This window comes from Leptodactylus fuscus, chromosome 9, assembly GCF_031893055.1.
Source record: "Leptodactylus fuscus isolate aLepFus1 chromosome 9, aLepFus1.hap2, whole genome shotgun sequence".
Classification (NCBI taxonomy): Eukaryota; Metazoa; Chordata; class Amphibia; order Anura; family Leptodactylidae; genus Leptodactylus; species Leptodactylus fuscus.
In genome coordinates, this window is record NC_134273.1 from 35,634,779 (window position 1) to 35,886,974 (window position 252,196).

The following is a 252,196-nucleotide window of genomic DNA, read 5'->3' on the forward strand; positions in this document are numbered from 1 at the left end:
GTCCCCTGTTTCTCAAGCTTGGTAACCATTTGGGGACTTTGTTCCCCATACCACTTGAAAAATGCAGAGAGAAAAGTTCTGCAAGCTGGACTTTTCTCTCCGCATTTTTCGGGCAAAAACCTGGCAGAAACACTGTGGACCCCATTTCAGCCTATGGGTTCTGGGGGTCTCCACAGGTAACCGCTTTCTAAACAGATTGGGTTTCCATTTTTTGGGTCCCCTAGTGGACCCAAAGAACAGAAACCCCAATGCAGGTGTGAACCTAGCATCACTATGTACAGTGTATTGCAGGGAATATAAGAGTAGGGGCCTTCATTTCAAACACATATATCTTGGGATACTATAGAATATAGAAACTTGCTTTTGGTGTCATATAAAAGAAGAGATTCTCATCTTTCATATGACATAGTTCTGAATTATTTCTATATAGCTGCTCCTGATCCCAACTGTGTTTTCAACGGCTGATATCTCTGGAAATAATATATGTAGAACTAGAACTTTAGTGTCATGCTAAAGATAAAAATCTCTTGAGGCAAGTTCCTACGCTTTATATTACCTGAAATATAACTGTTTGAATTGACCCTCATCCATCACAATTTTGTCATTACCCACAACTCCATAAACGTTACAAAGTGAGAAGCAGGTGGCCGGTCTCAATAGGGAAGCAAGGAAAAGAATAAAGAAGTGCAGGATTTCACAGAAAGGAGCCAAAATGTGTCAATAATGTATTTTACAAAATGTATTTATGACACAAACACTGCCAAAAAATCAGAACTTGTTAGAAAGTTTAGTTATACTGTAAGGCATAATGTGTATCCACCTATCCACTGGAAAACCTCCATCTATTTGACTGTTATGACGGGTGTAGTAGTAGATGACAACCTGGTCGGCCTGTACATAATATCACTTACTCTTCCTGCTTTCCAGCATTTTTCATAAGTACATTCCAGCATGTACACTATGTGATGTTGTGATGTTACAGCAGATTTGTGGGTTTGTTACAGATGACATTTTCCCTGAGGTCAGAAATAGTGAAGACATTATATTCACTTAAGTCTGAACAGTGAAACTTCTCGCTTAGAGTTATGAGGTATGTATTTCTACAATGGTCAGATGCCTTCACGTTAATTTATGTGGACGCCATGTCTTGTAAATCTTCGGTAAGAAGGCTTTGAGGACATCGTGAAGTCTTCTGATGTCAGGAAAAAAAGCCTTCAGGGATCGACATTTACGAAGACCGGTTCATTTGAAGACTCTTTGCAGTTAGATGTACTATATATATATTGGATGTAAATATATATAAATATATGTAAAATAAAACCTGAAATCAGAGCAGTGACAAAGGTCACAATGATGGAGTAAAATTAAATATTTGTGGATTACTCACTCATGGGCCTGGTCGATCAAGACTGGCGTTTTCTATGCTAGTCTTGATAATCCTGCCAGAGATTGACAATAATTTATAACAAGGTGCAAATTCCCAGCCTCCCAGCGATATACTATCCTGTACTATGATCGATACTGCACAGTATGGCTGTGAGGCAGGGACTCCTAGCATCATAGATAACCAATACCAACATATAAGATGCAGGTCAGTAAATCCGGACAACACATGAACCAAGTTTAAAGGCTGAAACTTGGTTGTGTAAAGGTGACCTTACTCTCTCCTTTTCCTTCCTGACAGATTCTTCTACAGTCTTGTCCTTGTGTCTACTTGGAGGCGATACCTGTAATCCATTCAGCTGGCCCAGGTGACCAGAAGAGCACATTCATACATGCTGTCGCAAAAAGGTTTGCTGTGTTTCCCAGCACAGTCATAAGCAGATATTATGACGCAAGCTCATACACATGATAGGGCCATAGAAGGGCATTAACCCAGTAAAAGGACCCATACCTGCTCCAGTGAGTGAGGAGGAACTAGAGGAGCTGATCTCTATATACAGTGGGGCAAAAAAGTATTTAGTCAGTCACCAATAGTGCAAGTTACACCACTTAAAAAGATGAGAGGCGTCTGTAATTTACATCATAGGTAGACCTCAACTATGAGAGACAAAATGAGAAAACAAATCCAGAAAATCACATTGTCTGATTTTGTAAGAATTTATTTGCAAATTATGGTGGAAAATAAGTATTTGGTCAGTAACAAAATTTCATCTCAATACTTTGTTATATATCCTTTGTTGGCAATGACAGAGGTCAAACGTTTTCTGTAAGTCTTCACAAGGTTGGCACACACTGTTGTTGGTATGTTGGCCCATTCCTCCATGCAGATCTCCTCTAGAGCAGTGATGTTTTGGGGCTGTTGCTTGGCAACACGGACTTTCAACTCCCTCCAAAGGTTTTCTATAGGGTTGAGATCTGGAGACTGGCTAGGCCACTCCAGGACCTTGAAATGCTTCTTACAAAGCCACTCCTTCGTTGCCCTGGCGGTGTGCTTTGGATCATTGTCATGTTGAAAGACCCAGCCACGTTTCATCTTCAATGCCCTTGCTGATGGAAGGAGGTTTGCACTCAAAATCTCACGATACATGGCCCCATTCATTCTTTCATGTACCCGGATCAGTCGTCCTGGCCCCTTTTCAGAGAAACAGCCCCAAAGCATGATGTTTCCACCCCCATGCTTTACAGTAGGTATGGTGTTTGATGGATGCAACTCCGTATTCTTTTTCCTCCAAACACGAAAAGTTGTGTTTCTACCAAACAGTTCCAGTTTGGTTTCATCAGACCATAGGACATTCTCCCAATACTCTTCTGGATCATCCAAATGCTCTCTAGCAAACTTCAGATGGGCCCGGACATGTACAGGCTTAAGCAGTGGGACACGTCTGGCACTGCAGGATCTGAGTCCCTGGCGGCGTAGTGTGTTACTGATGGTAGGCTTTGTTACATTGGTCCCAGCTCTCTGCAGTTCATTCACTAGGTCCCCCCACGTGGTTCTGAGATTTTTGCTCACCGTTCTTGTGATCATTTTGACTCCACGGGGTGAGATTTTGCGTGGAGCCCCAGATCGAGGGAGATTATCAGTGGTCTTGTATGTCTTCCATTTTCTAATTATTGCTCCCACAGTTGATTTCTTCAATCCAAGCTGGTTGCCTATTGCAGATTCAGTCTTCCCAGCCTGGTGCAGGGCTACAATTTTGTTTCTGGTGTCCTTTGACAGCTCTTTGGTCTTCACCATAGTGGAGTTTGGAGTCTGACTGTTTGAGGGTGTGCACAGGTGTCTTTTATACTGATAACAAGTTTAAACAGGTGCCATTACTACAGGTAATGAGTGGAGGAAAGAGGAGACTCTTAAAGAAGAAGTTACAGGTCTGTGAGAGCCAGAAATCTTGATTGTTTGTAGGTGACCAAATACTTATTTTCCACCATAATTTGCAAATAAATTCTTACAAAATCAGACAATGTGATTTTTTGGATTTGTTTTCTCATTTTGTCTCTCATAGTTGAGGTCTACCTATGATGTAAATTACAGACGCCTCTCATCTTTTTAAGTGGTGGAACTTGCACTATTGGTGACTGACTAAATACTTATTTTCCCCACTGTATGACCTCCAGCATGCTGTGTATGTTTCTGGCAAAATTGTCAAAAAACAGACTCCATGAGGGTGGCAAGAGAGTGTGATATCCTACAGGGATACCTGTACTCACAACCCAGCACTGTGCAGCTCAATTGGAATTCACCAGATAGCTCTAGAATTAGCAGGTCCGCCATTGGTACCTTATTCTCCTCACAGATGAGACCAGGTTCACGATGAACACATTTCACAGATATGAAAGGGACTGGAAATGCTGTTAATATCATCCAGTCATATTCTGTGTTGCTGAAATTCATGCAGGTTGGATCTGCCCATGATATTAATTTTTTATTATCATTTTCAGGGTGGTATGAAGTACAATGGTGGTATGACGTACAAGGGTGGTATGAAGTACAATGATGGTATAAAGTAGAATGGTGGTATGACGTACCAGGGCGTGTGAGAAGGTGACAGGCAAAGTGCTGGAGTCACAGTATATCTTCCCCAGATTCCTGACATATGTGTGGTCCAGGGCGGATCTGGAGTCGGCCTCAGCACAGGTATAGATCCTGGGCTCATTATTGACCCATAAAAGGCCGTAGATCCTGCAGTTCATGGCAGATACTTGGAGGAGAGAAAGTGACTTGATCTGTCCTGACACAATGAGAACCTGGGTTAAGGGGATATCGTCACTCCTTAGGGAGAGACCACCATATAGGTGTGTGGAGTCTTATTAAGCCATATGCGCTCCACTGAGGGACCATAGGAAGAATATGCAAATCTCTCTTCCATGATGTAAATAGGAAGACAGTGCCTCACTCATGCAGCCCACTAGAGGGCACTCCCTTTAACATCATGTCCAACCTTCCCAGAGGTCTTTGCTGCAATGATGTGGGATTTTACCAAGTACAGTCTCTCAACCGAGGACAGCTTTTTCGATCTATTTGGATCTCTTCAGCTCGGCGTAGAGAAGACTGACTATGGCATATGGCTTAATAAGACTCCACACACCTACATGGTGGTCTCTCCCTAAGGAGTGACGATATCCCCTTAACGCTGTCTAGAAGCAACATATGAAGGTAAAGTAGTAGCTCACCAGATCCCCGTATGATGGTCCAATCTTCAGGGTGCACGGCTAGAAATTCCCGGACTCCTGGGGCAGACGTCAACTCGTGTATTGCAAAATATATACCAGTCCGCACTCCTGAGATGTCCTTTTTCTTAAAATTTAACTTTTATTCTCCATGTGTAAAATGGGTAATACATACAAACAACGTGACAGTGAAGACACAAAAAGTGTTTTTTTAAAAACCCATACTCTAGGTCTGGCCAACGCGTTTCTGGGTACGCTTTACCCCTTAGTCATAGCCTTCTGTTTCACTAACCTACTTGGTTTTTTAAATACACAGCTACACCTCTAATCACACCTGAACCACATCAAAAATTAGTTTCAGCTTGTCCAATATTGGAAGTCTATTGCTGTCTAGAAGCCTCTCACCTCTGCCAAGTCAGTCTTCTCTACGCCAGGCTGAAGAGATCCAAATAGATTGAAACAGTTGTCCTCAGCAGAGAGACTGTACTTGGTAAAATCCAACATCATTGCAGCAAAGGCCTCTGGGAAGGTCAGGCATGATGTTAAAGGGAGTGCCCTCTAGTGGGCTACATGACTGAGGCACTGTCTTTCTTATTTACATCATGGAAGACCGATATGCATATTCTTCCCACAATGAGAGCCTGGTGAGAGTCCCAGAGCTATTTTGTTTTGGTCGTGTAGTTGGTAGTAAGCTACACGTACAGTTAGCAATTTCTGTTTATTTAGCGTTCAGTCAAGCAACTTTTTCTATTGCCTTATTACCTGAGGTTAAGTCTGTATTTCATTTTGCTCATTTTGTGCCTGACGTAAAGGTTTATTTATTTTGATGTTTTGTTTTGTTTTTTTTTGTTTTTTTAATAAACCAGTTTTTGCTGCACATTTTGTGTCCCTGTCTTTACTGTTTAGGTCAGTACCACTGCTTCTACCGGGTTAATTTCCCCACATGTGGTATGCATTACTAGGGTGGTATGAAGTGCAATGGCGGAATGAAGTGTAAGGATGGTATGTAGTACAATGGTGGTATTGAAGTATAATGGTGGTATTCAGTACAATGGTGGTATGATGTATAATGGTGGTATGCAGTACAAGGGTGGTATGTAGTACAAGGGTGGTCAGTACAAGGTTGGTATGCAGTACAATGGTGGGATGACATACAGTGGTGGTATGACGTACAATGGTGGTATGACATACAGTGGTGGTATGACGTACAATGGTGGTATGAAGTACTATGGTAGTATGAAGTACAAGTGTGGTATGAGGTACAATGGTGGTATTGAAGTACAAGTGTGGTATGCAGTATAACCCTTCATTTCTGAGTGATGATGTTGGTTTCCAATAACCATTGATAAGTTATTTTGTCAATAAATTACACAAATTAAATCATTCAAGATCTTCAAGTCAAATCTTTTGTTCATTGAAATCCAATATTTATTTTAGGTTTTCCATTATTTTTTTTGAGCAGTGAAATGATAGGTGAAATAGAGCAAAGGTATATAGAGTACTGAATGTGTAAGTAATAACCATAAAGCAGGTCAAAAGTAACATAAAGTAAAGAACACCATGTACAGTAATAGAAACACATCATGACTATAGTCGGTGGATGCCTCAGCTGATGTTACATGAATTTCTGTAGTAAAGCAAATGATCAGCAGTTCCAGAAACAATATACTGTATATAGTACAATATACTTTATAGAGTACATTGGATCTATAACAAATAAAGATACCATAGAACTTCATGCTGTAGGAGCCTCAAATCATCAGTATAAAGTATATACATGATAAGGCTCCATTTACAACTGGTGCACATAACAAATACAGAGATAGAAGCCAACAAACAATATCCAACACCTATAAAAACAAAAAATAGACTTGTAATTAAACGAATTATATATTGATATATTCTAATAAAAATGAAACATTACAAATTAGCCAAAAGAGAATTTCAAAAGCAAAATATTGGATGAGCAGAGCATCATGATAAATAATTGGTACTATGCATAAAATGTAGAGATTCAATAAAGATGGTCAATACTTTTACATACAGTATATGGTTCTGGTATTGTTCTTGGCTTTATAGGTAGGTTTATAGGTGTTGAGTATTGCAGACCTTGTTGTTTTTAATGACAACTTTTGGCTCACAATATAACTTTAAAAAATAAATAAATAAATAAATAAAAAATAATAGCCAAATTTATATTCCCATACAGAGTTAAAGGGGGCCTTTCATGTCCTCATGAAAGTGCAGTTTTATATACCGCTAAAAAGCCAACAGTGCACTGAATTCAGCACCCTGTCAGCTTTTGCAGTATGTGCCCTGGTGGAGGAGATATTGGTGCATTTAGTTTCAGTATTGATCTCTCCCCACTGTCAGGGCGTCCCCCAAAGCTCAGCGTCATCGCAGGGTGGTAAAGAAACCCCCTTCTTGCTAGGGTACTTTCGGGCCAGTGATGACATTGAGCTGTGAGGAACGCCCTTGTGACAGTGGGGAGAGATCAGTGCCGAGACTAACAGCACTGATATCTCCTCCACCGGGGCACATATGGGAAAGCTGACAGTGCACTGACTCCAATGCACTGTTTACTTCCTAGCGGTATATAAAGCCGTATATTCATGAGGATATAAAAGGTCCTCTTTAAGGAATTTGTACATCCCCAATAAGTCCTTTTTTTCAGCCTACAGTCCAGTATACAGATACACCAAGAAACAGACAGCAAAATGAAATACCACCCACCACAGTATCAGAGGATCCCCGGGTGGGCCCTGGCTCTAATACAATAATGCTTCAGCAGAGGAAACCCAAATTTGAAGAGTACCATGATCTATTTCCATGGGTTATTAAAAGATGGGCTTCCAGAATCATTTATCTGATGGGCCCAAAGAACCTTAACCCGACACTGAATATACGTCATTCTCTGTCCATTAGTATCACATAATGCACTACTGGGTAGTATGTGGCTGCCTACTTGTATTGACTATAAGAAGATGGAAATGGTGCGGGATGTACACAAGCATTAACCATTTCATTTCATGTATATAGAAGACAGATTAGTTTTATTTTTGTATGATTTTAGTCTTGTCTGTAAGTTATTTTGTATTGGAGAACTCTTTTACGTATACATTGATATAATAGTATAATAACTCTAACTACACCTAAGATCTAAGGCAGGTTTAGTTTTCATTGTGCTGACATCTCACATTACTCTGTTTGTGCTTCCCTTGGCATATCTGTCCTTATGTTTGCTTACTTTTGTAGAATTTCGAGAATCGATACAATATTCCTAATTTATCAGCTTTTACAGTGTTCTTACATGTTTTTAGTGTGACCGTACATATTGGTAGGGCTAGGCCTGAAAAATATGTCCACTGGTACTAAATTCCAAGTAACGCTGTTATAATGTTGGTTCAGAGTTTTCTTGGAAAGTAACTATTTCAGCTGACAGTTCCCTGAACTTTGATCGAACATTTTGGAAACATTTTTTCTTCACCGTCTTCGGAGGTTTAGGAAGGTGTCTCCATATTATCAATATAGAACAATTTAGATTAGGGATGATAATGTAAGCTGTATATTTCTCATCAAAGATAGTATTTCACTGTTATAGATAAGGACTGAACACTGGAGAGTGATATATACTGCTGGTCAAAAGTCACTTTTGTTATCACAGTGGCAAAGTCTTATTTATTGTGCGTCTATGGAAATTTGCGGTTAGTTGAGAAGTCAACATCAATGTAATAGATTAGAAATCAAAATCGCGCACCCTTCGGATCAGTTACTGTATAGTGCAAATTGGGTGTAGCATCATTGGCGTAACTAGGAATAGTGGGACTCCGTAGCAAACTTTTGACATTGGGCCCTCCCCCCAATCGACCCATGCCAAAGACCCCGACTGACCGCGCCCCTCCACCCCCTCATTACTGCAGGCACTATTATGCCCCATAGTGGCCCCTGCACACAGTATTATTTCCCATTGTGGCCCCTGCACACAGTATTATGCCCAATTGTGGCCCCTGCACACAGAATTATTTCCCATTGTGGCCCCTGCACACAGTATTATGCCCAATTGTGGCCCCTGCACACAGTATTATTTCCCATTGTGGCCCCTGCACACAGTATTATGCCCAATTGTGGCCCCTGCACACAGAATTATTTCCCATTGTGGCCCCTGCACACAGTATTATGCCCAATTGTGGCCCCTGCACACAGTATTATTTCCCATTGTGGCCCCTGCACACAGTATTATGCCCAATTGTGGCCCCTGCACACAGTATTATTTCCCATTGTGGCCCCTGCACACAGTATTATGCCCAATTGTGGCCCCTGCACACAGAATTATTTCCCATTGTGGCCCCTGCACACAGTATTATGCCCCATAGTGGCCCCCTCACACAGTATTATGTCCCATTGTGGCCCCTGCACACAGTATTATGCCCCATAGTGATCCTGCACACACTATTATGCCCCATTGTGGCCCCTGCACACAGTATTATTTCCCATAGTGGCCCCTGCACACAGTATTATTTCCCATAGTGGCCCCTGCACACAGTATTATGCCCCATAGTGGCCCCTGCACACAGTATTATGCCCCATAGTGGCCCCTGCACACAGTATTATTTCCCATAGTGGCCCTGCACACAGTATTATGCCCCATAGTGGCCCTGCACACAGTATTATGCCCCATAGTGGCCCCTGAACACAGTATTATTTCCCATAGTAGCCCCTGCACACAGTATTATTTCCCATAGTGGACATTCATGAACAATTATTATACCCTGGAGTCTTTTCAGATCACAGAGTATAAAAATCAGCGACCCAGGGGAGAATACAAACATAAAAAAACACTGTTATTTACCTCTCTGGGACAGTCACTGCTGATGTCGGCCATCTTCAATGACTTATGGGATGCCACTTGAGCACAAGGACGCAAGGCCCGGCCCATGTGACGTCAGGGATGTCACACTTGTAGGCCTGAAGCCTGCCAGGAGAAAGTAGAGGTAAGTAACAGTGTTTTGTATGTTTCCTCACCTCTCCTGGGCCTCTGATCATTATACTTGGGGGTCTAAAAAATAATCATAGTAGGGTCCACAGCCTCACTTACTGATCCCAGCTCCTGCTCACAGTGGGCTCCATAGTAACAATGCTACCCCAGTAGTTCTACCCCACGCAGCAGTACTGTATGTGAACAGAGCCTTACTATGGCAAAGATGAGACTGATCTGAAAGATAGGCCGGGTTCACACAGTAGAAAGTGAAGAATTTTAGATTTGCTTCTGCCTCTGATTTGTCTCACACCCTAAGTTCTGTGGTTGAATCAGCTGTGGATTCTGTGGCAAGATCGAGCAGGACGCTTATTTTTTCAACATCTGGTGCTGCTTCCCATTGGAAACAATGAGGCAGCTTCCAGACAAAATTTAGAGCTTATTTTGAGGTGTAAGGGCCAAGTTGGAAATCTATTCCACTGAGAAGAAAAATCTTATAAAAATTATATTGACTGTTATCACTATAAAGATATTTAATGGTAAAATAATCCAATAATGTATTAATAGGCAGCGTAGACCTATATCTGTAGGCAGCACTGAGATCAACCATGCCAGCTATACCAGGACATTACCATTAACACCATCAAGACTCTTGATCATGAGCAATGCAACTCTACACTACCCTAGACCACCAGGGACGTTACTAAGGAATAATAGGTGACACAAGATATTGGCTAAGGCTCAGATCACTAGTGGTTCAATAACTGGGACCTCCAGCGAAATCAAGAATGGGGGACCATTCACTTCTACTGTATGAGACTGCTGGGGATTATGGATAGGCAATAAATCTCTTGGTGTGGTGCTGTAGGGTGGCGGCCATTGCTGTGAGGTTGTGCCTGTGGAGTGGTGGGGCCCAGAGCATGGGGACTCAGACTGTTTGGCCTGCTAAGTTGCTTCCCTATAGGCACCGTGCTGCAGTTTTAGTGGTCGTCATGCATTGCATTACTTTAAAAGAAAAATTTTTGTAGTAGTTTGCAATGACACTATCCAACGTGCCATATAAAGTTTTGTGCAACCGAAAAATGATTTGTTTGTTGCACTACAAACATGATAAATATGTTCTGTGAGTAAGTACTATCACAGTATTACCAAATTTGTTTGGTTTTAGTTTCACATTGTGTATCAGCCATCTTCTTCGGAGTGGCCGGCTGGGCGAGTAACATACCAGCCAGGGACAGAAATAGACTTCACAGGTTGGTTAGAAGGGCCAGTTCTGTCCTGGGGGGCCCCCTGTACCCAGTACAGGTGGTGGGTGACAAAAGGATACTGTCCGTGGTGAGATCCATGCTGGAGAACAACTCCCATCCCATGTATGAGACCGTAATACCACCGGGCAATGCTGTCAGTGACCGACTGCTTCACCCCAAGTGTGAGAAGGGGCGCTATCGGAGATCCTTCCTCCCAACCGCGGTCAGGCTGTATAATCAACATCAGGCTAAGCGAAGATCACTACGCACAGAGAACTAAATGATCCTAAAGTCTTTCTTTTCTTCTCAGTTGCTATGACTCCTAGTATCTTTTCTATCTGCTATGAACTTGTATGTGTTATTTCTTGTAATATATTACTGTATCATCCATGCTTCTGTAACACTGAATTTCCCTATGGTGGGACTATTAACCACTTCAGTACCGGGCCAATTTGTGCTCCAGGACCAGACACATTTTAGGTTTATTATGTATGTGCGGTTTTGAGGTCTGTAAAATTTTTCTCGTATGTCTTAGTCAACTAATTTTTGCGTCTTTTTTCGGGGACACATAGGGCTTTATTTTTGTTATTTTTATTTTCAAATGTGTTTTAATTTTTTTATATCCAGGAAAATATAAACAAAATAGGAGGGAAATTGTGTCTGGTTTTCAATTTATAATTTTTTTTTTATTTAATAACACAAAGTGTCACTGAAAAACTTTATAATATAGTTTTTCCTCTCCGTTACGGTAATTTTTATTTTGTATGGTGTCGTCGGGGGTGGGGCTATAACCTTTAATAACGGCGTTTTATTAGCGTATTATTTATTTATTTTTTATTATTTTATTTACATTTTTAAAAAACTTTTTTATTATATTTTTATTTTATTTTTTTTCAGATTGTGTCCCCATAAGGTGATAAGAGACCTTTGGGGACATCTGATCACTTTTTTTTTTTTTTTTTTGTACTTTAGGCTGATTTCTCCTATAACTGGTGCTGGTACATTTAACCTCAGTTGCAGGAGAAATCCAGCCTCCTGCACACTGTATACACAGTATACAGAGCTGATCTGGGGTCCTGTAGGACCCAGCAACTCTGGCAGGACACTGCTCCCAGCAGATCACATGTCTGCCGGGTCAGAGGGCAGCTGAATTATGGCGGCGCCCATAGCCATGTATAGAGCGCTCATTGAGCGCTGTATACATAGCGATCGAGAAGGCAGGGGAGGTAATAAATCTGCCCTGTCTTCTCTCTGGGAGCTCCGGCTGAAGTTACAGCCGGCTCCTAGTGAAAGCAGCTACACGATCTCCGTGCAGCTGCTGTGTTCTGACTGGATGTACAGGTACGTCCTGTCAGAACAAGGCAACCACTTCCCGGACGTATAAAGTCTATGGGCGGTCCGGAAGTGGTTAAAGGATTACCTTATCTTATCTTTAAGTGCATGAAAGCTTAATTTTTGTGGGATAAATTGTACTTTGTAATGGTTCCATTTAATATTCTATAAAGTGTACTGGTAAGCTGAAGAAAATATTCAGAATAAAGTTGAACTAGAGAAAATCTGCATTTGCATGACTTTCTTATGGGCCTAGTTTTTATGGTGTACACTATGAAGCTAAAATGATATTTTACCTGTATTCTGTGGGTTGGCATGATTACATTGCCATCAAATTTATATAGTTTCTGTTGTGATTTAAAAAAATTCTAAAAGAATTTAAAAAATTTCTTGAAGTCGCCATACTCTGCCACACGTAACTTTTTTTTTATATTTTCACATACAGAGCTGTACCAGAGGTACTTTTTATTTTTTAATATTATGGGGAATGTGATTTTTTTGATCACTTTTATGGAAGGCAAAACTGCGAAAAACAGCAGTTTGGCTCTTGTTTCTTTTTCCTGCTATGGTGTATGGTAAAAATATTTCGTACATAGGGTGAGTTCACACTGAGTATACGCCAGCTTATTCTGAACGTAAAACATGTTCAGAATCAGCGGCGTATAAAGCAGTTCCCATTCATTTCAATGGGAGCCAGCATACGAGCGCTCCCCATTGAAATGAATGGGCTGCTTTTTTCACTACGAGCACTCCCATTGAAGTGAATGGAAAGTGCTCGCGTGTACGGCTCGGCATGAGCAGAGCTAGCTGTACACGCGAGCACTTTCCATTCACTTCAATGGGAGCGCTCGTAGTGAAAAAAGCAGCCCATTCATTTCAATGGGGAGCGCTTGTATGCCGGCTCCCATAGAAATGAATGGAGCTGCTTTATACGCGCTGATTCTGAACGTGTTTCCGCCTGAAAAGGGTGAAGAATGAGACATGCACCAACAGGTTAATAGTATTTAACCAGTTTATGTGTCCATATAATAAAAAAAGGCAGAAATTATCTTTTACACTTATCATGTATAGCAATGTATATGTACCAACAAGTAATTCAAAATATGCTGATATGCTGTATTCTCTGAAATGCAATAAAGCCCCTCCACATTTATGGTTCTTGGAGTATGCTCAGGTAAAAATAGAATTGTATACTGTATCTAAAGCACAAGGAGTTAAAAAAAAGCAGCGGATGGCGAGTCTGTTTTTTATTACTTTATTATACTGAACTCTGGACCCTACTGAGCTGTACCTTACTATTTTATTATTCAGTATAGTCTGCAACATAGTGAATGGGAGCTATTACACCAGGATTCAATGGCACTGTCTCCATTGAATAAACATTGGCTGCAGACTGGACTGTTTTCATGATAAATACGATGGCATATATACAATCACTGGAGCCGATGACTATCACAAATCTGTCCTAGGCTACAGCCATCTTGTGATATTGCATTACTACAACTAGTCCATGATATTGTGAAAACTTGAACAACCTATGTGGCCTTCTGCGCTATGTAGTACAGGCTTTAAATGGTCACTAACTTAGCCTCATTTAATATATTTTGTTTAAAAATGCTGTTGTTTCCTGTCTGAAAAACCTCTCCATAGTTACTGCCACTAGGTGTCACCCTGCTTCCTGATTTGCTGTTCACTCCCTGCAACTATGGAAGGTCTATCTTTAGAAATCAAGAGCCTCAAGACGATACACAGGAAAATGGAGGGCGAGGAGCAGGTCTGTCTCCGCCGCCTCTACATATATTTATACACAGCTGTCCCTGCATGTACACTTTTCAGAGAAGAATCTGTGGTTTCTCATAGTGAGTGTAAGGAGAGTTTATCTACTTCCGACTAGCTGCTTGTGTTAGTGCTGTTGAGATGTTAGCCATAGACAGTAAGCAACTTTCCTGATTGTGCTTAGATGTATCTTTTTAGCTGGATTTAGAATCAACTGTCCTTGGATCTCCTATATTATGTTCATTTGGACTTTTCTCAGCTATTTGTTTGTTATTTACAGTTAATTCTGGCAGAATTACATGTAAAGAAACCAGTAGTAGTAATAATGGATGGCATGAGGGCAGACTGCTCTGTATTGTACACATCTCCTGCCTCAGAGAGAAAAGTAAAATGTGCTGAAGCCTTAATAAGGCTATGAGCAGTAGAAACACAGATAAGCCACCATATATGAAGGGTTATGCAGTCAGAAAAGACCCTGACAATATTTCACCTTTTGAGGACAACGTAAGTATCCTTCAAAGGTGTTGTCTGAAATATATATTTAAAAAACTGGAGAAGGCAGGAAATTGGAAAATAAAGAAAACAGCTGTACTGACCTTTGACTGTTCCACCTTCGCATTGGTGATGTCCCAGTACCACATTGGTGGCTGTAGAGAGAGGTTCAACTGCAGAGAAAACAAAGGTGATCCTGGGCCACAAAGTGCTCAGGATCTACTCAGCAAACTCTACCTGCATCGCCTCCTTTGTCCTGATTCATGGCTTCAGCCTTCTCTAATGTCAAATTCTTCTGCACTGAATGTATACAATAGAGTATATGTTGATGTCCGTAGCAAGGACCATATTGTCCATGTGCTGCTCAGGATTGCACAACTCAGTAACATTGGGCAACACTGGAACTGTCAACCAAGGATAAGAGGGAGGTGTGAAGCAGGGTTGACCAAGGAGAGACTAAGCACTTGCCAAGCGCAGAACCACCCACTGAGCACTTGGAATCTTATTTGCATATCTTAGAAAAATGTTGATTTATATTACAACTCCCTCCAGAGCCTTAAAAGTATGTTTGCAGTCCACTACCCCGTGCAGTACTTTTTTAGGCAGAAAGGAACCAACAGGCCCGCTATAAACCTTAGCTCAGTATTGAGCTTCCGATAAAATGTAACTCCAACTATGAACATCACTGAACTTGTAGGTCCAAAATTCTGTGCTAAACTTTATAATATGTAATGTTATAGGTATCAAGGTTCTACTTTACTGATACAAAGATTTACAGCATAGTAGCTCTATATGTAGTAAGCTCCTAAGCTCCCCTAGTGGCAGTCACAGGTATTAGATTTTATCATGGATCCCTAGCTTTGAGAAAGGAAATAGGGGATTTGTAGTTTAATATAAAATGAACGGTCTGAACCTTATAAATATATATTATGGAAATGTCCAGTAGTGGACTTCGGTTTGAAAAAGGAAATGATTTGAACGTTAAAGTTACACTTAAAGGGATTAAAAGAGTGTAAAATATTTGCAATAGTAAAGAGTATCCACCGCTGAAAAGATATACGACAGACAAAAATGACTATACTGTTACAGCAAACATTTACACAGTAGGACACAGTACAAGGTCAGACAGCTCCAAAACAAAATGTACTTACCCGAACATCATCCATTTCATATTCACCATAGTGTGTAGCATATCACATGTACTGTATATAATATAGAGATCTATCTATCTATCTATCTATCTATCTATCTATCTATCTATCTATCTATCTGTATCTATAATCCATCCTCTGCTATGGTTGGTAGGAAGACTCAATGGCAAGTGTCAGTATAGGCTACATACTGTACAAACTAAGCCTATTCTGGCACAATGTAAAACATCACTATTTCATCTGTAATACCAGAACAGCCCATGAATAGGAGTGGCATTGTCACCTGGAAAAAATTGGTTAGTGCCTTTAGGGATTCCCATCATCCAGCTCTTATCGCGACATCAAAAGTGGACGCTATAGTGGAAGTATAGACAGCCAAAGGATCTGCCAGATAACAAGGCGCTTTTTGTTAGGGGATCTTTACGCAAGTTAATAGAAGAACATTCCACGTGTAGGACCTCTCTATGCTCTTAAAGAACATACGAAGCATCAGACTGGATTTCCTTGGGTCCAACAGAGAAAATCATTATGGGTGTTGAACCTTCATTTCTCCATCTGTACATGTAGAGTAGACCATGCCATATTCTTTTAATAGCACACACAGGACATATTAGTCACAGGATCTAATAGGATATTTGTAATAATCCTAGAAGACATACAGTATACTCTAGTATAATGTCCCGGGCCCGCTGCTACCCCAGTAATTACGCCCATGATGGGGTCTGTTGGGTTTCCGCCCAGAAAATGCGGAGAATGGTAGCGTGAAATGTACAGATAGGCTCCTTCTACCTCCCTTTGCTTTCTTTTATTCATGTATTTAAGCCTGACTAGACATTTCTGTATATCAGTATCTTCGTCAGTAATTTCACCCAGTCTCCTGATCTGTAACCAAAGTCTCAGGTTGCATCCACTTAGTTACCTTTAAATTCCAAAGTCCTCCGCTCTTACATCAGTCTGTACTACAGATCATTATGACTGGCAGTTCATAGGAGTACACAATTTGTGACCTCCCCCTAGTGGATAAAAATACACTATATGATGAATTACATAGATTGCAGCATAAGGTATATTAGCCAGGGTTATGTAATAACAAGACCAACCAGACACCTTGCTTGGATCACACTAGAAATATTCTCAACCAGCTATAGCTTCAGGATAGAATAGCTTGCAGATAGAACGTGCCAAGAATTTACATTAGTTGAAGATGAAGATGAAGAAAAGATGAAGAAAACACAAACTGTACAAGAACCTCCTTAAAGACATATTATTCGGTGCTACACATAGTGATATTTCTGCCTTTACTGTATGTAAGAACATTTTTTCAAATTACAAACTGACTTAAGTATACATAGGGGGGATTTATTAAGAGTGGCATTTTTTATGCCAGTCTTAAAGGGGCCATTCAGAATTATAAAACATGGCTGCTTCTCAGGAAGCGACATCATGTCCATTGGGGCACCTCTGTAGCATTGTCATGTGACCAACAGATGTGATGTCACTTTATAAGAAGAAGTAGAAAGGAGCCATGTGTTCTAATCCTGGATAATCCATTGAATTAAAATATACCTGAATGGTGCATTCGTCTTAATAAATTCAGGAAATGTCTTCCATCCATCCACCAGAAAGACAAATCTTTGAACTGGTGTAGATTGGCACCATTGGTGTTAATTATATTAAATTTTCAGAAGCCCCGCACCCTTCTCCTGAGACCTGGCCACTCTTAAGGAGCTGTAAGTCTTTAAGGAATCTTTATGGATAAATAGATCCAGTGCGTATAATTTATGCAAAAGGTCCATACTCCATATGTGATTCCTAGTTTGTATCAACAGAGATATATTTGGTTATGACCAAGGACTTTCTGCTGCTTCTGAGGACCGTATAACTATGTTATATATGACCAGCAGTAGACCTGGCTTTTTAGGGGCTCAAGCAAAGCTATATCTTTATGTCTGGTGTCCCCTAATCAACATTTTAAGCCTTGTCCCCACTTTACTGGAAACACCCTCATTTCCAGGTCTATAACATAATTTCGCTCAGTGTTTGGATGTAGCATGTGCAGGGCCCCCTGGAGGCCAAAGCAGGAGTGGGCCTGGACAGGAGTGGGGATCATTGAGTAGATAATATCAACCATTACCTGTTGGACTGATCTAATATATAGTGGAAGTTAAAATAAAAAGCCTATGGTGAAATCGGCCCTGAAGACTGGACCCTAGAGCTTGCTGGAGATCACACTGGTCCATCCCCCGCCTCAAGCCTACATAAGAGGAATTGGTGTACATGCTCTATGCCATATACATGAAGATGTAGACTAGAGACAGCAATATACTTGTGATTTACAAAGCATTACTGCAGCACATCTGGATTATACAGCTGAAATGTGTTTCCACATAAAGGATGCCCTGAAGTTAGAAAGTGTAATAGACAAAAAATTGTTAAAGGAATGAAGAACTTCAGCTATATGGAGTTGTTATGGGGAAACTGTCATCAGCCAGCATTCAATTCTGTCTGGCTCCTTCATTACAATGAGACATGTGTTACATTTAAAACGTTGCGAGTTTTAAGGGTTCTAGATAGAGATCAATGTTCATTGGACAGATCTATGTAGGTTTTCCCCACAAGGCTTGGCTTGATTGACAAGACTCACCCTATTCACATATAATAAGAGACCTGTCAACCAAGCCAAACCTGTGGTTCAGGCAGCATGAAACCTAATAGAGAGAGGCGGCATAGAGAAAAGATTAATAAAAATGGCCCATGCAAATGGCAAGAGGGAACCCTCTGTAGCTAGAGGAACAAAGATTCTCTATCTCCTGTTCTAAAACGGGTTCTTTACTGTAAGACCAGCAAATCTATGGAGTATTCCGCTACAGGATCTGTCAGCAATAAGATGGGGAACTTCAAGAAATGTTATACAGTATGGTCAACATTTTTACATAGCGTCAGAGAGGGTACTATGCCTCCTTAGAAGATGTTGTCTTTTTAGGAGATGCTATTTTAAAAAGCCTACTTAGCAATGTACAGGGAGTCATTAGACCATGAATACCCTACTAGACATTCTGGAAAAGGGATATGCAAACAGGTCCTCCATGTTGGAAAAAAAGAGAACTTGCTTTAGCGCCACTTTTTGAAAGACCGCGCCCTATAGAGCAATTCCAGAATAACTACTCCATAAGGAAGAGGAAACCTTCTTAGCATAACATGCATATTCTAACAAGTCCCTTTATATTGCAAAGTGGACTCTTTCAGCTTAAGGAGACTTAGTACCCCTTCTAACCCATAGCTATGACCTCTCACCCTGCCAGCCAGTACCCTGCTCTGCACTGATGAGGCAATAACCTTGATACAGGTATCTGGGCATAGGTTCTTCTTTTGAGCAGTTATTCTGGCCCAGATTATACCACTAGGTTTAAGAAAAAGCAGGCATTGATCTATAGGGTGCTTACCTTCCAAAAGCTGGCACTAGAGTAATTTCCCTTTTATTACCAAGTAGTATTTGCCTATTCCTTTCCCACAATTCTAAATAGTAATTTGATTTAAGGCTACAGTATATGGATTATTTAACTCAGCACAAAGTATAAGCCGCACAGACTGGAATAAATATGGTCAATTATGATCATCCTCATTAGGAAACTTTTTACTGCATAATGTGTATTGGTAGTATTGGTAGACATTTTAACAAAGTAATAACACACATTATGGTATATTGCCAAGGGTTCCATCATCGCAACACACTTTTACTACTTGAGTCTATAGGGATCTTTGTGTCAGTCATATAGGGTCAATAACTGATGATCTGATTGTATGGAGTGTCTCATACAGGGTCTTCACATTGGAGAAGCTACCAATCCAGTCATTGTGTCATGAACGGTCCTGTTACTTATCTCTGTACCTCTGACAAGATGCTGTTTGATCCTGGTGGCCTATTCAAGTCTGCATTTGTTTCTGAGTTACTCCTGTGTACAGTGGTATAAGTACTGCCATAGCAGCCATGGTCATAGCCAAAGATTTGCTACGGGGCCCAGTCTTTGCTAGTTACGACCTTGCTTGTGTTGTTCTATCTTCCCTGCTTAGCTAGAATCTGTGGCAGCAAACTGTAGTAGTTAACTATTTCTGGCCCTGAGCTCTGATGCTCTGGACCTGTTCTGATGTGTTTAGCGGGATCTGCTATGTTAACCCAACCGGCTCTTTAATTCAGTGTACACTTCACAGGGTAGTTCCTGATATAATTCGGTTCAGACTCATGGAGGTTAAATGGTGAAAACTGTGATATCTATTAGACTTGGCGCCCTGGTCTATCCAGCGCAAAACTGGTTATGGTTATAAGGAAATACATTCTAGCCAACAAATATTGCTGTAGCTCAATACTTGGTCTCTCTGCTTATTTAGGAAGTTATAGAAAGGATGATAGTCACATTGTTCTCCCAGCAGACACATGTGAACTGTCTCCAGCTTTTCCATTGCTGTCCTGAAGAATTCTGGAATTGTTTGCATAGTCAGAATCAGAATAAAACCTAAAATTCAAGATGGTGTCTGATCAGAAGAAGACAGGAGATCAAACAGCAGGCAAATATGTACAATATAGATAAAATAAGTCCTGAGCTTAAAGGGAATAAGTTGGCATCAAATTCGGTATAAAGCTAATGCAAATACCTTGTAGGGCGGCTTCTACACTTTCCAAAGATACCTTGCTTATTCCACATTGCATCTCCATTTTCATGAAAATCAGGGTTGTATTCTTATACAATTTAGGTTCTTTAGGGGCACCTCTTCTTCTGCCAGGGTTTTGCTCTCTACTCTAGATGATCACCCCTAACTGTAGACAAAGTGTAGTGGGAGATGTCACTTAAGCAATGGGAGACCAGCTGGCAGAATTTAATATCTAAAGAAGAGAACAATGTCCCAGCATGAAAAAAACACCACTGAAGCCATTTTCATGTGCATAAGAATAAAGCACTGATTTTCATGAAAATGGAGCTGCAGTGTAGAATAGGATAGACATCTTTGGAAAGTGTAGAAGCCAACCTACAAGGTACTGCCATTAGTCTGATATTGAGTTTTCTGCTGACAGACTCCCTTGGAATGACTAATAGGAAGGGAGTGCCTTGGTGAATAGTTGTGCTTCTGCTGGAGGCCCTCTGAGATTAATTGTATACAACATGTTTGCCCTGCTCAGCATCCACTAGACTTCTATGGGTGCAGTATTAAGACTCTGCCCAACTCCATGTGAATGCAGCCTAAGGTGTCATCATCTCCTTTTCCTATGGTCTATAAGGAGGAGGACCTTGATTTTTGTTATAAAGACTTATGCTAGGTTCACAGTAGTGTTTGGCTTCCCGTTCTTCGAGTCCTCCTAAAAAGCAGTTACCTGTAAAAACCTGTGGAAACCCCATAGACTATAATGGAGTCCACTGGGTTTCTGTTCGAAAAATGTGCTTGCAGGACTTTTTTCTCTTCATTTTTCAAGTGGATTTGAGGAAACCTGAATAGAGTTTGAACGCTAGTGTGAACCCAGCCTGAATCTTCATATCATAAAACTGACCTACAAGAACCTAAAGAACCTTTCCAAAATGTTGAGCAATCGGATGAAGCAAACGAAACATCAAACATTGATAAACATTTAGGAACATGTGAAATAGGTTTCTCTTATCAACTCTTTGCCTTGTTCCTGATGACTTTAGAATCCGGCAGATTAGTAACCCTGTCATTGTATCCAGCACTGCTATACTCCATGCTCAGAGGAAATTCTCGGAGCTGAAGAGGTTAAAGGCTTGGTAAGCAGTAGCACGTGAAGAGAGAGTGGCTGGAAACACCTTGATATGCGAGTCTGGTTACTCATTACTCAACGGTGAAGAGAAAGGAAGAATGTTCTGTAGAAATCTGCTGAATCACGCTGATCAATGGCGAGCGCTGGATGTGCCGTTCCAGATCTCGCCATGAAAGTCCAATCATTCAGCCTCATTTCACGTCAAGAAAAAATGGCTTAAAAATAGTTGACACTTCAGGTGAACTGAGTGTAAGCGACGGCAAGTTTCCATATTAATGGCAGAGTAGATGGCTCTTATCAATAATGGAGGATCTTCTCTGACGCGGAGAGGTAGAACAGTTTGCACAATGTCAGAAATGCTAAAGATACGCAGAATCCTGCTCTGGTTCACAAAATGAGAAACCTTGTTCTGTGCCCTGGGCCATATTTCACACCTGAATTTGTACTTTCTCGCTATTGGTATTATTTTTTTCAATTTTAGTTTACCCACGTGATTTTTTTGTACTTACTTTTCCTGATTTTCATCCTAATATATTTGCTGAAAAAGTGCTGAGCTTCTATTCATACTGGAGAAAAGTCATAACTCACCGATCTCCTGCCGCTCTGCACCTTATAGCTCAATGATAAGGTCTTGACACAGGGGCATGTGGTGGGTCACCATACGTGTATATTCACACAACTGAGACAAGACTTGGCTGTATACCAGATCAGCGCGGGATCCTTGTTATATCACAGACCTATTCACCTCAATGGGTGGATCGAGTTTGTGAAAATGGACCCAATAGTCTGATCAGTGAATAAATGAGAACATACTCATGTGCGCAACAAGGTTGAGTCACTTCAGCATACAGTCCTATGAAAAAGTTTGGGCACCCCTATTAATCTTAATCATTTTTAGTTCTAAATATTTTGGTGTTTATAACAGCCATTTCAGTTTGATATATCTAATAACTGATGGACACAGTAATATTTCAGGATTGAAATGAGGTTTATTGTACTAACAGAAAATGTGCAATATGCATTAAACCAAAATTTGACCGGTGCAAAAGTATGGGCACCTCAACAGAAAAGTGACATTAATATTTAGTAGATCCTCCTTTTGCAAAGATAACAGCCTCTAGTCGCTTCCTGTAGCTTTTAATCAGTTCCTAGATCCTGGATAAAGGTATTTTGGACAAACAATTCAAGTTCAGTTAAGTTAGATGGTCGCCGAGCATGGACAGCCCGCTTCAAATCATCCCACAGATGTTCAATGATATTCAGGTCTGGGGACTGGGATGGCCATTCCAGAACATTGTAATTGTTCCTCTGCATGAATGCCTGAGGATTTGGAGCGGTGTTTTGGATCATTGTCTTGCTGAAATATCCATCCCCGGCGTAACTTCAACTTCGTCACTGATTCTTGAACATTATTCTCAAGAATCTGCTGATACTGAGTGGAATCCATGCGACTCTCAACTTTAACAAGATTCCCGATGCCGGCATTGGCCACACAGCCCCAAAGCATGATGGAACCTCCACCAAATTTTACAGTGGGTAGCATGTGTTTTTCTTGGAATGCTGTTTCTTTTTGGACGCCATGCATAACGCCTTTTTTTTATAACCAAACAACTCAATTTTTGTTTCCAAAATGAAGCTGCCTTGTCCAAATGTGCTTTTTCATACCTCAGGCAACTCTATTTGTGGCGTACGTGCAGAAACGGCTTCTTTCTCATCACTCTCCCATACAGCTTCTATTTGTGCAAAGTGCGCTGTATAGTTGACCGATGCACAGTGACACCATCTGCAGCAAGATGATGCTGCAGCTCTTTGGAGGTGGTCTGTGGATTGTCCTTGACTGTTCTCACCATTCTTCTTCTCTGCCTTTCTGATATTTTTCTTGGCCTGCCACTTCTGGGCTTAACAAGAACTGTCCCTGTGGTCTTCCATTTCCTTACTATGTTCCTCACAGTGGAAACTGACAGGTTAAATCTCTGAGACAACTTTTTGTATCCTTCCCCTGAACAACTATGTTGAACAATCTTTGTTTTCAGATCATTTGAGAGTTGTTTTGAGTAGCCCATGATGCCACTCTTCAGAGGAGATTCAAATAGGAGATCAACTTGCAATTGGCCACCTTAAATACCTTTTCTTATGATTGGATACATCTGGTTATGAAGTTCAAAGCTCACTGAGGTTACAAAACCAATTTTGTGCTTCAGTAAGTCAGTAAAAAGTAGTTAGGGGAATTCAAATCAATAAAATGATAAGAGTGCCCATACTTTTGCACCGGTCAAATTTTGGTTTAATGCATATTGCACATTTTCTGTTAGTACAATAAACCTCATTTCAATCCTAAAATATAACTGTGTCCATCAGTTATTAGATATATCAAACTGAAATGGCTGTTGCAAACACCAAAATATTTAGAACAAAAAATGATTAAGATTAATAGGGGTGCCCAAACTTTTTCATAGGACTGTATATGTACAAGGATCCCTGTACTGGTACTATGGTAATGGTGCTATGACATCTCACACATCTGACATCACGTTTCTGTATCTGTCATGCAGTATAGGATCTTTTCATATATCATTGTGCAATCACTATAGGTCATCATACGGCAATGGTTTTCTTTATGTACACATCAGCTGGAAATATTACCCATGTGGTTTCAGTTTTTGGCATTTTTGTCCTTTTCTTGTTGGCATGAATCCCATTTCTTAGTCTATTTTTATCCCGCGGAGGTCCCTATAGACCGAGCCTTATCCCATCTCAAGCCTAATTTTATCTCGGACGCAAACTAAGTTGTCAATATTTGACGAAAAAGGAAATGAATTGTTTTCACTGGAAGATATCCCCCAGTTTCCTTACATTTAACCGTAACAACGCTATCACTGACAGTTTCCTTTAAGTGGCTGTACATTGTCAGTTCTGTTGTTTCCTCTTGTAATGGGATAGTCTACATAGGTAATAGATTACATCCACATTATAGAAAACTAAGTGTTTCACAGATCTTCGCCAGGATTTGTGCAAAACACTAGTGAGCCAACATGTTAGATATATGGTGAGATCTATAGGCTTTGTATAGTGGATACAATACTGTACACTCCCAGAATACCTTACCCCTCCCTAGATTATGACATAAGTGATGTGGAATTGATGGCTGTGAATAAGATACAGCTGCACCTTGGTTATGTAATATATCAGGATGAAAAGAGATTTGCTGATATTGGTGGCGCATTTAGAAAAAGCGTCATTTTGCAGAAGTTTTCTGTCCTTGAATGTCTTGCACAATGTACTTAAATTGGCGCATAAATGTACAGAGAATGTACGCTGAAACCTGAACTATTGAGTAAATTTTGCACAGTACAAATGTAACAATACATAGTTAGGAATAGACTGCCTGTTAAAACTGTATGCGGCCAAGGCCCCATGTAGGGAGCCTCGGCCAAAAAGCCCTTAGGAAAAGACCCCGGTGGAAACGCAATATGTTTTTTTCCACAGCAGTTTTCCTTTGTGGACTTCATAGTATTTCCACTGCGGATATTTTACTGCAATGTGCAACTTTGCAGGTACTGTAATACGCCACGTTTTCTTTTGCAATGTAGGCTCCGGCACCACCATTGGCATAATGTAAAAATATGGCCAAAACCTACATATATTATATGTATATGTATATATATATATATGTATTATATATATTATATGTATGTATATTTGTATTACAACAAATGAAGGTTCTTTAGCATATATGAAGTTTTTAAAACCCTGGACAACCAGTCGATCTATATCTATGGGTGCCTGAAAATGAAACTATTTTGTGCCGCACAGTGAAGAACTACGTGACATGACCAACATGTAATTTTACCATAAATTGCTATAGACTTCCAGTATGTTTTATGGCTGAATGTTGGGCCTTTAATACTATGTGTAGGGAGTGTATATCTGGCTATAAGCTCATGTAGAGGGTAAATATACTCAAATAAATAACTTTATTCAGCATTGCTTAGACAGATTTTCCAAAGATGCCCCAATACTTCACCATACCCCTCCCTCCTTTCCTTCTCCCGGCATTATTATTGCTAACTGGCTAAAAATACTCTAGGGAAGAAAAACTTGTTTAATAAAAACATTACGAAAAATAATAGCTTGGACTGAGATTGATGACATATTCCACCCCATCTATTGGCCAGTTGGTCAGCAGATCCTTCTGTATTGCTATCCATTAACCTATCATCCTAGAATGTACGATCACACGGTGCAGTCATGGCGGGGTTGAGACATGGCTATACTAGTGGCATGCCAACTGCCACAATATTCCATTAAAATTCATCCCAAACTGAGTGTTTATTGAGTGTTTCTAGTTGATAGCAGTATACTGGATCTCCAAGTAGATCCTGAGTCCCAATGCAAAACCTGTAGCAGTCCCACAGCTGTATTGTTTAAAGTATTGCAACCTCATATTGAGACGAGACATCTTATAGGCCCTCTATGGCCTAGTTCACACGGAGTTTTTTGGATCGGAACCTGAGGCGGAGGCTGCCTCAGGTTCCGATCCATAAAACGTGTTGCGGAACTGAAAGCCGATGCACGGCACCGGCTTCCAGCTGCACACCCGCCTCCGGATCAGGCTCAATGAATGGGCCGAGTCCGGAAGAGGGTGTGTCTTCAGGCTGACTCGCGAGGCGACTCGGCCGAAGAATGAACACCTCGCTTCTTTTTTCCGGGAGGCGGAAGAAACGGCTCCCGGAAAAAGCTCCTGCGCAGCTCCCATTGATTTCAATGGGAGCCGTCTTTTTGGTCCGGGTTTTGAGGCGTTTACAGCCTCAAAACCCTGACCAAAAAACTCTGTGTGAACTAGCCCTAGGCCCAGGTGCAACCATACCCTTCACACTTCCTTAAGGAAGTTAGAAAAGGCCAGGGAAAGCATGCCATAAAATAAGAAAGAAATCATAGAACAAAGATCGACAGGACGGCCATTTTGCTTCTGGTTTTGGGTCGTTTGTCCTTCCTATAGGGCATATGGATGAGACTTCTCCTCCTGGGATCTTGCTGGAAAGAAAATCTGGAGCAAACATAATAGAAAACAGGTAACCTATAAAAGTCAGTGACTGGTTCAGATGATTCTCTTTATTTGTATGGTATATTTTATGTACACAGTATTTCACCTGCTGAAATGAACTGTAATATAGTCTGGAACAACAAGGGCCTAGCATCTAACTATATAAAGAATGGGGGGGGGGGGAGCAAAAAACGACAAGGAAGGAAATAGCAAAGTTATATCACAAAATGATATTTACACGGCACTATAAAGCAGTTTACAATAGTCTTATTTACTCATACCACAGCTCTTGGTCTACAAGAGGATTATTTTATTATACAACATAAAATATACAACTACTATCAACCAGCTTCCTTAATATAGGCGTAGATCCCCTCTCTCCACCCAGTGAATACAACTTTCCACGGTTTTACGAATGTTTCTCTTAAGATTTAAGTATTTCACTTGTTAGGGCTGCAGTTTGTGCTCCGGAGCTGTTCTTCCTGCTGTAGGAGGAAACAGGAATATGTTCTCAGTGATCACCAACCTAACCTACATCTCTGCCACCCTGTCCCTCTCCCCTCCACTCCTCTTCTTGTATGTCAGTCTTATGTACCTTATTCTGCTACTTTGGTGGGGACGCCCACACGACAGCTCACATGCATCCATAAGGCTGTCAATAGAAACACCTCCTCCTCAGTTTTCTATCAAGTTTAAAGGAAGGCGCAGCAAGACAGAAACTTGCTGTAGTATTTTGGCAAGAATTGTATCTTTACAGTACGCCCCGAGGCACCGATCTACTAGAAAGTTTGAAGAACCTGTCAAATAACATGAATTACGGATCCATTGTCTTGTCATTTTTATCCAATTATGGGATTTGTGCAAAAAAACCTTCTGTGTGCCTCCATGTAAAATACAAGACACCCTGAGGAACAGTATGGGTCCTTAGATTTCCATGGGGTGCTACAGAGACACCCAGTCTGTGTGACTTTATATGGTGTGTGCCATAGTCTGGTGTTCTGTATGGTATTGTATTATGGAATAATATACAGGATGACTATTTTTTAAGAAAACCATTGAATGCATCCAATCGATACTGGAGCCATACAGGGGTACAGAAGAGCCCCAGAGAAATCTATAGATTATGTATAAAAGCTCCGGACCACTAGGAGATTGTGCGCAGTACTAAAACACTAGTGTGCATGAAGACTTAGCCACGGTAGTCACTGTATATCCAGTTTTTGCTTTTGTTTTTATTAAACCTCAAATTACCAATGATCCTAAAAGGGGTTAAAATGGAAAGTATTGGCAAGAAGATATAGGAAACCAGAGATATCAGATGTTAGTGAGAATCAAGCCTCAAGTACAGGGGTCTGCAACCCTCACCACTCCATCTGTTGTGAAACTACAACTCCCATCATGCTCCATTCACTTCCATGGGAGTTCCAAGAACAGCAGAGCAATTATGCATGCTGGGAGTTGTAGTTTTTCAACAGATGGAGTGTCAAAGGTTGCCTACTAGTGTTGAGCAAGTAGTATTTGATCGAAAAGCTAGGCCAGTGACAGTGACAAGAGGACATCCTCTACGTCTGGAGGAGAGAAGGTTTCACCAGAAACATAGAAGGGGATTCTTCACAGTAAGAACAGCGAGGCTCTGGAACTCTCTGCCCCAGGAAGTGGTGATGGTGGATTCACTGAACAAGTTCAAAGAGGGCCTGGATGTCTTTCTTGTAGAGAAAAATATAACGGGTTATGGTCTCTAGATTTTAAGGACACGTTGATCCAGGGTTTTTATACTGACTGCCAGATTTGGAGTCGGGAAATAATTTTTTCCCCTGAAATAGGGCAATTGGCATGAGCCTCATGGGGTTTATTGCCTTCCCCTGGATCAACACTGTAGGGATTGTAGGGTTATAGATTGGACTTGATGGACTAATGTCTTTATCCAACCTTATCAACTATGAATACCTTGCCGGCATAGGAGTGCGTGTAATTGTCCGAACACCAAGGGGTTAAACGCTTTGGTGTTCGGCCGATTACACGCATTCCTATGCCGGCGAGGTATTCGATCGAATACTACTCGCTCAACACTATAGCCTACCCCTGTCCTAGTGCATGATGAGTGTTACATAATATGTTAGCACAGTAGTGAAAGCTATGTACTATACTATAACTGTGTACATGTCCTATAGATATGGGACGAGAAACGGGATACCCGGATACAACCGCAAAAATAAAGGAAACACCTCGAATCAACCAGAAAAGCTGTCTTTCCAGAGGAACTCCATTAACATAGTAATCAGAATTGAAGAATTAATGAAATATATATAATAATAATCTAAATAATAAAAGCAATATAAAGCAATAACCATCCTTATAGTAATCTCTGATAGAGCGGCTATGGCTCAGCCTCCATACCTGAATTTTCACGCAGCAATATTACAGTAAGTTATACACCAGCAGTAACACGTACGCTAGAAATATTATGGCTATTGGCTATGGCTAATAAGCTTGCACAGAGCTAAGAAGCTTCCTATAGTTCATCACTGTGTAATATTCTGCTTATATTGTATTATATCCCTTATAGCATTAGGTACACGTTCACACTTTGCTATTGATTTTATGACACTTAGTCAGAGAACAGACTAGCAAAGGACTTCCTTAGATTCCGGATAGTGTCTGCTTTAGCTTCATCGTTGGGCGAGGAGCGGAAGAAGGACGACTGGGTGAAGTTGAAGGCGTTGGTCAGAGACTGTGACTTGCTAAGAAAGGAAAAATAGAAAAATAATTACTACTGGGAAAAATAATATGGAAAACATTGTCATTGATAGGCACATAAGGGTTAGGAAGAAGCACATGCAAGCGGGGAAGCCATATTGTTGGTGTAGATGTGTATGAAGATGCCCATCACGTCACTCATGCTGTTGCTCAATATTGGAGACTTGGCAGAAATTTATCCCAGTAGCCATCTTATCATCTCCCTTTTCTTCCTCTCAATATGTTCCTACAGTGATATGGTCTCTGGCTATAGGCAAAGTCCTCAGGTATAGGCTCACATTATACATGGTTAAATGGGCTTTCACCACTATAACTAGAGATGAGCGAGTACTGTTCGGATCAGCCGATCCGAACAGCATGCTCCATAGAAATGAATGGATGCACCTGGTACTTCCACTTTGACGGCGGCCGGCCGCTTAACCCCCCACGTGCCGGCTACGTCCATTCATTTCTATGCGAGCATGCTGTTCGGATCGACTGATCCGAACAGTACTCGCTCATCTCTACTAATAATATTTGGTTATGACTCCATTTTGTGGATGGGGCTGAAGAAGATCTCCACTTCCACAAGTCCTATAGAAGTGGAGGCTAAGAATGTGTGCCATCACTCACTTGGGGCATCTGGGGAACCCTGTTCTTGCAATAACTAGTTGCCCCAGTGGTTGACTCCCCAGCGAGAGGACAAATAACAGCTAGTATTGGAAAAACCACCTTAGGCTAAGGCCCAAAGTTGTGGAAATGCAACTGATTTTGTTGCTTTTTTTTTGAGCCAATGCCAAGAATGGCAACAAAAGGAATGGGTACTCTAAAAAAAAGTTCTTATACTTTTCCCTTCTACTCAATCCACTCCTGACTTTGGCTCAAAAGACTGCAACCAAATCTTCTGCGTTTCCGCAATGTGGAGCCTCAGCTGTAACCTGGTTCCCCACGCTGCGAAAACACAGAGCTTTGGCTGCTGCGTTCTACAGTACCTGCAAAGTGGATGGGGTTCTGGCTAATTCCATACACACATTGCAGAAAAAAATCTGGTATAATAGGGCAGAAAGTCCGCAGAGGAAAACTCTGCAGACGTTCTGTAAAAAATGTTGCCAAAAAAAACGCAATGCGTTTTCAATGAGGACATGAAAGGTCCTCTTTAAAGGGTCATCTATTGTAGGGCTCTTGGCAGATCCACCCTTGTCAGGACATGCAGGTGAGATAACAGAACAGAAACAAGGATCTGCCTTAGGTCTATATCCCTAATCTTTTGCCTTATTACTTTTTACTTCTTTTGGGAGGGTTTTAACGTGATAGAAAATGTGCAGGTAGCTGGTCGGATAACAATATCATTGCAGATACCAGTAGGCAGGAGACGCAGTGTGGATGTGGGAGGAATGTGACTAATGACACAAGGATTTCCTCCTCTTTCACGACCCCTCCCCACAATAACCACAGTGCACTCACGTGATAGGATGTGCTACTAATAATACAGTATAGAACGCTGATTGCAAAATGAGGAAAGATCTTTTTGTACTATTACATAATGCGCTATCAGGTGTAGGCGACAAAGATGAAATCTAAATAGGGAAGATGATGAAATCCTACAATCTACTGTATGTGCAGAATACACAGAATGGTACATACATGACATCTGTATCATAAATCCTTATTTCAATAGATGTCGCAAAGATTAAATAATGACTCGTTTGGAATATTTTTTTTCTATTGAGTTATGCGTTGTAGGTTGTAACTCTTTCGACCTGGGAACTCATCCCTATTGTTTGAATTGATTTATTACTGTTTTTTTTATGTAGATTGTGATCCCATATAGGGCTCACAATGTACATTTTCAGTATGTCTTTGGAATATGGGAGTAAATCCACGCAAACAACATACAAACTCCTTGCAGATGTTCCTGGCGGGATTTGAACCCAGGACTCCAGTGCTGCAAGGCTGCAGTGCTAACCACTGAGCCACCGTGTTGCCCCTGACTTATTACTGTTATGTCTCATTCTGTCTCTACAGGAACCTTATGATTTGTAAATTGATGGGGAATATGTTAATGCTACATAAATAAAAAAAAACATTATGCTGTTCCTCTGTAATTCCTCCTGTAAATATATGAGTGAATAAACAACTGGGTTCCCACTTGTCAATGGGGCGCGTCTATACTCGGACTAAAGCTGTCCAAAGTTGAGTGTGAATGGAGCTGTCAAATGAGTAAGGAGGTGTCACCAGAACCCAGCATCAACCCAGCCCTGTAGATAGATATATTAGGAAATGTTGACATTGACGACTCTTCCATGGATTTGGGAGCAGATTGCACACCCTGAATTTGTTGTAGATTCCACCCCAAATCTACCTTCCATTGTTTTCAATAGGAGGCAAAGATTGCAGCAGAATGCAGAAAAAAAATCAGTTTTCTGCTTGATCCAGCCACTGATTCCTCAGCTGATATACCTCTGATTCCTTGGCTGATATACTGCAGATTCCGCAGCTCTGGCGTCCCTGCCCATAAGGCCTAATAAACATAGGAAAGCTACAATGGAATGCCGATGCAGCAATCCTGTGGCTATATTCGGCTGTGGACAATGAAGAGGAATTACTCTTCATTTCCCACGTGTAGACCTAGTCTTAGGGCTAGTTCACACGGAGTTTTTTGGATCGGAACCTGAGGTGGAGGCTGCCTCAGGTTCCGATCCATAAAACGTGTTGCGGAACTGAAAGCCGGTGCACGGCACCGGCTTCCAGCTGCGCACCCGCCTCCGGATCAGGCTCAATGAATGGGCCGAGTCCGGAAGAGGGTGTGTCTTCAGGCTGACTCGCGAGGCGACTTGGCCGAAGAATGAACACCTCGCTTCTTTTTTCCGGGAGGCGGAAGAAACGGCTCCCGGAAAAAGCTCCTGCGCAGCTCCCATTGATTTCAACGGGAGCCGTCTTTTTGGTCCGGGTTTTGAGGCGTTTACGGCCTCAAAACCCTGACCAAAAAACTCTGTGTGAACTAGGCCTTAGATGTTTTCTCCTTACGAATAAAGACATAATTGCCAATGCCCTTGTTGCTCCAAAGAACTAATTTACCTATTGGCAAAATAGATATCTCATTGAATGGAAACACCGTTTTCAAAAGGGGTAAACGTAATGTGATTCAGGTGATCCAAATCTACCTATCTGTGGTGTGGGGTTGATATGCAGGGTTTGGTGACACACTTCCTTTTAGACATCCCTATTCATGAACATGCTTGTACTTTCTCCAGGTTGTCAGAGCTCCAATTAGAGACTGCCAGAGTCAGAGCTTCAATCAGAGGCCCCCAGTGTTAGAGCCCCAATCAGAGGCTGCCAGTATCAGAGCTCCAATCAGAGGCAGCCAGTGTCAGAGCTTCAATCAGAGACTGTCAGTGTCAGAGCTCCAATCAGAGACTGTCAGTGTCAGAGCTTCAATCAGAGGCCGCCAGTGTCAGAGCTCAGAATCAGACTGATTGTCTGCTCCTGCCTGACACAGCCCTCCTGACAGTACAGTCAATGCTGAAATTCCACACCAAATTCCTCACCATTTTCCTCTGTGTGAATGGACCCAAATAGTATATCAGGCACCAAAACTAACAGCTATGATTGCTCAGGAATGGTGAGGGCTAGAGGAAAAATTCCAACTATATTGGAATTAGAAGGAAAATCACCTATTAACAGATGCTACGAACTGAAGTTGGTTGAGGTGCTGAAAGGTCCTCTTTAACTTCCTTCCTGTTATAGCTGTTAGTCTGGTACATTTTAGACACATCAGGGAAATGTACTATTCCCTCTACCTGGCCCTTTTTCAAGACAATTCCCTCTTTCAGTGCCTTGATCTTCACTGTTTGCAAAATTGGTGGAGCAGGACCGAGTGCAAGATGGGCCAAGGATACTCAGATTTATTATAACTAATGCCAGAAAATTGACACGAGTTATACTGGAAATCTAAACCTGTCAGACTCCCATAGACTCCCATTCTGGTACAGGGCAGTGTGCCTGAATTAAGAGGCCGGAATTCAGGCCAGTCTTAAATTTAAGTTGCTGTACAATACGGCAGTCTTTATGAATCCCCCCCACACTGTTCATCAAAAAGAACACAACTTATATATTCACTTTGATCTTACTTCAACTGAGGATGAGTTTGAGTTTTTTGGGGCTGCTCCGTCTGATGGCTGGGTAGTGTCCCCACATTGGTGACAGAAGATGATGACTGTCCTACAGAAGATGTCTGCTGACCTGCAGTGGTTGATGGGCCTGGTGGTTCGTTCTCCGCAAGCAGATCATGACCAGGAACATTTTGCTTGTCGGCACGCTGAGAAGGCTGGTGATTATCAAAGTGTGGTCCTTGGGGTTGCACTGGGCCCCCTATGTTTAGTACAAGAAAAACTTAACATTGTTAAAACATTATTGGGATTGACAACAAATCTAATCTCCACCTGGTATCTTTAAGGCGCGGCATTGACAATCGTACCTACTAAAGGGATACTAAGGTGATGCAATCTTTATGGATATAAAGCCAAAATAGTCTTTATATTGTAGATACCTGCACAATATAACAGTGTATGATAAATGGACCAAAAATGTTATTGACGTTGCCTTAATGGTTCAATACAATTTCCCTGGCATGGTGCCTTACAATAAGTTATTGGTCTTCCGGTTCTCGCCAAACAGCGACTTTACAAGAGGTAAATACTTGTAGAGGTATATTAAAGGACTTACTTCTCCAGTATGCCTACTAGGGTTCACACCTGCGCTCAGGTTTCCGTTCTTTGGGTCCACTTGAGAGACAAATCTTCTTACAAAGTGGTAACCCACAGACCCATAGACTAAAATGGGGTCCGCCAATTTTCCACACGAAAAAAGCGGAGAGAAAAGACTTGCCTACAGAACTTTTCTGTCCGTTTTTTTCAAGTGGAATAGAGGATGGATTTCCAGATCGAAAACCGAGCACTAGTGTGAATCCAGTTTAAGTATAATGCAACAACTCCCATTGAAAAATAAAAATATTAGGCCTGGTTCACATCTGCATTTGGTATTCCGTTCGGGGAGTCCGCTTGGGAACCTCTTGAACGGAATAGCGAATGTATTGATAAGTGGTGAGCAATGAAAACATGGACTCCATAGACTATACTGGGGTCCATGTATTTTCTGCATGGAGTCCGCACGAGTCATGCGGAGGGGAAAGTACCGTATATACTCGAGTATAAGCCGACCCGAATATAAGCCGACCCCCCCAATTTTACCACAAAAAACTGGGAAAACTTATTGACTCGAGTATAAGCCTAGGGGGGGAAATGCAGCAGCTACTGGAAAATTTCAAAAATTAAAATGGTTGTAGTTTTTGGGTGCAGTAGGTGCTGGGTGATGGGGAAGGGTGTTTTGGTTTTGTCTGTGCCTTCCCTTCCTTTTTTTTCCCCCACTTGGAATTCAGCCTGGCTGAACATAGGGTATCTGCAGTGCTCCTATTAACCCCTTCCTGATGGAACAGGAGCACTGCAGATCCCCTATATTCAGTAGACCGGGCACTTTCAGACACAGGGATACCTAATGTGTATGTGTTTCACAGTCATTTTCTACTTTTCTATGTATTCTAGGGAAAGGAGCGATTTAGAACATTTTTTTTTTTTTTGCACTATTTTATGGGAGATTATATACATTAATATTGTGGCTGGTCATAGACCCACCCCCCTAAAAAAAAAAAAAAAAAAAAAAAAAAAAAAATTATTTTTTTTTTGCTGACTCGAGTATACGCCGAGGGGGGCTTTTTCAGCACAAAAACTGGGCTGAAAAATTCGGCTTATATTCGAGTATATACGGTAGTTCATGAAGTACTTTCCTCTCCGCATGACTCATGCAGACATTGCGTGGAAAACACACGGAATCCATTATAGTCTACGGGGTCTGTGTGTTTTCATAATCTCACCGCTTGTCAATGCGTTCTGTATTCCGTTCGGGGGTCCCCCGGGTTTGAATGGGTTTGAAAGATGCCGGCAGGTTTCCGTCCCCTGCCCTGTTTTGTGCAGGAAATGGAATCCTGAAGAACGGACACCTATGGTTTACTGGTGTCACTGGCTCACATAAGGACAGCCATGGTTTACTGGTATCACTGGCTCACATAAGGACAGCCATGGTTTACTGGTGTTACTTGAACACATAAGGACAGCCATCTTTTACTGGTATCACTTGCTCACATAAGGACAGCCATCTTTTACTGGTATCACTTGCACACATAAGGACAGCCACGTTTTACTGGTGTCACTTGCACACATAAGGACAGCCATGGTTTACTGGTGTCACTGGCTCACATAAGGACAGCCATGGTTTACTGGTGTCACTGGCTCACATAAGGACAGCCATGGTTTACTAGTGTCACTTGCTCACATAAGGACAGCCATGGTTTACTGGTGTCACTTGCACACATAAGGACAGCCATGGTTTACTGGTGTCACTTGCTCACATAAGGACACCCAAAAGAGTCTTGTGCCAAAGATGAGGCCCCTTATCAAACATCTACACCAGAAAACTGGTAAAGGTTTGTTCATAAATTCCGCTGTTCTGCCCTTTTTACAAAACATTTTATCCCACCGGACAAACCTAAGTAAAATTCAGTCCCGCTATATCTGTATGGGAAATACTGTCAGGCTCACAAGTGTGACTATAATTTTAGCAGGTCCACTATATGTCATAGGTTCCTCCTGAGACAGCTGTGGTTAGATACTGCAGAATATAATATCGCTCATGATGTATGATTCAAAGGATTACAATATTACTTTTATACCATGACCCAGGCTGACACTTCATATTTGCAAGCAGTTCACATATATTTAGTACAGAGTTGTGAAATGTATTAGTAAGCTGATCAGCAGATCTGTGAACAGGCAATATGTGAAGCTTTTTCTGCTTCCTTAGTTTAGCAGAACATTGTGGCTGATATCAAGTATGTGCGTGTGGTCTGAACAAGCTGCTGCTGATTCTGCTCTTTAAAATACTAGTTTCCCCCTACTCCGGTACAATCCAGAAATGACAGTGTGACTGACATTACTAAAATGCCATCAGTTTTGTCACCAGGATTATTCTTAGCACATAATTTTACTAACATTGGAGATCAGAGTAAATCCCAGCATACAATAAATAAAACCGCAGTACAGTAATGGCCATATCATATCCATAGCAATACCGTGTATAACTTACCTTCTTTGGATTGTATTATTTCTACTTTTTGGAACTCACTCATCCTATGAAAGGAAAGCTTATTTGGGCACTATATGACTTTGTAGTCCAGGAGGATCTAAATATGGCGCTAATTTTTGAACCATAATACACATTTTAGTTATCCAGCAGAGAAGCCAAATACCCCATGGTGTCAAAAGTAAGACTTCAAATCCATAAACATGTGAAGACTTGGGACCAGCTTGGCAACCTGCTATATTCACGACATACTAAAGACTGAATTTTCTTAAGGGCCAGTTAGACCCCATGGATTAGTATGCTTCATGTCCTACCATCTTTGGTGGTTCCTGGTGGTTAATAGGGACAGCTGATGGATACTGAGGGGTAGGGGTATTGTGGCAATAGGAACATTAGGGCAAGCAATGGTGTGGTGTATAATGTATCGGGGAAACCTCAGAAAGCATAGAAGATCCGGAGAAGGAGCTATATAGTACAGAATGAGTGAGTGGGAAAAGTGCACTGATATACAACAGAGGATGAAAAGGACCGATCTAGTACTATGTAAGGGAAGGCGTCATCCACTTAAATTGCTGAGCTGGGGAATAAGTGGTTTGGCACATACAACTGCAATGTAACACAAAGAAAAACTAGTAATCCAACGGTTTGGCACACAGAAGAGAAATAGGAGTGGTCTGGCAGAGATTGGTGAAAAGGAAGGAGTGTTCAGATATATTGGTAAAAAAACAAGGAGTGGCTTGACATTCCTGTGAAAAGGAAGGAGTGGCCTTACACATAATAGTGATAAGAAAGGAGTTGCCTTACACATAATAGTGATAAGAAAGGAGTGGCCTTACACATAATACTGATAAGAAAGGAGTGGCCTTGCACATAATTGTGATAAGGAAGGAGTGGCCTTACACATAATAGTGATAAGGAAGGAGTGGCCTTACACATAATAGTGATAAGGAAAGAGTGGCCTTACACATAATACTGATAAGAAAGGAGTGGCCTTACACATAATAGTGATAAGAAAGGAGTGGCCTTACACATAATAGTGATAAGGAAGGAGTGGCCTTACACATAATAGTGATAAGGAAGGAGTGGCCTTACACATAATACTGCTAAGAAAGGAGTGGCCTTACATATAATAGTGATAAGAAAGGAGTGGCCTTACACATAATAGTGATAAGGAAGGAGTGACCTTACACATAATAGTGATAAGAAAGGAGTGGCCTTACACATAATAGTGATAAGGAAGGAGTGGCCTTACACATAATAGTGATAAGGAAGGAGTGGCCTTACACATAATAGTGATAAGAAAGGAGTGGCCTTACACATAATAGTGATAAGAAAGGAGTGGCCTTACACATAATAGTGATAAGGAAGGAGTGACCTGACAAGTACTGATGAAAAACAAGGGGTAGTCTGATAAATACTGGTGAAAAAGAAGGAGTGGTCTGACATGCTGGTAGAAATAAAAGTGTAATTTTCGCATACCAGAGACAATAAGGAGGTGGCATACAGAAAAGGAAGAAGTGGTCTGAAACATACTGGTGAAAAGGAAGGAGTGGTCTGGAATATATTGGAGAAAAGGAAGGAGTGGTCTGGAAGATACTGGTGAAAAGGAAGGCATGCTCTGGAATATATTGGTGAAAGGAAGGAGTGGTCTGGAATATATTGGTGAAAGGAAGGAGTGGTCTGGAATATATTGGTGAAAGGAAGGAGTGGTCTGGAATATATTGGTGAAAGGAAGGAGTGGTCTGGAATATATTGGTGAAAGGAAGGAGTGGTCTGGAATATATTGGTGAAAGGAAGGAGTGGTCTGAAAGATACTGGTGAAAAGGAATGACCTTGTATATAGAAAAGTTGGAAAATGAATTGTGGAACAAACCGAAAAGCTGAAATGCTGAATCAACTGAAAATATACTTGTATTTGGATCCTAAGATGGACTATATAGAGACTATAAAAACTAATAGTCTTTATACGATCTCATGATTGTGACATATTGAAATCTAGGGCATTTATACAATTATCATATAGAGTAATATTGCATTGGATAGCTCTATCTTCTAACTGTTATTGGTGGCAGAAGCAGTTTAGTCACTTATTCTACACGAAAAGTTGTTCCAGAAAACATCTGGCCTTTGGCCAATTCCATGGTTTCACAAGATGACAGTAGAAGATGTTCTTTATAAACTGAAAACAAAACAAAATAGCTGCAAAACTCAAACTAAGGAAACAAACAATGAATTTCAGTCATTTACATAAACCGCTGATCCAAGAAGATGACACCAGAGACTCAGAGAGAATCCTGAGAAATATATACAAGTAAAATACTCTGGTAACACCACAAATAAAACTATCTAAGGGGGCGTTCACAATACCGTCAGTGTCCAACAGGTAGTGTCCGCTGCTAATGTCCGCTCAAAATCTTGCACAAACATTAGGAGCGGACACTAGCTGTGTCCGTGACATTTTTCATTCATTTAAATGGACATCGGGTGCGTTCTTTTGCAGTCCGTGCCTGTCCTTAAGTGTCCGTTCCTAAAGATGTCCGACTTTTCAAGCGGACAGCAAAACCCGACATGTAGGTTTTTTCTGTCCGCTTGAAACAGACATTAGCAGCGGACACTACCTGTCGGACAATGACGGTAGTGTGAACGCCCCCTTAGGCAAGATCACATCACTCAATGTATAGGAGATGAGATTTATTTATTTTTAAGGGTTTGTACCTTTAAGAACCTTTTTACGTTTGCCCATTTCAATGTGTACCTGCAAGTCTACTCTCAACAAAACATGATGCAACAAAGTACATTGAGAAATTACCGTACAGTACCTTGAGAGAGCGGGACAGATAAGTGGCTTGTGTACATAATGGAGCACTGTCGATCCACACGCTCTGCTGTTCATACGTGACCCCAGAGTCAATAATACATGTTCTACCTCCAGTAATGAATAACTTCATCAAGTGAACACAACAGACATATACTGAACTATATATTAAAACCGTACCTTTTTTGGCCATCAATATTGTATTATAGCCAATACATAACAATACTCCCCGACCTGTCATCATGGCAGCACTGTAAGTACCACTTTAGTGGGTTCCTCCTATATATCTATACTATATATTCGCCTTGTAAAAAATTCATGATTTACTATGAGTTTATATATGAGTCTGAAGCATGCATGGAAGATGAGGAATACAATTGCCCGTGTTCATTGTACACATCAGATGATCTTTGGCTTTTGGCCAGTTCAACATGTAATGGCATTTCTAGAATGACATGAACATATTCATAGTTATTGGTTTGCAAAAAGTTAGAAAAAACAATTGTAGCTGAGATATACCCTTCGATAAGGAGGATGACGATGACCATATTTGAGCAAATAAAGCATTATGATGACCACAGATATCTGATGTCTTCCATCTTTAATAGCAGGATCTGAGGACAAGGTAACGTCAAAGTGGCACCATCTGACTCCTTTGGAGGTCTGTTCTTAAGGCCCAAATACAAGACAAGTTCATCTTTTCCTTTCCAAATGTATTGTCTTACCCCGTGTCGTCTCATTCGTAGCTGCTCTAACATTTTTCACTTTCGTATAAAACTCAGCTTTTAGGGAAATATTAGTGATTTTAGTTTTGACTTCTCTCAATGTCTTGTTTCGATGGTTAGGTCATAGTAAAAGTTGGATTTTAATGTCACCTTCCATGTCACGCAGGGCCTGGGCGCATTCACCCAGGTTTATTGCAGGCTAGCTACATAGACATCAATTTCTTTTCCAACTATCTATAGCACAAGAGAGTTCACTATTAGTCCTCATGCACATGGTAGTGTCGTGAGCACAGATGCTGGATGGTGGTACCTAGGGTCTCTATGGCTCTGTATTATGGAGTTGTACACCCTCCATGTGCTTGTCTCATTGTGCAGTCTGCATTAGTTTTTATTCAGACAGCCATGTAAAGATTGTCTATCAGCAACAGTCAAACACGTTTTTTAATACATGTGTTGGGTCCCTTTGTCCACTGACAGTCGGTTCAGGAGGTCTTTGGTACCATCCCCAAAGGCCATGGGTCTGTGTGGATAAATGGCTGGGTGCACTACTGGGGGTCCGTGTTGCACATATGGCTGTCTGAAGCCTTTTAGTGAGATATTCTCCTCTGGAAGCAATGCTGGTAGTGTAGATATACCTTAGCACCTTAACACGACAGCTGGGACTTGGCCATAGATTTTTTGCAATGGATATTTCATTTTGAAGGATAATAATTTCAACGTTTTGACCCAAAAACCATACACTGAAGGCAGATGTTATTTCCTTTATTGCACATTAAGCTGTACAAGATATTTCACATAAATCACTGCAGTCAAACATCCATCATGTACTCTGTGCCACATAACTGGCTTTGTACAAAAAAAAGAGTCTAACAAGGAACGAAAAAACTTAAAAAACAAATACATGAAATCTACAATTTTAAGACAACTGACCCGTTTCCCACAACATTGCACTGAAACATGCTTACATGCCAAAAATATATAGTAATCTCAAATGTTACTAGCGGCATTTAACATCTTCATATATCGTAGAAAGAGAATTAACCCCTCATTGGCTTCCTGTGTCGGCTTAACCCTTTCTTGCTGCCACACTGTGCACACAGAATGACAAGAGACTCAAGCGATGGGATCCACACGTAACTGCATGCACCAACTGGACACATTATACGTATGTGTGTACTGCAGGGTGACCAGCATATGTGACATGTCATAAACTGGAAGCCATAAGGCCGTAGTAAATCTACAATCACTAATTTAGCTGCACTTCAGACACAAAATGACAAAAGATGATCTTTGCTGTACAATGAGCTCTAACAATTGTATTCCTCAAGCCCCCATTTTCACTTCTCCGTCTCCCTGGTATTCAGCAGTGAACTCTTTCACAGTCAAGTGCAATGGACTTTATAGTCTGTCATGATCAATGATGTCTACTGACGTTTAGTGATATCAGCCCTTGGATAATGCTATTCTGAACATATGGGCTTTATACTGGGGCAGCAGAATACAGACACATACTTAAAAGAAGAAAGGACATCATTTGGAATGGAGAAAACAAGGCAAAGGAATGGGATAAATGAGTAACACAACAGTCGTGACACAGAGTTAGTGAAATTTGTCAGAATGACAAATACGTTACGACCGAAACAGTAAAATAATATTACAATTCTTAAAAGGTCTTCAAAAAAACATGGCTGCTCTCTACTAGAAACAATGCCACACGTTTTCATGGGTTGCATGGGGTACTGCTGCTCACTAGGAGTTGGTGGTCACCCATTTCACTTTAAAGGGTTGTCAAGTTCACTGATTGGCCGAGCAGCCATTTCCTGTGTGTGCAGAGGAAACAGGAAGTAGAGACCATCAGGGACCAGGAAGCGGGGGCCAAAGGGAATTGCTGCTGTATCAATTCTTCAGGTTTTTTTTAATATTGTTCTGATCCTTTTTATACTGGTCAGAAAAACCATTTTAATGATAATTAGTTGGCCCTAAAGGGCTGCAATACTAGACACAACCCATGGACAAGAGTGGCACCTATGGACAAGAAGGTAGCCATGTTTTCTAATCTCATACAACTTCTTTAAAGAAATTTTAAAAAAGACAGAACTAAAAGACTAGAGAAAGCCAGCATGCCACATCGGTGACTATCTACTCAAACAGAACCAGTCGGTTAGTCATGGAACCTATCTTCTGACTGATGATCCTAAGACATGGTGTCGCGAGCCTTATAAAAGCACCTCTGCCAGTAAGAACAGGTCCTTCGGATTCTGTAGATATCCTGCATCGAACAATGGTGACTCTCACGATGTCAAGGGATGTACACGTCAAAAGAAATTCAATGACTACAAGTAAACCGATAACAAGCATTGTGACGTCTCCATCATTTCAACCTGGTGAAGGACCATCCATACCAACAGCATAAAGCTCAATATTACACCTTGTATATCTATCTGGGTTCACTGATATAAAGTATAAATATAATATCTCATCTAATCTGTATATTGTACGCTTCCTCCAACATCACACTGTAGGGGGTCTATCCATAGGCTGCTGACCCGATCGAACAGACTGTGATCTTTGGACCAACGCAAGGATGAAGGCAATAACTGTTGTACCCATAAATACCCTTAAGCACAGCACGATTGCCTATTGCCTCTTTGGGTAGTGCTAAGCTATAAATCAATGTGAGAGTCACATCACACAATATGGCTATTGAGAGATACGTATATAAGAAGAAGACAAGGAAGATTCTCCGAGCTTCTCGGTAATATTTACATCTCAGACTGACAACAAGAACAAGGTATAAGGAGGAAGCAGGTATGTGGAGAAGGAAGGTGATCTGCAATTCCATAGATATAAGTTATGATTCTCAGTCACCAGCTCTGTGCTTTTAATAAGCCACAAAAGCCAGGAGGGAATAGGTGGGCTACAATGGAACATATCACACTTTATCACAAATATTGCACTAGTGGCCTATCCATATGGCGTGCAAATCACACTTACACAAGAAGGCTTAAAAAGTACTCAATGCACACCTCCGCGTGAGAATGTCATTTTATGGAGTCACGGAATAGACGGTACTAAAGTCCATGTTTACTAAGTCTACTCATGCTAACAATGACAGCAAAATCTATAAAAATTACAAAAACAAAGTAGCCCCGGAATTCAGAACTCAGATAAACCTGGATATGAACTCGCTGATCGTCCTAATTGTTTCATGCAAGTGGTCAAGTGACCTCCAGGTCACGTGTTCACACGTCCACATACATACAGACACGCTCGATGTAAAGTTCCAGGATTGAAACGCGAGTTAGCTGTTATCCCCCACAATACGTAAAAAAAGAAATCGGATATAATAAACAGTCAGGTTGGACTTGTAAGAGGCACAATTTTGGGTATACTGGTAACATCAGCTCTGAATCACAAACAGAGAAAAGAGAAGATAGCGTCACAGGCAAGGACATAGAGAGGGAGAGACTAGACAGAAGGAGGTGACACTGCATAGAAAAACACAGTCCAGGTCAGCACTGAAACATGGCAAATACTGCACAATATTTTTTGATTTCCTTTTTGTTTTTTTATGTTTTTGGCTAGAACCCCTCTTCATCAACCCCTCACACAGCCTGGACTTGTTTTGGTCCTACTGAAACGCCATTACAGTCGAGAATGTACTGCAAACAACCTTGAGGTGGAGGTCGCTGTGGTGGAATCTTGCTCTGCTCGGATTCCTTCATCGTTCCGCTCTGAAAAACAGAAATGAGAAACAAGGATTAGATTTACCATTTCATGTGCAGATCTGGACTCCAGCAGGAAACATACAAAAACTGGAATAGATTTGTGATGATCGAAAATATGGTAACAGGAAGATATTTTCCTCTAAAGTCACCTATGGGGGGGGGGTCAACTCCTTTTACTGGTCTTCATACCAAATGACATGGCGCCTCTTAGTGTAGAGGATTAAAACAGGAGGGTGAATGCACACATAACCAATTGGCTACACTTAATAATGATAGGGATGGGGGGGCTTTGACACCCAGGACCCTCATTGATCAGCTGTATGAAGACGTCACGACCCATAGGAGAAATTCATGACCTCTTCACTGCTTACACTGTTTGAATTAGAATAGCCGCGCAATCCCATAGAAGGCAATGAGACAAAGCTGCACGTACATTGAAAAGCCTGTGATGTAAATTGTGAAGAGGTGATAGCAGTTGTATGTACGCTGTAGATCCTTCAAACAGAAGAGAAGCCTTTTCTGACCCCCAAAGGGGATTTTCAGGCTAACAATATGACCAATAACCAGCTTCATTCAAGTGACGGACCCCATAGACTATAATGGGGATCCATGTGCTTTCACTACACACCTTCTTGCCAATGCGTTTGGTAGTCCGTTCGGGTGAATCCCCATGTGCACTCCGCCGAACAGATTACCAACGCAGGTGTGAACCAGGCCTGAGAGGGGACTGATATCTGGTCTGACCACTATCCACTCATTGGGACTGTCTGCTTCCAGCATCATTCCCTTTGTTTCAGCAGCAGTGTGACTGATGTGGGTTCCTTAAAAACAGATCATAATACCTTATCCCAGAAAACACCTTTAAGGCTAAGACGCCATGCTTAGGGCTGCAGCAAAAAAATTGCTGCAGGAAAAACCGTGGTGGCAACGGATCCAGATAAGTTTTTTCCTGTACTGTTTTTCACAGAAAGTCTTCAAGGGTTTTAGAAATTGTAGTGTGTCTGATGCGTGTATTTTTCCGTAAGTTATGGGTGTGATCTCTAGAATCCCATCCACCTTGCAGTGACTGCAAAACATCTTTTCCCTTTCGTCTCACAGCAGCACAATACGGGGCAGACACCATAGGTGGCAGCCCAGTATTGTGCTGCTGTTAGGACTAAGGGAAAACTGATTATCTACACAATCAACAATTTTTCTGCGTTTTTTTTATAACATTTACGTCACGTAGGGCCCCGGCATAAGACACAAGAATTAAGTGCGATTGCCACCTATATACCTCCTATAGCGACAACTTTGGCCATTCCTGACTGGAAAATCTTAGTAGTGACTGACAATGGCTGTACACCTCAGACATGGATTCGCTGCTCAGCCTATCACGTTCTGATGCGTCCAGGATGGTCATCTACCATCATGGACAAACCAACTGTATGCCACTTGTGTAGGGCAGATTTTATGTGTAAAACTACAAACCCATTGCTATTTGGGCTCATGCCTGAAATATTACTAATCTGTTGCTGCACTGCATAACATGGCGGCTTCTTCTGTGTATACAGTAGGAAACAGGAACGCTTCAAAGATCAGCCGCTAAATTTAACCTGGACTTTAGCTGGTGAGCTGATCCTACAGTCTGTTTACTCGTGAACAGTATCACAGCATATCATTTATGTGATAACCTTCCCAAGAATATAAATGCAGAAGAGAACAGTAGCGCAATATAAGAGCAAACACTGCGCTAGTCATTAACTACACTAAATATACCGTGTCTCATCCAAATCCTTTTTTTACGACATCTAGTAATATGAGATACCCATCCCGAGCTGGATATTGTAACTGGCTATTTACAGGAGCGGGTTACTCAGTAGCCAACATCTCGCCAGAGAAAGGTCCACGCGGGCAAATAAAGGGTCCGGTTTACAAGTTCTACTGACTCTCACCAAGTGTTATTTACCTTCTCCATGATGTCTCAGGAGGATATAAAAAGAAAGGCAACAAAGATTCATGAGCCATAAAAACATTTCACAAGTCCATGAATATGACGAAATTTGCCACCCTCGGATGGCACAAAAATTTTATTCCCTTCTTGTTTGGCTCAAAAAAACGCAGCAAACTGCAACAAAAAAAGCGGCAACGTGAGGCCTTATCTATGTACTGTAACATGCGGTTTTGACACATTTCACTTTGTGGTTTTGTAAGAAGGGTCTCCTAGAGGAAAGTATACCTAGTTTTTTTAAAATCACTGCATATAACTAGGCATATCCAATTTAGAAGTCAAGAAAAGGTAACAACCCTTATGGCGCAGCAAGGGCTAGTTCACACGGGGTCTTTTGGCAGTGGATTGTGACGTGGAATCTGTCTCAAAATCCGCTGCCAAAAATGGATCCCATTGACTTCAATGGGAGCCACTCGCTTCTTCTTTCCGCTAGCTAGTAGCAGTAAAAAAAAAAAAGCGATTTGCTCTATCTTGCCGCGGCGTGAGGCTCCGGCCCATTCATTTGGGCAGCCACGACCGAATGTGTACACGCGGAACTCTGTGTGAACTAGCCCAAGGGTATGTTCACTCAGTTTTTGGAAGGTGGATTTTGAGATGGAATCTGTCTCAAAAAAACGGCTCTCAACTTTCTTATTCATTTTAATAGGAATCAGGAGCAGATTTTTTCCTCTAGCTGAAAAATCAAGTAGAGGCAAAACAAAGTGTCATGACCTATCTTCCAGCAGATTCTGTCTGAACACTCCATAAGCGCGAAGTGGGACCCCAGCCTCAGAGGAATTCCACCTTGCAAATCCCATTCAAATGAATGGAAGGCAAAGAAAGTCATTAGCATTTTTTTCTGCCTCCCATTCAATTCAATGGTGTTTGAAAGGTGGAATCCACTGAGGCCAGGACCCCATGTTGAAAATATGGAACGCTTTGGCTATGGCGGAGGCACATTCCGTCTCAAAAATCAACTCTGCGTGAACTTATCCTAAGACTCAAGGATGGTTTTAGGGACTGGCACACTGGGCAACTGCAAACAACTCCCATTTTACAGGGGACTTCCAGGGACTGAAGTAGCAACCTGAGAAGGAAACTTGTAAACTTTCAATGCTTTGGACCAAGGACTTTAATATGAAAGAGATTTTCCAGTGAAACTTTTATCACCACCAAGTAACCTGGATGAGGCCAAAAAAAACAAGTGAGATTAACAGCAATTGGCTGGAGAAAGGAGGTCTCAACACCGGAACAGAGAACCAGGGGGAGGTGAGTATCACTTTTTTTTGGACTCAACCAGCTGTGCTAAATATAGATAAAAATTATTATTATTATTATTATTATTATTGTTTATTTCTATAGCACCATTAATTCCATGGTGCTTTACATTTGGGGGTTACATACAATACACAAATTATGCAGGCAGATATAAAACTAACAGTGAGCGACTGGCACAGTGGGGTAGAGGGTCCTGCCCGCGAGGGCTTACAGTCTATGAGGGAAGGGGGTAAATAAAAAGGGATAAAAAGTATAGCAAAATAAAGCTGGTTTCACACTACACTGTAATGTCTGTTGTTCTGATCCCCCAGACAATCAAAACAACAGACACTAAAACTGTCAGATTGACTGTTAATATTGAAACACTTCTTGTCTGTGTCCAGCATCATCTGTTAATATGGCAGTTTTAGGGTCCATTGTTCTGATCCTATGATGATACAACGCTAGTGTGAAACTAACCTAGACAGACTTCACAACAAACTCTCTAGTGAAGTGATCCAAGTACAATGAATGGCAGGAAATCAATCCATGTAAGAAATGCTGTCCTTGAATCAAACTCATTGTTCAGGAAGTAAGGGGTCAATATAAACCTTTAGTTTAGGGCTATTCCTGGCTGTTAAATATTTGCAGGTAAGGGGCCACATGGTGGCTCAGTGGTTAGCACTACAGCCTTGCAGCACTGGAGTCCTGGTGTTCAAATCCCGCCAAGGGCATAAAACCATCTGGAAGGAGTTTGTATGTTCTCCCCGTTTTTGCATGGATTTCCATCCCATATTCCAAAAAAGACATACTGATAGGAAAAAAATGTACATTGTGAGCTCTATGTGGGGCTCACAATCTACATTAAAAAAAAAAATATATATATATATTTATTTGCAGGTCACATAGTATGGTGCATTAGGGCAATAGTCAACAGCCAAAGAAATGTATACATCTACAATATTCACTGTTACAATAGCAATCCTGATGAAGGGTCTCAGTTATAAGCGAATACCCATGTTATATAAGATACATTTCTTACAAGAGATTCTATGATGGTGCTGCATGGCATACCGCCATTCTTCATTTAATCTTTTTAGGGATCTAATGTCAAGTAATAACAGGTGTCTATGAACCCCCAAAAGGGCACATAAAAAAACCATGAAGGGTCCCATGGCAAAGCTGACAACTGGCATTACCAACACTAAGAGCTTCCAATGTACAGTGTGACGTATTTATATAGGGAGTTCTGTCCCTGTCTATATTCTGTGTTAGGACCCAACCAAGTGCCAGACTTCATATTTTCTGGACTAATGCGTTTCTGCACAGTCCTCAAGGGCACCTATGGTTTGCATTTAGAAACAACTATTTAATCTGATGTAGAACCAATCCAGTACAACCAGGCTCTACACAGGCCCTGTGTCTGGTCCATATGGGCTGCTACTCATTATATTTAATGGTATTGAATACAAAAAGTCATAGTTGCCCATATACATGGTAAACAATGAAGGGGTGCAGCGATCACGGCTGATAGTCAAGGGTCCTGTAAATCAGGTCCCAACCTTTCAAAAATAGATAGGCTGTTCCATAGATAAAGGGGATCTTTCACCACTTCTACCTATTCATAGCTTTGCATCCTTCAATAGCTGCCACTCTACAAACTCCAATGTAGTTAGGAATTTTTTTCGCTAGACCCCACTAATCAAGAACAATGGGCGATGTTATGTTCAACACTGACAGGTGGGCGGGCTCAGACTATCTGCTTCAGCATAGGATGGCCCACCTGACAATAGAGAGCCTAATAAGTATATTGATTCTGAATCTAACAGCTGCAATTGCTCAGGAATGGTGAGGACTAAAGAAAAAAATCCAACTGCATTGAAAAAGTGCAGTGGTAGCTTTTGAGGGGTGCACAGAATTGGAGTTGGTTCAAGACACTTAGCAATCAGTTAAGGAACCTGCATGCTGCTTTTAGGCCGCAGTACACACAGAAGCTGCTAGTTGATGGGCAGTGCAGGCAGCGCCGCTTCTATTCAGCACATCAGTCCCATCTTCTACATAGCGGTGGTTCTGGTGAACTGCTGAACCGCTCCTATTACTTGAATAAGAGTGGCACAACCACTAGCATCATTATCCCGTGGATAGGTCATCAGGACAAAAATTGGATTTGGGGCTGGAATCCCCTCTGTACAGTACATTGACCTAACTGCAACTTATTACTAAAGGCAGAACAAAAAGAATCATGCAGGCCATTAAGTAATATTACCTAATCGCTGCAAGTACACTGACCTTGTTGAGAATCCAAATGAGCAGAAGTAATTCAATGCCAGAGGCACCCTGCCAAATATCATTGTAAAGACCTAGAAGGGTCACAGTAAACAGGTAATGGCCCGGCCTTTGTTATATTTGAGGAACTAAAACCATTTAATATAATATTTAGTTGTTGAATTATTTAGACGCCTTCATGACAACCCATGAACAATGTGACATGTATGTTATACCTAACCTGGTATGATGACATCATGTATGGATGACATGAGTGTTCTACCTAACCTGGTATGATGACATCATACATGGATGACGTGAATGTTCTACCTTACCTGGTATGATGACATCACGCATGGATGACATGAATGTTCTACCTAACCTGGTATGATGACATCATGGATGGATGACATGAATGTTCTACCTTACCTGGTATGATGACATCACGCATGGATGACATGAATGTTCTACCTAACCTGGTATGATGACATCATGGATGGATGACATGAATGTTCTACCTTACCTGGTATGATGACATCACGCATGGATGACATGAATGTTCTACCTAACCTGGTATGATGACATCATGGATGGATGACATGAATGTTCTACCTAACCTGGTATGATGACATTACACATAAATGGCATGGATATTATTCTTCCTACCCTAGCTTGATGACATCATACATGGGTGATATGGATGTCCCATATGTTCTGGTGTGAAGAGTGGAGACATCAAGAAAGGAGGGGTACATAAGGAGCACCCTAAACCTGAACTGATTATAAGTCAAGTGGATCTGTCAAAATTGTTGGACTCCCCGGAGACTAAGGCCCATGTACTGAGGCATAACCAAAAGATGCTGCAGAAAACACCACGGCAGAGATGCGTATACTGCAGTTTTCCCCTTCAGGCTTTCTGTCCCTATTATTCCTATACAGACAATACCAGTGTTGTATACACATCCATACAATGTGTACATGGGATAAGCCAGAATCCCATCCACTTTTCAGGTAATGTACAACGCTGCGTTTTTTTGCCTCAGCGTTTCCATCATGGCTAAAACTGCGTTTTTGCAACCTGGGCCCCTGGCATGAAAGCAGATCTATTATTGCATTCACGGATCTGTTAAAACTGAAGCTAGTGTGAACAAAAGTATTATCACATTATATGTTTAGGGAAGAGTAGACACATCATTGATCTTTTGTCATTGATGTGAATGGCATCACAACAAAACCCAGGTGAGGATACAGGTGTGAAATCCACGCCTGAAATCTTACCAAATCCTCAACGTGTGAACATTGTGAAATATTATAGCTAGTCACAACTTTCTGCTCTCCATCCATATTGATTCACTGGTCTGTTGTCAATCCAGTTTCTCAAAGTAACAAAATAGTCTCTTGCTGGTACAATACAATAATTATAGAGACGCCTTGGGCCTTTCTTAGTTTTCTACACCAATGATCTAAGTACAGTATATGTCCCTGAATAACTGGTAGTAATGAGATAATCACCAGATCTTCACACCTTGTACTATATCAATGTCAGTCTCCGAACTGTAAGACTTTACAAATATATTTGCATAAAAAGATATTACAAAGTAAACGTGTCCAACCATAAATTAGCTCGGATTTGCTTAAATGGTAACTTTATACAAAAAGTTTGAAAAATAGAATTTATTAAATGAATTTATTTATTAAATGTAATATATTTTATCAGAGGAAAATGCTTCCCTCAGCTCCTTATCAGGATGTTTCCATGCCCCCACTGCAAAACTCAATTCTTTTTTATTTGTCTGAAGACAGACTGCAAAGTCACATGACTCAAATTACTCACGTCTCCAGAAGTCTATGGAGAGGGGGAAGAGTGAGCAGGGGCACAGAGAGTAACACAGGCTTAGGTTTCATTCACATCTGCGTTGGTATTCCGCATGAGGACCCCCCGAATGGAATACCAAATGCAACTGCAAGCGGTGTGCCAGGAAAAGCACACGGACCCCATGGACTACAATGGGGTCCGTGTATTTGCCGCCAGATCTCCACAGGGATCATGCGGACAGGAAAGTAGTTCACAATCTACCTTCCTGTCCGCATGATTCATGCAGGCAGCTCGCGGCCAGCACACGGACCCCATTATAGTCTATGGAATCCGTATGCTTTTACTGCACAGCGCTTGCAGTTGCATTCGGTATTCCGTTCAGGGGTCCCCATGTGGACTTCCCAAACGGAATACCGAACGCAGATGTGAATGAGGCCTAAGACTGATACTGGAACATATATGCATAGTAGTCAGTACTTCTCTGTGTATGTCCTGCATGGTCCTGGGGCTGGGTCTGAGTAACAGGGCGGAAGTTATGGAGCAGATTCTCCTCTACTTACTGTGTATAGTGTATGGCAGCTAGTCTACACTCATCAGCTTACATAAGTATGGAAACTACAGACACACTGTGCATTATTATTATCTGTCAGAACATGGCCATAAATCGTGCTATTTTTATATGCACAAACTGTACTATTCACTTATGTGAGGATTGTTTAAAAGTGTCACCTACCTCCAAATTTTTAGAGGACTGTAACATGGACAAAAATCTGCAAGCCCCCAACCCCTGTACCCTTTAGCCCCACACATTTTCAGTGTGTGCTCCCATACAGTATAATGCCCACCCTCTGTAGTATAATACTCTGCAGTATAATGTCCCTCTCATTATGGCCCGCACAGTACCATAACACCTTTATTGTAGACACCACACACATCCTTTAATCTGCTGCAGATTTACATTTTCAGATTAACAAATACAGACTTCTCTGTAGATTCATTGTGGATTTGTGGCAACACCTGTGGCAAAAAAAAAATCTATGTGCTTAAGTGGAAACGAGGTTGAGATAATACAAAGCAAGATCAGAACTACTAGATATAAATACTGTTACATGGTTGGAAGAAGAGCACCCCCTACTGGACAAAAGTGGTCTGAAATTTACTTTGTGCATCCCACATTGTCATATTGTACTACAGTAACGTAAAGGGCAGCAGTAAAACTTAAGGGTATGTTCACACAGCAGAATTTGTATTCTGCGTGTGAACATCCCGTCACGGCATTCTGCTCTAAACCACCCAAATGTCCTTATGGATTAAGGGTTTAGTCTCCCAAATAGCTCTCTTTCAATGCCATATGTGCCTGTGATAAAAATAAAATTTACAGGGGCAACATGGTGGCTCAGTGGTTAGCTTTGCAGCACAGGAGTCCTGGCTTCGAATCCTGCTGAGGACAACATCTGCAAGGAGTATGCATGGTCTCCCTGTGTTTGTGTGGATTTCCTCCCATACTCCAAAGACATATCGAAAGGGAAAAAGAAGATTGTGAGCCCTATACGGGGCTCACAATCTACATTAAAAAAATAAAATAAAATTTACACTTACCAGTTCCTGTACTCCTGGTGTCAGTGCAGTTCCTTAGTGACGCTGGCGTAGTACACCTTGGCTTCAATGAACATGCGCAGGACCTCGGTCGCCTACACTGTGAAGCCTCCCTGGCTTCCTAAGAATTGCACAGATGCAGGGAGTGCCAGAGAAGAGTCCGATCTGATATAAACTAAACGTTTTTTGGCTTACAGGAGCCAAGATGTGCCCGAAATGCACCAAAATTCTGGCTCAAAGTAAAACTGAGTAAAAGGTGGTATAAATGCAGACTAGACCGTCTAATGATAAACTGGAATTACCATCCAGCATTAGTCACTGTGGTAAACCTGGTGTATGATCAGGCTGCCTGTCTAATTATTAGTAAATTTGGCCCAATGTTTGTTATACGGTTAGACGACAGGCACACAATGACATCCATGTGCCCCCCTTCCCCTGTGCCTACACCGCCCCATTTACTGAGATTGGTGAGCATGGGCCAGACAGGAATAGGACTTGTCATGAGTTCTGCTCCTGGCTCACAGACCCATACAGGGAACTGTGAAAATACACAGTCGTGAAATGAATGGGTCAGTGTGCAAGCCATGAAAAACACAGCTAGCACACTAACAATGAACCCGGTTGTGTGCATGAGGCCTTACAGATAAAGCAAAAATAAATTAAAAAGCATAAAGTGTCTGTGTATTATGCAGTAAAGCCTAATATATAACTTACTTTATCATAAAGGCTTAAAGCACCATCTGGTGGTCATCGTCTGAACCATGTACAAAATGCCTTATTATCTGTGTTATAGTAGGGGTAGGCAACCTTCAACACTCCAGCTGTTGGGAAACTACATCACCCAGCATGAATACTCACTCTGCTGTTCTTGGATCTCTGTGAATGGAACACACTGGGAGTTGACGTTTTACAGCCAAAGATTGCTGACCCCTGGCATATCACCAATCCCATCAATAGAGTCTGCACTGGCATTCAAACTCAGTGAGATTTATAAAGACTGGCATACGCAATGCCAGTCTCAAACTAAGTCTGAAACAACAGACACCCGACTGACTCCATTATAGTCATTGAGGTCCATTGGGCTCCATGTGATGCTGTTATTTTAATGATCCACTTATTGATTGCTCTGGTTCTCTGACAGACCAGGACAAAGGATAGGTGATGACAATGTGAACTTGGCACAAGACTTTTAGGTAGTGAAAATTCTCTAATAAACAACAGTGAGCTTGCGACGTTCAGCCTGTGATACAGAAGGTTTGAGACCTGGCATAGGAGAGGCTGGTAAAAAAATTGAAATTGAAGGAGACATCTCCTTGGAACATCTTCTTAAAATATGGCACATTTCTTTCCAAAATACTACAGCCATTAACTTGATATAAGCAGAAGCGGAACAGTGCAACATCTGTAATCCTGTGCCATTGAGAATAGCAGTAATACTTGGGATAAGGATCTTTGGGGCCCCCTCATAATCCAGGGCCCGATAGTGACTACAACTACACCCCCTACAATTACACCCCTGGATATTAGGAATAGTAAGTAGTTGGCTCCACTTTGAATTGCTTTTAAAAAAAAACATATTTTGTGATAGTCTGTCACAAGATGTCTATTGTATCTGTGTATATGTGTACACCCAGTGGTTGTGTTGAGAATTGCAGCTTATCAAGTGTTTTTGTTAGACTGTTGTGAAATTGTGCTGAACTGGTTTTGTAAGAAACTAGATTCTTAACCCAAATTTGAGCTAAGATAAGGGCAGACACATCTGTATACAAAGAGTAGACACGGTGCTGGCTTACTATGATAGGTTACAATTTTGTATGTTACATAGGAAAGGTCTACCTGTGGCTGTGTGATTGCCGTTGGCCTCTGTGGGGAGGGTATTGGAGTTTTTGACAGAACGAGATTCATCTTGTTCACAACTAAATCAGCTATTTGTTGTCGATCCTCCACTTGGTGCTCACCGATCACCGGCATTGTACAGTCCATGACCTGCAATACAGAGTAAGTGGTTACCATGAGATGGTGATTCACAATAACAATATAGCACTATACCTATACAAATACAGCTGTCTATTAGGTACCTGCATTGGTTCCTATATTCTATCCACTTACTATACAACACTTCAGGTGTCTTCACACTATTAGATAGTTAGAAATGTTGAACTAAAACCTCCATGATCACAATTAGATTTACCTGTGGGCACAGTAGGCTCCATATTGCAACAACTGTTGATGCACTTTGACTGTAGACAAATTATGAGTAAGGGTCTATACCAGAGACACGTCAGCAAGTGCGGCAATGGTTTTTAATTGGTCTGTACAAAATAAAACTGAGACTAAGGCCCCATGTAGCGGCCGCAGCAAAAGAGCGCTGTGGGAAGTGCATGGCAGCAATGTATCACGTTTTTTTCCGCAGCACTTTTCACAGAAAGTCTGCAAAGGTTTCCTCTGTGGACTTTCTGCTTCCATTATATCTGTAGCGAAACCGCAGGCATTTCCGTAGGTATAATTGACATGCTGCGATTTCCAAAAAGGTGACACTGTATATTTTTCCACAAGGTGTAGATGGGATTTGGTTCTTCCTGCATTGTTCTCGCTGCGGTTACTATGTGGCGTTAATGCCATGTGGGGCCCCCCAGTCTGAAGAATAATCTGCTGAAGTGTTGGGCATTTCAATGGTGTTATTAAATGGTGTCATTTATAGGATATCCTGTGGACACTGAGAAACCTACCCAGCATACAAGACGATAGAAGTGGTACTGTATAGTATCTATATATTATCTATATATACAGGATAGGAGCAGATACTGAGAATTACACCCTACATACAGGAGAAGGGAAGTGGTACTGTGCAGTGTCCATATATAAAGAATACTCTAAGATACTGGGAATTACACCCTACACATGGCACTATATAAATACAATGTATTATCATTATTATTATTATTATTAATATTATTATTATTATTAGTAGTAGTAGTAGTACTAATAAATAATAATAATAATAATAATAATAATAAAAAAAAAAATAACAACAACAACAGATACTGTGAATTACACCCTACATACAGGAGAAGAGAAGTGGTACTGTGCAGTGTCCATATATAAAGAATACTCTAAGATACTGGGAATTACACCCTACACATGGCACTATATAAATACAATGTATTATTATTATTATTATTATTATTATTAGTAATAATAATAATAAATAATAATAATAATAATAATAACAACAACAACAACAAATACTGTGAATTACACCCTACATACAGGAGAAGAGAAGTGGTACTGTGTAGTGTCCATATATGCAGGATAAGGGCAGATACTGGGGATTATATGCAGTATCCATTACATATCACACACTTTCATATAACACATACACGCACAACACGTAAGGTGAGTCTGTCAGCTCCAATATGCAGAAATAACCTTCCTCAGGCATCTTCATCTGTCCTCAGTCTTGATATTGATGTGACTCGAGGAACTTTTGGTCATGTAATGATGTTTTGTTTCCACATAAACACATACCTCCCAACTTTTGAAGAACCGAAAGAGGGACAAAATGTGCGGCGCGCTAAGCGTGCAGCGGCAAATTTAGCCCCGCCCACTTTTGTGTTGACTCCGCCCACTCGTTAATTTTTCATGTGCCCGCACACAGTATAATCCTCCTGCAGTCACCCGTAAATTATATGTCCCCCCTCTATCTCTCCGCCAGTTTCATATACACCCTTCATCTGCCCCCAGTTTCATGTCCCTCTTCCATCTCTGCCCCCAGATTCATGTCCCCACATCTCTGCCCCCAGATTCATGTCCCACATCTCTGCCCTCAGATTCATGTCCCTCCATCTCTGCCCCCAGATTCATGTCCCCCATCTCTGCCCTCAGATTCATGTCCCTCTTCCATCTCTGCCCCCAGATTCATGTCCCCACATCTCTGCCCCCAGATTCATGTCCCACATCTCTGCCCCCAGATTCATGTCCCCACATCTCTGCCCCCAGATTCATGTCCCCACATCTCTGCCCCCAGATTCATGTCCCACATCTCTGCCCCCAGATTCATGTCCTCTCCATCTCTGCCCCCAGTGTCATGCCGTCCTCTCCATCTCTGCCCCCAGTGTCATGCCATCCTCTCCTTCATCTGCTCCCAGATTCACGTTCCACCTCCACATTAAACTTACCTTCTCCTCCGCTCCCTCGCCGCTCTCTGCCCGCCTCTCTCACTGACACATATGCGGCTGAAGCAAGGAGCTGACACAGGTCAGCTCCTCGCTTCGCCGCTGCCCGCCTCTCTCCCTGACACATGCGGCTGAAGCTGCTCGCGTGCTCGCTTCGCCGCTGCGTCTCTCTCTCGCTGACACATGCGGCTGAAGCGAGGAGCTGACCTGTGTCAGCTCCTCGCTTCGCCGCTGCCCCCGGCTCCTGGCTTGTACATCGCGTCTACAAGCCAGGAGCCGGCGGCAGCAGCGAAGCGAGGAGCTGACACATGTCAGCTCCTCGCTTCAGCCGCATGTGTCAGCGAGAGAGAGACGCAGCGGCGAAGCGAGCACGCGAGCAGCTTCAGCCGCATGTGTCAGCTCCTTGCTTCAGCCGCATATGTGTTCAACTCAGATCTGCGTCCTCTGGACGCAGATCTGAGTTGAGATCGGGACATACCTCCCTCCAACCGGGACCGCGGGACATGTCACCCAAATCGTGACTGTCCCGCGGAAATTGGGACGGTTGGGAGGTATGTGCAAGGTCTGGAGGCTACATTACTGTCCCCTGCATTCCTTGTAGAGCCCTGTCTGGGGCTCCTGTAATGGATGTTGAGGCCCTGACTGCACCCGGCGGTGGTGCTATAGGTAAATTAACCCTTTATCAGGTCCTGACAGCAGAGCTCTGGCAGAGGTCTAATACACTGACTGTCAGTGTGTATGCAGATGTAGCGCCCCACAGAGTGGGTCACTACAAATGTCATCTTATGTGATCTATACTGTGTACTGTGAAGGTATAGTGAGATCCAGTCAACCTGTTAGCATACACAAAGTTCCACAGCCATTATCTCTTTAAGAAAAGGGGTGGAGCTACAGACTGGAAGAGGGTCTCTCTTTTTTTCAGTTCCAGTTCAGAGTGTGTAGGAGAGAGGAGCAGGTGTGTTGAGGTGCAGGGTATGCTGCAGCCTCATGGTGTGATAGCACAGGAGGCCGGAGACCTGCAGAGGTGAGATGAGACCTCACAGGCACGGAGCTGCAGTTATAGGACCATCAATTCCTAACTTGTGTGAGAAACACTTAGAAAATTGAGAGACTCACTGGACTGAGGCCTAGTGAATGCAGGATTCCTGGAGGCTCAGTAACATACAGAGTTGGGGGTGAGTGTCTGCATCCACCATCCCAAAGAACTCGCGTTACCTGCTGTCCAGAAGGGGGATCTACCCGGTTGTAATTAACCTTTGAGCTCCTGGAACCCAGGACCAGAGGAAATCTATTAGAGAGTTTGAGCAGCAATGGAAGGCTGAATCATACTAGTGGTAAAAGGGAAGACTGGCATCTCACTATACTGGAGCAAGGTGACTCCTCCTGTAACATCTGTTATCTCCTGCTGACTACAGAAGTAAACTGTAAGTGTTTGGTTAACCCCTGTCTGGACTGTATTCTTTCATCGATCCTCTGTTACTCCTCCTGGAAATCATCCCTTCCTCACCTATATCATCTGGCCCTGGGACCTGCCCTGGTTGGGGAGGGTATAACATCTGGCACTGCATCACCACCTATTCCCAGAGGCCCTATCTACAGTGCCCGGCTTCACCTCAAGCCGAAACCCCAACTGGCGTCACGACAAACTTTTATTTTTCTTTATTTTTCTTTAATCCATTTTTTGCTTAAAACTCCCCTTTTTCAAGGCGCTGCCGCCCCTGGTGTCGGGCCTGCTCGCACCGTGAATCTACATAGGCTGAGCCGGGGCGACTCACCCTTTTTGGCGTCACGAACAGGATAGCGAAAGTGCGCAAAACTTTTATTTTTGTTCAAAAAGACTGTTGCATTTTTCAAAATTTTCCCTGCTTTCCACAATAGCAATGAACAGCAATTGCATGATTCAAGTTACACTGAACTGCAGGGTTGGTTTCTCTTCCTTGCAAGCCACACTGAGTGCAGAACATGTGACATGCCTGTGCAAGGAGCAGTGAAAGATACAGATTGCATCATCCTCAACTGCAGTGATAAATCCATCCATCCATCCGGATCAACGCCTTACAGTATCAAGTCCGGTGAGTGTGGCCTTGCTGGGGTTAACAAGGGGGGGTGATGTATCAAGCAAGTGGATCCTCATCCCCAGGCCCCTCTGAATCCCCCATAGACTCTAACCGTGGTCACAACCAAGTAACTATGGCACCTATATTACCGTTAACAATGCCGTACATTCCAGGTGCATCCTGGCTGCCCCAGTATACAGGCGAGTCCCATAGCCTCAGAGACTTTAAAGAAAAGCTGAGTAGCCTGTTTGACCTATACCCTATGACAGAGGAGCAAAAGGTTGGAATATTAATAAGTCAACTTGGTGGTGCAGCACAAAGGGAAGTTAAATCCTGGCCATTGAATGATAAAAGATCTGTAAAGGACATTTTTACCAAACTCAGGATCACCTTTGACACCCGCACCACATCAGAGATAAAGATGCGGTTTTTCAGCTGTAAGCAAAAACCGCAGGACACTGTGAGAGATTTTGCCCTTAATCTGCAAGAAGCCTTGTGGGTTATTAAACAAGTAGATCCAGATAGTATTCAGGATGAGGACAGGATGCTAAACGAACAGTTTGTAGAAGGCCTATTGTCAGAATCCGGTAAGGCCCAACTGCGCATGATGGCCCTGCAGAATCCTGATATGAGCTTTATTGAATTCAAGGACAGATCCATCCGTATCCTGAGGGAACCTGTCTATCCATGCGGACAGACGGAGGAGCAACAAGTTGCTCTCCACAGGCAAACACCTGTGAGCCCTGCAAATGCTGCACCTTTTCCATCTACTGTACAGTGTGCACAGATCCAATCTGATGATGCTGCAGAGCTGCGGTTACAAATGACTGAGCTAACTAAACATGTAGCTGCATTAACCAAAACTGTTCAAGATCTCCAAGTTTCTTCTCCAGCAAAGATCCAGCTTGCTTCCAGCCCAGAGGATCTACCTTGGAGACGTTCAAGAAGAACATTGTTTCCTCAACAGCGACTGACGCGCAACGGCAGGAGGACCACTGACAAGTTTGACCCCTCTGGCCGACCCATCTGCAGACGGTGTGATAAGGTTGGTCATGTTGAGAGAGAGTGTCCTTTAAATGGGCAACTCCTGGAGTAGAGGACCAACCTTCAGGAGTAAGACGATTTGGTCCAACTAGCTGGAAAAGCAGGTATGTAGGTGGACGTCCTATAATTCCAGTTACAATTGATGGTGTCCCTTTCACAGCGCTACTGGACACTGGTTCACAGGTAACCACTATTCCTCAGACTTTGTTTCGCAGGTACTGGACTGATGCTGATATTACCCAACATCCAAATGGGGACTTAGTACTAATTGCTAGTAATGGTCAGCCCCTGGCCCAGGTGGGATATAAAGAGGTCACCCTGAGAGTAGGTGGCACGGATCTTAAATCCCAAGGTCTAATAATTGTTGATGTGGATGAAGGGGAATTTGCTAATGTGTTAACATTGGGGACTAATGTGTTGGAGAATTGTCTAGATGAGGTAATTGCCATCTTACAGGACGCATTGAGATCTACCCCCTACCAAGAAAGATATGCTCTGAATAAGGAGATTAAAGCCCTTGTCCAGCGTCAACAAGTGGAGTTAGCAGGTGGAGAGATTGGCAGTGTGAGGGTAAGTGACCCCAATTCCATCATGCTTCCCCCCAGGAGTGAAATCATTGTCTGGTGCAGAGCAGCAATAGGCATCAAAGGGCAAGACTACCAGGCCCTGATGGAACCTGTCTATTCTGACTGTAGACCCACTGTTATGATAGCTAGAGGGATAGTTAATGTGAAGAAGGGCAGAGTACCAGTGCGCATATTGAACTGTGGGGAGGAGGAGGCTTGCTTACCCAGGTATGCCACAGTAGCTAAACTGTTCACTGTCAGTAACAATGACATCCAGCCAACAGAGCCCTTGGCTTCCTCTGATCAGACAGATGTTAATGATTCCCCAAAACAGTTAGAGGACTGGTGTCAAGCAATACACATTGGCACTGACAGCACTCCTCAATACCAAAGGAATGGGGTTGTGCGGTTAGCACAAGAGTATGCAAGGGTATTCAGTAAGACTCCCTTGGACTTTGGGCAGGTGAAGGTAATACAACATACCATCCCCACAGGAGACCATCCACCAATTAAAGAAAGGTATAGGCCCATTCCACCCGCACATTATCAGTGTACTAAGGACATGATTAAGGACATGAAGAGTGCTGGGGTAATCAGGGAAAGCCATAGCCCCTGGGCAGCACCCTTAGTGTTAGTTCGCAAGAAAGATGGGACAATGCGCATGTGTGTGGATTATAGAAAAATTAATAATATCACGCACAAGGATGCTTACCCTTTGCCGCGCATAGAGGAGTCACTAGCAGCGCTCAGGACGGCTAAGTACTTTTCTACCCTGGACCTAACCAGCGGGTATTGGCAGGTTCCTGTAGCAGAGGCTGATAAGGAGAAGACTGCCTTTACGACTCCCATGGGTCTTTACGAATTTAATGTCATGCCCTTCGGCCTATGCAATGCGCCAGGAACCTTTCAAAGGCTGATGGAGTGCTGCCTAGGACACAAGAATTTTGAGACAGTCTTATTGTACCTAGACGATGTGATTGTTTATTCCGGAACATATGAGGATCACTTGCAACACCTGGCTGAAGTCTTTGAGGCCTTGTCCAACTTTGGCCTGAAGGTCAAGCCTTCCAAATGCCACCTCCTGAAACCAAAGGTACAGTACCTAGGCCATGTGGTCAGTGCAGAAGGAGTTGCCCCAGACCCAGACAAGGTGACTGTGATCAAGGACTGTAAAGCTCCAACTACCATCAGAGAGATCCGCCAATTTCTAGGGTTAGTTGGCTACTACAGACGATTTATCAAGGACTTCACTACCCTAGCAGCCCCTTTGCAGGATCTCCTTGTCGGCCAATCCAACAAGTCTAAAGGCAAGAGCCCACCAGTGGAGTGGAACCCCCAATTGGAAGACTCTTTCCAGAAGCTAAAGCAAGCCCTCACTGGAGAAGAGATCCTAGCCTATCCTGACTACAGTCAGCCCTTCATCCTGTACACAGATGCAAGCAACAATGGACTTGGAGCTGTCCTCTCCCAAGAACAGCAAGGCAAAGAGAAAGTCATTGCTTATGCAAGTAGGAAGCTTCGTCCTTCTGAGAGGAATCCAGTCAACTATAGCTCCTTCAAGTTGGAACTTCTAGCAATAGTATGGGCAGTGACAGAGAGGTTCAAGCATTACCTGGCTTCTTCAAGATTCACAATCTACACCGATAACAATCCCTTGACACACCTGGACACTGCTAAGCTTGGAGCTCTGGAGCAGAGATGGCTTGCCCGCCTATCCAATTTTGAATTTGTCATCAAGTACCGAGCTGGCAAGAAGAACCTGAATGCAGATGCCTTGTCCCGCATGCCCAACCCTCCTGATCCAGAGGAATCTGATGACTTAGAGGAGGTAGAAATGCCAGCCTTCTACAACAATCGAATGGTCCATAACTCTGGCTGTATGACTGGAAGAAGTCTAGCAACTCAAGAGATCTCCCTGAATCCATTACCTCATCATGGCTGGGCCGAAACACAAGAGAGTGATCCAGCTGTGCACCTTGTCAAAGAACTTCTTGGAGTAGAAAACACCTCTTTACCTGTGGATGCACCACCAGAAGCTCAACAGCTCTGGAAAGAGAGGAAGAAGCTCTTTGTTTTTGAAGGGAAGTTGGTTCGAAGAGCTATCAATCCAAGAACCCATGAACTACTTTGGCAGATCGTAGTACCCCAAAAGGACATACCTATGGTGCTAGGAGCTTATCACAACCAAGCAGGACACTTCGGGTGGAAAAAACTAGAAGTGGTGATCCGAGACCGTTTCTTCTGGACGGGTATGAGAAAATCCATTGAGCAGTGGTGCAGAGAATGTGGTACGTGCAATCTCAGGAGAAAAGACACTACTACTCAAAAGGCCCCCCTGCAACCTATCCAGACAAAGCAACCCTTGGAGATAGTGGCCTTAGACCACGTGCAGCTGACTCCCAGTAGATCGGGATACACCTATGCCCTTACCATTGTGGATCATTACTCCCGCTTCCTGGTCGTTGTTCCAGTTAAAGACCAGACTGCAAAAACAGCTGCAAAAGCATTCCAAGAGCATTTCTGTCGGCCCCATGGTTATCCTGACCAAGTCTTGACTGACAGAGGTCCAGCATTTGAAGCGGAGGTATTCAAAGAGTTCTGCTTCCTCTATGGATGTAAGAAGATCAGAACAACCCCATACCACCCTCAAGGGAACGGACTTTGTGAGAAAATGAATCACCTGGTCATCAGTTTGTTGCAGACCTTGCCTTTGGAAGAGAGAAACCAATGGCCTGAAAAATTGCCTGACTTAATTGAAATGTACAACCATGTCCCGACTAGCTCCACAGGGTATTCTCCAGCATACCTAATGCGTGCCAGACCAGGTAAACTTCCTATTGACTTGGAGATGGGAGTCCTAAATCCTGAGGAAGTGCCCAACTCACCTCATCTTGATTGGATTGCTGAAAGACAGTTGCAGTATACAAAGGTTCAGCAGTGTGTAGAGCAAAGCCTTGACCAAGCTAGGCAAAGACAAGAGAAAAGCTACAACCAACATGCCCCAGCTTCCCCTTTACCAGTTGGTGAGCAAGTATTGAAAAGAAAGAGAAGGCACCACAAACTAGATGATCAATGGGAATCTGAACCCTATACTGTCCAACCATCTAATAGCGATAACAGCAAAGTATGTAAGATTTCCAAAGATGGCGGAAAGACTTGTATAACTGTATCCAGAGACAATCTGAAACTATGTCCGTCTCAATTACGTGAGGAAGCAGGAAGCAAAGTGGAAGAAAATCCTCAACAATCAGGAAAATCTGAGACAGAAGTTCAGACCATACTTGGGCCGTTTCCTAGTTCTTGGCCGCAAATTGAAGGTGCTTTAGTAGTACCAGTAATGCTGTTCCCACAAACATCCTCTCAGGAGATAACGGATTCTCAAGAACAGCCAATCCCAGTTCCTGATGATGTACCAGCGCAAATTCCAGTAAGCCCGATTCCTAGTGAAAGTATGTCTACCGTTTCCCTGGTGACTCCAGTAAGTAGGAGAAGACTGCCAGGAATCCCATTTCTGTGTAGATCTCAGCGCAATACACAGGGACAACTCCCCATACGTTACAGGGACAGTCAGTAAAGGTGTACTAACCCAATGTGTTTACAGATAGTTGAGTTGTATTTGTATATGTTCAATTCAGTTTATGCGACGTTAAAGGTTTAATTACAGTGCAGTCAGACATACGACCTGTGCATTACTACTTACTCTCCTGAGCATGGCATTACCAAGAGAGAATGGACTAAAGGAACTGTGCCAGTGTTTAACATGTTTAGTTTTTCAGGGTTCCTGCCACAATAACTTTCTTGTGGTACTGAAACTTTTAAAACTTCCATTTGCCTACCAACCTCTTCAAGTGCATGGAATGCAATTTATGCAGGTGCACCAACGCTCCCGGGGGTTGGGGGATGTTTCAAATATGGCGGCCTGTCGGATAGGAGCCATCAAAACAGCCTGTGCAGTGAAGAATTTTGAATGTTCCAAAATACTCCGCAGCTGCACTCGGAGTTAAGGAGGTGGACTAAGCGGTTTGGGGCTGTAATCCGCAAAGAAAGCAACCGTGAATGTTGCTGGGTTGTACGGAATACACAACCAGAGACTTTAATGGGTTACAGAAATTGTGTTCACTTGAACGTTTTTGTGAAAGTTTAAAATGATCTTAAGTAAGTTGCACTTTTCTCCTTAGGGAATTTACTTACATATGAAGTTTACACTTGTATGTAATGTCCTTCAAACACTATGATGTTCGTGTTACTGTCTACTAACCCTCTTCTTAGTTCACCGGAAGGGTAGCCCGGGACGTGCTACTTTTAACAAGGGGGGAATGTAGCGCCCCACAGAGTGGGTCACTACAAATGTCATCTTATGTGATCTATACTGTGTACTGTGAAGGTATAGTGAGATCCAGTCAACCTGTTAGCATACACAAAGTTCCACAGCCATTATCTCTTTAAGAAAAGGGGTGGAGCTACAGACTGGAAGAGGGTCTCTCTTTTTTTCAGTTCCAGTTCAGAGTGTGTAGGAGAGAGGAGCAGGTGTGTTGAGGTGCAGGGTATGCTGCAGCCTCATGGTGTGATAGCACAGGAGGCCGGAGACCTGCAGAGGTGAGATGAGACCTCACAGGCACGGAGCTGCAGTTATAGGACCATCAATTCCTAACTTGTGTGAGAAACACTTAGAAAATTGAGAGACTCACTGGACTGAGGCCTAGTGAATGCAGGATTCCTGGAGGCTCAGTAACATACAGAGTTGGGGGTGAGTGTCTGCATCCAGCATCCCAAAGAACTCGCGTTACCTGCTGTCCAGAAGGGGGATCTACCCGGTTGTAATTAACCTTTGAGCTCCTGGAACCCAGGACCAGAGGAAATCTATTAGAGAGTTTGAGCAGCAATGGAAGGCTGAATCATACTAGTGGTAAAAGGGAAGACTGGCATCTCACTATACTGGAGCAAGGTGAATCCTCCTGTAACATCTGTTATCTCCTGCTGACTACAGAAGTAAACTGTAAGTGTTTGGTTAACCCCTGTCTGGACTGTATTCTTTCATCGATCCTCTGTTACTCCTCCTGGAAATCATCCCTTCCTCACCTATATCATCTGGCCCTGGGACCTGCCCTGGTTGGGGAGGGTATAACATCTGGCACTGCATCACCACCTATTCCCAGAGGCCCTATCTACAGTGCCCGGCTTCACCTCAAGCCGAAACCCCAACTGGCGTCACGACAAACTTTTATTTTTCTTTATTTTTCTTTAATCCATTTTTTGCTTAAAACTCCCCTTTTTCAAGGCGCTGCCGCCCCTGGTGTCGGGCCTGCTCGCACCGTGAATCTACATAGGCTGAGCCGGGGCGACTCACAGACACCCACAATACACCGCAAAATATTAGTATTGTCATATATTAGATCAACGATTGTACAGTCACATAGTTTACTCCCAATAAAACTGTAATGTACACAATTTAAAAACAGCAAAATAAAACCTAAGAATTTAATTTCTAAGAATGCTTTAGGATATAAAAATGATTTTAATGTCTTAAAAAAAATGTGAAGAAACCAGACCAAAATATATTTTTTTTGGTCACCTCAACTAACCATTTTTCTCTTTAGTAAATAGTGACAAAAACAATGGATTATATTACACTAGCAAAACATTAATAAAGTGACTGACATGATGAATGCCATTGAAAAAAAAAGCGAAAAAATGCCAGATCAGCTGTTCAGAGACAGTGTAGCTCCAGAATTCTGCTAGTTTTGTGGTTGCACATTTTCCTTCAGGACACTGTGAAAACATGTAGGGGAAAACATGGAGACCAGTTACAGACTATTCACCTCCATTATCAGCTGTATCTCCATTGTTTTTGGGGAATATGAAGAGTTTCCTGCCCAAAGATCAATTCTGCTGTCCCACCAGCAGATGGCAGGATGCAGTCCAATATGCAGCACAATAAGTACCTCTAGTACAGTGTTTCTCTTTCTTTTTTTTTTCTGTTTTTAAAATGTAGATTGTGATCCCCACATAGAGCTCACAATGTACATTTTTCCCTATCAGTATGTCTTTTTTGGAATATGGGAAGAAACAAGAAGAAACAAGAAGAAACTTGTTAAAAATCATCAGATTCACCCTTTACATTGGATTAGTTTTAAAATTTAAATTTTAATGTTTATTTAAATTTGAATAAAAGTTCTTCTAAATGTCATTCTCATTCAAGTTGAGTTTTATTGTTCTCATTAGAACAGTCTCATTTAAAATGTAAGTTTGAACAGGATAAGACTCATATGGCCACTATCATTAAATTAATTTTAAATATGATTTTTATTGAAAAGAAGAAAACTTTTACAATATAAAAGAAAGAACAATTACAAACATAAGAAAAACCGGCAGAGGTCCAATCAGTAGAGCAGGAATTGCAAATTGGAACTTCGGGTTACAACCTAAATACAAGGATGGCAGGACGAAGAGAGATAGAAGTTCCGAAAGAGAATGAAGAAGGGAACACAACCAGAGAGGTACAGGAAGGGAATAGTGAAAAGAAAGAGTAGGAGAGACGAGATAGAGACAGAAGAGAACGAGAAAACCAAACAATAACATAAACAACATAAACAACATACCTGAATACCATACTGAAGAAACACAAAGTGCAGCCAAAAAAGAAAATAAAGCCACCTGGGGTAACGGCACAGTAGATAGATAGTGATCAAGGGGTCCCCATGGGAGCAGCCTGAGGCCGAAGAGAAAGAGCTCCCTTATTAGACTCCACATACGAGATCCAAAGGGACCACTGGGATCGAATCTTGGCGTAAGTATGGTTTTTGTTGGACAACAGACGTTCCAAGGTGCATGCTAGGTTCACATGGTGGAATAATTCAGCCACGGTTAAACAAAGAGCGGACTTCCACTGACGAGCGATCATGGCCCGAGCTGCGAGCACGATCTGCCCCAGAACGACCTGCATCTCTGAGGGAAAACTATCAACATCTAAGAAGCAAAGGGCGAGACCAGGAGAAGGACTGATATCAAAACCAGCTATGGCGGACATGAACTGAAATACTGCTATCCAGAAGGCTCGAACCGGAGGGCAGTCCCACCACAAATGCAAGAAGGAACCTACTTGACCGCACCCCCTCCAGCAGAGTCTGGAGCACGAAGAATCAATGTGCGCCATTTGGGTTGGGGTCCTATACCACCGCAGCATAATTTTCAAGGCCGTTTCCCAATGGGACGCCCCCTTAGATACACGTTTAACAAACCCAGCTGCAGTATACCAGTCCGACAGAGGGATGGTTCTGGCAAGATCCGCTTCCCAACGGAGCAGGTGAAGAGGCTTGACCCGCTCCGGAGGGACAGAGAAAAAGCCATAAAACACAGATAACCCACCTCTAACCGGCGAGGACCTATTCCACAGTTTTAAGGCTAGCCTGGGAAAGGTCAATCTAGAGGGCTCGTAGGATTGAAAAAAATGACGCAACTGAAAATATTTAAAGAAGTCCGTGTTAGGGAGATGAAACTCTTCCTGTAACATAGAGAACGACTTAAACCCGTCATCAGAGTACAGATGGGCCACTCTATAGAGATCCCTAGAGACCCATCCACGGAGTTGCAGTTGAGGAAGAAAAGAGGTCAAATATAATAGGGGTAACTTCGACAAAGGGACCAGGTCTTCCCTGGAGATATAGGACAAAAAGTAGCGCCAAGCAGTCACCGAGGCCCTAATACTCAGCAAGGGAGGGGAAGTAATGGGGGGGCTCGAATCCTTAGGACGTAAAATACTTATAAGTGGGGCATCTAGAAGGCTTTCCTCAATTTCGGCCCAACGCCATTTAGAAGTCTCATCTCACCCAACCTTAAGTTGATCAAGGATAGACGCCATATAATATTTTCTAACATCTGGGACACCCGCACCCCCATGGGACCACGGACGCGTCATCACTTTAAGTCGGACCCTGGACCTCTTACCCTCCCAGATATATTGAGAAAGAATAGACTGTAGCTTAGTAAAATATGAGTCAGGGAGGGGGATGGCAACTGTGCGGAACATATACAAAATTAGAGGTAACACCATCATTTTGACAATGGCGATTCTGCTAGCCCAAGACAACATCGGTTGTGAGAAGGAGGCAGGGAGAGAAGTAATCTTGGTCAGAAGGGGGATATAATTGGCAGAGAACAGATCCGAACTAGGGGCCGTTAGGTAGATGCCCAGGTAAGCTATATGGGAATCGTTCCATTGGTAGGGGAATTGAACACTAAGGTCCCGTCTCAGCGAGGGAGAGATGATAACAGGCAAGATCTGTGATTTAGAGGAATTTACTTTATAATAAGAAACTTTACCAAATCCCTTCAGGACCTCCGTAGCAGCACTCAAAGAGGGACCGGGGGAAGTCAGGGCCAGTATGACATCATCAGCATATAAGCCAATTTTATGTTGCTGGCGACCCACAGTAATACCCTCAATATTTTCCGCCGTCCGAATGGACTCCGCCAGGGGTTCCATCACCAGCGCAAAGATAATAGGGGAAAGAGGACAACCCTGGCGGGTACCATTCGAGATCCGAAAAGGCTCAGACAGGAAGCCCGATGAGAGCACACGAGCCGACGGGTGGGAGTACAGGGCTAGAATAGCAGATTTAAAGACGGGCCCCATACCAAACTTATCCAAAAGGCTGTCTAAGTAATCCCAGTGGACAATATCAAAAGCCTTCTCAGCATCCAAAGCCAGAAGCAAGGAAGGCATGCCATCTCTTTCGGCTTTCTGGACAAGGTCTATGAACCTCCGTGTGCCGTCTGGAGCCTGCCTACCAAATACAAAACCTACCTGGTCAGGGATAACTAACTGGGGGAGAAGGAGGAGCAACCGCTCAGCAAGGATTTTAGCGTACAATTTGATATCTGTGTTCAGAAGGGAAATAGGTCTAAAATTAGCCGGGGCAGTGGGGGATTTGCCGGGTTTAGGGATGGTCACTATAGTGGCCGACAACATTTCTTCCGGGAAGCATTGCTCCTCCGCCGCCTTCCTGAACACAGCTAAAAGATAAGGGGATAAAATATCTGTGTATTTCTTGGAATAGATCCCTGAGAAGCCATCAGGGCCAGGAGACTTTAGTGGTTTCAGTGAGGCTATAGCTTCCGTAACCTCAACTAAGGTGATAGGCGAGGCCAGGGAGACAGATTGCGCAGGGGAAAGGCGGGGCAGGGCCACAGAGTCTAGGAATCTATCTATTTCCTCCTTAGATGGCTGATATGTCTGGGGATCATCCCTAAGATTGTATAGAGACTTATAATATAAGCGAAACTGTTCTGCAATGAGGCGGGGGTCAATTACTTTAGTACCCGAGTCATCCACAAGGTAGGCAATACGGGTTTTGGGGCGTGACTGTTTGATCTTTTTGGCTAAAAAGGCACTAGCCCTACTGTTATGTACATAGGCCTGACATTGAAAACGCTTAAAAGCTAAGTCCTGTTGGCAAGCCAGAAGGCCCTACAATCGGAGTTGACATTGCCTAATCTCCGCAGAGACAATGGGGGTGGGATTAAGCTTATTAATTGCGGAGAGAGAAGATAGGGAGCGAAGTGCAGCATCTATGTCTTTAGACCGTTCTTTTTTAGCTCTCGCGCAGGCCTGAATAAGTATCCCTCGCATATATGCCTTATGGGCATTCCAGAGCACATGGGGATCTGACACAGAGGGGGAATTGAGGGAAAAATATTCCCTCAGGGCTTCACGGAGGTGCTCACCATAGGAGGGGTGATCTAAGATATACTCATTCAAGCTCCATTGGGTAGGCATAGCAGTGGAGAATTTCTCATGTAGAGAAAGGGACACCGGAGCATGATCAGTCCAGGTGATCAGCCCAATATCAGTAGATTCCGCCTGCATCAGCCCAATTTTATCAGTAAGGAAAAAGTCAATACGGGAATAAGAGGAGGACGAGGAGGAGAAATAACTATAATCTCGTTCCCTGCCATGTTGACAACGCCAGACGTCATAAAGGCCCTGGTCAATCAAAGAGGAGGATAATATAGGGCAGCGTCTCTTGGGGTTGGAAGAGTCCAGAGAATTATCTACTAAGCAATTAAAATCCCCACCAATGATCAACATACCAGTAGCAAAAGTTCGGATCTTGGAGAGCACAGATTTCCAATATTGCGCCTGGGAACGATTCGGGAGATAAACAGTTACCAAAGTGTATTTAATAAGGCAATTAAGCCCCAAAAACCGACCCCCGGGATCAACTAAAGTGGAGTCAAGGGAAAAAGCTACAGAGTCCCGCACAGCAATAAGAACACCCTTACGCTTAGCATTACAGGAAGCCTGATATATATGAGGAAAAGAAGGGTTAGAGAACTTAGGGCTTTGATCAGCACAGAAATGAGTCTCCTGGAGAAAAAGCACATCGCAGCGAAGGCGATGGGCCTCCCTCCAGACAGAACTCCGTTTACAGGGGCTATTCAGACCCCTAACATTAAGTGAAGATATACGGAGTACCATAATAACAAACTACCATAATAACAAACTAAAGAGAAATGGCGGAAGACCCAGGTGGCTACACACAAAAAAAACAAGGATGCATAAAGTATGTATGAACAGGCATAATAACCATACGACATTCCAGGTATGAAATAAGAACAAAGAATGCAAACAAAATAGCATAGTGTCAAAAAACACCGAATAACCAAAAGTAATCAGCTGGGGGGGGGGGGGGGGAACAGGTCAGTAACACTCAGTGAGAGTGAGTATTAGAAAGGTACACAGGTCACCTAAATCAAACATTATAGACAAATCAATGTTGGGCAAGGCGAGTCAGTCCGCCGGAGCGGATAAAGGGTTCACTTACGACCGCCCACCACAGTCCATTCCTTAGTAAGATGAGAAGGCCGCACTGAAGATTCAGGCACAGATGAGTGAGAGTCAGCAGGGGCCAGTTTCCATTTACGGAGGAGGGACATGCCCGCCTCCACATCAGGGACGGAATGGAAAACCCCATTGCGGGGAATCAGCAGCTTGGTAGGAAAGCCCCAACGATACCGTATGCCCCGGTCTCTGAGGATCTTGGTAATGGGAGCCAGTTCACACCTGGCCTGCATAGTAGCTGCGGATAAATCGGGGAACAAGGAAATGGATGCAAACGGAGCTGGTAAGGTACCACATTTTCTGGCTTCCGCAAGAATCGAGTCCTTAATTTGATAGAAATGGACCCTCGTTAAAACATCTCTCGGGACATCTACAGGAGCAGAGTTCCCCGCAGCTGGACGGGCTCCGCTCACCACCAGGGAGGATCCGGAGGAAGCAAGACGGGACCCGACCGCCGCACAGCATGAGGATGAAGAAGGCCCGGGCACCAAGATGGCGGCGCGCTTCGGAGCGGTGAGTAGGCCGCAGGCCGCAAGGAGTCCGCCGGGATTCTCAGGGAGGGAAAATGGTCCAGCAAAACAGTCCCTAGGGGTCCGGGGGGAGACCACGAAGTGCACTGAACCAAGGCAGGTAAGGTAATTAGGGATGCCGAGGAGATTCGGTCAGGATCACCGGGAGCTCCAGTGAACACGTCCGCACTCCTAGCCGGCTAGCCACGCCCCCCACTATCATTAAATTAAAGCAATGATTGCGATTGGGATTTTTAAGATGTGGGTAAGTTAAAAATTTTAGGATGCCCTAGAAATTAATAGATTCTCAAAGTGGGTGGTAGACGAAATAAGTTTGAGAACCTCTGCTCTAGTATAGGTTTATTGTCCACATTTGTGACTGCTTTTAATTCAGTCCATCTAAAATAAAAGACATTTATACAACTTTGCAAATGGTTAAAACAATTTTAAAAAATGTCTTTTTCTATATATCTATTTATGAAAAGTTATTGCTCCTTACTATATCATACGGTCTGGAATTGGTCAGGGCTTTGATTTCTCCTCCTTTTTCTTAGAAAAGCGACTTTTTTCATGTGTATCAATGTCATTTACCTGCAGCCACAATACGTGACTGTCTGGGCTGAAAACAATGGGCAAGTTGTGGAAACATCTTAATGCCCTACTTTAGGCTTCCAATTTGGGATCGGACATGGTGCCATTAAGTGGTTATGTACAGGCGCAGTCTGTGATATTTATAATGTCAACTATAAGAGTAAAATACACAGTGAATATACAGGACAATAATACTCAGTGGTTACAAAGCTTCATGTGAGCACCACAGCTGTAAACCACTAACTTGTAAGCCGGATTTAGTACTGAGTTATGTCAATGGCAAAAGTGGAAAATAATGTTATTATAGATAAGTATCTAAATATAGGCCATTACTAGCAATGCCCTATGTCTGTCCTGCAACTACACAGACTATAAGTCTGGGGAGACGCCTATAGATGTGAATGTGTCTGGCGGCCATGAGTGTTTCATAAAGTATTAATGAATTCACTATAGATGATTCATGGCCTTGGATTTTTTCACATTCAGATAAAATCCATGTTCACAATCCTATGGTAGAAACAAGTTTATCTGTTGGATAACAGTGGCGCCCATTGAACGTCTACGCTGGCCCTAAGAGCCTACTGCTGTGTACTATAGAGCAATAGGGAATTTTACCACCCTAGAGACTGTGTCAACTCTGCATGCGTTTAAAGGCATAGCCAAAATGTTTTAGGCTAAGGCCCCACGTGCCGGAACCGTCGAGCTAAAGCGCTGGAGGAACAACCGTGGTGTGAATGCATTGCGGTTCTTCCCGCAGTGCTTTGAACAGAAAGTTCACAAAGTTTTCCTCCGCTGACTTTCTGTTACAATTATATCTACGGGGAAGCCGCTGGAATTTCCGTTGATATAATTGACATGCTGCAATTTTCAAAACTGCAACGGTTTTGGAAATCGCAGCGTGTCCGCGCAGTGATTTTTTCCGCAAAGTGGGCATGGGATTCGCATGAATTCCATCCACTTTGCAAGTACTGCGGCGTTTCCGATCCATGGGGCCCCGCCTTAGCCTGAGGCCCCACGATGCGGGAAAAACTGCAGCAGAAATGCATTGTCATTTTTCCCACAGCACTTTTCACAGAAACTTTCTGCTTCCATTACACCTATAGGGAAATGCTGGCTTTTCCGTAGGTATAATTGACTGTAAAACGCTGCACTTTTTGCCCCGGGCTAAAGCGGTTTTCTGTCCCTTAAATAGCCATAAGCTGCTGCAGTGGACAGGGAACACATCCAGGCTGCTACTATTCAAGTTATTGGAGTGGAACTACAATCCCATGAATCACCGCTACACAGTGGACGAGGCTGCAGTGCTGCCCTATTACTTTCATATGAACAGCCTGTACACGCTTCCGTCCACTGCACCAAATTCTGGTGGAGGCTGCTGATCTGTGTGGGGTTTGGGTGTCGGACCGCCACATATCAGATACTAATGACCTATGTGGGGCAACGAAACCCTTTAACCGTATTTAGATCATCATAAGAAACTAGAGAAGTCAAGGTGTTGTAATATGGATACTAAATTGTGCCTATATTGCCTATATTATAGCCATCCGACAATTTACAAACAGGACGGGGAGAGTGAATGTTCATTTGTCATTTCACAATTTCCTGCTTCCTTGTATAGCGCTGCAGAATATACTGGCGCGGATATAAATAGGCTAGTACTATTATTAGTAGGCGTCATATAAATGTATAGCAGGTTACTAATATTATAATGACTATGGTGAGCGCTCTCATAGCCATGTCCTAGGAGGAGACCACAGGAATTTACCTTTCTACAGTCATCTACAGTATATGTGGAAGGCACTGCTAGCAGGCAGGAAGAATACCAGGCATGTGATATTCTAGGTGTGAACGATATCCAGTATTCCTCAAGTGAATTTCCACACTCCTTTCAGGTATAATGAATCCCATTATTTGATCATGAAAACTACAGACCATCATGAACATGAACATCATAAAAGCTACATAGTGAAAAAAACGCAGCAAAATCTGCAACAAGATAAACTGTGTTTCTGTAACCCAAAGGTCTCATCTATACTTTTCTGAACATATGAATGTGTCAAGTGGCACTGGGACTTTATGACAAAGGGGTTCTTCCCAAAACATATATATCTCAATCTCAATCTCAATATATATATATATATATATATATATATATATATATATATATATATATATATATATATATATATACAGTCCTATGAAAAAGTTTGGGCACCCCTATTAATCTTAATCATTTTTTGTTCTAAATATTTTGGTGTTTGCAACAGCCATTTCAGTTTGATATATCTAATAACTGATGGACACAGTAATATTTCAGGATTGAAATGAGGTTTATTGTACTAACAGAAAATGCGCAATATGCATTAAACCAAAATTTGACCGGTGCAAAAATATGGGCACCTCAACAGAAAAGTGACATTAATATTTAGTACATCCTCCTTTTGCAAAGATAACAGCCTCTAGTCGCTTCCTGTAGCTTTTAATCAGTTCCTGGATCCTGGATGAAGGTATTTTGGACCATTTCTTTCTACAAACAATTCAAGTTCAGTTAAGTTTGATGGTCGCCGAACATGGACAGCCCGCTCTCAAATGATCTGAAAACAAAGATTGTTCAACATAGTTGTTCAGGGGAAGGATACAAAACGTTGTCTCAGAGATTTAACCTGTCAGTTTCCACTGTGAGGAACATAGTAAGGAAATGGAAGACCACAGGGACAGTTCTTGTTAAGCCCAGAAGTGGCAGGCCAAGAAAAATATCAGAAAGGCAGAGAAGAAGAATGGTGAGAACAGTCAAGGACAATCCACAGACCACCTCCAAAGAGCTGCAGAATCATCTTGCTGCAGATGGTGTCACTGTGCATCGGTCAACAATACAGCGCACTTTGCACAAATAGAAGCTGTATGGGAGAGTGATGAGAAAGAAGCCGTTTCTGCACGTACGCCACAAATAGAGTTGCCTGAGGAATGAAAAAGCACATTTGGACAAGGCAGCTTCATTTTGGAAACAAAATTTGAGTTGTTTGGTTATAAAAAAAGGCGTTATGCATGGCGTCCAAAAAGAAACAGCATTCCAAGAAAAACACATGCTACCCACTGTAAAATTTGGTGGAGGTTCCATCATGCTTTGGGGCTGTGTGGCCAATGCCGGCATCGGGAATCTTGTTAAAGTTGAGGGTCGCATGGATTCCACTCAGTATCAGCAGATTCTTGAGAATAATGTTCAAGAATCAGTGACGAAGTTGAAGTTACGCTGGGGATGGATATTTCAGCAAGACAATGATCCAAAACACCGCTCCAAATCCTCAGGCATTCATGCAGAGGAACAATTACAATGTTCTGGAATGGCCATCCCAGTCCCCAGACCTGAATATCATTGAACATCTGTGGGATGATTTGAAGCGGGCTGTCCATGCTCGGCGACCATCTAACTTAACTGAACTTGAATTGTTTGTCCAAAATACCTTTATCCAGGATCCAGGAACTGATTAAAAGCTACAGGAAGCGACTAGAGGCTGTTATCTTTGCAAAAGGAGGATGTACTAAATATTAATGTCACTTTTCTGTTGAGGTGCCCATACTTTTGCACCGGTCAAATTTTGGTTTAATGCATATTGCGCATTTTCTGTTAATACAATAAACCTCATTTCAATCCTGAAATATTACTGTGTCCATCAGTTATTAGATATATCAAACTGAAATGGCTGTTGCAAATACCAAAATATTTAGAACTAAAAATGATTAAGATTAATAGGGGTGCCCAAACTTTTTCATAGGACTGTATATATATATATATATATATATATATATATATATATTTCCTTGTATGGGGATGCACGGAGCATCTTTTTATGCAGGGTCAGATGTACTTTCAAGTTACACTATTTTGGGGAATGTCTATTGTTTTGATTGCTTTTTGTTAAAATTTTCAATATACCGTATATAATCGAGTATAAGCCGACCCGAATATAAGCCGAGGCCCCTAATTTTACCACAAAAAACTGGAAAACTTATTGACTCAAGTATAAGCCGAGGGGGGAAATGCAGAAGCTACTGGAAAATTTCAAAAATTAAAATGGTCGGAGTTTTTGGGTGCAGTAGATGCTGGGTGCTGGGGAAGGGGAGGGGGTGTTTTGGTTGTCTGTCTGCCCCTTCCTTGAGCCTGAGGACTGTTTTTTTTTTCCCCCACGTGGAATTCAGCCTGGATGAATATAGGGGATCTGCAGTGCTCCTATTAACCCCTTCCTGACGGAAGAGGAGAACTGCAGATCCCCTATATTCAGTAGACCGGGCACTTTCTACCTAATGTGAATGTGTTTCACAGTCATTTTCTACTTTTGTATGTATTCTAGGGAAAGGAGTGATTTAGAACATTTTTATTATTATTATTATTATTATTATTATTTTATTTTTTGCACTGTTTTATGGGATATTCTTTACATTAATCTTGTGGCTGGTCATAGACCCCCCCCCCTCCTAAAAAAAATAAAAATAAAATTTTTTAATTATTTTTTTTAAATCATAATATTTCCGCTACGGATATCTTTCTGCAGTCTGAGGATGGGATTATCCAGAATCCCATCCCCTTTGCAGCTACTGTAAAACACTGTGGTTTTGTGCTACAGTGTTTTCGTAACATAAGTCCTCTGCCTTAAAGGGGTTGTCCCGTCACAAGGATCCTATCTATAATGCTTGTTAATGTGAATGTAAGACTTTTCCTAAATACACTGCTTCAGCAAAATTGCTTTGTTTGGCCACTATCTCACTTTATTCATTTTTTGTGGCCACAGCCCTGACCTAGCTGCTCCTGAGTCAAGTGATGTGTCTGCCTGCTCTCAGGAGGAAGGGAGGAGGGGCTAAGTGCACGGGAGTGAGCCTGGTGGGAGAGGGGGGGTAGTTTACCCTTTGGGGGAAGGGGCCGCCAATACAGGGTTAGACGCGGCACAAGTGAAGTCAGCAACATCTCTATGCTTCTGCCCTGCATGAAGCAAGCAGCGGCAGAAGCAATGCTGCTATTCCAGGGTGGAGGAGCTGAATAACAGCATCGCTTCTGCCGCTGCTTGCTTCATGCAGGGCAGAAGCATAGCGATGTTGCTGGCTTCACCTGTGCCGGCGTCTAACACTCCCCGGCATCCGCTGTAATAGAGAGGCGGATGCCGGGGACAGTTAGACACCGGCACAGGTGAAGCCAGCAACATCGCTATGCTTCTGCCCTGCATGAAGACAGCAGCGGCAGAAGAAATGCTGTTATTCCGCTCCGGGGTCACATATGCAAAGCCAAGCCGCGAGATGCCGCCGGCCCTGCGTGCACGCTCATACACCAGTCTAGCCTTCACAATGCAGACCCGGCACCCTGTCGGGTCTGTATTTGCACTGTGAAGGCTAGACTGGTCTATGAGCGCGCACGCAGGGCCGGCGGCATCTCGCCGCTTGGCTTTGCATATGTGACCCCGCCCACCAATGACGAGACAAAGACGGAAGACAGAAGAATTCACAGAAACGAAGACTGGTAAGTATGCGACGTGGGAATACCCCTTTAAGGCTGAGATCCCATGTTGCGGAAACGCAATGTTTTTTATGCTGCGGAATCAGCAGAAAACAAAAAAAAGCTGTGTTTTACAGTACGAGCAAAATGAATGGGAGTCTGGCTAATGTTAACCACACATTGCAGAAAAAAATTGCAGAAATCAGTTTTGAAAAAAGCAGTAAGTCAACTTTACCTGCAGAAATGTTTGTTTTCCCTATAGATTTAATAAGGGAAGAAAAACCGCAGAGAAAAATGTGAGGGCCTTAGACTAACATTGGCAAGACTGATTATAGTGACAAAAGTTCATAACCTCATAACACAAAAACTATATGTAAATCTCGGCTAGTTACGTAACATCGGAGGTGTCCAGTCATCCACTAGTAGTCATCAGTTCATTAGATAGAATGTGACACGTCATTGTGTAAGGAAATACTCTACAATCATGGTTTATTGTTATAAAGATATGTTGCTTATATTCTTACACTACTTATTACAGTATATGTTGAAAAATAGGGTGTGGAGAACGTGGGCGCCATTCCATAAATGTTATGTCTCCAGGATACACCAGTGTAAAGAGAAACTTTTATTAGGATATGGGTTTTCAGGATATGACGTGCAAAATAAAAGTACAGAAGTTGCCCATAGTAACTAGAGATGAGCGAGTACCACTCGCTGTTCAAATGAAAAAGTTCGATGCAGAACCAGCATTGATTGGCTGAATGCTATACAGTCGGCCAATCATCGCTGGTTCTTCTCCTACCTTTAGAAGTCTTCTCCTTGCAGCGTCCCCGCGGCGTCTTCTGGCTCTTCATTCACTCTGCCAGGCATCGGGCCTGGGCAGAGCCGACTGCGCATGCCCGCTTGTAGTGCGGGCATGCGCAGTCTGCTCTGCCCAGGCAAGATGCCTGGCAGAGTGAATTCAGAGCCGGAAGATGCCGCGGGGACGCTGCACGGAGAAGACTGCTCGGAGGATCCAGCCTGACCCTCACTCGTGGACTTGGTAAGTATAATTTGATCGAATGTTGCTTACCCCTGAAACGAGCATTTTCCCCCCCATAGACTATAATAGGGTTCAATATTCAATTCGAGTAGTCGAATATTGAGGGGCTACTCGAAATGAATATCGAACCTCGAACATTTTACTGTTCACTCATCTCTAATATTAACCAATCGGATTCCATTGTCATATTAAAGAAAGTATATGATAGATTGTCCAAGTGTTCCACTTTTGAACAATTACTCCCCCACCATATTAAAGAGGACATGTCACATTGAAAATGCAGCATGTTATACAGCAGGAGGAGATGAGTAGATTGATGGAGGATTTCATTGGTAAAGTATAACCTGCCATTTATCCACTGAAATCTCTGCTCTTTTGAAATGTCAAGGAGGCGGTCCTGTCAGTGATTGACAGCTATCTGTGCATGTACAGTCATAGAGGTGGGCTGTCAATCACTGATAGGACCACCTCCAATCTCAATATAGAAGAGCAGAGATTTCAATGGAGAATTCTACAGAATTTTCCAAAATACGCGTACATCAATGTACTCAGCTGCCTCTGCTCTACAACATACTAAGAGGGCGTTCACACTTGTGCCACATGTCGGACATGCAGGACTTTGTGTTCAGCCACAAAAACATGTGGAGAGACTGCATATGGACACCAGGGTTTTAAAACTGACCGCCAGGAAGCTGTTCCCCATGCAGTTTCTCTGAGCCTTAGGACAGAAATCTGGCAGACTGACACAGGGTACAAGTGTGAATGCCCCCTAAGGCTGGTTTCACAACTGCATTGGAGACTCCATTGCACAAACCTGCTGAAACCCGCACAGAAGACCTTTTCTTTGCCACTTACAGTTTGGCAATGGTGGACACTCAGCAGACTCCATTATGAGGTACGCTGGTGTCCACTATTGTAGTGGTGTGACTTTCAGTTTTTCGGGTCCCCTGATAGTCCAGAACGACAGAGTCCGCGCCAGTGTGAACCTAGTGTAATTTTGTCAGTAAGAGGATAAATCATATACTGATCTTGTCAGATCTAAGATTTATTTTGGGCCAAATGTGCTGCTTGTGATTGTCAACATTGAAATATTGATCAGCTGTTATATATAAGGGACAATATCTGATGCTTAGTGTATATAGGTACGACCAATCCTCATTACAACAACCATTTTTCATACATCCTATCTGGCATATTGACTTTGTAGAGAGTGGCCAACACTTGGAAACCTCTATAAGCCAGACAAGAGAGTTTTTCTGTAAGGGCTAGTTCACACGGGGACATGGACGCTGATTTTGACAGCGGATTTCGCAGCCAAATCAGCGTCCATACAATGTATCCCTATGTGAACTGCTCGCTTTTTTTTTTCTGCTAGTGAGCTAGCAGAAAAAGAAGCGACATGACCTATCTTTCGGGCGGAAGCCGCTCGCGATGAGCCGCGGCTTCCGCCCAGCCGCAGCGCCCTCCATGTCGGCTCATTCATTTGAGTTGACAGCGGAGGTGAATGCCGCGACCACGATGGTCGCGGCGGGAGCAGTTCACATAGTGTGGACATTGTATGGACGCTGATTTGGCCGCAAAATCTGCTGTCAAAATCAGCGTCCATGTCCCCGTGTGAACTAGCCCTAAGAGAGGAGACTCCTCTGACAAACTCAAGCTCTTTATGTATTAAGCTGAGACATAGAGAGGTTTTGTTGCCTGGTTATCAGTGAATGGGAATATAAAGGAAGAATTGATACTGTGCTTTCTTGTTGAATCCACCACTGCCAGGTTTTGGCTCCAAAATCTCAACAAGTCTGTTTCTCCAGCCTTACATGGACAATCTCTCGTCTTGATGGCCACCATGTAATGCTATATATCACGCAATGCTGAGACTCCAGAGACCATGTCTGGTTGACCATAGCATATCATCTGTTTGTCAGAGTTGCTGAGAGCTGTCCTGCAGATTATCACATACATGGACACAGATACCATTATCATAAGGACCTACCCAAAGATGGCATGGTCCCCTACTGGATCCAATAACGATTAAAGAGGTATTCCAGGGACTCTCATATTGATCACTTATCCTTAAGGTAGGTCATCAATATCAGATTGGTGGGGGTCTGACATCCGACCTCCCCACCAATGAGCTGTGGCGTTCAGATGAGCATTGTGGTCTCTTCACTGCTTACAAAAGACAGTGTTGAACATGGTATAGCAGTTGTGCTTGGTATTGCAGCTCAGTTGTATTCACTTAAACAGTGCTGAGCTGTAGACCAGCCGTATGATACATAAATGACGGTCACTGGCCTGGGAGGTGGAAGCACCTCTCTCCCGAATGCTGCGGCCCCCTGAAACAGCTGATTGGCGGGGGTGCCATGTGTCGGCCCCTACCATTTTGATAGATCACTGATATCAAAGTCCCAGAAAACCCCTTTAACAGGCAACTAGACCAAGCCACACACCTAGAAGTCACCAGTGGAGAAGATGGCACTTTCCTTGTCTATTTGCCTCATACACTGATGATATTCTGCATAAAGTCACTAACCAGATGCCTATAAACATTAGATAAACCCAGCATCAACATCCAAACTAGAACTAGCCAAGTATACACGTGAGTTATAGCTAATAGCATTGCTCATCTCCCAAGGACACAAAGAATTAGTGTATGTTGAAATCTAAATGTTGGGGAGAGGGGCGCTGCTCACTTAGGTACACATAAGATTGCTTTATACAAATCATCTCACATGTTTATCCACTGAAGGGTTGCGAAATTTCCTGGTACAGTTACATACACATTGCCCAACCAACATTGGCTCACGCACATACCAAAGTGCTAAAAGATTATACCAAATGCAGCAGAAGGTCAGTCAGATATATTAAACATTTCAACTTTTTGAGCCTCAATATGTGTGGCTTATAGAGATGGGTGAACCTCCTAAGATTCGTATAATTCTGGGTATGGATAGCTCAGATCCCTCCTTTGGGTCGAACAAGTTTGGATAGAACCAGAAGTGAAATTATTATATTCTGGGGTCCGTTTTCACAGGTAGTGGTCTGTCTTATGGGGGTGGTTCTACTATTCTACTATAGTCAGTAGCCCCTAAGGCACGAAACCCCAGATCCAACATGAAAATACCTGAAATTATTTTTGCAGCATTTTTCTGTAACACAGTCCTTATTTAATATCTATTTTATATAGTTTTTGTTAATTTATTGGTAGTAATATGCACAAAAAGTTTTTCTCATAGTTCTAATTTTTTTACACTTCTATACTTGCTCATGGGGTGACAATGGTCACAGTTTGGATCGCCAAAGGCAGTGTTTTTTTCTTTACTTTTATATGAATCTTTTTATTTTACTTATTTATGCATATATTTTTGACATAATATGTCCCCCAGGAGGCCATAGGAAACTTTTGGGATAAAATCACTCTTTATTGCACTATTTTTCTCATTTTGCAATTTCCACTGTTATAAGGGCCCCTTCACACGGCGTAAGCGCTCAGCTCATTCCGAGCCATACACGCGAGCGCTTCTAAACACTTCCCATTCACTTCAATGGGAGCGCTTGTAAAGCCGGCTTTACGTGTGCTCCCATTGAAGCGAATGGGAAGTGTTTAGAAGCGCTCGCGTGTACGGCTCGGAATGAGCGGAGCGCTTATGCCGTGTGAAGGGGTCCTTAACTGGAGTCTCTGTAAACAGCTGTTCACCTGACGCATACCTTGGCAGTATGTCCTGAATAATCCGCTGCTAGCAATATGTCACCTATTTAGATTGTTTGAACAACCATTTGAGCAGTAAAGATCATTGTGTGCTTTTATATTTCCTTTTGACAGTGTTTAAAGGGATTGTCCTGCCACATATTTTTTATAAACAGCTTACAAGGCTATAAAATAACAAAAAGAACCAGTCCCCTGCCAACCCCAAGCTGATGTTTCCCGGGTCCGTCAGCAGCCTCCCTTCTCCTGACTTCTGTGATGACATCACTGATACAACCAGTCCACAGCGGCCACATCATCACCAGACCTAGGCAGAGGACCTGGGACGTGTCAGCATGGGATTAATACAGTGAATATAATTTATTTTATCAATTTATAGTAATTTAAGCTGTTTATAAAAAAAATATATTGATCACTGGACAACTTATTTTTTCCTTTTTGAACCATTTTTCATCATCAAATTCTGAGAGCCACAATTTTTTATATTCAATTGTCCTTTGACTAGAGCAGCAGTGTGCAGGACCATCACCATGAATCCTCCTTACCATGAGTAAGCAGTGAGAAGGAAGAGGAGGATCAGCGCTCTTGTTCTAGTGTATGGAGAGGGCCCAGGAATAAGGCCTCCAACAATCATAATTATGCGTTTATTACCTATTCTCTAAATACATGCAATATTTTTTGTGGGTTACCCCTACCTATAAACAAAAGCAAGCAAACACAATGTTTGAATGTTTGTTACCATGACTAATTTTTATCCTGTGGAAGTAAGCAGAATAAATGACAGAAAGCAGAGATCTAGAGAACCGTGAAGAATTTATACCTAAGGTATATTGGAAAATTGTATAACTTTTCATTACACAAACAGTAATGTTTGCCTTTCAATATTGGTCTAAAACTGGACAACCCTTTTAACCTATCTCTTTGTGGGACTGGGTTGATATGCTGGGTTCTGGTGACAGATTTCCTTTAAGCAGAGGCACACAAGGCCTGGTTACTGACAAATCTGTTCTTCTTAGATTGGTTAGTATAAAACATCTCTTGAGCCAAACAACTTTCATAAGATCTAATAAGACTTGGGGTAGAGATGCATGAAGTTGTAAAAGGCTACAGTAGCGCTGCTTAAGACCTAGCTGTATATCAATCATTGGTTATCCAAATTGTGTACAAAGTGAGAAAATTCAGAACTGTCTGTCTAGGAGTACGCATCCTCTTAAGAACCTCCAAGTATGTAATAGGAAACCCTAAATAAGGTGAGAAAAAAATCCAAAGGTGATAATTTATTCTGTTCCTGGATAAATAATTGTTCACCGGGTAGACGCCTAGACAAAGTCCTGAATAATCTCCTGCCAGCAATATGTTATTTACTTAGACTGTTTAATCGATTGAGCAATTACCTTGTACTTTTTGCGTATTTCCTTGTGCAATGATATTGGATACTGTTAATCTGCATATTAGGATACTGTAGGGGTTTGCAACAATGAATTTCTAATGAGTTTATTTTGCAGGTCCTGGAATTATGAATTCCGTCCAGCACTCTCAGATAAAGGTAGTCTACCACCGCCAAAATCTCTACTAAACCTCTTACACGTAGGGGCACTAGTGACATAGTAAATATATATTTTATGTGTCCGAGTGTAATCTTGCTGCAGAGAAAACCATCATCTGATATTCTTTATGCAAATCAGTGCACCAAGGCTCTTTACTGCATGATATATTGCACCCACTTGCTTGCCATGGCACTCGCTTTTATGTGTAGTCGCCACCCACTGAACATAAAGAATAGAAACCCTAAAATTAACCCTACTCTGTTCATGATCCTGCATTACCGCATAGCACATGATGCCTTATCAGACTGTAATGTTATACGTTCAGGCACCATCTGCACATTTAAAGAGGACCTTTCAGGTCCTCTGGCACCTGTGGTATATAGAATGCTAGAAAGCCGACAGTCAGCTTTCCCGTTATGTGCTCCTGGTGAAGAGCTATCTGTGCCGTTACCGTAGCTCTTCACTGTCAGAAGGACATTTCTGACAGTCTGTGAAGAACGCCCCTCCTGACAGTAGAGTCCGTAGCGCTGTACTGTCAGAGGGGGCATTCCTTACCGCCCAGCAATGGTGCTGAGTAGTGAGAACACCCTCCAGTACTAGTCTATGGATGAGTACTGTCAGTGGTGGGGGGAGGGCAGCAAGGAACGCCCCCCTCTGACTGTAGAGCGCTATGGACTCTACTGTCAGGAGGGGCGGCACCAGGGGCTCTTCACCAGGGGCATATAACGGTAAAGCCAATAGTGTGCTGAATTCAGCACATTGTCTGCTTTCTAGTGGTATTTAAAACGCCAGGTGCCCGAGGATCTGAAAGGTCCTCATTAAGGACACTGACTGGTGACGGCTCATACAGCTTTATTTATATGTGTAATGAGAATAACCTTTATGACAAAAACGACTCGACCACTGTATAAGCAATGCTACCTCCAATGTCGCCCCTGCTACCTCTTGTGTTACCTCCCCTCTATCTCATAGATTGTAAGCTTGCAAACAGGGCCCTCAGTCCTATTGTGTGAATTGATTTATTACTAAGTAATGTCTCAATTTGTCTGTACTTGACCCCTACCATTTGTAAAGTGCTATGGATATATGTTGCACTATATAAATAAAATGCATTATTATTATTATTAGTACCTTATGAGCAACAAACTCAGACAAGAACAGGCACTCCACCAACCAGACCAGGCTATGGGTGCACCAAACAGCTCAATGCACCCAGACCAAACCCAGAAATATCCTCCTAAAGTCTTTGATGATTCTAAATTCTATCTTTAAAAACTTCATTTACAAGTAAAAAATGGGAGACATTTTGCTTTAATGAAACAATATTGTAATTTTGCCAATTGTCACTTTCCAGTCTTAAAGACTTTGGGGCAGTATTAATGAGATGTCGGCTTAACATTTGCGCCAAATGATTTGCAGTGACAGCTGCTTTCATCTCCCTTTTTCCTTATTATACATAAAATCCATCACGCCGAATCCCCCATTGTACTGTAAGGCGCAGGCGGACATGATGGATTTGTATTCTGTGTACAATTTCACGTAAGAGTGAACAAATAATATTAAATTATATTACATTTTGTATCAAGGAGGATTCAGTAAAGTTCTTTATAGACATGAAATTACGCATGGTAATTCAATAAGAAAGCATGCCATAAAATATTTTGGACTTAGGCTGAAAAAAACCATACATACATTCAGATCAACCGCCATCACACCTAGCTATAGGATCCAGAGAAGGCTACTGGCTTATTGGAATGTATAGTTAAAGAGATTTTCCAAGACTAAGATACTGAAGACCTTTCCTTAGGATGGGTCATCAATGTAGGAACGGTGGGGGCTGATTTGAAGAGGCTGCTGGACGAGAGCTGTGACCTCTTTACTACTTACCAAGCACAGCTCCATACATCATATAGTGGCTGTGTGTGGTACTGCAGCTTACCGTATTCATTTGAATGACATTGTTCTGCAAACAGGTCATGTGACCGATGAATATGACATCACATAGCCTGTGGGGCACTGCTCATTGGAGCACTGGAGTGACTTTACTCACCTTTAATTCAGTTTTTTTAGTATATTCCTTGGTTCCAGAGATATCGATGCCTTTACTAGCCAAAATCAACAGCACCAATATCTCTAGAATGGGAAAGGATACCGACAAAACTGAAAGCGCATTGAATCTAGTGCACCGACAACTGTATGGCATAGAGGACATGAAAGGTTCCCTTTAGCAATAGATTATGCATTTATTGTGACATTAATCCTATAATTTACAGTTTACAAAGCAAGACTTCCTGTGTTGCCTATAAGAGTGTGGTCAGCACCTTGCACTTGCTAAAGTAGTTATTCCAAGGAGAAATTATTTGCAATAAATACTATACATTCCTTTATAGAAATATCGGTATATCTGATTGTTATCATCAAGAGGAAGTCATTTATTTTATAATTATTACTTCCTACAAATAACGCCCCAAATAAGTGGTGTAATATATTTCATCAGCATCTCATACATAATATCCTTTGCAGGAAGTCAACAAATTTCCTCACGGCTTGGTCTGTATTTAACAAGCAGTGACTAACTAAAGTGTAACTCGCATAGAGCTGTATCATTAGGCTGGGGCCCTGTGTTGCGAAAATGCTGCATTTTGGCTGTGGCAGAAAAAAATACGACGTTTTACACTACCTGCAAAGTGGATGGGATTCTGGCTAATCCTATCCACAATTTGCAGGAAAAAAATTTGCAGTGGAAATGCTGCAATATTAAAAACAAAAGTGTTTTTGTAAATCGCAGCATGTCATTTGTGCCTACGGAAACACTGCGGTTTTCTGTATAGGTATAATAGGGACAGAAAGTCCACAGAGGAAAAATCTGCAGACTTTCTGTGAAAAGTGATGTGGAAAAAAAGCGATATATTTCCGCTGCAGTTTTTTCCGCGACTCTTTTTGGTTGCAGCTTGCAACATGGGAACTTAGCTTTAGGCTAAGGCCCCACAGGCCGGAACCACCGTGCTAAAGCGCTTCGGGAACACCGTGGCGTGAATGCATTGCGGTTCTTCCCAAATCGTTTTGAACAAATAGTTCACAGAGTTTTCCTCCGCATACTTTCTGTTACAATTATATCTATGGGAAAGCCACCGGTGATTCTGTAGATATAATTGACATGCTGCGATTTTCAAAACCGTGGCAGTTTTGGAAATTGCAGCATGTCTTCTCTGCGACTTTATCCGCAAAGTGGGCATGGGATTCGCATGAATCCCATCCACTTTGCCAGTACTGTAAAACGCTGCGATTTTCCGTGGGGCCCTGGCCTTAAACTTCGGCTTCCTGTTGGATCCACTTCTAGCTTTGACTCTACAGATTTTACTAAAAACAGAAACAAACTACTATGTGTGATTCCATCCTTACCAGTGTGTCACATTAAGGGCTCGTTCACATCTGCGCCCGGTGTCCGTTCTGCAGGTTTCCGTTTCCTGCACAAAACAGAGGCAGGAGACGGAAACCTGCAGGACTCTCTCACCCATTCATTTGAATGTGTGAGAAAGATGTCCGGCCGTGAGCGGCGGTGAGTGTTTTATGCTCTCCGCCGTGAAACCGGGTTTTTTAATCCGTACACAGAGTCGTACATGCAGTACTCTGTGTCCGGATTTAAAAAAACGGTTTCGCGGCGGAGAGCATAAAACGCTCACCGCCGGACCCGGTCTGTGGTTTCCATCTTCTTGCATGCAGAAGACGGGAACCACAGAACGGAGACCAGAACGCAGGTGTGAACCTAGCGTAAGGAAAAGCTGCATGGAATAACAAGGGGATGTTCACACTCTGGAAAGTGAAGAGAAAACTGAGGCAGACTCCGCCTCAACCTCCTCTCTACTTACCAGCCCTAGGCTTACCATGGCAGACTCCACCACAAAAACAGCTCAGTGTGAACTTACCCTAAGAGTTCAGATAATAACAATGTTGCAGCTGGGACAATATAGTTACCTCTATTATATAATCTTTTCCATCTTTTCCATGCACAACCTTCACAGCACAGATGTCTAGGCCACCAAAGATTTCTGAACATGTGTCCACCCACAACTTATACCTAAAGAAAATACACAAAATGTTGAAGTTAGCATTGTAAGATGTAATTATTAAATGTCACTATTTTCATACATCAAATATAGCAGACTTTAATAGTGACGCAACATCTTGGAGCATGTATCAGATAATTCTTCTATAACAATTACCCAGAATAAGAATGCTATCATAGAGTGTCCATGGCTTCAGGGTCTGTAACACCATGTATATTTCTCATGGACATTTCTGCTATTCTTTCTGATGTCCGTGGTATATTGTTTGGATAGTACAATCGTATTCTTATGCATAGGGAGAGTAGTTATGAACTAGTCGGGAATTGTTACTTACCTATCTGACATTGCCACTTGTTCTAACATTGCAGACCCAGTGTTGGTCTTCCAATTACCTGATATGGAGGTTCTCCTAGTAAATAGAAATAACATCTCATATAAAGAAACCAAACCAAATAAAGTCACAATATATAGCCCCCAAAATGTAGCCAATGCTAAATGTGCCCACTATACACTCTTCTGTGGAGCGACAGTCACTATAGATAACACATATAGACTCCCATTGTTCGTGAAGCTTTTTATTTCTACTACTGGACCTCCAATAATCAGATATAATGTAGAGAGGAACCCAGCACCATGTTTGCCACTCTTCTACAGCGCCTCCGCAGGAACAATGAAGCACTGCAGGATGCCCAGGTCTCCATACAACAGGTGAATATGCAATGAGCTTACATGTATGCTTTATAGTTATTTCCTATCTTCTGAATCCTGATGTCATATTTAGAATCTATGAAGGGTTCAGTGGTGGCATAAGTCTGTGTTAAGGCCACGACGCTAGCGATATCCTGGAAATCATAATGGTTCTCTATCTTCACCTGCAGAAGGAAAAGAAACACCAGTTATAACCCTTATAAAATAGGACCAACAGAAAAAGCCTTAGGCTGAGGGCCAATATTGTGGAAATGCGGCTTTTTTTGTGGCAGATTTTGCTGCGTTTTTTTTTTTTTTTTTTGAGCCAAAGCCAGGAATAGCTACAAAAGGAATGGGAAATATAGAGTATAGGAAATACATATACACAACGTGGGGCCTCAGCCTCAAAATACAAAAACATGCTATGATATATTAAAGTTACTATATAGAGTACAAGCTCTACAAAAAAACGCACACAAATAACTGTTTCCAAGCATAGATTGCAGTTCAGTTGGGGCCATTGCACACACAGCCCTATTTTCCGAAAAAATGCACTTATAAAGGAATTGATGATACAGATTCCACAATATTATATATCTTCCTGATTCACTGCAACAGGTATGATAGTTATAGCAGGCAGTTCTAGTATATATGCACGTTTGGATACAAGTGTGCATGACAACTTTAGGAGTTTTACAGGATGTAAAGAGATGATGACCTATCCTAAAAATTGGTTATCAATATCAGACTGGTGAGGGTCCAACTGCTTACACCCCTGTCTATTAGCTGATGGCAAGGGTCATGGTGCTTGGTAAATGTTACATCTCTCAGTCATGTAGTCCTTCACAAGATCAGTCCCTCTATAATGAATGAGAATGAGCAGCAATATACCAAGTACAGCTGCCCGAGTGCCCCGGTACCTGTAAGCCGACTTCCAGGACCCCTACAAATCTGATCTAGATAAGCCCAAGAATAGGCCATTAAAAGTTAAGTCAGGAAAAACAAACTTATTTGGATGGTGAAGGTGGGCAATAATTTAGTTTTTTTCAGTTTGTACATGATAATATCAGAATATTTCAAGATGTTACAGGAAGTTCACAAAGTTTGAATTATACCTAAACTGACCACCAGTTGTAAACAGCATATTGACTTATTCATGTGAAGGCAGTAATACAGTATTTTAAATCAGGGAATTTTAACGTTAAAAAAACACACCTGGGACCCCTGCTGATCAGCTAGGTGAAGGGGATGCAGCACTTGTGAGAGCGCTGTGACTTCTTTACTGTGTACATCGTATATCACCTGTTTTATAGTGATTGTGCAATGCGATTACATCTTGTTCACTTCAATAAGGGACTGTAATAACATTGAACGGCCGCTACACAACAGAGAGTGCAACATAAACAGTGAAGGGGTCACGGCACAAGCGCAGCAGTCCATTCAAACATCTGATCATCTGGTGTCCTTGGTGTTGCATTTCTTATTGATGAACTCATCAATAGCAAGTAACTGGAATATACGTTTAAATGAGTTATTCACCAAAGAGTCCTCACTTGAGCCTCATGTCAGTGGCCAGGGAAAGCCTCATAACCCGACCTCGCTATCTCCTTGCAATAACAATACATCACTGTCAGCAAAGACTGGGAATTATCTCTGCTGCCTGGAGAGATCGGTACAGTAAACTCCATAAGCAGCTGACCAGTGTGCCGGTTTCTGCTGGCAGTGGTGTATTGATCTTGAAAGGGAGACAGCGGCCAAGTTATCAGGCTTTCCCTGACCGTTGTCATGATGCTGCAGGGACCTGTTCATTTTCAGCCAGCCTTGGGCCCATACCCCTTCCAGCACGGTTGTTCCCCTTTTGACCACAAATCTATAGTTACCTTTCCCATCCCAGAATGCGCATGTCCGATCTTCACTACAACAGGAAATGATGGCATGGCAAGCTGAAAAACAACCAAAAATTTTTTAAAAAACTATTACTATCATATTATAAAAGGCAATATGGAGGAAAGAGAGTCCAATGAGTGTACAATAATAATAATATAGACCTCTTAAGACCTGAAGGTAGATGTGATAAAGTGCCGCAATCATGAAACTGTTACTCAACGTCTCTTTCCTCATTCTCTGGTCTCAATATCACTTACCCAATATTAGTCTGAGTTCACACCCAGCAGTAATCTCAATAATCTCACTGGGTACTCCATGAATATAATCCAACCTATCCTGACTATCACCAGGATCACCAATGGCAGCAAAAATAGTGGTTTTAGGGTTTTCCTTTAAGAAATATTCACCATCTAGTTAAAGAGGGAGCTGCATCGTTTTAGCCCTTTCCCTCTTCATACAGATTAAAATCCAGTATGCAGATACATGTTTATAAGGGTACACGGAAAGGAGTGTGCCACTGGCTCAAATATCCCTCATATTTTACCAACGTTTCACAATGTGGTTTTCTACTCTGGCTTGTATGTTGTTTCAATGTGTTACAAGTGTACAAGACACATGGCAGTGTAAAAACTATGACAATTTGCAGTAAAACGCGAATGGTTTTGGTATGTGGATGTGTGTAAGAACTTATGGCTATGTTTGAGATCCCCAAGTGGACCCAAAGAACAGAAACCCGAGCGCAGCTGTGAACCTAATGTAAGAAAACTGGAGCGTTCATGGTTGGCCAATATCTCTTAAGACTGAGAATGCCAGACCTTAGCCCAAAATGATACAAACCCTTGAGCACCATCAAACATCTCCTATAGACATGACCTAGCGTTAGAGGTTTTCGGGGACAAGTCATTAAATTTCTCAATGAGGTAATAGATACTGAAGACCCTAAGATGCTGCTATTTATACTATTAAGATTCTTTTTCAATGAGGTCCCGGGGCCGGGGTTCCCTCCCTACAATAATACATCGAATTTACCCTCACAATACAGATGTTAAAACAGGAACTTTTCATAGAATACGGAAGTGGAACAACACTGCGGCTACATTGTACACTCTACAACCCTTATATCACTTTACTTAGGCAAGAAAGCTTTGGGGAACACCAATACTGAGTGAGGAGAACTTGGGCAGGACTCCCCTTTCCAGCAGAACAGCATGTTCAGCCAAAAATTGTGTAAGGAATTGGTGTAAAGGTCATGAATAGAAATGGAGAAGGAAACAAATCTCTGGTGCTCATACTTCCCAACTATCCTGGATGCAGCGGGACAGTCTCGGATTCCGGGTCCTGTTCCTCAGTCCCGGACAGCGAGAGGTATGTCCTAGTGTCAATGAGTTAAATATAATGGTGAAGCAGGAGCCATCCTCAGATAGCGCCAGCTTCACCAGTGTCTGCACCTGGCATGCCATGATAGAGGGAATGAACTTAGCACATACAGCACAGCTTTGGTGAGCACATTCTGGATTTTCCCCAAGACACAAGGTATCGATGAGTACAAAATATATATATTTCATAAGATATTGAGTCGAAAAGAAACACGGGAGAGATTAACCAAACCAAACCAAAAGAAACAGTCACCCAAATATGATGCAAGAATCATGGCTACAGGCCAGGAGCTAAATTTGTCACTGGGTGTAAAACTTTACATTATGACACATATGAATATTAATGTGCATGACCTGGCACTGTATACGCAGATATTCCGGTGCTAGAAAATTTGCATAAACCTTCTGTAAGACGCCATTCAGATCACGTCTGACATCCATTTACAAGATCCGTACCTATACCGAAAATGCCAGCGTTTCCCTAGGTGTAACGGACATGCCGCGATTTACAAAAACATGAAATCGCAGCTTTTCCAATGTGGATTTTTTTTCTGTAAGGCGTGGATGGGATTAGCCAGAATCCCAACCACTTTGCAGGTAATGTAAAATGCACCGTTTTTTGCCGTTTTCACAACGTGGGGACCTGGGCTTAAACATATCTGCTAAATGGGTATAAACAACATGATGTGAATGGACCCTAAGATATAAACATCTAAAAAATGCAGCAGAAAAAAACAGCACAGAATTTCTCTCTCCAGTTTTTCTTCCCCTATTAAGTGTATAGGGAAAATGCAAATTTTTCAAATGGTTTTTTGAAAATGAAGCTTTTCCGCTGCAATTTTTTTTCCACAATGGGTGGATGAGATTATCCAGAATCTTATATACTTTGTTGGAACTGTAAAACAGCATTTCTGCAACAGGGACAAAAACACTGTGCTTCTGCAACATGGGGCCTTAGCCCACTTTCACACAACTGAGTTTCACCCATAAAAATCAGTCCATGTGAGTGCTGGATTTCTTGGCCTGGTTAATATGCTGGTAGAGGGAATCCTAGAAATATAGTCATGTATCATGTTAGAAGTTCCTGCCTCTGCCCTGCACTATAATTACTACCAGACAGTATATCGAACACCATAGATAACTATTAGGAGTCCTTGTCCCGGGACACTGTGCAGGCCAGTAAATCTGGGGCCTGCAAAGTGTAGCCTCAGCCTAGGCGCATGTACATACAATGGAAAATAAAGAGGAATTTGAGGCGGACATGTCCTGAACTCAGGCCACGTGATCCATGTGGCTCTGTTTCCCCCCTCCACTTTCATTTCCACAGTGACATCAGCCCCCATAGCATAATGTCAGAACCAGACCAAAATTGCCGGGTCCAGGTTATATAAATCCTCGGAGGAAGTAAGTTAACTTCAACTTCCTGGACAACCCCTGTAAGGCTAAGGACGCACTTAGTGAGCCACAGCCAAAAAGCACTGCGGGAAAAACCACTGGAAATGCAGCACTTTTCACAGAAAGTCCACAGGGTTTTCCTCTGCGGACTTTCTGCTGCTATTATACCAAAACCTTATACATTATACAAAAACACAAGCACTTGTGAGATTGCAGCATTTCCGTTGAAGATTTTTTTCTGCAATATTTGGAGGGGATTAGTTAGAATTCCATCCACTTTGCAGGTAATGTAAAACACGACAATTTTTGCTGCGGCTTTTACGCTACATGGGTCCCTGTCCTAAATCTGGCCATACAAATTAGATGTGTATCAGCTACACTTGATGGTTTTGACAGATTCAATCAAACATCTAAGGCCCCATTCACATCAGTGTTTGGGTTTTCATTCAGGGAGTTCGATTGGGGACCCCCTGAATGAAGACCTTTACGCATTAAAAAGTGGTTACCTAAGGAAACCACCCGGACTCTAGACTATAATGAGGTCTTTGTGGTTTCTGCTCGGTTTCCGCATGAAACACATGTACAGAATTGCGCTGTTTGCAGTATTTTTCTCTCCGTATGTTTCGTGTGAAAACCATGCGAACCCAATTATAGTCTATGGGGTCCGTGGATTTCCCAGGTATTCGCTTTTTAATGCGTATAGGTTTCCGTTCAGGGGCTCCCCAAGCAGACTTCCCATACGGAATACTGAACGCAGTTGTGAATGGGGCCTAATGTGTATGGATGCCTACCAAAAACTCCCTCAATAGCAAATGTTGGAGGACATGAGACAGGGTTTGGGAAGTTTGATATTTTTGAGGAAGATAAGTTTTGGCCAGAGTAGTCTGTCAGAAGTTTTTTCCACTCCCATTTCACAGCACATGCATTACTTGACCAAGCCAAGTGTGCGTGTGTGTGGTGATGTGTGGGGAATACTTGTTCGGTTATCCGCTGTCTAAAGTGTAAGGCAATCTACTTGCTCCCTTTAACATTGGGCTATTGATAAGATAAGATAAGATAATCCTTTAATAGTCCCACAATGGGGAAATTTCAGTGATACAGTTTCATGGATGGTACAGTAGTATATAACAAGAGAGAAACACATACAAGCACATGGCAGATAGAGAAATCCTAGGAATCATAGCAAATGAAAAGAAAGAAACACAGACACACTGCAGGATCATTCAGTTCTCTGTGTGAAGTGATGATGATAATACAGCCTGACCGTAGTTGGAGGACATGAGGAGGGGGTCACAGCATGTAGATATAACAGGCAGGAATGTATTTTTGCAGATGTGGGGGACATATGCAGCAATCACGATAACATGTGGTAGTTCCTATGGTAGGTGGTGAGATCTCCTGCTCACAGCTGATAGTTCGGTATCTTGCATCAGCGCTATTGTTCCTTAACCACATCAGTCACAGATATTACAGATGCAGCAAAGTTTAACTTGCCACTTATCTGACACTTGACACACTGACGCCGATCTCAATGGCTTCTGTTGTGTGATATGATGTCAGGTTAAACTTTGCTACATCTGTCCATATTACTTGTTCGGTTTCTATAAGCAGTTTCTATGAGTCTCAAGACGCTGACTAGTCGGTACAAAAACTTAACCCTATCCGTGCACACCTTTAACCATCACATGTACACACATGTACTTTTTTTATAGAGTCATTTTCATATTGGCAAACTCATGTGTCAGACAGACAGCAATAAGGAAGTGACAAGATGTTAGTAGCTGCCTCTGTACCACGCTTGATTTTCCGCCCGTGATTGGTGTTTTCTTGTGTATGGAAGGAGGGGCCACTGCTGTCCATCCATAAATAAGAAGGCTTCATAGTAATAAGACATCAGATTGCAAGAGCCTGTTCTCTGACGGAAGAATTTTCCACGCTTGTCAGAAGGAAGACACATACAGCTGCTCGCAGCTTCTGAAGAGAATCACTTTCTTGGCTTGAGGTGCAAGTTGTCGCTCAGCATGAATTCTATCACACACACGCTGCTCTGTTGCGCCCTGCTCGTTTTAACCCTTAAGAAGCTGACAGAGGCATGCACCTGCATCTTCGCTCACCCCCAACAGCATTTCTGTAACTCAGATATTGGTAAGTTGCTCTATATACTATACTACTTGTATACAAAGTAGGAAATACTTTTCTGTCTTTTTTGTTTAGTTGTCGTTTGGTCTGTAGAAATATTCGACCGCAGTTGCGGCAGAGCTGAATTTGTCAACTTTTTGGGGTTGCATCATAGGAACGTTCCGATGTAGCCATCTTCAACTTGAATCAGATAACTTGGTGCACCTTGATAAATCACAACATAGCCATTGAAAGCGATGGAAAAAATTAATGAAAAGTGATTAGATGTGTTAATCTTGGCTACATTATGTGTTTATCTATTATGGGGTTAGATCAAGATGTGTTGTGTTAAGTGACAAACTCAGCTCTGCTTTGTCTTTACATCCTATATTGGAGCTGTGACACAACCTTTTTATATACTGTGACTATACTTTAGTCTATCCTATAGCAATCCATGGGTTACTTGCATTACCGCAACCTGTTCTGGCAAACATGACATTTTATAAACCTTGGTTGGCCTCTAAATATAAATTAACAAAGTCATTTTTTTTCTGAATTGGCTGTAATATTGCAGAAGGTCAGGGGCTTCCTAATCTCCAATAACCCATTAGTTTACAACGTGTAATGTGGCAAGTGACAGAAATGATCTGGCGCCAAACTGAGTCGACCGTGCTCATATTTATCATCGTCTCTGCTGATTATGATGTTTTGGGCATCTGTATTCAGGGGAGCATTCAATGTCCATGCTTCTTACTAAATTTCCCGTTGCGACGTGCGACATGTATCAGTAAATCAGGGTGAAATATATTCATCTCCATTTCTGGGCTCCTGCTGTCCGAAACACAGAAGAAAATGTAAAGTCCATTTAATTCATCAAGTCATGCTGTGGCTGCTTAGCTCTCATCCCATGTGCGCAGTAGATGTACAACATGCCTCTCCGAAGAACCTCACAATTAGCATCTCTATAGTGTAGATGGCGCCTGGTGCATACTGATTAATAGCTCTAAAGACGCCAAGAGAATATCTTTGTGGGCCAGACTCCTAACACCACCCATCATCAATTACACTGACTTTTTGGGTTAGTTTTACAGCTTGTCCCATCATACAGTTACAGTCTGTATATGCGATCTGTATACTAACTGAATGTCATATAATAATAAGTTTATAATGAATTCTGTACTGATATTAAGACCCTCTACAGACGTGGAAAAGAAGAGATCCGCAATTTATTAAGAATTCCGTATTGTTCCTATGAAAATAAAGGACCCTTAAGGGTCCATTCACATGGAATTTTTTGGTGCTGAAAATCCACGTGGAAAAGAAGCCTCCCGGAGAAAAGGAATCCATTAAAGTCAATGGGAGGCTTTTTTTTCCATGTGGATTTTCAGCACCAAAATCCTCGCCAAAAACCCCATGTGAATGGACCCTTAAAGTAAACTTATCATGTTATTTCTGCAGCCCTATCCAAGAGCAAGACATGACAATGAAAGAAAAGCTGAGATCCATTATATATGTTTGTATGATTTGTAGCAGGAATTTAGGGTTAAAAATGTAGAAGTAATCTTGACAGGACTCCTAAGAGAGAAAGTGAGAGTCCTGATTACTTAGCTATCAATCACTGTGTGTTGGCGAAGTCAGCAGGACTCTCACTATTAGAGATGAGCGAGTAGTATTTGACCGAACACCTCCCCTGCATAGTTATTGGTGTAATCGGTCACATACCACGTGGTAAACGCAATAAAAATTTGATGCCCCTCCTACCTTCTCTGGCGCTTTTTTATACCATTATCTATGCAGGGGAGGTATATGATTGAATACTACTCGCTCATATCTACTCACTATAATTTCTAGGTTTCCTGTTAGGAGTTAGGCTGCTTTTACACTATCGAGTCTCCGGCCTGTACATTATACCCCTTGTGTTCTAGATATGTGTGATGCTAGGAGTCCCTGTCTCTGAACAACAGACTGTCCCATACCTTTATACCTAAGGGACTGTGTCTCTGGCAGGCAGGGACTCCTAGCATTATACATTACAAGGACCGAGATCAGAAATCCCGCTATAAATCATATATACAGCTTCTCTCCATCTATTGTATCCCGTTGGCAGCAGATATCACCTCACAGGTTCACTTTAAGCAAATAGCAAAACTATACAGGTTTTTCAAAAACTAGATCTTGCTTTTTAAGGGCTATTCTCACCTTGAGCATTCAGGGAATATCCACAGGATATTCCATAAATAACCTATAGCTGCAGATGCCATTTTCTCTTGACAATGGGGAACACCATGTTGCAGTTACTATGACTATGTTTACTCCTATAGAAGTGAATATGGAGAGTTGGAGATATGTGGCCTCCATTCTAGTGATAGAGTCTGACACCTGATGTATTTAGACCAAATGCAATGGTTTGGCGTTGACGCTTCACGTTCACTTACCAAAACAGAAAAACTGACCTTGCTCTCCAATTACGTGAAGATTTTATTTTTTCAGAACAGTTTAATAGGGTTCTTCACTTTGGACAATCTCTACTTGTTAGAAGGGTTCACTGACAATAAGCAGATCACAGTGTCCCTCTACTGGAACCTCCACCAAATAGCTGTGGGCAATCTTGGCAGTAAGTGCAGCGCCACCATAGGGAAAACTAAGCATTACACAGTGTCTATTGAAATCAAAAGGACTGGACAAGTCCTAATGTTATGTGTGATATTGGACTAGATAACGTAGGTCCTTCAGAGCTAGAGGCATTCTGTAGCCGCAATCCTCTGATCATAATCACCCCACTGTACAAACTCAGTATTTCCTAATAAGATATATATGTACGTGGGTTTTCTAACTGGAACGCCACTAAAGATGACCCGTCACCAGTCTGAAATGAATCTGAGGTTACTGATGTCAATAGAGTTGTAAAGCACCTGCTCACATATTACTTATGCAAACAGATTTTTAGAGGATAACCCCAATATGCTGTCAATGGGAGGCTTTTTTCCAGCGCTGAAATTCCCCACCAAATTCCTCACCATTTTCCTCCGTGTGAATGGATCCTAAGTGGCTCTAAGCAAATCCCTTCCACACATTGCTGAAAAAATACGCTCAGGGGAAATGCTGCGGTTTGGGAAATCACAGCATGTTAATTATACCTAAGAAAACACCAGCTGTTTCTCTATAGGTATAATGCGTTTGCTCTGCGTTTTTTCCCGTAGAGCTTATTTCCTGCGGCCCACTACGTGTGGCCTTAGTCTAAATGGCACACTTCAGCCAAAAAGTGCTGCGGAAAAGACCACGATGGAAATGCACCATGGTATTTCCCACAGCGTTATTCACAGAAATCCTGCAGAGTTTTCTTCTGCAAACTTTCTGACTGCATTATACCTACCGTATATACTCGAATATAAGCCGAATCTTTCGGCACAGTTTTTGTGCTGAAAAAGCCCCCCATGGCTTATACTTGAGTCAAGCAAAAAAAAAAAAAAAAAAATTTTTTTTTTTTTGGGGGTGGAGGTGGGGGTCTATGATTAGTCGCAATAGTAATGGATAGAATCTCCCATAAAACAGTGAGAAAAAAAAAAGAAGCTTTAAAAAAAAATATAATACAAAAATAAAGTCAATAAAAGTTGTAAATCATTCCTTTCCCTAGAATACATATAAAAGTAGAAAATGACTGTGAAACACAAACACATTAGGTATCCCTGTGTCTGACAGTGCCCGGTCTACTGAATATAGGGGATTTGCAGTGCTCCTGTTCTGTCAGGAAGGGGTTAATAGGAGCACTGCAGATACCCTATATTCAGCCAGACTGAATTCCAAGTGGGGGAAAAAAAACCTCAGTCCTCAGGCTCAGGGAAGGGGCAGAGAGACAACCAAAACACCTCCTCCCCTTTCCCAGTACCCAGCATCTACTGCACCCAAAAACTCCGACCATTTAAATTTTTTAAATTTTCCAGTAGCTGCTGCATTCGCCCCCCACCCCCCCAGGCTTATACTCGAGTCAATAAGTTTTCCCAGTTTTTTGTGCTAAAATTGGGGGTCTCGGCTTATACTCGGGTCGGCTTATACTCGAGTATATACGGTATACTGAAAACACCAACATTTCTGTAGGTTTCTGAAATCGCAGCATTTCTTCTGCGGCTTTTTTTCTGCAGTGTGTAGATGGGGTTGGCCTTAGGCTGAGGTCTCACGTTGAGGAAATGCAGCGGAAAAAACTGCGTATTACAATACCAGTACCAAAGTGAATGACATTTTGGCTAGTCTCATCAATAAATCATGTAAAGCGCTTTTGCTTATTTTAGCTGTGGAATCCCAAGCGGTTTCCCTACAGATTTAACAGGGGAAGAATTAAGCAGCAATAAGTGCAGTAAAACTCAACGAAAACCATGTGCAAAAAAACTTAATGGGGGGAATAAATTCAATCTTAATTCATTCCCCACCAGGTGAACGACTCTTCGGCTTCTTAGTAATTCTAGCACATGTAGATGCGCCTGGTCACAAATTTACGCCAGTCAGGGACAGTCAGTCAGAGCTCTAGTAAATCTGGTGTATCGGGGTGTCCTTGCCCTGGACCACTCAGATTTATGCCCCACTTTGCTCACTGTCTAAAAGAATGGCAAGTGAGATAAAAGAGGTTGTGTCAAAAATATGCTAAGATGAGGTGTATTTTTGGTCACTTTTCAGGTGCAATGTCTATATAAATGTGGGAAATGTGTTTTTTCAGTTTTTTTTCTGCAGTGTTTCGCCACGTGGGTTCTTAGCTTTAATGTGATTTTCCCATCCAAACAAGTTACTCCCATTCCATAGGGTAGGAAATAACTTAAAGATCAATAAGGATTCAACTGCTTAGAACCTCAATGATCAGAGGAATGAGAAATGTAATCCCCAGTTCTGAATAGAGAACAGTGGTCCGGCACTTGGGTATTTCCAGCAGTGCCCTTGAAACAATTAAGAATGGGGGAATTAATTCCCCCAGTTCTCTTGTTTGTGGAGGTTTGAGTGGTCAGCCCCCCCACTGATCTGCAAGTTATCTCCTAGCCTATGCATAGGGTGACTTGTTAAGTTGGGAATACCCCTTTAATACCTAAATCAAGACGTTTCCTTGGCTCCTACAAAACAAAGCATGTATTTGTTCTAGTGTGCTTTCTCTCAGGGTCGCCTTACTACAATATTGCTGAGCCCCAGTCACCAACTTGCTGTGTAAGTCTGTGAAAAGATCCATGTTAGATCTCCTACAAGAAGTAGGCAGAGAAATTAATTAAGTCTGGGCCAAGCACTTTTCCTCGCCACCTTTGTCTGGGTGATTAGTGGTGTGACATTTTGTCTTCTCCTTGTCAGCGGTCTTTTGTCTTGTCTGGCTGATTCCTTTACAACATGCATAGCTACAAAACTGATCCAGCTACTAAGAAAAAGCCTTAAGAATCTGAACAGGGCGGCTGAAGCGAAGCAGGGTATGATGAGCGATACTGGCTCTGTCACTAAGTGACAGCAGAACAACGAAAAATCCCGATCACTAACGTAATTGAATGAAGGATCTAATGTACGATTCCCTAGACCACTGGCCACACTAGCCACAAAGTCACAAAAAATACTCCAGTTCTCCAAAAACTAGAATGGTTTAGAATAAATGTTTCTGAGGAGTCTTTAAGGACATGTTCACTGCCTTGTTACCCTGCCTTACTCACTGCCCGTGAGATATAAGAGATAAAGGGACAAACATGTTATAAACCCCCATAAGAAAATGGACGACTTCATGCTCAAGGACCTTGTTGTGGTTAGACATCCCTTATGTGATGAAGCTTTGACCCACAAGGTGATTCTTTGACCTCAGGTGGACCAGTACAACCTTCACTACACCAAAATGTTTACTATGTAAAATATACTTAAGAGTCCATTCACACGGAGGAAAATGGTGAGGAATTTGGTGTGGAATTTCAGCGCTGAAAAAAAACTCCCATTGACTTCAATGGTTCCTAAAAGGAACGCATTGAAGTCAATGGGAGGCTTTTTTTTCAGCACTGAAATTCCACACCAAATTCCTCACCATTTTTCTCAGTGTGAATGCACCCTTAAAAGGCATGATTTATTGAAATGCAGAGTAAATCTTGACAGGACTCCTAGGAGAGACAGTAAGAGTCCTGACTCCCCGCACACATAGTGATTGACAGCTCTACCTGTATAAGGCTAGGTTCACATCTGCGTTTGAAGACCAGAGATTCCATCCCCGTTCTGCTTGAAAAATGTGGAGAGAAAAGTCCCGCAAGCAGAAATTTTCTCTCTGCATTTTTTGGGTAGAAACCTGGCAGACCCCATCATAGTCTTTAACTGCTTTTTAAGTAGATTGGGTTTCCGTTTTTGGGTCCCCAAGTGGACCCAAAGAAAGGAAACCCCAACTTAGGCGTTAACACACAAATCTGTCAATCATCCTTTGAGTATTTGGGGCAAGCAGGACTTTCACTGTCCCTCCTAGGAGTCCTGTCAAGATTTATTCTGCTTTTGACTAAGAAATCCTGCTCTAAAACATATAAACCTATATATCACAAAGCTCAGCTTTGCTTCCTCTATCATATCCCGCTGTCAGATATGGTAGCAGATACCATCTAACAGATTTGCCTTAAGGTGGCCATGGATATATAGATAGCATAGTCATATTTCATTTTTAATGCCCATACCATAAACTATGCATGACTATGGATGACCGCAGGCAAAAAAATCCCACATGACAGATCAAGTTAGATATAAATCCCCTACAATCCAGCAGTCCCTTATGTGCAGTCACTCTCATAATACTGAATGGGAGTCCTGGAAACACAAGAGCATTGACTGTTTTGCAATTCCCCACATTTCTCCCAATAGCTATCCCATCTTTCTTTACCATTAGACACAATAACTAACCAGGTCATTGCTAGATATTTGTGAGCCACTCTAGAGCAATGACGGCTGACCTCAGTCTTCTACTGTAAATACTGTAGGTGCCCATGACTTTTGAGCAGCAAGGGTCCAGTCTTGGATCAAATACCACATATCAGAAATTCCAATCTGTGCTTAACACCTCACAGATGAACAGACGTAACTCTTGGCAATACGCTTGGAAAAAAGCTTAAAGAAGCTGTAAGCATAGCATTAGAGGCCCCAAGGTTGTACACATTGTGTCACTGCTCTCCGCTCACAACTTCTATCCGAAGCTTTTAAGAATCAATACAGAAGTAAGCTAAGCGGTACGTGACTTTATATCGCAACAACAGATGGGGATTAGGCTTTTCCACCTTTACATTACATTTCAGCGAAAGGAATGGGCAACACCTTAGGTCGGTTCATAATGATTTCCCTGGTGGCTTCCACTCCATCAAAAACCACAATTTATATGGACGGGATTTCTGAAATCACATGGCATGAAAAAACATTTGTAGAAATTTTAGCATATTTTTCAGATTTATTCTACTACAAAAGAGGATAACTCTCTAGCTGTGAGAGCCCCACTGCTGTGACCCCTGCTGATCATGAGATTGGGGTTCTCGTTCCACTGTCTGAACACATCAGCAGGTCAAGCACGTGCCCGAATGCTCTATTCATTTTCTATGGGAATGCTGGAGATAGCTGAAGACAACGGTACCTTCAGTGTACCACAAAATGAATGGAGCCGCCAAACATGCTTGAGGTCAGCCCCCCATCGATCAGCAAGTGATCAACTATCCTGGGGATAAGGGGTATCTTTTAATACCTCTTTAAATGGGACTAGCCATATTGGCCACTATCTTTAGAAATTTTTGGTAAGAATTTGGAGTGTGTCAAAAACTGGGGCGTTTTTGACCCAGTTTTTTTTTTTTACTAATGTGCCCACTGTGTGTATATTTATTTGTACTGCGATAGGTATAGATGTCGGCCTATTTAAAGGCCCAATTAGCCTTTATATTTTTTAGTAAGAGACTCAGGCATCTGCTAGTGATGTCTGGTGAAGACCTGCTGAATTGAACTGCAGAGCTCCTGGGTAATGGGGATGGAGAAGTGTTGGGGGGTGGGGTGGGGGACATTATTACTTACCTGGGGGCCAATTGGTGGGACATTATTACTTACCTGGGGGCCAATTGGTGGAACATTATTACTTGACTGGGGGCAAATAGGGAATATTATTACTTGCCTCGGGCCACTGGAAGAAATTATTACTTGTCGGGGGGCCAATAGGGGAACATTATTACTTGCCTGGGGTCACATAAATATTTGCCTGGGGGCCAATGGGGAGCATTACTACATGCCTGGGGGCTACTGAAGATCATTATTAAATGTCTGGGAAGCAGTATAAAGTGTGGGCCACTGAGGAGTATAGTACTGTGTTGGGGAACTATACACTGCATGTTCGGCCACTGGATAGCATGATACTATGTGGGGGCTACTAAGGGAGCCTGGTGATGGTAAAATCTGAAGTTTTGTATGTGCTGGGTTTAAAGTATAGGATGGTGTAGCTTTGAGGGTACAGTCACATGGTGCCATTGTGATGTGAAACAAAGTTACGTTAAAAAACTGCACAAAAACACACGCATCAAAACTTCCAGTTTTGTCTTTTGGCAAAAATTATTTGGTATTTGGGGTGCCTCAAGTCAATAAGGGTTGGAAACACTGGTGCAGTCTATCGCTAGGTTCACACCTACGTTCGGGTGTCCGTTCTGTGGCTTCCGTCTTCTGCATGCAAGAAGACGGAAAGCACAGACCGGGTCCAGCCGTGAGCGGCGGTGAGCGTTTTATGCTCTCCGCCGCGAAACAGTTTTTTTGTAAACCGGACACAGAGTACTGCATGTCCGACTCTGTGTCCGGATTAAAAAAAACGGTTTCGCGGCAGAGAGCATAAAACGCTCACCGCCGCTCACGGCCGGACAGCTTTCAAACCCATTCATATGAATGGGTGAGAAAGAATCCTGCAGGTTTCCGTCTCCTGCCTCTGTTTTGTGCAGGAAACGGAAAGCTGCAGAACGGAGACCGGGCGCAAATGTGAACGAGCCCTATGACAGGTAGGACTTCAACACATAGCCTGATGAGGTTTGGGATTATACCATAATCACCGGTCTCATCTAATCCTCTCCGGCATCGTAATAATTGTGGCGCATCTTGGGCCGATCTGTAGCTCAGGACTGAAATCTACTCCAGCTAGGACCTGAACCCAGTGTCCTGTTATAAACTATAATGAATTTGTAGGGCTCTACCTTTTCCCAAAAGTGGTGTAAAAAGAAGGAAAAAACTAATTTATGGTAAAAAATATTCAGCACTAAAATTGTGCATTGTTTTTAATGCCAGAAAACTGGTGTTGAAACATTAACACAGCCCCACAATGACTGGAGGCCTATGAGGCCATGTTCTAGTCAAGTCGTAGCTGAACGTCACCTTGCTGTTCTGGTACTGTGAGGGTTAAAAGAGGTAATCGCTGTTGAAAAAGTGTTTACAGGGTAACTTTTTTTTGGCAATAAAGAGACATTACTTGCCATATCATACACATATGTCTCCATTTACCAAATGAAGCAATAACCCCGGCTGGTTAATTATTCTCTAATCACCTGCAGAGTTAATTATGCAGAACATAACAAAGCCGCCTCCTCATTTACTGTCCATTAAAAATGTGTCTAAGCTGATAAATGTGACTAAAATATATGAAGGGAGACAGCCGCCATACTAATGCACGCGTGGATCACCACACTATACATGCTAGACATAATAAAAGCGTTATAACACTTATAAAAGTAACCTGATAGAGTGTGTGGCTGCAGCCGTATCTATATTGACTGGGTGAAGGAGTCTATGAGATGTTGTTTTTTTATGGTATTGCAGGCTCAAGCTCCATGCACACCAACATAGTTTCTATCCACGAGTCTTTTTGCGGATATCATACTGACATATTTGTTTGTAGATCACTATTGCAGACAGTAAAAACCATTGTAGTTGTGTCCACATAGCCTAAGACTAAGGGGGAGTTCACACGGTGTAACATGCCGCGTGATGTGGCACGTGTACGCCACGGGACCCTTTGCGTGCCGTACATGCTCCCATTGATTTCAATGGAAGCGGGGATCGTATACGCCGCGCTAGTTTGCGGCCGTGCATTTATTCACGGGGATCATGTGAATATTCTGCTTCCCAGTAGGGGTCTCCGTTGCTGAGATATTAGCATTTTCCACATATGCTAATGTGTTATTTGCTGCACCGACGTCATTGTTGCACCTCCCTGCTATGATAAACAGGCAAGCACAACAGGTTGGAAGGACTGGGCACTGGAAAGCATCGCTCTTTGGTGAAATGAGAGCAATGGTGACGCCCTCGTTGCATGAAACATCTCATTAGCATATCAGGAAAAAGTCAATATCTCAACAACAGAGTCACTGACTAGAAAGCAGAAAAAATAGTTTATTCATGTGAACCCCGACTATCTGACTGTGCTTATAGTCCAATAGGGATTGTTCTGGTGACAGAATCCCTTTAAAGGGGTTGTGGAGGACTAGAAAACATGACTTCTTTCTTATTCTCAGGAAGTGACATCACATCTGTTGGTCACATGGCCATGCTGCGGCATGGCCCCATTCATTGCAAAGGCACTGTGGCCGTGTGACCAACAGATATGATGTCACTTCCTGAGAGGAAGAAAGCAGCCATGTTTTCTACTCCTGCACAACCCCTTTAAGTCTTTTTTTTTTAATGGAAAATATCAATATTAACCTTTGTTTTTCTGGTTTCCTTTGTTTTAGTGGTTCGTGTAACAGTAATAGGTGAAAAGTTGATTCCTGCCAAAAATTCTTATGACAGTACAAACCAGTACGAGGTCAAAGTGGTCAAGGTATTTCTTTCTTATCACGTCCTCTCATAACAGCATTGTTATCCTATAAAATGCAGTGTGTCCAGATCTGTATTGCTTCTTCTCACCTTCTTGTGTCTTTCCAAAAAATTCTTATACGAGGTTCACACTAGCGCTGGCTCCCCCTCCATCGGGTCCCTAGATGGGCTTAAGCAACGGAAAGGTGGACTGCTAAAGCAGTGGTGACACACAAAGTTCCACTGACCCCATTGACTATAATGGGGTCCAACGGGTCCGTCTTTTTATAGGTGGCAGAGAAAAAAGTCCTCCATGCAGGTCTTTTTTCTCTACCGATTCAGTAATGGAGTCCAACGCAGATGTGACCCAAGCCTTGGCTTTATTTACAATAGTGGATCCAAATTGACACTGATGGACCTCAGTGACTATAACAGGGTTGGATGATATTTTGGTAGTTTTTATGGCAAGAATATTAGCAAACTACTCTTGTCATGAAAAATCACAAAAAACCTGATAGATATACAAATGTGAACAGATTGTTAATACTTTGTAACGTCCTTCACATTGCACAAGACTACAGCATGTTTTATTAGGGCTAGTTCACACGTGAGTATAAGGGGAGGTTTTTGACAGCGGATTTCGCGTCCAAAACCTCCCCTTATAATGGTGGTCTATGGAGACCGCCGGGCTTCTGTTCTCCGCTAGCGGCGAGCTGCTGCTAGCGGAGAAAAGAAAGGACATGTCCTTTCTTCAGGCGGAAGCCGCGCAGGCTCAGCAGCGCGGCTTCCGCCCCCGGCAACTCCCTCCTATGTCGGCTCATTCATTTGAGCCGACAGCAGAGGGTTAAGCCGCGACAGCGATGGTTGCGGCGGGCGGGTTTTGACAAGAGAGAGACGCGGCTCGCCGCGTCTCTCTCTGTGTCAAAACCCGCGCGGGCAGTTCACGTGTGAACTAGCCCTTAGTGTTTTATTGAAGGTTTTATACCTCATGCACAAGAAATGCCATCTCCAACGGCCCAGGATGGTGGAAGACAGAGCGACTATGGGTAGGCAAAAGAAGCAGTGTGAACCAACTCTTAGGCTAAGGTTCCAGATTGTGTTAACGTGGTATGTTAATTTTAGCTGCAGAATAACAAACATTTTCTCTATATATTTAATACGGGAAGAAAAAAAATGCAGGGGAAAATGCAGAAAAAACTCAAAATTCACTGTGCTATTTTCTGCACAGTGTTCAGCTGAGTTTTGCTATGTGTGGCCTTAGCCTTACTTTGTCTCTAAATGCAGAGAAAGCATGAAATCGTAAAAAAAAATTTGTAATAGCCCAGCTGCCTATTTTTGCCAATAAATTGAGATTTAAATGGGCTTATGCTAGGGTTACACTAGCATTCAGCTCTGCATCATTCAGATCCGTATGGGAAACCGAAAGATAGAGAGCATGTCTGCTAAAAAAACGGTTACCTGCGGACACACATGGACCCCATAAACTATAATGGGGCCTGCAGAGTTTCCGCTGGTTTTATACTGATACTGCCGGAGAGAAAAGTCTTCCATTAAAAAAATGGACATGAGTAACAGTTTTAGGTTAGGTTCACTCGCCACAGAAACTGCTGAAAATTGAAGAAGAGAAAAGTCCTACACATAGGACTTTTCTCTCCACCTGTTTTAGTGTTAAAATTGCGGAATCGCAACAGACACCCAGTTAACCCCATTATAGTCTATGGGGTCTGTGGGTAACCCTGTTTTAGTGGTCTGATTCTCCATTGTTTGGGTCCGCTGGGGAACCTGAACAACAGAGACTTGTGCACAGATGTGAACCTAGCCTTACGTACGTATTTCCCACTATTAAGGCACTATGGCCTAGTTCATATCTGCGTTCAGGTTTCCATTCGGAGAGTCTGCTTGGTGACCCCCTTGAACAGAAACCTATATTTATAAAAAAAAAGCGGTTACCTAAGGAAACCCATGGACCCCATAGAGTATAATGGGGTTCATGTGGTTTCTACAAGAAAAACAGAGAAAAAAGTGCTGCTTTCTGAGGAACCAACAAATTGTCCCCTAAATGCTGGAAAAAGAGAGATGAAGTAGATTTGAATTCAAAAGTGAATCCTTGTGAAGTGCAACAGCTGGCAAAAGCTTGTTGGCATGAATGTTTGGCCACCATGTTTTTGGTATAGGCAGTAGTAATAGCTGTCCACCAAACATCATGCCTGGCTTAAAGGGGTTGTCCCATCACAAGGATCCTATCTATACTGCTTGTTAATGTGGATGTAAGACTTTTCCTAAATACATTGCTTCAGCACAACTGCTTTGTTTGTCCACTATCTTACTTTATTCAATTCATTGTTGACACAACCCTTGACTTATCTGCTCAAAAGTCAAGTGATGTGTCTGCCTGCTCTCAGGGGGGAGGGAGGAGGGGCTAAGTGCACGGGAGCGAGCCTGTGTTTCTAGCTATTCCTGTGTCTACACCACGTGACCTAGCTTCCTGCTATCAGATAGGGGAGAGGAGCTGCTTTCATTTCTGAACTCGTCTTGTGTTCTCCCAGTTATCAAGTTAGATAATTCAATTGTGTTCATTATGGCAGAGACAAGCAGTCTCTGTATGTAACACAGAATGGAGTTGCTCCTGCCTCTACTTCATAGTCCAATATTGTGCATATAGTGTTGTTTGAGGACCTTTGATGACATCACAGCCCTTCAGCCGCCCCATAGGATCACGCTATGTGGTGGGCGGAGTTACATGCTAATTTGGGGGCGGGGCAAAACAGCAGGTTGCATATGAAACCCCGCCCACCAAATGACGCAAGAAACCAGGAAGAAAGAAGATTTTACAGCAGTGAAGACTGATGAGTACGCGACGTGGGAATACCCCTTTAAATCTATAAGTATAAGAGCAGAGACGGTGGGGAAACAGCTTTGCAGCAGTCATATATGTGATATAACCCATTGCTTATTCAATAAATAACACTTGCTTACTATATGTTCCTAGACACTTAAAGGCTATGACGAGACACCAGTTATAAAGTATCTGTACAGCGCAACTGAATCTTCTCTTTGTGGAGTGAAACTGCAATGCAAAAAAGATTATGTTATAGGAGGTAAGAAGACCTAGATGCTGAACCCCTTAAGGACACAGACAATTTTCATTTTTATTTTTCCATTTTTCCCTCCCCCCATTCCCGGAGTGATAACTTTTTCATTTTTCAGCTCAGAGTCACACGATGACTTACTGTTTGTGGGGAAAATTGTACTTTGTAATGGCACCATATAGGTTTTATCCTGCATAATGTTTTGTGAAGCTGGAAAAAAATTCAGAATGAGATGCAACTGGAAAAAAAAAAAGCATCTGTGCCAATTTCATATGGGTTTAATTTTTACGCCATTCACTGTGTGGTAAAAATGACATGTTACCTGTATTCTGCGGGTCAGTACGAACATGGCGATAGCAAATTTATATAGTAATTGTAATGTTTTCCTAAATTTTAAAAAATGAAAAATAGAAAAAAATGTTTGTGTCGCCATATTGTGACACCTGTAACTTTTTCATATTTACATGTATGGAGCTAGGTAAGGTGTCTTTTTATGCGGGACAAGATGGCATTTTTACAGAAATCGTTTGGGGAAAGATTTGATGGTTTGATCACTTTTTATTCAAATTTTTTTTTATAAAAGGCAAAATGTTGAAAAAAACCCCACTATTTGGCTATTTTGATTTTTTTTTGGCGCCAAACCATTCATCATATGGCAGAAATATTTTAATATTTTAATAATTCAGGCATTTTGGAGCACGGGGATACCTAATCTGTTTTTAAGTTTACTGTTGTTTATTACTTTTATATCTGACCTAGGGAAAGGGGTGTGATTTGAAATTTTGTAATTTTTTAAAATAATTAAAAAATATTTTTTTCTTCTTCTTTTACTTTTATATTCAGGCACCTAGGGGGTCTCATACTATTCACTGCAATAATACTGTATTGCAATGAATAGCAAAATGCCATCAGTTCTATTAGATGCTGCCTCTAGCTGCGTGTAATAGATCTATTGCAATGACAAGCCTGGAAGCCTTCAATAGGCTCCCAGCTTTCATGGCAACCAATCGCCATCCTCCGGTGATGTTCTGGAGGGCGGTGATTGGCGAAAAAATAGCGGCGCCCGTGGAGCCTGCACAGTTTAGGCGCTGTGGTTGCGTTTGACTGCAGCATCTAAAGGGTTAACGGCTGCGACTGGTGTCGGTGCCAATTGCAGCTGTTGGCAGCGGCTGCTGGCTGTATCATACAGCCAGTATCCACCGTGTATGGAAAGAGCTAAAGTCCTGAGCCCTCTCCATACACCCCTTAAAACTCAAACATGTACATGCATGTAATTTTACGTTAAGGGGTTAAAGTTCTTTTGAATTGGAAGATGAAGGGCAAACGAATATTCTTAAATATGTCCATTTGCGATATTTGACATTTATTTTAATGACTTTTCATTGACTTTGTGATAAGATTTAACCAAGTACAGAAGTTTGGCTTAACTCTGCAACATCTGTACCTTGTATGTTTAAATGATACTATAGTGACTTAATGTAATAATATCTATAATTACAAAATGATATCCTTATGCTGTTCTTTCTCTGATCAGTTAAAGGCAAAGGTACCAATGGTACTTACCACATCAATATGTGTGGTCTTGTACAGGCCTGGGAGAGTCTGTCTACATTTCAAATAAGGACACTCGGTCAAGAAGAGGTGGGATATCATCAGGGATGTGACTGTAAGGTGGGTGTTATACATCTCTTTTATTATTATAGATAGATACACTGTATTAAATCCCTTTACAGTAGCTATATATTTAGTGTCATGAATGGGAAGACTTTTCCGATGGGTTTGTGCTGATAGTTTATAGAATAAATATAATGGACCATTCTGCAAGTCACAAGATTCAAAGTTCTACATTGGAAACGTGATAATAGAAAACATTGTCCGAGCTGCTTTGGTCTTCTGGATATTATAGATAAAACTGCATAATGGAAAGTTAAAGGGGCTCTATCAGCAAAATTTTGCTGTATGAGCCCCACATATGCATGATTAGCCTTTAAAAAGGCTATTCAGGCACCACTAATGTTATTTTACCCCCTCCCCATTTTAAAATAATACCCTAAAACCAACATGCTAATTAGACTTAATGTGCACGGTGGGCGGTCGTGCACTGTCCAACATCATTTTCTGGCACGCCTTCCTCTTTTTTCTTCTTACAGAAACGCCCTCTGGTTCTGGCTCTTCCCCGGCTTCATTGTCCATTTCTTCCAGCGGGATTGGTTCAAATCCTGTGTGTGCGTAGTAGCGCTCCCTCCGGAGCGCTAATGTGCATGCTCCGGCGCCATTTTTCTCAATGGCAGTTCACGAGCGTAATGCGCATGCGCAGTACGCTCGTGTAGTTCTAAGGGAAACTGAGCATACTGAGCATACTGAGCATGCTCAGTAGCTCATTCTCCTCCTCTCCCCGTACACACTATATTGGTAGCTTATGTAAATTGAAGATTTTTCCTAAATATATTGCTTTTGCAATGCTGCTTTGTTTACCTGCTATGTGAACTTATTCCTCCCATTGTTTACACAGTGTTACCATAATGTCAAACCTGTTTGATAGGACTAATGAGGTCACTCACTGCTCTTTTCTGTTATCTACAACTCTGCCAGCAGGACAATCAGTTCAGCTAATTGCAGTTGTTATTATTGTTGTTATTATTATTATTATTATTTATTTATATAGCACCATTAATTCCATGGTGCTTAACATTTGGGGGTTATATACAATACACAAAATATACAGGTAGCTATAATACTAACAGTGATCGGCTGGCACAGTGGGGTAGAGGGCCCTGCCCACGAGGGCTTACAATCTATGAGGGAAGGGGGCATAGAGACGGAAGGAGAGGGGGAGACAGTTCAGATGGCAGTGCGGTGATAGTGTTATTGGAGGTTGTAGGCCTTCCTGAATAGGTGAGTCATCAGGGCCTTCTTGAAGCCTGTGATTGTGGGGGTCAGTCTTATGTGTCTTGGTAAGGAGTTCCAGAGTATGGGGGATGCACGGGAGAAATCTTGGAGACGGTTGTGTGAGGAGCGGATGAGAGCAGAGCGGAGTAGGAGATCATTGGAGGATCTGAGGTTACGTGTGGGCAGGTAGCGGGAGATTAGTTCAGAGATATATGGAGGGGACAGATTGTGGATGGCTTTGTATGTTAACCTTAGTAGCTTGAATTCAATTCGCTGGGCTATAGGTAGCCAGTGGAGGGACTGGCAGAGGGGAGCAGCCGATGAGGATCGGGGGGAGAGGTGAATTAAACTAGCAGCACAGTTTAAGGTGGACTGGAGGGGGGCGAGGGTGTTTGCTGGGAGTCCATGGAGAAGGGTGTTGCAGTAGTCTAAGCGGGAGATTATGAGGACGAGACGAGCATCTTAGTGGTTTCAGGGGTGAGGAAGGAGCGGATTCGGTGGATGTTCTTGAATTGGAGGCGGCAGGAGGTATTGAGGGTTTGAACGTGTGACTTGAAGGATAGGTCGGATTCCAGGGTTACCCCAAGGCATCGGGCCTGTGGGTAACTGTGGTTCCGTTAACTTTGATAGATGGGTCAGTTGGAGGGGCCATATGGGGTGGGGTGAAGATGATGAACTCTGTTTTCTCCATGTTGAGTTTGAGAAAGTGGGAGGAGAGGAAGGAGGCTACAGCTGCTAAACAGTCTGGAACTGTGACCAGCAGGGAGGTAGTGTCTGGTCCAGAGATGTATATTTGGGTGTCATCGGCATAGCAATGGTATTGAAAACCATGAGATTCTATGAGCTGGCCCAGGCCAAAGGTGTAGATGGAGAACAGGAGGGGTCCTAGAACGGAGCCTTGGGGGACACCTACAGAGAGAGGGCTTGGTGAGGAGGTGGTGTGCGAGTGGGAGACGCTGAATGTGCGGTCGGTGAGGTATGAGGAGAACAAGGTGCTAAGAACCAAACCAGTAACCCTATTATAGTCATAGAATAGTGCAAAAGCCAATGTCAAAAATGCAAAAGCCAATGTCAAAAACGAGGTGTGTACAGGAATAGCCAAAATTAAAGCAGAGGAATATCAGAAGCCCAGGACACAATTGAGTCCAGGAGGTCACAGATAAAGCCAAATCAGCAAGAGAGGTAGAAGTACTTGGAGTAAATTCTGAGAACACAGAACCCAGAAAACTAATGTAATCACAGGCAAGGGATAAAATGGTAGAAGCAGTTTAAATACCCTGCATAAGCCCTTGATTGGTTGCTGAAGTACAGCCCTGATTGGCTCTTCTTCTCAAACCACTGACCGGCTGAACCGAACCAGCCAAAGTTTCAATAGTAGGCATAGCAACCTTAAAGCAGCCATGTGGCAAATGCAGATGCACATAATAAGCCCCTGCAGTACTACAAAAGACAACTGCTGGGCAAGGCTCTGTCCTCCTGGTGGAGTCTCCTTATGCACTTTCACACTGCCCAATGGGGGACACACTTTTTAGCAGGGGGAACTGTAACATTGAGTTGTTATTCTCTTCATGCACTTCCAGTAGGAACCATAGAGGAACAGCAAAATGCAGATTTCACACAGGAAAAGAGAAATGACTTTAAACCTAATTTTGAATGTTTACATTTAGATAAAAATTTGTGGCATGGAATCCTGCGATAACATTGCATCAAATGAATGTATCTGGGCAAACTGGCAGCAGAATCAGAGCCTAGAAAAGGATCATGCGTGCATCAAGGAGCGAGACGGACATTGCAGCTGGTACCCAAGTATAGCAGACAAGTCTATTTACTCCAGCCATCCTTAGATGATCACAATGGTCGCCGTGACTCGATTTATCTGCTGCAACCAGCCGGACCTAATGGATCACAAACCATACAATGAACTGTACAGCTTGTGTAATGAAATTGTGGAGTTGGTGGATTCAGGTAGAATATAAAGAAAATCAATAAAGGAATGCTTTAATAGTATTTGAGCAAATATATGTATAAAGAAAATTAATGAAGTCAGCAGAATAATTCCTCCTCATTTTCCTAAAAAAAAAAGCAATTTTTAAAATCAAAAATTCTGATTATTGGTGTGTTTATTCTATAAGAAAATATCCCATTTATACAGACTTAAATGATATTCTATTACGTTGTTTTCAAAATGAACTATTTGTCCTTAAAGGGATTCTCTACTTTGTACAGACCCTATTTGATAGAAGGGTCCCTTTACAAAAACAATGATCACTAAGTGTAACTCTCAAATATCAGCTTAAGGGAACCCTGGCAGCAAGTGCTTAAAGGGAGTCTGTCACCAGACCCAGCTTATCGACTAAGCCCCACAGATAGAGAGGTTAGGGTCACCTGAATTAATCAGTGCTTGCCCTTTGCAAATTTGGGAATCTATTGTCAAGATATTGCGGATTTTGTCAATGAGCTTTGAGCAATGAGAGAGATGCTGTTGTTCAAAAAGGTAAAGGCAATGCCCTCATTGCTCCAAATTACTCATTTGCATATTGACAAAAACATTAATATTCAGCCAATGGCACCAGTGATTCAAAAGGGAAATACATTGTATCATTCAAGTGACCCCAACCTCTCAAGGGACAAGGATCCTGAATGGAAGATCTATTCATTCAAATTTGCTGAAAAGTAAATCTGAGTGTGTTTCCTATGACTATGGAGAAGGCCTGTATTTTGTTTTTGTCTGATACCAACCAGTAAGACACCCAACAATTTCCCAAATCGGCCAAGAGTATGTTTTTCACAGGAACATTCATTGGCATCATGTAATGCTCCAGTCTTCCTCTGGAGGCACTGTAGGGAAAATGAACACCTGCTGAAATCTAGTGATTCCAGCAGTTGAATGATCATGATTGAATTATTTTAGAGGATTTTTTGTAATAAAAATGTGTTTCTCCAAGTGAATGACCCCTTTTCAGAGATCTTAAAATACATACAGTCAAGGCCTTACTTGTGCTTCGAATAGAACAACTCCTTTATTCTGAAATAAGATGGATTACTGTACATCTATTAGTCTAGTAGCTCAGTTGTCCATGTAAAGTATTGTACGTATAGTCTATGTTACTATATGTTGTCTCTGGTCGCTGTATGTCTATACTATTATCTTAGATCATTCACCTGTACTATATGTTTTTATTGGGTCACCATTGGTTTATGCTATTTTATGTTGTCTTGGGTTACTACTGTGTCTTAGGTCAATCAACATCTACGACATAGAAAACATAGAGAATAAAGTTTGTTATTTAAAAAAACAAACAAAAAAAAAAAAAAAAAACAACCTTATTCTGTTTTTCACACATGCAAAAAAAAAAAAATGGAGCAACCACGGACAGCACAACACCCGCAAATAAGCAAGATGGGGAGTTGTCCATCAATATCATAGACATGTCTGCAAAATATGGAGGTGTGAATACAGCATAAGCCAGATAGGTTGAAGTTGTGATAAGTCGATGCGGATTTGCACCCAGTACCTGCAAGTGAATGCAGTCTGCAGTAAAGTGAATCTACGCCATAAACTGTTACAGATTTTTACCAAGAATTTTACCCGCTGTATTGTACCTATGTGATAAGATGGTGATATATGTCACATCCCGTGTCGGTATACGTGTCACTCTATTATATGTCTCATGAATATTTCTTCAATTCCAGTTTTTTAATAAAGGATTATTAAAGGATTTCTGTTCATAAGTAATTGTCCCTGTATATATCATGCTAAATTTATCCAGTTTTTTTCTCATTTAGAATAAAAAATACGATTCTTTACTCTTTGTCCACCCTCTCAGATTTTTTGTGCTTGAGCTCAAAAATAATCCATAAGTCAGCATCCCATTTATTTACCTCAGATCTTGCTGCTTGACTGATTTGTGACTAAGGGATCTGTGACTACAGCTTGGCTACAGTGCCTACAGGGACTCTGAAGTAGTCTGGGACACACCCCTTCATGGGTCTTAGGGGAAGTTCACACAGGGTTTTTTGGTTAGGGTTTTGAGGCCGTAATTGTCTCAAAATCCTGAATGAAAAGACAGCTCCCACTGAAATCAATGGGAGCTGCTCAGGTCTTTTTTCCAGGCGCCGTTTCTTCCGGCGCCCAGAAAAAAAGTAGCATTGTGCTCATTCTTCAGGCCAAGTTGCCTCACGATTCGGCCTGAAGACACACCCTCCTCCGGACTAGGCCCATTCATTTGGGGCTAATCCGGAGCGGAGTGTGAGGCTGGATGCCGGTGCAGTGCAACGGCTTTCAGTTGCGGCTACCCGGTTTTTGGAATGCAACATGAGGCGGCCTCCGCCTCAGGTTCCGATCCAAAAACCATGTGTGAACTTACCCTTAGAATTAAAATGCAAAATTAAGATTCATTCGGTTAAATAAGTTCATCTGCAGAGATGCACACTTGAATTCTGAAGGGGTTAAAATGCCTCCTAAAGATATGTTCACATGGAGGAATTTGCCATGGATTTGGGGGCAGATTCCATTATTGAATCGGCAGCAGATTCTATTGTTTTCAATGGGAGGCAGAGATTGCAGCAGGACGCTGAAAAAACTAAGACACATTACACAAGTTTTATCCATACACTACAATGTTCAATGTGATTTCCGTCGATGACACGGCAGATAGCTAGGCAGTGGTCCAGTTGTGTTCAGACATGTGCCAGCACATCCTCAGATATGACCTCTAAAGTTATACAACGTCTCAGGTCGGTCACATTATGTGGTTGGTGCAGCTCCAGATGTAGATCCAAAGAAAGAAGTCACAGGGTGTTTGTGGAGGCCAGCGCACCAATGGTGAGTTGTTGTTGTTTCCGATGCAGTCGATCTGATGTTCTGGTAAAGTTTCATTCAGGTATCGGCGAACATCTAAAGGGAAATGTGGAGGCGCACAATCCTGCTAATAGAGGAAGATCTGCCAGACGTGGTCTGTGGCCTAAGCCATTCCTTTAACATGTAGATAGACGTGGCCAGTAATAGTATCCTCGGCAAAAAAGAAGTGACTGTAGACTTTGGTGAGTCTCTTGTGTGCTCAAAAAGCAATTACCCCAAATTTTGACATGGTGGTAGTTGAATTTCCCACTAAGTTGAAAGGTCGTCTCATCGCTGTATACCTGCTTGACAGTGAATTTGTCCTTTATCAATTGGCTCTAATACTAAAGTCATGGTGTTTTTGTTTGCCGTCTGGCTTCAGTCCTGAAGATGTAATCTGTATGGCTTATAACGCAGATGTCTTTGTAAGATACAACATACCGTGGTTTATGGTACCTGTGGTCCCATATTGGTCAGCCTGGGCGACTTTTTAGGATTATGCTCAATTCCTGTTCACTGTCTCTTCTGGAGTCTTTGGACTATTCCCATGGCAAAAACACCCAGTGGTTTCCAAATGCTTCACCCAATGTAAAATGCAGTTTCTATGTAGAGCACATTTACCAAATTTATTGTGAAACTTTTGCTGTACTGTCACATCAGACCCCATTCTTGCAAACTCCACAGGATAAGCTTCTTCTTACTTCAATTCCACTATCTTAAAGGGGTTGTGCCTTTATGGACACGTATTCCCTATCCACAGGGCAGGGTATGATCACTGGGGACCCGAACTGACCCACACAGCGCCGCACCTCCCATGAGGCGACCTGAAGCGACCGCTTCAGGTGGCACTATACCGGGCCCCCCCCCCGGGGGGGGGGGGGGGCAGCATTTTTGCTGACCTAAGCCAGTCCAGGACAAGCTGTCCTGGACTGGCTTAGCGTCACCGTCTTGGCAGCCCGGCACAGGAAGCGAGCGGTGGATTGGGGAGGCCCTCTGGACGCAGCGCTGCTCCACCTGCCTCCCCTCACGCTCAGGCAGAGAGCAGGTCCTCTCCCTGTCTGCTCTCGATGTCCCGTCCGCTCCGCCCCGCCCCCTCCTCCCGGGGGGGGGGGGGGGGCGGCTTTCTGTCGTCCGCCTCAGGCAGCATAAAAGCTAGGTTCACCCCTGCCCGCAAGGGGGCAGGTAAATTCTCTGGTGGGCCCCTGACCCAGGGGGCAAGTGGGCTCTTAGCTCCTCTAATCACTGCAAGAGGGATGCAGGGCACATTATACTCACTGCACTGCTTACAGATAGGCTATGTACAATGCTCATATAATAAACTGGATAGAATATTTTACAAACCACACAATTATTATATATAGATGTATTGGATAGCTAAGATGTTAGCTAGGCAAAGAGGCAAGCCAGGCACTATCCTTCATACTGGGTCCTGTCTCTTTACTGTCACTGCAGGGCTCCCATCACCATTCATCTTGCTCACAGAGCTAAGGCAAAGTTAGCAGGCTAATACTGAAAGGGAGGCAGGGAATAGAGTATTTGCATTTATATGAACTGTGGCCCCTCAGAATGAATTCCATAGGTGGGCCCTAGAAACCGCAGCCTGCTATCGCCCCATCTCTATGTTCTAGCTATAATCATTATAAAGTAAGTAAGGCACAGCCAATGGAGTCTAGATAACTCACAGAACAGAACAGCCAAGCGTAGGACCTCAAGGAAGGATAGCCGTAAGGATAACCAGTGGCAAATTACAGCATGCCATAAAGGAGCATTTCATTATGCGGGCATACAGTGAGTATACTAGGTTTATTTTCCTGTCTGTCAGACAGATACACTTAGAGGAAATGATCAGAATATATAGATTTATTATGTATAGTCTATACTCATTCCAGACATAATTGCTGGTTAATATATATATATATATATATATATATATATATATATATATATATATATTGCTCAGTATTGTATCGTGGATATAACAACAAGCACAACAGATTTTCTCAACAATTGTGAATTTACAAAAAGGATACTCTATGTAGAAAAGCTATAGCATACAGCACCCAGCACCCCCTGCTGGTTACACAACATTTATTTTATTGTAGAGCTTGCTGTGAGACTTACCATCTCCTTGTGGTTGGGGTAATATGTCTGTTCAATCAATGGAAACTTTTCTGCTCCCAAAGTTTTATAGGCAGATATGAGTTGGGCGAACTGTAAAATATTAATGACATTGTGTATACCATGCATGAGAACATGTCAATATAACATAGTATAATATACCACAATATAATATAGTCATGTCTGGTGGTAACGATGCGGCAAAGAACCACAACTGCAGTCAGGATAAGGTTAGGATTCCAGGGCGACTTCTAATGAAACTGCAGGTTACCACTGTCAGGTAAAACACTGCAGAACACGTCTGGCTTTTTAAGATTACGCATTTACCGAGACTGGTAAGAAAACTGCAGGTACTTGCAGGGATTTTGATGCAGTAATTGTGCGATTATCTACCACATCAGTGATGCCCTGTATCAAGGGGTCCTTAGTATATGTGTCTATTTACCAAATTCACTTAAAATAAAATAAAAAAATCACAGCAAAGCTTTCTCTAACTTTGGATGTTTAATGGGGTTGTCCGAGACTTTATATTGATGGTCTATTATTAGGATGCCAGAACCTGCACTGATCAGCTAGTTTTTGCACAAAGTACAGAGTCAGAAACAAAAGGTTCAGTGCACTGAAATATTGGCCATGCCGTAGTACTGCTGCTCACCATCCATTCACTTTAAAAGTATACAGAGCCAGAAGGAGACAGCTCTGTACACTGTGCATTGGCCATGTTGTGGTACTGCTGCTCATCTCCCATTATACAGAGTCAGAAGGAGACAGCTCAGTACACTGTGAAGTGGCCATGAAGGGGTACTGCTGCTCATCTCCCACTTACTTGATTCCACATTCACTGTACAGTTCCAGTGGCTGCAGCAGCATTCACTTGAATGGATTTTGAGTGTTAGTATTCTTACATGGCCACTACACTGTGTATGGAACTATCTGCTACAGGCTCTGTATACTGTACCAAAATCAGCTGGGGTGATCACCCCCTTACTAATCTCATAATGATGACAAATTCAAAGGATGGGTCATCTATATGAGGTCTTGGACAATTCCTTTAAATTTGTACTATAGTACATATATGTCATCAATATCACATCAGTGGAGTTCTGACACCCTCACGATCAACTGCTGCAGCCGCCAGATTTTCACAGTGTACAGAGCTGGAAGAAAACAACTACATACACTGTGTAGTGGCCATGCTAGAGATGACCTATAACCACCAGTATGGACTCTTGGACAACCCCCTTAATTCTTTTATAAAAAGAACTGACCCTCTGATTTTTCTGGAACTACAATTGATAACTGTATTTTTGTGTGAACACTTACCACCCATGGCTTGTCACAGAAATTGTAAATTGACTCCAGAGAGTTTAAACTGGGTATACCGGCATATTGCATGCCGATTATGAGGTTGCGAAAATCTTCGTTTTCTGCCATGCTAAAGGAATGTTGTCGAATGAGAACGAAATCTGGTCGAAAAGACCTAGAAATAACAAAAATGTGCATTTAAGTGATCACTAAACTTTCAAAAAAAATTTACGTAAATCAACAGTACAAGACAATATAAGAATCTTTGTAATACATCTTATCAGAGTAAAAAAGGTTCTTCCTCTGCTCATCAGGTGTTTTTCTATTCTCCCCTTCTAAAAGAAATCTTCACTCACTCCGAAATCTTTGCTGAAACCAAAATGAACTGTCAGCTCACTGAAGTATCAAATTACAGCTACCAATAGATGTGAGATGTGTACAGAGAGGGCAGGAGAGAAGTGGAGTAAGAGAGAAGCAGAGATACAGGCACAGACATTGTGCTGCAGTTAATAGTAAGTATTCTCTCTCACCCCAAGTGCTTTATTTGGATCAACACAGGTCAATATTTCTCTATAATGCCCTGCATGGTGCTGCTGCTACATAGAAAATCAGACAGAGATAAAGAACAAATTCCTATATCTCCATATAATATTAACAAACCTACAGAATTAGCCTAGCTAAACTTTCGAACAACTTTCTGGCAGAATTTGTGACATTACTGAAATTTGTAATATTCTTTAATAATGCATTTTGATTCTTTTCTGCGAAATGCTACACTTCCTTTCCTTGTTTCACATTTGAGAGCTGACCACTGCATCTTAGGGTTGGTTCACACTAGCGCTTGTATTCCGTCCGCAAGGAGTCCGCATGAAGACCCCCCCCCGGACGGAATACCAGCGCTAATGCAAGTGCTGTGCAGTTAAGCACACGGAGCCCATAGACTATAATGGGCTCCGTGTGCTTTCTGCGCACTGCCCACATAATTCATTTGTGCGGGCAGTGCGCGGCAAGCACACAGAGACCATTATAGTCTATGGGCTCCATGTGCTTTGCAAGCACATCGCTTGCAATTGCGATTGCATTCCGTCCGGGGGGGGGGGGGGGGTCTCCACGCGGACTCCTTGCGGATGGAATACAAGAGCTAGTGTGAACCAACCCTTACTGTGCAGGCTCCTGTATGAGTGAATGTGCAGGCTCTTGTATAATGCAGGGAAGCTCAGGTCAGGGGGATCAATGTAAACATTGAAGAACACAAAGATGAGCTTTCATATGACACTAAGATCTATCTGTATTTTCTTCACAGATCTCACCAGTTGACACGGACAGGATTGGGAGCAGATGTGCAGGATGTCATACAATGGAGAAAAAATGTATTAAATTATATTTGTTAAAATATATTACAAAATTTATTAACGTACCTCCAGATATAAACAACTTCACATAAATGAATAGTACAGGTGAATACAAGAAATGTAATATATCTTATTAAGGAGGTCTGTTTCCATCATCACTTATTAAGCTGTTCTCCCGCTCCTTATCTTCAATCCGAGTGTTGTTTACATAAGATTTGTCTTTATATCCAACCACAAATCCAGAACTCTATGGAGAACAGAGGGTGGAATAGGTGGCTGTTTCTGTTTAGTTAAATGTTTTCTCTCTATCTGTGCACTGGTAGCCTCTTATGTACAAACATAGAAGTTTTAAAAGTATACAGAGTGGTGGAGCAGCAATTATTTGAGTGTGTTTTCTATCAGCCTCAACCTACCCCTCTCCTCTTCATAGAACTATAGGGGAAAAGTAACTCAGCCTTTTCTTCAAAAAGATATATTACATGGTTTCTTATTTCCACCTGTACTGTTCAAGTTATGTATAAATGGACATACATTTCAAGGACACAAATACTGCCATAAAATTAAAATTTGTCTGAAAGTTTAGTTATGCTTTAACATATTAGATGGTCATAGGAAGGATAATGGAATCCCTGTGCAATATGTGTTGGATCTTCCAGAGAGGGGGAAGATTTTCCTAGCCATAGTCTGCTCTGGCTAATAGATAGCTGAGATCTGAAATGAGGGACATCTCTTTAGCATGAGGGACATCTCCATAAGTTTTATAAACCAAAAAACCCCTTTTAACTTGGATGCAATAAAATGTAGATATTTGCAAATGTTTTGGACTCACCTGACCACTCGGGCGCCATTCCGGATCATTTGCAGATCGACAGCGAACGTTCCATCAGAGTGAGCAACAAGATTAATTTCTGAAAATTCAGCCTAAATTTAGAGATAAAATTGGTAAGTCAGATCAGAAAGAGGTCAGAGCCAGGAGAAATAATAACATTACTACCACTATTATAAATGAGATTTCTATTTGAGGGTAGTTTAGAAAACAATAGCCAAATCTTTACTTTTGGTAGATTGTTGAATGTGCAGAGAATTTTGGTGTCACTGAATGTTTTCAAGGGACTAGACCTCCAAAAGACGTTATGTTATGAAGAGACACCTTGTGGGCCCTTACAGCTCTGGGCCTGGATGTTTCTGCACCCACTTACTTCACACTCCTGGATACCAGGCATGTCTGTTATATTAAAGGGGTTTCATTACAATAGGTCATCAATATCAGAATGGAGGGGTCCAACTCTCAGCCCCTTAACAATAAGTTGTTTGAAGGGGCAGAGTCACTCAGGCCTCTTCATTGCTTATAGTGGTCCATATACTTGACACCACACATATCGCAGTGGCCACTTGAATAGGACAAAGCTGCAATACCCAGAACAGTCACTACTACGTGTATGGTGTACTGGAGTATGGACCAGAATAAACAATGAAGAGGTCACTATCTCAGTAGCTGATCACCATAGTTGGACCCCTCTAATCTGATATGGATGGACTCATTTAGGACAAACATCACTGCTTGAAATGTCTTAGGGTAACTATAAAAGTAAGACATATTTTCGCATCCTTACATCCTGGATAGTTAATGCCCTATGGTCCTGTCTGTGATTGACAGTAGTGAAGGCTCCGGAGTGCAAAATAATAAAAATCAATAAACTAAAGAATTAGAATCAACTACAATGTTATTTTTAGGTCTATCCATTATATTGTAAAGTGTGTATTCAGCATGTCTAAAATAATTCAATACATGTCCTACCTGTTCAACTCGTATATCATAATCTCCTTGAAGCTTCTTTCCTCTGAAACATTTTGCCCTAAAACATAAAGAGAACATGAATCAGAAGTGTCACAAATGTATCAACCAACATAAGAACTAGATACAGATAAGTAGATAAACTAATGGATTATTGCAATGAAAAGTCTCATGTTTTTGTAGCAACAGCACAAGTGTAACTTTTTCATGGGCTGTGTCAGGTTATGCAGCTCTAACCTTCTCTAGAGAGTACTGCAATACCAGACACAGCCCACAGACCAGAGTGGAGCTGTTTATGAAAAAGAGGCAGAATCCCTTTAATGATGATTGAATTCAGAAGCTCACGTATAACTCAGCTCACATATAATTCAGAAGCTCACGTATAACTACATTAGAGCATGGGGAAGGGGGGGCTACAACTGCCCCTAACTGACCCTGGCCGGCCACCGTTCTCCTGCATGAGTACTGATGGAAGGTTATACATAGGTTACCAGTGAGGCTCAGGGAGTGAGCGGTGAGTACAGTTCTTAGTACTGCTCGATGTAGTGGCAGGATCACACAGGGAGTGGGGAATCCTACCAGCAGTGAATGCTAAAAACATACCCACCCCTCACTACCTGTGTGATGGCTCTGGTATTATACTGTATGGATCCCAGGAACAATATACTTTTCAGGAGCCACTGAGGGAGCATTATACTGTGCAGGACCACTAAGATCACTAGGAGGGCATTATATGGTTTGGAGGCAACAGCCTCATCTCTCAGCCTGAACCCCTCTTCAGAAACCCACTTTGTGGAAAATTCTATGTACCATATATGCTTGAGTATAAGCCGAGTTTTTCAGCACAGTTTTTGTGCAGAAAAGCCCCCCTCGAGTCAAGCAAAAAAAAAACAAACATTTTTTTTTTTTGGAGGGAGGGTCTATGACCAGCCGCAATAGTAATGTATAGAATCTGCCATAAATTAGTGGGAAAAAAAAGCTTTAAAAAATATAAAAAATTAAAATGAATAAAAGTTCACTCCTTTCCCCAGAATACATATAAAAGTAGAAAATTACTGTGAAACACATACACATTAGGTATCCCTGTGTCTGAAAGTGCCCGGTCTCCTGAATATAGGGGATCTGCAGTGCTCCTGTTCCGTCGGGAAGGGGTTAATAGAAGCACTGCAGATACCCTATGTTCAGCCAGGCTGAATTCCAAGTGGGGGAAAAAAATCCTAGTCCTCAAGCTCAGGGAAGGGGCAGACAGACAACCAGACACCCCCTCCCCTTTCCCAGCACCCCAAAACTCCGACCATTTTAATTTTTTTAATTTTCCAGTAGCTGCTGCATTTCCCCCCTCGGCTTATACTCTAGTCAATAAGTTTTCCCAGTTTTTGAGGTAAAATTAGGGGCCTCGGCTTATATTCGGGTCGGCTTATACTCGAGTATATACGGTACACCCCTGAAGGCCTATACAACTGTACAGATGCCATAACAAACTATGAGATATGGTGGAGTGCATGTGATAGCCGCTATGAATGCAATCCTAAATCATAGAATACATCACTTGCACACTCAGAAGTCTTCTTGCATAGCATGGCGGTTATTCACTAAAGCACACAATTTCGGCTCCATTAGCTTGTGGTACAAGAGTTGCCTTTGACCCCATGGAGCATAACAATAGTTGCCAATGTAACAATCTTGATTTCCTCTGGGATAAGTGATTTTATCGCACTTACGTCTACCTGTATCTGTATAACTTTAAGCTGGTAGTTCTCAGAAATTGCCGAGACGTCATGTAATCGCCGTGTGAGCTCCTTGGCTGAATTTAGCATAAAGTTTTGAAGTTGCTCTGAAAATTATCCATTCGAGATGGAAAAAGCACTTCTGAGTAACCTTGTCTATGCAAATTGGACACAGCTGTATGTAAATTATTCCATTAGCATGCAAATGAGGCCAGAGCTTTCTACCTCCATTACAAGACTTGCCTGGTCAAAGCTTAGGCAGGGTGCCAAGAAATAATTTGTGGATGGGAAGGTATTGCTATTACACTGGGATGTGCGCCCTACCTTCAAAACGGGGGTTATTTCTGCACAAGATAAAAGAAAACTTGGGCAAAATAGGGCAGAAAGTAAAGTATTACCCCGTCTGAATAACTTGTGAGGTCTTATCTTGGTGTATAGGATTAGACACCCAAATAAAAGAATCCATTGGAGAGTGGACTCAAAGATGGGCAACAAGGCTTGGTCAGGATTTTGAGGCCGTATCCGCCTCAAAATCCTGACCAAAAAGACGGCTCCCATTGAAAGCCAGTCCCGGAACAAAGATGTGAGGTGCTCATTCTTCAGGCCGTTTCGCCTCGCGATTCGGCCTGAAGACACACCCGCCTCTGGACTAGGCCCATTCATTAGGCCTAATCCGGAGCAGAGTGCGCGGCTGGATGCCGGTGTAGTGCACCGGCTTTCAGTCACAGCTACCCGGCTTTAGGTCCACCTCAGGTTCTGGCCCAAAAAACCCTGTATGAAGTTACCCTTAGATTCCAGCATGCTCTGGTTATATGATGGTTGTGAACAGGGCGGGGCTAGCTGAAGAGTAACAGGAAAAAAGTGGAGCTTGACCTGGTGGCTGGGAGTTGGGGTCATATGTACGGCTGGGCTAACCTAAACCAGAAATCGGGATTAATAGGGCATTTTATGTCATATGATTAAAGGCAATTATTTAGGCCACAGCCCTTACACAACCCTTTTCAGGGATGAGTATGTGTTTGCCCTGCGGTTTCATTTGGACCAAGCACATTGGACCCCAGAATATAATAAGTGGACCCTAGAGGAGGTGAGCAAACATAAAAACAGAGTTACTCACCTCTCCTGGGCTCTGGCACTGTTCCTGGTCCTCTTCAGACCTTGCCAATTCTGTAGGGTTTTCTTTGCTGCAGTCACAGAAAGGATTGCAACAGAAGATAACACCTCTATAAATAACACCACATAATACCTATCATTGCATCCACTACTTACAATAGATGATGTGACAGCTTATCTATCTCCCCACCCTGTGCAGAGAATGTCTAGATAACTCTTCACAGACCTTCTATCTCGGATGTCCCTACTGGGTAAAGTCTAGTTGCTATAAAGTCTTCAGTACAGAAGATAAGAAGAAAATAGGAGATTCCCCACTATCTTGGAAGCATCAACTTCACCACAAAGGACATTATAGAGACGTATTAAACAGTATAGGTCTAAATAAAGCACTTGGGATGAGATACAAAACTTACTATTGTCAGCAGCAGTCTCTGTTCCTATGCTTTTCTCACACTAGACTCCTCCATCCTCCACTCTCCATAGACTTCTATTGGCACATGTAATTTGACACTTCAGTGAGCTGCATACCATCTTGGAAAACCATGATGGATTCAGCAGAGAATTCAGAGTGAGTAAACCATTTAGAAGGGGGAGATTATAAAGGAGCCTGACAAAGTTTACAAAGTTTTTAAATTTGCTTGTCCTACTGATTTTTCTGTAAGGTTGTCGACAAGTTAGTAACCATTATTAAAATATATGTTGTATGTAAACAATTACTGCCCTACTATGGGAATATTAATGAGACCTTTCAAGCCAAGAGGGTAAATTTTCTTAATTTTTCACTTTTAATCTGTGAAAGGAACTCCGCAAGGAATTCCGGGTGTATAGTAGTGCTCTGCACATTTGTTTTGCTAAATACCTTGTAAGATTAATCGTATTGCTGTTTTATGTAAATGCGTACCTGATGAAGAATTATGGTAACAGATGGCGGTCACAGCATCAGATGTCCTTCTCATGAAACTCTGAGGTTAATTTACAATCTTAGAAGGTGTTTCTGAGTCAAATATGACTTGTCACCCTAACTACATAACCATCTGTATAAGAATAAGATAAGCATGGCAGATCTAACTTTACTAAGTATACAGTGCTGGTGTTTGCTGCCCTCCAGTGGTATTCAGATAAACTACAAGCTCATCCAGTGCTTCGATTCATTTAATGCAACACAATGTCACAGTGATGTTGTGCAATGCAATTTTGCTGCAATTTCACTGTATGTATTTGTTTGTTTTTCTAAATATACACATTAAGTATCTACACATGAACATGTAAAAATGAATTAAAAAATAATATTCTGGACAGTATGCAAAATGACAGCATAGATTGTAAAGATAGCAACTGCAGTCACATGCAAATCACTGGAGCGTGCAACACAATTGCTATCTATGGGACCGGTGTCGAATGTGACATTGACATGCAATATAAAGTTTGAAAAGTTTGAATTTTCATGCGGTGTGTGAGAACGTGACAGGCAAAGTGCTGGAGTCCTGCATTATCAGCCCCAGATTCTTGACTTATGTGAGGTCCAGTGCAGGTCTGGAATAGGTTTCAGCCCCAGGGGTGGAGCCTGAGGCTCATTACTGGGCCATAAAAAGCTGCAGAGCCTGCACTTGCGGAAGTGAGGAGATGGCTCGGTCTGTCCTGTACCCCTGAGTCTCGTGAGACCAATTTGTGCTTGTGTTTTTTTGTGAGGCTGGTAATAAGCCACATGTATAGTTAGGTTATTACTTCTGTTTAGTTGCTCAGACGAGCAGGAATTTGTTTTATTTTTGCCCGAAGTTAAGGCTATATTTTGTTTTGCTCATTTTGTGCCTGATATCAAGGTATATTTATTTTCCTGTTTTTTTTCCTAAATAAACCAGTTTGCTGCATTTTGTGTCCCTGTTTTGACTGTTTGGGTCCTGAACCACTGCTTCTACCAAGCTAACTTCCCCACAAGTGTCACAATCACAGCATGCCACATGTGACACTATCGAAACGAATGGCTATTATGCCACCCTGTAGCCCTAGCGTAAAGGAGTTCTCCAAGACCAAAATTCTTCTGGATGTTATTTGATTGGTGGGGGTCCGGTACCTGGAGCTATATACCGTGTATATGGGAGGAAGCAGCGCTGCTCCTATGTGAATTAGAGTAGAGCTGCAGTGTTCCATAACACCACAGACACAGTGTACAGAATAGTGCAGGGTCCGAGAGCCTACCAGTCAGATTTTGATGACCTATCCCGTAGTTAGGTCATCAGTATCCCAAATACATGGGTTCTTAGACAACCCCTTTAACTAAGGCCATGTAATGAAACACAGCGAAAAACCACAAAGCCAAAAAATGCAATGGAAGCACATCAGAAATAAAGCAGCAAACATGCTCAAATTTTCCACAGCTTTTCTGCTGCTATTTTCATTTGTGCCTCCCCCACCCATCTAAGTCTATGGGGAAAACACAGAGTTTCCATTGGTAAAATTAACATTTTTGCTAAAACGTACCTGTTTTTGAAAATCCAGCTTTTCTGTATCAAAATACCATTTGCACTAGGTTCACACCTGAGCTCGGGTTTCTGTTTTTCAAGTCCGATTGGGAACCCGAAAAATGTAACCCCGATCAATTAAAAGTGGAAATCCGTGGACCCCATAGACTATAATGCTCTGCGTTTTTCATGCAGAATGGGAGACAGAATCCCTCAACGGAAACTGAACACTGGTGTGAATCCAACCTTACTTTGCTGGGACAGTAAAACAGTGTTGTTCTTTAATGTAATTCTGCAAAATGTGGCACATGCCTTAAAGAGGACCTGTTTATAGCCTGACATGTCTGTATGCGTCATGACATAAGAAGCATGTACCTACATCGTCTCTCACAGTCGGACACCCCCTCAATCGGTAGCATCCTGTTGTCCATGTGTTCTGAAATTCCTTGGAGGAATTACTGAGGAACAGTATAACTCTGAGCTATAAGAATCTCAGAAGAGTTCATTACTAGTGCAATCAGTTGTTTAGTGAAGGTTCCAGGAGAAGGCAGACACCACTAGCCCACCAGGGATACGCTCCTAATAGACTGTCAACCATATGAAAATCCTCAGTGCAATACCAGGGAATAGAAGTGAAACTGGACCAAAAAATCACTAAGCAATGAACGAAATCACACCTCTGCCTAATGTGTCTCTATTCAACTGCAGCAAATACTACCCCATAGAATACAATATTAGGATAAGTGATATTAGTGGGAGTAGTACCCCGTTAATACACATACAAGCATTAATTTCATGGTCGCCCGGCAATTTTAATAAGAGCTGAAAACCTGCGTATGTGAACAGGCTACAGTTGTAAAACTGCAGATCCGTGGGGATCTCTATTCTTCCCCATGATGGCCCTGCCTATAACTTTTGTTCGTGCAGCTAGCTACAGAAGTGAACCCGCAGATCCATGGGGAATGTGGATTCTCAGGTTGCTGTGTTATATTTAAGGAACGCTCCGACTGCCGCAGTCCTCCTTATACTAACATTACATTAGGGAACTGCTATAAAACTGCCTTATAAATGTGTTATCTGCCTCCTAGTCTAGACTGAGTTCAAGTAGTCTTAATATGGAAAGTTCTGGGCTAAACTAGAGATATTAAATACCACTTATATTAATGCGCTATTTTTCTCACTTCTTGATTTTTGCCGGTTTTATGATAATATATCCCTCAGCGTTTGCAGCTGCTGAATTTTTCATGTTTTTTTCTCTATAACCTTGTGCGGCAGAACAAAGCGTGCAACTCCCTCCAATGACGGATTCATTACCTATAAATAAAACGCCACTGGCACAAATACAATTTGTACATTAGTGGCATCAGTCTGAAATCAGACTTCATTAGAGAGTAACCTTCACACAGGAAAACCTGACATTATGCTGATGGCTGAAGTTTATCATTCTCTCTAATGCAGGTATTATTCCTCGCTAGGCTGCGCAGGGAGACAGTCATTAGGCAGGACGGAGGCAGTAGGCAAATTAATGATCCCTGCTTGTTTGCAAACTTTAAAGCATCTGTTCACCTCTGCTCCATATATACGGTATATACTTTGTTAATACACTATCACTTTCTACCACTGTATATTGCACTGACCCTAAGGGTAACCCAGAGCAGCATTCACAATTCTGCTTGCCGCTATTGGAAACAATCAACAGGTTTGTCAACTAACTACTTAAAGGGCTAGACCAGTAACAATAAGGTAGCCCTTTCTAACTTTCTAATTGGTGGGGGTTTGACCACAGAGACTTCCACCTAACATGAGGACGGGGTTGTTTTGCAGCATGCCAGAAATGCATGCTGCCACTCCATTAACATCAATGGGAACTGCCACAGAGAGGCAACTGGGGGTTCCCACTGAAATTAATGAAATAAAAGTTACTTAAATTGGGGTGCAAAACACCTTAGTTCTCATGATCAGTGGGGGTCCCCGTGGTCGGATCCCCACATTCATTAAGTTGTTGTTACTGGAGTACCCCCTTCAACTCAGCTGTCATGAACTTGGTGCAGTGCAAAAATGAAGTCACTTTCATTGTGAACCAAGTATCCAAAGAAGTATAGTAGGGGTAAAATGTAGCAAGACCTCTTGGAGATAAAGATGTGTTTTACACTGTGTTTTGGGAACTGGAATGTTCTAGAAAACATTCATGCATTTGTTACATGATTTAAAGAGGAAAGCATACCTCCCAACTTTTGAAGAACAGAAAGAGGGACAAAAGGTGCGGCACCCACTTTTACGTTGACTCCGCCCATTCTCATTCATTTTTCATGTACCCCCACACAGTATAATCCTCCTAGAGTCACCCGTACATTATATGTCCCCACATTATAATGTTCCCTTCCAACTGCCCCATAGTATTAAGTCCCTCTCCTGGTGCCCCAGGTTAAACTGGGGGAAACTAGAGGGGGATATGAAACTTGGACAGCTGGAGGGGGACATTAAACAGTGGGGTAGTTGGAGGGAGACAATAAATTAATGTCAGCTAAAGTGGGACATTAAACTGGGGGCAACTAGAGGGGGACATTAAACTTGGGCAGCTGGAAGGGGACATTAAAACATAGGGATAGCTGTAGGGTAACATTAAACTGGGGGCAACTAGAAGCAGACATGTCCCCCTCCAGCTACTCCCAAGGTTTAATGTCCCCCTGCAGTTGTCCCCAGTTTAATGACCCCCTTAATATACCATCAGTTTAAATGCCCCCCTTCATCTACCCCCAGTTTTAAATCCCCCTCCATCTACCCCAGTTTCATGTCCCCCCTCCATCTCTGCCCCAAGTTTCATGCCCCCCCTCCATCTCTGCCCCCAGTTTCATGTCCCCACTCCATCTCTGCCCCAGTTTCATGTCCCCCCTTCATCTGTCCCCAGTTTAATGTCCCCTCTCCATCTCTGTCCCCATTTTCATGTCCCCCCTTTTAGCATCTCCACCGACTCAAGCCCTTTTCTCCCTGTAATAGGATTCCTACCACAATGGCGGTAAGTTTAACTTCAGACTCCTCTATTTTGCCACAATTTCACTTTGATTACATCCAAAACTGACTGGAACGCGCTGGATCTACTAAATGGCCCCCAAATGTCAATGATGGGACTATAAATTTGCAGTTATATATTTGATATCATCTACTACATGAATCCTGAAGGCTGTAAAGATGTCCTGATCTACAAAGCCACGGTGATATTTCCTCTTCACATACTTAGTCCTTTCCTATGTCTCTTTATACGGACATCTGGCAAACCTCCAAACCCAAACCCTCAATCCAGTGTGCCAAATTTAAGGAAATGAAAAATGGGTAAAGCAATAAAATCTAATACACTGAGCTCTCTGTATTACAGGATCATCCCCTGCCGCAGTCATACAGATATGACTACTATCATTGCACATGGCTCACTATTGAAGCATTACATATTAACCCTTTCACTGCCAAGCATATAGCTCTACGTCCTCCCAAGATGGCACCACAGTAGCCAAGGACGTAGCTACTACGTCCTCCCTACTAATGCCGATATCTCTGGACTGCATCAACATATCTTGATGTTTTAAAATGCATTTTAAAGAGGAGAATCTCATATTTAAAATGATTTTAAAATAAATTGATGATTGAACTTACAGTCTTGGAGCGATTCACTGTTGAAAATGCTATTTGGCATTGAGATCCAACTGCAGATCTCAATTCCCAACAGTGTTCCAACAGTGAATCTCTCCAAAACCGTAAATTCAATCATCAAGTTCTTGGTATCATTTTAAAGATGAGATTCTCCTATTTAAAATGCATTTTAAACCATCAAGATATGTTGATACAGTCCAAAGATACAGAGCTCCAAAGTGTCCCCCCCCCTCCTGTCTAAGCAAGCAATTTGCGAACTGTAACAGGAAAACGAGGGGGCACGAGTAGCCCAGCAGGCAGAGAGACAATCTGACTCTGTACATAACTTGTATGCGACACCAGGAGGGGGGTGGCAGGGACTCTTCTGTCCCTATTAACCCTTTTCCTGCCAATCAGAGTGTATACTATACTTTTGCGCTCTGATTGTCACATACAGGTATAATGTAATTCCCCCCTGAGCTTTTCTAGTGGGATATTCTTATGTTATTCCCCCTGTACATAACCAGGAAGTTTATTGGCGCTGAGACCCAGACATTTACCATTGTCCAGGTTGCAGCGCCAAAAAAAAATTCGCGCCAAACACACAACATATACACAAAGTCGCAAATAAAGTTTACATTTCACCCAATTCCTGACCTGAGCTTTCTACAGTAAAATACGTCTCTAGTGATATCCGTTACACGCTAAAATAATAGTAATAACGATTATCACTAGAGATGAACGTCCTATTTAATTTGCATGCACAAAATGGGATGGCGCATTTCTGCGATTTTGGCGATTCTTTAACACCCGCCCCTGTAAATATATACATGTGTGGTATGTACTGTGTGTATAGTGTGGTATGTACTGTGTATATATAGCTGTGTGGTATGTACTGTGTATATATACATGTGTGGTATGTATGAACTCCTCACATCTTGCAGTTTTATGGACAGTACATTATGTTTGCAGAAAGGGATTGCTTGAGCCGCACTTTAGTGCCAAAGTTTAATTTTTGTGCAATTTTTGCTAGTAATTTCTGTTTGCCGCATGTTGCATGAAGGTGGTTGTATATATAAACTATTAAATTGTGTTTTTATATACGGTATGCTGTGTAATTTGAAAAAAAAGTTAGATTTTGGTATTACAGTCACAGTTTGGTAGATGCAGTATAGATTTTTAACATATTAGTGAATAACAGCAAAACCCTGCTTGTCTTCTGTATTCGTGTTTTTGGGAGTCCGAGCTCTTGTTGTAGTTGATGTTTGCGGTACATATAGTATATATACACATTGTATACACCTTAAGCTATTATTTTAAATGTATTTTGTATATGAATGTGAGATTGTACATGAGTTTTAGGCGCAAATATATGTTTTAGCACACTTTTACAAAAAAATTATTGACCCATTAAGACATTTGTAATCTTCAGGTTGTCTACGTTCAAAAAATATATAGGGTTTAGGGGTTCACTTACTTTTCACGGCGTGTAATCCCTACATTTTATATCATGATACTTTTGTAACATTTCCAGCTTCAAAGCAGATTTTTGTTCCTTCCAGTTCTAGCGATTGTCTGAAGACATGTGCATGCGGGTTCAGGCCATAGTGATTGACTGAACGCCAATCCGAATAGGGACGGCGTTCCTGACTGTACAGCGTCCCTTTGGTAATTTTAACCCCTTCCTTTATGCTATTTATGTTAGCCATCTTCAGCCTGTTCTGGAGCATTCCACTTGAAAGAGAGATGTGGGGGATTTGGGTTTATTTCTCCTTGCACTAGAGGGTGTGTTTTGTTTATTTTATGTTCGGTTCCCCCTACTGCTAATTGGCTGATTTATGGTACAGCCTGATGTATAAGAGACTATGTTTAATTTTACCTGGCCTCTTTGCCTCCCTGCAGAGCTTTCCCGCCCTCCCTCCCCTTTTTTCAACTGTATTTTGTTACCTGATTGCTGATCTTTGTCTCTTTTGTAGACGCATCGGATTCCTTCTGAGAAAGTCACAGCTGGCGGTTTATTGTGTATATGGGAGTGGAGGTGACATGCTCGTGGGGAGTCTCACGGCTGGCATACCACGCCACGCCTACTTAGGTATATGCTAATTTATATTTATATGATGGTAATATATATATAGAGATACCGCTTTACGTTTACTGATATCCGTTTAAGAGGTTGTTATCAATAAAGAGCTGTGGCCGACCCCGTCCACCAAACTATTTGAGTTTAACTTCCGTGTGTGGTGTTTTTATTGAAGATGAGCATAAGGTTAGGGTTTGCTTTACGCTGTTTAGTCTGTGCAGTCATGTATGAACTCTGCACATGTTGAACTCTTATTTTTAGGAGGTTTGGTGTTTTTAATTTTTTTGTTTGGTTTCCACTTTTAGCAACTAATATACATTTATTTGGATTTTTTCATAAAACATTCACTTAAAATCAAAATTGCATGAAGGTGCCTGTTCGTATACAGTATCAAGTGGCATTAAGACAATGCTGCAGGTGTCTACTTTAAGAAATTATATAGGTATGGGGGGGTTGGATGCTTTTTTAATGTTGCAATTTAGGTTTGTCCATCTCAAAACTGTGAAAATTGCTCCGGCTACTGGAGATGCAAAATTTCCAAAGACCCTTGGCAGTGAAAGGGTTAAATATATCCAGCACTGGTCACTCCCTAGAAACACAGATATATTTAATCTAAAAGCAGCCTCTCTATCGAATGTCTCTCTGTATAATGTGAATTCATTTCCAAGCTGCATTTCTAGAGACTGAACATTGACAGAAAAACTCTGCCACCTGCTGGATACTTGTGAAAATGCGTGCTCAAATATAACCCTAAACTGTTAACACTGTTTATTTACTCAGGCTTCAAATAATGGCAGAAATAATAATAATAATAATAATAATAATAATAATAATAATAATAATAATACCAGTAATAATAACAATACAAATAATGTTAATATGATAATAGTAATATCATGATAAAAATAAGTCTAATAATAATGATGGCAATAATAATTGTTTACATATTATTGCATATTATTAAGTATGATTGTATTATTAGTATCATTATTAATATTATTAGTAGTAGTATTAATAATAATAATAATTAGATTATATTAAGGTTATTTTTCATTATAATATAATAATAGCAGTAAACATTATAATATCATAATAGTAGTCATAATAAAAATATTAATGTTAGCAATAATAATAGTAGTAATAATGTTAGTAATAGTAATATAATTAGTAGTAATAATATTAATGTTAGAAATAACAATGATATTAATATAATAATAGTAATAATAATAATAATGATAATACTAATATAATTTTAGTAGTAGTAGTAATAATGCTAGTAATAATAGAAGTATATTAATAGTGGGAGTAATAATGTTAGTAATAATAATAATTTATATTTAATTAAATTAGGTTATGTTAAGTTAATAATAATAATAATAATAATAACAATAATAATAATAATAACAACAATAATAATAACAACAACAACAACAACAACAATAATAATAATAATAACAACGTATGATACGTATTTATTATAATGAGTGATTTTATTCAGTCACATTTAGTAGTAATATAAATAAAGTGAAACCAATGAGTTGTCTATAAAGGTAAATCACACAAATGTCACAGAATCCCGAGTACAAGTAATAAAGTCCTGGCTATTCCAGTCACGTATGCAGTTCACACATGTTATGAATTCCATATTCCTGCATCCACATAGAAGCAGAAAAACAGAATACAAGCTGTGATGGATCTGTCACATGATAGACACAAACAGAGCCCAACACGCCAAAGTCTTATAATGAGGTCTGTCGGTTTCCATCATGGTGTCCGTCATTTTACTGTGCTATTTTTTTTTGGGGGGGGGCAAACACAGTATGATGAAATATGAAGGATATTCATCCTTATGTTTTACTGAAAAGCTGTCGCAACAAAGCCCATCCAGATTCAGGGGCAGTAGAACAGACATGGAGGAATTCCCACGCTTTCCTGCAGCTTTTGCAAAGGTCACAACTCACTGGTAAAAGCGGCAGCAATAACTGATCTGCTGCAGGATTTATTTGCCGTGGGTTTTAGTTGCGTCATATAGATGAGATTTAATATTACATCCCCTATACTGCTACTATACATCAAAGGAGGTCACCCAGAGGCAAGGGCAACCCAATGCAAGCGTACCCAGTGTCCCCAGCCTTAAAGGGGTATCACAGGTTTAGTACACCAAGGTTATTCACTGGATGATAAAAGGTTCTACAATTTTCCTATATGTTTTCTATACTTTCAATACCTCTACTAACTGTAATGTGAAGATCACACAGAAGTAGCGGTCATTCCAGTTACATAATCACAATTGTCTCCAGTAACATGTTGTGTACCTGTGTGTGCTGCATATGACCAGGACTGAATTCTGTCTACTAGAAGTAAGTCCTATCTGTATCATGGTAATCCTATCTGTATAATGGAACATGTAGTCCTATCTGTATCATGATATATGCAGTCCTATCTGTATCACTGTACATGCAGTCCTACCTGTATAATGGTACATGCAGTCATATCTGTATTATGCACATGCAGTCCTATCTGTTTCATGATATATGCAGTCCTATCTGTATCATTGTACATGCAGTCCTATCTATATCATGGTGCATACAGTCCTACTACATGTATCATTGTGCGTGCAGTCCTATCTGTACCATTGCACATGCAGCCTTATCTGTATCATTGTGCGTGCAGTCTGATCTGTATTATTGTACATGCAGTCCTATCTCTATAATGGTACATGCAATCCTATCTGTATTATTGCACATGCAGTCCTATCTGTTTCATGGTACATGCAGTCCTTTCTGTATCATTGTACATGCAGTCCTATCTATATCATTGTACATACAGTCCTACATGTATCATTGTGCGTGCAGTCCGATCTGTACCATTGCACATGCAGTCATATCTGTAGACCGCATGTTATAGAGCAGACGGACCAGAACAGATTGATGTATAGTTTTATGGGAAAAGATTCTGTATAACTTGTATTATATTCAGTCAAACACAAGGACTCCTCACGGAACTAGGCTTAGTAGTCCAGTGGGCGGTCCTAATGTGATTGACAACTATATCTCTATGGACACTCAAACAGGTTGTCAATCACTAAATAAGACCGCCCAATGGACTCCTAAGTACAGAAATAGCAGGGATTCACATGTAGACTTACAACTTATACTTTCCCTAGACAACTTTATATCAGTCTGCTCAGCTCTGCTCTATAATATGCTGCCTTCATGACAACAGACGCCTTGTTCAATGCGACAGGATTCCTTTACACTGGAGCGGTGTACTATAATAAAGTGGTGTGAATGGTGTACTGTAATAAACTCTATAAAGCTACGTTCACATCTGCCCGAGCGTAGGCATGCTTGATTTCCGGTAAAGATATGGAACCCGGCGGACTCTATTATAGTTAATGGGTCTTGTGGGCTCTGTTCGTTTCCATTTTTTCGCCTTTCTGTTCTTTCAATCTTCTGCTTCTCCAATAGACCACATGTGAACATAGTGTACAGTCCCTGCCATGACACATTTAGTCACATAGCAGTTGTTTTCAGCAGAATGTCAGTGCCGTATTCACCGGCAGGTCCGAGGATGGATTTCGCTGTGGGTGTATATGACATTCCCAGCAGCTCACGTTGCGTTTCGATAAAATATATAAAATCCGCTGATTATTACCAGAGACTTCTGCAGTACTGGCGGCACAATGAGACCTTCAGGTCAAATGTTACATCTGCTTCCCTGCCTGCCGAATGAAGAGTAAAAATATTCACAAGAAATAAGTTTTAGCAACAGCCAATTAAAATCTTGACTTTAACCCCAGATACTTGTGGCCTGACCTCGGGCAGGCATTCACATAATATCTTTCTGTTAAGCAAGGGGATACAAGTATTGAAACTAGAAATACACTTGCTAAAGTATACGGTACATGGATTTCTCTTCTTAAGAAATGATGCAAGTCCTGATGAAAAAGTTATGGAGAATTACAAAAAGGGCAGTAACCTATGTGCTGTAGTAATAGACATAATGGTATAAAACACTTTGTGCTGTGTGCCTATAAGGGGTACCCTGGACACATAGTGTATGAATTTGGTGTATTTGGGAGCAGAAGCCCTCAGAAATACACTTAGTACTAAAATAGAATTAAGCATTCTGGCATAGAAAAGGTAAAAATGATGGTGTACATTATATTTACACTAAAAGTTACAAAAATATTGGCCTCTATTGATTCTTGAAATGTGCCACAAAGACCTGTCCACATACTAGGCTGATCTTATAAGAAGGTTTAATGTCTATAAGATAAGATAAGATAAGATATTCCTTTAATAGTCCCACAATGGGGAAATTTCAGTGATACAGTTTCATAGATGGTACAGTAGTATATAACAAGAGAGAAACACATACAAGCTCATGGCAGATAGAGAAATCCTAGGAATCAGAGCAACTAAAAAAGAAAGAAACACAGACACACTGCAGGATCATTTAGTTCTCTGTGCGGAGTGATGTTAATAATAATAATAATACAGCCGACTTGGTTGTAGGACACGAGAAGGGGGGTCACAGCATGTAGATATAACAAGCAGAAATTTTTGCAGAGGTGGGGGACATATGCAGCTATCATGATAACATGTGGTAGTTCTTGGTAGGTGGTGAGATCTCCTGCTCACAGCTGATAGTTCGGTATCTTGTATCAGCACTATTGTCCTTTTAACCACAAAAAACAAATGCCCCAAATGTCCTTCATCACAAGCCCTCCTCCTCCTCCTTCCTTCTTACCAATGTGTTCTACTGCCCCAAAGAAGTCTGAAGCCATCCAGGTATACATGGTGCTGTTCTCTTGCCAAGCTTCCATAACTCCTGGGGTAGGTGGGTGATGGTAAGTTCCCAGGCTGTAGCAGAGTCCCACGTGTCCACAGTAATAGAAAGAAAGTAATACCAGTCCAGTAGCCATGTGGCCAGATGTTACTGTAATGAAGTAGCTCTATCTCCCTCTATCACAGCAGGAAGTCACATCATAATGTCAAGAACCAATAAGCAGACGATTTATACCAAGACAAAAATCTATGTATATCCAGCCAATCAACTGCATGTGATTAATGTAACATCTCTGCCCATGCTACGGCGCAGGAGGTGTGTCCATTTGTTATCCTGTGCTCCTGCTGGGTATTCGTTGCTGTGTGTCATTTCAGCCTGTTTTATTAGTCCTCTGGCTACTATGGAGTTAAGCTTGTAGCTAGTTGATTGACATTTCTCTTCACCAATCGAGCTTAGGGCAGATTCCCTTTATGTAGTGTTCCAGCCCTGAGCTTGCTGTCTATCATACTGTTATCTGTATTTATATATTTCTTACTTTGGATATTCTCTGTGACTACTCTTTTGGATTCTGACTCTGTACTTCATTGCTATACTGGTTCTGACCCCAGGCTTTCCTGATTATCTGTATCTATTTGTTTGTCTTGGTCATGTTTTGTGTTTACACTTGTTTGTAGGAAAGGACGGTCGCCCAGTTGTCTTCTACCGCCTAGGGTAGTTGAAGCAAGTAGGTAGGGACAGGGGCTAGGTCGTGTTTAGAACTCACTGTCTCTGTCATTGTCATGATCTGAAGACTTGTATAAAAGTTGTGTTTTTCTGGTGGGATTTGGATCCAGTAGTCTGGGGTCTTCTGGTGGTTTCCTTGCCATTAGGCCATCTGTTTGGGCATTGAGTATCGGCCTTCAGAATTTACTTGAGGTTCTTTGAATCGAACCTCATGTGTTGGTTGTTACCATTATCCTATGGGACGATTCTGGGGCCTTTATTAGGAGGAGGGATGTCTTCACTAGTTGCCGGTTTTCGTTGTTACCACCTAGAATTTGTGGCTCTGGGAGGAGGATTGTTTTGTGGAATTACAACTGACTAGGAAGTGGTGTGAGTGTTGCCTTGTGTGTGAGTCTGGTTTGTCCCTCCACACTTCTACTCTACCCTGTCCCTCAGTTCTGTTTGCCTGACACTATCTTGTTGTTTGTGAGGTTCTGGGTTCCAGTTTGTTTGGTCCAGTCTTGTGTTAACCCTTTCCTCACCTCTCCACTGTTCCTCTCCTCATTCTCTTGTTGCGTATTGTGTTGTGCTGCGTGTCTGTTGTCCAGCACATCCCATCCTGTTTGTTTTGTCTCCAGCTGCACCTTGGTTTGTGTAGGGGTCACCACCTTAGTATCCCCAGTCCCTAACTCTCTTGTAGCTCTTGCCCTATCTGTCGGCTAGGCCTTCATGTTAGAGAGCCAGGAGTTGTTGGGGTCAAGGCTAGCTTGGGAACAACTGACCACCACCCGCAGGCAGGGCCTAGCTAGCCGCCGTAGCGTCAGGGAAAGTCTCCCACCCCTGTTTTACCTTAGTGGTGCAGTCTGCAGTCCAGATTCTGGGTCTGGGCATAGACACGAACGTAACAGTCATTCCCTTCGTCCCAGGTTTCAGCAGCAGACGGTGAAATTGCTCTACTGGCAACTCTCTAACAAGTAAACACCCATGTTATAGCATGTGTTTGCAGTTAGACTAATGATGTGTGTTCTGATTAGACACTGGGTCTTGCTGCCCTTTAAAAACATCTCTCAGGGGCTCCTTTTGAGCAAGTTATATACCTCTATGATGCACTTGAAGACATTTGGCAAGTTCACAGACTTTGAGAGGGGGTGTATCATTGGGCTGGGGGCAGCAGAATGGTATTGTCAATGAACTGCCAGTCATTTTGGGCAATCTGATCTAGCTCTTAAGAGGTATTGTGAGCAGTGTTAACGTAAGGGCACGCATAAATGGTGAACAGACTCTACATGGCCCAGACTGACCACCAGATGAGAGGAGGATCATTTAATCCGCTGACAAGCACAAAAAGCTTCCACAGTTTTCTTGTCCTTAATCCAGATACAGATGCTATTTCCAATACACAACCCTGTCTCTCGACAGACCATTTCCAGGCACCTCATTGTAGGGCTTCCATCTGGCATTTTCAGCAGGATAATGCTCGCCAACACACAGCAAGGATTTCCCAGAAATGTTTACAACAGATTGTAACACTTTTTTGTCACCAGATTTAATGTCAATTCAGCTTTTATGGGACGAGCTCAGATGCCAGCTTCGACAAGCTTTGAATGTGCAGGATCTACAGGCCAAGCTACATCTGTAGACAAATGTGCTACTGGATAACCTGTATGCCTCCATACCCAGCTATATCTCTTCTTGTATCCAGGCTAGAGGCAGCCTAAAAGGGTCATGTGACTATCCTATCCACCGTCAATGCACATGATCTTAGACATCATATACACATTGAAATTAACAGGAAATATATACTGATGTGTCCACCCTTACATTAAACCAATTCAATACAACACTGACACAACAGCGACATGCTAGCAAAACAATTTACAGACTGCAATTCACAATACAACCACTTGGATAGATAACCATACATTGTGAATATTATGTTGTTTTGAAAAGTTGATCATCTTGTGGTACATACAGTATCTGTTTCTGGACGTGCTCATCCAAGAGGAAAGGTATAGCAAGGAAGAGCATGTCTATCAAGAGTGATGAAGTCATAGCGCCATTATTTTCTGTTGCTTATATAGTGCCAACATATTCTGTAGCACTTTACATAGAGTGTCATTACTCACATAAGTGTAAATTCCCCATCCTATACACTAGGGCCAATTTCATTGGAAGATATATACTCGAGTATAAGCCAAATTTTTCAGTACAGTTTTTGAGCTGAAAAAGCCCCCCTCGGCTTATACTCGAGTCAGCAAAAATTTATTTATTTATTTATTTTTAGGGGGGGGGGGGGTCTATGACCACCTGCAATATCAATGTATAGAATTTCCCATAAAATAGTGGGAAAAAAAGCTTTAAAAAAAATTTAAAAAAATAAAAGTTGTAAATCCCTCCTTTCCCTAGAATACATGCAAAAGTAGGAAATGACTGAGAAACACAAACACATTAGGTATCCTGTGTCTAAAAGTGCCCAGTCTACTGAATATAGGGGATCTGCAGTGCTCCTGTTCCGTCGGGAAGGGGTTAATAGGAGCACAGGCTGAATTCCAAGTGGGGGAAAAAAAACCAGTCCTCAAGCTCAGGGAAGGGGCAGACAGACAACCAAAACACCCCCTCCCCTTTCTCAGCACCCAGCATCTACTACACCCAAAAACTCCGACCATTTTAATTTTTGAAATTTTCCAGTAGCTGCTGTATTTCCCCCCCTAGGCTTATACTCGAGTCAATAAGTTTTCCCAGTTTTTTGTGGTAAAATTAGGGGCCTCGGCTTATATTAAGGTCGGCTTATACTCGAGTATATGCGGTAATCCATCTATTATGATTATTACATATAATATCTATGTGTGACCTTTCTTGCCTGTCCGCTAAAAATCACCCAAAACCTAATGGAAGGAATCAAGACCTAAAGCACAAAACAACAAATTGTCTGAAAAAGTTGGAACTAACACTTTTGTCTATACAGTGTACAAGTTGTGAAAGTAATCTACCAAAATTTAACATCACAACTGGAAGTTTGCTGTATACAATCCCTATACTCTTATTTCCGACACACTTACAAAAGATGATAAAAAGTTCAGTTCTCATAGAAGTGAAAAAGATGGCGAAAGATGTTAGAGCGATGTCACGTTTCATTATGATGATCATGATCAGTGATATTGAGAAAATGCCTGTGCTTGGCGCCAAATGACCCCCCTTGTCTGATACTTGTCTCCGCAGAATGAAGATGATTATAGGATCTGACAGGTTGGTAAATAGGTTGGACTATAACATCGGAAGCGATGAGTTTACAAAAGCAATGAATGTAAAATCTGGTCAAAGAAAAGAGCAGCAATGGAGCCTGCAAGAGCACTCCGACTAATTCCCCTGAAAAGCTGAAACACTGGGTTATATCCAATCTGGCTTTCAATGAATTGGAAAAATATCAAGATATACTGTACCCAAACCTCCAAGCAGCACTGTATACTCATATCTGACTTACAGCTTTAAAGGGATTCTACCACTAAATAGCTATTTTTTCTGCTTTAGACGTCGGAATAGACTTTAGAAAGGCTATTCGTCTCTTACAGTTAGACATGGTCTCAGCGGCGCCGTTCCTTAGAAATACTGTTTTTTACCAGTATGCTAATGAGTTCGCTCAAACTGCTGCATCCTCCCCTTCTCTGTCGTCTTCCTTCTGCATCAGCTCCGACGCCTGCGCAGTCGGCTCTGCCAGTGAGACACTAGTAGAGCCGACTGTGCATGCCAGCAGCCATATTTTCGAGGCCGCAATTGCGCACACACGCGCAGTACACTCCTCGAAGTCTTCGCCGAACAGAGTGTACTGCGCATGCTCGGTAAGGTCTGTACAGACCTCCGACGTGCGAGTGAAGTCATCCAGGCTTTGGAGGGTCTGTACAGACCTTACTGAGCATGCGCAGTATGCTCTGTTCGGTGAAGATTTCGAAAATATGGCCGCTGGGTGGCATGCGCAGTCAGATCTACTAGTGTCTCGCTGGCAGAGCCGACTGCGCAGGCATCGGAGCTGAGGCAGAAGAAAGAAGGGTCAGGGGACAATCGTACACATCAGGGAGAGTGTTTGCCTACATAGGCAGTACGGAGACTTACAAGTCATTCCTGCTCCGCTGATGTGTACGATTATCCCCTGACCCTGGTCTATAGTCTCTCACTCTGCCAAATCAGTATCCCTACGCTATGCTGAGGATGGCCCAATAGGCCGAAACAGCGCTGTCCATAGCTGGGAATCTGTTCCTTTTGGGACAGAAATACTGATTTGACAATTAAATCCACATTATGATTAAAAAGACTTTATAACTGAGTCGTTCATGATGTTAAGGATGCTGCCCTCTACAGGGTGGCGTACAGAGTGCACTGTTCTCCTAATTACATCCTGGAGAATAGATTTGCATATATTTTACGCAGAAGAAAGACAACAGAGAAGGGGAGGATGCAGCTGAAGAAGGAGGCGTCACTGGAGAAAGTTCTCGGGCAGCAGTGGGGACGCCCCCATCGCTGTTTGAGCACTGGGGCCCGCCTCCATTGCTGCGAGAGAACTCATTAGCATACCGGTAAAAATCGGGATTTCTAAGGAATGGCGCCGCGGAGACCACGTCTAAAGGTAAGAGACGAATAGCCTTTCTAAAGGCTATTCCGATGTCTAAAGCAGAAAAAATAGCTATTTCGTGGTAGAATCCCTTTAAGTAAATCTCCTTTACAGTTTTCATTTTGATATCTCTAAGCAAAACTGGAACCCTAAAAAAGTAGCACAAATGTGCAATTTTGCCAAAATACTATACTTTTCATATCTTTTCTGTATCTTCGTCATACAGTCGGAACAGAAGTACAGATTAGACAGTAAGAGCAGATCTACGGTATCTAATATTGTCATGTCATTTTACCAGTCGAAAAAGTTCGGCTGGTGATTTTAGATGGTCAATGCCAAATTTAAGTAAGAAAACATAACCTAAACCTGACAGTGAGACCTGGATTACTCGGTCCATACAGAATGATTGACTGCCTTCTATGTAATACAGAGGATGGAAATCAAAGAAAACAGGAGCCCTACTACAGTAATGAACAAGAATCGGTAGGTGTGGATTAGGTATTTATTTAGGTAACGCGTTTCGACATCGAAACAATGGGGCAGAGTTATTAATTACTATCACCAGTCTTCATAGCCTCTGGGCCAGCAGAGGGTGCACCTCATATATACATGCATCCTTATGAATGAGATGAACAACATAGCTGGCAAAGATTTCCTGCAACATTTAAGCCAGATTTCTGGTGTAAATGATAATAAATCTATCCCTTCCAGGAAAGTGATGATGGCGGTGCAGAAAACAAATAGTCGCTAACAATACTTTGCAACTTTTTATGCCTTGTATAAACAGGGCTGGTTTTAGAAAAAAACTTTGGCCCTGGGCAAAATTTAAAGTGGGGCCCCAAATTCTGATATATCAACAACGCCTTTATATTTCCAGTGGCAGCCCCTTTAATAACATCCCCCTTCTGCCCCCAAAACAGTAACATCCACCCCGCTTATGCCCACACACAATTCAAATAACCACCTTTGTACAGCATAATAGATTTTTGCACGGCAAGCATAGTTAGTTTTGGTGCCTGATGTGCTATGTACGCTCTGTAATGTCAGAAGTGCGGTGTCAGGCAGGGGGTGTGACTCAGAGGTCCAATCAGAGGCAGCCAGTGTCAGAGCTCTGAATCATACCCAGTGTCTGCTCCTATCTGACAGTGCAGAGCCTATACAGCACATAATCAGTATCAATAGGGATACAGGTGCCGCCCCCGTTTGGGTGAAGTTAGGGTCCCACCCCTTTAAGTAGTAGATAAGGATGAACTTCACACTTAGGTATGCGTTAACCAATCACCATTTTATTCAGTAAAGAATGAGTGAACGTTTTCGGGTCTTCAAAAGACCTTCCTCAGACTCTACGTAAACACAAAATAATATATTGTAAGATTCAAAAATTACAATGAAAAAATAAAAAACAACAAACAAAATAAATGAAACCGAAGAAAATTGCAATCACACGCAGGTGACCAGGTATATACACAATGTACAAAATACAAAATAAGAGAGCCAAATATGGTTGAGGGGGGTGTAACATTATAACAGTTAGTTGAACCTGTGTTGTGAAAACTACAGTACCAATATTAAGGAAAATGACTAAATTGTATAAGATACACATAATAAGTAATAATGACCCAAGCTGTGTAATATAATACAGGAATTCAAAATCACCTTTGGTATGAAAAAGCGAAAGCTGCAGTAAATTCTTGGACGTGGCTCTGCCACCAGCAGGTCTAAAATAACATGATCATGGTAAGTATAAAGCAATGTTCAAAATAGGAAAGTCATGCTCGTTGTCCAGGGGTGCTTACCTCCAGTCAGTCCTGACCAGGCCCGCAGGGAAGAGAAAAATGGATGTGTAAGAAAGAACGATTCATGGCTGTCCTATGTAGTGCTGGATTCAGCTGTAATAATGGCTGTAGTAATGGCGCGAGCATGACTTTCCTATTTTGAACATTGCTTTATACTTACAATGATCATGTTATTTTAGACCTGCTGGTGGCAGAGCCACGTCCAAGAATTTACTGCAGCTTTTGCTTTTTTCATACCAAAGGTGATTTTGAATTCCTGTATTATATTACAACACACACAAGGCACCAAAATTAACAGCTCTGATTACTTGGGAATGGTGGGGGCTAGAGAAAACGATCCAGCTGTGCCAGAATAAGGGGAACAGTAGCTAATAAATGATGTAAAGAATTGGACTTGCTGGATCTGATGACCAAGCAGCTTCTATTCCTAGCAGCAGATTCACCTTTCATCTTCTGCACTGAGGGGCGAATTTTTTTTTTTTTTTTTTTATCATACAAAGTTTTTATTAGTTTTACAAGTGAAAGGTTACAACTCGACAAGTAACGAGAAATAAACATAACAATTCAGTACAGTTGTTAAACAGTGTGGTACATGACTAACGGATACATTTCGTGTCAATTTACTCTAGTAAACATGTTTTAATCCACACAATAATCTTAAATAAGATCTTGAATACGATTCACCTTTCATCTTCTGCACTGTGGGGCGAATTTTTGTTCATTTTTCTTTACCGTGTTCAAGCTTTCTCTATCTACAGACTGCTACAGGGAGAGCTGCCTGTCATCCTGTGTGGGCGGAGCAATCAGGACTCTCACTGTCTCTCCGAGGAGTCCGGTCAGGACTTACTATGCTTTTAACTCATTCATCCAGCGCCAAATCATAGAATCCTATATATCGCAGACCTCAGTTTATCTCCGTTTATCATATCTCGCTCTCAGAGACAGCAGCAGATATCACCACACAGGTTCCCTTTAATTTTTTTTTTTTTTTTTAACCAGAATCTATTACAGTTTTCTGTCCATTTTGCATCTACATGTGATTAGGAAGTGAGCCAGGAAGGCTGCGCTATTTCTATTACATCTGTCTCCTGTTACTGGATGAGACAACTACCACTCTCATGGTTGTAATATAAATTGTGACATACAGCAGAGCCGGTCTATAGTTAGAAAGCGGCTTCAGCACTGCACATGGCTTCCTTCCCTGATGATATTAAATGCTGCACTGAACACTCATTGCCGGCAGCTGAAAGGCAAAATGCAGGAATTCTGTTCAAAAGTGCAATTATGTGTGGAATACAGGCCAGCCCGGAGACCATCTGCACCGCCATGGGATGAACAAGCGTCGCCGTGTGGGATCCGCAGGGAAGCATCACGATCAATACACAGATGGAAAGGCTGGAGCTCACAGCTCGGCGTAGAAGTTTTTTGTTACAGATTTCTAGGAAAAATCTATATCTTCCAGTAAAAGTTATTAACTGTATCGTACAAAGGTTATTCTACAGTAAGAATAGGGTCCTTTATCTGCTCCGATAAGAGTAAACTTTATGTTACGTAATAAAGAATTCCTCTGGCACTGCCTATTAAGCCGCCGGTTACCTGGTATTCCCTAAAATACATGTGACACAGCAATGGCGAGAAAAGACTAAGAATTTTTTACATGAAAATTGATTTTTTTTTATTTGTTTGTAGGGCACAACAACAATATAATAATAGCACACAGTAGAGGAAAAATCCAATAAAGCAATATTAGACATGGGGAGTCTACGATTATTACATTTTCCAGATATTTTACTCGTGTAGGTAGTTACTATTATATATTATTTTCCTTCCCTTTTTAGCTGGTTTCTATTTTTACTCCTTCGATTCAATTCCCTTTACGTCTACATGAATTTTACCTCCATTAAAATATAATGTGACCTAAAATCTTCCCATTCCAAATGAAAGAGATTTTCCAGTCCAAATAATTTTGTTAAAAATATAATAAAAAAAATAAAGAAAATTAAAATAAAAAAAATAAAAAATAGAAATTAATTGAACTTTATCATGTACTTAAAGGGGTTGTTTGATTTCTGAAAAAAATGCCTTTAAGGTGTGTGAATTAAAAAAATTAAAGTTAGGGTAACTCACCATTTACTGGTGCTTTGTCTGCACCAGTCACTCTGTCGCCATTAAAGTCCATTGTTCTCATCCTATATACCATTATAACGCTGAAAGCCCAGTCCTTAATGGATGGAAATGAAGTTAATGGAACAGACTGAAGTCAATGGGAGTTGAGCTGCAGTTACAGCACTTGGCCACAATGGAGTGTAGAGAGCTATTTGATTGATGCTCTGTATAGTATGGGGATCGGACACAATTTGTGATCCCAATGATCATATATTTGTGACTTATAAAAAATTAAAAAATCATGGGCAACGCCCTTAAACAATGTTATACAGTCCTATGAAAAAGTTTGGGCACCCCTATTAATCTTAATTATTTTTAGTTCTATATATTTTGGTGTTTGCAGCAGCCATGTCAGTTTGATATATCTAATAACTGATGGACACAGTAATATTTCAGGATTGAAATGAGGTTTATTGTACTAACAGAAAATGTGCAATATGCATTAAACCAAAATTTGACCGATGCAAAAGTATGGGCACCTCAACAGAAAAGTGACATTAATATTTAGCAGATCCTCCTTTTGCCTCTAGTCGCCTCCTGTAGCTTTTAATCAGTTCCTGGATCCTGGATGAAGGGATTTTGGACCATTCCTCTTTACAAAACAATTCAAGTTCAGTTAAGTTTGATGGTCGCCGAGCATGGACAGCCCGCTCTCAAATGATCTGAAAACAAAGATCGTTCAACATAGTTGTTCAGGGGAAGGATACAAAAAGTTGTCTCAGAGATTTAACCTGTCAGTTTCCACTGTGAGGAACATAGTAAGGAAATGGAAGACCACAGAGACAGCTCTTGTTAAGCCCAGAAGTGGCAGGCCAAGAAAAATATCAGAAAGGCAGAGACAGAGAAGAAGAATGGTGAGAACAGTCAAGGACAATCCACAGACCACCTCCAAAGAGCTGCAGCATCATCTTGCTGCAGATGATGTCACTGTGCATCGGTCAACAATACAGCGCACTTTGCACAAGGAGAAGCTGTATGGGAGAGTGATGAGAAAGGAGCCGTTTCTGCAAGCACGCCACAAACAGAGTCGTCTGAGGTATGCAAAAGCGCGTTTGGACAAGCCAGCTTCATTTTGGAAGAAGGTCCTGTGGACTGATGAAACAAAGATTGAGTTGTTTGGTCATTACAAAAAGGCATTATACATGGCGTCCAAAAAAAAACAGCATTCCATGAAAAACAATTGCTACCCACTGTAAAATTTGGTGGAGGTTCCATCATGCTTTGGGGCTGTGTGGCCAATGCCGGCATTGGAAATCTTGTTAAAGTTGAGGGTCGCATGGATTCCACTCAGTATCAGCAGATTCTTGAGAATAATGTTCAAGAATCAGTGACGAAGTTGAAGTTACGCCGGGGATGGATATTTCAGCAAGACAATGATCCAAAACACCGCTCCAAATCGACTCAGGCATTCATGCAGAGGAACAATTACAATGTTCTGGAATGGCCATCCCAGTCCCCAGACCTGAATATCATCTGTGGGATGATTTGAAGTGGGCTGTCCATGCTCGGCGACCATCAAACTTAACTAACTTGAATTGTTTTGTAAAGAGGAATGGTCCAAAATACCTTCATCCAGGATCCAGGAACTGATTAAAAGCTATAGGAAGCGACTAGAGGCAAAAGGAGGATCTACTAAATATTAATGTCACTTTTCTGTTGGGGTGCCCATACTTTTGCACCGGTCAAATTTTGGTTTAATGCATATTGCACATTTTCTGTTAGTACAATAAACCTCATTTTATTTCAGAAATATTACTGTGTCCATCAGTTATTAGATATATCATACTGAAATGGCTGTTGCAAACACCAAAATATTTAGAGCTAAAAATGATTAAGATTAATAGGGGTGCCCAAACTTTTTCATAGGACTGTATCTCACTGGGCTACCTATTTAAAGGCATCAAGCAGTGATTCTGCGCTTTCAAAGACACGTCCTTGAGAAAGCAGCTTTTCCACAATTCTTTCTTTCCGTGATGTGTTGATTAGATTAACCAAACTCTCATTCACTTTTCTGGTACTGTAAAATGCGGCATCTATTTCTGCTGCGTTTCCGTTTTTCGTTTCCGGGCTTTATTCTGAAGGCGCTAAAGTTATAAAAGTAAACTGAGCCCAAAGTATTTAGCTATGGAAATGGATCACAAAGTAGAGAGCTGTTACTCACATGGATGTGCTGCCAGGATGACAAGATGCTGGCCCTGGGCCTATTTCTAGGACTATAAGAAAATCCTCTCCTTGTATTTCTTCCATGAGTATAGACTATTGTTTGTGTAATGTAATGGCCTTATGATGTCATCTCTTCACTTCTGCAGGTTTTATAACGTATAACATATACAAGCTCTCAAAGAAAACCTGTCAGCGATCCTGATATGATATCATAGCAAATACTTGTATTCACCACAATATAACAACCTGGAGTCTATTTTCTTTGAACTCTGAGTTGCTCTACTTACAAATGTATGAATAAATTGACATCTGGGAGTTACCAGTTGTGGGCGTGTCTCTGTGCACAGTCTGATACTATCCAATCAGTGCTGCCAGTATTAGACTGTGCATGGACACGCCCCTTGCCATAGGTATTGATATGGGCAGCACAGTGGCCTTGTAGCACTGCAGCCCTGGGTTCAAATCCTGTCTAGAGCAACATCTGCAAGGAGTTTGTATGTTCTCCCTGTGTTTGCATGGATTTCCTTCCACACCCCAAAGACATACTCTTGGGGCGGGAAGGAGGGGAAGGTACTGGCATGACCCGGTAGTTGATGTCTAGGAGGAATAACAGAGAAATGGCTCAACTTAGAGTTATGAAAAAGGATGAACCAGAATTGTCATGGAGAGCTGTGGACATGGCACAGTGGTACCTACATTTGCTGCTACAGTTCGTACAGCTTTCCTATACGGCCTCGCTGATTTGCAGGGGGTGACGGACTTCCACAGATCTAATATTGAGTGTATAGCGGTGCAATGGCAGTAGTATTTGTTCCTCCCCATGTTGTCTGCATTGGGCAGTGTAACAGGTTGATGCAAAAAGTGACGGTCACTGATCATGGGGCAGTATAAATAATCCCTTAATATCTTTACGGGCCTTGCAGCGATTCCTGAAGATTGAGATTATGTTGAAGTTGTAGTAACATGGTACAAAGACTGAGAATAAAAATACAGATGGTTCACTTAACTGCCAGACCACAGGTTATAAGCACACAGAAATTTGCGATTCTTACAAAAAAATTCTGTACTTAAAAATCGATTGTTAAAAGTCATTATATAGAAGTATTGACATGTTGTTAATGTTTATCACAATTGGTTAAATTGTGCACAATATCCAGGCACATAAAAGCTCCTTTGGTAACAAAGTGCAGCTCTGTATCTGCCCTTACCAGGCTTCCCTATTGAGCTTCTATAATACCGCATTCATTCCTTTATCATGTATACAACAATGGGAGTCAATGGTGTACCTGGAGCCCAAGGAATACAATGCGAGTAGTAATAACGCTGCACCCCAGCACAGCAGCTAATGGAGGGAACGGAGTATAATGATTACGGCTCCAGATTTCCCTCGTGGCACGTCCTGCTTCTATGGTAGCTGCATATTGTGTGGAAAGAAGAAAATGACTCTTGGATGGATTTGTGCGTTCTGTTTTCATGGGGCATTTTAGCAGGAGTACAACTAACCGAAACACCATCATAATGCTATAATACTGTCCTCTGGAAGTGTAGGTTCAGTTACATCAAAACTGTATATTAGAGATTTACAGGAGCTGAACTATATATACTTAATATTATACTAATATAATATATGCTTATCATTGAAATAACTCCTTGGAAGCCGCCTTAACCATTTCACTGCCACTGATGTACATAATGTATATTGACAAAAGAAAATACCAGTAACATCGTAGATGTTCTATTAAAGGGGACTGTCACCTTCCGTGGCGGGTCTATTTTAGTAAAAAAAAATATTAGCATTTTAGCATTCTGTGAGCCAGGCGGCTGCATAAGCTGTCCGGCTCCTGACTGGGCGTGTTTAGTCACGCCCCGCCTCCCTTCTCCGTAGGCCGGCCTTCCTGTTGGCTTCTTGGTAAGGGGGCGGAGCTTCCCCTCCCCCCTTTATATAGACTCGTGCCGGGCGGGGACTTCCTCTTGGATTCCCGCCGGCGTCAAGTCAAGAGTAAGCAGCCCTCCCTCCCTCTCTTTTTGGTTCATTGTTGTTTTTCTTGTATTTGTGCGGTTGTTTTTTCTGTTTTGGTTTTGTTTATTAATTTTCTCTTGGTTTTTTATAGGTGTCACAGATGGCATATCGGCAGGACCTTGTCCCTCCCCTATCCTCTGTCATCAGGAGAAGGTGGTAGACGCGTCACCCGTAGAAACATCACCACATGCACACCGGAAAGGGTGTCTGGGCATACTGGTGACGCGTTACATAGGTCATCCAAGGGGTTATCAAGATTCTGCTCCTTTGTGTACTGTCAATAAAGCTGTGGCCGACCTCCACTATTTACCCATATTTGGTGTCTGTGTTTTCATCATGTTTGTCAGGTGGGCATCCGGGGGTTTAAAGGGGACATAAGTGTGTTAGTTTAATACGGTCAGTCTTAAAATCCTACATCGTGTTGTTTCTCTGATATTCATCCCAGATATGAATATCCCAGATATGAAAAAATGACAACCAGGTGTTCCGCACAGTCCAGTCAGTGCTCAGTGTCAGACTATGTACACACATGCACTTTTTGACGTGGAAATCTGTAATGTTGCTGTTTTTTTCTTTATTTCTCCATAAATAACATTGTAACAGAACAAAGCAGAGCTGCATGTAAAGATGCTCCAGAATTATCTTATTGGTATTGCTAAAATGGGTGAGTCAGTACATGCCAGTAACTAACTTCTCAAACAACTTAGTCTCATTTCATAGAACATGTGATTCTGGACCAAAATGCAATTTACTTTAATTAAAAATATGGCTGTTTTCTGCCTGAAAACCCATCTAATGTCTCTGCCACTAGGTGTCTTCCTTCTAGCTAATTTGCTGTTCACTCCCTGTTACTAGGACAAATCCATCTTTAGTAACCATCAATGTCAAGATGAGGATGTAGAAACTGAGAGGGGAGGGTCTCTCTTAACAGGCTCCACATGGTTAACCCGAGCTTTGCTGCTCTGTGCTCCCTGCTTATACACTGCACAGAGAGGAGTCTGCAGCTGTACACAGTTCACAGTGAGGGTAAGGAGAGGCTATCTACTTCTAGAGTCGATACGATTCCTTTAGTCCCTGCCTATATATCTGGGCTTTTATTTGAGCGTACTGTACGTCCTCCACAGAGCAATAAAGAGGTCACAACGAATTAGTAATAAAATAAGGCAAACTCTGCAAAGATTAAATTATTGGGTTATTAAACAGCGACACACTCTGAAGATTACCCCGCAGGCACATAAATGTCGGCTTTGTAGATTATTTAATCTAAAGACACATAAAGGATAGTTATACTGGGAAAAAAGATTAGGAGACATTTGTATAACATGAGGAAATGATGAGACGTGAGAAGACTAAACTGCTTTATGTCTTATAGAAATGAGCCAAACGTCTTAATGAGAGTTTATAAGGAAAACAGATATTCTTGTGTGGATAAATCTTCCTTCTGATGTGATTAGTTAACTGTGTCCGAAGAAACGGCAAATCTAATAATCTAAGTATTAGGGACAACATTACTATGGCCTATACTTTATCGGGGATAAATAACAGGGATAAATCAGGGCAATAAACTGATATCCCAAATTCTAACTCAAACAAGCAATGTCATACATTAGTATTGGAGCTCTATGTGGTTCCTGGGTCCACTGTATGTCAATACCCCACTGTCTGCAGTTCTATAGTGTCCTATAGTGCCATCAGAATGATCATAGCATTAATGATCCTGGGTACCCATGTAAATATATGGATTTGTACTTGTTACAGAGAACCTGTCATGTCCTCATCAATGTGCGGTATTTTATACCGGTAGAAAGCTGACCGTGCATTGATTTCAGTGCGCTGCATTTTTGCTTTCCTAGGATGTGCCCCGCTCCTGGAGATATCAGTGCCCTTAATCTTGGCACCAATATCTTCCCACTGTCAGAAGGGCGGGCCTTACAGCTCAGTGTGATCACTAGGTGGTAAGGAATCCCACCTCTGACAGTACAAGGCTATGGAAGTGCACTATCGGGAAGGGGGGGCGTTCCTTACTGCCCAGCGATGACAATAGGCTTTAAGCCCAGCCCTTCTGACAGTGGGGAGATGTCTGTGCCGAAATTAACAGCACCGATATCTCTAGCACTGAATTCAGCGCACTATTGGCTGTCTAGCAGTAAATAATACCGCACATTGATGAGGACATGAAACGTCTTTAAGTAAATGGTATAAACCAGTCTCCAACTGCTCAAAATAATCCTAAATAGAGTAAGAAGTAGAAGTAGAGATCAGTGGAGCCCAGGTAGGCATCAGAAAAGGAGTGGTGAGAGATCAGTGAGGTAAGTATCAGTTGTTTTATTTTCTATCCTGTGTCCTTTGCCATAAAATTATTTCTTTAAAGCAGCACTCCGATCAATTTCTCCCTTTGCTAATTTAAAATTAATTAATTAGTATTTTTTTATGACTTACTATCTAAAATTCATGGAATCCTTCTCTTCTGTTGACTTATATGATTTCATTGTGACCTTATGGTAGGAGCTTCATACCTTCTGTTTGTTCTGAAGGTCGCCATCTAAGGGCTCGTTCACATCTGCGTTGTGATGTCCGTATTGCAGGTTTCCGTTTCCTGCCTAAAACAGAGGCAGGAGACGGAAACCTGCAGGAGTCTCTCTCACCCATTCATTTGAATGGGTGAGAGAGATGTCCGGCCGCGGCGGTGAGCGTTTTGCACTCTCCGCCGCGAAACCGGGTTTTATAATCCGGACACAGAGTCGGACATGCAGTACTCTGTGTCCGGATAAAAAAATCCGGTTTCGCGGCGGAGAACATAAAACGCTCACCGCCGCACACGGCCGGACCCGGTCTGTGCTTTCCGTCTTCTGCCATGCAGAAGACGGAAAGCACAGAACGGAAAGAAGAACGCAGGTGTGAACCTAGCATAAGTCATCAGTACATTCAGTATGATGGAATTGCAAAGACTGTTCTCACAAGGGAAAAACAACTGATATCATGGCTGAGGATTAGAAATGATGAGAGTGCAGCCTCCCTTGACCCTTAGATTCTGCTGTCCTCCCAGCAGGTAGAGATGGTACTGGCTCTTCTTCTAAAGTAAAGCTGTGTTGAAGCATGCTCTTCTTCTAAAGTATAGCTATGCTCACACAACTTGGGAGTGATAGCATAGCACAGAGAAAAAGAAATCTAGAAATCATGGTGGTGTCATAATGACGATTGCAGAGTGTGATAAATGGTGACGGCGCCATGTTGGGTTTTAGCTTGACCGTTTCCTGAAAGAGATTACACCACTAAGAATATTTATCTTCTGTCCATATGATACAATATAAATAGCTGATCGGTTGGGTCTGACCACTGAGACCTCCACCGATCCTGAGAATGGGGTTGCTTCCCCCCTCCCCCCCACGGTGAATTCAGCCTTACATGTTACATAGTAGATGAGATTGGATGAAGACATCAGTCCATCAAGTCCAACCTATAACCCTAAAATCCCCTATAGTGTTGATCCAGGGGAAGGCAAAAAAAAAAAACCATGAGGCTCATGCCAATTGCCCCATTTCAGGGGAAAAAATTCCTTCCCGACCCCTTACTGCTGCCAGGATGAATGTAGATGTGCCAGCTCAGGATGAGATACATCCACGCTCTCATTCACTCCAAGTACAGCACACGGATATCTCCTTCACTCCCACTGAAGTGAATGGGAGCAGGGTTGCATCCCGGACATGCACACTTACGTTGATCTTGGCTCAGTGGTTAGACCCCCACTACTGATCAGCAATTTATTCTCTATCCTATGGATAGAAGATAATTCTGTGTGGTGACATGACCCCTTCAAGGACTGCAAGAGAAACCTGAGGGGCAAAGTTTTGAATCCTGCCGCTCTAGCGAGCTGCATGGCACCTAAAAAACTGTAAATCCTATATTCCTATTGCTAACCACTCATCATCTAGCATGGCTAGGTGGAAAGACGACGCTGAGGGGAAATATTAACAAGCACTTATGTCTTTTGTACGATTAGTCGGAGAAGACGAATACACTTTCTTTTCATCTGTCAAGCGAAAAGGATCATTTAGTTCATTTTCACACTCACAAGAGCAAGAGCCTGTCTGGTGTTATCCTTACAATGAAAGAACTTCTCATTTTATTCTAAGGATCTAGATCTTCACTGTAGTCATTGAGCAGCAATTTTTAAGATGCTGCCAGACTATAATGAGCCATTTGCTCCTTCAGCCTACTTTTAAGGGATTGTGCCATTAGAGACACTTACAGTGTTGGCCAAAAGTATTGGCCCCCCTGCAATTCTGTCAGATAATACTCAGTTTCTTCCAGAAAATGATTGCAAGCACAAACTCTTTGGTATTAATATCTTCATTTTTTTTGCTTGCAATGAAAAAACACAAAAGAGAATGAAAAAAAAAGTCAAATCATTGATCATTTTACACAAAACTCCAAAAATGGGTCGGACAAAAGTATTGGCCCCCTCAGCCTAATACTTGGTAGCACAACCTTTAGACAAAATAACTGCGAACAACCGCTTCCGGTAACCATCAATGAGTTTCTTACAAGGCTCTGCTGGAATTTTAGACCATTCTTCTTTAGCAAACTGCTCCAGGTCCCTGAGATGTGAAGGGGGCCTTCTCCAAACTGCCATCAAGAGATCTCTCCACAGGTGTTCTATGGGATTCAGGTCTGGACTCATTGCTGGCCACTTTAGAAGTCTCCAGTGCTTTCTCTCAAACCATTTTCTAGTGCTGACCTGAAGTGTGTTTTGGGTCATTGTCCTGCTGGAAGACCCATGACCTCTGAGGGAGACCCAGCTTTCTCACACTGGGCCCTACAGTATGCTGCAAAATTTGTTGGTAGTCTTCAGACTTCATAATGTCATGCACACGGTCAAGCAGTCCAGTGCCAGAGGCAGCAAAGCAACCTCAAAACATCAGGGAACCTCCACCATGTTTGACTGTAGGGACCGTGTTCTTTTCTTTGAAGGCCTCTTTTTTTTTTCCTGTAAACTCTATGTTGATACCTTTTCCCAAAAAGCTCCAGTTTTATCTCATCTGACCAGAGAACATTCTTCAAAAATGTTTTTGGCTTTCTCAGGTAAGTTTTGGCAAACTCCAGCCTGGCTTTTTTATGTCTCTGGGTAAGAAGTGGGGTCTTCCTGGGTATCCTACCATACAGTCCCTTTTCATTCAGATGCTGACGGATAGTACGGGTTGACACTGTTGTACCCTCGGACTGCAGGGCAGCTTGAACTTGTTTGAATGTTAGTCGAGGTTCTTTATCCACCATCCGCACAATCTTGCGTTGAAATCTCTCGCCAATTTTTCTTTTCCGTCCACATCTAGGGAGGTTAGCCACAGTGCCATGGGCTTTAAACTTCTTGATGACACTGCGCACGGTAGACACAGGAACATTCAGGTCTTTGGAGATGGACTTGTAGCCTTGAGATTGCTCATGCTTCCTCACAATTTTGCTTCTCAAGTCCTCAGACAGTTCTTTGTTCTTCTTTTTTTTCTCCATGCTCAATGTGGTACACACAAGGACAGAGGACAGAGGTTGAGTCAACTTTAATCCATTTCAACTGGCTGCAAGTGTGGTTTAGTTATTGCCACCACCTGTTAGGTGCCTCAGGTAAGTAACAGGTGCTGTTAATTACCCAAATTAGAGAAGCATCACATGATTTTTCACACTACCATTAGCCAGCACAGGATGCGAGCAATGAATATTATAGTAGAGTTATAAATACAGACAAATTCCCTTCCATCAAAAAACATTATGGAAAAAGCTTCTATCATGTTTTTTACATGACAGTGAATGAGAGAGGGTTCCGCCTGCATCAGTCACACTACTTCTGTTAATGTTAGTTGCTTTTATCCCATGACGGATGAGAACAACGGATCTTAATAAGGGGAGCCTGAACCTAGCCATGAATAACATATCCATCTAGCTGGATGTTGTCTTCTGTAGCCAGGTCAATACAGCCAAAAGTATATCCTAAGGGTAAAACATGTATACAAAAACTAGTCATTACATTTTTGGAAATATTCCTATCTTCAAAAAAGGCATAAAAACAGCAACAATACTACATTGTAAGAACCTTCACTAAATTCCCCAACATATACAGTACTTGTTTTGCGACTGAGGTGTTTGGAACAGTATAGGACAGATGGTGTATGCTAAGCTAGAGGTAAAACATAAAAATATACTCCGGTGAACCAACATCTGCTCCAAAATAAGAACACCACAGTGATGACTATAATTTACCTCCTACACAACACATTATTTGCCTGATGTTGTTACATTATGTTTGCTTTCTAACCAAGGTGTGCTGATATATGCAGATTTGGTTTGATGTTGACCTAGCGCTGAACGTTGCGATAGAATCATGTGCTTGCTCGCAGGTCTTAATAGTTCATGAGCATGTTTTACTGTATCAACACAATTCCATGAGGTGCCTTACATCCTTCAATGGAGATAAGAAGCAGATGACTTCTGATGTGTTCAGCGGGACGTCATTGAATTTACTGACGTCCTGCTGAACATCAAAAGCCAAAAATTAACAGATTGTCAAAAGCGTGTCCAAAGTAACAGGAACGCTGTCCATGAGGTGAGAAAGGAGATTTCCCATGATTCTTTATGTGTGCAAATATGAAATATGTGCAGATCCAAAATCAGGAACAGTTCACATATTACTACCTTGTAAGTCATAGGAACCAATCATGGTATCAACATATCAAAAGATACGGTACTTCCCCACAAGTAGAGATGAGCGAACACTATTCAAAACAATCGTTTCGAATAGCAAGCTCCCATAGAAATGAATGGAAGTGGCCGGCACGCAGACTTTGCGAAACGACTGTTTCGAATAGTGTTCACTCATCTCTACCCACAAGCTGTCTTTGTAGTCGTTTACTTTTCACTACTGAGAAAATCATAAAAAATAGTATGAATAAAAAAATTCTGTAATAATACTGGAAGTCTTGGGAAATGATAATCATAAATCGCCATTTAGAGACGTAAAGAGGTTGTCCAGGCTAAACAATATTTTATCATTTGGCTACGGGGGGGTAAAAAAATTAAAGAAAAAACATACTCGCCTGTCCCCAATGCTACTGTGTTTTCCCAGTGAGGTCCGGTTGGCTATCTGCTTGATGATAAATTTCTCACTGGCTGTGACGTCCCAGTCTGTGGCCCCTGAATGACCTCAGCAGTCAGTAAAGGAACCGGGGACATCACAGGTAGTGACATTTCCAAATCCCTTCTTGAGGCCACTGATTGGCCTCAGCAGTCACGGACGGCTAATATTTCCATCAGAAGACAAAAATGGAGTTGCAGGACCGGACTGCATGGGGAGATGCCGGAGCACTGGGGATAGGTGAGTCTTTTTTTTCACCTCCCCTGGCCTAATTAATAGATAAAATTTTAGGCTGGACAACCCCTTTAACTGCAGAAAAATATCAAGGAAAAAAACACCTTTAACAGTAATAAGAAACTAAAGCATACCTCCCGTGCATAAATGAATAGTACATGTGGCTCTAAGAAACTTAATTATATATCTTATTAAAGAAATGTGTTTTCTTGTCCACTATTCAGGCTGATTTACTTTCTACACATTAGTCTAAGAAGACAGGAGAGAAGCAGAAGAGGAAACTAATTGCTGCGGCTATTCTGTGCTCTTTTAATGCTGCAATGTTTGTAGATAAGAGGCTAGCACTGCACAGAACAAGGCAACAAATCAATTAACCAGCTGACAGCAGCATCCTACTCCATCCATCACTTCTCCATAGAGTTCAATGTGTAAGCTGGATACACAGATGGGATCTTATGTAAACAAGCAGTCATATTGAAGATAATGGTAATAATAAGTAGAGAAGAAAACATTTCCTTAATACAGTAAATGTAAAGTAAATGTGTTACATTTCTTATATTCACACACACTATTCATTTATAAAAGGTTATCTATAACTGGAGGCACACTTTAAGGCTTTCCTCAGATTTAGTTTTTTGATAACATCAGAAGTATACCACTGAATAGGCATAAAGTATATACAGGTATAGGTATACATTTATTTCTTGCTGTGTTCCTTTATATAAAACGCTTTCCTACACAGTAATGACGATTTGCTTATGCTGGGTGTAAGGGTTCCTATCCTATATGCATTAAGCTATCCTTTGACTCTGTGTGAACTGCAGCCTGTCATGCTTTTTCCTTACATGTCACAATATTTATTGAATTTGCTTAGTGAAAAATTAGAGTACGTAAAAGGTTGTACATGATTAGAAAAACACGGCGGCTTTCTTTCATAAACAGCTCCACACCTGGTACCTGGTGGTGCCTGGTATTGCAGACCAGCTCCACTAGAAGACAATGGAGCTGATCTGCAAAGTCACACACAACCTGTGGACAGGTGTGGTAATCTTTTTAAGAAATCAGCCATGTGGTCAATGCAATAACGGCCATATCTGTATGCCGAATGTAAACAAGATGTGAATAGACACCGGGATTGTTGTGTCCATGTTTTGCAGCCATTTCTACAGATCTGTTTTCTCTGAAATAAAAATGAAGGATCTTTGCAAACAATCTTACTAACATCATACCATTTTGTGTCTCCAGCTCCAATGCAGACCTATGTGTTTCTATGGCTACAGACTACAAACATATCGTATGTTGTCTGACCCATCAGTCAAACTCTCTATGGGAAGGAGAGTCCATACAGACCTGAATGACAGTACCTTAACAATAATACCAATAATAATGACCTGAAGGAAAGTACATTTGGAAAATTCCATTTTTGATACAAAAAATTGCATAAAATCTATTTAAAGTAATGCAGATTCTCGGAACTTTGCCCAGTTTCCATTATGTACAACAATTTCGCAAACACTGCTTCTTTATTCTCCCAGAAGGAATGCTGATCTGTAGATAGATCATTTACGTAAACCAAACCTGGCAGAAAGTGACAGTGATTGACCATAATGTCTGCAGTGCACTACAAATAACCCCAGAATACATTGTGGAGAGAAGATCCCAGGTGTTCACCAGCAGATTTGCTTCGGCAGAATGCTCCCTTTGCCCTCTAGCTGTACGTGTCCCCAGTCAACACAACCCAATCAATCTGCTAAAAAATCCTCTCGTGTTCATGTAACATTTCAGAAAATCACAAATATATATACGGAATGTTTTCTTGTTTTCTTGTAAATGAAAAATATTAAAAAAATATACCACTGGAATAAAGAGTCTTGTTGCCGACTGCTTATTGGCATGAAGTCAATTTCAACAAATCAGCGCTAAAACCATATATATATATATATATATATATATATATATATAAAGCCCCGTACATATGGCAGAGCCGAGTGCAGGATTATGTGCGGTAGCACGTGTAGTCCCTGTGGCTCATAGTCCCTACAGAACGATGTGTTGAAAATGTTCTCCGCTAGAAGAACATCTCTAAAATACAGCAATAGAAAATGTCATGTTTTTTCTCATGGATCTGTGCAGTATCTGTTATGGAGGAATATTAGGTTTGTAGATCCCAGATGGTAACCACTGGTGCTCAGTCTATTGTAGTAAGCAGTTGACCATCTGGACTTTACCATAAATACAGCCACACCTAAAGGGGCACAATGTTTTTACAGTGGTCCAAACCCCATCAAATCAACACTGGTAACAAATCCTATTGCAAAAACCAGTAGTTTTCTGGGTGAAGGCTGACTAGCTCTCGATATTTATTATTATGACATGATATGATTGAAGATGGATGGTTCACTGCCATCGGTTTGGCAGGTTCTGATTCCCATCAAGCTGCCGCTCAACTGATTGAAGAGACTGCAGGCTCTCAGACTTGGCTTTTTTTTGGTGACTGTGACATCATATCTATAAATGGTGGGTATCAATAGGGGTGATCCACAGGGGTCACAGTTGAGACTCCCTCCAATCTGATATTAAAAACCTATGCAAAGGCCACACATGGGCAGATTGTGGGCAGAATGATACGGACTGAATGCTGGCTGTATTTCCTAGACAGACTACTGAGCCTGGACTTGGACTTTCAGAACCATGTCATCTATGATGCTATAAGTCCTTGCCTCCCCAATGGACTACTGTTCTGTGTGGTAATTGTTTTTTCAGTACAGTAGTCGTATGAGAAGGCAGGGACTCCTAATATTAGGGCTCGTTCACATCTGCGCCCGGCACTCCGTATTTCAGGTTTCCGTTTCCTGCATAAAACAGAGGCAGGAGACGGAAACCTGCAGGAGTCTCTCACCCATTCATTTGAATGGGTGAGAAAGCTGTCCGGCCGTGAGCGGTGGTGAGCGTTTTATGCTCTCCGCCGCGAAACCAGGTTTTATAATCCGGACACTGAGTCGGACATGCAGTACTCTGTGTCCGGATTAAAAAAAACGATTTCGCGGCAGAGAGCATAAAACGCTCACCGCTGCTCACGGCCGGACCCGGTCTGTGGTTTCCGTCTTCTGGCATGCAGAAGACGGAAATCACAGAACGGACAGCTGAACACAGGTGTGAACCTAGCGTTAGTCTTCAGTCTGGGAAATAGGTCCAACACCAACTCCATATCTCACAGACTGAACCTGCCTGTGTGAAGCAGCCCTTAGCATAAGTCATCAATATTAAAGTCTCAAAAAGCCCCTTTAAGGCTGAGGCTTCATGTTGCAGAAACATAGCTTTTCTTGTTGCAGATTTTGCTGCTTTTTTGAGTTAAAGAATGGCTACATAAGGAATGGGACATATATAGGAAGTTTTTATATGTCTACCTTCTCAACTCACTCCTGGCTTTGGCAGAAAAAAACAGCAGCAAAATATACACCAAAAAAGGCTGTGTTTACGCAACGTGGCCTGATGTTGAGAACTCCCGGACATATTTCATCTGAGCTCTGACTTCTTCCTCCCTGATCTCCCGTTTTTTGGGGTTTCCCCCAGCTAACGTCTGCCTACTCCTTAATGACACAGTCGGAAAGCCTGCTGGCACCTGCACCCCGTAGGATCCTGCACACATGCACAAGGCATGGCCGCCATCTTGGTCGCACCACATAGGCCATTCCTGAACGCTCTGCCATCGCTCCTGCTGGCTAAGGAACTGTCAGCATCTGGTGAGTGTCCCTGTGGCACTTATCTATCCTGTGCTAGGGACCAGTATCTCTCTGCAGGGCTCTTCACTGCAAACTGTCTTTCAGCCTCCACAGATAAGGGCCTACAACCAGTGCACACTGGGCTTCCTCATCCCTACTGCACGTTACTGAACCAACAGCCCTCCATGTTTTCCTCCATGGATATAAAAGGCTCCTTGTATACTAAACTGTATGCTTTCTGCAGAGATTATGCTGTGCGAACAGATTAACGCTACTATCTTGGATACTCGTCCGGATTTTGACAGGGTTTGGTCTCCCTGGATTAATAGGTGCAATATCTTAGGCTAGTGGGTGAATGTTCTGTTTTTCCTTTGGTAGTGAGTGTGACCACTACCCGCTCCCCACCCTGGCCTGTACACTATAGCGCTGTTCACCTTTTTCTTTTTCTCCCCTTGATGTTTGTTTTTTGATAATTGCCTTTTTATCTGTCTCTTATTGAATGTCTTATTTTTGATGTTATGTGTATATACGATGCTTTGTATGTCCTGTTCTTCGGACTATTTGCCGTGTTACGGTTTTACATTACCGTCTTTCTGTTGTTGTTATTCAATAAATACCTTTGAAACTGAATAATAAAGCTGAGGCTGACCCCTACCGATGACAGAAGATATTTAGTGCTCACGATCCGCGATTTCAACATGGAATGTTATAGTAATAATTTTGCCGTCTTTTGTGTTCTCTGTAATACTTTTACTACGCATCAAACATGTCTCTGAAGAGTAAATGTAAGCATGAACATACACGGCAATTACGGATTGATCTACCTGCTATGTCTGTTATGTCTACCTAATAACCATTTTTCTGGACCGCATCTGTCAGCGGCAGAACTAGTAATACAACTTGTTATTGGCTAATTAGAGTCATTAGTGTGAATTATTCCTATTAAGGCCATATGCCGCCATTGCTAATTATACGGCTGCTCTGCCGCCTGTAGAGTGTTCTGCAAAGACCTGCAGCAAACAGCATCGTCTATAGAAAAGATGGCAGCGCTCTATACACTATGGATTAACTTGATGGAGGAGGATTGTTTGGCTATACTGTGTTGGAACAAAACATCCAAAGATTTGGTCTAATGGAGAAATAACCTCGACGAAATATATGCTAGTGCTGCAGAAACTAAGTGATACGCAAAATAACCAGCGCGTATTTCATGCCATAGATAGACATCATATAACGGGACTGAGGTTATATATTATTACTTGTTACGTATGCTATTGATCACTTTGCCTTTTTAGGACTTTGTGGTTGCCATGTAACCCTTCGTTCACATCTGCCCCCCCCCCCCCAAAACGGACTAGCAAACGCATTTGCAAGCGGTGTGCAGTAAAAGCACACGGACCCCTTAGACTATGATGGGATCTGTGTGCTTGCCACCAGATCTCCGCAGGGAACATGTGGAAAGGAAAGTACTTCACAGGTTCAGTGTGGAGATCGCGCGGCAAGCACACGGACCCCATTATAGTCTATAGGGTCTGTGTGCTTTTACTGCATAGCGCTTGCAAATGCGTTATTAGGCCTTTTTCACACATCTGTATTTTTTACAGATACCATACATACATTTTGATCTTTTAAGTCCTTTGTTTATTCAGACATCTGTGCAGAACCATGTCCCAAAAAAACATCAGAACCACAACCTTTCTGCGCAACGCAAGAATACATATGTCTGTGAAAGAAATGGATGACATCAGTATCCTCCATTTTTCATGGGCTCAGGGTCCTTGAAAAGTACAGTTAAATTAAAAAAAAAAAGAAAAGAGAAAAAAAATTGAAAATATAAAAATCGGATCAACCACCGACCGCCCACCATCTACAAATTCGCAGGGTAAGGTGCTGTGGTGATAAGTAGACTATTCACATCCAGTGTAACTTCTATAATAACCTATACATATAGTGTGCACCAAAGAGTTCAATGACAAACCAATCTCTATATCCGCACACAAACTACATTTTAGTGATAATGGGAGTAAAAATTATAAAATAAAAATGCACAAAGTTCAATGATATTGTGAATATTGTTCGAGTGTTTTTATTGCCATAGTGTATACGAAAATTTGTAAAATACCTTTTATTCTGCGCACAGAACTCTATGTGGCCATGATCTACATATTACATTTTATCCGTGAATTATTGTCGCCATACAATAGCTTCCCTACATTACTGATGTCCTTGGCCATTCTCCATAGGATTTGCCGCTTCTTATTGCCTTTATTATTCATTCTTTGTTTCCTGCGATCAAGCCGAAATGTTCTGAACTGTGCCCGCTCCCGAAAGTTCTTAGAACAATACTACAAAGTACATGTGAGGATACTGACTGCTACAACACTGGGCTTTCTTGCCTTCTAATATCTTTTAGTATTCAGAAAATATTACCCAGTTCACCAAGTCTGCAGAGAGCTCTAACATTTGAAGAAACCAGAAGAAGGGTGGGCACTGGGCAACAAATAAGGCAAGTGAGCATCTGTTATGGCCAGCAGAATATTCATAGATAGTAGGTGGTTGCCAACTCATGCCTCAGTGCACATGCTCGACCACTGCTTCATTCATACAGGGGACACAGGCTTCAGATCTTATAACTGATGAGTGTCTCAGCAGCTGGATGCCATTGGAGCAGTGGTTACACATGCAGGCTACTGACCCAGGGGGTCTCAGGAAACAGTGCTGACCCCAAAAGTCCAATTCCCAGTGGTTGTCCATTTATAACCTAATCTATTTGATATAGAAAACACCTCTTTAGGGTTGGTTCACACTAGTGCTTGTATTCTATCCGCAAGGAGTCCACATGAAGACCCCCCCTGAACGGAATACCAACGCTAATGCAAGCGCTGTGCAGTTAAGCACACAGAGCCCATAGACTATAATGGGCTCCGTGTGCTTGCTGCGCACTGCCCGCACAATTCATTCGTGCGGGCAGTGCGTGGCAAGCACACGGAGCCCATTATAGTCTATGGGCTCCATGTGCTTTGCAAGCACATCGCTTTCAATTGCGATTGCATTCCGTCCAGGGGGGTCTCCATGCGGACTCCTTGCGGACGGAATACAAGCACTAGTGTGAACCAACCCTAAGGCTAAGGCCCCATTCAGCAAGCCGCAGCCAAAAAACGCTGCCCAAATGGCCATGGAGGAAACGCATCGTTTTTCACAGAAAGTTTTACTCTGTGGACTTTCTGCCCCTTTTATACCTATACAGGAAAACACCAGCATATCCGTAGGCATAATTGACGTGCTGCGATTTTCAAAAACACAGCTTTTCCACTGTAGATTTTTGTGCAATATGTGGATGGGATTAGCTAGAGTGCCAGTCATTTTGCGGGTAATGTAAAAAGCGCCATTTTTTTTACAGCAGCCAAAGTGCTGCGTGCTTGCAATGTGGAGCCCTCGCCTTAATGATCTTGTGAATGGAACTGAGAATAAAGTGTTAAATTTACTGATGACACTAAATTTAGAATAAGCTGTAGGATACTAGGATAATAAGTAAGGCTCTATACACTAATGTGGTGAAGGCAGCTGCTTTTCTAATGCCTAATTCTAATGTCACACGCCTGCATTAAAATGAATTGATTTCAATGGAGTTAAATGGAGTATTCATGAATACAGAAGCCTCATGGATGCAAAATGGTCATAAAAATGTGCATTTATTAAGACCTTATTGTATCACGGTTGTCTGAATAGAGCGTGAGGGGTAACAAAGCTCTTGATAAGCTGTAGGGAAATATGTAAAAGTAAGGGCATTTATGATCCCAATGGTGTCCGTAGCCTCTTCAGGCCTCAAAAAAAGATGACGAATGAGTTGTATGGGATTCTGGCACACTACGGGAAAATACGCGTAGCAGACACGCTGTGATTCCCAAAACCATTGCGATTTTGGAAATCGCAGCATGTCAATCACTAGCTTTCTAATGAATTAGTGGATCTTTACTTCTGTCTGACCACAGCTGTCAGCCATTTATGAAGGAGTCGTAGTTATTGGTTTGCTCTGCCGACTCCAGGGCCCTGGTGCTGGATGTTGGTTCCCCCCAATAATTTGATATTGAGGTCATATCCTAAGGATACGTCATGGATATCTACAGCCTGGAAACCATCTAAACCCTATGTGTCATGCCTACTCCATTACGCCTGGTATGGTTCCCACATGATAACTAGTAAGAGGAGAAACGGCACATCCCATTTTCTCTCCGATATTATAATTAATGAGAGCATTGAATCCGAGCTAATTGTTATTTCCAGGCACAGCCCTATAAATAGAGAAGTTTACAGCAGACACAGGGGAACTTCACACGTTAGTAATTATCATTTACAGCCATGCGGAATATTCAGAGCCTGAAAGTGTCTCTTGTTTTTACACATTGGCAGCTGGTACTTCTGTATATCCATCCTTGCCCTGCACACCATGGGATTTATCCTAAATGTAAGACTTTCTAATAGAAAACATGTATAAAATACATGCAGGCGCCATCCACTCTGTAAGGTTATGTTCACACTACCATACCAAGTGTTGCTTGCAGCCCCCATATGTAGCGCTGGCACTTTTGGAAGATTTCAGCATGAACAGAGCCTGTCAGGGAACATTTGGATCCATCATACAAAGAATCTACCATTCTGTTTACAGCCTCAAGATGATACATATACCCAAAGGCTAGGTTCACACTTGTGCTGGGCTTTCCGAAGTTCGGGTCCACCTGGGAACGTGAAAGACGGAGAGCCCGTCCGCCAAAACAGTGGTTACCCGAGGTCCATCAAGTTCAACCTATTTATACTAGCAAACTTGTGTTGATCCAGATAAAAGCAAAAACCACTTTGTTAATGGCAGAGGCCCAATGTTCCACAGTTTGAAGACTCAGACAGTGAAATGATATTTTTGCACTTCTTGTAACTATTGGGTTCTCTATTGGGTTCACGAAAACAATTATGTATTGCATTAATTTTAGAGGAATTATTTTATATGTATTATGTATATTGGTCAGTTTTCCCAGCCCGAACAAAGTCAGGAGATTTGGACTCCTTGCGTCATAGTGATCTTGGATGCTGGGCATTGCCACCTGCACATGGCTTCATGATCCATACTATATACAGTCAGGACAATGAAGCAGACAGGAGATCCTTGGATCATACTATAGATCCTAACTGGGTTTGAGCCAATGTTCAGACTGGATTTCCCATCCGGATTGCCCTATGTACAGGGGGCCCAGAGCCGTAAACTAAGACTGTCTTCTTCATACAGGACAATATCTTGTTGACTTTTGATGCAGCAGATTGGCATTGAATGCTAGGATTTAGATTGCTATCAACTATTACATGCAGACCTTCTCCCTGCCCTTGCTTCTGAGATGTTTTCCAAGTATCTTTCAACTTTGCTATGACAGACATTGAATAAAACAGAACGTTATTTGGAGTCTCAATTTACAAAAAGCTTGACAAGATCAGAGCGTTGGCCAATTTGTCCATGGAACCTTAAGGCTTTCATTCACATAATGGATGAGCTAATGTCAGCTAAATTCTGTCAGCTCCTTAAGAATCTGCTGACAGCCTTGGTTAAGTCCTTGCTGTAATTGAGATTGTTAACTCTATTCAATGAATTAGAATGAATTAGTCACAGTCATGGCTAAAATTAGAGGGACAATTTTGGAGCATAGGCAGGATGCCCGTATCTGCTAACACTGTCAGAAAAGTTGGAAACTTCATATTTGTGTAAGTCTGTTTCATCGATGTTATTTCAATGCACAATATCAGTATATTAAGGTCCGCGATATAGGATCCTGTTTGGTTCTACTGGACGGAACTTTATGGTGTACTGTATAAACAGAACCAAGCCTGGTGCACATGCTGCAACTGGAAATGGCTGTTTACATGCTGCTTTCCTGTTGCAGTATATCAGCAGCAGATTTTCCAAAAAAACACCCGAAATTGAATGGCACAACTGATCTCCAAGGGTAGTTACTGAGGGTTATACTGCTGCTTAAACTCTATGCAAAGGGTGAAAATCACGGTGAAGACGCACTGCATAAATTGAAGGAAAACCTGCAATTTGCACTATAGGTTTTTTTTTCATGAGTATAGTATCAGTGCTTGCAGTATATTCATGTAGTACCATGGTAGGTTACAAAGTTAAGACCCCATGCACACAAATCTGTGTTGTATACACTTATAATAGGACTCCAGTAGAGGTGCATGGCATCTGTCTGTACTTTTACATTCTGGTATACTGGGTGTCCGCGTGAATCCAACAACAAAAAATAATGGAATATTCCATTGCACGCTGATTTACTATGAAAATGCTTCTACAGAACAAGTTGTTTTTCAGGGTCACTTGTGCAATTGATCAAAATTACTTCTCTTTCCATCAGTTTTTCAATATACCTATTGACCTCAAAAACTGAGTAGTTTAAGACATAATTTAAACCCTATAGCTGCAGCTGTAGGGCCGTCTCAGATAGGATAGGTCCTATTCCTGTCTTATTTTGCAATCCATGCTTCCGTGGTTCCTATTCATTTAATGAAAGGATCCGCGGAAACACGGACCGTGCACGGGCGGCACACAGAGGACATCCCCATGTCCCCTTGTGCAGAAAATGCTTTTAATTCACGCCAAGCCAGTTGCGACTAGCCTAAAGATGAGAATTGTCTAGCACAACAGCAAGTCCAATTGCACTTTTTTTCTGCCAAGGCTGAAGCGGTGACTAATTGATCCAATTACACAAGTCCCTGGGAGTTTACTAATGAACGCACACTCATTACTCTAATTATCTAAAAAAGCAATAAATTCCAGTAAAATGAATATTGTAGTGTAAAAAGCTGCATTCGCCAGGAAACAGATTCTCCAATAAATTGTAATTTATATAGTAATGAGGACTGTACAATGAGAATCCGCTGGTATTAATTATAGGCAGCTGACTGTAATCTGATTATTCCCCCAGAATGACTAAAACCAATATAGGCAGAACTTTATTCCGGATTTTAATTCTGATCACGAGGCGACTGCAGTGTTCACATACGTTACAGAGATTGTGGTTCTGGGTTACGGCCAGTAAATCCAGCCAATACACAGATCGAGTTTTCCAGCACGAACTCAGTTCACTTTCATTCAGGCGAAGGGTCCATTCACACGGAGTTTTTGGGCACTGATTTTGACACTGAATCCGCATCAGAATCCACGTGAAAAAAAACGCGGGTCCGTAAAGTCACAACACGGACTGTCCCATAGAACTCTATGGGCACGTGCTGTAAAACAGATATACACTGAAGATACCTCAGTGTATATCCGCAACTGCGGACGTCACCATTGTGACACTGAAGTGAGAAGTACGTGTTTTGTGGTGTGTGTTGTTTTTTGTGGATCTGGAAAAAAGGGATGCACACGGAGCCTTGCGGATGCACTTTGCAGATGGACACGGACGTCTGCGGAATGACTTTTTAGAGTGAAATTAGTGTTGCTGATCAGCAAATTGCGGACCGCATAAACCACTACTGTCGTGTAAGACCAGCCTTAGGCTGGTCTTATACAGCCGTAATGATTTTACGGTCCGCAAGTTGCTGATCAGCAACATAGACTCCGCAGACGCCCGTGAACTGCCATTATGGACCTGCTCTATAAATTGCAGACCTCGGTTGTGGACTTCGCCGAACAGAGCGTACTGCGCAGGCGTCCGACGTCCAGCCGAAGAAGGAAGGGAGGATGTAGAAGAAGACAGAGGCGACGCTGGAGTCGGTTTTCGAGCAGCAATGGGGACGCCCCCCATCACATCTCCTGCGCTGGGGAGGCCCCCATCGCTGCGAGAGAACTAATTAGCATACCGGTACAAACCGGTATTTCGAACGAACGGCGCGGCGGAGATCACTTCCAAAGGTAGGCGACGAATAGCCTTTCTAAAGGCTATTCCGACGTGTTACCTAGAAAAAAAAAGTTTTTTAATGGTAGAAACCATTTAACTTCAGGCAAAATAACATCAAACAAAAATCCTGCTCGTCTGAGCACTAACAGAAAATACTAACTGTACGTGTGGCTTACTACCAGCCACACGACTCAACCAAAAAAAATTGTACCACATCACAAGGCTCTCAGTTTCAGGACAGACCCAGTCACTTCCTCTCCTCCCAGGATCTGCCCTGAAGTGCCGGCTATGCAGCCTGTTATGGGCGAATAAAAAGCCTATGACCCACACATAAGGCTGAAACCTATTTCAGACGTGCACTGAACCACACATAAGGAATCTGGGGCTGATATAGCGGGACTCCAGCACTTTGTCTGTCACCTTCTCATGCTCCATTCATTAAAATCACTTAAATTATGATGTGTGGCATCTTTGCTTAACTACTCATGGAGTTTGCGCCAAATTCTAACTCTCCCATCAGAATGGTGCAGCAAATACCTGGATTCGTCTGACCAGGCCACGTTTTTCCACTGCTTAGTGATCTAATTTTTGCCCCTTTTGTCCACAGATCGCTAGATTTCTCATTCTAAGGTGAATTTACACTTAAATGGTCACCAACTTTTCAGACAACTTAGTCTCATATAATAGAACATATGATTCTCGAACAAAAGGTATTGTATTATAATTATAATCATTTTTTGCTTGAAAGTTCCTGCCACTAGGTGTCTCCCTTCTAGCTAATTTGTAGTTCACTCCCAGTTACTAGGGAAGTCCCATCCACAGATACCATTTAAAAAGCAAGATGGCTTCACAGTCAGTGAGCTTTTCTGTCTTCACACAGTGAATGGAGAGGGGGGGACTGTTTTTTCTAAGAGTATGTCTGCAAAATGCTTTCTCTGTGCACTGGACTGAACATTCTGCACATTTCACCACTTACAATGTAAGAAAAGTCTTCTATGTACTTGTATCTACTTCTGGCTGCTTGTGTTATTAAAAATGTTCCTAGATTGCTCTTTTCCTCTGTCAGGGATCTTTTTAGCTGCATCAAACCTGCGTGTATTTGCCCTGTATGTGCAGTTCAGTGTTCCTCGAACTCCTATATTATGCTCTCTTTGACTTTACACAGCTATGTGTTTGCTATTGTACAGTTACTCCCGGAACAACTACATGTAAATAAAACCAGTAGTAGTTATAATGGATGGGGGAACAGACTACTCCTTATCACACTCACCCCAGCCTCAGAGACCAACATAAAATGTGCTGCAGCCATAATGAGATATTATAAAGCCATACAACAGACTGCCCAACAAAACCCTGCAAATTTTAATGAAAACTCAAGTACTCATGCATGGAAAACTTTCTCAATTGATTTTATGCTGCACTTGCCATGAAAACAGTGTTGCAATAGAAATAGAACAGAATGCAAAAAGTTGCCACTATACTCATTATAGGGCACGGTCCCATCTAAAGAGGTCATCTTGGTGCTGGCAGATGTACTTGTACAATTTGTTGTACAAAATGTTAACCAAGAACCTCATTTTTATGTATTTTATACACAGTAGGGATTAGTAGTAATGCTCTTGTTACATGCTCACTGCAAACATCTTTCTCTCTGGGGTAAGCGCCTTGTTTACTCAAGGTAATATTCACCCTGGTATTTGCTACGGTGAACAAACGCCTCACATTGCAATCTATTGCATTGTTCATTCCGAATCAGAAGCTAGAAAAGAAATCCTCTAAGGGAATTGTAAGTCTCATGAGAACTTTCAACATGTTAAATTAAATTTACACAACAAGATTTCCCCGGTCCCCAGAGACGTTGCGAAGAAAAGGTCAGCCGCGCTATAAATTATATCTGCGCCAAACCCATCTGTCATTCTGAGCTCCTCCGTATTAGTACATTGCTAAATCGCCTAGCGTTCCAGTCACTCCGTGATATCGCTCATGCATTCTGTGATTACAATGCATGGAAAGATCTAGATATTTCACTGTTCACTATATTTCTTATACGTAGAACAAATACCTTAAATGTTTTGGATAACATATTTTTATCGACAATAACAGCTCATTCACACGATGGAAGTTCATCTATGAAACTTGGTCCGTGTGTGAGACGTATTTACCAGCCTGAAGACTATGCCGGCACTACTAATATCATAGATAACTATAATGCTGTCCCGGCATAGTGTTCAGGCCAGCAGATACGGCTCACACAACAGTCCTTCCAACAGTCAAAACCGCCTCCCCCCCCCCAGCTTACTGACAGAACACTATGAAGTATCACAATACTTATTATGATTACTAGAAATCTAATATAAATGCAGATCAGATAATATGCAATCTTTGTAGAGAACAGACTCAGTGTTATCTGTATGTTTACATAGAGAGAGAACAGACAGGACTTTGTCAGCAAGAAGCAATTAGCTGAACTGACTGTTCTGTGGGAGAGCGGTGAGTGACATCACTTGTCTTATCACACAGCTCTGGTGCTATGGAAACTCTGTGTAAACAATGGGAGACATACTTTCACATAGCAGGAAAACAAAGCAGCATTGCTAAAGCAATATATTTAGGAAAAGTCTTCAATTTACATAAGCTACCAGTGTAGATAGGATCCTTGAGATGGGAATACCCCCTTTAATGTCTATGGAGAACGGACATGAAACAGATGGTCATTCTTTATTTCTGTTCATTTTTTTCTAAACATGTTCAGAAAACTGAACAAACACAGACGGTAAAGTAATGGACATTAACGAACATTGGTATTTAATGGATCATTTAAAAAAAAAAAAAAAAAAAAAATCGGACATAGTAACATCAGTACATCAGTTAGGCTAACATGCCACATGGCGTCCTGCAGCAAAAAGTGTGCTGTGGGAAAAACCACTGCAGCAAAGCATCGCCATTTTTCCCACAGCACTTTTCACAGAAAATTCGTAGAGGTTTCCTCCACTGACTTTCTACAGGGAAACCACCGGCATTTCCGTAGGTATAATTGATATGCTGCAATTTTCAAAACCGCAACAGTTTTGGAAATCGCAGTGTGTCTGGTGTGCTTATTTTTAAGTAAAGTGGGCATGGGATTCCTTAGACTATTTTTTCTATGTGGGACCTTGGCCTAAGTGTTGTCTTCTTTGATAAGTTATTATACTGCAATAGTTTAACCAATTGCAGAAGTTCAAGTTAACTCGGCTACATCTGTATTCAGTATAATTTATGCCAGAAACGTGCATAAATTCTAGCTAAAATGTATGTCAGCTCCCAGCAGATGTCGATTTAAGATTCTGGTGCATGGAGAGCACACATAAGCCTCTTCATAAATTAGGTGCATCTCACGTACAAAGCGCTGGTCTTGATCAACCTCTCTCAATGTTTCTAGGTAAGTACTCCATCATATTACGCCATGTGATCACTTACATGTGGGTCTATATAATTCTATGGACTACAATACAGCCTTAAACCAAACATGGAGCATCACCTACGTATGTTCTACCATTCCTGCCTCAAGCACACATGCATATTTAGGACCAATGGGGTAATTTACTAAGACTGGGTTTCAGCCCAAATTGTGCTGGAGTAAGATGCAACAAAGTCCAGTCTTGATGCACTTTTGCACAAAAAAAAAAAATCAAATGTAGACCAGCTATGTACTGGCATAGATTGCATTTTGAGGCTTGAGAAAGCGCACATACAGTCCTATGAAAAAGTTTGGGCACCCCTATTAATCTTAATCATTTTTAGTTCTAAATATTTTGGTGTTTATAACAGCCATTTCAGTTTGATATATCTAATAACTGATGGACACAGTAATATTTCAGGATTGAAATGAGGTTTATTGTACTAACAGAAAATGTGCAATATGCATTAAACCAAAATTTGACCGGTGCAAAAGTATGGGCACCTCAACAGAAAAGTGACATTAATATTTAGTAGATCCTCCTTTTGCAAAGATAACAGCCTCTAGTCGCTTCCTGTAGCTTTTAATCAGTTCCTGGATCCTGGATAAAGGTATTTTGGACAAACAATTCAAGTTCAGTTAAGTTAGATGGTCGCCGAGCATGGACAGCCCGCTTCAAATCATCCCACAGATGTTCAATGATATTCAGGTCTGGGGACTGGGATGGCCATTCCAGAACATTGTAATTGTTCCTCTGCATGAATGCCTGAGGATTTGGAGCGGTGTTTTGGATCATTGTCTTGCTGAAATATCCATCCCCGGCGTAACTTCAACTTCGTCACTGATTCTTGAACATTATTCTCAAGAATCTGCTGATACTGAGTGGAATCCATGCGACTCTCAACTTTAACAAGATTCCCGATGCCGGCATTGGCCACACAGCCCCAAAGCATGATGGAACCTCCACCAAATTTTACAGTGGGTAGCATGTGTTTTTCTTGGAATGCTGTTTCTTTTTGGACGCCATGCATAACGCCTTTTTTTATAACCAAACAACTCAATTTTTGTTTCCAAAATGAAGCTGCCTTGTCCAAATGTGCTTTTTCATACCTCAGGCAACTCTATTTGTGGCGTACGTGCAGAAACGGCTTCTTTCTCATCACTCTCCCATACAGCTTCTATCTGTGCAAAGTGCGCTGTATAGTTGACCGATGCACAGTGACACCATCTGCAGCAAGATGATGCTGCAGCTCTTTGGAGGTGGTCTGTGGATTGTCCTTGACTGTTCTCACCATTCTTCTTCTCTGCCTTTCTGATATTTTTCTTGGCCTGCCACTTCTGGGCTTAACAAGAACTGTCCCTGTGGTCTTCCATTTCCTTACTATGTTCCTCACAGTGGAAACTGACAGGTTAAATCTCTGAGACAACGTTTTGTATCCTTCCCCTGAACAACTATGTTGAACAATCTTTGTTTTCAGATCATTTGAGAGTTGTTTTGAGTAGCCCATGATGCCACTCTTCAGAGGAGATTCAAATAGGAGATCAACTTGCAATTGGCCACCTTAAATACCTTTTCTTATGATTGGATACATCTGGCTATGAAGTTCAAAGCTCACTGAGGTTACAAAACCAATTTTGTGCTTCAGTAAGTCAGTAAAAAGTAGTTAGGGGAATTCAAATCAATAAAATGATAAGGGTGCCCATACTTTTGCACCGGTCAAATTTTGGTTTAATGCATATTGCACATTTTCTGTTAGTACAATAAACCTCATTTCAATCCTGAAATATCACTGTGTCCATCAGTTATTAGATATATCAAACTGAAATGGCTGTTGCAAACACCAAAATATTTAGAACAAAAAATGATTAAGATTAATAGGGGTGCCCAAACTTTTTCATAGGACTGTAGCTGCGCGAAACGGCTGTTGCCTACTTGCCTACTTATGCTGTTTTCCCTCCATGCACAAATTGTTTTTAAAGACATGCTACTCTAATAAAGAAGTCTTTTATGAAGATGAGCCTTGATGTGGGTGAGTGCCCTTCCAATTTTTCTACAATTGTTTCATAGATATGTACTATAACTTATGCCATTTTCTTGAGAAATTATAGTAAATTTGTTGTGCTATGGAGTCACGCTCCCTCCCACTAAGCCTTAATACAAAACATTCAGAAGTTGTGAACTTTTGTGCAACTGAGATTTGTGCTAAAATATTCCACTTCTGCATGCCAATTTTTTGCCATAGTCATTTAAAAATTCTCCAATTTGTCATACATGCCATACAGATGGGTGCTTCCTTACCTATCCTTTTGGTTGGACGTGTCTAGATATATGTGTCACAACTTTACAAAGCAATGTGATTTCACAGTACTCTGTCATGAGCTGTCTAATATATATATATATATATATATATAATATATATATATATATATATATATATATGATATCTGTGCCTGTGCGTGGTCAAGGTTTTTGCTAGCATGTCACAATACTGTATTGAATTGGATTCGTAAGAAATTGAAGTTGGCTACTCTAAGTACTGGAGCCCTCCATCAGGGCTCCAGGAACTGTGAATTTTACCGCATTACTCTCTTAATAGGTTATTTTCTTTTATATCTCTTATGATCATGTTTATTCAAGAAGAGAAACGCGTTGAGATTAAGATACTTTGGACTTAGACCTTAATTATGCTGGTCTGATTTATTGCTATATGACCATTAATGCATAGAGAGTTTATTGTTTCATCCCACAGCACTATTCTCATAGTGTGCAGGGAGGATGTATGGAATTCAGTTGATTCTAAGGAGCCGATGCATTGATCATAAATCTACCTTAATCTACTATAATGGGGTCTGTGTGCTTTCCGCCCAGTCTCCGCACAAGTTATGTGGACAGGAAAGTAGATTGTGAACTACTTTTCTGTCTGCATGTTCCGTGCGGAGACCGTCCGGAAAGCACATGGACCCCATTATAGTCTATGGGGTCCATATGCTTTCACTGCACACCGCTTGCCAATGCGTTCGGTAGTCCGTTCAGGGGGGTCTCCATGTGGACTCCCCCAAGCGGATTACTGATGCAGATGTGAACCAGGCCTAACATGTTATTACAATTTAGTCTAAAAGGCCACGTAAAATATTAACCTGGGGGATCCCCCTACTCATATATGAGCGGCGGGGGGGGGGTGTCTATAGACTAGTTGACGTGTTCCTACTAGTTAGAATTTTTATTTTTTATTTAATAAAGTTTATATTTTATTTGTTTTTTGCGTGGGAAAAAAGAACATCACCTGGAACTAAGTGACCATAAGATGGATCCATTCTGATCACCATAGTAAGGATCAAAATGCTTGAATACAAGAGGCTTTATTCCAACATACTGTATTGGAAATCTCCTTTTTTTGTGTAGATTGAGAGCCCCATATGGATCACAATGTACATTTTTCTTTCTTTTCCTATCTGTATGTCTTTGTAGAATGGGAGGAAATCCACACAAACACGGGGAGAATATACAAATTCCTTGCAGATGTTGTTCCTGGCGGGATTCAAACCCAGGACTCCAGAGCTGCAAGACTGCTGTGCTAACCACAGAGCCACCGTATTGCCCCTTTATATTGGAAATCTCCTTGTGACTTGAGGTGCAGAATATATCATCCACCATAGGTGCTACAGACATATTGCACCTTTGGTATTAAATTGGACACCCACATACCCTGTTTCCCCGAAAATAAGTCATCCCCCGAAAGTAAGACATAGCATAGGATTTGTTGAATTGTTTAATATAAGGCACCCCCCCCCCCTGAAAGTAATCCCCCAATAATCCTTCTGTGCAAAGATTGTATGAAGAAAAACATTGCAGCCGGCTGAACACTGTGCGCGATGTTCAGTGTGCACAGGTATGGTGGCTGCTGACGTCGCTGCAATACGTTGTATCCACTGTTCCTGCTGCTCTAGGATGAGCTGGGAGATGTCCGTGGACATACACTAAGCATCATATGCAGCGGGGGGTCTGCTCTCCCAGCTCATCCCACAGCAGCAGGAACAAGTGGATACAACGTACGGTATCACAGCAGCGGAAGCAGACGGCTTTCCTGTGCACACAGAGCACCGTACACAGCGTTCAGCCGGCTGCAATTTTTTTTTTTTCATACAGTCTTTGCGCAGCAAGCACATCTCAGTGTAGTGCAGTGGTGACAGCAGCACAAAAAAATAAAATAAGACATCCCCAGAAAATAAGACATATCATATCTTTAGGACCAAAATTTAATATAAGGCACTGCCTTATTTTCGGGGAAACACGGTAGTTTGACTGATTGTTAAAAGATAGTTGGTAATAATGTTAAAGGACTATTTTGGATAAAACCTATAGACAGTGAGTTGAACAAAGCTCATGTTAGTGACTAAAGTGTTTATGTGTAGTCAGTGTACTGCATCGGTATGTGTGTATACAAGTAATGTCAGGTGGGGAGAGGGGTTCAGAGGTGAAAATGTTTCATCCTACCATCAAGACCAGATATACAGCCAAGCAAGGTTTTATTGCCTTACCACTGCTTTAGCACCTGGCTTAAGAAGTTGTGACCGGACAGTGACTTCATGGCCATCTGTGGATTATTCCTCTCTCCAAGGCGTAGATGAAACAAGCCATTCTCAAAATGTGGGAGGGAGTAAGAGAGGGGGCACTCGGGCAGAAAGTGTAGCTAAGCAGAAGTCAGGAGCTTCACCTTACAAGAAACTGTGATTACCTTGGAACTTATGTTACATCTTGGAGCTAGCGTGCAAGCTGGGTGTGCCCAGTCCATCAGAGATCCTCCAAGCTTCAAAGAACCCAAAGGACTCTAGGTGATCAGTTTTATTCTGTTTTTCTCCTTTTTATTACAAAACTGTTTTTCTTGTCTTGTCATCTCTTGTCTTTTAATATATATATATATATATATATATATATATATATATATATATATCAGCACTGAATCCTTTGGGTATAAAATCATTAAATTTAATGGTACTTTGGGTTTGCTCTATGACCCCATTATCTTTTTGAAGTGTGTTTCTGTCTGACTGAGACGTGTATATGTGAATGAGGTGCGATGTATGTGATTTACAAACTCAGTTGGGGGCAATTTACACTTAATTTGCAGCCTGAGTGAAGGGTGAGTGCAAGATTGAGCAAGTACAGCAATTTGACCTCTGACAGCCGCGCCCATGTCACAGGCTAGAACGGTCCATATGTGATAGTGTTATGCCTAGTACAAAATACAATCTCATTTCGTAATTCCCAATTTTCATTCCCTTTGGCCCAAGTTTAGTAAGTGGCGTCAGGAAGATGCAAGTCGGAGATATACGATTACATTGTTACCTCACCTGTCTCCCCTGTGTTCTCTGCCATAACCATTGTAATTTACATTGTAGAATATAGATGTTCATCAGAAAGTGATTTCCTTTGGGTCCAATACAATTATTAAAATACAACACAATGTAATTATTATTTCTCTGGAGTGCGTACTAGAATTGCTAGGACCAATGAAAAAAATGTATGTCATCAGTCTAATTATAAAGAATTATTGCTCTAATAACTGGAAAATAACATGATATACACTGACAGGATCTAAGCGCGCTGATACTGCTAAATACTTCTAAAGGGAGTCTGTCACCGGGGTGAAATTCCAAACTGTTAAGCCCCAAGCTGTTCTAATTCAGGGCCAGGCGAGATTTCAGCATAGCATCCTGGTCCCGTTACTCAAGAGCTATTACAGTGATGCTCATTAGCCAATAATAACCAATTGCCACCATTTGGACCAATCCAGCTGGTATATGAACAATGGGGCATACCCCACGGATTATGCCAAGTTGTACCTGGAGTTGTTCATTGTCATCGTTCTGCATGGAAAAGAGGGAGAACGTTTTTGGAATCAGTAATGCACTTTGTAATATACGGCCTAGTGCACAGCTGCCTATTCTCTTACAATGTACTTAGCGTATCCTAATAAGTAGTGACGTAGTGCGCACTAACTCAGTTATGTTCCATGGAATTCTGCAATGTTTCTTCTAAAAATCTGCAAATTAAAAACCCACGCCACTGGTCAATTTCTTCACATGTTGGCCCAGATTTACTATTATGGCTAACTAGACACAGGCATAAAAGTGGCACACCACTGTCGTCTGTTTGGAACAATGTGGCACACCTTGGTACATTTAGTTTGGCCTAAAATTTTTCAACTTACTAGACATGTGAGTGTGGATCCTTACAAAAAGAGTGTCATAAATGCGCCATTATGTATCGGAAAATTATAGCTCAAACTAAGACAACTAAAATTTGTCTAAACTTGGGATAATCAGCCTATAGATACACCATATATAACATCCAGCATCAGTCACTGTGATAAACCTGGTGTATTTATAGACTGCCTAAGTTTATTCTATCTAACTATTAGTACATCTGGGCCCAGTGGTGTAACTAGCAATGGTGGGGCTCTGTGGTGAACTTTTGACATGGGCTCTCCAGACTGACGGCAAAGACCCTGACTGACCGACATCCCCCCCCCCCCCGCACAAGCTATTATGCCCCATAATGGCCCCTGCACACAGTATTATGCCCCAAAATGGCCCCTGCACACAGTATTATGTCCCATAATGGTCCCTGCACGCAGTATTATGTCCCACAGTGGCCGTTGCACACACTACTATGTCCCATTGTGGACACCCATGAACAATTATTATACTCTGGGGTCTGAAAAGACCCCAGAGTATAATAATCGGAGACCCGGGGGGGGGGGGATAAAAACATAAAAAACACTTACCTATCTTTGACTCCGCTGCACTCAGGCTGATGTTGGCCATCTTCAATGACATACGGGATGTCACATGACATGACCCAGTCATGTGATGTCAGGGACGTCACACTAGTAGGCCCAAAGCCTGCCCCGAGCCAGGAGAGGTAAGTAAATGGGGCCTGTTACCGGCTGGAGTTATAGGCCGATAACGGCCTATTAAAAAAAAAATAAAAAAATGAAGCAGTAACGGCTGTCGTCGGGTCCCCTAATGTCCTGGGCCCTGTGGCAGTCGCTACTGCTGCTACCCCGGTAGTTACACCACTGTGTGCAGTTTTTTTCTGCAGCATATGGCTCAGATTTCTTAAAATCCTATCCATTTTGATGCTTCGTTGAAGAGGACCTCCACCACCTCCAACAAGTCCAGCTCTTTACATAATTAAATAGCTGCTGATCCACTGATTCTGGCGCGGGTTGGAATTTTTTCTCTTACCCCCACCAATCCAGAGCAATCAATACTGGTGGTTTTGGTGCTTGATATGTTATTTAGGTTCTGTACAGACAGGAGGGCGGTCTACTAAACTTCAGCAGGACAGCTTTATAATCTTCTAGATAATAAATCTGGTGATTTTTTACATTATCTCGTCTACCTTTACACAATCTATTTGCTCTCTTTGTATATGCACAAAAAGTGCTAAAATTGGTATGATGTTGCATCTCAAGTCACACCCCTAGAAGATCAATATGCAAAAAGTATCTAAGACTATGAATAAATGTAGCCTAAATCATATCCGGCAATTTTTTGGAACAGATTATAACAGAATTCGGAACCTTTTTTTTTTTTTAGTAAAGTGCTTCATTCTTATTTTCTTACTTTGGCAGACTGTAAACTCTTTGCTTATCCCTTGTCAATTTTTTGATCCTTCCCAGGTCTTTATCTCCTTGACATTACAAATATCCATTCCATTGTGAAATGTTTATCTCATCTCACTGGGGTTAAGATCAAGACTCCGGGATGTAGATAATCGGATTATAAAGAAGCAAGATAAATCACTGAACGTCAACTACCGAATGGAGAGCTACACAATCTGATTTACTAATAGATTTAGGAACACTTAGAATATTCCTCAGGCAACAATATTCACTACATGTACCATCAAGAACACTCCTATTACGAACCCAAAAATTATAAAATTATCTCGAAATTTCTATATGGAGCATCTGGGATGTCATTGCCGGTGTTTCTACTGCTATCAGCTAAAAATCTCCCCATGTATATTCCAGATATTGAACATACGTGGGTAAAACCTTTGCAGTGTGACCACACGTTAAGCTGAATTAATGACTGCCAATGATTCCAATTAGGAGGCATCAGAAAGACACAGTAGTCGTACAGCGCTCCTTCCATTGGGGTTTCTTTGCATTGGCCAGTTCTTACTGTTCTTTAATTAAGTAATTAATTGCTTTATTCACCAAGTAAAATTTTCCATGGAGCTTTGCACAAAGCTGTAAAACATACAGGGGTTTAGAACAATGTAAAGCGTCAAGGTAATAGGTTTAGCGTGTCGGAATGAGTGGGCTCCATCGCTGCCAAAACGGCTTCCAATTAGAATAAAGTATTGGATTAAACAATAAATACTGGAGAGTTTTTCATTTTATCTGAATTATTCCTGGGTTCCTAATTTTAAATAACTGATAGGTGGCACTCTTACCCATGGGGATGCCAAGGCACGGGCAAGTATGGCCATGCAAGTCGCTGCACTTTTCTAACACATGGATTGCCAACTGATAGGCTATTGTGACGTTTTCCAAGTTTACCCACAAAACCACACGGTCATTCACTATTAACAATTGAAAAACAGTCAATTTTTAACAATCGGAAAACCACACAATTTTCGCTGTATCAGGCTCTGTGTCTTATAAAACACATAAGGTATTGACCTGTTATAGCCTACTTTATTTACTCTGACAGTACATATACAGTATCCAACTAATATTATAAACTAGCATCCGCCCACGACTTTGTCTGCGGGTCAGCATTGGCGCTGAGCCGCGTACATGTAGGTAATTGGCGCTGGTTATGTTACACCGTGCCTAGGCCAACCCCTCTCCTGCGGCACCCAGCTCCAGCAGCAACCCCTTCTCCCCCACCGTCCCTCCTCCCGTGGTGTTCCCCGCACCCACCTCCCCCCCCCCCCCCCCCCCGCGGCAACCCCCGTTCCCTCTCGGCCTCAACACCAACCTCCGACTTCCCCCCCTCCCGTGGTAACCCCCACCCCACCCGGCCTTCCTTCCCGGGGCGACCCCCGCGTCTACCTCCGGGACCCCCTTCACGACTGTTATGAATTTATGTTCACATACTATATTACACTGCTCTTGCTGCAGCTTATCCTCAAGCGGAGCTGACGGGGATCATCGGCGCTAACAACACGCTCGTTATATGGATGCTGAGATGCCGGAACAATCACAGGCACAGCGCAAGGAATGAGTTCAGTGGCAGTCCAGCTGGACAGCTGCCGAAACGCTGGAACAGGCAAAGCGCGAGGAACAAGTTCAGCAGCAGGACAGCTTAAGAGCTGCCGAAACACTGGAGCAGGCAAAACATTGACAGCAGCAATTTGCTGAGTATAGGTGGATCATCGACGCCAACAACATGAAGACGAAGTCGCGGGCAGAGACACACACACAAACAACATACAAAATACACGAGTGCAAAACTGGCCAATTCTTATAGGGCCACTACACAAACAAAAAATGAAATATACCCATGTGAAGCCAGGTCCTCCTGATAGTGTATACATAAAGTCTTCTGGCAGTCTTAAATACATTCAGCAGGGTTGAGGAAATGACAACTTGGATTCTTTGTAGACGGAAATGAAGACTATGGCAGACTAATGTGCCAGACTAATCTTTTTTTAATAGGCTGTTACGGACCCTATTTACTTACCGATCCTCTCCACGATCCTGCCAGGCCTCCTTCCTACTTGTCTGGCGTCTCTGACGTCACATGAACCCCGGCCTGCGTCCCGGGTCATGTGACGTCTGACATCATTGAAGAAGGACAGCAGCGGAGGCCGATAGCATAGGAGCTGGGGGACAGGTAAGAAACAGTAGTTTTTTATGGTTTTATTCCCTCGGGTCTCCGATTATTATACTCTGGGGTCTGAAAAGACCCCACAGTATAATAATTGTTTATGGGTGTCCACAGTGGGACATAATAGTGTGTGCAGGGGCGACTATGGGGCATAATACTGTGTGCAGGGGCCAGTAAGGGACATAATACTGTGTGCAGGGGCCACTATGGGACATAATACTGTGTGCAGGGGCCACTATTGGGGATAATACTGTGTGCAGGGGCCACTACGGGACATAATAGTGTGTGCAGGGGCGACTATGGGGCATAATACTATGTGCAGGGGCCAGTAAGGGACATAATACTGTGTGCAGGGGGCACTATGGGACATAATACTGTGTGCAGGGGTCACTATGGGGAATAACACTGTATGCAGGGGTCACTATGGGGCATAATACTGTGTGCAGGGGGCACTATGGGACATAATACTGTGTGCAGGGGCCTCTATTGGGGATAATACTGTGTGCAGGGGCCACTATGGGACATAATAGTATGTGCAGGGGCCACTAAGGGGCATAATAGTGTGTGCAGGGGCCACTAAGGGGCATAATAGTGTGTGCAGGGGCCACTAAGGGACATAATAGAGCGTGCAGTAATGTGGAGGAGGGGGTCGGTTGAGGTCTTCGGCGTCTGTGTTGTTGGGGGGGGGGCCATGTCAAAAGTTCGCCACGGGGCCCCGCCATTCCTAGTTACGCCACTGTATATGGCTGATCAATCTCTTCTGTGATCTGTGCCCTGATCTGTGCCCTTCCATTAATGGCATGCAGATCTACCATTTGGCACAGATATTGGCTATCATTTATGCCCTGTCCTTATTTACAAACTAAAACTGGCACAAATACATTGTGCGTCAAAAACTGAGGATTTTTTATGGTAGAAAACTTTCACACTTAGTTTGATGGTTTTCTAGCTTATATCACTTCTTCTAAAAAAAATATATATATATATGTCTACTTGTCACGGGAACCCACAGTAGTCTACGACACGAACTGCAAAGAATTGAAACTTTCCCTTATCCTTCATTAGGAGACTGACGACATGTCAGGATTTCAGCAGCAACAAGACCCTAAAGACTCTGCAGCCTATTAATGGAGCCCTGAGCAGATGACATTTTTCCTTTATTATCCATGTTACTAGAGAGTGTGCTGTACGGGAAGCCGCAACCAGATGTCAATCACTGTGCGAGCCCTACTGAGCACAATGATAATGCAGACTACTGCATAAAATACAATGTGAGCGCATGGGACTTCAGATATCAGTGACTCTAATCACAGGGGTAAAGTATGGCAGAAAAACGGAGCAGCATATTAATGAGGGAATAGGCGATCTTTTGATGCAGTAGGTGAAATGGTCCTATAAACGTATCAAATCACTTTTCATAAGTGAATAGTACAGGTAACTATAATAAACTTTGTAATATATCTTATTAAAAAAATGTTCTTCCTTCTCCATTTATCAGGTAGTTTTTGCACATTAGCCTATGGAGAGGGGAGGGGGAAAGAGGCTGCTGTAAATGACACATAAATGACTACTGCTGCGGCTACTATCTGCTACACTGTAAGGCGGGGAACTCTTTCTCTTCTCAATCTTCAAGATAATACATAATAATACTTAATAATACTCCTCCTCCTCCCCTTCCCCTCTACATAGAGTTCTGTGTGTCAAGTTGGTTCCCGAGACACAATGTACACAATAGTCTGAGAGAGGATGACGAGGAGAACAGTCTAATAAGTGATGAAGGAAACGATTATCTTTAATAATATATATATTGCAAAGTTTCTTGCACCAATCTCTGACTACTGTCAGAAGGGCACTCCTGGCAGTCTGGCTGGGCTGTGAGGAACGCCCCCCTGACAGTAATCATCCATAACCCTGTACTGTCAGAGGGGGCATTCCTTACCACCAAGCGATGATGCTGAGCTGTGAGGAATGCCCCCCCAATACTAGTCTAAGCACGAGAACTCTCAGGGGCAGGTGTTCCCCACAGCCCAGCTAGACTTTCAGGAATGCCCTTCTGACAGTGGGTAGAGATTGGTGCCGAAACTAACGGCACCGGTATCTCTAGCCCTGGGGCACAGAGCAGTAAAGCAGACAGTGCACGGAATTCAGTGCACTCTGCTTTCTAGCGGTATAAAACCAGATGTGCAGAAGGACATGAAAGGTCCTCTATAAAGGCAAGACCCTTTTAAGAATACTATGACAGACTCTGATTACAAGGCTGAAATGAACAGGTCTAGGATTTTAAAGGGGATTTCCAGACAGATGACCTAACTTTAGAATAGGTTATCAACTGAAGATTGTCAGGGGTCCACCACGTGGATGACTGCCCTGCCGATCAGCATCTGGTGAGTTCTACAGTTTCTTCCCTGAAAACCAAGAACAGCGCCATATAATGTATAGCACTGCAGCTCAGTTCCATTCACTTGAATGGGGCTAAACTGCACACAGGTCATGTGACAAATGAGCGTGATACCACGTGGCCTGTGAAATGAAAGCAGCACTTAAGGGGCGCCAATGTCGCTGCAAACAACTGATCTGCAGGGTTCCCAAATGTTAGTCTCCCCCCCCCCCCCATCTTTGACTGATTATATAGCCTATGGATAGGTCATCATAGTAAAAGCCCAGAAAACCCCCTTCATTCCATGATGGAACATCACAAGGGATTTGTCTGGGTGTAAGAAAACACTGACGGTTCCATTAACAAGATTACATTCTCTAAAAAGCTATGTGTAATTGTAATTCACGGGATCAAAACATTAGCAGATGAAAAGCAGGCGTACCAACACCTAGATGAAAAGTAAATGTACCTTCATCTAGATGAAAAGCAAACGTACCTACATATAGATGAAAAGCAAACCTACCGACACCTGGATGACCAATTCTTCTTAGGTCTCTATTTTAGAGGTCAATGATTTAGATATTTTCTTATATTTAGTCCATTATGTGGACATTTATTTTATACAGTAGATGTGAGATACAACTCATACTAGCTCACCAGTGTATTAGAAATCTACCTTTGTACATTAGGAAGGAAGTCACAGAGAGATCAATTTCCTCATGATTGTGTTTGCAGCACATGTGTGCTGTCAATGGATGAACCTGACGGACTGTGATGTTGGTCGAAGCAAATAAACACAGCCCCTCTCTCCTCTGTACATGATACCTGTGTTCTACAGATAACCCTGAAAACAGACCTCTCTGCAACAGCGCTACCTTATTACCAAAATCACTACTGCCCTTAGAGGAAGCAAGTCATGCAGCAGCAGAATAGCAAAGATATCTAATGTACAAAAGAAAGTGCAAGCGTTTGCAATATATGAACATTTATCTGTACCATTGTAATAAAGGATTATGTTTTAGATGACAGCATGGACCAGCCGCATGGTGCACTTCACTAGACACTAAGAGAAAGAGCATCCTGCTCTGCCTCCGGGCTTCCATCTTCAATGTAAGTACTGTAGTATAAATGTTATACATTTATTAGTATTTTGCATAGAGAAATAAGTATTTGATCCCTCTGGCAAACAAGACTTACCGTGTATACTCGAGTATAAGCCGAATTTTTCAGCACAGTTTTTGTGCTGAAAAAGCCCCCCTCGGCTTATACTTGAGTCAAGCAAAAAAAAAAAAAAATTTAATTTTTTGGGGGGGATAGTAATAGTAATGTATAGAATCTCCCATAAAATAGTGAAAAAAAAGTAAATAAAAGTTCTAAATCCGTCCTTTCCCTAAAATACATATAAAAGTAGAAAATGACTGTGAAACACATACACATTAGGTATCCCTGTGTCTGACAGTGCCCGGTCTACTGAATATAGCATCTACAGTGCTCCTGTTCCGTCAGGAAGGGGTTAATAGGAGCACTGCAGATACCCTATATTCAGCCAGGCAGAATTCCAAGTGGGGGAAAAAAAAACCCTCAATCCTCAAGTTCAGGGAAGGGGCAGACAGACAACCAAAACACCCCCTCCCCTTCCCCAGCGCCCAGCAACTACTGCACCCAAAAGCTATGACCATTTTCACCCCTCCTCCCCCCCCCACGTCCCTTCACCCCCCTCCCCCCCCCATATTGAAAAAATCATTAAAAATTCTTTGAATTAAAAAAAAAAAACTATGACCATTTAAATTTTTGAAATTTTCCAGTAGCTGCTGCATTTCCCCCCTAGGCTTATACTCAAGTCAATAAGTTTTCCCAGTTTTTTGTGGTAAAATTAGGGGCCTCGGCTTATATTCGGGTCAGCTTATACTCAAGTATATACGGTAATACTTGGTGATAAAACTCTCGTTGGCGTGCACAGCAGTCAGACGGTTTTTGTAGTTGATGATGCGATTTGCGCACATGTAAGGACGAATTTTGGTCCGCTCCTCTTTGAAAATTTTCTCTAAATCATTAAGATTTTGAGACTGTTGCTTGGCAACTTGGAGCTTCAGCTCCCTCCATAAGTTTTCTATGAGATTACGGTCTGGAGATTGGCTAGGCCACTCCATTACCTTAATGTGCTTCTTTTTGATCCCTTTTTGGTTTCAGTCATTGTCCTGCTGGAAGACCCCACCACAACCCATTTCTGATGTCCTGGTGGAGGGAAGGAGGTTGTCACTCAGTTGAGTTAATGCCAAAGAGCTCAATTTTTGTCTCATCTGACCAGTCTGGATGATTCTGCGAGTGATTGGGAGAAGGTGCTGTGGTCAGATGAGACAAAAATTGAACTCTTTGGCGTTAACTGAACTCGCCGTGTTTGTAGGAAGAAAATTGCTGCCTATGACACAAAGAACACCGTCCCCACTGTCAAGCATGGAGGTGGAAATATCTTACTTTGGGGGTGTTTCTCTGCTAAGGACACAGGACTACTTCACTGCATCAATGGGAGAATGGATGGAGCCATGTACTGTAAAATCCTGAGTGACAACCTCCTTCCCTCCGCCAGGACATTAAAAATGGGTCGTGGCTGGGTCTTTCAGCTAGACAATGACCCAAAACATACAGCCAAGGCAACAAAGAAGTGGCTCAAAAAGAAGCACATTAAGGTCATGGAGTGGCCTAGCCAGTCTCCAGACCTTAATCCCATAGGAAACTTATGGAGGGAGCTGAAGCTCCAACTTGCCAAGTGACAGCCTTCAAATCTTAATGATTTAGAGATGATCTGCAAAGTGGAGTGGACCAAAATTCCTCCTGACATGTGCGCAAACCTCATCATAAAATCCAAACAACGTCTGACTGCTGGGCACGCCACCAAACGTTTTGCCACCAAGTATTAAGTCTTTTTTTTGCCAGAGGGATCAAATACTTATTTCTCTCTGCAAAATGCAAATAAGTTTATAAAATTTATACAATCTGATTTTCTGAATTTTATTCTTGATATTCTATCTCTTACTGTTAAAATCAACCTACCCTTAAAATTATAGACTGTTCATGTCTTTGTCAGTGGGCAAACTTACAAAATCAGTGAGGGATCAAATAATTATTTCCTTTACTGTATATCGTCTTTAGCAACAAATCTTGGTTCTTTTGGGGTCTGATGATGGTAGCATTTGAGTATGTACAGTAGGCCTCATAGTGAGAGCTTCAATCCTGCCTTTTTGGTGGAGCAACACCTTGCCCCCTGCTAGTGTGATGACCTGGAGAGCCAATGCATACAACAGTTGGTCACCCCTAGTAGTAATATAAGGGACACTAACAGCTTAGCACTCAGTGCAGGAAATTTTGGGGTCACATGTGTTACGTTTCCTGGCAGAGCTTCCAACTGGAATTTTCCAGTAGTATAATGCTCACCCAAATACAGTAAGGGTTTCCCAGGAAATCCCTGATAGCCAAACAAGCATTTATGGGAGCAGCTGGAATGCCAGCTTCAGCAATCTACAAGTGTTCAAGATCTACAGGCCTGGGTGTATAAGGGGATACAATTTGGAACCTGTGTTCCTCCATGCCCAAAGTTCTCATCTTGTATCCAGTCCAGAGCCAGGACAAGGTACTAGAGCCTTCTTTCAATTCTACAGTTTTCCCCAATAAACGTAACCTTTTGCTCTAATATTATAATCCCATACATATATCATCATTACATTCACACATAGAAAGTTTCATTCCATCCCTACAACTTTTTTTTTTCTGATGAGCCTATATCACAGCGCCTCCTTTCTTGGTATTAATGGGGATCCCGAGCTCAGACCTCCACCAATAGTTAAGGCATGTCTTTGCAGATGTATTTTAGCTTTCTTCCTCTACTACCCTGAATAAAGTAGAACCTTTTTTTGTTGGCGACAATATATTTTTCTGCGACTGCCCTGTAAATCTGTATATCTGTCAGCTGCTTACATGCTTGGTAGGTCTGGTCTCTGTATATAAGCCTGTGATCCCAATCTGCAGGGCATCCAACAATGGGAAGGAAGCCCACCTTGTATTTAGCAGCCCTGCTCATTCACCATGGCGCCCTGTTTTTCAGATGTAAATTTCTATAATGTATGCCTTCGCCAGACTGTATTGCACATTCTCTGATATGATAATTTTTTATTTCCCTTATTCTTCTATTTAATACAGAAATTTCCATATTAATCAATTCTTGAAAAAAAACTGGAAATGTAATAGGCGCGGTATAAATGGCAGCTCGTGGTCTAGAAGTGTCACCGAGTTCCCGGCCATTATTGCAGGCTTGATAGCAGAAAACTTCATTCCTCCTGTCAGGGATTATACTTAGATTTGGTTATTCATTGGCACTGACAGAAGATTTTAGCGATTTTGACAGCTTGTTTTTCTGCTGTCTACTACTGAATCCAAGGACATTCCCGCTATGTTTTATTTATTGGATAAAGCTGTTCTATTATTTTTTATCCTCCTATTCCGCCATTTTCATTTACCAAAGCCCGCAATAAATAAAGATGGATCTTTTATTTTGACAAATGAGAAACTTCTTGATGTTGAACAGATTTCAGACAATGGTAAGGGATGACAGAGATTTCCTCATTATCGTCCATTATCATCCAGCTTGGAGCCAGTGACATCTAGAATTAAAGAGTTTGTATGGAGAAACCAGAAGGCAATATTTAGGATCATTGAGTATGTCAGCTGCATTATTATGAAGTCCCTGTTTGGATAGGGTATCACTATCAGATCAGCCGGGGGGGCGCCGCTGGTCACCCCTGCCAGTTAGCTGGAGGCACCGCGGCGCCGATGCTTATTAATGGTTTACCACAGTCTGTCTATGTGCATGCCATACACTTAGTAGTGGTGGTGCCTGGTACTGCGGCATTGTCTGATTCAACCTGTCACTCTGAGCATTTTAGTGTTCATCAAAATCTATTCGGCTATTCCAAAGATACAAGCTTTTTAAGAGTTGATGCTAATTAGGGTATACTAGCCAAGTAAGTGGTAACTCTATGGTTTCTTTGGAGTCGGCTCTCTATATGCTATATGCCAACCAATGTTAGGCCTCATTCACACTTTCGTATCTGTGAGTATGTAAGGTCTATGTTTTTTTCATGGAGAGCAGCCCATCCTACTCATTTGCAGATGATCCACTTTTTACTTATGTGAAAAGCAGATCAATTAAATATATATATACAGTACAGACCAAAAGTTTGGACACACCTTCTCATTCAAAGAGTTTTCTGTATTTTCATGACAACGAAAATTGTAGATTCACACTGAAGGCATCAAAACTATGAAGTAACACATGTGGAATTATATACTATAACAAAAAGTGTGAAACAACTGAAAATTTGTCTTATATTCTAGGTTCTTGAAAGTAGTCACCTTGTGCTATGATTACTGCTTTGCACACTCTTGGCATTCCCTTGATGAGCTTCAAGAGGTAGTCACCTGAAATGGTCTTCCAACAGTCTTGAAGGCATTCCCAGAGATGCTTAGCACTTGTTGGGCCTTTTGCCTTCACTCTGCGGTCCAGCTCACCCCAAACCATCTCGATTGGGTTCAGGTCTGGTGACTGTGGAGGCCAGGTCATCTGGTGTAGCACCCCATCACTCTCCTTCTTGGCCAAATAGCCCTTACACAGCCTGGAGGTGTGTTTGGGGCCATTGTCCTGTTGAAAAATAAATGATGGTCCAACTAAACGCAAACTGGATGGAATAGCACGCCGCTGCAAGATGCTGTGGTAGCCATGCTGGTTCAGTATGCCTTAAATTTTGATTACATCCCCAACAGTGTCACCAACAAAACACCCCCACACCATCACACCATCACACCTCCTCCTCCATGCTTCACGGTGGGAACCAGGCATTTAGAGTCCATCTGTTCTCCTTTTCTGTGTCGCACAAAGACACAGTGGTTGGAACCAAAGATCTCAAATTTGGACTCATCAGACCAAAGCACAGATTTCCACTGGTCTAATGTCCATTCCTTGTGTTCTTTAGCCCATACAAGTCTCTTCTGCTTGTTGCCTGTCCTTAGCAGTGGTTTTCTAGCAGCTATTTTGCTGCACAAAGTCTCCTCTTAACAGTTGTTGTAGAGATGTGTCTGCTGCTAGAACTCTGTGTGGCATTGATCTGCTCTGTAATCTGAGCTGCTGTTAACCTGCGATTTCTGAGGCTGGTGACTCGGATGAACTTATCCTCCGCAGCAGGGGTGACTCTTGGTCTTCCTTTCCTGGGGCGGTCCTCATGTGAGCCAGTTTCTTTGTAGCGCTCGATGGTTTTTGCAACTGCACTTGGGGACACTTTCAAAGTTTTCCCAATTTTTCGAACTGACTGAGCTTCATTTCCTAAAGTAATGGTGGCCACTCGTTTTTCTTTACTTAACTGCTTTTTTCTTGCCATAATACAAATTCTAACAGTCTATTCAGTAGGACTATCAGCTGTGTATCCACCTGACTTCTGCACAACACAACTGATGGTCCCAACCCCATTTATAAGGCAAGAAATCCCACTTATTAAACCTGATAGGGCAAGACCATTTCCGGTGACTACCTCTTGAAGCTCATCAAGAGAATGCAAAGAGTGTGCAAAGCAGTAATCAAAGCAAAAGTTGGCTACTTTCAAGAACCTAGAATATAAGACAAATTTTGTTAAGTATATAATTCCACATGTGTTAATTCATAGTTTTGATGCCTTCAGTATAAATCTACAATTTTCCTAGTCACGAAAATACAGAAAACTCTTTAAATGAGAAGGTGTGTCCAAACTTTTGGTCTGTACTGTATATATACATACTTAGATATATTTACTGTATATATGCACACGCAAGGCGAAACGGCCTGAAGAATGAGCACCTTGCTCAAACCGGCTCCCGGAAAAAAAGTCCTGAGCAGCTCCCATTGATTTCAATGGGAGCCGTCTTTTTGGTCAGGATTTTGAGGCAGATACGGGCTCAAAATTCTGACCAAAATACTCTGTGTGTACTTACCCTAATAGGGCCAGAAGTGAGTGATGATAATCTCTGTACATCGCTGCAGCATATGTTGATGCTATATAGACAACCGATATACATACAATCCTCTGTAGCTGTTCTACAGTTGAAGTTTTGCAGTAAAATTATTCTAGAAACAGAAATATGTTCTGGGGGAAAAAAAACTAGAAATGCATTTTTATATAATAAAAGTGTTTTAGTTAGTGTTTTATAATAAAAGTTCTTTATAGACAACAAGTCCTATAAAAAGAGTCGTAAAATGTCTCACAACCAACTACAATACTGCTGCCTTCACTATATGTAGGCATTTCTTCTTCAACTCATGATATATTATATACAGCATGACTGTACATGGCGGTAAGGATGATGAGAACAGGCTGGGACGCCGGCTGGATTATCGTACATTATGCAGGCACCCTGTGGAGCCGATCACTGGATGGAAATGTTTCTCTTAAAAGGAGCCTGATGAATATTTGATGGCAAATGCAAAAGATGGCACCTATTCCTATCCCGTACACTGCGCTGCTGGTATTGATCCTAGGAACAGAGCGGTAAACAGACTATAGAACATGAAATACTGCGGCGCAGTCAAAGCTATGGAAATTTCTAGTTGGTTTTGGGGATATAGCTATTTTGGTCTCTGCAAACATTTCATATTTAGTAAATAGAAAAATCTGAATGATAAGACTCCTGCCTAGTCATGTACACAGATTTTACAATCGTCAGGGCATCAATAATGTGGCATAGATCTGGTACTGACAGAGACAGTGCTCATGCTCTATGCTTCTTAAAGGGGATGTGTCAGCAGTTTTGACCCTGTAAAGGCAGAGCTAAGTAGTAGATCAAGGTGCAGGACCTACAAGTGCACTGAAGTGGTCCTGCACCACAACTCCTCCCACTGCTCTGTGTGAAAGCTGTAGCCGGATCCTGATTGGACACTAAAGCTTTCACTCAGTACATAGGGAGAAGGCTTTGTACATTTCAATGCAGAGACCTGAGAGTATTTCACTGTGAAGGATCACTCTCAGAGCACCTGCAGACCTCCATTGAAAAAAATGTTAATGCTGATAACATACACCAAGGTATGTACAAACAGGTCTCCGGGGTGCTTACCTAGTACTGTCAGCAGTTTTGCATAGTCAAAACTGCTGACAGATTCCCATTAAGGAAAGAGAAGCCAAGAGACCCAGGCACTTACACAGCGCACACTATAATCCATCTGTTAAAGGGGTATTCCCATGACGCTTGTTCACTAACCTGCAGGCTGTTGTGCTCTTTTCACTTCCTGCTTTTCTCGGGACACAAGTGGGCGGGGTTTCACTTGCACAATGTAAATGAATTACCACAGTGTGAAGCTGATGTAGCAGAGCTGGATTTGAATCAGTTTGCATTACATACAGAGGTAATGGACTCCCTATCTCAGCCCTTATCAGCCAAATTCAATTAAACAGACTGATAAGAACTCATAAATCCCGGAGCTCTCACCTCCCCTATCTGTGTCATTTAAGTAGCAGAGCTTCTCAAACAGCTCAGAGCTGCTCCCAGCCCCTCCCTCCCCCCCTGAGAGCAGGCAGCTACATCACTTGACAAATGACCAGAAATCCCAAACGTCATAGAAACGGAGTGTAAACAATGAAGTGAATAAGTTAAGATAGCGGCCAAACATAGCTGTTTTGATAAAGCAATGCATTTAGGAAAAGTCTTTAATCCACATAAACTAGCAGTATAGATAGGATCCTTGTGATGGGACAACCCCTTTAATGTCCGTTTGTGTTAATTTTTGGCATTTTTTCCCACTTGTCTTCATTCTGAGCATGAACAGAGAAGAATGAAGAGGGAAAACAGATTGCAAGATGGACACAAATGCATTGCTATCTGTTGGTCATCCATTAGTGCCCGTCTTCCATGGACCTCATGGTTAAAAAAAAAAATAGAAACATTTTTATGATCTTTCGACAGATCACAGAAATGGATTTCACACTGAGACTTTAACTCAGATGTGAACCTTGTGTTCTCCCTATAAATTGAAGCCAAGAGAAGCATCCAGTGCACCTCTCTGGTCTGGATGAGTGCAAAAACCATGGATGCAAACACAGATTTTAATGGTCATCATGTGATGACTTGTTAAGATCCTATGCCGATGTGAACTTATCCTAAAGACTGCCCATCTTTTACTGAGGTTTTTGACCTACAATTATTACTTTTACAAAAATAAAAACCTGCTGATCCCCTTGAGAACAATTGTTGAAACACCTGGCTCCCAAATCCAATAATGAAGGGAGGGTTCCAAATAAGGGAAACGCCCTGATGATGCCGTATGTCTTCATAGAGCACGTAGACCGGGAATGTCCGCACCCCTTCTCTTCTATCCAGTAACCTGATATAAGCAATATGGTAGGCACATTCATCTTAACAAGTGAGTTGACTCTGGTTGCAGACAACATATCATTAGCAGCAATGCTACAATGATGACATAAGGCAGATTGCCAGCTGTCAGGGGTCCTCGGAGGATATTGGTAGGGGGCTTGGTCTCTTTGTTTTTCTCAACCTTGAAAAAACCTTACATTACCTTTAAGGGTATAATATGGATGTCACAAAAATCAACTGATAACCAGGTCTGCTTGGGTATGAGAAAGTGCCTTTAATGGTAGATATAAAATATAACATTTGTTTAACCTGTGCAATGAAGAAAGAAGGCAAATACACCAAATGGAAGAGAGACGGCAACTCCAAACGGCATTGGTGATGGGATGGCAGTGCAAAACATTCTGTTGGAATGGCACTTTGGTTGTGTAACAAGCACAAACCAGGGGTTTTTAAATGCCCTTTGCAACAAAATTTGTCACCAATGGTGTTTCTACATATTTCTCACCACTTTTCAGAAAGGGTATGTGGTGGAGGAGAAACTTGGGACACTGATGCCTGAAATCTACCTCAACTGGAAGCCTTGGTGTAACCGGCAAAGTTTTACTATTCTGCAATTCTCACAATCTTCCAGGTCAGGGGTCAGCAACCTTCGGCACGCCAGCTGCTGGGAAACTACAACTCCCAACATGCTCCATTCACTTCTATGGGAGGTCCAAGAACAGCAGAGCAAGTATGCATGCTGGGAGTTGTAGTTTTACAACAGCTGGAGTGCCGAAGGTTGCCTATCCCTGTTCCAGGTGATGCAGCATTTGGAAGGTCCAGGGCAACCAGCACCTTAACAAATGTACATGGCTTGGGGTAGAAGTGGTTGATTCTTTCACAGTGTTGTCTCTTTAAACAACTTCTTCTTGACAACAGCTATTTCCTCCATACAGAGCCTGGTTAAGCAGCTACCTTGGGAACTGGGTCACGCTTTTCTCGAAGCCATACAAACTTGCCACTTACGGAGAAACCCCTTGAGCCTCTAAGCAGGTATCACCCTCAATTAATCTGTATTCCTAACATCAACTCCAAGTGTGCGTGTAAAAATCTTGTCCTACTCCTGTATTCTTCAGGTGCTCGGAGCACTGACAACCATGAGAATCACATGACTGTTGAGTGGTCTCAGTACTTCCTTTCGGGGGTGAGGAACCAGTGACGTATGTGAGTGACATCATTCGTCCTTCTCCAATGACCAATGATGCCATGAGTGGTCATGTGAGTATCCAGAGCTCCAGCCCGCTGCATGTGAGTGAAACAGGAGCAGGACCAAACAACGGAGAACCAGGATAAGCGGGTATGTCTTTTTTTTACCATTGACATACATCCTGGCCATCCCAAGCTTACCCCAAATCCTGGAAACCCCTTTAAGACAAGACACTACTTATAAACACAAGCTAATGTTTCTACATTCATAAATAAGAACTTTCACATATTAAGAAGCTATTTAAATTCCCCATCCACTTGTCAACAAATTATTTATGGCATTATTTTTACACTTGAGAACCAAGAAAGACATAATGTATGCTTCAGCGACGCCGTATGGTTGATGTAAGCCCAGTGGGGCTGGTTGCAGCACATTATATAAAGGCTTTGATCTAAAAACGTTGCTGTAATCTTCCACCAAAGCTACAAATAATTCCTTCCTAATATACCGATGACATTATCACCACAGTAACCTGAAGTGGCCAGGGGCAGCACCTGCCTCATGAATATTTGAGAACCTGCACGGCTTATAATAAGACATGCAATGAATTAAATGTCACCAGCTCGACCTGGGGACAAAATCCAAGAATAAATCACCTTTGGAATATCTACATTGCTTCAATTATTCACTTTAAGGTTAGCGCTCAACTTGGCATCAGCTACAAGCCAATATAAAACTGGGACATTATCGAGACTCATAGTGTGACATCAATTTTATTCTATGGGAGAAAGCTTCATGCCACCTATCAATCATTGCGAAAATGTGATCATATCAGTCTCAATGAGGAGAAGATTACAACTTTGTTATTACAGGGAAAACTAAGATCACATTGAACTTCCAATAACCTTACATAATGGTGTCTAAAATTTTGGGCTATTTACTATTGATACCTGGAGTGATGTGGCTTTTAGGCTAGGGCCCCGCGTAAGGCCCCACAGCAAAAAAGAGCTGAAAGAAAAAAACACGGCGGAAATACATTGCAGATTATCCCATAGCAATTTTCACAGAGTCCACAGAGGATACCTTTCTGCTTCACCTATATGGAAACCACCGGCGTTTCCGTATGTATAATTCCGCGACAGCTTTGAAAATCACAGTGTCCGCTGTGCATATTTTCGAAGAATGTGGGACTGGGATAACCTAGAATCACATCCACTTTGCTGGAACTGTAAAATGCTGCGTTTTTTATACAGCGTTTCCATCATGTGGGGCTCTGTTCAAAATTCGCAAAAAACGAGAGCTATGAAGGTAGCCACAAGTCAACACACTTCTCCTCAAGCGGAGCTGAGGAGAATTGAGCAAGCTAGGCGTCAAGTGGCTCTTAGAGCAACTGAAACGCCGGAACAGGTGGATCCTTGATGCCAACAACACTCTCATTATATGGCATCCTAGCGTGCTGCTGAGATGCTGGAACAATCACAGGTACAACATGAGGAACAAGTTCAGCGGCAGGCCAGCTTGAGAGCTGCCGAAACGCTGGAGCAGACGGATCAATGACGCCAACAACACACAGACAAAGTTGTGGGCAGAAGCTAGTATGACAATAAAATTGAAAACCCTTTATATCAGAACATATGACTGCCCACAGGAGGGCACACTGGGTGTGGCCAAAAATGTGCACAAGCTGCTGTGCTATTAAAATATTTATTAAAGGGGTCTTCCTTTCAAAGCAAGTTATATGGTATCCACAAATAGAGGATAACTTACAGATCGATGGAAATCTGGCTTCCTAGACCCTCATTGGTCAGGAGAACAGGGGACTCTTATCCTCATTGTGAATGGAGCTATGGTCAGACAGCACATGCACTGTCAATTCAATTCGATGGGAATGTCGGAGATAGTCAGAGATAGTTGAAGTACAGCATTTAGGAGGCATTCTGTATCTACGACTTTAACTTCCGTTACAAAGGTAAACAAACTTGACAGAAGCTAGCTTCCATCATGTTATTTACATTAGTCTCAATGGGTACGGACACAAGATCATTATCTGGCTATTTTCTGTGACAGTATGATGGAAGACAGCAACGGACATTAGCAAGGGTAGTACCCCCTTATCTATCAGCATTGCTCCCACTCAAATTGTTCTGATTGTCCACAGCTCCATTCAGAACATGTTCTGATTATTGGGGGTCTGAATGGTCGTATCCCCACCAACAGGCTTTGCTGGGAGAATAATGAAAATACCAAACTATGTGACCAAAAGACTCATGGTATTGATGGTGATCCAGTTGTATTCCAGCAAAACTGTGCAAGCATTCAACGATCAATTAACAAATGTTTTTTGCCCATGCAAACTGTGAGGCCCTGAGTGGCTGAAATGTGTTAGGAACATAAGAAACTCTGGTTTAGTAACAGAAGCTGAACGTTCTGTAGTGAGCACAAAATATGCATTTTAATGAATGGAATCTGGATGGAAATCCATGTCTATCCAGGCAGAAATAACTCAGATATTACATACAAGGATTATTTATCATTGTGGCTAAATTGTCATGCGTGAACAGTTGGGTAATATTTCTGGGCACAAAGGCCCAGGTTTATTATGGCTTGTACACTAGTTAGCTGGTGTACTTCTCCCCCTAGATGCACAGCCCAGGGGGAAAACTGCTTCAAGTTGCTCATAATGTCTTATGAAAACTTGTGACTACTACAGGGCTTGCTGCCCTTGTAAACCAAGAATAATAATATTAAGGCCCCGTGTAGCGGGCCACAGCGAAAATGCACTGCAGGAAAAAAGACAGCAGAAACGCTTCGCTGATTTTCCACAGAGGTTTCATCAGCAGACTTTCTGCTTCCATTATACCTATAGGGAAACTGCCAGAATTTCCATAGGTATAATTGACATGCGGAGATTTCCAAAAATGCAGTGGTTTTGGAAGTCGCAGCATTTCCATGGCGCATATTTTTCTAAAATTTATGCTATATGGGCACTATCGGCTTTCTAACGGTATATATAACCGCACTTGCCCCAAGTGATGAAAAGTCCTCTTTAAGCTGCAGTGACTATGCTCTACCACTACACTAAGAACAGAGCTGTCTGCTTCCTGATCCATTCTCTGTACATCATCTGCTAACAGCAGCTAATCGATGTAGGTTGTGGTACCAGACCCTTAAAGATTTAATTGTACTGATCTATTGTTAAGATAGCACATCAATATTTATAGCCTCGAGAACCCCTTTAAGGCTTTTTTCACATTGCAATATTATTTTCAGTTTACTATCTGTGCCATAAAAGCTTTTGGTATATATGGTAAGCAGCTCCATAGACCCTCATTCACCCAATGGAGCCAAAAGAGCCCCAGTTCAAAACTGTTAGGGATTGTATTTTTCTTCACATATGAAATACTGCAGTAGGCTGTGCTATTCTAGGCATGCATGCTACACTTTTTTGACATGGGTGCTTATCTGCTTCCTGTTTTTTTAATCACTTTAACAGATTCGGCAGGAGCTTTCCCAGTGCATACATTAAACTGAATGAAAATACAAGGTGTGAAAGCAGACTTATCTATCCACAGGACAGATAATAACATGTCAGATTATTAGAAAAGAGGCCTCAAGTCCTTTGCTCCTTCTCACTGCACGACAACAATGACCTGGAGCTTGGATGGCACATTGGTCAAGCATGTATGCTGCCAGTCCATAGGACTAACAAAGACTGCCAATTACCAGACTTATAGACCCTGAATGTAGCAACAGGACCCCTCATCCATTCAAGCTCCTACCCATTGTATGGCCACCAACAATCAGACATTTATTCCTTATCCTTGTGGAAATACAAGTTTTATGGACAACAGCTATTCCGTATAGTATCCAATAAAACAATTAAAAAAATTAAGGGCAACCTAAGTGGGCATGAGGATAATAAATAAGGCATAACTTTTTTTGCCATAAACACTATGTCATAATCTGACTCCATGGATAAAGGAATACAAATGATGCACTGACAGTTCAGGCGCACCTTGCTCCAAAGAATTAACACAGCCATTAGGTAGCAACTACAGATGAAGGATGGCTGATCATTACGTGATGGCTACTTATTCTGGTTTTGGTGCCAACACCTACCCTAAAATGTAATCTCATATTCATTTGGCATAAATTGTTTGAGACCTCTGGTAAGGAATCATTGTTCCCAGCATGCAGTGGCGGATCCAGGGTTTGCGGGGCCCTGGGCAATTGACTTTGGCGGGGCCCTACGCGCAGCCCACTTTTATATTGACTCCGCCCATTATCATTCATTTTTCATGTGATTCCACACAGTATAATCCTCCTACAGTCACCCGTAAATTATATGTCCCCCCTCCATCTCTCCCCATTTTCATATACACCCTTCATCTACCCCTAGTTTCATGTCCCCCCCTCTATCTCTGTCCCCAGTTTCATGCCATTCTCCCCCTTTATCTGCCCACAGTTTCATGTACCCCCCCGTCTCTGCCCCAGTGTCATGCCGTTCTCCCCCCTTCATCTGCCCCAGTGTCATGCCGTTCTCCCTCCGTTCATCTGCCCCAGCGTCATACTGTTCTCACACACACTCACCTTCCCTCGTTCCCCCGCAGCTCTCTCCCTCATACACATATTGTAGGCGCGATGTGACATCATCACATCGCGACTACAAATGCCGGAGCTCAGCGTTAAAACAGGAGCTGAGCTGTGACACCTCCTGCTTTAAACGCCTATGTATTCAGCTCATCGGCGTCCGTTGAAATCGGGACATGCTGACCCAGGGCCGGCTCCAGGTTTTTATGGGCCCTTGGGCGACAGAGCCTCAGTGGGCCCCCTTGTAAAGGAGGCGGGGGAGTCGAGACACTGTGCGTCACAGATGAAGCGAGTGACGTCATGCAGGAGTGTGGCGTCACCAACGCCATACCTCCTAATTTTTAATGAGTAGAAAGAGGGGTAAAATGTGCGGCGCGCTCTGCGTGCCGCGGCAAATTTGGCTCCACCCACTTTTATGTTGATTCCACCCATTCTCATTCATTTATCATGTGCTCCCACACAGTATAATCCTCCTACAGTCACCCATAAATTATATGCCCCCCCTCCATCTCTTCCCCAGTTTCATATACACCCTTCCTCTGTCCCCAGTTTCATGTCCCCCCTCCATCTCTGTCCCCAGTTTCATCACGTTCTCCCCCTTCATCTGCGCACAGTTTAATGTCCCCCGTCTCTGCCCCGGTGTCATGCCGTTCCCCCCTCCCCTTCATTTGCTCCCCAGTTTCATTGGGCCCCCTCCATCTCTGTCCCCAGTTTCATGCCGTTCTCTCCCCACCCCCTTCATCTTCCCCAGTGTCATGCCGTTCCCCCTCTCCACTTCATTTGCCCCCCAGTTTCATGGGCCCCCTTCATTATGTTCCACCTTAATATTTAATACAAAACAAACACTTACACTCACCTTCTATCACTCACCTTCCATTGCTCCCCTGACGCTCCTCTCTCCTCTCTCCCACACCAGTCATATACGCGATTAAAGCAGGAGCTGTGACCTCAGCTCCTGCTTAGCTACGGCCCGGCTTGCGTGTGTAGGCGCGATGTGATGACGTCATCGCGCCTACACACGCAAGCCGGGCCGGAGCGTGTGACCTCAGCTCCTGCTTTAATCGCGTATGTATTCCAGCTCATCGGCGGACGGACGCCGATGAGCTGAAATCGTGACAGGCAAGTGCCGGGGGGCCCCCAGAGGCTCTGTGGGCCCCGGCACTTGCCCGACTGCCGAGCTGACCGGGACCATTACCAGGATGATATCTCTGAATTAGTGTCAATATGGGAGAAGACACTATAGATTCTACACTCAGATCAGCCAGACGTCAATTACAGCAAGTCGGCTTTCATGATAGATTCTTTTTAATCATGATCAGCTTATGAGTCTCATACTGAGAATATTCCACAAACCGACTGACTACAGATTGTTCTATCTACCATCCACTTCAAGACAGATGGACATGTGGGAGATATTAAAGTAATAGGATGGAAGCTTTCTCCAGTAAATTGAGCTAAACTGGAGACAACTCACCTTATTGCAAGGACATGATGGGGCAAATTTCTTAAATGAAATAAGACAGAAACGTGGTGAAATGTCTAGTGGGAAATGGCGTAAGTGACATACACTCAGTCATATGTGTCACTAATGTTACATGTATGAAAGAACCATCAAAGGAGCATAGCCAAACTTAAAATACCTGCACAGATTTATATATATATATATATATATATATATATATATATATATATATATATATATATAGGTTTATATGATAGAGAAGAGACCCAAAGCTCTGTGATCTATAGATTTATAGAATACAGGAGAGAAGCTGAGCTCTGAGATATATAGGGTTATAAGATAGAGGGAGAGAAGCTGAGCTCTGTGATATATAGCTTTATATGATAGAGGGAGAGAAGCTGAGCTCTGTGATATATAGGGTTATACAATAGAGGAGAGAAGCTGAGCTCTATGATATATAGGGTTATATGATAGAGGGAGAGAAGCTGAGCTCTGTGATATATAGCTTTATATGATAGAAGAGAGAAGCTGAGCTCTGTGATATATAGCTTTATATGATAGAGGAGAGAAGCTGAGCTCTGTGATATACAGTGTTATATGATAGAGGAGAGAAGCTGAGCTCTGTGATATATAGGGTTATATGATAGAGGAGAGAAGCTGAGCTCTGTGATATATAGCTTTATATGATAGAGGGAGAGAAGCTGAGCTCTGTGATATATAGCTTTATATGATAGAGGAGAGAAGCTGAGCTCTGTGATATATAGCTTTATATGATAGAGGAGAGAAGCTGAGCTCTGTGATATACAGTGTTATATGATAAAGGAGAGAAGCTGAGCTCTGTGATATATAGGGTTATATGATAGAGGAGAGAAGCTGAGCTCTGTGATATATAGGTTTATATGATAAAGGAGAGAAGCTGAGCTCTGTGATATATAGGGTTATATGATAGAGGAGAGAAGCTGAGCTCTGTGATATATAGGTTTATATGATAGAGGAGAGAAGCTGAGCTCTGTGATATATAGGGTTATATGATAGAGAAAGAAGCTGAGCTCTGTGATATATAGGTTTATATGATAAAGGAGAGAAGCTGAGCTCTGTGATATATATAGGGTTATATGATAAAGGAGAGAAGCTGAGCTCTGTGATATATATAGGGTTATATGATAGAGGAGAGAAGCTGAGCTCTGTGATATATAGGGTTATATGATGAATAGCCAACACTTGTTCCTGCCATTGCTAGCTCTTGTGGTGCCTTAGAAGCAGCTGACTGACATCACATGCTGTAGTTTAATCAAATTTAATTTGATTTAATGATCTCCAAGTATTCCCAGGTCTTTCTCCACCGGTGACTCTCCCAGCGTTACTCCCCTTAGGATGTATTTTGCACGCAGATTATTTTATCCATGTGCATAACTTTACATTTATCTGCACAGAACCTCATCTGCTATGTGTATGACCAAACACTCAAGTCTGCTTGTACCCTACATACATCCTTCATAGACTGCACTGTACTACATAGCCTGGTGTCATCTGCAAAAATAGAGAAAGTGCTATTAATCCCATCTTCTATATCAATAAGAAATAAATTAAATAATGGCGGAGCCAGCAACACATCTTGAGGTACACCAAAGACCATTGACTACAACTCCCTAGATATGATACTTAAGACAGTTTTTAACCTATAGCTATGGAGTATACCTTCTACACCAATAGACCTTATTTTGTATGTTGAGTTTCTTTAAGGAATAGGGTGAAATGACAAAAAAAAGTCCAAAAACACTACATCCATAGGCACTGCTTTGTCCAGACATCTACTCACCTCCTCAGAAACACAAATCAGGTTCATCGGACAACTTCTGTTCACACTTACTATGTGCCGTTATATACTTCTGTATATAGTCCCTTAAAGGGAGTCTATTAACAAAGGTAAAACCTATTAAAATAGCAGCACAGACAGACAGACAGACAGACAGACAGACAGACAGACAGACAGACAGGTAGATAGATAGATAGATAGATAGATAGATAGATAGATAGATAGATAGGTTTTTGCCATGAAGATTCATACCTCCATTGCAGAGATTCAATGATTTCACAATATGCAACTAAGAAATGTGGACCCCCAATGGTGACTCTGTTGCTGTGCCCTATACTGCCCTAACACATCCGCCTTCCCTTCTTGGAGTGACAGGGCCATTCCTGGGCAGCATTGGATATAGCAGATTGATGCAACAGAGACGCCCTCGGTGCTACAGATAGCAGAATATCCCTGCCACAGAGGAATGAATTTTCATGGGGAGAAAAGCGTTACATTCAGGTAGGCCTGACCAATCTGACTATGTTGCGGTTTAATAATCTTCCTTTAAGAGCCCCTACATAGTCTTCAACCCATTTCATAGCTATTGAAATGTTACATTTTGAGCCATGTTGTAAAATGTAATTCTCAGTATATATATATATATATATATATATATATATATATATATATATGACAATGTCAATAACGTAAAGAAACAATACAAAAGGGACTTTTATACTAATGTACCTCTACCTTGAAATCCAGATCTTTTATCTGCAGTGATGTGCATTGTATTATCCTGTATGAGGAGTACAAGGCTTGTTAAACAGCGTCTGACAGCTTAATTTCCACTTCACTTCGCCTCCCATGTGACTAATTAGGGCCCAGGGACAACCAGCAAGAACTGCACAAGACTCCTTAATTCTGCAATTCTTCACCTCAGAAAGTCAAACACCACCAATTATACCTTGTGTAAGGAAAGTCAGAACCATTCCAGGATATAAAATATAAATTCATATTGGAAAAAGTGAAAAATCAATTATAAGCGAACAATTTAATACAGTCTCTACGTCAACAAAATAGACCATTCCAATATGAGAAGAATATATGTCCCAGCTTTGATTGATCAATCCATAAAGTATAACATTGAACTGGACCTTTATTCACTGAAAATAATATAGCTAGAAGGGTCAATTCTGGCCCCTTGGCTCCTTACAACATAAATCATGTGGCTCTACTAGGTTCCTCCTTACTAAGTCTTATAACCAAATGGAAGTCCGACCCAACTACACAGCCATTACTCAGGGGGGGCGGAGCTGCATGGGGAAGGAACAGAGCAGTAGCCTGAACCAATGAGGAATCAGGAGGCGTGGGTCAGACCGCCTTAGACTCCCTATGAGCAATGTAGCTAAAGTGTAGTCACAGATCACACAGCTCTGTCCTAGGAGAGCTAAGATAAAAAGGAGACATACGAGAACAAAAAACACAGCAGGCTATCATCTCCTATAGCCAATGATTTACATCGAATTTTACCCCAGACTGGACTTTCACTTTAAATAAAAAAATTTATGTGGCAAATCTAACTTATAACTTGTAACATAAGCCCCAGTCCTATATTGTTGTAGGCAGGTTTGAACCCCAAAAACTGAATGAGACCTCTATAGTGGCTGGAAGAATATTCAGGACATTTCAAAGACTTCTCTATGAAGCCACAAGTGCATACTTTCTCCACCAAAATGGAAGTAAAAAAATTGCAACATGCCATACAAAAAAACAGGAGTTGACCTATCCCAGGCCCTCTTCAAAAGAAATGAGACTTCCATAAATCTTCACCAACCCTTTGGGCCATAAGGCTCCACATGAGTCAGGATCTCCCTTGGCCGAAGCTTAGGGAACGTCTGCCTTGCTCCTAGTTTCTACTTAGGCTGCCACCTGGGTACCCACCAATAGCCAAAGTTGAAATTTGGCTCCATTATAAAACTGGAGATGCATGGGGTAAGGAACTTGATGGTGTCAATCTTCACACATATCCCATAAGTACTGCACCTTGAAAAAATAATTATTTTTAGAAAAATACTATTTAATGGATGTCCATGGCTCAAGGCTTACAGTGTGGTCAGGCAGACTGAATAGTGAAGTGATTTACCCTTGCACATTAAGACTCGGACACCATATGGAAGTCACCAAAGGCATCTGGGATCCAGAAATATTGATAACTCGGGAACTAAATCTAAAGCAGTCAGGGTCTATTTTCCCATAAATATACAGATCTGATTATTTGCTATGGCCTCATTTAACCAGAAGCATAGCTCAAACTAGGATGTCCGTGTAAAAGCTAAGGAATACTAGGATTTCATTCTCATCTGCCTTTAGGCAGGACTGTTTCATTGATATCGATGTATAATATTTGGTTATACTTTTACAAGCAAGAACCATCTGCATCATTTCAACCTGACATCTCAGATCAATTCTAGATGCTTCCGCCCAACCGTGCTTTTATTCTTATTCAATATTCTCTTTCTATCAAGTATAGCAACACATATGAAGTTATAAATACCAAGCTAAGATGTGACCCAAGAGCAACTCCTTAGAAGTAGTTTGGAGGAAGAAGGGATTTCATTATTGATGGATTACATCTTTGAGACATAACCCTGGGCAACAATATGAAAGTAAACCTGTCAGGAGTTTTCTGCTGTCCTGTCTTAGAACAGAATATAATGGAGAGAAAAAAGATCATTTCAGCGATATTATTAGTTTATGTGATTTAGAGCAGGATTTCACTATAGTATAAGACATGGTAGATCCTGACAGGACTCCTAGAAGAAACAGTATCAGTGTGTAGGCGGGAACAGCTGTCAATCATACTTGGTGGGTGGGGCAAGCAGGACTCTTACTGTCTCCCAGGAGTCCTGTCAAGATTTACTCTGCATTTTATTCAAAAATCCTGCCATAAACCATATAACCTAATATATCAAAGAGCTCAGATTCTCTATCTCTATCATATCCTTCTCTTGGAAAATACCTTACAGATTTGCTTTAATTTTTTTTTAACCCTATGCTCAGCTATGGTTACATATAACTCTGGACAGGTTCACATCCAGTTGGTGTCCACAATAGACTTGATCTAGATGTTTTGCATTGTGCAAACACTTCTATGAAAGAAATTTCAGTTTTTAGAAGAACTTCAAACAGTTGTCCAAATAAATAAAAAGTTATTTTGATGTTTTCCATTTTAAAATTAATAAAAACTTATTAGCATATTTCACATAGTGCTCCAATGTCTCAAAGTCAGACCTCATATTTTGGTCCCAATACTTCCATTTCCAGGGGTATTGCAAAAAGTAGAAAGTTTCCTCCCTCTTTCTGTGTTGATATCTATGAAGGCTTCTGGCTGATCGGCTCTGTTCATTAGCTAAGCCAGTCCCCTCTGTTCCTGCATAAGAGTAGGGGGCTTGCTTAGCTACTAAACTGAGGCCCTCAGCTAGCCCCATCATGTCACAGAGTGGGGGAGCTCTCTGTAGTATCAAAATGAACCTGGATGTGAAGGTGTTGGAATCACAACACTGGATATGAAGTAGGGACATTGGGACAATATATAGAATTAAAGGGGTTTTCCAGGAATTTGGAATGTATGGCCTATATGGGGCTGAAGTCAATAGTTTAATTTATCATTTGGGTAGCAACTAAATGACTTTTTATTTTACTGAACAATCCCTTCAATACAGTCTTAAGGATGTCTTCCAACCTTTTCTGGAGCAGTGCTTTCAAGTAGTGGTCAATGGCATTGACTGACTGGTCTTATGTTCTTTGGGCTACCCAATTGTCCTCGACAGATGTCTGGCAGAGGCTTAGCTCTTTTTCATCATTAATATAAAAGTAAACCTGACTGATCTTAAGAGTGCATGCCAAGTGGGGATTTTAATGGAAGGCACTCAAATGTCCTCCAAGTGTCTTCTATGATTCATTAGTTTCGATGGAGGGTTCCATCACAATAAAACTTGCTCTATAATTTTCAAATTGGAACAGAGCATTGGATCCCCACTTGGATGCTACACTCTGCAGTATGCATGAGACCTAAACCTTCACCTATGTAATGCACATGGCCACCTCCAAGCTCTATCTAGCATTCCAGGTCTTGTTGTATACCACAGAGTGCAAGACCACAGTCACAAAGGACATTCTGAAGACTTCTGACCACAAACTTGAAGGACGCGTTCAAAGATAGACAATATGTCTTCCTTTATAAACACTGCCATGCCCAATGGCGATTCTTCCAAGCCTTCTTACAGTACCATATTCCATGCCTTGGAACTAGATTAAGAAATAAAAGCTATATATAGCAAAGATACCATGTTCACACTAGATGAAGCGCCTATTTTTACTTTTGGCCACTTGCACTTGTTTTGTTGTATTCTGTACTTGTGACTGCCAAGAATACATAATCAGCTCAGAGTAATAAAAATAGCAAATTCCATTCACACATACAAAACCAACACAACTATCATCAATAACAATTCTTCACACTATTGTGTATAATCCTATGCCTATTTCAGTGACAAAAATTATACACGTACAGATGTAGCATTCAAGAAATGAACATTCATTTTGCGCTGATGCAAATTGCATATTGTACTTGCATTGTGTGAAAATGGTGAAATACATTTTTGTTAATGTGGCAAACGTTCATTCGTTAGGAAAAACCAAAGTGACTATACACCGATCGGGGTAAACAATATAGGTTATCTTGTTACAATGGGTGACAGTGGGTAGAATGTATTAGACGGCAAAGGTATTTGTTTCCCGGATGTAGGGTGTATCTAATCGCGAAGCATGGTAGCTGCAAAAGAGCGAAATAATTGGTAGATAAAGACTCTGCCGCAGACTCTGCCTAAAATCCTGCAAGTGTTGATGAGGACCAGAAATTAAAGGGGATCACCGCGCTCAGCCAAACGTCAAAATAGGTCATCTTTATTTATGTTGAAAGAGACACTACGCGTTTCGGGCTACATCACAAAAACAAAATACAAATATTGAATGCATCACAGCAAAAGTACCCACTATATAGGTGTATATTCATTGTATCAGCATATACAGTATAGTGGGTAATTTTGCTGTGATGCATTCAATATTTGTATTTTGTCTTTGTGATGTAGCCTATACACGTGAAAAAGGGTGGAGAGCCCGAAACGCGTAGTGTCTCTTTCAACAAAAATAAAGATTACCTATTTTGACGTTTGGCTGAGCGCAGTGATCCCCTTTAATTTATGGTCCTCATCAACATTTACTGACATCAAGGGTGGCACGGATCCTGCAGCTTCAACACCTGGGGTTGAAACCCCCCCCCCTTCCCCTTCCCTATAAAGAGACTTTTCTTTGTGCTGATGACTTCACTTTCATCGGTCACATGGTACAGCAGCTCAGTCCCATTCAAAGGTTTGATTAGTGGCAAGCGCAGCCCCTATACTATATACAGCATTGAAGAGCCCACAAAGCTCACCTGTATGCTGCAGCCTCTTCAACCATCTGATCAATGGGGTCCCAGGGGTTGGGTCCCAATTAAACTAATCACATACTGATGATCTACCATAAGAACAACAAGTCCCAGAAACCCAATTAATGCAGAAACATTGGCTTAGAACTGGGCTGTAATGAAATCAGTAAATGTAGTGACCTGTCCGTGGTGCTGAACTCTACGGGCCAGCATTTGTACGCCTCGCTCCTGCTTACTGTTGTTTTTTGGTCTATGATAAACGTGTTTAATTCATTTTCCTGTGAATAGGGAATGCTTGTACCTTTCCCGCTGTATAATCTTTGCAGTATCTGTTAATAGCTCATTGGGGTCAGGAATGTACAGGCAGCTTGGTTTTATATCAGCTAAAATAACGTCTCTTTCATAGCGGCAAACAACAAAGGAATATTCAATGTAATATATCAGATCAATGGATGTCAGTGAGACGGAGAAGGTTCTACTCAAAATGGTAAAAATGTTCTCTTTATGGTGGACTCCCTTGTACCACTGTGGCACAGGCGTGTTATGGTCCATTCATCTCTATGAGGCACTTGCCTATCTTTGGCTGAAGCTGCAGTGCACCTGCACAACCACTGCACCGTTCTTTACAAGGGAGCCCTGTTCTCACGATCACAGGTTTGACAGCTGTAACAATTCCTTCACATAGTGGACAGGAAGAGTGGAAAAAGGAATAATACATATGGTTCATACACTAAAGGCCAGCGCAGGACAGAGCCTGGGTGTTACATTCGTGTCGGAGTCCAGACCCAGATTCCGGATTGCAGGTTGCACCGCTAAGGAAACAGGGGAGGGAGACTATTCCTGGCACTATGGTGGCTAGCTAGGCCCTGCCTACGGGTGGTGGTCAGCTGTCCCCAAGCTAGTCTTGGCCCCGACAACTCTGGTTCTCTAGCACGAAGACCTAGAAGACAGATAGGGCAAGAGCTATAGGAGAGCTAGGGACTGGGGTTTCTAAAGTGGTGACCCCTACAGAAATCCAGGTGCAGCTGCAGACAGACAAACGGGCTGGGAGGTGCTGGACAACAGACACGCAGCACAACACAATACAAAACAAGAAAATGAGGAGAGGGACAGTGGAGAGGTGAGGAAAGGGTAAACACAGGACTGGGGAAAACACTGGAACCCAAAACCTCTCAAACCACAAGAAAGTGCCAGGCAAACAGAGCAGAAGGATAGGGTGGAGATGAAGTGTGAGGGAAAAAACCAGATACACACAACAGGCAACTCTCACACCACTTCCTAATCTGCTGGAACTTTCACCAAACACAATCCTCCTCCTAGAGCCAAGAATCCTAAGGTGTAAACCATGAAAACCGGCAACATGTGGGGCCAGCCCTCTTCCTTAAAAAGGCCCCAGAATCCTCCCATAGGATGATGGCAATATTAAGCACCTGAGGTTCGATTCCTGGAACCTCAAGTATGCTAAGAGGACTGACCCCAATACCAAACCAGATGGTCCAGTGGCAAAGCAACCACCAGCAGAACACAGGAGCCTGGATCAAATCCCCAACCGAAACAAAATACACAAACAACGAGGTCGTGACACTGGGTGGATGCGACATCATCTAGTTTCCCCTTGCAGTGTCCTGCCATCTGCCTTGATAAATTGTCCAGGTAGCCGTATACTCCTACATCACAGATATCTCAGCTCTTCATGGGGAATATTTCATCAATGAGTACTATTAGCATTTGTTATCTTTGCAGAAGTTTCTTCAGCTGTGGTCAGGACCATGGCCTGAGACAAGTGTGCCTTGAAAAATGTAAAGGGTAAGGTTACTAAACCAAAAGGTTACAGCGCACCTACAACTAGCAAGTACAGTGGACCCTCGAGTTACTGTGGCCCCAGATACAATATTTTCACCATACAATGGTCTATTCTGTAACGTGAAACCAACATACCATGTTTGGCAGAAGGGTCCGACAAATCATCATGGTCATATAATTGGTAACGCACCTATATTAGTAACTAGTAGCGCCTCCCTACTGTATTGTGCAGTACTACATGTGCTGTCCTTCTCTTCCCCTGTGCCAGATTGAGCAGCCCCTTTACTCTTAGGATACACAATATATACTGAAAATGTTCTTGTCCCCATTATGGAAATGACTTACAACTTCCAGCAGCTGTTTCTGATGTTACAGGACTTTCTATATCTATATACTTATGATATTCTGGGGGTATTCAGATCCCATTCCAGGTTTTCCATAGAGTTATGGTCTCAGATTGCAATGGCTTCAATTCACAATGGCCATCTGAATCCAACTACGGCTCTATTCAGAAGTTTTCTACATCTGTTTAGCACATACGCTTAACAGATGCAAAAAAAAAAAAAAAAGATGCAAACGGATTGCCATCCTTTACATAGACATCAATGTTTAAAAAAAAAAAAAAACTGATCAGTTTCTTATTTTTTTTTCTGTTTTTTATTTAAGTGCACAAAATCAGCATACCATAATTTTACATCCGCCCGAAAAAAATAGGCCCGGACAGAAACGGAAATATATGGATTTTTGTTTGTTTGTTTGTTTTTGAACATTGTATTTTGCATCCATTAAATGGATGTGCTAAATGGATGTTAAAAACATGATCTGAACAGAGCCTAATATTGTAACTTTAGGCACGGTCATAGTCTGTGGGGTCTCCCTATAAAGGCACATTCACACAGGGAATACAACATTGACCACACATCAACTCTCTATGCCATTAGGGTGTCCTTTTAATATATGCTTGACCATTGTATGGCATGAGACTTGCCATGACTATACTAAAACAAAATGGAGTTAGCTAAATTTTTCAATATCCGCAATGGCAGACATATTCCACCTTACACACATTCTGGCACACATTCAGTGGAACACTTCAAACAATCTGACCAAATGCAATGCCAGAAGGTAGTGTAAACCAAGCCTTAGGGAGCCTTCTGTCTTGATACTTCACAATCCACACATAAACTCACCATCTTTAATGACTGGTGTACATAAGAAGCTCCTCATGTTCCCATGGTGTCCTGTCTGAGCTGCGCTCACATCTGGTGATCACAGGTTATTGTGCTGCTTACAAGGTGCAATGAACCCCACGAGGGAAGTGGGGGACTGTTCACATCAAGCCTGCGCTCCTTTGCTGAGCGAGGCTGAAGGAGACTATGCCCTGATACTAACAATGAAGATATAGCGGACCAGCCTCCTCACAGGATTCGGCCAAAGACAAACAGTGCTTGCCCGTGGTAATGGATGAAAAACTTCTTTATTATGAACAGATACACAACGTGTTTCTGGCTAGTTACTCACCTCGCCTGGGCTCTGACACCGGACTACATCTTCTTCCGGGCTCCTGAATAATATCGGGGACAGCTGAATCCAGTGATGGAGCCTTAGCAGTTGCCAACGTTATTCAGGAGCCTGTCTTTGTATCACAACGCCACTGAAACTGAAGAAGCAGGCCAGGAGCAGCGCCAGACCCAGGGGCGGTAAAGTAACACTCTATTATTTTTCTTCCCCTGGGCCTCCGCTTATTAATACTCTGGGGTCTGAAGAGACTCCACAGTACAATAGCAGGTCAAGTTCGGACATGTTTACCCAACACATACTCATACCTGAAAAGGGACATGGCCTAAATATTCTCCAATAATCATAATCAAGGTAAAATTTCCGATTCGTCGCATAAATTTTAATTTAGGTCAGAATCCCCCAGCCCTGTCTTCTGCCATGTACTGTACAGATCCTTAGACCCCACTTGAACTCTACTGGGATGAACACTCAGTTTCCACTCCATAAAACCACTAAAGATACCAGAACTTGGTTGAAGTTGAGACTAAAGGGATTTTTCTCTTCTGTATTAGGAAATTAGGGGGTACTTATCTTTTGGGACAGACTGGAGAGCTGGGGGGCTGATTCTGTCTTCTGTATGTTTCCACATGATGGATTAAAATAGGACGTGTATTTTTAACAGTAGAAATCTGAGGCTTAGAGTCAAATTTGTGTTGCAGATTTACAGTTTCTACTAGGATCATCCCCATTGTCATCCAATAGTGCCCAAAATAATGGATCTTACAGGGACTTCCAACACACCATAGCAAGTGCTGGGGTATGTGGTACTCACGCAGCATCATATCGAGGAAATAGGGCAAATTTATTATCAATTTATTACCATTTATGCCAGAAATCTGGCATAAATCGCCATGAGCCCCAACTGGTCAGAATTTTATAGGCAAGAATTTCAGATTATCTGGCACAGAAATATAAACTACAGAAATCTCGATTCTCATATGACCATTAGCAAAAAATATAAATTTATAGTAGGACTGGGCGATTATGACCTAAATCAAAATTATGACTAATTAAACAGTTTATTTTGATTACGATTAATAAATGATTATTTAGGACCTCCTCTTTTTATATGCCATGCACCCTCTTATACCACTGAATTTTGCTTTTGGTTAATCAGATATAGCGAATCTGATTGGATAGTGTACCAATTGTATCCTTTAGCCAATGACAATGTGAGACAAGGTGGTGTGGGTGCAAAAATACTGAAATAAGCAATTAGAGCAAAGCAGAATACCGTATATGCTCCAGTATAAACTGACTTTTTCAGCACAGTTTTTATGCTGAAAAAGCCCCCCTCGGCTTATACTCGAGTCAGGGTCCAACTCAGGGTCGGACTGGCAAAGACCTGCATAAATTAAACGAAGGGGGAAGTCCTTTAGTAGTACAGTAATGATATAGGTCACTTCCCCTGCTCTAGCAACAGAGATGAAAGCCCAGGAGGCGGCAGGTCCCTGCTCCTGTGTCGGCATCGAGGAGAGGAAGCTAGAATAAAGTAAAGGTAAAACTCACAGGTACCTGCTGGAGTTACTATTCCTAGTAATGTCAGACATTTGGGGTTATTAATTTAGTTTCAGTAACTCCATTTGCCTCACATTAATAGCAGGTAACCCTATCATGTCCCTCATATTAACCCCTGTGTGCCCCATATAAGGGTTACTAATATGTGAGACACATGGGGGTGCTAATAAAGGACCTTAATTATGAAGCTACCTAATTATTACCTCTATATGTCCCACATATCAGTAAATCTTATGTGAGGCACACAGGGGGTTAATGTGAGGGACAGGATGGAGTTAACTGCTATTACTATGAGGCACAAAGAGTTACTGTGCTGTAATGCACATGAACAGATTTTTTATCTGCAATGGTGGATTCCCCCCCCCCCCTCCCTCGGCTTATACTCAAGTCAATAAGTTTTCACAGTTTTTTGTGGTAAAATTAGGGGCTTCGGCTTATATTGGGGTCGGTTTATACTCGAGTATATACGGTAATGTCTATGAATCTGACAGCAGACTAGCGGGTCACAGACTATTGAATCAATCTATGGACTGCTGTCAGACTGATCCATTATCCCCGCAGTACTGAGCTATTACTGGATCTCCTCTGAAGATAAAAGAAGCCATTTGGATAAACATTATATCTCATGGAGTGACTTCTCTCCATCTGCAGAGGGTTGTGACTATCTGGCGGTGCCACCTGCTAATGCCAGTGCTTTCCGTTTGGCAGTCACCCAAACTTCAGGTGCTGCTTAGCAAGCACAACTTTCCCAAAAAAACATTCATTAGTGAGTATGAAGGACTTCCTAATAAACACTTGCCAAGTAAAACTCCATTGAGGATCCCTAATGAGCGCTTACTATCTTATTACTGGGACTTCCTTTTAACACATCATTTAAAGAGGTTGTTTTTATAGGGTGTAAATAATAATAAAAAAACAAAAACTAACTTGCCATTTAGTAGAAATACCTGCAGGTCCTTGCTGTGCAGTCTGTTCTATGACTGTATACGTCTTCATATATGATGTCCTATGAGTTTTTCAGTTGCTAATAAACACATTATGGCTGAAACACATTTTGTATTTGTCTCTGATGCTGTGGGCATGTACAATAAGGAGTAATCTGGGGGCCACACGGTGGCTCAGTGGTTAGCACTGCAGCCTTGCAGCGCTGGAGTCCTGGTGTTCAAATTCCGCCAAGGGCAGAAAACCATCTGCAAGGAGTTTGTATGTTCTCCCCGTGTTTGCATGGATTTCCATCCCATATTCCAAAGACATACTGATAGGGAAAAATGTACATTGTGAGCTCTATGTGGGGCTCACAATCTACATAAAAAAAATATATATATATATATAAATAAAAAAAAAATAAGGAGTAATCTACCCCCTCCACCATTCATTACTGATAATGTCCTGCCTTTCTGCCAGGATTAACTGTGCAATTGCAAACAAATAGCTGAGAAAAGCCAAAGTGACCATAATATAGGAAATCCAGGACCTCTGGCTTGTAAATACAGAACAGATACATGCAACCAAGCAGACAAAATACAGGAAAAAAAATCTATGAGTACAGTCAGGAAAGTTGCTGCTGTCCGTGAATAACATCCCATCTGTAACCACACAAGCAGCCAGAAGTAGATACAAGTACATAGAAGAATTTTCTTACGTTATAAACTTTGAGATTTGCAGAATCCATTTGCACAATTAAAAATTAAATATTTTTGTTTGTATATATAAATAATTATAGTTAACGATTTTTCAGAGCTTTAAGGATTTCCTCTAACCTTAGTGGTGACAGCCTGTCTCCCTGTTCGGCTGCCAATGGATACAACCATGAATGCCGAAACTTGGGTTGCCTTCTTCGTCATGTAGTGTCCCTCCTGATAACCTGTCCACAATAAGGACATCACGGCTCGATTTCTGACAAGTCCCAGACCATAGAAAGTTCCGCATTCATGGTCATGTCCAGGACAATAGGATGTCACCACTACGATAGTCAGAGAAAATCTTTAAAACATAACAACATTTTTAATTATTTACATTTGCAAATATGTTTAACCTTTAATTGTCTACAAATGGAAATCTAATCTAAGAAAATCCCAGTGAAACATTTATCCCATTAAATCAGCATTAACATGTAATGTGTGGAGTGTAAATATATATGCAGTCATGATTTATTGTGTCAGTGACCTGCATTTAATTGAATTTCTACATAACTCGAAGACAATGTATAGGATATATATTATTCATAGAAGTGGTAAAACAGACGGCTTGTCTATAGGGAGGTGAGACAGGCTGTGACAAATGTAGACGGAGCAGCGGTGGTTACAGACATAGGACGCGTTTCTGTCATTTAATTGTAATGTTGCTGCCTTAGATCTCCCGTTTCTTTAGGATCTGGTGGAAGTAATGTGGGAATACATTAAAGAATATATATAACTGGGGAACAATGTGGACAGTAATACGAGGGACTGTCAATATAGGTGCCCGCCTCTGATCCCAAATATTACTCTCTTAGTCTGCACTATAGAAAGAAATACTATCCCCTTGTTCAAGTCTATTAATAATAAAAAAAACTGAGCAAGCATGGCGCCCTCCTATGGTCAGTATGGACAACTGTGAGGATCGGAGAGGCAATGACCAAAGGGCAGCTAATCTACTCAAAGAACTGTCAGTCCTGACATGTCTGATTCAGTAAATAAAGAACATACCGGTATATCACACACACATATAAAACCAGACACAAATCTAACTATGTATCCTATACACACAGTACCTTATGGGAATGCATCTATAGGACTTGTATATGGACAGTAATCCAAATTCCCTTGGTCCCTGAGCATAGGAAAGATCACAGACATCAGGGAGAATTTCCACATACTGCTGCCTGTTTATTCCCCAAATTCTTCCATCAATTATTATCCTATTTTGATGAATTTTAGTTGTTTTGACCCTATTTTGAAGCATTTTAATAGTTTTGTCCCATTTTGCTGCATTTTAATTGTTTTATCCTATTTCGATGTCTTTTTCATTTTCTTCCTTGTTTTCCCTTAAGCTCAGAGCGATGATGGATCACAATGTACTTTACTTGTGGGCTCATTTTTTTTATTTTAATTTTTAGTTCACGTTCCATTGACTTTAAATTAGAAAACAAAAACACAAAAAAGTCAGATCATTTGTTTGAGGAAAAGGTCGCTGTCTGCATTGGGTCTGCAAAAACGGATAAGAAAACTGTTGTATGCAAGCGAATTCAAGTCTATCTTCATACTCCGGTAGAAGTACAGGATCCCTTATAAGGGTCAGCCCAGGGGCCAGACTGCCCCCCTCCATGTATTTGGTATACTGTTTAATGTGCATTTATCTGACAACCCTGCAGCCAGTACATAGGGGTGGCATTAAAGTACAGCCTGGCAGTAATGATCTAATAAGACGTCTGCAGCAGACAGAAGAAGACATTGGCTTTTACAGCTTATTTAACCAAGTTATCCTATTTCTAAGTGATGAGTCACAGAAGAGACCGCTGCTGAAGCTGCAAATGTAAATGCTGAAGAGACATAACATTATCTCTGGGTGCGTGCAGCTGCTCGGTGCGAGGAGGTCTTTCCACATCTGTCATACTCCAGGACATCTGAGAAATTATTTCCAGCACGGGCTGGAGTCTAACCTCGTGGGTCACCCACATTTATGATCACACTCCACTAAGAGCTTATTCACACGTCTGCATTTTGAGGACATGTGGTATCTGTGATATTCATAGACAGCACACAACCATGCTTACTTTAGTGTCGAGTGCTGTCCAAGGTTGATCCATTTTGCACATCCATGAAAAACAGGTCTTTTCTTTTAAGGTATTTTTACGCTTGTCTTTAGGTCCATTATAAATGGATGACACAAAGATGCCACCCATCTTTTTTCATAGACCCACAGACTTGCACTGGTGTGTCCGTGATGTCGCCGCAGCTGGGAAGGAAACGGATAGGCAGACATTTTTTGTTTTACAGATGGACCATACAAGGACATACAAATGAATACATTGAAATGAATGGATCTAGATGTCATCTGTGAGAAATGTGGACGTCATATGTACGTGAAACGCAGATGTTTGCAAAGTAGCCAAGCTATACAGTCCATGGTCATGTGATATACAGTCCATAGTTATGTGATGAAAACTCATGGGCACAGGTAAGGAGTTGTGTGCTCATCACATGACCATGGACTGATTTGTATCTACTTGGAATAAACAGAATGAATGACAGCAAGCAGAGATCTAGAAAACTGTGAGGAATTGATACAGAAAATATATTTTAAAACTGTACCACTTTTCATTATACAAACAATAATATTTATTTGCTGAAACTGAACAATTCCTTTAATAACGATGTATTATCAAACTGCATATTGGTGAATTTAGACTTAAAGAAAACCTTTCATGGGTTTGGGCACATGCAGTTCTATATACCGCTAGAAAGCTGACTGAATTCAGCGCACTGTCGGCTTTCACGATCTGTGCCCCGGGTGAGGAGCTATCGGTGCTGGTACCGTAGCTCTTCACCTTCCTCACAGCAACGCTATAGCGCAGTACTGTGAGAGCAGGGAGGAATGCCTCCTCCTCTCCTGATAGTGCTTGTCCATAGATGAGTACTGGAGAGGCGTACCTCACCGCTCTCACAGTACAGTGCTATAGGTGTTGCTGTGAGGAAGGGCGTTCCGGACTGACAGTCCGGAACACCCTTCTGACGGTGAAGAGCTACAGTACTGGCACCGATAGCTCTTCACCTGGGGCACAGAAAGGGAAAGCTGACAGTGCGCTGAATTCAGCGCACTGTCAGCTTTCTAGAGGTATATACAACTACATGTGCCCCAAATGATGAAAGGTCATCTTTAAAATAAAAAGCCTTTAAAGGGGTTGTGTCATCCAACACAATCCCTCCAATAAATGGCTTGCCATGGGTCCAGCTTCTAAGACTTTCTGCAAACATCTGACTTTGCTAAGTTAAGTGGCTCACTTACCCTGCAGAGGAGGAGTAGTATAAGATGCAGCCCCGCTCTATGAAGACCATGAGCCATACTAGTATACATTAAATGTAAATGCTATTAAATACATGTGTATTCTGCACACAGGCTAGTTGTAGTGAGATGTAGCGATTCAGGCTATCTACAACATTCAATATACATCTAATAGTAAATCTGCTTGGAGATACAAATAAATCACCTACCTAAACCAAATAATAGTGACGTAAAATCCATAATACAATGCCCAATTGACAGACATGCAGCCAATTCCGTGCAGTACTCTGATGCACAATATTCATTACAGAGAGGTCCCTGAGACCAAAATGTAATATACGGGAAAGTCCAGGTTGGGAATCCCGTAAGCTAACTGCATAAATCAATGCGCATAATGAGTACAGAATGTACAGAGGTAGAAAATCCAGTTCTAAGTTTGTTAAGACGTGAGTGTAATATACCAATAGGTATGCCTCTTTATTTAGAAAAGTGGGTTTGGAGGGCATGGCTATGGTGTCAGAGTCAGAACCAATTCTGAGTCACAATCGGAAAAAAGTTCCCAAGACTCCAGCTTCAAAATATATATTTTTTAAATGATATCATTCAATTACTAATATTGTATAATTAATTAGATGTACAGTTTGTTATTATTAACTTTAGTCCTGATCGAGGGTCACATGAAAAGGAATAATGACCATACACACCTTGAGGTTCCTTGGAGAGCAGCTACTCCGTAGGATTGTGGGGAGGAGCATCAGTATGCTGAGTTTTATAGTGAGCTACAAGAAAATAGTGATTGCGCACACACAGTAGAACTCAGAAGAGAGCATTATTGCGCATGCACAGGAGCGATGGAGGGAGGCGGTTACAGCAAGTGAGGAGGAGGGCATAAACGGAGCACAAGCAACAGAGGGGGCGTGAAAGAGGTATGACGCAGGGGGGTGCTCGCTGGCCCTGGGGAACGCCCAGGGTGCTCGGTGAGCATCATTAGCATATCAGTTTTACCGATATTTACGAATTTAAGAACGGGGGGGTCTTTTGAAAAACTAGTGGCAACAACTGAATAGCCCTTTTAAAGGCTATTCAGGCACATCAGTATCTCAAAATACGCTTTGGCAATGATAGAGCCCCTTTAATGGAATCCCAGATAGACTGGATGATGTTGAGATCAGGGCTATATCATCACTTCCAGGACTCTTCCTCCAAAGGGCAGAGGTCACATCAAATATTGATGGGATTTTGATTTCTCTTTTGTTCCTTCACATCATTTTCCTAATTGAAAAAAATAAATTAAACAATTTTTAGCAGCAACTTGACACCAGAACGTGACCACTCTACGGCGTATTGTACGGCGCCTTCTCCACAGCCATCGCGCCTGTTTTACCATGCAGTGTCGGTACACTATCCTAAGCCTTGACTCATAGTCACAGACGTAGACACACTTAATACAAAACTGCCCTTTAAGTGTAAAAGTTCTAAAAATAATTGAATAATAAAGGGATTAAGATGATGCATAGAGAATCAGCCTGCTCATATATTATGCATGCATTTCCTACACGGCGTCATGCTTGTAGAGCACATTATTGTTATAATGGAATAACATCAATGACAATTTATTCATAAAGAGAAATTCCTTAACAAAGTAGATAAAGAATCTCCAAGCTGACAGCTTACTTAAACCTGTTCACACACCATGGTTATTCTGCGCTGTCGTATCGCCAGTATTTTGCTGAAGTCACATTGTTTCCACACATAATCAGATTCTCCATTTTAATTTGTAAATAGGTCCAAATATCTACCCTTAATAATATATATAGAGTTTATCCCCTGCACAGACATATCTAGTTAAAGAGGACTTTTCATGTCCTTGGGCACATGCAGTTTTATATACTGCTATAAAGCCGAATTCAGCACACGGCAATTAAATAGATGTTCGTTAGATATTTACTGTCTTCTGAAGTTAATCACGTTTTTCTTATGAATTTGAGGATCTTTACTGCTTTTTACTGACCACGTATCATCAATTTATGAAAGGGTCAGAGCAGGAGCCAGAGTTGGAGTCAGTCTGACACTCAGATCCTGCACAGAAATTCTGTTTCGGGTCATGGTCCCACATTGCAAAAACGCAAAGCTTTGGCCACGTCACAAAAAGCAGCGTTTTTACATTACCTGCAAAGTGGATGAAATTCTGGCTAAGCCCATTCAGACATTGCAGAAAAAAATCTGCAGCAGAAATGCTGCAATTTAAAAAAAATTATTCAGTTTTTGAAAATCGCACCATGGCAATTAGACCAACAGTAAATCGCTATCGTTTTCCATATAGGTATAATAGGGGCAGAAAAGCTGGTGAGGAAAACTGTGAGGAACACCCCCTCCCGACAGTACTCGTCCATAGCACTGTACTGTCAGAGTGGGATAATCTCTTTAAGTAACATCATAGAAAGCTTTCATGTGCCATGTTCCAAAACTTCAGATTAATGTGGGTGAAAGGGACTAGAAAACCATACGACCTCCATATTCTAGACGCACCTCAGCTGTGCACATAGGTGAGACCTCTACCAAACCTAGCCACGTCCCTCTGCTCTAAAATAATGGCATCCATTGCCATAGGCAACATCAGGTATATTGAGCGTTGCAAAGCAATTACCTCTGGTGACGAGAGCTGATCAGAGAGGTCCCTACTGCAGGATCTCTACTATGGCCACCTTTCTTTATATGGGATCTGAAGTGACATTATGGTGACACCGCTCACTGCTCACATATAACTGCAGTAATAGGAAGATTTGACATTTCGGAATCTGAGAAATCTGGAAACTTAACATAACAACGATAAATCTCTGAATAAGGAAAATACAATGCTAACAGCGTAACAGAATGTTAACACCTCATGGATTCTTATGTCCCTGGAGCTCTTATCATTGCACCTCTTTTGCAGGATACAATGTGGGGAATTGACAGTTTTCTGTGCGATAATATTGTCCTTCTCTTGCACCAAAGATAGGCCACATCATCTGTTTGGCACCTCGCTCGCCATTTTCTGCAAATGTGGACGGGTACCAGGGACGGGGCCTTTATCAAGACTGGTGAATAAAATGTCAGTCTTAATAAATCTGCCCCAGTAAGTCATAAATCTATAGCTGCTTTATATAGGTGCCTTCCTTTATCCTGTATAGCTCCTGGTGGTATATTGTTGCAAGCAATTCAGTGATCAATATGTGTGCTGCTTGCATGCATGAGAAGTAAGCGGCATCACTCAGCGGACACCTATAAATCATGACATGTAGACGCGGTAGCAGCAGAAAGCTCAATCTTATCAAGTAGGTGCCTGGAATTGACCTGCCAGTCACGTACCTGCAGCTTTCACAGTATAAGTGCTTTCTTGTGTATGTGCATGTATACAATACTACATTACTATGGAGCTGAATCCCAGCTGCAGCCAGTCCTCCCTGCACAAGTCTATGATACCCGTCACTTGGCGTAACAGCCATCCCATCTTCTTCCTGATAAATAGGAGAATGTTGTCACTGTCATAAATAGAGGCAGCGGAGCTTGATAAATATGGTGTTCATGACATTTTTCCCAATGCAATTAGGTCTGAGAACTAGTGTCATTACATTGATAAATCTGGCCTGGACTGTCTGGTGGCAGCCTGCATATAGGATGCCAGTAATATAGTAATGGATTGGCAGGGCACACTGACCTTTGCAAGACTGCAAATTGTAAGGGAACTGTGCTGATCGGCTAGGACAGTATTTTAGGGGTGTTCCAGGAATGTGCAAAGTATAGTATACATATGTGTGCTGGTATACAGTCCATTCACATTAATGTCACCATCTCTCAAAATCCAGAATAACCACCTTTGGCAGAGCGGACCGCTGCGAGATGTGCAGGAAGAGAGGGGATGTTGTGATTATGTTCACTGGGATGATGTTCACTGCCATGGCCAGCTGCGCTAGGTTACGCAGTTGAGCATCCATAGCGCGAACAACCCGATCGAGGTGGTCCCACAGATTTTCGATTGGGTTCAAGTCCAGGGAAATTTCTGACCAAGGGCGTACGGTAAACTCAACCTGGTGCTCCTCGAAGAACGCACGTACACTGCAAGCTTTATGACACGTCACATTGTCCTGCTGTTAGATGCCATCATCACGAGGAAAAACAATTCGCATGTAGGGGTGAACATGGTCCGCAAGGATAGATGCATACTTGTGTTGATCCATCGAGCCTTCCACAATGATGAGTCCACCCAGATGGCTGATGACACGTGCCTTCTGTGATTGGTTATTTAACGTTGACGTCAAAAGTAGGCGGTGGTCACATTAATATGACTGGGCTGTGTATATACAATGACTGACTATCTAACATACACATGAGTGTCCCAACCCCCTGGTAATGGCTGATGTCGGGTAGATGAGGATCAGCAATTGGATTTCAACATTTTGTTCTTAGTGGAAATAACCTGCAGCCAGAGGTGTCTAAATGTGGCTTACTCCAATCTCCCCATTCATAGGACCGGCCAAGTGTACATGTCAATGAAGTGAATCAATAGGCATTGCTGTTAGTAGTACAAGCATTTAGTGAACAACTTTTAGAAGTGTATGGACTGAAAAGACTGCTCACAGATAACTATTTAGGGAGCTCCTCCATCTTCACAATCCCTTCTCCAACCACCTCGGTATATCCAAATACTGTAGGTACCATGACCACAGGTAAGGAGAAGGAGCGCTAACTTGGACAAGGGTCCACTTTGATCCACCATGGTAGTATTTAGCAATATTTTTTAGAATATTACTATTATTTAGGAAGAGCGCATTGCATAAAGAGGGTTTCGAACAAATAACTTTTATGGCATACACAATGGATTTCCAATACAAAACTTCCTCATCTCTCAACAGATTGTAATGGAGAGTAACAAAGTCTGCATGGCCACCTCTACACTGGCAAAGGGAAATGGACACCCCTATGTTTCCCACCACCGGCTCCCCATTGATCATTATAAACATCCTCTTACAATAGAATGGAGAAGGGATGAAGCCCTCCAGGCAGTAACTGGAGGATTTCCCTTACGCTATGATAGGTCTATGGAAGTCACCAGTGCCAAGAAGAATAATAAAACTGCCAGACTTAATGGAAACCACTGCGTGCAAATGACCCCTCCTGGCATCAAAAACCTAGAGGAGCTGCCCAATACCATATGTCATCTGCATTGAGAGGACAGTAAAGTTAGTTTCATTGACGAGAAGTGTTATAAGAGTACCCTACAGATTCCTTAATGACACCAGGGTCTATCCTAGTGAGAATTGACCTTAGGACTATGACACTTTGCACCTCAAGCTGCAGAATCAGAAGTGTCAGCAGAGGGAAGGGAAATGTGTCTGCTTTAGATTTGGAGCAGATTTCAACACAATAAGAGATAAATGCATCCCTACCATACGCCTCGGCCTGATGAATATGGCCGCGGCCAAGAATATCACAGAGCCATTCTGCAAATGAGTGTTTGTATTCGAGCAGAACTGCTGTATTCAGTAAGGATGACTTCAGAAAATATCCAGTTGTACTCATTTTTATTTCCTCCCCTTGGATACTAGGAATGTGAGATTTGGGATGTTGTCTGGCAAAGTTTTGCAGTTCTTTCTTTTGGCTCCCAGACAGGTCTTTTGAGTCGATATACTGTAATGAATGTATCAGGGCTAGCCATTCTTGAGCCAGCCCGCGTGGCTAGCTCCACCGCCCACATTCGCACAATGTAGCGAGCAAAGCGTAGTACGAGAGTTGTGGTGCAAGCTTGGCGCAAGAAAGGGCTGTTTGCCAAATGTCACAATATCATCCCTCTATGCCGGTTTTAGGATGCCCCAATTATTCAACTCTGCTACATCTAACCAAACATCACTTTGATACATATGTACTCACAAAAACGCAATACAGTGGTGAAGCCGTAGTAATAATGTTACAAAAAATATGATTACCGGTATTTTTAAATAATATGTTGTGGAAAGCAAAATCTGCCTGTGCCCATACTCTTCATGGTTACCTGCAGATCCAATGCGCTTGCACTCATCATCACAAGGACAGAAAATCAATAGAGCTGAATTCAGACTGGAAATTAGATTTATGACGTAGAGAAGAGCAATATGAGGCATGTGGGTGGCACGATACCTCGTCAGGGGAGCAATGCAGTTTATCAGGGCAAACAAGATCTGATGGATTCTTCACATCTGTTTTAGATCAAATGTAGAGAGCAAATGTGTGACATGTTATGGGAGGGATTGTGGGGTCTGATCTCTTTAATTTCGGCTGAGATAATCACGGTGTGTAAGTGACCCTATATGAGCATTTTGTTATTACTGGTCCGTGGTGTCAGATCGCCATCAATGCTATGAAGGAATCCCTGCACTACCATTCACAATCTTCATTATCATATGTAAAGACCTGGAGCTCATATGTAAAGACCTGGAGCGTGTACACTCTTCTGTATGTACACCTTAACACCGAGCATATATAAGAATTATATCCAATATGCCTGACATCACAGGCTTATAAACTCTACTGTTAGTAGAATTACCCTCTCCTACACAATCCAGTCATATTAATGTGACCACCGCCTACTTTTAATGTCAACGTTAAATAACCAATCGCAGAAGGCCTGTGTCATCAGCCAACTGGGTGCACTCATCATTGTGGAAGGCAAAGGGATCAACACAAGTATGCATCTATCCTTGTGGACCATGTTCACCCCTACATGCGAATTGTTTTTCCTCAGGATGATGACATCTACCAGCAGGACATGTCATAAAGCTCGCAGTGTACGTGCGTGGTTGGAGGAGCACCAGGATGAGTTGACCGTACTCCCTTGGCCAGCAAATTCCCCGGACTTGAACCCAATCGAGAATCTGTGGGACCACCTCGATCGGGTTGTTTGTGCCATGAATGCTCAACCGCGTAACCTAGCGCAGCTGGACACGGCACGGGAGTCGGCATGGCTCAACATCCCAGTGAAAATCATCACAACATCCCCTCTCTTCCTGCACGTCTCGCAGCGGTCCGCTCTGCCAAAGGTGGTTATTCTGGATTTTGACAGGTGGTCACATTAATGTGACTGGACTGTGTACTGTATATACCATATATGTCACTTGCTATATATAGGATACTGTACTCAAAATGTTAAATCACTTTCAGAATCATCCAGATTGGTCAGATGAGACAAAAATTGAGCTCTTTGGCATTAACTCAACTCGCCATGTTTGGAGGAAACGTAATGCTGTCTATGACCCAAAGAACACTGCCCCCACTGTCAAGAATGGAGGTGGAAACATTATGTTCTGGGGTTTTTCTCTGCTAAGGACACAGGGCTACTTCACTGCATCAATGGGAGAATGGATGGAGCCATGTATCATAAAATCCTGAGTGACAACCTCCTTCCTTCCGCCAGGACATTAAACATGGGTCGTGGGTGGGTCTTCCAGCAGGACAATGTCCCAAAACATACAGCCAAGGCAACAAAGAAGTGGCTCAAAAAGAAGCACAATAAGGTCATGGAGTGGCCTAGCCAGTCTCCAGACCTTAATCCCATAGAAAACTTATGGAGAGAGCTGAAGCTCCAACTTGCCAAGTGACAGCCTTCAAATCTTAATGATTTAGAGATGATCTGCAAAGAGGAGTGGACCAAAATTCCTCCTTACATGTGAACAAACCTCATCATCAACTCCAAAACTATCTGACTGCTGTGCGTGCCAACAAGGGTTTTGCCACTAAGTATTAAGTCTTGTTTGCCAGAGGGATCAAATACATATTTCTCTATACAAAATACAAATACATTTATAAAATTTATACAATCTGATTTTCTGGATTCTATTTTTAATATTTTATCTCTCACTGTTAAAATTAACCTACCCTTAAAAAATTATAGACTGTTCATGTCTTTGTCAGTGGGATCACATCATTATTTCCTTCACTGTAATGCTAGAGAATAGTAGTAAACAAGGGACTTGAGATTATGAGAGTGACAACCACATCACATGGAAGTTTTCTGCATGGAAATTGACCTCTGGTTTTATATCTGCAACGTCAATTCTATCGCAGAAACATACATGGATTTGCTGTGGAGTTTTCCCAGTGAGACCTGAGCAGGATGAAAAATTTGGATTTTGGATGTGAGTGGCCTGTGGATATGCACGTGGGTGATCTGTAGATATAGAATATGAGAGAGCTGGGACTATGGACAAGGGTGACCTGTGGATTTGGACAAGTGAGACCAGAGATTATTGACATGGATGACCTGTGGATATGTATGTGGGTGCCCTGAGATTATGGACATGGTTGACCTGTGAATATGGATGTGGGTAACCTGTGCATCTGGGTTTGGGTGACCTTTGAAGATGGACATGGGTGACCTGTGAATTTGGACATGGGTGACTTGTGGATATGGACATGGGTGAGCTGGGATTTGTAGGTGAACTGTGAATATGGATGTGGATGACCTGTGGATCTGGATATGGGTGACTTATGGATTTGGACATGGATGAACTATGAATATGAACGTGGGTAACCTTTGAACGTGGGTGACCTATATGGACATGAATGTCCTGTGAATATGGAAATTGTTGACCTGTGAATATGGACATGTGTGACCTGTGAATATGGACATGTGTGATCTGTGAATATGGACATGTGTGACCTGTCAATATAGACATAGGTGACCTGTAAATTTGGATGTTGGAGACCTGTGGATCTGAGCTTGGGTGACGTGTGAAAGGGTGACATTTAAATCTGAATGTGGGTGACGTGTGCATATGGACATGAGTGACCTGTGGATCTGGACGTGGGTGATCTGTGGATCTGTTGAAAGTTACATTTCAATACCTTTTTTCTCCTTTTCTCATTCTGCTTCAGAATCCACAGCAGCAACCCAGACCTAATCCACACAGAATCTGAATGAGTCTAGCTTGTCTAGTAGATTTCCCTCAGGATTGTTTGTAGATTTGCTGTGTCTGGTCTTACCCTCAGTATATTTCCTACAGAATATAATTTCATGTAGAAGAGCCTATCTTTCATATCTAAAATTATGCCTATACTTTCCCATACCCTTTCTCTCTGACCCCATAGTGTCCCCATAGGGCATTTGTAAGACAGATGTCCTATGTGACAGAAGAAAAACAGCAGTGAGAAGTGCGAAGCGTAATACTGTAATACTGTAGATATTGTATTACACTATTCTGATAGTAGGTGGCCTCTCACCTTGGATTGTGAGATAGGTCACAAGCACCTATGCAAACAGGAATCATGGTATAGGGTATCACAGCTGCTGGAATACCAACACAGTCACAATGAACTTGGGGCCTTCAGAAAATATCGACAGAGGAACAATCCCAAACAGAGGAATGCTCTCTAATAGGAAAAAAAGTCAGCGCTCACTAAGGTCGCAAAAGATTTTCTGTCTTTATTGGCGTCCACAAACAACAACGAGTTTCAGTGTGAAAATCCCTTTCTCCAGTGTACAGTTGCCGAGTAGATATACATATACACACACTACCATGTCCTTTATACATAGACAAGGTTAAAAGGTAACACCCCCTACAAGGATCAATACACACCAGAAAACACTTCCTAAATACTCTATGGAAAATACTTACTGGAAAAATGTGGTATGATATTCATCAAAGCAACGAAGATAGTCTGTGGTTGCACCTCTCACAAAAACATGCACCTCTTAATACATGTGGCCCTTCTTACTCCAACAGCAGGCTGGAGGTGGGGTAAAGGAATGATACTTACCTACCCCCTGTCCTCCATTCAGGTGTCAGGTGCCCCTTTCCATCCTCTACTGGCACTAGCTGGGCTGGAAGTGAAACGGTTCAGGTGACCATTGCAGCCAATCACCGGCCTCATCGGTCACATGTTAGGTACCAGCGACGTATTAGCAGTGACATCATCAGTACCCAACACATGACCGCTGAACCCAGTGATTAGCCACAGTAGTCACCTGAGCAGCGTCACTTCCAGCCGAGCCATTGCTGCTACAGGATGTTACAGGGAACCTGAGGCCAAATAAAGGACCCAGGCACGAGAGTTTTGCTTCTAATTGTATTTTCCTCACCTCCCTGGGTTACGACAGAAAGTGAACAGGATTTGGGTTGGACTTCCACCTCAGATTCATCTCCACTTTCCGCCTCTCTGGCTTCCAATGTAGCTTTTACTCATTGAATCCGCTACAGAATTTGCGATGAAATCGAGCAGGGCGCTTATTCTTTCAGCATCCTGCTTCAGCCTCAGCATCCCATTGGATACATTGAGCATGGAGATGAAGTCCTTTAACTCTGACCTGGGAACTGCATAGAGGGCACAGATTTGTTGAATCCTTTAAGGGTATCTTTCAGATTTCGGCTCGGTGTACTTTATATCATTCACTATAATTGGCCGCCCAGTGCTTTCTTCCCCTTGCTGAAATTTACAGATCTTCTGCAGACGTCTCATATGGAGTTTGACCAATTACATGGGATTTTTCTGTATGTGATATATGGCTCCTGTCATAAGCTTACATTTCTTTCTATATAACAATCCCACATGTTGCTTGTTCCCTCAAGTACTACAATGATGACAAAGCATTGGTGACCGCCATCTACCATGTAACTCATCATGAAGAATACTACATAAATGTATTAGGGTTAGGGAACTTGAAGCCTCCACCATTCACAAGCCTCTACCACCATGGGTGAGAGGGTTGTCTAGGTTATGTAATAGTGTTAGCTGTTGTATTCTTTAAAGGAGTCCCTTGCACCCCTGTCTGAATGGAGCATCATCATGGGACTGCTAGAGCAGCAACATGGCAGAGTGTCTGTGCCTTCACATGGCAGAGTGTCTGTGCGTTCACTACTCCATGAGGTACGCACAGCCGCCCTGTAGTGATTTTGGTGAATGGCACTGTTGAGTGTGCACTGTATGGTATTGTTCCCCACAGTGTTGTTGAGTTGCTGAGGCACAGAATGGCAGTATTTGGGCAATATTTTGCCACTTCGTTCGTAGGCTGACTATGTTAAAACATTGAATTAATATTCAATGAGTATTTCTGGCGTTCTCTACAGAAGTCTAAATTGAGTCCCCAATTATCGCAGGACATGTCTGATTTTTTAAAAGGGTTACGCCACAAGCAAAGAAGGTGAGGTCTTCTCTCCGCTGACCGCAGCCAGGCTGAATATATGTGTGGCTGATCGTGGACGGCACTCCCATTAATTTCAATGAGAGCGCGTCTACCACCTGTCATGCCTACATTGAGTCTGGCACAGGGAGAAAGAACCCTCTGTTCTTGGGATCAGTGGTGGTCTCAGCAGTCAGACCCCCACCAATCAGGTATTTATCCTCTTAGAGCAGGGTTAGGCAATCTTTTTTGCCGACTTAAATGAAAAAAAAATCACAGATGAGGTCCTCAATGTGTCGGTCAATAATTGTAAGGCTCACGACCACTATACTAAAGTCATATACCACAAACCATAACACAGAAATGCTTCCACCATATGCTATAGGACACATGCGCTTACTGCTATTTCCTGAGACGCAGCTGTTCTTTTCCATTAGAAGCAATGAAAGTCCATATGCAGCCCCAATCAGTGGTACATGTATGTGTCCAGGAGCACCGTATGGCAGCATCCTTATGGTGGAAACACACTATGTATCTGGATGCAAAAACACACCTTACAGAATAATGTCCCATAGCAGCCCCTGCACACTGTATTATGCTCTAGAGCGGCCTCTGTACACAGTATTATGTCGCACAGCGACCCCTGCACACTGTATTATGTCCCACAGCAGCCCCTGCACACTGTATTATGTCCCACAGCAGTCCCAGCACACTGTATTATGTTCTAGAGAGGCCTCTGTAAACAGTATTATGTCCCATAGTGACCTCTTAATATAGTATAATAATCCAAATTTAATAATATTCCAATTTTTGACCTTCACTAGCTATTATTATACTGTGGTGTCTCTTCAGACTCCACATTATAAAAAGCGGAGCCCCAGGGGAGGTGATGAAACATAAAAAATAATGTTACTCACCTTCCCTGCGCTCCAGAGACAATCTGTTCTCTTTGGGACTTCTGTCTGAAGTTAGCGACCACCGATTGGGTCTCAGGGGTCACGTATGCCTAATGACGTTAGCATGACTCCTGCAGCCCTATGAGCAGTCTTTTACCTCGGGCAGAAGGGCTGAAAAGAACGGAGCAGCTCCGGAGTGCCGGGAAGGTGAGTAACATTATTATTTATGTTTGTCACCTCCCCTGGGACTCTGCTTATTAGGGCTAGTTCACACGGGGCATAGATTGGTGGATTTTGGTCCTGATTGTGATGCGGCTTCCCACTCCGGAATAGGTCCAAATGAATGGGCCTAGTCCGGAGGGTGCTGCCGCGAGGAGGACGCTGGGGCTGAATCAGCCGCAGAATCCGCATAAAAAAATGGGCAGCTCACTTCTTTTTTCCGTGAGCGGCAACATGCCAGTCATGGAAAAAAGTAAGCTAGCGGTCTACATAGACCTCCATTGTGAGGGTGCGGATTCTAACGTGGATTCAGCGCCAAAATCCGCCCCGTGTGAACGAGCCCTTATACTCTGGGGTCTGAAGAGACCCCACAGTATAATAATAGCTGTTTAATTTCAGCGAAGACTTGGGCTGCCCGTGTCAGGGAAATAAGCCTCACGTGCCACTCCTGGCATGTGCGCCAAGGGTTGCAGACCCCTGTCTTAGGGGTAAATACTTTTCGTGGCATAACCCCTTTAAGAGACTTCGGCCTCTTAATAATTCAGGCCTAATCCTGTATGCCAGAAATCTATGCCAGTCAGGAATTGTCATAGATTTTAGGTATAACTCACACCAGCTTTCTGACGTGGGTTATAGTATTTGCCGGGCTGGGATGTACACGCTTCGTCCTGTCTTGCATTCAGCCCCTCTCTTCCCACTTTTGTAAACAATATGGTGCTTCTTTGGCGCAAGAAAAGGCTATACGACAAAAATGCCCCACATTTGTGCCCATCTATGACAGAAAATCCCTAATGGAACCTCTGACACATGTGAACATTGCCTTACATATGTTCTGAAATTTACAAATTTTTACGTCTTAGGTTGTTGTTTTTCTGATATTTAATCAAACTATTTCTTTACATATAAAAAGAGGACCATCCAATCTTGTACTAGGCATCACACATCTTTCTGAAACCAGTATACTAGACCGCCCTGTCTTTGCATAGTCAGGTGGATGTATCTGATGTAGTGCATAGATTGGCTGAATAGGACAAAACATGGCGTCATTCACGTGACTACCCCATGCATCATGTGACTAGTCAGTCAGCAAAAACATCATTAGATACAGAACATGTATCATATAGGATCAATACACACAAAGCATGCATGGTCTAATGAACAGGAATAGACATGGCAATGTACCCCAATGAACATCCTATGTCATATAACCAGGTAGACATTAGAATGTGGCTGGTCATGTGACCAAATCTAGTCCGTGTCCCCCTGAAGGCCACAAAACGCCACATTAGACACATCTGCACTTGTAACAACCATAGCAAAGCTCTACAAAATCCCAGCAGTAGATAAAGCAACATGTGAGCGCTCGGCCATGAATTCCCATCTGACTGCTGCGTCAAAATACCACAAAATCTCCTGTGTGAACCCACGTGACATCTCTATGTATGGTGTCTGTCAGCGTATCACATATAACACACTATATACACTATGTACTCGCCATAATGCAACAGTTACCTTAGCAATGTCACAGTATATACAATATATCTATCTACATGTATACATCAGTGACCTATGATATACTGTATAGCAGTGACTGGGCACAGACATATACAGTGTGCACTCGTTATATGGGAGCTCCAGAGACAGTATATATAGTATATCTATGTACATGTATACATCAGTGACCTATAATATACTGTATAGCAGTGACTGGGCACAGACATATACAGTGTGCACTCATTATATGGGAACGCTCTACTCAGTATATGGGATCCCCGGAAACATGAAATATGAAACAATAATTGACATATATTATGTTGGGGACCCCATGGTTAATATACTGGGGGCTCCTCTGTATATGTGACACATAAAGGAATTTCAACATGATTTCCATACATTTTGTCCCACCCCACCCCCCCAGTCTATGTGGAATATAATACAGTTGGATATAATTTATACATCTGGCTAAAGGTATACAGTCTTGTGATTGTCAGAGCCCCTTTAAGCAGGGGCCCCCAATCCAGGAATTTGTCATCTACTGGGATGTAGTGTTGGGGGCTCTACAGCTAACATTATACAGGGTATATACATACCACTATATACCAATTCACAAGCTTGAATTTTATGTGGCCCTTTAAGCAGTATATATAGGGGCCCACAGCCCATGAATGCATATATGTGGCTGGAAAGCAGTGCTGGGGACCTTACGGCTAACAATATACAGTGACCCCCTATCTATGTGGAGTATATTGCAGTTTAGGGTACACACCTTATGCATTAGCTTATATTTATTGGAGCCCTCTAAGCAATATATGCAGGGGCCACAGTCCAGTAATTTGCATATTATTTGCATAGATTTTACTGGGGGAATCTATGGTTAAATTATATAGGAGCCCCTTCGCCTATATGATTTATAGTTAACATATCATTTATATATCTTATACATTGCAAAATGGAGCATGCAGGGGCCCCTAGTGTATGGGGAATACCGTATAATAGCCAGGACTTACCAGTTGGTGTGGGGGTCACATTTGTGGGGGCCCCTATAAGGAGCATGCAGGGGCCCCTAGCGTATGGGGAATACCGTATAATAGCCAGGACTCACCAGCCAGTGTGGGGGTCACATTTGTAGGGTCCCCTATAAGGAGCATGCAGGGGCCCCTAGTGTATTGAGAATACTGTATAATAGGCAGGACTCACCAGCCAGTGTGGGGATCACATTTGTGGGGGCCCCTATAAGGAGCATGCAGGGGCCCCTAGTGTATGGAGAATACCGTATAATAGCCAGGACTCACCAGTCGGTGTGGGGGTCATCTATGACCAGAAGGATACGGGACCTTCTCCCGGGGCCCCCTGTACTCTGCTCCCCCAGACCCGCAGAGGCCGCCGTCTGTTTGACCACGTTAGTGATGGAGGAGAAGAAGCCCCCGGCCACCTGTGCCCCGCTCTGTCTGCTCCTGTCCGGCCCGGTGGGTGGGGGTGGCTGGGGGGGCTCAGGACGCTGCAGGTCGGTCATGTAGCCATTGGGGAGGTTGGCAATGAAGCTGCTGTCCGACAGTCGGCGGCGGAGGAAGTTCATGACGGAGCCGAGGGAAGGGGTTCAACGGGGACTGAGGAGAGACGTGCCGGGGAGTCGGTAGTAAGGACACCGCTGCCACCTCCTGCACTGACTGCCGGGGCTGGGGGCTGTCAGACACGGGGAGGAGGAGCCGCTGGGTCCGCAGTGATCACAACCTTCCGCCCCCTAGAGGATGCTCGGTGCCCCGACTATGGCTGCCCGGTACTTGGGAGGCTGCCCAGATGTGCAGTGTGCAGAGGAGGGATGCCCGGAGCCTGGGAGGATGCTCCCTGCATGGAGGAGGGGGGATCTGGCAGATGGGTGTGCACTGATGGATGGATGTGAGGAAGACTGCGATGGAGGACCTGCTGAGGCGACTCAATGAAAAGGCAGAGACAGCGGGCGGCGAGGAGTGACTGAAGCAATGCCTCGCTCAGCCTGAAGACAGGGGAGCTCAGAGCAGCGCAGCCCAGGGACTTTCCCAGCTGACAGCAGGAGGAGGACTGCCGGAGTTAGTTGCCTGCGATCCTCCTATGCCAGCGAAGTGGAGCCGAAGAAGCCGTTCAGCCTACACTCCTCCTCCTGATGTCTGTAGGAGGCGGAGTTCAGCGAGTGCCCGTGGCCGGAGGCTGGATGCCGAGAGGAGTAGCCGGAGTGCCGGGGATGCTGAGACCACCAGCTTCATCTGTGAGCCGGCAAGTCCAGAGGAGCCAGCGTGAGCGCAGTGGGGGAAGGAGAGAGAAGGAGTCAGTGCTTCACACCAGCTGCATGTTAACCCTTGCCTCACTGAGTGCTCTTACCAGGGTTCTCAGATGTTGGAGCAAGAGAGGAGCTCTATCCCAGGGATGCAGTATCCTGCAGACCCCTCCCATCTGCTGCTCTGCGAGGACCCTGCCACCTCTTCTCTTTCTACTGCAGCTTTCGATCCAGCCCAGCGCAGGTGTGATGGAGAGACAGCTAGTACTTCAAACATCCCCTGGACGGCCCCAGGAGGTGGCAACATCGGGTGAGAACATCCATGTTAAGTCTGACTTTATTAATGAACTATTTCGTTTGGTTAATGATTTCACCAGTAGTTCACCAGTAGTTCAGTCTGTTGCTGGGGCGGCATGGGTTAAACCTCCCAGTGTTAACACTTTCAGTCCTATTTCTGTTAATCCTGTGATCGAAAAAGGTTTAGGTGTTTCAGAAACTAGTGTCAAGGAAGCTATGACATGCGAATTATCGCCGCTTGCTATCCATCTGTCATTGACAGTGAAAGAGCGGATTTGGAAACTTGAATATATAGATATCATGTCATTACTTCCTTCAGCAAAAGAAATGTTAGTTAAATCAGAAAGAAAGGATGAAAAAGGTGATGAGGATAAGAAAAAGTCACAACTGGTTGCAGGCGTTCTGCATTTATGCAGCTGTTTTAGGGGAAAAGCACCCGAGTCTATGTTCGGGTCTTTTCCAACACCAGGATACAGGGCCGGCTCCAGGTTTTTATGGGCCCTTGGGCGACAGAGCCTCAGTGGCCCCCCTTGTAAAGGAGGCGGGGGAGTCGAGACACTGTGCGTCGCAGATGAAGCAAGTGACGTCACGCAGGAGTGTGGCGTCACCAACGCTATACCTCCCAATTTTTAAAGAGTAGAAAGAGGGGCAAAATGTGTACGGCAAATTTGGCTCCACCCACTTTTATGTTGACTCCGCCCATTCTCATTCATTTATCATGTGTTCCCACACAGTATAATCCTCCTACAGTCACCTGTAAATTATATGCCCCCCCTTCATCTCTCCCCCAGTTTCATATACATCCTTCCTCTGCCCCCAGTTTCATGTCCCCCCTCCATCTCTGTCCCCAGTTTCATCACGTACTCCTCCTTCATCTGCCCACAGTTTCATGTCCCCCGTCTCTGCCCCAGTGTCATGCTGTTCCACCCCCCCATCTGCCCCAGTGTCATGTCGTTCCCCCCCTCCCCTTCATTTGCCCCCCCAGTTTCATTGGGCCCCCTCCATCTCTGTCCCCAGTTTCATGCTGTTCTCTCCCCACCCCTTCATCTTCCCCAGTGTCATGCCGTTCCCCCCTCCCCTTCATTTGCCCCCCCAGTTTCATTGGGCCCCCTCCATCTCTGTCCCTAGTTTCATGCCATTCTCTCCCCACCCCCTTCTTCTTCCCCAATGACATGCCGTTCCCCCCGTTCCCTTCATTTGCCCCCCCAGTTTCATTGGGCCCCCTCCATCTCTGTCCCCAGTTTCATGCCATTCTCTCCCCACCCCCTTCATCTTCCCCAGTGTCATGCCGTTCCCCCCCTCCCCTTCATTTGTCCCCGTTTCATGGGCCCCCTTCATTATGTTCCACCTTAATGTTTAATACAAAACAAACACTTACACTCACCTTCCATCGCTCCCCCGACGCTCCTCTCTCCACTCTCTCACTCCATTCACATAGGCGATTAAAGCAGGAGCTGTGAGCTCAGCTCCTGCTTTAAAGCTGTGGCCCGGCTTGCGTGTGTAGGCGCGATGTGATGACATCGTCGCGCCTACACACGCAAGCCGGGCCGCAACTTTAAAGCAGGAACTGAGCTCACAGCTCCTGCTTTAATCGCCTATGTATTCAGCTGAAATCAGGACAGGCAAGTGCTGGGGCGGGCAAGTGCCGGGGGGCCCCCAGAGGCTCTGTGGGCCCCGGCACTTGCCCGACTATGCTGTGCGCTGACGCTGGCCCTGCCAGGATATCATTCTTGAAGCATACCGGAACTTTGGAGGAATGGCTTGGTTCCATTATGATGAGCTATTCCACCAAAAGATTGCGGTTTACCCATCTATCAAATGGGGAGTCAAGGATGTCGAGTTATGGTTAAGGCTGGTCTTACACGACCGTAGTTTTCGACCGCAAATGGTCCGCAATTGCGGGTTTAAAATTGCGGACCATTTACGGTACCGTAGTTGTCTATGAGGCCTCTTAAACGACCGTAGATTTTGACAGTGCTGTGGCGCGCCGCAACCGTGGTGCGGACAGTATACTGCATGTCCGTAATGGCCGTGCTTTTACGGCACGGCACTGCACGGAAGGTCCAATACAAGTCTATGGGCGCGTGCATTTTTGCGGATACACACAACACATGTTCAGTGTGTATCCGTAATTGCGGATGTCGAGACTGGACACTGCCGGAACTACGTCAGCGCGCAGGGCAGTGAAGAAGACGGCAGCCGAGCGGCCATTGGACACAGCAAAGATGACACGCCAGTTCGTGGAGCAGCTCCTGATCATAGTTCAAGTAAGTTACAATGGGGGGGGTTAGTTATGGCCACTAGGGACCCTTGCCAGGTGGGGGGGGGGTTAGTTATGGCCACTAGGGACCCTTGCCAGGTGGGGGGGTTAGTTATGGCTACTAGGGACCCTTGCCAGGTGTGGGGGGGGTTAGTTATGGCTACTAGGGACCCTTGCCAGGTCGGGGGGGGGGGGTTAGTTATGGCTACTAGGAACCCTTGCCAGGTGGTGGGGGGGGTTAGTTATGGCTACTAGGGACCCTTGCCAGGTGGGGGGGGGGGTTAGTTATGGCTACTAGGGACCCTTGCCAGGTGGAGGGTTAGTTATGGCTACTAGGGACCCTTGCCAGGTGGGGGGTTAGTTATGGCTACTAGGGACCCTTGCCAGGTGGGGGGGGGTTAGTTATGGCTATTAGGGACCCTTGCCAGGTGGGGGGTTAGTTATGGCTACTAGGGACCCTTGCCAGGTGGGGGGTTAGTTATGGCTACTAGGGACCCTTGCCAGGTGGGGTGGGGGGGGTTAGTTATGGCTACTAGGGAATGAGCCACAGGGTAACACAATACTGTAATATTTCATAATGTTTTATTTGTCGTAATCAAACATAAATGACAATATGTAGTGAAAAGAGGTCCGCCATCAGTAAAAGGGATATTCATAGTAGACGGAGCCGCGAGTAGGCTCTAAGCCTATTGGTCAATAGCTCTGAATGAAACATCTACAGTAGGCGGAGCCGCAAGTAGGCCCTAAGCCCATTGGTCAATAGCTTTGAATGTATCTCAACCTAGTCACTTAGCCCCCTTTTACATCACTTTTCAACAGGTTTTCCTTCAGGTCCGTCATTATTATGGGCGGGGCCTTGAACAGCCCCTAAGCTCTGTCATCAATGTGGGCGGAGCCTGAAGCAGGCTCCAAACTGATTGGCTATCTGCCATCAGTAGATACTAACGCATTACCAAACCTGTATACTCTTCCCTCACATGTTCTCCTTCAGATCCGTCACAGTTTCCTCACAACCAATTTTTAAAATCTCTTTATAGGTGCGGGCGGAGTCTGAAGTAGGCTTTAAACTGATTGGCCATCAGCCATCATTAAGATGTTAATGTAAAACAAAACCTTCTCATATTCCTTCCTTATATGTTTTCCTTCAGGTCCGCCGTGTAGGGGGGGCGGGGCATGGAGTAGGCAATGAGCTGATTGGCTACCAGCCCAGCTCTTATAGTTTCCCCTTTTATCACTATCTATAATCACTCCATAGAAATCTTTCTTTAGTGTTCTTGCCTTCAGGTCTGTCACCAATGGGGGTGGAGCCTAAAATAGGCTCTAAGCTGATTGGCCACTAACTAATGCTGATATTCCGGAGGGGAGGGAGGGGCGGAGGAGTGGAATAGCAGCATCGCTCCTGGCTTCACCTGTGTCGGCGTCTAAACTCCCCGGCATCTGCCTCTCTATTACAGCGGATGCCGGGTCTGTATTACATTGTGAAGGCTGTACGTCCGATGCCTAGTGCATCGGCAGCGCACACGCAGGGCCAGCAGCATAGAAGCGACGACTTCTCGCCACTGGCTTTGCATATGTAACCCCACCCACCAATGACACAACAAAGCCGGAAGACAGAAGAATTTACTGCAGCGAAGAGTGGTGAGTATGCGACGTGGGACAACCCCTTTAAATTGTCTGGCCAGCAGGCCATATCGTCTAATTTTTTTGGTTAAACAAATATTAAAGGGTATTCGTAAATCAAGCCCTGAGCAGCCAAGGAAGCAGCCCATATCTATTCAATTGTTGGAAAGAATGTGGGTGGTGCTGGAAAACATATGTTTTGATCATTATGAACTGTGTTTATTTAGAACTGCCTTTACTCTAGCCTTTTTTGCAGCATTGAGAATCGGCGAGTTGGTGGCAGCGAGCAGTGTGTCGAATACAGGTTTGGATTTCAATGATTTGCATGTTTATGACAAAATGCTTGTTATTCATCTCAGGAGGTCAAAAACCGACCAATTGGGTAGAGGATGTTTCATTCATTTATATTCTTTGAACAATATGAAAATTTGCCCAGTGGCAAATGTGGCAACCTGGTTAGAACTGCGACCACCAGTATCCGGGAATTTTCTTATACATGCGAATTTAAAGCCCTTGACTAAATTCCAATTTAGTGCTGTTTTAAAGCAATGCTTAGGTCATTTAACTCTTTCACACATTAATATCTACTCTCATTCATTCAGGATTGGCGCTGCCACGGAGGCAGAGCGTTTGGGCTTGGATGAAGCAGTAATCAAAAGAATTGGTAGATGGGAATCGAATCGGTTTAAATTGTATATCAGACCTCAGTTATTATTGGCTTAACTGTTTTTTATTTCGTTACAGGTGGCCAATTGGTAATATGGTTGATTGGTCATTCTTATATACATTGGGCCCAGAAGAGGGCTCAGGTGCGAAATTACACTGAGAATTTATCGTTCAATATTAACGAGGTGAATGTAGTTTGGAAAGGTATAAGGGGAATGTTGTGGAAGTCAATCCAAATGCGTACCGGCATTTGGATTTAGAAGGCTTTCTTTCAGGGCTCTACAGGCGTGACCGAGTGCATTTCTCTGATATTCTTAACGATATCTTTCATTTGGGTTTGCAGAACATAGTTGAGAAGGCCGTTAGTGTTTTGGGAGGGGGGGCCTTGTCTGGTTAGACAAAGCTAGTGGGGGGGTTTAGTCGCCCAGCTATTGCTGGGCGGACTATGTGCTGAATTATTTAACTATTTATTGGTGATTTTATTGATTATTTATTTATTATTTAATTGATTATTTCTAATTATTTATGGTTGAATATTTAATCGTTTGAAAGGTTTATGAATTTATTTAATTATTTATCTGGTAACCCCAATAATAAACATTACGGCCTATTTACCCCACTTTCAAGTTGTCTGTGTCTTTATTTATTTTTTAAGTGTTAATAAATTTATTATGGGTTTGTTATGATTCTATTTGGTTTATATGTCCCCATGGGTCATGTGTCACTGTGAGGATGAGGAGGATGGGGAGGAAGATGAGGAGCTAATGTACCATTCATTCACTGGATGTGGGGTCTATAGGGGTACACACTGAGGGCAACTGCAAGATATTGGGGACCACTAGTGCAATGTAATAGCTTCCAGATATATAGGAATTTTACATGGAGAATCATGTGTATTGTGGCTAATATGACCCATCTGTATTTCCACATTAGTCGTCTTATGATCACCACAAACCACGATAAGGGTATGTTCACACATAGCAGATAAAAGACAGATTTTCTGCCATGGCATTACTTGAGAAGAATCTGCAGGGCATAACAATATCAGCAAAGTGGATTCGACTATAGATTTATATATATCTATATCTATCTATCTATAATGTATTTTTATTGATTTTAGAACATAATAACACAGGGAGAACAAGGGGGAGGGGGATAAAGAACAAGCAAAGATAGAACAAGCCGGCTAGTGGGGGGGGGGGGGGGTTGTATTCTCTGTAATCCCGCGGGAGGTCAGGGCACAGAACGGAGGTCCAGGTACTTGGAAAAACATGGTCCACTAGTGCCATATCTTCCTAAACTATTCAACAATGGAGGAGGTTTTCCATGTGGTGGGTTTCATTTGCTCTCCAACCAATGAGATCTCCAACAGGGGCTCGGAGGACCTCCACCATATTGGTATCCAGGCCACATACAATAGGAGTCGATGGAGCGATGCCACTGGGTGGGTGTGAAGGATTTATCTAGGTTCAGTAGGTAGCGAAGGAACGAGCCCACCAGGTGGTATTACTTGTAGTGCATAGGGCCAAAACTATGGCAAACCTACAAAATTTACTTTATGAATTCTGCATCAAAATTATACATTTTCTTTCCTCTGTGTAAAATCCACAGCATATCAGTCCAGTGTGAACATACAGTAACCTCCTGATTGTTTCAATCATGGTCAGTCCAATAGAGTTTGAATAGAGCGGTAGTATGGACACATGACCATTGCGCCATTCAATTGGCGGGCAAGAGACTCCCATTCTCTTATGGTGGGTAAGCCATAAGTTGTGACAACCCATTTATGGTGACACGCTTTGGCAATCGGGATTCTGCTTGATCACAGATGTTTGGTTAGAAAGTACTAGGGGTGGTGACATTTTTTGTCTTTTTATACATGCTACGCTTAGGACCCGCACTGGTGTATAGAATGAAGGGGCCACAGGGCTCAGCCAATGCACTACATCCACTATACCCCAGGTGAGGTAGGAGATTTCTGTATCTCTGAAACATACTGGTACGTTCTCCATTACATTCAGTGGAGCTCCTATGTGAATGTGAAAGATTGTCATGGTTCTCTATGGTACTGAATTTCCGCATGGTGGGACTATGGTCATACCAGTTCCTGGTCCTGGCAGACACCTGATCATCAAGGGAGAGCCAAAGAGCCAAAGGTCCTGACCCTGGGACCCACGCCCACCCTTTTTGATGCCCATTCTACTTGTTCCCATGTGTTGAACAGCAGGAATATAAGGTTACTCGATAGCTGGGGTCCTGTATCAGGCAGTGCCAGAGTAACCTCCGATTATAGCTTTTTAACTGCTTAAATGCCATAGTCTAGATCAACCCCCAGTTACGTAGTACCAGTGGGTAATCATGGTGAGTAGAGTCCTTATAAATGCCCCTAAGTCTGTCATAGCTACATTTTTTAGGCCATGTAGGAGGCTTGTTGCTCTGTTTGGCCATAGGAGTACTGAAGGAATTCAGTGGACTTATAGTTATGAGTCCAGTGTTTCATAATGAGAGCGCCCCCCTCAGATGGTTATAGATAGGATCCTGTATAGACACATATACACAACACCTTGTTAATCACCACACTGAGGAACAGGGGAAACATTTCCTCATGAATATACTGGACTCATAAGTCTGGCAAGCGGTAACAAACGGATCTGCTTTAAAGCATAACCAAAGTTTGTTTGTTTGTTTGTTTTTTCACAAATCCATAGTTCAGTTGAAAATAACAAACTGTGTAATATACCGTACTTCATATGAGAAATGCACTTGTTTCTTCACTTATGTGTCTCATTCTGTTACTGATAAAATTTATACGATGGGTTTCTAAGGAGAGGGTGGGGGGAGGAAGAGGTGAACTCTTCAATCAGAGAGACAATTCTTTTTCACATCATTGTCAGGCTATAAGAAATGACTATCCAGCCTTCTGACTGAAATGACTCATTTAATGTCTCATATTTCTGTCTTTCTTCTCCTCCTGCCCCTTCCCCCTCCATAGACTTCATTGTAAACTGACAGTGTGAAAACCACAATCACTCAGATAAAAAGTAAAAATGTGAGTAATACTTAAAGGCATAGGCACTTTTCTTTAGTGAATTACACTCACCGGCCACTTTATTAGGTACACCATGCTAGTAACGGGTTGGACCCCCTTTTGCCTTCAGAACTGCCTCGATTCTTCGTGGCATAGATTCAACAAGGTGCTGGAAGCATTCCTCAGATATTTTGGTCCATATTGACATGATGGCATCACACAGTTGCCGCAGATTTGTCGGCTGCACATCGATGATGCGAATCTCCCGTTCCACCACATCCCAAAGATGCTCTATTGGATTGAGATCTGGTGACTATGGAGGCCATTGGAGTACAGTGAACTCATTGTCATGTTCAAGAAACCAGTCTGAGATGATTCCAGCTTTATGATATGGCGCATTATCCTGCTGAAAGTAGCCATCAGATGTTGGGTACATTGTGGTCATAAAGGGATGGACATGGTCAGCAACAATACTCAGGTAGGCTTTGGCGTTGCAACGATGCTCAATTGGTACCAAGGGGCCCAAAGAGTGCCAAGAAAATATTCCCCACACCATGACACCACCACCACCAGCCTGAACCGTTGATACAAGGCAGGATGGATCCATGCTTTCATGTTGTTGACGCCAAATTCTGACCCTACCATCCGAATGTCGCAGCAGAAATCGAGACTCATCAGACCAGGCAACGTTTTTCCAATCTTCAATTGTCCAATTTCGATGAGCTTGTGCAAATTGTAGCCTCAGTTTCCTGTTCTTAGCTGAAAGGAGTGGCACCCGGTGTGGTCTTCTGCTGCTGTAGCCCATCTGCCTCAAAGTTCGACGTACTGTGCGTTCAGAGATGCTCTTCTGGCTACCTTGGTTGTAACGGGTGGCTATTTGAGTCACTGTTGCCTTTCTATCAGCTCGAACCAGTCTGGCCATTCTCCTCTGACCTCTGGCATCAACAACGCATTTCCGCCCACAGAACTGCCGCTCACTGGATGTTTTTTCTTTTTTGGACCATTCTCTGTAAACCCTAGAGATGGTTGTGCGTGAAAATCCCAGTAGATCAGCAGTTTCTGAAATACTCAGACCAGCCCTTCTGGCACCAACAACCATGCCACGTTCAAAGGCACTCAAATCACCTTTCTTCCCCATACTGATGCTCGGTTTGAACTGCAGGAGATTGTCTTGACCATGTCTACATGCCTAAATGCACTGAGTTGCCGCCATGTGATTGGCTGATTAGAAATTAAGTGTTAACGAGCAGTTGGACAGGTGTACCTAATAAAGTGGCCGGTGAGTGTATATTGCAAAGTTTTTTTCTGTTCACCTGTACTATGGATTTATGCAAAAATAAATAAAAGTCTTCTCATGCTTTAAAGGGGTTTGCTGAGCAAATTTTTATTTTTTTTTTAAAAAAGGTCTGTTAGAGCTATTAATGGGTTATTAAATGTGCCCAGTGTTATGAGTGATTTATGGGTGTCTCTGGGAGCCTCCGGTATCTTTTGCATTTGTTTATAAGGTTCAGGTTCCTGCTATCTAACTTTCATGCTAGCTACCTCTCACCTCACCCCCCCCCCTCCTTCCCTCCCATACACCTCTTTCCTGTCTCTCTAGCTATCCAGCCCATTACTAGCCCTTACCAACTCACTTAGCCCAACCCCGACCCTATTATACTTACATCTCTTCCTTCCAGGTTTCCTCCTGCAGGATGGCTCCTCCTTCTTTTCTGGTTCTGCCGACATGCGCTATTGTCTCAGCACTTCTCTGTGCTTTGCAGCCAACGATCGACCTGTACTGTACATGCGTGGGAGCTGCGCATAGTAGAGGTGGATTATTGGCTGCAGAGCACAGAGCAGCACTGGAACAATAGCGCGCGTCAACAGTCAGAGAAGAGGGAGGATCCGTCCCACAGGAAGATGCATGGAAGTAAGATAGGTAAGTATGATGAAGTGGGTGTAGTAGTGTTGTACCGTTTCTGGAAACAGGGAAACGGATCGTCACCAGATAACCAGGAAATGTCCCTGGGGCAGTCACGTGACCACCCAAGAAATATGGGTAAATATTATTTTTGATAAATTATGTTGTTTAGAAAGTAGGTTGGGGGGAAGGTGTTTAGATTAGTGATTATCCTGGACAACCCCTTTAAATGTAGTAGATGCTCCATAGATCAGTATGCACTATGCTCTTCCTTGTGGTATCATTTAGGGGTAATTTTGAGGGCCTTGTCTTGAACTCTTTTACTATACGCACTCAATACCTTGTACTCTCATGTCAGCATAAGCTCTGCACAGTATTGTTTCATATAGAGAGATAGGTTTTTATTTTTGCATCTTTTCTGCTATTTTGCCCACACCTCACATGATGAATAGTACGCCTGTATATTATATAGATGGAGCCTTGTGTATCCAGCGTATTCAGCTTCTGCTTATAGCATACTGTGAAATTAATCTGCACTAACCCTAGGGAGTTGTATTTTCCCTGTAAACGCTGGCTATAAAACCCAGGCAGGGAATAGATGGAATATTTAGTTCAGGTATCTTGGTAACACCTCCCTGACTGACCTTTCCATCTGTTGTCATCAAAACAAGTGGCTCAGATCACATCTCCATGACCTGAACTATCTGTACATAAGGATTGTGAAATCAATGCCAAGTGGCAGCTTTTGACATCACCGGGCACTGAGCAGCAGTGATGTCACCGGGCCACTATCCAGTGTACGGAGACATCTGCTTCCAGCTCAGTACACTGTATAGTAGGGAGATTGGATACAGCCCTGAACAGCTGATCCATGCATATGCATGCATGCTTTATTTATATACAGAGATAACAGAGACTAAACCGCACACTGCTATCTCTGGATATATACTGAGATAACAGAGCCATTGCTCTAGCACTGTGCTAGTCCTTGTCAGGGCTCAGTTCACTTTGCAGAGCTGACAGAGACTCTATTAGCCATCAATCACATTGAAGAGAAGAGAATAGACATGACTGGTAACAGGAACATCATCAGTTTGGCCACTCCTGATAGATAGCAGTGGTGGTCTGAAATCTAGGCAATGAGCTGTAAACAGAGGAGGCATAATGAGCAGTATCTGTGAAATGGAGCAAGATAGATAAAGCAGCGCAGTGGGAAAACCACTTAAGTTAGTTTACGCTAAAAGTTTAAATGTGATCCTGGTCATGGAAATGCTGCCTGTGAACCACCATGTTACAGGGCTATGCCCATCTGGGTATACACAGCCATATGGACATGATATAACATAAATGCCTAGTAGATGCTAACCGCTGTTGCAGAGAGGAGATTGCCACAACCCAAGAAATAAAATGACCATGTCATTTACCCAATGCCTTAAAAACAATGCCAGAATTGTTGATTTTTGTTTATTCAGACTCCCAAAACCCCCACAAAATTATTAATAAAAAATATATGTCAGTAATAAATAGTGTAATATACTCTATTAACACATTCTGGATTCCCTCTGTGAGATCCTACATTTTTTCACTGTTCCCCTTGGCTCTGTATTGAGAGCTGTTTCTGCCTCTCATTGAATGTTACTGTGTATGGAATACGGGCTTGGAGTAAGGGGCTGTGTAACGTGTAGAGAAAATGGGGGGAGGGACAATATGAAACGTACAAACTTGCTTTTTGTGTCATAGGAAAGAAGATATTCTCTTCTTTCATGTGATGCTAAAACTGCAGTGCTGTCTAAATAATTTCTAGAGATATCACTGGTTGAAAACACAGCCAGGATTTCGGATATTTATAGTCCTTTGAAAAAGTTTGGGCACTCCTATTAATCTTAATCGTTTTTAGTTCTAAATATTTTGGTGTTTTCAGCAGCCATTTCAGTCTGATATATCTAATAACTGATGGACACAGTAATATTTCAGGATTGAAATGAGGTTTATTGTACTGATAGAAAACGTGCCATATGCATTAAACCAAAATTTAACCGGTGCAAAAGTATGGGCACCTCAACAGAAAAGTGACATTAATATTTAGTAGATCCTCCTTTTGCCTCTAGTCGCTTCCTGTAGCTTTTAATCAGTTCCTGGATCCTGGATGAAGGTATTTTGGACCATTCCTCTTTACAAAACAATTCAAGTTCAGTTAAGTTTGATGGTCGCTGAGCATGGACAGCCCGCTCCAAATCATCCCACAGATGTTCAATGATATTCAGGTCTGGGGACTGGGATGGTCATTCCAGGACATTGTAATTGTTCCTCTGCATGAATGCCTGAGTCAATTTGGAGCGGTGTTTTGGATCCTTGTGTTGCTGAAATCATCCATCCCTGGTGTAACTTCAACTTTGTCACTGATTCTTGAACATTATTCTCAAGAATCTGCTGATACTGAGTGGAGTCCATGTGACCCTCAACTTTAACAAGATTCCCGGTACCGGCATTGGCCACACAGCCCCAAAGCATGATGGAACCTCCACCAAATTTTACAGTGGGTGTTTTTCTTGGAATGCTGTTTTTTTTGGACGCAATGGATAACGCCTTTTTGTATGACCAAACAACTCAATCTTTGTCTCATCAGTCCACAGGACCTTCTTCCAAAATGAAGCTGGCTTGTCCAAATGGGCTTTTGCATACCTCAGGCAACTCTATTTGTGGCGTGCTTGCAGAAACGGCTTCTTTCTCATCACTCTCCCATACAGCTTCTCCTTGTGCAAAGTGCGCTGTATTGTTGACCGATGCACAGTGACACCATCTGCAGCAAGATGATGCTGCAGCTCTTTGGAGGTGGTCTGTGGATTGTCCTTGACTGTTCTCACCATTCTTCTTCTCTGCCTTTCTGATATTTTTCTTGGCTTGCCACTTTTGGGCTTAACCAGAACTGTCCCTGTGGTCTTCCATTTCCTTACTATGTTCCTCACAGTGGAAACTGACAGGTTAAATCTCTGAGACAACTTTTTGTATGCTTCCCCTGAACAACTATGTTGAACAATCTTTGTTTTCAGATCATTTGAGAGCGGGCTGTCCATGCTCGGCGACCATCAAACTTAACTGAACTTGAATTGTTTTGTAAAGAGGAATGGTCCAAAATACCTTCATTCAGGATCCAGGAACTGATTAAAAGCTACAGGAAGCGACTAGAGGCAAAAGGAGGATCTACTAAATATTAATGTCACTTTTCTGTTGAGGTGCCCATACTTTTGTAAATATTGTAAATCTCTTCTCTCATATTACACAAAAAGCAGGGTTGTACATTTTAGAATGTCTGAGGATATAACAGTTTGAAGTGACCACTCCTCTTATTTTCTCTATTTTCTCTACTGCACAGCCTTGTACTCCAAACCTGTATTCCGTACACAGTAACATTCAGTGAGAGGCAGAAACAGCTTTCAAAACAAAAGAAAGGGCAAGAATGAAAAAAATACAGGATTTCACAGAAATGATCCAAAATTTGTAAATAAAGTATATTACAGAATTTATTAATGACACAAATACTGCCAGAAAATCATTGTTTGTCCAAAAGTTTAGTGATGCTTTAAAGTTTTTGAATAAAGGAATTTTATCACCCAGACACAATTTTTTCTAGATACCACGTCGGAATAGACTTAAGAAAGGCTATTCGTCTCCTACCTTTCATCATCTTCTCCGAGCCGCCATTTGCCTACAATCCTGGTTCTTCTCAGTATGCAAATTAGCTGTCTCACAGCACTGGGGGCATCCCCAATGCTGCGAGAGAACTCTCTGCAGTGCCGCCTCCATCTTCGTCAGCAGCATCATCTTGAGACTCTTCTTCCGGCGGTGGCTTGTAACTTCTAGGCTTCGGGCCTTGTGCAGAGCAGACTGCGCATGCCCACAGGCCACGAGAAACTGGCCGCTTGCACAGTACTGTTTTCAAACCCATTCACTTGAATGGGTTTGCAAAGTGACCGCCCGTGAGCATCTTCTGCTTGTCCGCAGCAAAATTTCTTCAGGGTTTCTTTAGCCGGACACAAAGTTGGACATGCAGGATGCGGTGTGGAGAAGACATCTAAAGGTAGGAGACGAATAGCCTTTCTTAAGGCTATTCTGACGTGTTATCGAGAAAAAAAGGGTATCCAATGAGAGGATCTCTTTAATGGTGTGGATACTGTTTATAATTGGTGCAAATAGTGTCCCTAAATACTGTCTTGATTTGGCTCGGTCATTGTACCTAAACCTTGGTTCACAACTGCGTTCAAGTTTTCGTTCAGGGAGTCTGCTTGGGGGCCCCACGAACGGAAACCTATACACATTAAAAAGTGGTTACCTGGGAAACTTGAGGACCCCATAGACTATAATGGGGTCTGTGTGGTTTTCACACGAATCAATGCATGCAGCACTTTTCTCTCCAGATGATTTGTGTGGAAACCAAGCAGAAAGCACACAGACCCCATTATAGTCTATGGGGTCCATATGGTTTCCATAGGTAACCAATTTTTAATGTGTAAAGGTTTCCATTCAGGGGATCCCCAAGCAGACTCCCAAATGCAGATGTGAACCAGGGCTAACAGGTGTGGATATTATCCTTAATTAGTGTGGACAGCCAATTATGGGTACACACCATGTTAATTAAGGACACTGCTCATACCAATTAGGGACACTATTCACACCAAGCAGGGGCACTGTCAACAAATCATGGCCTACCTTCAAGGTACTTTCCTTTGTTGTGAGAAGAGCTATTATATAGAGCTTGGTTGTGTTAAAGCTTATTATATACAGATAAAATATATTGAGCCACAAAAGTTAGAGCACATGCTAGTTAGAGCACACACCAGGTAGGGCACACACTATGTAGAGAACAGACTAGTTACACCACACTCTAGACAGGTAGGACACACACCAGGCACGGCTCACACTTGGTAGAACGCACACTAGTTGCAGCACTCACAAGGTAGGGAGCACACGCTAAGTGCGGAACATACTAGGCAGAGCACACACTAGGTAGAGCACACATCAGATAAAACACACACTAGGTAGGG

General features: G+C 42.3%; 2 protein-coding genes across 2 annotated transcripts; one reads left to right on the forward strand and one right to left on the reverse strand.

The window, feature by feature from the left end:
- Positions 1–28,759: 28,759 nt before the first annotated feature.
- SYN2 (synapsin II) lies at positions 28,760–237,026 on the reverse strand. The gene is made up of 13 exons (XM_075286943.1): positions 236,422–237,026; positions 123,741–123,798; positions 122,772–122,863; positions 120,609–120,765; positions 119,289–119,378; positions 90,681–90,743; positions 88,843–88,985; positions 88,448–88,522; positions 88,022–88,124; positions 54,327–54,476; positions 43,533–43,593; positions 33,256–33,496; positions 28,760–29,130 (listed from the first exon to the last, which is right to left on the reverse strand). Exons 1-13 carry the CDS (start codon positions 236,703–236,705, stop codon positions 28,998–29,000), a joined length of 1,650 nt encoding a protein of 549 aa, XP_075143044.1. The 5' UTR covers positions 236,706–237,026; the 3' UTR covers positions 28,760–28,997.
- On the forward strand, positions 95,373–114,368 carry TIMP4 (TIMP metallopeptidase inhibitor 4). Its single transcript, XM_075286143.1, has 5 exons — positions 95,373–95,603; positions 106,286–106,374; positions 109,339–109,447; positions 110,979–111,109; positions 113,995–114,368. Exons 1-5 carry the CDS (start codon positions 95,480–95,482, stop codon positions 114,169–114,171), a joined length of 630 nt encoding a protein of 209 aa, XP_075142244.1. The 5' UTR covers positions 95,373–95,479; the 3' UTR covers positions 114,172–114,368.
- Positions 237,027–252,196: the final 15,170 nt, after the last annotated feature.

Bases quoted from the DNA above. Each gene is read 5' to 3' on its own strand.
- TIMP4 (XM_075286143.1), top strand. From the start codon at position 95,480: ATGAATTCTATCACACACACGCTGCTCTGTTGCGCCCTGCTCGTTTTA. The intron at 95,604-106,285 runs GTAAGTTGCTCT...CCTTTGTTTTAG, and splicing joins TTTCTGTAACTCAGATATTG to TGGTTCGTGTAACAGTAATA. The intron at 106,375-109,338 runs GTATTTCTTTCT...ATATGTTCCTAG, and splicing joins ACGAGGTCAAAGTGGTCAAG to ACACTTAAAGGCTATGACGA.
- SYN2 (XM_075286943.1), bottom strand. From the start codon at position 236,705: ATGAACTTCCTCCGCCGCCGACTGTCGGACAGCAGCTTCATTGCCAAC. The intron at 88,125-88,447 runs GTAAGTAACAAT...TATTTTCTTTAG, and splicing joins CAAGTGGCAATGTCAGATAG to GTATAAGTTGTGGGTGGACA. The intron at 43,594-54,326 runs GTAGACCTTTCC...TCTGTTTTTCAG, and splicing joins CGGCAATCACACAGCCACAG to AGCGGAACGATGAAGGAATC.